This window comes from Notamacropus eugenii, chromosome 2 (assembly GCF_028372415.1).
Source record: "Notamacropus eugenii isolate mMacEug1 chromosome 2, mMacEug1.pri_v2, whole genome shotgun sequence".
NCBI classification, from domain to species: domain Eukaryota; kingdom Metazoa; phylum Chordata; class Mammalia; order Diprotodontia; family Macropodidae; genus Notamacropus; species Notamacropus eugenii.
In genome coordinates, this window is record NC_092873.1 from 465,502,526 (window position 1) to 465,776,708 (window position 274,183).

At 37.2% G+C, this 274,183-nt stretch overlaps 3 protein-coding genes and 3 pseudogenes across 15 annotated transcripts; 2 read left to right on the forward strand and 4 right to left on the reverse strand.

Annotated features, from left to right (window-relative positions):
* The first annotated feature begins 20,807 nt into the window (after window positions 1-20,807).
* On the forward strand, window positions 20,808-27,494 carry LOC140523183 (ATP synthase subunit delta, mitochondrial pseudogene; annotated as a pseudogene).
* Window positions 27,495-42,038: 14,544 nt separating this feature from the next.
* Window positions 42,039-184,738, reverse strand: CEP350 (centrosomal protein 350). Of its 5 annotated transcripts, none has more exons than XM_072648495.1 (39): window positions 184,213-184,738; window positions 161,960-162,042; window positions 159,925-159,968; window positions 158,279-158,393; window positions 157,217-157,379; window positions 152,253-152,869; window positions 149,384-149,497; window positions 145,613-145,726; window positions 139,388-139,534; window positions 137,031-137,692; window positions 136,278-136,399; window positions 129,107-130,164; window positions 124,824-124,974; window positions 123,577-123,716; window positions 119,257-119,443; window positions 115,747-115,967; window positions 114,625-114,788; window positions 114,199-114,309; window positions 112,899-113,039; window positions 110,542-110,678; window positions 109,375-109,497; window positions 104,796-104,959; window positions 101,672-101,868; window positions 99,560-99,744; window positions 96,230-96,317; window positions 94,086-94,232; window positions 88,477-88,634; window positions 81,559-81,681; window positions 80,179-80,378; window positions 78,562-78,776; window positions 65,598-65,742; window positions 62,531-62,691; window positions 55,246-55,382; window positions 54,684-54,766; window positions 51,399-53,473; window positions 49,941-50,351; window positions 49,702-49,848; window positions 44,985-45,107; window positions 42,039-42,236 (listed from the first exon to the last, which is right to left on the reverse strand). In XM_072648495.1, exons 2-39 carry the CDS (start codon window positions 162,027-162,029, stop codon window positions 42,072-42,074), a joined length of 9,525 nt encoding a protein of 3,174 aa, XP_072504596.1. In that variant the 5' UTR covers window positions 162,030-162,042; window positions 184,213-184,738; the 3' UTR covers window positions 42,039-42,071. The 5 variants fall into 5 exon arrangements, with proteins under 5 accessions (XP_072504596.1, XP_072504597.1, XP_072504595.1 ...); XM_072648496.1 differs by having other exon boundaries at window positions 145,613-145,723; window positions 159,925-159,971; window positions 184,213-184,675; XM_072648494.1 differs by having other exon boundaries at window positions 159,925-159,971; window positions 184,213-184,675.
* LOC140529681 (cytoplasmic dynein 1 light intermediate chain 1 pseudogene) lies at window positions 59,282-61,053 on the reverse strand (annotated as a pseudogene).
* LOC140522001 (uncharacterized protein CLBA1-like) lies at window positions 141,498-142,515 on the reverse strand (annotated as a pseudogene).
* A 22,698-nt stretch (window positions 184,739-207,436) lies between the features above and the next one.
* On the reverse strand, window positions 207,437-242,609 carry TOR1AIP1 (torsin 1A interacting protein 1). 7 transcript variants are annotated; one of them, XM_072648505.1, is made up of 11 exons: window positions 241,318-242,609; window positions 238,267-238,344; window positions 229,746-229,802; window positions 229,212-229,259; window positions 223,787-223,825; window positions 222,685-222,780; window positions 217,318-217,359; window positions 216,580-216,648; window positions 213,418-213,462; window positions 211,274-211,330; window positions 207,437-209,847 (listed from the first exon to the last, which is right to left on the reverse strand). In XM_072648505.1, exons 1-11 carry the CDS (start codon window positions 242,222-242,224, stop codon window positions 209,069-209,071), a joined length of 2,217 nt encoding a protein of 738 aa, XP_072504606.1. In that variant the 5' UTR covers window positions 242,225-242,609; the 3' UTR covers window positions 207,437-209,068. The 7 variants fall into 7 exon arrangements, with proteins under 7 accessions (XP_072504606.1, XP_072504605.1, XP_072504604.1 ...); XM_072648504.1 differs by having other exon boundaries at window positions 207,437-209,850; XM_072648503.1 differs by having other exon boundaries at window positions 207,437-209,850; window positions 222,676-222,780.
* Window positions 242,610-248,451: 5,842 nt separating this feature from the next.
* Window positions 248,452-262,450, forward strand: TOR1AIP2 (torsin 1A interacting protein 2). Of its 3 annotated transcripts, none has more exons than XM_072648507.1 (5): window positions 248,452-248,625; window positions 253,999-254,189; window positions 255,340-255,858; window positions 259,613-259,747; window positions 260,179-262,450. In XM_072648507.1, exons 2-5 carry the CDS (start codon window positions 254,156-254,158, stop codon window positions 260,940-260,942), a joined length of 1,452 nt encoding a protein of 483 aa, XP_072504608.1. In that variant the 5' UTR covers window positions 248,452-248,625; window positions 253,999-254,155; the 3' UTR covers window positions 260,943-262,450. The 3 variants fall into 3 exon arrangements, with proteins under 3 accessions (XP_072504608.1, XP_072504607.1, XP_072504609.1); XM_072648506.1 differs by lacking the exon at window positions 248,452-248,625 and adding an exon at window positions 248,727-248,918; XM_072648508.1 differs by lacking the exon at window positions 248,452-248,625 and adding an exon at window positions 248,757-248,914.
* Window positions 262,451-274,183: the final 11,733 nt, after the last annotated feature.

Here is a 274,183-nt window from a genome sequence, read left to right on the forward strand (position 1 = left end):
CCTGGTTGAGTATCTTTTCCATTCCATGACTAAGCAATTGCCTTTTGTTAGCTGCTAAATGTTTTGTGACATTCTTATATAGTTCCAATCTCAGACCTGATGTCTTGGCCTGGCTAGAGTTAGACCTGGCCTGTTATACCATCTTTTGAGTTCCTCAGACAGAGACTAGGTGACCACTTGTTGGAATGTCAGAGAGGATATTTCTATTTGAGGTTGAGATAAATGGAGGTGTTGTCTAACTCAGAGCAATGTTATGGTCTGTAGATGTTTCCTACTACATCAATTCTCATTGAAACTTAGAATTTAGAACCTGAAGAAACCTTGGAGATGACCTAGTCTAAGGATCAGCAGTTTTTTTCTGTAAAGTATCAGAAAATAAATATTTTAGGCTTTATGGGTCAAGAGGCAAAATCCATCATATTATATCAAGAATATAATATATATTTACTTACCTAACAAGAAAAAACAAAATTTCCACACATTTTTATTGATGAAGTCCTAACTATAATAACAACTGAATACAGGTTTGGTTTTTCTTTAATACAAGTCTCGTAAAAAGAATACAATCTTTTTTTATGGGGCAATATTTCACATAGTCGGGGTTCAGAATTAGTGTTCCCTTTCAACAAAATTGATTGCTAATGTTCATCTATTAACACTGATCTGTAATGAGATTTTACATATTTCATCTTTGAAAATGTCTTTTCGCATAGATAGTTATTGCCAAATACTGATATCAATCCATGAGCATATGATTTTAATTGAACATATTCATCACCAAGATGACATTTATAGAATTCTATTAGATTCTTCTCTTGATATTTGCCTTTTTAGCATGACATTACATTGGAGATTAATCACTTTCAATTGAAGGTTAGGTGGAAGCTGCACAATGGCTTTTGAAATATGGAAATTTCTTTTGCATTTTCATTGAAGTCTGAAAAATACTGCTACAACTGTAGTTCGAGCTCAGAAAATACACCTGCTGAAAATTTGTGTGGTCATGGGAGATCTCATTGTTTGTTTTAATTTTTGACAGCCCAGGAAGTATATAAAGCAGATCAACATTCTTTGTGATTCAAACAATATTAGTTGTCATCAAATTGACTTTACCAGGTGGAGCCAAGATGGAGGAGTAGAAAGACACACATATGCTAGTTCTGAACCCACAGTCCATAAAATATCTGTAAAAAAGAACTCCCAACAAATTCTGGAGCAGCAGAAGCCACAGAACAATGGAGCAGACAAGATTTCTGTTCCAGAGAGCCCTGAAGACCTGACACAAAAGGTCCATCGCACTGCAGACCCAGAGCCGAGCCCAGCCTTGGCCGCATGGCACCAAGAGGAACAGATCCAAGCAGGCTTCAGGGACAGAATCTCCAGCGGCCACGTGGGTCCCTCCATCCACGGGCCCCAAAGGTTGGTGAGAGGGTCTTCTCAGCTTGCCGAGAGGGGAGTGGGGTGCCCTCATACCTCAGGCCCCCTCAGGAGGCAGCAGCAGAGGCAGGAGCAGACCAGGGCTCCCCAAGCAGGCAGGAGCCCAGATCCATGGTTGAAGGTCTCTGCATAAACCCCCTGAGGGAACTGAGCCCGTGCTGTGCCCTGCCCCCACCTGAGCACCTGAACTTAATCTCACACTGAATAGCAGCCCCACCCCCACCGAAGCCCTGAGGCTGGGAAGCAGCATTTGAATCTCAGACCCCAAGTGCTGGCTGGGCGGATCTAGAGGCGAAGTGGGTGTGAAGAGAATATTCAGAAGTCAAGTCACTGGCTGGGAAAATGCCCAGAAAAGGGAAAAAAAATAAGACTATAGAAGGTTACTTTCTTGGTGAACAGGTATTTCCTCCCTTCCTTTCTGATGAGGAAGAACAATGCTTACCATCAGGGAAAGACACAGAAGTCAAGGCTTCTGTATCCCAGCCCACTCAATGGGCTCAGGCCATGGAAGAGCTTTGAAAATCAAGTTAGAGAGGTGGAGGAAAAACTGGAAAGAGAAATGAGAGACATGCAAGTAAAGCATGAAAAGCAGGTAAACACCCTGCTAAAGGAGACCCAAAAAAATGCTGAAGAAAATAACACCTTGAAAAATAGGCTAACTCAATTGGCAAAAGAGGTTCAAAAAGCCAATGAGGAGAAGAATGCTTTCAAAAGCAGAATTAGCCAAATGGAAAAGGAGGTTCAAAAGCTCACTGAACAAATTGACTATACCACAGTAGAAGTTTTGCATATGTGTTGTTTGTGCCTTATTATTTTAGGTTGAATTCATTAAGAAACATTATCAGCAGCCGAAGCTAGTTTCTAAAGTCATTTAGTGCTGGATAATATTGGTTGAGGGCAGTTCTCATTTAGAAAAATATTCAATCTTAGCCCTGAGCTAAAAAAAATCATAATAAAACTCCCCCTGAGTTTTTTTTTTCCTATTTTGACATGATGGGTATGTACTGGTAATAGAGAAAAACAATCTCAAAGTACAGTGACAGACACAGTGCTTAAAACACTGTCAAGTAAGTTATCGCTGAATCAGCAGTCCAAAGTGATATCAATTCACAGTGTGTCTCAGTTATGACTTGATGGTGCTTCGAGTGTCATGTGTATTGGCTTGCTAAGACTTTTTATTTTTTTCTATACCATCATTCACCTGCATTATTTACATTTTCCGCATATTTTTTTAAGCCTAGATAACCAACAAAACAATTCATCAAGCCTGATTAATATTATTTACCATTTTCTGAAGTGTAAATGATTGTACTGAAATTTTAACAATGGACTTTCTCAAGCTGATACAAGCTATGTCTAGCACATCCTTGACTGGAAACTGTCAGAGAAGTTAAGTAACTTATCAAAAGTTATACAGGTATTCAGGAGCAGAGCAAAGTTCCAAACCAGGTCATTTAACCCCCAAGTCCAGTGATATTTCCACCCAAGCCTGCTGCCTCTCTCTCTTACCAATTTTATGCCTTCAAAATGGCTTAGCATTTTCTCTACCTCCTTCAAATTCCAGTTTTAATACTTTTGCCTTAAAATACTCCATACAGACTTTAGGCATTTATCCAGCACCCCTTCCTTTATCTCCTATTCTCCAATCTTCTTCATCACTACTCTTCCTTTTTTCTAAGTTCTTATTCTTTTTCTTGAAGAAGTAATAATAACTCCTCCCACCATTATTTCAACCAAGTGAGCTACAAAGCTTTATAGTCCCCTTCCCTCAGCTTTCCTTTTATTAATCTTTATTTTTGAAGAGGTAATTAAAGGAAATGTTTTACTCTTGCCTTTTATAACTCCATAGTCATTTTCCTATAACTTCCCCTCCATACACTCAGTGAGTCCTTCCTTGTAACAATCAATCAGTCAATCAATAAACATTTATTAAGTGCCTACTACGTTCCAGGCACTGTACTAAATGAGAAAATATGGTTAAGAAAAGCCAAGTGACAAAGTAACTACCTCTGACAAACATTGTGTATATTGTTCTTTTGGTTCTGCTTTCTTCACTCCACATCACATCATTCAAGTCTTCTTATATTTCTCTGAATCCTTCATATTCATAATTTATATGATACAATAATGTTTCACTGCATTCATATACAAAAAAAGTACCTTTACCTTTTCAGAGAATATAATAGGTATGATGACTTACTGTTTTGTGTTTTAAGTATCTCTAAAAGCTCATTTATGAGTCATTTGTGTTTTAAGATAGCTGCTCCATGTCTGATATCTACTTTGCACATCCTGGGACAGGGGAAAGCATTTCTCCTGTGAACCACTGCTGCTCCTGAGCTCCCAATAGTTTGATTTTCATTTACAGGAAGTCAGTCACCATAACAACATTAACTTTAAGTTGTGAGCATAAAGCATTTTCTTCTTGATTATGTAAAACAGTAATAACTATAATATTTATTCAATAGAAGGCAAAAGTAGGAATAATCAAAATATCATAGTCCACACATAAGCCTGAATTATACTCTTACAGCAATGTGCACAGTATCTAGAAAAGAGCAGGAATATTCTTAAAGAAACTTAGCAAGGAGAGGGGCAGAGTCCAGATGGAAGAGTAGAAGGACTGACCTATTCTGGCTCTACCCCCATAACCTATAAAATACCTATAAAAATAACTCTAAACAAATTCTAGAGCAGCAGAAGCCACAAAATGACAGAGTGAAACAGATTTCCAGCCCAAGACAGCCTGAAAGGCTGACAGGACGGGTCTTGGAGTGCAGCCCAGTCTGGACCACATGGCATGGACAGGACTGGAGTAGGTTTCAGGGAGGGGAATCATGAGTAGCAGCTGCAGTTGCCAGATTTCTCTACAAATACCAAAGACAGCTTCAAAGGTCAGTAAGAAAGCTCTTTCACCTGGATGAGAGAGGAGTGAGGTCTGACCCCAGCCCTGGCCCCAGGGCAGTGGCAGCTACTGAGGCAGCAGCATTCATTTTTGGAGCCCTTGACCTAAAGACCCTGGGGGAATAGAGCAACTGATCTGGGTCTCAGTTCTGAGTGGCAGTCCTGGGGTGAGGAGGAGTGCTGGTGTGGTGGAGCTGATGGTAGCTGTGGAGAGGGAACCTTACTAGCAGTTCCAGGACAGAAAAGAGTGCTTGTGGTTGCTCACAGACCAGAGCACAGGCCAGGAGAGGAGTAAATTCTTCTCCCTTGATTGTGCCACTTTGGAGGAACTGAGGACTTACTGGTCCCTAGCGATATCTCAGAGAACAGCTGCACAAAACCTCTGAAGCCTAGGGTAATATACCCTCCACTTGACAAAGGGCTCAGAACTCAAGTAACTGTCTGGGAAGATGCCCAAAAAAGGGGGGAATAATACTATAGAAGGTTAGTTTCTTGGTGAAAAGATATTTTTTTCCATTCTTTCAGATGAGGAAAAACACATCATACCATCAGAGGAAGACATCAAAGTCAAGGCTTCTACATCCAAAACCTCCAAAAAAAATCTCAGACCATGGAAGAGCTCAAAAAAAATTTTGAAAATCAGGTAAGAGAGGTGGAAGAAAAATTGGGAAGAGAAATGAGAATGATGCAAAAAAATCATGAAAAGCAAGTCAATAGCTTGCTAAAGAAGATCCAAAGAAATGCTGAAGAAAATAACACCTTTAAAAATAGACTAACCCAAATGGCAAAAGAGGGCCAAAAAGCCAATGAGGAGAAGAATGCTTTCAAAAGCAGAACTGGTCAAATGGAAAAGGAAATTCAAAAGCTCACTGAAGAAAAGAGTTCTTTAAAAATTAGAATGGAGCAGATGGAAGGTAATGACTTTATGAGAAACCAAGAAATCATAAAACAAAACCAAAAGAATGAAAAAATAGAGGATGACATGAAATATCCCATTGGCAAAACAACTGACCTGGAAAATAGATCCAGGGGAGATAATTTAAAAATTATTGGTCTACCTGAAAATCATGATCAAAAAAAGAGCCTAGACATCATCTTCCAAGAAATTATCAAGGAAAACTGCCCTGATATTCTAGAACCAGAGGGCAAAATAGAAATAGAAAAAATTCACTGATCACCTCCTAAAAGAGACCCCTGAAGGAAAACTCCTAGGAGTATTGTAGCCAAATTCCAGAGTACCCAGGTCAAGGAGAAAATATTACAAGCAGCCAGAAAGAAACAATTCAAGTATTGTGGAAATACAATCAGGATAGCACAGGATTTAGCAACTTCTACACTAAGGGATTGAAGGACTCCAGAGATCAAAGGATATAGGATTAAAATCAAGAATCACCTACTTAACAAAATTGAGTATAATAGTTCAGGGGAAAATATGGAATTTCAGTGAAATGGAAGACTTCCAAGCATTCCTGTTGAAAAGACCAGAGCTGAATAGAAAATTTGACTTTCAAATACAAAAATCAAGAGAAATATGAAAAGATAAACAGGAAAGAGAAGCCTTAAGGAATTCATTAAAGTTGAACTGTTTACATTCCTACATGGAAAGATGTTATTTGTAACTCATGAGACCTTTTTCAGCATTAGGGTAGTTAGAGGGAATAGATGTAGGTGTGTATGGGTATGTATGTATGTATAGGTATGTATATTATGTATATGTACATGGGTGTATGTGTGTGTATATATGTATATATGTATATATACATACATAAGGGCACAGGATGAGCTGAATATGAAGGGAGAATACCTAAAAAATATCTAAAAAATAAAATTTAGTGTTGAATGGAATGTACTAGGAGTAAGAGAAAGTGAGAGGTAGAATGTAGCAAATCATCTCACATAAAAGAGGGAAGAAAGAGCTTTTACAATGGAGGGGAAGAGGGGGGAGATGAAAGGAAATAAGTTAACCTTACTATCATAGGATTTGACTTAAGGAGGAATAACACACACTCAATTGGATATGGAAATGTATTTTACCCTGCAGGAAAGCAAGGGGGAAGGGGATAGGAGAAGGAAGATAATAGAAAGGAAAGCAAATTGGGGAAAGGGAAAATCAGAAGCAAACACTATTGGGGGAGGACAGATCAAGGGAGAGAATGGAATAAATGGAGGGCAAGATATGACAGAGGGAAATGTGGTTAGTCTTTTACAAGATAACTGTTATTGAAGTGCTTTGTATTGTTACACATGTGTGCCCTATATTAAATTACTTGTTTTCTCTATGAGAGTGGGTGAGGAGGGAGGAAGGGACTCAAAGATTTAATAATGAATGTTAAAAACTGTTTTAGCATGCAACTGAAAATTAAGATACACAGGCAATGGAGTATAGAAATCTATTTTGTTCTACAGGAAAATGGAGAGAAAAGCGGACGGAAGAAGGGTAGGTAATGGAAGGGAAAACAAACTGGAGGAAGAGGTGGATGGGGTGCATGCTGTCCTGGGGCGGGGCATGGGGAGAGATGGGGAGAACATTTTGAATTCAAATTCTTGTGGAAGTGAATGTTGAAAACTAAAAAATAAATTATATATTAAAAATAAATTTGAAAGAAAGAAACTTAGCAAGGAGACACATAAGTGGGAAAACCCATGTGCCCACATGGGCAAATAACTCTACATTATAGACTTTGATGTCCTTGGTTCCTTCAGAAACAATCTGAAGAACATGAAACTCCTTCTCAGTTAGTTTTTTCTCTCTGATCAGTATTACTCTCCTGCAAAGTCAGTCCTCTTCTGCTCTCATGAAACAATGGCAAGCTCTTTTCTTTCACAGTCACCATTTACAGGATGCTGAAAAAGTGTTATGCTATTTTAGGGATAAGCATTTCCCTTAAACCAGAGAAAAGTTCCTCTCATCTGCAAATTGCTGAGGATTCTGCTTTTCTGACAGCTCCAAGTCTCTTCTCAGAGCAAAGCACAACCCACAGCAAAATGTCATGCACTTGCATATTATGGCATCACCTCCCTGATGCCATGGTCCATTTTGAGAATGAAGTACCGCCACAACTCCCTCTCAGATCAGGGAAGGAAGTAAATGTTGACACAAGTATCCCAAGAGGTTTTGTCTCTCCTAGTCTATAGGTGGCATTAGAGAAAAACAAGTCCTAAAAGTTTTTCACACAGCAGATTCATCTTTCTTTCAAAGAATTTCCAGCAGCTGCTTCTTCCTTTTTCTCTATAATCAACAAAGTAATTACTTTTTTCCAAACAGAATTTCCCCAGAAAAGCAGGTGAAGAGTCAGCTGTGTCAGCTAAAAACCTATTTTTTCAGCCCCTTGATTCTTTCTTTTTCTTTTGAATTTATTATTTATTTATTTAAAACATTCTATTCCTTTTATACTGATAAGATAAGCAAAGTGACATCAGTTACACATGTGAAATCATGAAAACAAATGTCAATATTAACCATATTACAAAAAAAGCAAATACACCCACACACATACATATAAAATGAGAAAATTTACTTCCGTTTGTTCATCAGTTCTCTCTTTGGAGGTCGATAGCATTTTTTCATCCTGAATTCTGAGGATTTGTCTTCAGTCATTGTATTGATCAGAGCAGTCAATTCTTTTATAGTTGATTATTGTTACAACATTGCTGCTATTGTGCATTACTCTCATTTCTTTCCCCAGTTTTTCCTCTACTAGTCTTATCTCTTTATTTAACTCTTCCAGAAATTCATACTGGCCTTGGGTCCAATTAAAACGTTTATTTGAGCCTTTGCCTGTAGCTATTTTCACATTGTTATCTTCTTCTGAGATTGTGCCTTGGTTTTCTCTGCCACTATAGTAGCTTTTGATGGTCAAGTTTTGTTGTTTACTCATTTTTCTAGTGTATTTCTTCACTTTGAATTTTACCTTAAAGTTGGGCTCTGCTCCCCTGCGACTGGGGAGGCATTGTGCCACACTTCAGGCTTTTTTATGCTGCTGTTTTTTAGAGCTAACTCAGGCAGTAGTTATGGGGAAGGAGGAGGGTCTGCAAGTTTTCAGTGTTTCCAAGGTGCTATGATTTGGGGAGAGATGTGATTACTGTTCTCTTGGTCTACACTCTGGTCTTTATCCAGGAAAAGCCCCTGCTCCCAAGCAACTGCAAGCACAAGTGTTCCTCTTGGTCCTGGTACCCTGTTCTCCTATAGCCTCAAACGCTAGTGCTCCTCTGAGTGATGGTGATGGAGGAAGAACCTGAGAGTGGCAATGGGAACAAGGAGTATTCCAACCTCCCCACCTTAACCAGTGAATTGGAGTAATAAGAGAAATTGCATCCAGTACCGGAAAAGGTATCCAGACATCAGGAAAGAGCCAGGTCTTAGAAGAGCCAGAAGATGGAAGGAATGGGAAAGGAAAAGATTTAGATGAAAGCAAGTTCATTGCTTATGGCAAAGATGTTCCAGAGAGCACAGTGGAAGAGGAAGGCAGCCTTAGAATGAGGCATTAGAAGGATTGGGTTGAGGGGAATGAGAATAAGGGAGCCATCGGTGGGGGGATGGAAAACAGAATTTGATGATGATAGCTGAGAGCTGATAATCACCAGGATGAGAAGGCTATAGCCTGGTGGGACTTTTAATCATTGGGGAATGAGTTCAGGTGTATTATCAACAGCCCAATGGGTTTTACCTCATGGTGCAGGCCCCTAAGCCCTTTTTCAGGAAGGAACCACTGGGGGCAGCTGAAAAAATGATGTTTCCTCCCTTACCCCAAAGGCAGGATACTAATCATCAGAGGAATGATGTGTCTCTTCTTCCCCTGGTGGGCAGGAGACCTGAGATGACAGAATGGCTCATAGTAAGTATGATAATACGTAGCTGTTGAATGATTTAACCGAGACTATGCTTTTTTCTTTTCTTTTTTCTTTTCACTACCAGTCCATTTTGGGATTCCAAGATAAATCACAGACTTGTGGGAATATAGCTATTCAACTGGAAGGGACCTTATCTAACCCAGTTCCTTCATTTTCAAATAAGGAAACAAGCCCAGAGAGATAAAATGCCAAGGTTCCTACAGATAAGTGGCCAAACCAAGATAGAATGCCAGGTCCTCTGACTTCAAATGCAGTGGTTTTTGTACTGTAACACACGTCTTCTGTTGGCGTTAGAAACCTAAACAGGGATAGGGACTGGACTTTTTTATTTCATTTATTTCATTGGGGTGGGGAACTTCTAAGTGAAGGAACTCTTCCAAAAAAAATGAGTTGGCACCTTCTCTAAAGCTCAGAGATTTAGAGAGTTGCCTAAAATGCTGAGAGGTTGAATTATTCGTCCTGGGTCACACAGTTTGTGTCAGATATGTGACCTGAACCCAGGTTTTTCTGCCTCTGAGGTTGGTTCTCTATCCACTTATCACATTACTGCCTTAAATAGTGAGCAAATTAACCCATATTCCCCACCCCACACCGCTGTCTGCCCATGTCTCAGAAATTCAGAGAACAACAGAGGCTGCAAAACCTTAATACCAGTCATCCAGGGGCCATCAATGGGTGATGGAAAACAGGGTTTGAGTAACAGCTGTGAGTCCACAATAATCACTGTGATGGGAAGCTGAGAACCTGGTGGGAAGTTTATAATCATGGAGAAATGAAGTTTTTGGATGTGTAAATCTCACCATGGAGGCCTCTGAGAGCCTTAGGCAGTTCAGGAGGAAATCACTGAGGGTAGCTGAAGGAATGGCATTTCTTTCCTCACCCCACAGGCAGGACACCACTGGACAGCAGAACAAGGTTTCTCTTCTTTCCTTAGGAGACAGGAGACCTGGGGTGATGAAATGGCTCCTATAGGTGCTTAATAAATGATTGTTGATAACTAATGTGGAAATATGTTTTCCATGATTATACATATATAACCTATATCAAATTGCTTACAGTCTTAGGGAGGGGAGAAGGGACAGAGAGAGAGAAAGAAAATTTGTAATTCAAAATTGTAAATGTTAAAATTGTCTTTACATGCAACTGGAAAAATTCAAATGCTATTTTAAAAAAAATGGTTGTTGAATGATTTAATATATCGTATGCTTTTTTTGTCCTGCTACCAGTCCACTCATTCGTATGTCTTTGTGCGTCCCTTATAAATACTACGGGGATTCAAAGGTAAGTCATAGACTCATGGGATTATAGATATTCAGCAGCAAGGGACCTTATCTAATTCAGCTTCTTCATTTTACAGATAAAATACAGATTTTACAGACCCAGAGAGAAAATTTACTCTAGTTCCTACAGGAAAGGTAAGTGGCCAAACCAAGACAGAAACCCACGTTCTCTGATTCCAAATTTAGCATTCTTTGGACTGTAACACACATCTACTATTAGTATCAGAAACCTAAATATGGATAGGAATTGGACTTTTTTTTCCATTGGGATAGGGAACTTCCAAGTGAGGAAATCCCCTCTACCAAAATGGTTTGGCACCTTCTCTGAAACTTGGAGAGTTGCCTGGAATGCTAAGAGGTTGAATTATTTGCTCAGGGTCATCCCATCAGTATGTTCCAGACTGAGACTTGAAGTCAGGTTTTTTTCTACCTCTGAGGTTGGTTCTCTCCATATTATATCATGTTGCTACCCTAAACAGTCAGCAAATTAACCCCTCTCTGGTGCACAGATCACTCCTTCAGCTCTCCCCCACCATATCTTAAGATTCAGAGAACAGTAGATGCTGCAAAACCCAACACCAACCTGGGATCTCTGTCACCCTTTCATTAAGATGATTCCTCTTCTTTTCTACACTTGGGCTTAATGAAACTCTTTGATTGGAGGTGCATCGTCAAAGCACTCTCACCCCAATACTATCCTAGAACACTTTGACAATTCGACTTCCAATCAGAGAGCTCATTAAACCTGACTTTTGCAGAGACACATGAAAGTAAACAGGAAATGGAGTAATATTAGTCACTTAATTAACCCATCTTTTATTTAGCTGCAAATCAACAAGTCATAGTATTAAGAATGCTGTCCTCAGAGCCAGGTAAACATGAACTCAAGTCTCACTTCAGACACACTGTCTATGCAACGCTGGTCAAGTCACTCCTCTACATCTCAGGCAACAATCTGAGATTATGTTTCCAAGAACGTTCGGTGTCAACCTGCATTGTTAGTAAGAGTTCCCTCACTGGGGAGTTCTCTCTATCGATAAAATCACAGGTACAGTTCTAATTCTTATTTAGCTACAATGGAACTTGAAGTAACATTGGGACAATCAAAAGAAACTTTCAAGGGTGAAAGAGCAGGAAAGAAATGCACTGCCTCCTTTGGCCCAGCTACTTGTAAGGCAAACTCAAGCTAGGAGTTGCTAACATTCTTTAGCATTGGGCGTATAGGTACACATTTTGAGCCTATGCTTAAGGTCACAGTGAATGCTTTTAGACTGTGACATTCTTTGTGCCCCCTTCTCCCCCTCTCCTTTCCTGGTAATACTAGTAGCTCACACCTATGAGGCACTTTAAGGTTTATAAAACACTTCCATCAGAATAAATCTGTGAAGCAGGTAGCGCAAATAGCTCCCTTCCCCCAGTTTTACAGATAAGAAAATTGAGGCTCTGAGTCATGAAGTGATTTGCAAGTATTAAAAGCAGGATTTGAGCCAGGTGTTCTACAGTCAAACCCAGCCCTCTTTCCAGCATGTTACATTGCTTTTCAGAGTTAGAGAGGAGTCAAAAGGTAAAGCACATATATTATTGTCCAACTTATTCTGTCACCTATCAACGGGAGGGATCTGGGAAATGCCAATCTCTAACTCCAAGAGGAGACTTAGACATTGGAGGCAACAAGCCCCCTCTCCTTTCCTATCATGTCTCTTTTTCTGTCTTCTCTGTCTCTCCTGCTTCCTTCTTGCCATCTCTGAATCCCCTTCTGTCTCCTCACATCTCCCCCCATATCTCTCACATTCTCTCTCTCTCTATCTCTGTCTCTGTCTGTCTGTCTGTCTGTCTGTCTCTCTCTCTCTCTCTCTCTCTCTCACACACACACACACACACACACACACACACACACACACACACACACATACACATACACACACCCCTTTCCTATTCTTTTTTTTAAAAGCTGCTAATTATGTGCAACTACTTGAAGAGCCAATCCTCAGTCTAGAGTTAATTATGAAGAAATGGAAAGTTCCCTGTCATTTAGATGATGAAATTCATTTGGAACTTAAACCCTGCTACAGGGGTGGTGGTGAGGGGGGATTAGAGAACAAGCTAATGATTTCTAAAGACATATCTTTAAGTTTTCCAGAATCATAGAAGGGGAAACCAAGTTAGCACATAGCAATCATGGTCATATGGGCCTGACCCACAGCTTTGTGAAGATGTAACAACAACAACGTCCATTTACACACTGCTTTTTAAAGTTTATAAAGTGCTTTACATGTATCATCCCAGTTGACTGACACAAGAACCCTAAGAAGTAGGTGCTCCTAACATCCCCATTTTACAAATGAGGCAACCAGGTGGAGAAAAGTTAAATGACTGGCCCAGGGTACACTGTTTAGTAAGTTCCTAAGGCAGGATTTAAACCCAGGTCTTCTTGACTCCATGTCCCTAAGATCTTGAGATAGTAAAAGGCAGAGCCTCTTGGTCTTCTGATTTGAAATTCAGCATTCTTTTAACTATAGTATAATGTCCTGAATAATTGGATGAGAGAATGAATGAATGAATGAATGAATGAATGAATGAATGAATGAACAGCTAGCCTGGAGGATCTTACTGAGAAAGACCATTAGCAGGGTTGCCATCAGCTTGGAGGGGTATAGTAAGTAATGAATTAGGAGATGGGCCTGGAATTTAATTTAATATTAATGATCTAATATTTAATGTTTAATATTTTCACTAATGACTTGGGAAAATGAAAAGAGAACCATTAGACTATAAGCTACTTGAGGACAGGGGCTGTCTTACCGCAGTGCCTGGCACATAGTAGGTGCTTAATAAATTCTAGGTGACTGACTAAGAATGGATGCTACTAAGTTAGGAGGGGAGGGAAGCAGTGAGGGAGATAATTTTCCTTTTAAGAAAAAATGAGGATTTCAAAGTGAGCTTGGTAAAATGGAGAAATAGAAATGAATACATTATGTGAAGAGAGAAAAATGAAAATGAAGTAAATCTGAAAGGTGTTAAAACAAATCCAATCAAGGAATAGTGACCAGCTATCTCTATCTTTCTAAAGGACACAATAAGGAAAGGAGGGAAAAAAGCATTAATATGCCAAGTACTGTGCTAAGGGCTTGACAAAAATTATTTTCTTTGATCTTAACCACTCTGGGAGAAATCTCTTTTACAGATGAGGAAAATGAGGCAAACAGGGTTAAGTGAATTTCCCAGTAAGCGTCTAAGGTCAGATTTGAATTTGTTTTCTTGATTCCTGGAACACAGTGCTCTATCCACTGGGCCCATTAGCAGGCCTAGACAACATGAACTGAATTTAAACTGTATCAAAAGACTTAAACTAGACATCATAAAATGGTTACTTTCTGGTCAAATCTAATGGTCTTTTTTCCTTTCACTTCCTATTTACTTCCTTGCTACATTTGGCACTTTTAACCCCTCCTTGAAACCTTCTCCTTCATTTGCTAAATACTAATCTTACCTATTTCCACAGTTTTTAAAAATCCATATCTTTCCTACCTTTTCTGTTTCCATTACTGGTTTTTCTTCTTATATACCTTTGAGATCATTTTCTGGGCACTCTGATACATACAGCTGAGCACATATTAATATAATGATTATTGAGAGGCAGTGAGATGGAATGGTTAGAGACTGGTTTTCAGGATCAGGCAGTCCTGAAATCAAGACTTTACTTTGACACAAATTGACTGACTGTATGTGAGCTTCCTTAACTGCTCAGCAGTCCAGGCAAGTCTCTAAGACTATAAATGGCACAAAAAGTCAGATTAAGCATTACTAGGTGCCAGGCTTAGGGCTGAGGGTACAAAGAAAGACAAATGCTTATGAAAGGGGAAGAAAGAGGGAGAGGGCAGAGAGGAGGGAGAGAGAGAGGGAGGGAGAGAAGGGGAGGGATGGAAAGAGAGAGAGGACAGTGAGATTATCAGACAAGGGGGAAGACAGCAAGCTCAAGCTAGCACATGCCATAATAACCTGAGGCAGAGCTTCCAGAAGAGGTTACAAAGTCTGTATTTGAAGTTCAGGCATGCCCATTTCTTGGCATTCTCAGTTTCTACTACATCAGACTTCAGTACAGTCTCTTTGCCTTTCTTTGTATCCCCAACACTTAGCACGGGGCCCAGCACATAATAGGAACTAGATAAATGCTTGTGGACTGACTAATGGACAGCATACACTGGCCCTGGCTGCTTGTGCTCCTACAGGACAAAGTCTGAAACCTCATTTTTTTCCAACCACAACAGGCTAAGACCCTGAAGATTTATCATTAAGCATTTCTACTGCTCTAGATTTTGGCAAACATCTCCTTTGTTCCTTCTGTCTCCATAGCCTACAGGATCAAATACAAATACCTTAGCCTGGTATTCAAGGCCCTCTACCACCTGACTCCAGCCTCAGTTTCCAGTCTTATTTCCCTTCCTCCCTTCCCATGCCCTGAGGTTCTCATCACACTGGATTATTTAACAGTTCTCTTTTCCTGCCCTCTCCTCCCTTTATTGCCTTTCAGAATATTTAGACCAATTCTCAGCTCCATCAACAGGGGAGACTACTTTAGAAAGAAAGAGGTGACTCAAGAGTAATGAAAAGATCTCAGGTGTGAAATTCTGATGGCAAGTAACTCTGAGAAGGAAGAGCAGAGAGAGCTTTCTAAAGTGATGGATACACAGGGGAATTATTGTCCAATTTAGATTTTTCAAAGATTTGCTCAAAAGAGAGGCAAGGATAAGTAACAGGATGAAAACAAAGGAATGATCAACTCCTAGAACAGGAAGGAAGGAGATGCATTTATTAAGAGCCTACTATGTGCCAGACACTGTACTAAGTGCTTTATAAATATGATCTCATGTGATCTTTACAACAGCTCTAGGAGCAGTAGGTGCTATTATTATCCTCATTTGACAACTGAGGCAAACAGAGGCGAAGTGACTTGCTCAAGGTCATGCAGCTAATTCATATCAGTGCGAGCTGAAGCTATGGATGAACATTAAAAAAGGACTACATGCTATATTTGGAACACAAAGAAGATGAAGGAAGAGATAGGACTTCTCAGGGGGGATGGCATGATGGATGATAAATGATTACAGAGAGAAGGTTGAACTACTTAACTCCTGCTTGGCTTTTGCTTCGATCTCCACATTGTGAGGGATAACATAAAAGTGGTTAAAAGGGAACTGGAATCCAAGATAATGGAGAGGACAGGAATATGAGAAGAATATGTTCTTAATGTATTCAAGTTCAAGGTCCAGATGAACTATATTCCAAGGTGTTGAAAAACTTTCAGATGAAATTGCTGAGCCTTTGTACATGATTTTTGAAAAACTTTGGAGAATGTGAAAATGCCATAGGACTAAAGATAGGCAAATCTTAACCCATTTACATTCTCTTTCCATTTCAATTTACCCTCCACACAGCTTCCAAAGTAATATTCCTAAAGTGTAAGTATGACCATACTATTTACTCTTCTGCTTAAGAACTTCCAGTGGCTTCCTTTTGATTTCATGATCAAATTGAAAATCCTCTGCTGGGCATTAGCATCCTTCAGTCTGACTCTAGTTTATCTTTCTAGGTTAATTCTACATTACTTCCTCTCACTCACACTATGCTCCAGTCAACTGGCCAACTTGTCCCTGTATTTGATCTTCCATCTCTATCTCTTCACCTTTGAACTTGGCCTTTTCATCTCTGACACTTGGAACTCCTACTAAAGCTCCACACAAGTGCCTGTTTCTTCAGGAGGCCTTTCTTGATTTCCCTAATTGTTACTGATCTGATAATGTTATCACAGCATTAGTAGATGGTAAACTCCTTGAGGTTAGGAATAATTTCATTTTTGCATCAGCATTTCTAGTGCCTGCCACATAGTAGGTGCTGAATAAATAATTGTGGATCGGTTGATTGATTCTTCAGTAGCTGCTAGTTGCCTTTAGGATAAAATGTAAACCACTCATCTTGTCACTTCAAGCTCTTCCCAGTCTGCTTCCGTTCTACCTATCTCCAGATTTATTTTTCACTTTACTCCCCTTTTGGCACACTACATTTTAGGCAAACTGATTTGTTTCCTTTTCCCTCATTTTTAGCATATTAGCTGTCCCCTACTCGTCTTTAATTGCACATTGTCTTTACCTTGGACTCTTAGAATCCTTAGCTTTCTCTAAGGGTCATCCCATAGGAAGTTTCTCCTTATGTCCCCAGCTGTTAGAGCTTTCTCCCTCTTCAAATTATTTTCTATTTGCTTATCTTATTGTAATATAATCTTGTTGTAAATGTTGTGTTCCCCCATTAGAACTTAATCTGCTGTGTGACTCTGAGCAAGTCCTTTAACCCCGATTGCCTCAAAAAAAAATCATTTAACAAATATGCATAAGCAAGCAAGACTGTTTTTCATCTTGTACAGAGAAGACATTTTACAAATACTTTTGAATTAAAGGAAATCAAAATGACATGATGACAGGTATCATGAAGGCAGCCGGAAGGCTAGATGTTGGAATCAAGAGCCTTGGGCTTGTATCCTGTCTCAGAGATTGTGTGATAACAACCTTTCAGCGCTTCTGTTCCCACTTACGTTAAACCACAAAAATAACATTCAGACCACCCACTTCACAGGCTTGTTTTCCTGGAAAGCACTTTGCAAAAGTGAAAGTGCTACAGAAACACAAGTCCTTAGATTTGGAAATAGTAGATATCTTCATAATCTAATTCAGTATAACACTGGTCTACTTTGAATTTTATAGGATTCTAAAGTTTCCTGTGCATTCTAGAAGTTGTAGTGATCTTTGACTAAGTTTTGATCTAGGATCATAGATCTAGAACCTGGAAAGGACTTCAGAAGCCATCTAGTAGAACCCTCTCATTTTACAGATGAGGAAACTGAGACCCAGGAAGGTCACATAGGTAGGAAGGAGCAGAGGTGAGATTTGATCCCAGGTCATCTGACTCCAGAGTCTGTGCTTTCTTCACAATATCACAATAGATGACAGGATGTTCCAGCCTGGGCATCCAGCACCCTGCTGCCATATTTGTTTTCTTAGCATATGCTACATTTTTTCCCAAGTCACTTTTCCTGACCAGTTACAATGAATCCCACCTATATCCAATCAAATTGGATGTCAACCTGGCATAATTCAAGGCCATCCATAATCTAAGCCCAAGTTACCTACCCAACCTCACTTCCCATTCCTTCCTACCATAAATTCTATACTTAAGTTAGGCTAATTTGATTTCTGAACCTCCTGCCCCCATTCCAAACTATTACTTTTCCTGATACCATGCCTTTGCTCAGGCAATTCTTCTTGCCTTCTTCAATTCTTCCTCTTTACCACTCCAAGTTTGCAGTTCAAGAACTGTCTCCTACATGAAGGTTTTCTGTCTTTCTTAGCCCACAATGACCTTTCCCTTCTCTGAGCTCAAATGGCATTTAGAAATGGTGCCCTGAAGCCTAGTATTTGACTGCATACTGGCTAGTCTTTTCCTCTAGTTCTCTTAATTGTCATATTGGGAATTCCTTGAAGACTAGAGCCCCCCATGTTTTGTTGTATTTCCCAAAGCCTCCTTGTATAGTATTGGGCCTCTGCCCATGAGAAAAATATATATTGGAGAAATAATTTACAAGAGAAGTTGTGGTTTCCCTTTCTATGGGAAGGTATGAGTTTATCTTTTTCAGTAACAGAGCATGGTCCAACAGGATATGGAGGGATGGATAAGATCTTCTTTCTGTCTCTTTCAGATAAAGGAATGAGCAACAACCTGGGGGAAAAGTATTGGGGGGTTACTTCTCTATTCATGTATTTGGTCAGTAAATATTTACTAATCATCTACTACGTGACAGGCATTATGGCAGGGGGATAAATTAGAGATAATCAAGAGAGGGAAGGCACCAGTATTAAGAGGGACCAGAAAGACTTCTGATAGAAAGTAGAATTTTATCTGGGACTTGAAGGAAGCCAGAGAAGCCAGGAGGCAGAGATGAAGGGCATGAGGGAAGTCAGTGAGAACGCCTGGAGTCAAGAGGTAAGAGAGTTTTGTTTGAGGAACATCAAAGAAACCAATGTTACTGGATCAATGAGTACACAAGGAGGTGTAAGATGGGAGAAGCCTGGAAAGAGGGAATCAAACTCTAAAGGGCTTTGAACATCAAACAAGGGACTTTGTGCTCACAAACTCATGACCTTAGAGAAATTTGGTATGGATGGATTCAGTCATTGACTTTCGTGGTGAGCATCCATATTAGTACCATTTATCCTACTCAAGATATGAAGATCATGAGCATACACACATATCTAGCACCTTGTAATTTATGCAGTGTTTTTCCTGCCACAAGACTGTGACATAGGGAGTGTGAACCATGCTAGCCCCATTTTATTTAGGAGGAAACCAGCTCGGATTGGTGAAGTGACTCAGCCACTTAGGAGCAGTAGCCTAACTCCCTCCTCCATTCTAGTTAGGCTCTTAAAAAGTGTTGAGGCTTTTCTTGAGACTTGGCTGGCTCAAGGGATAAAGTCTCTGATTGTGTATCACTTTCTTATCACTTGAGTACAAAGCAGCGAAGAAGAGCTCCAGGAGGCTTTGTTGCTGGACTGCCTCCATCATTCAGTAAGTTCTCTTCCTTTGAGTTTCATTCAATCCACATCTACCACCCGATGAAAATTCTGGTAACTGTTTTCTATTGAATTCCAAGATACTCTCCTTCTTTCCTCAAAGAGTTCAGTACCTAGCTCACAACCTTTCTCTCTACCCCAACTCTTGCCCTCATACGAGAGGCCTCCAACATCCATTTTGCTGTTTGTCTCAAACACCCCTAGCTCCCAGTCCTTCAACTTGCATCATCATTACCCATCATCCTGCCCCACCTCAGCCACACTCAGAAATAATCATACTCTTGATTTACCATTACCTGTAATTGTTCCACTTCTATGTTCACGAATTTTGAAATTCCTTTATCTGATTCTAGTCGTTTTATTCTAACTCTCCCTCTGCCTTGCAATCCTAAACCCTCTTCTTCCTCCTCACTGAGACCCTTGACCCTTTCCCAAGCCATCCTTTTGTTCCTATCTTGACCCTTAGGGAAGCAGTTGAATTCTATGTTGTCCTCTTTTCTCAAGTCCCTTGCTCCTTTATTCTATGAATGATCTTTCCCTGTTAAGCCTTGGATGTTTGCAAACTCTGTGTTGCCTTTCCCAGTAGACTGTGAGCTGCTTGAGAGTAGGACCTGTCCTCTGCCTCTTTCTGTCTCCCCAGCACTTTGTATAATACGTGGCACATAAAAGATGCTTCATATGTATATTTTCTGACAATGGATAACAAAATGGCTGGGAACTTGGCTCAGCCAAATCAACTTGAGTCATTCTCCACGGCTTTCCTTGTTGAATTACCTTCTCTTGCTAGGACTAAGTAAATCCCTTTTTGTTAATTGTTGTATAACTTATGAGATTCTCATTTTGTTCCAGTATCAAACCTAAACTACCAGGGGACCAAGCCCAGTCAGGTGTAACCTAGAATAATGTTGAAATCTTATAGGCTTGGAACCTAATGAGCTCCATGAAGTATGTGTGTGTTGGGGGGGGTGGGAGGGGCAGGGTAGGAAGGTCTGCAATGCAGATACACACACACACACACACACACACACACACACACACACACACACACACACACACACACACACACACACACCCCTCCTCAGTGTGAGAAAGTGCCTGTGGCCATTCAGCTAGGAAAGACCTGGAAGTGAACTTGATGTCATTAAGAACTGCACCTGGAAGATAATGATGATAAACTGTGTTTTATGCCCTCCAGTTTTACTGGGCCTTTAATCTCACTAATCTAAGCCTCCTCCAAATTCTGAAGTATTTCTTCACAACTCAGTTTATCTTCAAAGCAATCTGAACGGGTTGCATTTGGGGGATAATGAAGATTTCTCCCCTCCCCCCCTCCAATTAAAAAAGAACAGATTCAGAAGAACTATTTATTACCAGCCTGGGCTGGACACCTTTGTGTCATCAATCATTGTCATGACCCAACTGCTTTGGGAGAGACCTCCTAAAGAAGAGTCCAGGCCAGCTTAAAGGTAGTCTTCTTCTTCTTCTTTTTTTTGTATACACTAGTTTTGATAGCTCTTTGGAAACTCAGCTGGATCAGCCATCCTCAGTCCTATCATCATATATAGCCATCCACGAAGGGTAGCTGGAGGGACCCTTGGAGAACACAAACCAACGCAGATTCCTAGAATTTTAGTATTCTCTAACAGCTGTGCGGAAGAAATTGTTGGAGTTTTCCTTGTTTATTTGGAATTTGAGAGGCCAGTGGAAATTTTGCCACATGGTTTTTGTTGTGATTCTTTGGTGCAAGCCAAGGAGACAGGCCATCAGTCAACAAGCAGTTATGAAGGACTTCCTAATTGCCAGGCCCTGTGCTAAGCGCCGTCCACCTGACCTCCAGGAGCTTCCAGTTTATAGAGAGAGACAACAGGCAAAGAAGTACATGTATATCAGCAGGATATATTCAAGGTAAATTGAAGATAATCTCAGAATAAATTAAGAATTATCAACTTCAGTAGAATATAAGCTACCCTGAACACAGCAGAAACTTATTAATTGGTTATTGAACTTTGAATGAGAGGGAGGTGAAGAAACAGGAGACTTAGGGATACAGTTATATCAAGTCTAAAAGCATTTATCAAGTGCCCACTATGGGCCTGGGGGAAGCTAGGTGGGACAGTGGATAGAGTGTAGAGCCTGGAGTCAGGAAGGCTCATCTTTCTGAGTTCAAATCCAGCCTTAGACACTTACTAGCTGGGTGACCCTGGGAAAGTCACTTCACCCTGCTTGCCTCAGTTTCCATATCTGTAAAATGAGCTGCAGAGGGAAATGGTAAACCATTTCAGTATCTTTGCCAAGAAAATCCCAAATGGGGTCATAAAGAGAAGAAAATGAATCAACAACCAACTCAACTATGTGCAGGGCCTTGCGCTAAGTGCTGAAAATACAAACACAAGGAAAAAGAAAGATGGCTTTGACCTCAAGTAACTTATATTCTAATGGAGGCTCACACTGGAGAGGGATGTGTGGTAAAGAAATCTGAAGCAAAGGGGAGAGACTGGAATGAGAGAAGGGCCTAGAGAGGGTGCCAACAGATGACAAAAGAGACAGAAAGAAGAGACAAACCAAGAAAGGAAAAGCTTGAAGGAACTCAGAACACCCAGGGACACGTGAAGAGAAGGAAGGAAGGAAGGAACGAACTGGTGAGAGGCTGGGAGTGAGAAGCAGAAACAGAGAGAATCAGAGCTAGGGGAACACAGAGACTTCCCAGAGACTGAGAGACTGAGTGAGAATGAGACAGAATCAGAGATGGGGCAGTTCAGTCTAAAGTACTGTATTCAAGATTGGACTTTTAATTCCAGAACTGTTCCTTACTATCTGTACAGGTTTAGGCAAATCCCTGGTTTTCTCTAAGCCTGGGAATTGATTGATTAATCAGGGGGATTGACCTCAATGACACAGGATCCCCTCCAGTCCCAAATCCTGTGATCCTAGGGAGAACTTGGAGAGACTTAGCAGAAAATGGACACAGGGAAAGGCAGAGAGAAGAGGACAAAGGAGCCAAGAGACCTAGAAAGGGGCAGACTTTGCTGGAGAGGTACTAGAGAAAAGAAAAAGACCCAAAGAAAGAATAATTACCAGATAGAGAGGCACAAAGCTGATGTCCCTTCAAAAGCCCAGAGATATTTGTGAAATTGGTGATAGGGACCAGTGGGCCAACTGCATCCCCTTCAATCAGCTAAGTAAAGCCAGGGGTGCTGCATCACTTCACAAAGTTTCTACACTAAACTCTGAACTGTGAACTCTTTCTGGTGCCGCCAGAGAAGGGCCCCTGAAGAGCAAAGAACTCAGGCCAGAGGAGCATATCCTCTACAGAAACAGCTCTTGCTTGTATATGGGAAATAGAGCACATAATACTGACTTGGAGGAGCCACTGGCTTTGTTGGGGGTTTGTGTGTTGCTTTGTGTTTTTCCTCCAGCCCAGGAGAACACAGGCCCCAGAAGGAGCAGCGCAATCACACTCACATCTATGGCCATGGTTGTCCCAGCAGAGACAGTTGTCCTCCCCCCAAACTTTATGAGACATTGGTCCCAGAAACAATAGCCAGGAAACAGCAGCATCAGCAATTTCACTCAGTGGAATACATTTGAGGTGTCTTCAATGTGAGTTCAAATCCAACCTCTGACACATATTACCTGTGTGAGTCAGGGTAACTCACTTCACCCTATTTACCTTAGTTTCCTCATCTGTAAAATGAGCTGGAGAAGAAAATGGCAAACCACTCCAGTTTCTTTGCCAAGAAAACCCCAAATGAGGTAACCAAAAGTTGGACTTGACTAATCAACTAGATGTCAACAAAGTAAATCTCTTTGTTAACTGTTGAATGATCTATGAATGTCTCCTTTTATTTCAATACTGAATCTAATAGCAGGGAACTGGTCTGAGTCAGAACCAACCCCAGACACCCACAGTCACAGAACTGGAGGAGCCAGGACTGAAACCCAACTTCAGAGATGGTTTTTTCTGCCACCAAAAAAAAATCCCAGAATCACAGCATTTGACCACTGAAAGGGATCTCAGCAGCTATATATAGTCTGACCCCTACACAAACGGAATTCCTCTTATGACACACCTGATTAATGGTAGTCATTCAGACTCTGCCTATAGTTTTCCAAGAAGAAGGAATCCACCAGCTCTGGAGGCACCATTCACTTATACCATGCTGCCTCTTACCAAAGCAAAGAGGGAAAAGTCAAGGGACCATTATTCTATTTACTGTATGGTTCAAGAACACATTCACTCTCCTTCATCAAAACTTCTGCCCTCAGTAAATATTCCTCTTTCTTCTCTACTTTCTGATTTTCCAAACTGATTAATGGAGAATCAACACATTGCCTTTCCAAGTGTAAAAAGCAACCATTATTATTATTCCAAGTACTAGTTGAAATCTAGCAGTCCTGTGTACAGCCACAGGTGTTTGCTACAAGGTCTCTGGGGAGATTCTGCCCGAGGATGTCTGGGCTTTATTCTAGAAGTGTTTGAAGAGAGAGATTCAGGAAGAAGGTGGAAGAAGGTGGTAGAAGCCCTGGCTTGGGCTGGAAGATCCTGCTGTCGCCATCTTGAGGTCATGTGTAGACTTTGCAGAATCAAGCACTTGGAGTGGGATTTGTGCTTCTGTGTCCCACTTCTAGAGACAAGGAAAACTCAGTTCACTAATAATACAGCAAAACCAGCTATCTGATTCTCACTTTCCTATGTTAAAAAAATTACTATGTTAATAACTCCAACCTTTTCCCCTCCCCCTTTATTTTTTCCTTGTTAATTTGTTCATTATGACAAGGTGACCATAGTTTATCATTAAAAACTCAGATGAGAAAAAAAAAGAAAAACTCAGATGAGGTGCTGATAAATATACCATGTATATGTGTGTATATGTTAGTCACGTACAACATACACTTTAGTTATACACATAATATGTATGTGTATATGTACAAATTATATTGACACATTATAATAGCTAACAGTTACGTAGTGCCATAAGGCTTGCAAAGAACTTTACAAAAATGATCTCATTTTGTCCTCAGAACAGCCCTGCAGGGTAGGTGGGATTATTGTCGCCTTTTTTACAGATGAGGAAACTAAGGCACAACGTGGCTTTGTGACTTGCCAGTGATAATATAATTAGCGAGTATCTGAGGCAGAGTTTTAACTCCGTTCTTTCCAACTCCAGAGCTCTATCTACAGATCCACATGTATTAACAATGACAGTATGTTACATCTTACTACCATGTAGCCATTTTGCATATAGCATCAGCAAAGTATATGTACACACCTATCTGCATATGTGTATGTGTACATATATGTGTATTGTATATACACATGTAGGTGTATATGCATCTATAATGACAATAAAAGTAGCTAACATAGCACTTACTATGCATCAGACACTGGTAAGCACTTTACAACTATTATCTTATTTGATCCTCACAACAATCCTGATATGTACATATTGTTATTATCCCCACTTTACAGATGAGGAAACTGAGGTACAATGATTTGCCCAGGGTCACACAGCTAGGGAGGATCTAAGGTGGGATTTGAACTCAGGCTTTCCTGACCACAGTCACAGTCTCTTTCCACTACCACACAGATATATATGGGTGGGTATGCTGTAGTACCGTTGTTAATACCTGTCTTCTGGAAGAACTAACAGAGCTGCATGATGTCTAAGCCTGACAGAAGATGCTGTCCTATCACCAAAGTCTTTGGTGATGCTGCTCTAATCCCCACTCAGGTAGTTGGGCCTGAAGGCTTTTGGCAGTGGAACTTGGAAATACTAATCCCATCAAGAATTTGTCTAATTACTGAGATTAGTGTTTGCTTCACTTCCTTAAAAATAAAAAGGAGTAATGACATTAAAAGTATTTTTTTAAAAAAAGGGAAAGTTCAACATAATAATTTTAACTATTTGTTTTGAAATACAAACACATCATTTTTTGTCCTTGTATCCCTGGTACCTGGCACATAGCAGAGGCTTAATAAAACTTGTTGATTGATTGATGTCAGATGATTGTGAATAGTGTTGTCATCAGGTAGAATCAGTTGGAGGGTAAACCTTACTAAAAGAAAGTAGAACAAGAAATTCAACAGGACATCCAATCTCATCCCAAGAGTGTTTAAGTAAAAAAATGGAATGATAACGAATAGAAGAAAAATGAACATATATACATCCATATATATATGTACACACACATGTATAATCAATTCTTTCTTTTCAAAGAGAACCAATGGCAGCAGGAGGGTGATATCTTGACTTGCATGCGAAGTGGATTTAAGTGAGGCAGAATTGGACAAAATCATCAGCCTCACTCTCTTCTAGAGTCATCGAAGTCCAGTGACAAAATAAAAATCAAGATGACTGGTGATGACCTGGGATGCAGTCGATGACCGTTGGCATCTTTGATGTCTGACACACTCTAAGTGCCTTCCTTCCTTCCACAGAGCCTGCTTCAGCTGCCTTCCTGGCCATTGAAACTAATCATTCTCATTTGCCCATTCCACTGGGGAAAGTCTTTACATGCTTGGGGTGGACACTTCCCCCAACTCACCTCTTCAAAGGATTTAACTGGAACATTTTTTTCTTCATTGTCACCCTCTGTATACAGATCTCCCTCAGATGTCTGAATAACTTGGGTTCTGAACTGATCCTTTATTTCACAGGCAATCCATAGAGAATGACTAAGAGCTCTCATCTGTCCAAATGCCCTTTCTGTCAACATCACTCCATTTCATTTTAAGACATTTTTTATTGGTGAGATATTTGATTTGGTTGATTGAAACTTGTTCTCAAGGCATCTGGGCATCTTCTCATTTACTTTAAATGGGGTGGTATGACTTGACTGACTTATTCAGTCAACCCTATCCTTAATCCCCTGGAAGAAATTCAGAATAAACTAGAAGCAACAAAACCAAAATGCGAGTCCCAAAAAAGTGAAATCTTGAAGCAGAGAGCTAAGAAACAATAGCATGAGAAAGAAGAACTTTAGAAAGCAAATGAAAAATAATATAGTATCTTTACCCTCTTCTCCCTCTATACTACTTCATTTGGTAATCTCTCATCATCTCCCGTGAATTCAATTATCATCTCTATGCTAATGATTCTCAAATCTACCGATCCTGCTCCAATCTCTCTGCATGTTCAGTCTCATCTCCAACTACCTTTTAGACATCTTAAGTCGGATGTCCAGCAGACCTGTTAAGCTCAACATGTCTGAAACCAAACTCACTTTCTTTCCCCCTAAACCCTCTTTCTAAATATCCCTCCTAGTGTTGAGGGCACCAACATCCTCCCAATCCTTTAGGCTCAAAAACAGTTAACAATAAATACATACAAGTCTTATCCCTCTGTCTAGTTTAAATCCATCTTGGAGTAGGAATCAATTATTAGAAATTAAGAAAATAGTCACATTCTATGATTATACACTTACAGGGAACACATGATAGCTCATTCAACAACCCCCACCCCATCCACACACAAAGTAGCACTGGCTACTGTAAGCCTTGAGTCTGACAAGTCTCCCTATCTTAAAGATGTAACCCTATTCATAGCTCTAAAGGAAAACAAAATCTTTAAACTTAGAATCTGTTGATACTAAACTGACTCAAAGATGTAACTTTAACATACACCATTGCAGGTATCCATTCATAACTTTCATAAGCGCTGGCCAAACAATCTATCCAACAAAAATCTGTCTTTATAAGATTAACTTCTCAACTGTGAGAAATCCTGGTTTTCTCATTAAACCACTTCATTATTTTAGAATTTCACAAAATCCTTTCAGCAACTTCTCTAACAGTTAAGATTTATGACCTTAGGTCCACCTCTCCGTCCTTGGCCCGGCCGCCCATGCCTCTTCTCCCGCTACCCAGCCTGTCGTCCTCCGCCGCCGCCCCCATGCTGCCCACCACGCTGCCCCGCCAAGCCCGGCTCCCGGCCGCCCCCCGCCAGATGTCCTTCACCTTCGCCTCCTCGATGCAGGTGTATTTCAACGAGGCCAACGTGAAGCAGGTGGATGTCCCAACCCAGAGGTTTGGGATCCTCGCTGCCCACGTCCCCAGTCTGCAGGTGCTGAAGCCCGGTGTGGTGACCGTGCATGCTGAGGATGGCACCACCACCAAGTATTTTGGGGGCAGTGGTTCTGTCACGGTGAATGTTGATTCCTCGGTGCAGCTGCTGGTGGAAGAAGCCGTGGCTCTGGACAGGCTGGCGGCCTGGAGGCCGCCAGATCCAACTTGGAAAAGGCACCCTGGGACCTATCAGGGGCATCAGACGAGGCAGCCTTGGGCTGAGGTTCAGATACAGACAGAAGCCCACGAAGCTATCGTGAAAGTGCTGGAATCATGGGCCGGGGAGCCGAACCCTTGGGGTCATCCAGAGATGGTGTGACCATTCTGCTCCATGGCAATCACCCTGAGCTGAGCAGACCAGGAAATAGCCAGGAAGGAAGAGGATACCTACCCCCCAATCCCCCTTCCTGCCTACCCCCCTGCCCTCCACTTCCAGATTAAAAATCACAAGGCTTCTGGACTTAAAAAAAAAAAAAGATTTATGACCTTACTGAGGTTGAAAATCTAGCGAGTCCCCAAAGAACTTCTCCAATATTTACAAAGTCTGTGGTATTTTCCCAAACTCTAACTTTATTTTTATTCATTACTATTCATCTGAAAGCAAAATATACCCAATTAGGTACTTAACAGATTGGTGTTTTGGTTTTTTTTAACCATAATGGCAACAGTCTCTTTCAAAGGAAAAGTGAATTTTTGCAATGATACAAATGTATCACTCTCTGGGTATGAGTTTCCAAATTAATAGCATTTCCAAAAAAACATAATATAAGAAAAATTAAAAGCCTAACAGTAACATAAACAATATTAAGAATTTTTAAGACATATCACAAAACACTTTGCCAATCACATAACATCAGTCGAATGCAAATCCAAATCATCTTACATGGTAAATCACTTCATTCAGCTATCAATTTGGCATTCTATACTAACTGCATTCAAAAATAGGTATATAAAAACGAATTACAGTTTTAATTCTTACTCATTCAGTTTCTAAGCATATTGCATTAATGCCAAATGTCAAGTGTATTTTCCACTAAGGTCTGATCTACCTATAGAAGGATAAACATCACAATTATCTCAGTTTATGTGAGAACATCTTATAATTTAGTTTTAGGGCAAACAGTCAAATTTGGATTTATAATCATAAATAGTATCATGTAGATCTCAATTTTCTCAAGGATCATTTGCTACCAATACCTCAAATTATATAACTCCCTGCTTTCTGTTAGCTCCGTTCTAAAGCTTTGTGGTGGCAATCACATTTTCATTCTTTTTTTTCAAAAGAGTTTTAAAAAGCATTTTTAAATTTAAATTAGTTAATTAATTTAAGTTTTAATTAAAACTTTAATTAAGAAATTTAAAAAATATTTTTCCAATCACATATAAATAAAAATTTTAAGACTCATTTTTAAAAATTTGGAGATACAAATTCTCTCCCTTCTCCCCACCCCTTTATTAAGAAGGTAAGCAATTTGATATAGGTTATGCATATGTGATCATACAAAACATATTTCCATATTATTTATATTGTGAAAGAAGATACAGAGCAAAAAGAAAAAACAAGAAAAAGAAAGTGAAGAAAGAATGTTTTAATCTATAATCAAACTCTATCAATTCTTTCTCTGGAGGTGGATATCATTTTTCATTATAAGTCCTTTGGAATTGTCTTAGATCACCATATTGCTGAGAATAGCTAAGTCCACTGTTGATTGTCATACAATTTTTCTTTTACTGTGTACAATGTTCTCCTGGTTCCACTCACTTCACTTTGCATCAGTTCATGTAAATCTTTCCCAGCTTTTCTGAAAGCATTCTGCTCATTATTTCTAATAGCACAACAGTATTCCATCACAATCATATACTAGAAGTTGTTCAGTCATTCCCCAATTGATGGCCATGCCCTCAATTTCTAGTTCTTTGCCACAACAAAAAGAGCAGCTACAAGTACGTCCTTTTCCTTTTTCAAAAAATCTCTTTGAGATGCAGACCTAGTGGTGCTAGGTCAAAGGGTAAGCAGTTTTATGGCCTTTGGGCATAGTTCCAAATTGCTCTCTAGAATGGTTGGATCATTTCACAACTCCACCCACAGTGTCCCAATATTTTCCCATATCCCCTCCAACATTTGTCATTTTCCTTTTCTGTCATGTTAGTCAATCTGATAGGTAAAAGGTCATACCTTAGAGTTCTTTTGATTGGCATTTCTCTAATCAATAGTAATTTAGAGCATTTTTCCATATGATGATAGATAGCTTCGATTTTTTTATCTAAAAATTTCATGTTTATATCCTTTGACAATTTGGAGAATGACTTGCATTCTTATAAGTCTGACATTCTCTAAGTATTTGAGAAATAAGATCTTTATTCGAAAAACTTGCTGTCAAATGTTTTCCTAGTTTTCTGCTTTCCTTTTAATTTTGGCTACATTGGTTTTGGTTTTGCAAAACCTTTTTAATTTAATGTAATCCAAATTATCCACTATAAATCCTGTAATGCTCTATCTCTTGTTTGGTCATAAAGTCTTTTATCCATAGATCTGACAGGTAAACTGTTCCATGCTCCCCTAATATGCTTATGGTATCATCCTTTATGTCTAAACCATGTACCCATTTTGACCTTATCTTGATATACGGGGTAAGATGTTGTCTATAACTAGTTTCTGCCAAACTGCTATCCAGCTTTCCCAAATAGTTTTTCTCAAATAGAAAGTCCTTGTCCCCAAACCTTGGATCTTTAATATTTATCAAATATGAAATTACTGGTCATTTACTACTGTATATTGTGTTGCATTGATCTATTGCATTGATCCACCACTATTTCTTAGCTGGTACCAGATCGTTTTGATGATTACTGCTTTGTAATATAGCTTGAGAGCTAATATGGCTAAGACACCTGCTTTCACATTTTTTTCATTGAGTTCCTTAATATTCTTGAACTTTGTTCTTCCAAATGAATTTTGTTGTTATTTTTTCTAGCTCTATAAAATACTTTTGGCAGTTTGATTGGTAGGGCACTGAATAAGTAAAAATAATTTAGGTAGAATTGCCTTAGAATTTTTATTATATTGGCGCAGTCTACCCATGAACAATGAATAGTCTTCCAATTGTTTACATCTGACAATCTGGGTGAAAAGTCCTTTGCAATTGTGTTCTTGAGTTTGTCTTGGCAGGTAGACTTCCAAGTATTTTTTATTGTCTACAGTTATTTTAAATGGAATTTCTCTTTCTATTGCTTGCTGCTAGACTTTGTTGGTAATATATAGAAATGTTGATGATTTTTATGGGTTTATTTTATAGCCCTTAATTTTGCTAAAGTTATTAGTTGTTTCAATTAAATTTTTAGATGATACCCAGGATTCTCAAAATATGCCATCATACATCTGCAAAGAGTGATATTTGTGTTTCTTTTTTGCCTATTCTAATTCCTTCGATTTCTTTGTCCTCTTATTTCTATAGTTAGCATTTCCAGTACAATATTAAATAATAGTGGTGATAAGTGGCATCATTGCTTCATCCCTGACCTTACTGGAAAGGCTTTCAGGTTATCCTCATTATAGATAATACTTGTTGGTGGTTTTAGACATAAATAACTTACCATTTTTAAGGAAACCTCCATTTATTCTTACACTTTCTAGTGTGTTTAATAGGAATGAGTGTTTTATTTGTCAAAAGCTTTTTCTGTATCTATTGAGATAATTGTATGATTTTTGTTGTTTTTGTTATTAATATATATAGTCAATTGTGCTGATAATATTTCTAATATTGAACCAGCCCTGCATTCCTGGGATAAATCCCACCTGATATGGCATATAATTTTTTGATATATTGCTAATTGCCTTGGTGGTATTTTATTTAAAATTTTAGCATCAATATTCATTAAAGAAATTGGTCTTTCTCTGTTTTTGCTCTTCCTGGTTTAGTTATCAGCACCATTATATCTCATTCTTAAAATATTTTGGCATTTGCAAAGATCTTCAAACCATAATTTGGAAACTTGCAGCAAAGATATTACATTTCAGTTACAAATTTAGTCTCTAATTTATAATGACATAAATTTCTGCAAACCAGGAAAAGATTTTCTTTGCTTTGCATGTCTGACTTTATCTCTGTAACTACAATTTGGTCAAGATGAAATAACAAAGAGAGTATCTTACAGGTTTTCCTCCTATAAAATCTTATTTCCATCTGAAAGTCTAAAGTGGGAATAAGTATTTGCTTACTGGGAAAGAACTGTGGAATTGGATTGCAGATAGAAACAGACTATTTTCTTTTGTATTATGTTTTGTTTTGTTTTGTGGTTTCTCCCATTCATTTTAATTCTTCTATGCAACTTGCATTTAATAGGAATGTACATGTAGAACCTATATAAGATTGTACACCATCTCAGGGAGGGAGTAGGGAAGGAGGGGGGAATGAGGGGGAGGGAATGGGAAAAAAATCTAAGATATATGGAAGTGATTGTCGAACACTGAGAACAAATAAAATAATTGAATTAAAAAAAAAAGAAACCACATTCCATGGCAAACAAAGGAAAAATAAAGTGGGAGTAAGTATTTGCTTACTGGGATGGAGAGTTTAACATCCGATTACAGAAAACTGGGAGAGCTGTTTCAAATAGAAACTTCACTAATCTTCCCCAGCATTCTAAACTCTATAGCTGCAGTTTTAAAAAGCATTTTCCTCTTAGAAATATTCCAACATAGCAGAATCTATAAACACTAGACATGACAGAAGTCAAAAAATTTCCTGAGAAGCTCCTACAGAGGGTAGAAAGGGAGAAAAAGAGGGGTTCCTTACTGTTGGGGTATGAGCACTTGACCTACAAAAGTCTCAATCCTGGACAACAGTTTATTTTGACTAATACACAAACAAGTTTCCCTTATTAATTTGGTGCCTAGCTCTTCTCAAACAACTAAATGAATAAAGGATTCTTTCCTGGCAGGTCACACCATTCCATTGATGGCCTTTGCATTGGTTGCAACCAGCACATAGTTACAGACTAGATATTTGGTTTGTTTCCTAGAGTCAACAGAGGGTAAGAGAAGTATAGGAAGAGAAAGAAAAGGAAAAAAGAGAAGAAAAAGAAAAAAATTTACAGAAGGACTGGATGAATTAACAAATGGTATATCTGCCCCCTCCCAAAACTCTTGGTCAATGAGTGCAAGAGAAATATTCATTTCTCCATTAGGGTGTCTAGGCTAGTTCTAACCCTCCCTGAGTAATTCCCCAGGTCAAGATGGCACACAGCTTCCTGCTCTCTGGACACCTGAAGTTCTTAGTTCTATGATCCAGTCTGGGGCCAGAAACGACTTGACTGTGTTCTACCTGAACCACAGGGATACCCAGTTCTGGTCGTGTAGAATGATTTTATCTAGGTCAAATCCTACTTGTTTGGTCAACCATTCCAGGAATGATCCCAGTCCTGACATCAACTTTTTTTTTTAGCTGAGAACAAAAGATTCCTAAAATGAAATAATTTAAAAAGCAGTTTGTTAAGTCATCCAACAGATGGGAAGGGGATACTTACCCCAAGTATCTGTAAGTTATACATTGTATAGGATTCAAACAAAGGTACAAAGAAATGGTAACTGGCCAAAATAGAGGCAGTTTCCAGATAAGACGCATGAATTGCTTGAGATGTATAATGGGAGAAAACTTTCTATTCCTTGCACCAATCCTTGGATCTGACTGGATTTCTGGTCAGCATTATCTAGGTGTTAAGATAAGCATTAAACAAATCTGGTCTTTAAAGCAGCAGGTCTAGTTTCCTAACCATGAAGGGCTAGGTTCAAATAATATAATAAAATTTTCCCGCAGGATCAAATGAGATAATAACTAAAGTGCTTAGGTACAGTGAGTGCCTGGCACAGTTTGTTTTTGTACAGTTGTGTCGAACTCTTCATGATAACGCCTTTTGGGGTTTTCTTGGCAGAGATATTGGAGTGGTTTGACATTTCCTTCTCCAGCTCTTTTTACAGAGGAGGAAACTGAGGCCAACAGGGTTAGGTGACTTGTTCAGGATCACATAGCTAGTAAGTGCCTGAGGCCAGATTTGAACTTAAGAAGATGAGTGTTCTGGACTCCAGGTCCAATACTGCACCCCTACATACACTAAGCCCTATAGCTTTTATTATTATTTATTAAGTACCTATTATGGGCAAGGGTACTATGCTAGGCACTTAGGATTTAAGCATAAAATAAAAAATGGACCCTTCCCTCAAGCACATACAACACTTATACTGATAAATTAGTATAAGATAAATTGACTCAGAGAAAACAGGCTTTCCACTAGAACTGATGAGAGTTGAGCATTACAATGTAAAGGTGGCCTGTATTTATTATTCCACACTCTTAAAAGTAATTACTTTTGTTAGGTAAGCACATTTCTTCAATGACTCAACCAGACTGCCTAGGGCTTGGGTACCTCTTTGAATCAATCAAAACCATTGTGTGAGAATTAGTCATGATATAAGGAATTTGTATAAAAATGAAGGAGTTATTTTGGAATTACTGAGTGACTCCTAAGATGTGGGGAGCTAGGAGGTATGATGGATAAAGCACCGAGCCTGGAGTCAGGGAACACTCATCTTTCTGAATTCAAATCCAGCCGGAGGAGGAAGGAAATGGTAAACCATTTATCTTTGTCAAGAAAACCCCAAATGAGTCAGACACAACTGGACAAGGTGTGGAAGGGGCAACCGAGTTCATATCCTGCCTCAGACACTTACTAGCTGTATGACCCTGGGCAAGTCACTTAACCCTGTTTCCTCTTCTGTGTAAAACGAGCTAGAGAAGGAAATGGGAAACCAACACAGTATCTTTGCCAAGAAAACCCCAAATGGTATTATGAGGTCATGCAGATCTGAACCAAGAGTTGACAACTATCTGGCAACCAGAAAAAGGAGAAAGAAAAGATAGGACTGAGCTGTGGTAGAGAAGGGAGATACTGAGGTCATCAGCTCTACAAGCATCTCAGAGCACAAGACCCAGGTTGACCTCATTAGTACTTACTCAAAGTCTGAGGGAAGTAGCAAGAAAATCCTTTTCCTCTCAACTCTCCCTTCCCAATGACTATCTTATATGTAGACATAAGAATCATCTACTGTTTTGTTATCCAAATGTTTCCAGTAACCTGAATTTTTGCTCAACCACAGAAATGGCTATAAAAGTCAGTTTAGACAGAGTCCTACCTCTGCCTAAATATTAGGAATTTTCCTAACTAGGGGCTCAGAACAATTGTATGAAATGCATAATTTTGTCTAAATCAGACTCCCTAAAGTCACAAAAGAGTATGTTATGCAGGGATCTTGAGAGTCAGAGGTGAAGATGGTGTACATTCTAGGCATCTAGGACAGCCTGTTCAAAGACACAGGTTGGGAATGGAATGATAAGTTGGGAATGGAATGATAAGTTTGGATGAAAAGTTGGAGTGGAACAAGGAATTCATGAAAGGCAGTAATCTGAAATTAATCTAGACAGCTGGACCAGAGATGGACTGTATAGGGCTGAGCTTTAAAAGTCAAATTAAGGAATTTGTACTCTATTTTAGCAGTAACAGGGGTGTCCCTGAAGATTCTTGAACCAAGAGTGATATGGGATAATAACATATATAAGTTGGCAAATGCTTTACATGCGCTATCTCACATATCTTCACAAGAACCCTCTGAGATTAGTGCTCTCATTATCCCCATATATAGATGAGGAAACTGAACCTGAGAGAAGTGATTTGTCCAAGGTCATCCAACTCGTTAGTAGACAGGATTCTAATTCAGGTATTCCTCACCTCACTCCAAGTTCAGTACATTATTCATTTTGCCAGGGTTCACAGATCTAAACTGGAAAGGTTCAAAATCTAACTCCTACACTTTACAGATGAGGAAACTGAGGTCCAAGAGAGGTTAAGCAATTTGCCCAAGGACACACAGTTGATAGAACCAGGACTTGGAACTCTGAACCTTGTGGTAGAGTGGGAACAGCACTGTTTCTGTGATCTTGCCACTTACATTTTGTATGGGATCTAGGCAAAGTCACATTCTCCCTGGGCCAGTTTCTTCATCTACGTTATACTGGAGTTATGCTGGATGGTCTCCGAGTTCCCTTCAAGTTCTTTATCTTACAGAGAATCAGATCTGTGCCTTAGGAAGACCATTTTGGCAGCTATATAGAGGCTGTGGAGAGAAAAAAAGGAGACAAACTTGGACATGATTTCGATAGTCCAGGTGAAAAGTGATGAAGTCTTCAATTAGGTTGGCAGTCATGTGAATGAAGAGGAGGGGATGTACGTGGAATTGACAGGGCAGAGCAACCAATCAGATATGGGGGATGAGGAGTAAAGAGTCGAAGATGACTGAATCTGCAAAACTGAGCAGCTGAAAGGATACTGTTACCTCAACAGAAACAGGTAAGTTTGGAAGTCAGGTGTGTCTGAGGGCAAGATAATTCTGTTATGGACATGCTGAGCTTGAGATACCCTTGGAACTCAAGGCAGAGATACTCAACAGTCAAACCCTACTAGTGCACCAAATCTACTCTCTGGCCATAGATACTACAGATTATGTGTCAGTCTCACATCCCATTTAGTTTATCTACCCATATCATTTCCCTATTTTCCTGCTAATCATCCCCACACGGACCAGTACCTTCTACCTAAGACCTAAAATTAGGACCTCTATTTCCAGTCTTCCAGAATCCATGGTCCCAATCCCTGGAGAAGCTAATCCATTTATCTTTGCATTGCAACCTATGATTGGTGACTAGTCTAAGTAGCTCACTGTACCTAATCCCTTGCTTCAACTTCAATATTCCATCTGGACAAGGAGTTGCATCTGCCCAGGCTATCTCACTATTTACATGCCATTGTGAGTATTCCCGCATCCCCTCCCCAAAACAAAACTCCCTTCCTGGGTCACCTTTCCCCATGTATGTTGTCTTCTATTAGAATGTATCTTTTGAAGAAAATCTTTGTATTCTTAGTGCCTGGCACTAAGTAGACACTAGGTAAATGCTTTTTCATTCATTCATTCATTCATCTTGATGCAGCAGGATATATAGATTAGGGAATGAACAGAGATGATTGAACCCACTGAAGTTTAGAAGATCATTAAGAGTGGAGACAGGGGCGGAGCCAAGATGGCAGAGTAGAAAGATGCACATACACTAGTTCTTCCCCCACAGTCCAGTAAATACCTGTAAAAAATGATTCTCAACAAATTCTAGAGCAGCAGAAGCCACAGAACGACAGAGTGAAAGAGATTTCCAGCCAAAGGTAACCTAGAAAGCCGACAGGAAAGGTCTATCCCACCTCATGCTGAGAGGAGCGGAGCCCAGCTCTGGCCACGTGGCACCAGGAGGAACAGGACCAGAACAGGCCTCCAGGGCAGAATCCCTAGCAGGGAGAGTCTCAGATCGCTCAACCCACAAGCACCAAAAAGGGGTTCGAGGGTAATGAGAGGGCTTTCCCAGCTGGGCAAAAGGGGAGCAGGATCTCCCTCAACACAGGCCCCAGGCAGTGGCGGTGGGGAGGCAGCACTACATGGCAGTGGCCTAGTCAGGCAACAGTTTCCATCCTGGGAGCGGCTAAGCTTACAGCCCCTGGGGGAATTGAGCAGCTGATCTGAACCTCAGCCCTGAGCACAGTACTGGGTTAAGGAGGAGCACTAGGACTCTCCTCTTGACAAAGGATTCAGAAGTCAAGTAACTGGCTGGGAAAAAAAATAAGACCATAGAAAGTTACTTTCTTGGTGAACAGGTATTTCCTTCCATCCTTTCAGATGAAGAACAATGCATACTGTCAGAAGAAGTCAAGGCTTCTGCATCCAGTACCTCCAAAATGAATATGCAATGGGCTCAGGCCATAGAAGAGCTTGAAAAGCTTGTCAACAGCTTGCTAAAGGAGACCCAAAATAATGCTGAAGAAAAAGAGTGGAGACAGATGGACTAGGATACAGTCTTGGGGGTATTCAGGTTTGGGGGGCTAGGGATAAAAAGGTGACAATTTGGCAAAGGAGACTGAGTGACAGTGTTACGGAAGCCAATTCTTTCCATACACTAGAATATTAGTTAGCTGTTTTGAGGTTGGTGTCTTTAACTTAAGAGAAGTAAGGTGGTTATTTCCCAGATCATTTTGGGTTTCAACTCACCATAAGAATTTTTTTTCCTACTTCAAATATTTTTATTCTTGACAGAAAAGGAGGCACAATAATAGTTCTGCCTTTTTCCACCATCAATCGGTTATCTTCATATCCACCTCAAGATGGATACTGTGCAACATAGCTCTCTCCTCCCCCACAAAATTGCCTTTAAAGATCAAAGAAAGGACCACAGCTTGAGGTGGAGTGGATGAAGATACCTGATTCTGAAAGCAGAATACAGTTAGTGAAGAGGCATTCCCATGCCAACAGATTTTTTTCTAAGAATAGAATTACATGAGATCTTGGTTCCCATACACCATCCCTGAAAGTTTTGACATTCTGACAATGTCTGAATGGTTAAACCTCCAAGGATTCATCTAATTTCTTGAAGATTAAGTATTTCTCAGAATTTATTTAAGTTTTATACTTGGCTAAAATTTTTTTTTAGTTGTTTTTCTCCCCGAGGTATTTCTTCTTAAACAGTTTTGAATGTTTATTAGTATATTCAACATTCAAAAACATTCACAACTTTGGTAAGTCTCATTCACAGCTTGTACTTAGTGGCTTCCTTTATCATTATTTTTCTCACTGTATTAAAGATGCATCATTTTCTTGACTTCTCCTGAATTCCCATTCCTGGGATAGAGTTGGGTGCACTATTCCTTCTACTCACACATCATGCATGTTCCTAGGGATATAGATTGAAGAGTAGCAAATTCGTCTCTTTTCTACTTTCTATGGCCAGTCAACAAATAACTTTCTTTTGGTCTAACTGGGTGTAACATTTCTTTACTGTGCAAGGTCCATTGTGGCTGGAAGTTGTCAAATGACTTTTGGTTTTTTTAGGGACTGTAAAATGCTTCATGCAAAATGCCCCCAAATCCTACACTGTAGCATAAGCTGTTAATGGGTATTAATTTAAACCAATCAACAATTTGTTTTTGAACCACTCAAGCATCAGTCTCACATTGAAATAAGCGATCAAAAATTAGTGAATTTTATAAGGAACATACAAGTGTTTCGTAACATTCTTTTTTTAGGTATGAAAAATGCACAACTTTAATGAAGTTAATTTATAAATCAGTTTATTTACAGATTTTTATCTTTTTTAAAGTAAATTTCAGTTAATAAAGATATTTACACTGGTATACACAGGGGATCGTCCCAGTTATTTTACAGTTTATACTTACAGACCACACCCTTAAGTTGGCTGTGCAAAACTGCACCAGATGTGATGATTGGCTGAAAATGGCCTGAAAATCAGACCTATTTACACATACACAGTAAACGGGTTTATTTATTTAATATCTGCACAATACAGTACACACAAGGAGGCTAGGCCCCCTCAGAGAAGGCTTTGCAATGTGTATCAAGGAGGCTTTGCAAAGCCTAGAAGGAAAAGCTATTAAACATAGGTTAATTCAAATGACAGTACCCCTATTATATCAGTTTACATTTTTCTTGGAATTTTAAAAATACAAAGAAATCCTCTTGAATTGTTGCGCAACCAGTTTAGGATGATTTGTAAACATGTGAATTCCTACAATTTGCATTAAACATCATTGTAGTTTCTATCATTTCTTTACTTAAAATTAATGCTTTACTCACTAGTCTTCTTAAGGTAGTAAAAGGGAGATGAAAGTCTGACTTGAATTCCTTGCAGAAAAATTAATGGTCTTTACTGCTGTGCTACAGTAATTCTTTTGCAGGTACACACTTCTATTCAAGTATTGCAAAGAGCTAAGGCCACTTTTTTTTTTTTCAAGAAAAGAATGTGTATGAACTTTTTTCAACAAGCCACAACACTCTAATGAACACCACAAATCTTTTCTGAAAGATGTCTTAAATCTGTTGTTAGAGAAAATACATTTTTTTGGTGAAACAAAATCACCATTCATATTTAATTTTGAGATCTTCCCAACTTTTTCCTAAAGCATTATTGTTTAGTCCTAAAAAAAGGACTATGCAACCCTGTGTTGTTTTCTAGAGTTTAACATTATCCCAGATAGCACAAATTGTTTTGGACTCAAGAGCCACATCTCCAATCAGTACTGAATTCTGATGGTGCCAATCTTCAGGAGTTTAATTCTAATTTCATGATCTTATTCTCAGTGGAAAGAAAACGTCAGAGTGAAAGAGAGGACAAAGGGAGAAAAAAGAGGGAAACAACAGATATTGGAGGGGAGGGTCTACGCTCAGTAGAGGCAAGGCTTTGTAAAAATGATCTAACCCTGAGATGATCAGTCTCTGTATCTATCAATCCTACATTCTAACAATGCACCCAATTTCCCTATCAAACCTAAAACAGTTAGTGGACAGAGAAAGAAGTATTGAAGTTTCCTTGCTCGGTTCAATGTTGTTCCTTTGACTTGTCAGAAGAACACAAATGATCACTTCTTTCAAGGACTAAAACCATTATTTCCCCTACTTTCCATCCAGAACCTAAAAACAGGTTACATTCTCAAGGTAGTAAAGAGAAATTGTGGTATTAAAGACAGGTATGCTATTTTAAGATCAAAACGTACAGGATCAGTACTAAATTTCCTTGGCAATATTAACTATGCAGATTTTCCCCTAGCAATAGTACTGTTTTATTTGTAAAAATTAGGAATGAATATAGCAGATTTTATTCTTAAGACACAGTTTTAGGACCAGATGAGAATCTGGGATAAACTGTTTTCCTATTTTACTATTTCCACAGTAGTGCATCAAAAATTTATACTAGTCACGTTTCAGTATCATAACAAATATGTATAAGATGCATGTCTGCCTTCTATCTTCCTGCATAAAACATTAATTCTAAAGCATACAGAAAACCAACCATCTGATACATTCTTATATTTTAAAAAAGTTACTATGTTAATAATTCTAGCCACCCTTCCCCCTTATTTTCTTGTTAACTTGCCCATTATGACTAGATGGCCATAGCTTCTCATTAAAAGCTCAGATGAGGTACTGATAAATACATCTGAGAACTTCAATGGACCAAAATGCAACATTTCAGTTCTGTTTCTGATGTTTAGGAAATACCATTTACCAGTCATTGTGCAAAATGCAAAGATTCCAATGATTATTTCATTAACTTACTAATAAGGGAAATACGGAACCAGAGAAAGTCAAAATGGAGGTATGCATAGTGAAAAAATCTAAGGACTAAGGACAGGTTTGGAGGAATATACAGAAATAAATGTATATGCACATCTAAAGATATAGCATCTTTGGGGATTTCCTAACATGTTATAGAGTCCATCAACTCCAAGATGTTTGGAAATATTTAATTAGGTGAGGTCTCATGTCATGTTTCTAGTTCAGAACCCTTGAATTTAAGGCATCTCCATTCAAGCCTAGGGTTATCTACAAATTAACGTGAAGAGGGACAATTATTGAATACCATAAACCAGTCAGAAGGCAGGGTACTGACTGAAGTCAGAGAAGAGCACCACAAGGACTCTGACACAGCAGCCTGGTGCTATGTAATTCCGCTAGCCAAGGTAACAGCTGCAATAAGCAATGTGAGGAGAGGCAGAATTTTATTTTACACAGTATCTTACATCAACTGTCAACTCCTGCAAATTGAAATTTGTATTGGTAAAGTTCTTTCATCCTATTAATAGCCTCTTCATTAATCCAAATGACTTTTCCAACATTTGTGTATGGTTTTATTCAAACCTCTTGTTTTATCATATAAGTTTTCAGGATACAAATTTAAAGTAACACACAAAGCACCTTTCACCAGGTTCTGTGTGGCAGCACAACCAACCTTGCGGAAGACACACATTTCAAACTTAATAACTTATCATAAAATAAATTAAGTAAAGTTCTACAAGCGCAATGCAAGCACACAAGCAATGGACATAACTTTTTTGGTCTTTGGTGCATATACTCATTTCCTAAATCATTCAAGTAGAAGTTTCTCTGATTTCTTGGGGAAACACGGGGATCAAGGTGGGGAAGGCCCAGATGAGCAACATCCCCTTCTGCCTGCCTGGATGCCTGAGACAGTCCTGAGTATCCATGATTCTAGGAGCAGCTGGTGGTGATTCAGAATGATAAGGAAAAGCAGGAGTTGGGAACAAGGATGGGAAGAGCTGACTCTGTGGGAGTCTCTTGTGCTCAATCTTCAAGAAGGACATTTCTTTGTTCTCATGCCCAAAAGTAGAAAACTGGAAAAGATTCAAGGGTTTCAGACTGTCTCTACAGAGAACAGAAAGAAAGCAAGGTCACCCATTTTCTTCTCTTAACCTGACAAACCACTTGTGCTCCTAAATTTCAAAAGAAAAGAAGAAAATGAACTCCAGAGTGTCAAACTGGTGTACATTGTGACAGCTGTCCATTAAAAAGTGGTGAAGAGCTTAACACTGCTTAAATATTGTACTGTCCATTTATTACAACCAGATGGTATAGACCAATCAGATTCCAAAATGTTGTGACACTGCTATTTATAACTCTCTCCTGACTGAGGACTTGAGTGAACTGGCACCCTAATCTAAACTAAGAGGTAATTCTGGTCTTTTCAGCCCTCATCTAAAACCATTTGGGATGCTGAAAAGAGGTGATTAGAAACATGCCTGTGTGTCAGCAGCAGGAGTGCAACAACCAATATGTTTAGTGAACAGTATCTAAAGGCAAAAGCTGTACCAGATTGCTTCTGGGATTCCACGTCAGCTGTCTTTAAAACCAGGTATAAGGGCCAGCAGCATTCTTGCTACGATGGAGATGTAGTGTATATCAGGAGGCAGAAAGGCCCATAACTCAAATTGTCACAATGTTTTCGGTTTATTTGGAAGGTGTCACACAAGCAGCATTCTCCCCTGTTTTTCATTGATCTGGTTCAGAACATCAATCGTATCCCTGATTAAGGTCTCAAAGATCCCATCAGCTAGCTGCATCTTTACGCAGAGTTCATCTTCATCATAGTTTACCCACTGAGCCTCCTCCTCATGGAGCTCTTGTACCTGGGATTTAAAAAAAATTTAAAAGAATCACCATCATACAATTCTTACTTGTTCTGATGTACAGCTCTTTGGGAACTTATAATTTATAATTAAATCAAAACTAGAGCAGAAACTGGGAAACAATAGCCAAAACAATAGTCAAAGATCTATTTCTCTATGTATGCATCAAGTCAATCTGTGAACAAAGGAACACAGTTACCCAAGAAATATGTTAAATTTCAGTACACAAGCCAACATATGCCACCAGGGATGTTTTAAGCGTAATCCTCCCTTGAACAGAGAATGAACCAGATAAAGGTTCACTTTCAAAGGCTACTGTATATAAAGGATAACCAAAAATATTGCAGAAAAGGAAATCAAGGCTCAGAAAGGTTAAAAGATTTGTCCAGGGTCACAGAATGAATCTGTGGCTGATGTAGAACACCCTCCAAGGTCTCCTGGCCTCCCAGGTCAGTGTTTGTTTTGCTACAATATATACATTCCACAAAGTTCTGTCCTCAAGTTTGTCTCCTGTTCCTACACTCTTTTGGAAATCTCATTTATTCTCATAGCTTCAATTACTACCTCTACTATCCATTAAGATGACTTTCAAACCTCTACCTTTGCCCAATATCCCCTTCTAAGCTCTAGATCTATGTTTCCAACTACTACTCTGTCCAATTGTCACCTCAAATTGAACATACTTAAAAACTAAATTCAGAGCAGCTAGGTGGCACAGTAGATAGAGCACTGGCCCTGGAATCAAGAAGGCCTGAGTTCAACTCTGATCCCAGACACTTAATAGCTGTGTATCCCTGGGCAAGTCACTTAATCTCAATTACCTCCTAAAATAAACAAACAAAATACTAAACTCACTGTTCTCCTCCACCAAAAAAACCTTTCTCCAGACTTTTGGTTAGGTACTTTTTTCCCTAGTCACTTATTTTATTCCTTCTTACCCACTTTTTATTCCTTCCTCCCTTTGTTTTTCAATTCTCATTTATTCAGTTGTCAAGAAGATCCTCCGTCTGTTCCCTCCTCGCCACTGCTTCTCCCTTAGCTCAGGCCCTCACCATTGATTGCACTAAGTCTTTTAACAAGTCTTCCTCCTTTCAATTCTTCTTTCACAGAGCTGCCAGATTAACTTTCCAAAACACAGATAATGCATGCATTATTCAATTGGCAGTTGGTACCCAATGAAACAGGAATCAGGTCCCACCCTCTTACCCAAGCAAGCTCCGCTAACTGGCTCTGCTGTGTCTTCTCAGCCTTAGGTCAGAGTGCTGTTCTGCACACTCGAGCCAAACTGGTACCTTTCTGTTTTCCCCAAGTACTTGTTGTTTCACCTTTATGCCTTTGATTATGTTGTTCTACAAGTACAGCACGTACACTATCTCATCTCTGTCTGCTGAAATGCTTCCTATCTTTTAAGACTCAGTCCAAATATCACATTCTCTATTAAGGTTAACTTAATATCCTTAGTACCTCATTCAATCCCCCTACCTTAAAGATAAGTAAAAATCTGTCCCAGATAAAGTAAGTTATTTGCTCAAGGAGATTACATGTAGTAAATATCAAACATATCACAACTAGGACCCAAAATTCAGTGCCCTCTTCCCAATAACAGGCATACCTAGCTTCATTAGTACTTGTTATTAATCTAATTAATCAAAATTACTTTGGCTTACACTTTACTGAAAAACATTAATCACATGTATTGCAGAAAAAGCTGGCTGGGATTCAGGTCTCTATGGAAGTACAAAAGAAACTTTTATATTCAAAGGGAAAAAGTATATGAAGGATCCATCAGACATTAATGTGGTGTGGACAGAGCACAGAATTTTAAGCTAGAAGACCTCAGTATAAATCCTATTTCAGACACTTACTAGGCTCCGTGACCCTGGGGGCAAGTCACGTAACCTGTCTGCCTCAGTTTCTTCATTATCAGTCACATACAATTAATTTAAGCATAGCCTAAAAACCAAAAAAGTTTCTTTTTATGTTCTAGGAGGTAAAAGAAAGCAGAAGAAATTTAAGTTGAAAAACTTCTAGGTCAATCTCCCCTAAGTATGAACTAAAATAAAGTTTGCTTCAGACTTTGGAAGGAGGGGCCATAGTGATGTGTATGTGAAAAGTCCAGCTCAGTCTTTTTTAGTGCCTTGCACCAACCAATGGATAACTGTGTTTGATGTTTAACCAATATTTGTTCAATGAACTGAAGGAATGAAGCTCAAGAGAGATTATTTTTAAATTTAAGGATACCACCATAACGAATGTAGAATATGCATACAGAACATGCACAACAAAGGCTGGAAACAACTGTATTATCTAGTTTTACAATCCTAGGATAGATAATCTTTTACTGTAGTAGACAGAGCCTTCTGGCCTCAGGAAGACCTGGCATCAAGTCCTACTTGTGACTCACAAATGGGTCAATTTACTTATCCCTCAGTGCCATAAAGAAACTCTCTAAGTATATATAAGCTGTGGAGCAGGTGCTGATTTGTAATGTTGGAGGAAGTTTCCTCAATGAGAATTCCTTACACCAATGGGATAATTAGTTTAGCTGAAAAAAAGTTACATATACATGATTAGTATAAATGAAAATGGTCTCAAAAATAAGAAGCTAGAAATACAATAAATACAAGATTCAATATTTTAGTTAAACCAGTCAATCACTTAGGACCAATGTTATTAGCCCAGGTGAAAAGTTCGTGAACTTGGACAACGTTTATCAAAATCAAACATTGTTTAGCTTTAGTCACTGACCAGGATGTGATCAACTCGATCTCTCTTCTTCCGTCCAAATTTCATCATTTTCTGCCAATCTGTTTTGTGATTTGGTTCCTTTTTAAGGCTGAACAGCTTGAGTACTTCAGTCGCTATAAATTTCTGGGGAAAGAAGGAAACAGGAGAAATGGGTGAAGGAGAAACATTATAGCAATGATGGAACTGAAATTTAGGTGTATAATTACTAGGTAAATACTACGTTCTGTCTAATATGAGATTAGAAAAGCCTTTAACTTATGATTTCACTTACTGATTCTGAGAAAGGTATTCAAATTAAGATACTCATTTAGTTAATTTATATTTTTATATATGCACATATTGATAATTACCATACTTCTAACAGAATAATAATGAACAGTACTGATTTTAACAGCCATTTGTAATAATGGGAACTATTTAAATTGTCCTTTCTGTGATTTTTGTAATTTCAAGCTGGCACAACCTCCCACCTAAACAATTTCTGAAAGTGAACCAAAAGACGAATCTTATAATCTGCCATTAAATCACAAAAAATTTGGGGACAGGGATAATGTAAAAGACAAATCCAAGACTTTTGCTTGGATCAAAAAAAAGTATAATTGTGGTTACTAAGAACTATTGTCACTTTCCTAAGAAAAATGTTTCTCCATATTAAAAAAAAAAAAAAGCATTTCAGTACTAAAAGTAATGAAGTTCTGGGAAGGAAGGGAGGGAGAAGGGAAGGAAGGAAGGAAGGAAGGAAGGAAGGAAGGAAGGAAGGAAGGAAGGAAGGAAGGAAGACTTTTATTAGCTGAAAAAAAATGGTGCTAGCAGGGCTCTTCTATTTCATTCTTGTCTTTTGCATCTTTCATTGTAGACTAGATCCCTCAACCAGGTAATGATTTTCAGCAATAAGAGTAGCTCTCACAGGTTGAGGGGATTCAAATCAAGGGGTATTACTGTAAAAATTTTATGGTTTTCCAGATCTCTAATAATATTCTATAAATTTGTTGAACTGGCAAAACTTCTCAAATAGGCAATAAAAAATTATTAGTGTCTCACTGGAAAAACAACTGACCTGAAAAATAGATCCAGGAGAAAGAATTTAAAAATTACGGGACTACCTAAAAGCCATGATCAAAAAAAGAGCATAGACATTCTTCCAAGAAATTATCAAGGAAAACTGCCCTGATATTCTAGAACTAGAGGGCAAAATAAAATATTGAAAGAATCCACCAATCACCTCCTGAAAGAGACCCGAACAGAGAAACTCCTAGGAATATTGTGGCCAAATTTCAGATCAAGGAGAAAATACTGAAAGTCTCTAGAAAGAAACAATTTGAGTACCATGGAAATACAATCAGGATAACACAGGATCTGGCAGCTTCAACATTAAGGGATCAAAGGTCTTGGAATGGGATATTTCAGAGGTCAAAGGAACTGGGATTGAAACCAAGAATCACCTACCCAGCAAATCTGAGTATAATACTTCAAGGGAATAGAGGGTCATTCAATGATATAGAGGACTTTCAATCATTCATACTGAGGAAAAGACCAGATCTGTATAGAAAATTTGACTTCCCAAGATAAGAATGAAGAGAAGCATGAAAAGGTAAAATAGGAAAGAAAAATCATAAAAGACTCTCTAAAGCTGAACTGTTTACATTACTACATGGAAAGAAAATATTTGTAACTCTTGAATCTTTTCTTAGTATTTGGGTAGATGGAGAGATTGTACCCCCCCCCCACACACACACATAAAGAGTACAGGATGTGTTGAATTAGAAGAGATGACATCTACACACAAAAAAACAAAACAAAAATTAAGGGGTGAGGGAGGAAAATACCAGAAAGAGAAAGGGAGAAATGGAACAGGGCAGGTTATAACTCATAAAAGAGATAAGAAAAATCTTGTTCAATGGAGGAGAAAAGGGAGAAGGGGAGAGGGGAAAAATGAAGCTACTCTCCCCATATGTGGCTGAAGGAGGGAATAACATGCTCACTAAAATTGGTATGAAAACTTATATCATTCTACAGGAAAGTAGGGGAGGAGGTGACAAGTGGGGTGAGGGGAATGATAGAAGGGAGGGCAAATGGAAGAAGGGAGTCACTAGAAATAAACACTTTCAAGAAGGGACAAGGTCAACTGTGGGGGGAAAAATAAAGGGGGCTAGAGTAGGACAGAGGGCAATATAATTAGTATTACACAACATGATTATTATGGAAGTTTTTTGCAAAATGACACATATTTAGTCTGTAGTGAATAGCTTGCCTTCTCAGTGGGGTTGTAGAGGGAGTGGGGCTGGGAGAGAAGTTGGATTTCAAAGTATTAGCAATGAATGTTGAGAATTTTTATTGCATATAATCAGGAAATAAGAAATACAGGGAATGGGGTATAGAAATTTATCTTGCCCTACAAGAAAAGAGAGAAGATGGGGATAGGAGAGGGGCGGGGTATGATAGAAGGGAGGGTACATTGAGGGAAGGAATAATCAGAATGCAAGGTATTAGGAAGCAGGGGAAAGGGAGTGATGGGGAGAAAAATTGGACATGTTACAAAGTGAGGTAAAAGCAATTAGTATTAAAACAATTGACTGAATTAATTACTGAGAATAAATCAATGACATCTTTAGTTTGGGGAAAAGAATTTTAGTCTAAATTTCCTAGAGGAAGGCAACCTCGGGTAAAATTTGGCACTGATGGAAAAGTTAAGGTTTTAATGGTAAATTTGATTTTATGATTGCTATTTAATCAGGAACTAGAACATGTACAGAAAGACATGTAAGCCACTTAAGACTTGCCTCAAAAGATGCTCCTTAGCCAAAGTGAAATTATAATCATATTTGAAACCTGGTTATTGGAACTTGCCATTTTTAGATGCTATGGGACTATTAAGTGACTGTTCTTCTAACTCCAGGTATGGATAGCAAGAAAGGTGGTCTGAGCCTCCAATCCATGATGCCAGTAAGCCTGTGAGGTGCTGGTATGAACTGCAAAAGGTGATCTCATGGGAAGGGTGGGAGAGCGGCTGCTCAGCCTGGGCTGAGGTAGGATTCTCCTGACTCAATTTCCCTACTGACACCTGGCAGACTTTAAGCCTGACTAAATGCAAGTGGACAATCTAATCCTGCCTGGAATTGACATGAAACTGGGGAGATACTGTATCCCTGCAATGTCCCTACACTTGGTGGCAATTTCCTGTAGTCAAAAGGTTTTTAAGCTTAATACCAGATCTATTCAATTATAGATTATTGGTAGGGGAACATCTGAGGTTAAGTCTAAAATTAAGCTATTAGGCATAGGACTTTAGACCAACAACAGTAAGTTAGGGTCCTTTAATTCTTAGTAATACTGTGGAGACAATTAGGTCAAGAGCTTGTGAAGTTAGCAACATAAATATTATTTGTGTCTCAGTTGGTTAACATTTTTTAAAAAACTCTTTTGTGGTCCATATTGTAAATGCTTTAAAAAGAAGTATCACCTGACCAAAAGTCTGAATTGTTTTATCTGTTATAAACTGTGTTAAAAATGAAAAAAAAAAAAGAGGTTATTAGTGCATTCCTATTACTATAGGGGCAGCATGGTAAAAAGTATAGAAAGCCATTCTCAGAGTCCTGCTTGATGCAAAATGGTATATGATCCTGGACAAGTCACTTAACCATGTTCCCAGATAACTCCGTGATGTGGAAAGGTCTCCTGTGTCCAATGGAAAAGGGAAGTTCCTCATTAGGAGCTTTTTTCTCCTTTTGAGGTCCAAAGGAAAGATGATAATAATAATAATAATATTACTTTAAGGTCTAAAAAAGCTTTACATATATTTAATTTAATTTAATTTAAAAAAATCCTATAGGCTGGTTTACTGAGGTCCTTTTCATTGTGGAAACTGTTAGCTTTACAGAGGACTCGAAGGTGGTATCACCTATGATTAAAGCATTACAGGGTTTGTTTGTTTTTTTAAATGTTTAACTCTTTTATGTGAAGATAATGTCAACAATTTGGTCCTCCCAAAATTAGAAATCTTATGGGACAACTATAGCTAAGATTTATGTCTACAAACTAATATGGATGCAAAGATAAGTCCACTGAAAATTTTTCAAAGACAGGTCTCAGATATGTTATGTCCAAAATTTATGTTTTAAACCATGGATTCTTAACTTGGGATCTGTGAACTTTTTTGTTGTTTAATCTTTTTGATAACTTTATTTCCATAAAACTGCTTCTTTTGTAATCCTATTTTATTTTATGCAATTAAAAACATTATTCTGATAATGATTTTATGATAAAAGGTTTCACTAGACTATCAGACTACCAAAGGTGTCCATGACACAAAAATACGTTAGGAATGCCTCTTGTAAAGAGGCTGCATATCTCTTTAGAAAGGGTAGAAACAGTAGATGAGAGGAAATGGAGAGGGAAATAGTTTATGAAGAAATTCCATCTACTCAAACCAGGTGGGCACTTTTTCTTAACTTATAGCCTAAGAGATTGTTGGAAAGGCTACTCAGTATTCTAAAATCACTATAAATAAATCTTAAAATTTTTATATGCTATAGTACTTGCTAAACTTTCTTTAAATTCCCCAACTTTTCGTAATTGCATGGAATGTGAATGTAGGTAACATGATAGTTAAAAATAACATTTTGGTTTTTTAAAAACGGCTCAAAGTTGCTTTTCAAATACACCCCTTCACTGTTTCGTAAAAAGTTAGAAGGGAACATTTTACAATTTTTTTTCCTACCTTGATTTCATCAAGGTCATTTGGATTTTTTACTCTTCGGAAATAACTTGAGTTTATCCTACATGGTTTCATCCAGATAGGCTGATTCAGATTGGGATCTTCAGCAAATATTTCTCCAAAAATCTCTTTTGTCAAATCAAAGACCGCCTTGACAAAGGGGGAAAAATAGCAAAATTAAGAATCCAAAATTTGACCAATATGAGATCTTCCCAAATTAGAAGAGTCCTAAAAAAACGTACCTGCTTGTAGACCCTTTTACTGGTGCTATCCATATCTTGACCCCTACAAACACTGCCTAGCAGCTTTGTGGGAATGCTGATGCTTTGAAGATCATGGCCCATCTCTTTCCATTTCCAAAGTTCCTCAGCTGAAGCATGGACTAGTGCTTCTACCTCTTCTGCAGTGTGTGGAACAGCCAATAATGTCTCACATGGTTTTGGAGGTAGTACTTTTTTTGACTCTGCCATTGGTGGCACAATTGGTTCTTCTACCTTCCTTTGTTGGACCTGGTGGGAGGAACTCAAGCCAAAGTCTTCATCAAACCAGTCTTGGTCATCTCCTAATGCACTCAGGAATTCCCGACTGATTTCAAGCTCTGCAAGCCTCTTAGCAAGTTCTTCCTGCCCACTGGCACCAAACACAGGGCTCCCCTACAGAAGATAAAACACCATTTAGCAATCTCAAAACCACTGGTAGAAATATTTAAGGAAAAAAGCAACAGTTTATTTGTACATTCAATTATTTCTCTACATTATTCTCTCTATATCTGTTACCAAACAAGAAAAACAGAATAGTGGCTATTAATATAAACTAGCTCCTTTAAACATTCCACTTACAAACAATTCTGCTTACATGTCTTATGACTTGATTTTTTTTTTTTTAAATTACTGGTTAGGGTTTTTACATCATAAATCTTATGTGTTGTAAATCTGGAAACAGGATGTAGATTTTCTCACCTCTGGTGTGAATCTGGCTCAGGTCACTAAAAAGCATTACTTTTGTTCAATTGTCCAAGAACAACCTGAATAATTGATGGTCCTGATGTATGTCATAGTGGACATATATCCATTTAACCAGACTCATCATCATAATGAAAGCTGACATTTATGTAGCGCTTTAAGATTTACAAAGCGCTTTACATACATTTTCTGATTTGTTCATCCTAACTGGCAGTCTCTGCACAGAAACCATGACTGAGTAGCTAGTCAGACAAATAGCTCTCAGGCGTCTCTTCAACAATAAAGTTCAGAACCAGTAGTAAGGCAATACAGAATAAGCTTGCACAGTGATCTATTTGGACACCTAAGCTGGGAACAGTATGCGAGGTAGTCAACTTAGCAGTTTTTAATGAATACTATAATCCTTACAAGATTGCCATTTGTTTGTGACATCTCTAAAATAACTCCTTGTGATGTAACAGAGGACAGTTAGAGAGAGAGAGAGAAGCTACAAAGTCCTCAAAAACAGTGATTCTGTTTACTTGTAAATATCATGACTTCAATGGAGTAACTGAGAAAACAAGACTCTCCTCTAACTTTCTAAGATAGATTCAGTATAGATAATTCATTAGTTACCTAACAGGGAACATACTTAAGGGAGAAAAACTCTTAGGGCTTGTATGTACACAATTTACACTGGTGAGCTTTCATGCTATGGTAACTCACTGGCAGTATTTTTCTTACGTGAGAAATACTCACCGGTCTGGGGCACATATCTGGGGAGGAGATGTCTTCTCTTTCATCATCTGCTTCAGCCTTGAAAAACAAACCCGGCAGATGACTAGGTGACTGCTCCTCATGATGATTAGATGGGACTCTGGAAAACACTTTTTCTGGGTCATCATCATGGAGCTCCTGGTTGCTAAGCTGGATTTTCTCATTCTTAACCTTCTTAATTTGTTGCAACTGATCAACTGTATCCTTCACAAAGGTTTTTAGCAAGCTATCTGTCAGTAAGCTGACAGTTTCCAATTTTTTTGATTTTTCTTCCTCACTAAGTGATGACCTCAACTGAGCTTCTAATTGATTTTTTTCTTTAGTTAGAAGGTCCAGGAGTGGGGTTGAAGGCTTTCCCAAAACTTGTGAAGGTAAACTCTCTTTCTCTTCAGGCAATTCTTTTGTCCAATATTCTTGCTGCTTTCTCAATTCTTCAGAAAGGACAATATCTAAAGTATCTTCCAATACAAAAGGAATAACTTTTTCTATGGCACCAGAAACAAAAAGGGAAATGTCATTCTCATCTTTTAAGGAACAAACTATGGAATCTCCTAACAACTGCTCTTGAGCAACCGATTCAGCAGCCACAGAAATCTCCTGTGTGTGGTCTACTTTACAAATGGACTCAGCCTTACTGCTTCTTTCCACTGAGGTTTCCTCCATGGGCATGCTAACTGGAGATTTCTCCTGGAAATATTCAACTGAATCTCTTTCCCTATTAGACTCAGGTGCCTCTCTGTCTTTCTGTTCTTGTTTCTGATGTTGATTATCTTGTTCATTAGAGAAAGCATCTTCATTTTCATCTACAAAATTACCAAAATCTTCTGGAATGTGAGAGATTTTCTGAGGGGGAGCAAAAATCCCATGTTTCTCTTTACACTTAAAGTATGTAATTCCATCATAAGTTCCACTGTTATTTCCTTCAGGCTTGTCTAGTTCTACTCCAGCCCAAAATCCTTTAGCAAACTCTGTCAAGCCTTTGAATCGAAGAGTGCCAGGCTGAACATTGCTGATAAGGACTCTGTCACCAAGATGGAAATTCGGCAGCTCGTCAGCTTCAGCAGTAGAAACAGAAGTCCGTGACGGTGCTTCAGTGATGCCAGGTTCATTCTCCACATCACTCCGTTCCTTACTTTTCATAAGTTCTGTTGGGGATCTAAGTTCTAACAGTCTTCCAGAATGGGCACTTCCAGAAATGGACAGACTCTTCTCACTAAGGCATTCACTGATTTCATCATCGCTACCAAAGCTGGTGGCTTTACTTCTTGAGTTCTTTGTCAGTGGCAATTTTTCTCTCTGTGACGGAGAGTCTCCTCTGGAAGATAACACAGGTGACAATTCAAAGTCATCTTTGTACAATTCAGCAGGTGTTTCTTCAACTGAAGTTTCTTTCTTGGGAGATGATGCCTCAAAGTCATTTGAGTAGGACATCTCTCTAAGAGCAGAACGTTGCTCTGAAAACTCTAAGTCTTGTTCCTCTGCAATCTTTTGTCTGTAGAAGGCTTGTTCTGATTTTGCACTCAGATTTTTTTCCACATCATCTCTGTTCTTTTGTGCCTCTTTTATCATGTCCTCTTTTTTCTGAAGTTTTTCTATGGCTACTGGGCTGTGTGAATCTTCTGGGGCCTTTTTAGAGTCTAAATTAGAAAGACCTTTCTTTGAGAGAATCTCAGGTGAATCTCCCTGTTCCAGGTCGAGTTTCAACAAGACACAAGATTTTTCAGAGAGTTTAGAATAAGTATCTTCAATCTCACTCTCTTCTGATTTTGCATATTCCACCACCTCTTCCTGGATCTCAGATTTATGACTATACTCTTCTTCCAATTTAATATCCAATACACTGGAGATTCTGTCATGGCTTAGATCTTTGAAAGGAGATACTAAAGGCACATTTTCCAGATAATCCCCAGATTCTGCTCTGGCTCTCCTTGATATTTTGAGGTTTGGAGATGGGTTTGGAGGCTGTTCTACACGAATATCCAAGTCAGCAGGTCTCTTGGCAGGTGTAGACAAAGATCTCTCAAATAAAGATTTTTCAGAACTTGAGAGCGAAGCATCTGAAAGACATAATAAAGAAAGCATACCATCAAAGTTATCACAACACAATCTTTCAGCTATGTGCTAGCCATGTACAAATAATATTTGTAGCCAAGGCAATTAAAATGAAGAAGAAAAATGAAAACTTTGGAAACAATAGCTAATGAAAACTTCAAAAAGCCAGAAGAGGCTTTTTGTTTTTGTCTTTTAATAAAGGATATCAAACAAGAATTAAAACAAATTTGGAAGAATCTTTCATGTGCCATCATAAAAAGAAAGAAAAATAGGTATATACTGGTAGAGACCATTTTCTGTTTACAATTTAGTCAGACTGGTCAAAAGCAAAACTGTACAATGAATATGCCATAAATTATTCTTATTTTCAAGTCTTACACAGGAAGGTAGAAGTTAGGGATAGAGGAAGAGATGGAATTTAACGTGAACATCTACAGTTACCTGGCAGCTAGGTGGCACAGTGGATATAATGCTGGGCTTGGAGTTATGAACACATGAATTCAAATGTAGCCTCAGACACTTACTAACTGTGTGACCTTGAAGCAAGTCAATTCACCTCTGTTTGTCTCAACTTCCTCATCAGTAAAATGGGGATGATAATAATAGCACCTACCTTCCAGAGTTGTCATAAGGTTCAAATGAGATAATAATTTTAAAGTACTTAGCATAATGCCTGGCACATGGTATAGGTACTACATAAATGTTAGTAATTACTATTATTTCAAATGCTCTAAAATGAGTATGTTTCTTTGGTGATCTTAAAGCTCTCTAAAAAGATGAAACCCAAATATGATTTTTCAACTTTTGGGGAGGGAAGGAGAGGCTTACAACATAAAAATTCTGATTTTACAAATATCAGAATATAAAGAACAGGAAAAATTATGATCTCAGCTGGTCATTTTTTCAATGAATAAAGAAAATGTGGCTCTCTGGGCTTGACAGCTCTGTGTTAAATGTATACTTTATCATTATTTTGCCATATAACCTTTTCCATACCTCAGTTTTTCTCATCAAATGGGACAAATGAAAATAGCTTCACATGAATGCTATAAATTAAAAATTCACTTCACAAATGAAAAAGAATTTTATAGAGCAGACTGTAAAATAGCCATCTACTGTTGCTAAGGTATTCATTATAGAATAAAATCGAGCAGATGTAGCCTTTTTTGTGTTCCGCACAAATCCTTCAACATCATTCTGTCTCATGTTACATACCAAGATGTTCAGCAATAGACTCTAGGGATCCTCTGGACCGTTCTGACTCAGTCAGTGATTTCCAGTTCTTCGCTGCTTCAGGCCTGAGGCAGAAAAGTTAATAAATGAAGAGAAGCACAGAGCTCTGTGATGGCAGCATATCTAATCAAACAGAAAAGTGGAAGGCTTAGGAGTCCCCACAAAGGGTGGGATTCAACTTCTAAAGAACTCTATGAGCAACTCACCTGGAGGCCCAACTCCAACTCAGCACCTCAGTAAGTTCTGATCTTTGTTATAAATATGCAGGATGGACATAAATTCTTCCCATGCTCAGTTTTATGGCACACTTAAATACACTGCATATTATAAAGTTTCTGGGGTTGGGGTTGGCTCAGGCAGACAAAAACAACTTCTAACAAAATCTGAGAGGTATATTTGTTTTTAGTAAAAACTGTAAAATAACCTAATATTGCAGTGTGTCTACCAATATTTTCCCATTTGTTTCAAACCCTTCATACCAAACTTAGTATATTCCATTATGAGACTGGACAATGCAGAAAATAAATGATCAAAAAAGCCCAACCTGTGAAGTGGTGGCGGCTTGATCTTGGGCCTCTCAGTAGCTGAGGAGGGAGTTTTAATTTGAGGTTTAGCTGTTGGTGATGTCTCCAGGTCCCGACTTAATTCTGCCTCTGTTTTCTTGATAAATTCATCATAAGACTATGTTTTGAGAAATTAAAGCTGAAATTAGTATTCAGAATTAAGACTTTTCAGAAGACTAGTAATCAAGAACTTTAATCACTACCAGTTTAAATCATTTTTTTTTCTTTCTTTATTTGTATCTTGCCCTGCCAAAACCCAGGCTTGGATTATTCCCAACATTAAAGCAATAAATTCATATTCAAGCATTGGGAACATTCTTGGAAAAGGGCTGTTCATCTGTTTTATCTTTATGGTGTGATCTAATGCTGTTTTTAATATTTAAATTTGTAAACCTACTCTGGTAAATTCTAGAAAAAAACTACCAATGAGTTTAATGCCCCAAGCCTTAATTTTATCTCTGTGAGAATTACAAATGTTATTTGTAGGCAAATATTATCATCTACCCAGTATAAGAATGGACATGGTTATGCTATAGGTGAAAAATATGGTACACTAGAAGGTTTTTATGAAGTTACATGACCCCTGGTCTATACTTTTATCTAATCTTCAATTTCTTCCTGATAGACACCAGCTGATGTTTTAAAAAATATTATAGGGCAATCCTGAGGTACTTATAGATCCTTTGGGATTGGTTCAGGCCCTTGCTCTAAAACCCTATCTAGGACGGATTCTGTGTCCTAAACTTGTCACAAGTTTTGGAATGCAATCGTGCCTGTTTGTCATTTAAAACACTTCAGGATCTACATGTGGCCTATTTTTCCAGGCTTCTTATCAATCAAATCATTCACTCAACAAACATGTATCAAATGTGTACTATCTATATGCTGGGTACTATTCTTGCACATTAACCTTTACAAGCTACACTCCAACCAAACTACCCAAGTTGCTATTTATCTTCAATCAGGGTACTGCTGCACATCAGGATGCTTTCTCGCCTCATTTCTGCCTCTTAGAATCCCTTGTTTTCTTCAAGGCTCAGCTCGAGTGTCAATTCCTACATGAGGCCCAACCTGATTCTCCAGTTGCAACTCTCTGTTCCCAGAAATGATTTCGAATATATTTTTTATTTGTTGTTTTCCTTCAATAGAATATAAGTTCCTTGAGGGCAAGAAATATTTGTTTTTGACTTTGCAATCCCAGAATCTAACACAGTAGTTGGTACATAACAGGTTCTCAGTATACATGCTTACTGAAAGAAGGTATCTGAAAGGCTGTCAAGTAGACTTTCTATCAAAAACTATACTTGCTCAAACTAGTATTCTGCCATAAAGAGCATTAAAGAAACTTGTGTTGGAGGGTCTGACCTCTATTGTCTTGGGCATATTTGAAAATGTTTCCCCCCAACCCCCATCATCTATGATGTTTATTATTTATGAATGTACCTCTTGGTGAACCATTTCAACTCTACACTGCCCTCTTCTCTCGAATCCCTCATTGCTCTTGCTCTGTCAAAAACCCTGCCTTGGATTATTCCCAACATTCAACCTTCACTCTTACTCACGTTGCTAAATGACACTGGAGAAAAATCACAAAACCAGACTGCCTGCCTCTACTACAAATTTATATTATATAATCTCAAGTGGGCCTTCGATGCAGCAAAGCAATCCTTCTACCAACTGATTCACTATCCCATTCACCAGAGTGACTTTTCATCCCTCCTCAAATCTCCCAGTGCTCCTCTTCCCCTTCTCAGCTGAGAAGCTTGTCTCTTATTTCACTAAAAAAAGTCTGTTTAAAGAGTTTCCTCTTTTACCTGCCTCATCTTATACCCCTCAAATATTTTCTACCAGTATCTCGTCCTCCACCTTATTTTACATGAAAGATTGGCCCTTCTCCTTGCCAAATTGCTGTTTCTGGTACACTGCACTTCTGCACAAGTGATCGCCTGCCATCTGGTTTTCTCCAGCAGATTGCCTCCTCTATCATCCCTTATTCTCACTAATTTCCAAACATTCTCTGTCTACTGGATGCTTCCCTACTGCCTACACTTGTGCCCATGTCTCTCCCATTCTCACTTCATCTCTACTAACTTTTGCCTTTTATCCCTCCTCCCTTTTTTGGATAAACTCCCTGAGAATGTTGTCTACAATGGATGACTCCACTTCTTTTCCTTTCACTCTCTTATCAATTTGTTGTCGTCTGGTTTTTGAACTCAGCATTCAACCAAAATTCTTCCCATGGTCTTGTGATTGCCAAATCTAATGGTTTTTTTCTCAGTCCTCATTCTTCTTGACTTCTCTTTAGCCTTGACACATTGTTGATCATCCTTTTCTTGCTAATCTCTTCTCTACGTTTTTGGGACACTGCTCTTTCCTGGTTCTCTGACCTGAATGTTCCTTTACTTTATCTCTGCTGGGTCTTCATCCAGGGTATGCCCCCTACCCTTGGGTGTCACACAGGTCTCTGTCCTGGGCCCTCCTCTTCTTTTTTCTTCTCCTTCTGAACTGTTCCATTTGGTGATCTCATCAGCTCCTATGGTTTCAATTCTCTCTGAGCTAATGATTCTCAAACCTCCTTATTCTGCCCTAACCTCTCTCTCAATTTTTAGTCTCTCATCTTCTCTCAGTTATTAATCAATCAATAAACATTTATTAAGTGCCTAATATGGCACTGTGCTAAGTGCTGGGAATAAAAAAAAAAGAATTTGTAAAAAGACAGTTCCTGCTTTTAAGGGGCTCACAGTCTAATGATTATCTATTTCCACAGTAACCCTTGCCCTTGTGCCTCCTTCTCTATTCCTCCTGTCACTCTATCATGTACAGGTTCTCATCATCATCTTGGACTGATGCACTAGGTCTTCCTACCTCTAGTATTTCCTTCCTCCAATCCATCCTTCACATCAATAGGAGATTAAATTTCCTTAAGCACTTATCTAATCATGACATTGCTTTAACACAACTTTTACAAACTGGTACTAACTGAACCTTTTCAGCCTCATCTAATGATTGGCTTCTCTTCTAAGCTCCAGTCAAACTATTTGTCACCTTCCATACGTTTCTGTGCTTCTATAGTTTTCTGTCTTTGCCTTTACTCATGGTGTTCTCTCTGGAAATTCTTTTAGTGGATGAACTCCTTCCTAAAGGAAGTTCCTAAAGTTCCCAAATATCATTTTCCCATGAAGCCTCCCTTGATCTTCCAACTGATAATGACCTTTCTCCCAAGCCTAAACTACCACTCTGCAACATTTAAGGCACGTAGGTATTTTTTTACATTCTCATTTGTGTATCACATAGAATCATAGGTTCTCAGAGTCATCAGGTTACAATCATACCTCAGTTAAGAATATTCTGTAGTCACCCAACCTCTGCCTGTAGATCTCCAAGGAATGAAGAATGTACCTCTCCCTGAGGCAGCCCATTTCACTTTTGAACATCTTTAATAATTATCGGGGCTTTCTGCCTTACATCAAGCCAAAATAGTTGCATGGTTCCTTGTTCTGCCCTGGTGGACTAAGGGAAACAAGTCTAATTTCCCTTCCATATGACATCCTATCAAATATATGAGCCACTCTTCAAGTTGTCTTTTTCAGGCACTAGTTCATCAACTGATGACTTTACAGCAACAGGTTTGCTGAACTGAATCAAGTTATTTAAGGCATCATGCAGTGTGTATGTTTTTAGTCTGTTGACACTCTTCAGAACATGCTCAGCTTGTTAACTTCCTAAAACATGGACACTAAACTTGTACACAATGCCCACATGTAGTCTGATCAAAGTGGAAGGCAGAGTGTTCTTCCATTCTTCATACTAACTACATTGTTATTAATTTACTCTAAGATACTTTTCCTTTTTTGGCAACCACATCACACTACTGATTCATACTGACCCTGCATTTTACACTGATCCTATACTTGTGAAAGTGACTTTTGGAAATTTATGAGTAAATTTCATCTTATCAAGTCTGCCTCAACTGAATTCCAATTCCATCACATAACTAAGATTAACTAATCTTCCCATTTTCAGTTATTCAAATTTGATAAACATGCCATCTATACATATCTTCATCAAAGTCTTAGTCTACATCACAGAGGGAAATCACGTCAATTTTTTTTTTTACATTATCTCAGAAAACTGAATAAATGGCTTTATTTGGTATCTTCGAGATGCTTCACCTGTAGGAGACACTGGTGTTGAAAGAGAAACCATATCAGGTTTTCGTGAAATTCTGTCCGATTCTGCCTAAACATCTGTCAAGACAGGTTTCTGGCCTGACTTTTTTGCCAACGGTGGTAATTGCTCCCGCTGCCACCACCACCACCTCCAGGGCTGCTGCTACCAACACCAGGGCCCCCAGGAAAGCCTGTTTTTTTACTAAGCAAATTATTGCAAGAGTTAGGAAGGATACCTTCACTTGTAGCTCCAGTTTTCATATCTGGATCAATTTTTTTTGACCCAGCAGGGATGAATGACATGCTGGTCACACTGGATGACACTGATCTATTAGGTGTTTGAGGGGAACCCCCAGGAACTCATGGAGAGGAATACATCAGCTTTCCAGCTGCCGTTGATGGTTGCTTTGCTAACTAGGACTGTTCCTTCGTAAGAAATACTTGGTCATCTTCTGCTACAATTTCCTTCTCATGAACAACCTTTTTGGATAGGTGGTTTGGTTATAGTATCTTCAAAACTATCTTCTGCTTTTAATTGAAAGTTTGAAAATTTTCATGTAAAATTCCTATTTTCTTATTATTATCCCATCCTGTTGGAATAAATACTGCATCCTTTCCCACAACAGCAGGAATCTTAAAAGGGAATCCATATGATTCTGAACAATGTGCTTATATACTAAATCTATATTTTTATTTTCCTTTACTGAAGTGTAAATAAGTGCTGCACCATACTGTAAACAAAACTTCCAGATATGTGACTGAATAAAGTCCAAGCGTTCATCTCTGTAATCATGTTCTTTTTCCAACACACTAATGGCATCACACTTTGTGCAAACTACGAGCACTGGGATGCCTAACTTATATGTGTGTCTGTGCCCAGTGATAACATGACACTATCATCTCTGTCTTCCTGTAATGTGCTTCTTCTCTGTGGAGATGCTGGGAAATCTTCTCCAGGCTCTACACATTCTTGGAAATCTCTAAACAATTTCTTTCATTTTCTCAGGAGCAATTTTTAGATGATCAATATGTTCTCTCACAACATCTGCCCATTTCTGTAAAGAATCCAAAGCATTCCAAGGCTCTGACATGTCAACGACCAGAATAACTAAAGTGCCTCTCAGAGAGTTGGCTTCCATTGCAAATTTAAGGAGCCCTTTATGAGACAAGTCTCCATCTAAGATCCACATGTTACATCTTATTTGACCATCTCTGTCCTCATCATGAACGCTCAAGTACAAATACTCTGCCACTCTCCCCTTCTTGCACTCCTTCATTCTTCTCTAGATTCTCCCTATCAAGCTTGTTTTTCCAGCTCCATCTTCACCCAGCAGCAACACGTTCTTGCTCGAAGGGAGCTTGGAGCGGGTGGAGACCTCGCTGAGGATGTAGGACAAGAGGTTCTGCCCATCCTCAACCTTGTGCAGCTGGGTGGGACAAAGCCATTGGCCAGGGCAAGCAGCAAGGAGCTGAAGGAGCCAGCTCTCCCCACGGTCACCATCTTGGTTGGGACTCCTTAAATTTTTTATTTGTCCTCCTACTTACCAGAGTCCCCACACATACCAATAAATACTTAATACATGTTTGCTGAATTGAATCTAAAGTTATTTAGAATGTCATGCAATGTGATTTTAGGATGCCTTCTATGTAGATAAAAATAGAAAGCAAATGAGGTAAAATGTACTATAATCGGAAATGTAGTGTTTTTCCCATGTATACAGCCCAATAGAATGGAGTAGCAAAAATTCTCTTATACTATTTTACTTTTCCAGAATAATATAATAAACTAAAAGTCTCAAAAATGGGAACTCTTTCTGGGTAATCAAGATATTTTTGTTTATTCTACTTTGCTATATTATAAATTATGGGAGATCTACAAATGTTTAAAAATGACTAAATTCTAGAATTATTAAGTGGGTAGGCCCTCAAATCTTTTAAAAAAAATTGGTGATCTACTTCAAACCTTTTCTCTGCTAATGGTGGAGATATTTAGTCTTATCTAAACAGTCATAAAATTTCTTAATAGCCAGTTTATATATACCTTACACATCATCACTGAAAATTACATAAGAGTGATGACATGATCCTTAGCCTTCTGCCTCCTTGTAATTGGACATTTAGATCAAAGTTGCTCAACCTTGCATATATACTGAAAGGGATAAGGCACTAGACTTGTGATTGCTGGTAATTCCTACATTAGGAAATTTCCTTTACCAATGCAAGTCAGCATATTTTCTTCAATTTATAGTTTTAAAGAGTTGCATGGAACATTGAGAGGTTACATAGCCTGCCAGCATTATATAGCCAGTGAATATCAGAAATACAATCTAGGTCTTCCTAAGCTTCAAAGCCAACTCTCTTTCCAAGATGTCCTGGGATTGGCTCTAAAAAGATACCCTATTTACTAAAACATTCCTATTACTGACAAATCTAAGGAATAAGTTTCCATAGCAAAAACTCATTTTAGTAAGGTGGTGATTCTTTCATAGAAACAGCTTCTAGTTTTACTATTGGCGTGAGGGTAGAACCAATTAATTTACACACTCTGTCTCCTGTAATTCTTTAATGCCCATCTTTGTTATTAGGTACTTTATAACAGGACAGTGAAATTTATCAAAGATATATACCCAGTGAGCATTTTACTAGTAAACATTATTGTCAGTAATGACGATGGTGATCATGATAATAACTTTGGATAAAGTACTAAGATGTATTGAAAAACAATATGAAACCATGATAGGAGTGGTCAAATGTCTGACCAGTAGGTACTAAGGAGCTTTGTGGCATCAAACTCACAATTCCCCAGTTTGTTGTTTTTTTTAAACAGTGCTTTACATTGTTCAATTGGATAAGCATATTGTTGCTTAACTCGTTAAGGTACCTTGTCTGGCACTACAAAATAATCACTGTCGCTTATTTTTAAAAAATCATTCAAGTTTAATCTTTTATGTAAAAGCTTAGATTTTCTCAGTACCAATTAGTAATGGAAAATTTCTAATCAACTATCACTTTGTTAATATAAAAGGCATTTTATGGATTTCATATATATGCATTAAGTCTCAGTAGTATATTACCCTTCTCCCATCCATTTTCTAACCTCTAACTGTTTGATTAGACTGGCCTCCTGGGCTTTCAGCCTTTCTTTCTGCCTTTTTTTCTGTTCCTTTTTCAGCTGATCAACAACTGATTTTCTCTTCCGAAGCTCATCTTTTAGAGCTCGGATTCTACCTTCAATGTCACTCTGGTCAGAAGTAGGTTCTGAAAGAGATAAAATTAAAGCAATTTAAAATATATAGGTAAAGCAATTTGTTATGATCTACATTGGATTTTTCTTAAAAAAACCTTTATTGTAAAATTTTAACTACAAAAAAATTTTCCTAAACCAGTATAATCAAATACATTTACAAAACCACAATAAGCTTCATGTTTAATCTTAATTACAAAATAATTCAAAAGAGAACCTCGTTTAAATATAATAAAATTTTCACAAATTAAGGAATAAAAAAAATACTACAGGCTATATGTATCCTTTCTTTTTCACTGGTCTGTTTATTCGTTTCCATATTTTCAGGTTTCATTTCTGTCATTTGAAACTGCAGATCAAAAAGTATAAACAGTTTAGTGACTTGAGGGTAAAAGTCCAAATTACTTTCCAGAATGGCTGGACCAAGTCACAGTTTCACTAACAGTAGAAGAGTAACATCCTAGTCATGTAAGGAGACACTTCAGCCAGACAACAGAAGACAATTTTAAATACAAATCAGAAGATATATTTGTGCACTAAAAATCTTAACTTGTGAATAAGAAGACTGTATCTAGCATTCCAGAATTAATTTTAGCACTGCTGAATATCACAGAACTAATTGTAGCATTTCTTCAAATGGAGTTACATATATTTTCTCTTTAGAGACAGAAAGACTCGGCCTGATTCAAACAAGGTTTTAATATAGAATGACGAAGCCCAAGTTTTAGTCACAACTCCAATGACCTGCAGGTTGATACAGGGCATGTTACATTCATTTATGTAAGCACCCAGAAACTCTTGGCAAAACTCAGTAGATTTCAGTATTTATTAATTTGCAAATCACTAAAATGTTAAGGAAATGTTGTCTTTATCTAACTCCATGAAGATGACATGAAGATAAAGAGAATCTTCTACAAATGCCATCTATTATGGAGGTGTTATGACTGACCTCTCTCTCTCTAACATTTATACTGTGCTTTACTGTCACCTCATTTGATTCTTACACAACTTTGGGAGGTAAGCACCATTATTATCCCCATTTTACAAATGAAGAAATAAAGGCAAACAGAAATTAAGTGACTTGCCCATGGTCACACAGCTAGTCAACATCTGAAGCTGGATTTGAACTCAGATTTTCCTGACTCCAGGCCTGGCATTCTATTCATAGTGCCACCCAGCTTCCCATTAAAGTTTGTTTCAAAGCAAACTTTTTTTTAGTGAAAAGTCTTCTTCACATCAAAAAATTTAGAGTTACTCACACATGACAATAGTTGTACTATTTTAGTATTCACTTGAGAAAATTCAAAATAGCAAAAGACTACTATGAATTTAGTACATTTTAAAATGAATTTATGTTTTATTAATTACAATAGTATCTATGTAACATTTAAAAATAGTAGAGACATTTAGTTAGGTAATAGTATGTTTATTTGTTAATTTAGAGGTACCCTATTACGCAACACTGAAGCTTCTCAGAGGTCTATACATTCACAGGGTAAGAACCATTCCATTTAATGGAAAATAAGGGCAAATGAATTTTATTTCCATGTATTTCTGCATTCTAAACAAGACTCTGAGAGTTCACAATTCTAAGTCTTTATTTAAAGTCAGACTTATACTAAAAGACTAGTTAGTAGCTGATGATTCTAGTCTACTTATACTATGAAGGAGAAATCTGTGTGGCATAAGCTAAAAACTAACCTTTCTAAAATTTAATCAATATTAATGATTTTTAAACTAAATTATATGTTTTGCTTTTCAGTCAAACTACCAAGTACCTGAAAGTTGAAAAGTTACTTTTATGATGCTATGAAGGAGAACCCTGATTTAATTAAAGGTTCACCAGGAAGTGAATATATCAGGCAAAAAAATCCTATCAACAGTAATCTTCTGAGACAAAATGTGATTATGTTATTATTTTCAAATCATCTGAGGTCGGTAAAAAGCTTAAGATCTACAAGAAATATAATAAGTACAATACAAGAAAACGATGTTGGCTTATATTGTACTGTCAACACATAAAGATAAACAACAACACTTTCCTCTGACCAGAGAGGTCAAGAACTAGTAGGGCATAATATTGTTTCTACACTGTCAGATGCAGTCACTATCAGATACTTGGCTTAATTTAAGCTTTTCTTTGACATAGGAAAAGGTTCAATCTTAAGAGGTATGTAATGTGAGAAATAACTTTTTAAAACTGCTTTTAAAAAGACAGGTTTGAAAAAATATTAAAAACAAACAAAAATGTTGAAAAATGAAAAAAAAAAACAACCTTGAGTATTATCAGGGTCAGACTAAGGCCAAATGAAAATGAAAAATATAATATTCCCTGACAAATCACAGCAGTATCACTACTGAGTATGTATAGATAAGTGGAAATTATGTCATTGTATATAACTTTATGATTTTCTATAGATTTATAAGAATTATCTGCTTTAGGGAAGTTTATTGCATTTATTCACTCTGAAGCCTTCTGATCCTTTACTTAAAATAAAAAGGGATAATTCACCCAATGACCTTCACTGAAAACTGATAGGAGAAAAATCAAAGCAATTTTGCTGGAAAAGATAACTTGATATGGAAAGTTAAGTTACTGGTTGTTTGACAATGTTGACTATTACTAACCTGGGTGTGGCAGCAGTAAGATATTCGTCTCAATTACCCTCAGCAACTTAAATAATCACAGTATTTTCATTTAGCTTCACTGCTTACAGAATTCCTTACCAACAAAAAAGTACAATATTTTATATTGCCCACTAACAGATGATACACTATTCTTTTGAGGAACTTTGCAAAGTTCTTTTATTTAAAAAAAAAATCTCAACTTCAAGCAAAAGCTTACAAATAATAATAAGGTGTTCATTCACAGAAAGATAAAATTTACTGAAATAATGTATTTAAAGATTACTAGTCTTACCTGATTGTGTCATAGATAATGACTCATCTGACCAACTATGAGAGAATTGATGGGATTTCCCAGATAGGCGAGACTGTCCTCCAGTTCTATGACTTCCTTTACTGGAATCGTGCTTTGACAAAGATGCACAGCTTTTGGAAGGTGACTGTTCAAATATGGAAGTAAAGGGGGTAAATTTACCAATCTACTTAAAAAACTCTATTTAAAAAGGAAACATGATATGAGAGTAAAGTTCAATTCTGATAGGGGGAAGAGAAGGGGAAAGATTTCTAGAAATGATTGTGATGGAATAACAAAAAGCATAAATCAATCACACACATATGTAAATCAATCAATAAACATTTACTAAGTACCTACTCCATGCCAGGCACAGTGCTAAGCAATGGGGACACAAAAAGCGAAAACCAAAGTTCAAAAAGGCAAACAGCAGTCCTTGCCCTCAAAGAGCTCACAATCTAATGGGGGAGATAACAAGCAAACAAACGTGACAAACAAGCTATGTATAAAATCAATTAAATAAAATAAAATAATTAAGAGAAAGAAGACACTAGAATCAAGAGTTCACTTTCCCTGTTAATCACTGTTCTATTTTTGTATTAAGGAAATCTGTTATCCTTGAAGGATGCAGGTGAATGCCAGGCAGTCTGGTCAGTTACTTCTGTAACACTGGCTGTTCTTCAAGAAAGTCTGGTCTGTTACGACTGTAACACTAACTAGCCATGCAGATGGACACTACCAATGAGCTTTCCATAGTGACAGAACAGAAGGGATTGTTGCTAGCCCAGCATCCCAAATTTCCAGCTAATCATACTGTGTTCCCATCTATGAAGCTCCTTCTAATTTTTGGATGCTCCTCCTTTGGTCCATAAAAATAATCTGTCAGTCCTCATTCAGGGTCTTTTGGCTTGCTGAGGAGGTAATGATCCTTTTTATTGGTAACTGCTAACCTTGCCAACAAAGTGAACATGCTTGGAACTTTGTTACCTCAGTTTACCTTAATTTCAATAGCAACAGGTTTTAGAAGGAATCTAATTAAACAGAGGGTCTTGGTATGATTCTATTATGTTTGGATGATCTTAAAAGAACGGAAGGGTAGGAAAGAGAAAGGCACTGGTTGGAGAGGGGGAGAGAACAGGGGAAATTATCTACATAAATTGGTGGCACAAGTAAGAGTTTCTATAATGTGCAAGGGACAAGTGAAGGAAGTGGACAATACTTGAACCACAATTTCATTTGAACTGTTTCAAGGAGGAAAAAATAAACATACATACACATTTGGGTACAGAAACTAATATTACCCAACAGAGAAGTACAAAGGAAAAGTGGTTAGGAAAAAAGACCAGGGAGTGAAGGGTGATAAGAGGGAAGGGAGGTGCCATGGTCAAAAGCAAAATAGACACTTAAAGAGGGGACAAGGTAAAAAAAAAAATAAAGAGAAGGATCCTCACTATAACACAGAATAGAATGAAGAGAAACACACAGGAATCATAACTATGAATGCAAATGAGATGAATTCACCCATAAAATGGAGAAGGATAGCAGAATGGAGTAGAAACAAGAATCCAATAATATGTTGTTTACAAGAAACACACTTGAAACAAAAAGATCTACATAGATTGAGAGTCAGGAGCTAGAACAGAATCTATTATGCTTCAGCTGAAAAAAGACAGGGGTGGCAATCATGATCTCAGACAAAGCAAAGGCAAAAATAGACCTCATTAAATGAGATAAACAGGGAAACAACATTTTACTAAAAGGTACCATAGACAATGAATTAATATTAATACTAACCATAGATGCACTAAATGGAACAGCGTGTAAATTAAATTTTTAAAACAAATTTATTATTTAAGCATTCTTTTGTTTTTAAATTTTGAGTTCCAAATTCTCTTCCTCCCTCTTGCCCCTCCCCACCCACCAAGAAGGTAAGCCAAATGATATCAATCATACAAGCGAAATCATGCAAAACAAATTTCCACAGTAGCCATGTTGAGAATAAAAGTAAATAAATTATTAAAAAAGCAAGAAAATCATACTTCAGTTTGCACTCAGGTTCATCAGTTCTCTGGGGGTGGATACGTTTTTTCATCATGAGTCCTTTGGAACTATCTTGGATCACTGCATTGATCAGAGTAGCCAAGTCTTCCACAGTTCATCATCCTTACAACAACACTGCTGTTATTGTGTGCACAATGATTTCCCAGTACACCTCACTTCACTGTGTATCAGTTTACATAAGTTTTGCCATGACATTTTTTCGTCCTGCAGTTATCCCCCAGTCATTTCTCATAGTACAATGATACTCCATCACAATTGTAGGGTACAACTTGTTCAGCTATTCCCCAAATGATAGCATCCCCTCAATTTCCAATTCTTTGCCACCAAAAAGAGCTGCTAGAAATGTTTTTGTACATGCAGTTCCTTTTCCTTTGATCTCTTTGGGATACTGACCTAGTAGTGGTATTTCTGGGCCAAAGGGCATGAACAATTTTATAGCCCTTTGGGCATAATTCCAATTGTTCTCCAGGATGATTGGACAAGTTCACAATTCCACCAACAGTTTATTTGGTGTACCCATTTTTCTTCATCCCCTCTACCATTTGTCATTTCTAATAGCTATGAAGTGGTACCTCAGAGCTATTTTAATTTGCATTTCTCTAAGCAATAGTGATATAGAGCATTTTTTCATAAGATTATAGATAGCTTTAATTTCTTGTACTGAAACTGCCTATCCATATCTCTTTACCATTTATCAACTGGGGAATGACTAATGTTTATAAATTCGACTCAGTTCCCTATATATTTGAGAAATAAGACTTTTATAAGAGAAATTTGCCATAAAGTGTTTTGATGTTTCTTCATTGACTGTGGTACCTTTCAGCAAAATGTAGTTTCCCTGAGTATCACTTTTAATTAGGTCTATTTTTGCTTTTTTGCTTTGTCTAAGATCATAAGTACCACCCCTGCCTTTTTTATTTCAGTTGAAGCATAACAGATTCTGCTCCAGTCCTTTATCTTAACTGTGTAGCTTTCTATTTCAAGTGTGTCTCTTCTAAATAACATATTGCTGGATTGTGGTTTCTAAAACCATTTTGCTATTCGCTTAGGTTTTATGGGTGGGCACATTCCCATTCAAATTCATAGGTATGATTACTAACAGTGTAATTCCCTCCATCCTAATTACTTCTGTTTATCCTTCTCTCACTCTTTTTATCCTGTCCCTCCTTAAAAGTCTGTTTTACTTCAGATCACTGCCATCCGTAATCTACCCTGTCTTTTATCACAAGCTTCCTCTCCCATGCCCACATCTCTTATCTCCTTTCCCTTCTATTAGGTAAGATAAGATAAAATAAATTTCTATACCCAATTGAGTGTGTATATGCATTCCTCCTTCATTGAACCATTCACTGAGAATCTTTCTTGTCTCCTCTAAAACCTTAGACCCAGTGTACTCGGAAGCCCATTGATTGAACAACAAGGAGTTCCTGCCCAACCTCCACTCAATGGCTGTTTTTGGACTCTTCTGGCTTAGAGTGAATGTCAATAGTAAGTTTCTCCTCAAAACAACAACCCTGCCCCTCCTACCATGACATCTATTTTTTTCTTTTCTATTAAAGGGGCCATCCCCCTCACTACTTTTTAAAGCGGCCTATTCACTGAATGGGCATTACCTCACTTTAAGTGAGTACCTGAAAAGGTACCTAAAAGGCCAAGGTCTCCCATTGCATCCTGGGCGGTCTCCAGTCACCCAGATGAATATCTGGTCACTGGATCCAGATAGCTCAGGAAGAGAAAGTGAGGCTGCTCACCTTGCACTGCCATCTCTCACTCAAAACAAAGCCAAGTGCAAGTCATGTCATCATTTCTTTGATGTCATGGTCCTCTTTGAAAACAAAGGACAAACACAACAACAACCCTGAGAGAACAGTTTAAGCACTGCCTACTATCCTTCTCTCCTCCCCATTTTACCTTCCACTATAAAAGTTTTTCCTTGCACACTTCTTTTATATGAGAAAAACTTTCCCATTCTACCTCTTTCTTCCCCTTCTCCCAATGCATACTGCTTTCTCACCATTTCTTTCCCTTTTTTGGGGGAGAGGGGAGGGAGAGATCATCCCAACATAATCAACTCATACCCTCTGAATATAAGAATCTGAATTCTTAAAGAAAAAGTTAAATAAGTTATAACAGTAAATAGTAAAATTATAATAGCTCTCACAGATCTAGATAAAGCTATCACAAAAATAAGAAACATGTTTAGGAGATGAATAGAATTTTAGAAAAGTTAGATATGATGGACCTCTGAAGAACAGTGAATGGAAATAAAAAGGAATATACCCTATTTCTCTTTGAATTGCATATTCACAAATTTGATCATATATTTGAGCATAAAAACCTCAAAAATAAATGCAGAAAAGCAGAAATATTAAATGCATCTTTTTCTGATAAAAATGCAATAAAAACTACATTTAACAAAAGACCTTTGAAGCACAGATTAAAAGTTAGTTAGAAACTAAATAAATTAATCCTAAAGAAAGGCTAAATCAAAGAACAAATCATAGAAACAGTAATTTCATTAAAGATAATGACAATGAAACAACATACTAAATTAGTGAGATGAAGCCAAAGCAGTACTTAAGGGAAAATTTATATCTCTGAATGCTTTCAACAATAATAGAGAGAGGGTAGATCAACAAATTTAGCATACAACTAAAAAAATTTAAAAAATCAACAAACCAACAGTTAAACCCCAAAATAGAAACCCTGAAAATCAAAGGAGAGACAAACAAAATTGAAAGTAAAAAACCCCCACTTAATAAAAGAAAGACCTGGAGTTTTTAGAAAAACAAAACAAAATAGATAAACCACTAGCTAATTTGATCAAAAAAAGAAAAAATCAAATTACTAGACTCCAAAATGAAAAAGATGAATTTACAATCAAATGAAGATGAAATAAAAGCAATTTTTAGAAGCTATTTTGCCCAACTATATGCCAATAAGACTGACAATCTAAATAAAACAGATGAATATTTACAAAAATTAAAATTCCCCAGATTAATAAGAAGAAATAAAATACTTAAGCAACCCATCTTAGAAAAAATTGAAGAAACCAAAAATTAACTCCCTAAGCTGGGGGAGGGGCCCCCGCAGGGAAAAACTCAGGAACAAATATATATCCAAGGAAATTTTACTGCCTAAACCAGGAAGAGTCAAAACAAAAATGAGGAACTACAGATCAATCTCTGTAATAGATAGTGATGCTAAAATTTTTTTTCAAGAAAACACTAGAAAAGAGATAATAGCAACATACCACCAAGATAACCAGGCTATAACAGGAATGCTGGACTGGTTCAATAGTAGGAAAACTATAAACATAACCAACTGTAGTAACAAAAACAAATCATGGCTATTTCAACAGATGCAAAAAAAGCTTTTGACAAAATACAACATTTATTCCTGTTTAAAAAAAAAAAGCCTTTATTCCTGTTAGAAAGCACAGGAGTAAATAGAGCATTCCTTTAAATGATAACTAATATCTATCTGAAACCAAGAGAAAACATTTCTCTGTAATGGGGATAAACTAGAAGCATTTCCAAAAAGATCCAAGGTTTGTGAAGTAAGCATGCCCATTATCACCATTTCTGTTGAACTCTATAGTAGCAAAGTGACAGCTAAAGCAATAAGGCAAAATAAAAAAATTTAAAGGAATAACTACATAGTGAGAAAACAAAAACTATCACTTTTTACAGATGAGATGTTGATTTGCTCAGAAAATCCAAGTGTCAAGTAAAAAACTAATCGAAACAACTTCAACAAAGTTGTAAGATAAAAAATAAATGCACACTGATTAGCAGTATTTCTGTAATAATACAGCAAAACGCAGCAGAAAGAGACAGAAAATTTCAATTTAAAATAACTACACACAAGCAGAAAATACTTGAGAGTCTACCAGGCAAGACATACTGGAGGCTATAGGAACACAATCATAAAATACTCTTCACATACATAAAGAGAACTAAATCAGAGAAATATTCATTGCTCCTGTCAAGTCTATACAATAAAAATGACAATACTAAGTTTACTTAGTGCCATACCAATGAAATTACCAAATAATTATTTTATAATTCTTTATACTTACACATATTATATATTAATAATTCTTATAAGTAAAAATCTTAACCAAATTCATCAGGAGGAACAAAAGTTCAAAAATATATAGGGCATCAATGAAACTGAGAAGGTAGAGGGTCTAATAGCGTGAGATCTCAAACCATACTACAAAGCTGCAATTGTAAAAATGATTTGTTATTGAATAAGAAGTAGAAAACATGAGAAACATTACATCATGTTTTGGAAGTATGCCCAAAAAACTATTAAGCTGTATATACCCTTGTCCCGGTAATATTGCTACTAAGTCTATATCCCAAAGAGATAAAAGAGGAAAAGGACCTATGTATACAAAAATATTGATACCAGCTCTTATTTCTGGCAGCAAAGAGCTAGAAATGGAGAGGATGTCCATTGATTAGGGAATAGATGAACAAGTTATATGTTATATATATGAATGTGATGGAATACTACTGTACTAAAAAAAAAATTAAACGGATACTTTCAGAAAAATCTGGGAAGAGTTGTATGAACTGAAGCAAAGTGAAGAGAGCAGAACCAGAAAAATTTATATAGTAACAGCAATGTCAAATTTCAAGCAACTGTGAAAGATTTAGTAATTCTGAGCAACACAAGGACCAAACACAATTCCAAAGGACTCATGCTATCCACCTCCAGATAAGAAAACTGATGAATCGAGAGTACAGGTTGAAGCATATTTTCTTCTATTTCTTTAGCTTTCTTTTTTGGGGGAGGGAAGGGCATGACTAATGTGGAATTTTGTTTTGCATCCCTCATACTTGTAAAGGGTTTTATTTTTCTTGCTTTCTCAAGGTTTGGGGTGGGGAGAATATTTGGAACTGAAAGTATTTAAAAGCTTAAATAATTTATTTACATCTATTTCTGCAAAAGGTTTTTATTGGTGGATTCATATGGTTTCTGGACATATTTCAGTAGCTATATTACCAAATGTTGTATAAGCTTATGTAAGTTAAAGTGGAATTTCTCTTTCTTGCTCTTTCTGCTGGGCACAATACTGCTTGTTTATTAATTGAAGTTAATTCAATTGAATAATGAAGTTATTGTTACAACTAATTTTTGGCGGATGCTTTAAGCTCTTCAAAGTATGTCATTTGCAAAAAAAAAATAGCTTCCTTTTTACTTCTACTCATTACTTCTATTTGTTTATTTTTCCTGTCTTACTGTTACAGGAACATTTCAAGGAACATGTTAAATACTAATGAGGATAATGGGCATCCTTCCTTCATCCCTGATATTGGGAGGGTCTTCTAATTTTTCCCTATATGTATAATGTTTACTTCTGTTTTAGAAACATATCATTTAGTGCATTAAAGAAAGGTCCTTTATTCCTCTGCTTTCTAGCGTTTTGGTTTTTTCTTTACACAGGAAAAGGTGTTGAATTTTTCTACTGATACAGTAATGGGGTTTTTTAAATTATATGTTTTATTATATTTGTAGATTTCCAACCCCTTGTTCTTTGCATAAATCCAACTTGGTCATAACGTATAATCCTTTTAATATGGTGTTTTACCCTCTGTTATTACTTTACATAAACTTGTTTGCATCAAAGCTCATTAAGGATATTGTTCTCTAATTTCCTTCCTGTTTTGCCTTTGCTTCTCCCTGGTTTAGATATCAACATCATATCTGTTTCACAGGAAGATGGGAGGAGTCCCTTTCTTTTCTTATTATTATAGCCAATAGTTTGATTAACGTAGGAAGTAATTTTTTAAAATGTTTGATAGAATTTGACAGAATACCCAGTCTGTGACTTTCTTTTTGTCTTTTCCTAAGAACATTAAAACAAAAAAACCCCCTTTGGGCCCTTCGTCATATTTATCTTTCTCTATACCTCTTAAAGATATTAGTGCTCTGAGAAGACATTTGTTTCTTATTCTGCTACTAGATGTAAACAACTAATTTCTACATATTCCCTTCCAATTAAACAAGTATGGGTATCTTTTTTTAATTTCTCTTTGTTCATATTTTTCCATTTAAAGATGTCAACTCAATTCCGATCTTTTCATAAATAACAGAAAGTTCTAGCACTATGGAAATTCACATTATGTAAATCTGACTTTACATAAAAAATTCCGAAAGAAAAGAAATTCCAAAAAAACACCTGTGTTAACTTTACTGCATAGTACTATGCTGCTCTTTCTCTCTACTTCGTTCTCTGCAGTCTTCCACTCCCCAACCAAAATAACAAAACAAAACAAAAACCTTCAAATGAGAGCAGAACGTATGCATGGACCACTGCTGCTGCCGGATCAGGGACTTGAGCTGAGCTCTCTGTCACCAACAGATCTCCACCCCACTTTGCCCAGAGACATGTTTGGCCCCCACATCTATGTTTTCTATCTATGCTGAGGTACTGCATGTCTGTCCCTCATCCCCATGTTACCCGTCCTCTCCTGTCTGTGCCTGAACCCTATGTATTTGGCACCCGCATGTTCTTCCTCCTGTCCTTGCTTCTCTGTCCCCAGTCTAACATGAGTCTTTGAACCATGCTGAAGGCCTCCTCCCTCCACAGGCATGCACTCTTCCTGCCTCCTTATCTCCATCCTTTCCCCACATGTGTGGGCAAATTCACATTACATAAAAATCACTTTACAAAGAGGTCTGTGTAACAGTCCACTTACATAAAGTGAGAACTAGCTGTAATTGGACATCTATTTCAATAAGTGTTCATTTCTTTATCCTATAAGATTATACTTAGTTTTTTGTCAGATACGTTATTTTTGGATGTAAGCTTTTATCTTTTGCCTTTTAGAATAACAGATTCCAAGTTCTTTCTCTTCTACAGTGGCAGCCATCAGACTTCTATGATCCTGTGATTACCTGGTATTTGTGGTCTGTACTTTCAGCTGCTTGTGGCATTTTTTTCAATAACCTGGAAGCTCTGGATTTTGACTATGACATTACATTCCTAGGACTTAACATTTTAGGTTTTCTTTCAGGGAGTGACCAGGAGATTCTTTACATTTTTCATTATGCTCTCTGTTTCTAAGAGTTCTAGGGAGTTTTCCTCTATAGTTTCTTGGAATACGGTAACAAAAAGATATGGCATATTCTGTAAAATTATGGCACGCTAAAATCTTAAGTCAAGCCAAGAGGATATTTATAATACATTTCAGTGCAAATAAACATAGGTTTATTTCTATGAGCTATTAGTCTGTTTCTGTGCACACAAAAAATCAATCTATCTTTCCAGGACACAGATGCTCAGAAATATTCTGCAGTCCCTTTAAATATATTTCATTTTTATATAGCCTTGGCTCCTGACCATTTCAGATTTCCTATTACTTGGTATCAGAGTTATTTTAACTTCTATTCTTTGTGGGAAGTGATGGGGGGGCAAGGGAATGAGTGCGTACGTAATAATTTCCTGCCAAATTATTTCTTTTCAATTAGATGTAGGCTTTTATTTGGTCATGATTTTCAGATAGTATAAAAATTCTTGAACTTTCTCTTGACCTCTTCTCTAGCTTAGTTGTTTCTGATACTATTATTTCTTACATTTTCTTCCCTCACAATTTTATGATTCTGTTTTAATATTTCTTCTTGTATTACTGAGTTTTTTATTCAGTTCATTCTAATTTGCAGGGCATTCAGTTCCTGGATGGGATTTTCCATCAACTGTTCTAAGTTGTCAATTTTCTTGTCATTGCTCCCTCTCCTAGTTATTCCATTTTATATCTTGTATGATCTCTTCTTAAGTAGTCTTATAGTTCTGCTGTCTAGAACTTTTTTTTTTAAGTTTCAACTGGACTTGTGGGATTGGTTTCTTTCTCCAGGTTTAAGTCACTGGAAATCTCTCCAAGTATTTCTTCTTAATATTTAATGTACTTGCTCATCTTAGCAGCTTCAAGTGTTGGGAGACTGGTATGGACGATGATTGGGTCCTGCTCCTGTATTCCTAAATGGAATAGACAGGCTGAAGATGATCTTGAGCATGGTAGACAAAATTAGGTTCCTCTTTCAAGGTACTCCAGTGCTGCTCTCTCTTGCCAGAGAAGTCTGGGCTGTCCCCCTATATTATGCTCTACCTGACTGACTCTAGCCATGGCACTTTGTGATTACCTGAGCTAGGTTTTTTTTTCCTAGGACTCTTCTGTCATGGAGGTTAGTCACATCTACCTTAATTGGGTGCCAGACTGTATAGGCTTTCCCCTGTTGCTCAGGGGCAGCTTTGAGCTGTGCTATAGTCCCAACTTATCTTCTTGTAATGGTAATTTAAATGCAGAGATCTTTCATATTCATTAATAAGCCCATGTGACTTTCCTGGGTCACATGGAAGTCTGAGTCACGTGAGTTTCAGTAACATGCAATCTGTGGGGGGCGGAATTTGCTGAATGGATGGAATAGGAAAGAACAAGAAGAGGCAGAGACAGAGCAGAGCTAAGAGGAAATTTGGTGAGAGCAGTCAGAGCTGAAGGATGCAAGTCTGCAGTTGGCTGTGAGTATGAGAAGGGTATTTTGTTAAAGGAAGCCTGTTTGTGATTTGTTTAAGGGGCCTGGTTTGCGGGAAGCCTAGAAGGAGGAAGGCCTGGGATAGTGTTGTTCTCTGCATGGTTATAGTGTATAGATTTCTTTGTTACTACGATGGATTTGGCTTTCTGGTGTCTGAATAAATGTTCTGGTTCTGTCTTCCATGTGGGGAGTCAGGGATATTTTGAGATTCAAAATTGCACCAGAATATTCATGGCCGCCATGGGCGCTGTGAGTATCGCAAGGGTGCTACATTTCTTCACCATACCTAGAGCATTCTGGTGGTACCACTGTGCACCTTTGAGTTGAGTGGAAGAATTTACAGGATCATTTTCCTTATTTAAGCAGTTAATGGTACATTTTTAGGTTTTACTGTGGTGCTTACAGAGAATCTGGGTTCCTCCAAAGTTCTAGCATGCCATCACCTTCCCACAATTCCTACAATATGTCTTGTTTTAAATATCATTTTTCTTGTCCTTAGTTTTTCCTACCAGGCTCAACTCACTCTGACCATTAATATTCCTGATATTTTTTATTTTATTTATTTTCAGTTTTCAACATTCACTTCCATATGTTTTAAGACACTTTGTTTTTAAATTGACATCTTTGGTTTATACCATCTGAATTTCCCCTTGTATTTCTCCCAGAGAACTTTTTCTTATAAAAAAGGAGTTTTTTTTAAGTAAAAGGAAAAGAACTGCCTTCCTCCTCCTCCTCCCAAAAAACAGGAAAACTAATCAATACATTGAAAAACATCAGAAATACACGCAATGTTCCATATCTATGGACCGCTCACCTTTACAAAGGATGGGGAGGAGGTATTTCCTTATTTCTTCACTGGGGCTAAGTTTGTTTTAAGTAATTGTAAAACACTAATTTTCAATTGTTCTGTAGTTATTCTTTCCATGAAGCTTACTATACTCATCAAGTGTACTGTTTCCTTGGCTCTGCTTAATTCATTTTGCCTAAGTTCATGTTAATTTTTCCATGCTCCTGACACCATACTTTGATAGGACTACTTTACTCTTGTATTCAACTTTTATTACCTGCCTTTGCTCTCATTTTCTGTATGATTTTAAAAATCTAAACCTAAATTAAAAGAACAATAAAACAAAACTAAGTGCTGTTTTATTATAATGATAGATTTTGGTCCCAGAGAGGAGATGAAGAAATGAGAAGTGCAGGACTATGGGTATTAAATGTTGTATATACTGTTAGCTGTAAACAATGTGTCAGTGAATCTTTATTTTTTTTTTCTTGGTTACAAGGGAAAACTTATGAGGAAGAAGGATTTGGGAGATGAGCAGAGGAAAAGAAGCATACTGGAAAATGTGATATAAAAACTAAAGATACAATAAAACAAAAATAAAATCTAAGTCAATGCACTTTGTACAATCTGTCTGTGAATTTATGAGAAAAAAAATTATATCTTTTCTTTCACTAACCTCTAACTGAAATCTAGCATTTCCTTCAATGATTAAATAGCCTTCCGTTTTCTGCTTGATTCTGTGGATAATACCTCCACCTTGAAATAAATATTCTCCTTTCAGGTCAAGTAGTTCAGTCCTGAAAAAGAGGGTTCCTTTCGAAGAAATTTGGGGGCCAGCAGAACTATACGCATATTCTGGTTTACACAGTAAGTGGCAGATCTCTCCTTTCTTCCTGGAATTAACTCCAATGTCCAATTCCCTGATAATCTGACCTTTGACAAGACTATTCATTTCTATCATGACTGGACAATTACACTGGACAGTTTTCCTTTGTAATAGATTTGAATCTTATCTACAGACCATTGTTAGGACACCATTTTTGGGGGGGAGTAATGTCCTCTCTTTGTTCAGCAAGAACACCTGCTGAATTCTCTCCATCATTCTTGGTGACATCTTGGTAGTCACTGTCTTTTATAAGGGAAATTCCCCCAAATGTTACGGGGTTTAGTTTCCCCAAATCCTCAGTTACTCTTGGGGTTTTGATCTGTTAAGATCCTTCCTCCAGTGTCTGACTAAATAGACAACAGCACTGGACAGTGGTAATCTAGATAAGGCAAATTCCTGCAACAGGTCTGCTGTCATGTTCATTCTTTCTTTCTTGCTTGCATCCTCATGTTCAAATGTCAACCTGCCACCACTTCTGACTGGTGGGGTCCAAGAGCGAGCTGGAGTCTTCCTCAATCTCCCCTTCATAGAGAGTAAGTTCTATAAAAGGAGAGACTTTTTGCCTGGCACATAATAAGTACTAAATACATGCTTTCTGATGGATTGCTTAATAACAATATTATCCTTTGTAAAGGTTCTTAGAACTCTATAGACACTTTAATATACAGTATAACTATACTTTCACTTACATGTTTAGTAGCTGAGGAAGAAGACAACTCTAGGTCCTGTGAATAAACCATTTCTTCAGTAAGTATGCTGTGATTTGGGCTCCCAGGGTGCCCCTGAGCTATGGTTTCAGATGCAACAGGTTCAACAGGTGGACTGCCTAATTCTTCTGGGATAGAACTTTCACTGTTTAGATTAGAGCAAGAAGGTGCTGGAGACTCCTCTTCACTGGCTGTTTCTGGGAAGAGAAAGAAAAGTATAAGAGAAAAATATAAGCTTAACAAAAAAGTTTAACCCTGAATATTCTTCTTAGCATTTGTATTTGAATGAATAAAAGAATAATGCAGAAGTTGAAATGAAGATGTATTAGCTTAAAAAAAGCATCAGATGAATAGTACATAAAGATACTTCAGGGTACTTTAATGCATTTGTTTTTTAATTTTATAGGCATTCTACTCAACTGAACAGATACTGTGTGTAATAGTGCTAGAAATTAAAATAGGGATGGCAACAAGGGCACATACAGATTATCCTTAAAAAGGAATAGGAAGACCTCTTCTTCTGAATCAAGAAATAAAAGATAGAATGGATAATGAGTTTTGAAGAATACAGAAAGGAATATGAGTACAAGTCAGGTGGTTTCATTCATCTCAGTGAACTTGGAGAGTAAGTTATTTGGTATACAGAATGGGGGTTAGAAATGAATAGTACAATGTGTTTAGTTTTGAAGTAAAAGAGCTCACCAGAAGTTATAATAATAAAATAATAAAATAACATAAAATGTTATATACTTTAGGATTATCATTTTAAAAACATCTTTAGTATATGAATTAGGCAATGGCTGAACAAATTATGGTATTAATGTAATAGAATATTGCTGTGCTCAAATAAATGATAAAAGGGATAATTTGTGAGAAACCTGGGAAGATCTGTATGAACTGACTCAGATGAAGTGAGCATAACTAGTACAACAATATATATAATAACACTGATGAAAGATCAACTCAGAAAACTTGAGAATTCTAATCAATGCCATGACCAAACTAAGAAGGCTAATAAAGAAGTATGATGTGTGTTCATCCTTCAACCACGCCATCACAGAAATGATGACATGACTTGCACTTGACTTTGTTTTGAGTGAGGGAGGGATGTGCAGGTCACCAGCCTCACTTCTCCGCCAGAGCCATCTGAATCCAGTGACCAGATATTCATCAGGATGACTGGAGATGACCCAGGATAAGACAATTGGGGTTAGGTGACTTGCCCAAGGTCACACAGCTAGTGAGAGTCAAGTGTCTGAGGTGAGATTTAAACTCAGGTCCTCCTGACTCCTGCACTGGTGCTCTATCACTGCACCACCTGGTACCCATCTTCTGATAGAGGGCTGGTAAATTTTTGGACATGCTCAATGGGAAATTTGTTCTGCTTGACAAAGCTTTTTTGTTAGAAGGGTTTGGTTTTTCTTTTCTTTCAACTAGGAGGGTGGAAGAGAGAAAACAAATACTTGTTAATTGAAAATAAAAGTTTAAAAAATTCAACTTAAATAGGATTGCTTATAAATATATTAATCATATGCTAACAACCTTACAGTCTTAGCATTTAAGCTTAAATTTCCAAATTCAAGAATGAGTTAGCCTTACCTTTTTGCTCTCTTCTCTCATCTCCCAGTTCTTTCTTGGATGTTTTAGATTTCATAAGCTCTTTGTCCCATGCTGCCAAAGCTTGTTTTTCCATTCGACGAATCTCTGCTTCTTCTGCATCTAAACGTCGTTTCCACTCCAGCAGTTCCTCTGCATGTTGTCGCCTCTGCATCAATTTCTGTTCTCGTTTAGTGAGAAACCTACAGTCACATTATGAACAATGAAAAAACAAGACAACAAACATCTATTGCCAGAAGTCCTGTAAATATTCTACCTTACCATAAAGCTGCACAAGACACAATATTCGTAAAAAACCTTCTCAAAAGTTATTTTGATGTAATAGGTTCCAGAGATTAAATATTCAGAAAATAAGAAATTTTACTCAGAAGTTTACAAAATATGCAAAGGCAAATGAAATATAAATAGGTACCACAAGACAAAAATTATAATACCTGGGTAGCCATGCCTGTTAATGCTAGCACTTCAGCATTACAATCATCTTTCATATGTGCTTCTTTCCCATAAAAAAGTCCTATTCTTAAATCTCTGACTTAAAAAACAAAAATGAAAGTGCTTATCAGGGAAGTCACAGTGCTTACTTAAATTACCTGGGAATGCTAATAGAGAATGATTTACCTGGTTTAATGTCTTTTAAGATTTTGCATCTCAAATCCTTTATCTACAGAATTAGTATATTTATACTTTTTACTTTCAAGTCAAAAATGTGCATGGCTGCTCAGCAAAAACAAAACAAAACCCACAAGAAACCAAACATGCTTTTGTCCATGCTAGACTTCTTTAAAATTCAGCTCAGCTTTGCTCTGGATCAACTGAGTTCTGTTCATTTCACCTTTTGAGATGCAATGTCATAATCTATTTTTCCAAACTGGGAGAATCCAAGTACTACAGTTACCTGTCCTTTTAGTCATCTGTCCTTTAGTTAAGTCAGACGTGTTTTTTTTTCTTGTTTGTTTATGATTGCAAAAGGATGTACCAACTACCTTAAATCTCTGAAGCTAGCCAACTTTTAAACTCAAATGGTACATTACTTTATGCCTAGCTCCAAAAAGTTAAAAAAAAGTTAATAAAATTGAATAGTTTAAAAATTATAGTATTCTCATCGCATGTAGACTAACCACAACCATTTAAAAAAGGTAAGATGTTCAGATTTCTGCTCACAGTTTTATAGTAGTTAGGTAATTTAAATGCACAAGAACAACTGTAATTGTCACACTACCTCTTTAGAATAAAGAGCATATCAGATTAATATGGTAATAGTGAGAGTAAAAAATTTATGGGAAACCTACAATTCTCCAGGATGTTAAAAACTGAACAGAGCATGCTCTATCAAAGAGTGCACTGAGAAAGGTGCAAAGTTACCTGACCAACTGGTTGTAGATATACAGCTGGAATTTGGGATGGAGGTTGGGAAAACAGACACTGAGAGAGGCCCAGTGATGAGACGTAAAGACAGAGAAGAAGTAGTGAACAGGAGAGCAGTGTCTACAAAATAAGGAGGAAGAGTTTAAAACCAAGAGAACAAAGAGGCAGAAAGAACGAGAAAGGGAAAGCAAAAGATCTGACTGAGGAACTTTTAATATGCTCTTAGGTAACATATACACTATCTAGTTAAACCTTGCTAGAATAGTAGATTCCACGACAAAAGAACTCTACATATATGTAATAAAAATGAATTCTGAATATGCACTAATTCTTAGGTTCCTTCTTTTATTATCTAAATTTTTTCACACTGGGAGAATCCTAAATACTATAGTCATTTGCCCTTTGGTTATTATTCTTATCATATCAGTAAACTTATCTAACCATATATGAGAAAGTAAGAACCTAGTTAGGTGCTAAGTAAATGATCCTGCAGAACTTTGCCATCCTACTTATCTTAATAAACATTAAACATAACTATTATGACTCTGGACCCAACATATGACCAATATTAACTTTACAAGAATACCTAATCATACATTCTAAACCTGACTAAGGAAACAGACTGCAACTATGTTAACTTGACCATACTACTTAACTTTAAAGTAATGAAATGGTTAAGAAAAATTATCCTCTGCCAGAAAAAAATCTTTTAAAAATATTATATGATGCTTATTATCTTTTCTGTTATGATTTACCCTATGGTATCTACCTTTATACCTAATATGGGCCTATTTAAAATTCAAGAACAGTGTTAAAAATGTGACAAGGCAAAATGTTTGATGCTTCAGTTAAAAATAAAGTGAATAAAGGGTCTGTACAGATCACACTGAATGAATAATGTAACTTCAAAGTAAGGAAGAAAACTCAGTATGTTAAAAATCACAAAAGAAAGAATAAGCCCAACCCATTAGTTCCTCTCTTTTTCATGTAGTACACTGATCACGACATTCTACGAGCAAAGGTTTGGATTCTAAGGCAACAGTTTGTTAATTCTCTTTGACAGAGCACGCTCCTGTTCACATACACACATACCACAACAACTTGCATGTCAAGACAACTTTTACTGCCTTGGAGGGGCAATGAAAAGTAACACAGTGCCAAAAAAGTGAGAAAATCTAAGTATAAATCCAGCATACTCCCTTCAATTTTGAAGTAAAGGACTTTGCTAACTTATTTTTTGTTATTCTCTTTAAAGAGCACAGGATACTTTAATATTTATCATCTCGTCTACAAAGGGACACAAGAGATGAGATCAAAAGTTGTTTTCGAGTAATTTGGTATATTCCCTACCCCTCCATGATCACAAAATATCTTGAGGAATATTATTTTGCTGGATTGCTTTGATTTTCTGCACTAAGGGATTTAAGAGGAAACATTCTTGCCAAGTTCCATTAAAAAACAGTGTGTCTTCCTGGCCATTCTTTGTCAATAAGTTTCTTTTTGTGACAATTATTAAAGTGCTACTCTACTTGGCAAAAGGTTCCAAAGATCTATTTATAATATAAATATCACCCACCCTCTTAAATGCACAACTGCTAAATGCATGCAAGACCTAGTACAAAAAAAGTAACAAAACAACATTGGAGCATGTATAACAAAACCATAAAGGTACGATTTACATTTCTTTTACTCTATATCTCCATAACAAAGGGCAGTGATTTCTTCCTGTTAGCATAGGTGGTGGTAACTAATTTTCCTTTCCTTAATGATTAGATAGCCTCATCAGATCTAACTTTCTGGAAACGAAAAGTGAAAGAAAATGTTTAATATATGAATTTAAAATAAAATACAGTGTAATAAAACATCCATAAACTGAATACTGGAGTTAGGTGAAGGAGGAAATTCCTTTCCATGGAAAAATACAGGTATATCTTGCCTAACAGAAATTAACTAAATAGAATAAAAGGTACCCTTTCAAATTTGAGCAGGTAAGCTTAGGACAAATATAACAAAGTACTACATAGTGGATAACCTCAGGGAACTTATTATTCCAAGAGGTGATATAAGCAAGAAAAATATAAAAAGGGGTTGGACAAATTTGTGAATGACAGTCATAAATGTTTACTCCAAATAAAAACTGGACTACCTAATAAACGGGAGCCTCTATTTGCAACCGAATATTGGACTAGATGGATCATTGCTATATTCTGACAATTTCTATTTTTCTGTGAACAGAGAAATTACAGCTACATGTCACATATTTTTCTAAGTAACTACCTAGTTTGACCTGTATTACTACTTAAGTTTTGGTACTCAGCTGTGCTTAGTATCACACATTAAATAAGATTAACTGTGTGTCTTAATTGACATTGGAACAAATCTTTCTTACTCAAAAAGATCTTTACTAGGTCCTTAACAACACTGTGTGGTGGAAGAAGTATAAGCCCTCGAGTCAGAACAGCTCTCTTATGTTATTTATAAGCATCCGTCTACGAACAGATACCCTCTAGCTTTCTGAGTTTCAGGCTCCTCCTCTGAAAAACTAAGGGAGTTTAACAGATGAACCTCCCCAGACTGCTTTCAATTTTCACATAAGGGCTTAAGGAGTGGCTTCTGCAATGTGTTCCTAGAAAGTGCATTATAAATTAACTTCAGAAAGCGAGTAGAATTACAAATGGTTTAATTTATATGGATGCAAACTTTAGAAGGAACAACTCTTATTAGACCTGTCCAAAGATGTCATAGGCTATTATGTAAAGTAGTGACCACCCTTTCATTAGGGGTCTGTAAGCAGGGGCTAGATGACAGTGTGTTGAAGGTTTCAAGTAATAGTTGTTCTAGGTAAACTCTAAGCTTAGAACTCTTTAAGATTTTGTGATCCCGAGAGAATAATTTTGTAATTCAAGAAATGAGTTCTGAAGGACTAAAACCAAAATAAAACATGGATCTAACAATATGATATAAAATCAAACTACCTATAAACCACTATAATTTAAAAATACAAAAAATTATGTTTGTCCCATAAAATTCAGCAAAAATGTACTATATACTATATAAAACAACCCCAATGTACATTTGATGTATTTTTATTTTAAAATACATGTATTTTAAATACTCATACATTGAGGATGTTTACATAACATACAATTAGCACATAAAACAACAAATCTAATATAAAACATATCTGACTTACCTAAAACAGTCTACTTATAATAAATAGCATGGTAGAATTGAGTCTAAAAATCTGGATATGGTGTCTAAAATAACTTAGTTCAAGTCCCAGTTCTGCTATTTATTAGCCACATGGCTGTAAGAAAGTCAGGGTCTCACTGAGTCTCAGAGATTCCTTTTTATAAGAACAGATATGATAATACTTATATGACTGAGGTCATAAGGGTGTTTTAAAGGATCAAATGAGACGATGAATGAGTGCTTTGCAACTATAAAAGGGCAGTATTCATCCATTTGGTATAATAAGCTGCTATTACAATTGTTACCTAGAGTAAATAATAACCAACATTATATTTAAAAATTTTCATACCTTTTTAGAATTTAGAAGGACTTTGTGGGGATGACCCTGGTCCCTTCAAAATATTTATATGAGGAAGTATAAGCTGATACCTTTTCCTCATAAATTTTCCTATAGCACAGAGACTCAAAATCATTGTACTAACTTTAAAGGCTGTGTACATGGCATGGATAAGAGCCTCAAGACTTTTTTGGTGAAGTTTCTCTTCTAAATCATTTTCTAGATAATAACAACTGAGACTGCACCAAATGAGGCAGTAAATGAAGTAAGACTTGGAATATAACTTTTTTTTAGGGAGCACTAAAAAAGCAAAGCACCAAAATGAATAGTAAAGAGAATGGGAGACCATCTAAACTATACTAAATTACATCAGTATTACTATATAGTTTTAAGAAAAGGGTTTGAACTTTATAAAAATGTTCCTCAAACTGCTATCTCTACAAGAACAATACTGGAGAGGGGATGAGGCAAATATTCATGATGCTATAAGAATTTTTTATTATTATATTTTTTCTTTTGACTTTTTTCTATTGGGACTATGTGAGTCTAACATAATATAATGTTGTCAGTATCCAATTTCTCTTTTTATTATGTGATCTTTTAAAAGATCTATTGTATTCAACTATTACTTGACTTACTTCTAGGAGCCAATTTTTTCCCCAAAGAAACACATTTTGAATTTTATAATATTGTAAAACATGGCATAATTAACCTCTTTAGAATATCAAGCTAAGTGATGAATAGCTAAACTTATAAGTTCACATCATGGTATTGCATTATGAATAATTCAATGGCTTGAAAAATGAAAATTAAGTGATATGGAGAAAATAATAATGGACTAAAAATCAAAGACTTTGTTTTTATTCTTGCTTTAGCCACTAAATAGCTATGTGACTTTGGGTAATAAGATACCTGAGTTCTCTAGATCTTAGATCCTTACATAAAATGTGGGAGCTGAACTTAAATGAACTTTAAGGTTCTCTCTATTTCCAAAATTTTCCTCACCCCAAAAAAGAAACAGACTGCTTTTAATTATAAATTAAATTAAATTACAGATTTCACATTTTTATCAAACTTTAGTTTATTAGTAGAGGTAAAGTGAACAATTTTTCTATTATAAGAAGTAAACAAATTTTCTCATTCTGTTTCTCTGTCTCTATCAGTCCAATGAAAGATTACAAGGTTTTTGTCTCAGTCAGCCTGTAAGAGACATAGCCACTCTATTAAAACAAAAAGTACTAAGGTCCCCTTTGTGCTCCTGAATTAAGGCAAAAATACTCATTACATGTTTTAAATCTACTTTAGTATGACTTAACTTAAATGTGACTACATCTCTGAGCTAAGAGTAAAAGTCTTAATCTTAGCTTTCTTAAAGACAACAGACTTATATATGGTATTTTCATGTTTGTGTGAAACAAAGTGATATATGGCATCCATGCCAGTAAACATGTATAGTCAACTCTTGATTACTCAGGAACCGATTGATGAGTATTTTGCCTTTTTGTTTTTTACCAAATGGTAGAAAACATAACTCAAATTTGTAAATTTTTTTACTCTCTGTCAGTAGCTTCTAATTTAAAGAGGGTGAATATGAGTATTTTAAATAATGCTTAGGAAATTTATCCATGGTGCCCTGGTATATTAATTAGGAGAGATAAATGAGTTAATTTTATCTCTACAATTTGTTCTCCTCATTGTACAAGGAAGAAATGTTTCCAAATTCAAATTTAATATTGCCAGGAACCTAAGGTTTTTATAGGTCTAGTGATAAAATTTAAGAGAAAAAAAACCTAAGATTTTAATAGATGACCATTATATAATGTCTACTTTTTAACGATACTTTGTAATAATGAAAATCCACCACAGAGAGAAACTCCCCTTCTTATACTTCATTTTATTCAGGATATAGCTTCTTCACAAAATATAATGTATATATTATTGTATATATTAATATATAATTAATGTATACATTATTATTATATAGGTATATATTATTGTAATGTAATATATGTATATATTATTGTATATGTATATTATTGCATATGTATATATTATTGCAATATAACATCTATATGTTTCATGATAACTTTCAAAAGGGTAGTTTTGGTTTTTTTTTTAATGAAAACTGGTACACAAACAAAAGATACAATTGAAGGGGAGGGGGGATGTCTCATCTCAAAGGAGTAGCCAAAAAAATACCTTCTATAATGTACAGATTTCTTCAAAGAAATCTGCTATACAGGTTAAAGACTACATATAGCACTAAGTGGTTACCCTGAAGAAAAAGGTTATGGAACTATTAGCTTATTTCATAGACTAGACTTTATATTTTAATAGTATAAGGAATATTCAGTGAGGAAACTTCCTTTCCCAATACAAACTAGCACTTGTTTTGCAATATAGTCTTAGAAAACTACCCTGGGCCTGGGGCACACTGGTTAAATGATTTGCCCAGAATCACCACAGCCTTCCTAACTCCAAGGCTAGCTCTTTGTCTACTATGCCATGCTGCCCCTTGCCGCCACTTTATGATGGCGACACATTGAATGTAAACTTGAAAGGCTAATTTTCCATTTAAATGTCATTTTACATGGTCAAAGATCTAGTCATATCTAAGTATGAAATTCCGTTTGATCAAAATAGGCTATGAAAAGAGGGTCCAAGAAACAAAGATTGCAAATTCACTCAATATTACAGGAAAAAACTTATGCTTTTCTCCTAATGAGAAAAAAAGCACTCAATCTATCTATGCAGTTTAAATTTAAGCATTGTTTCAATTAGTTTTGAATCAGTAAGTAGAATAGAATAGGACTTCAAGATTAGTCATGTTCTCTCTATCAATAGTTTTATTTCCAAAGAGCTCATGTCCAGCACAAGTGTACTCGGGTTTCAGAGTAACACAGAGTTTTTCTTTTCAAAGTTTTAAATCAAAGAAGTCAAGGGACACTGCCATGACCAAATGTAAAAATATTAAGATTCACAGAAGTTTATCTCTAAGAACAACGATAATAATAACATCTCATCTATCATCATTAATTAGCTGTACTAAAACAAGATTTGGGGGAAGGCAGTGAATCCATAGTTTCACAGGAAAAAAAATGCAAGTGGGTGACCAGCAAGCAATATTAGAACTGTACTGAATTTTGTGACCTGATAGTGAATTATATGGTTATATTGAACTAACGACTTCATTTCAAATTAATATTGGTCAGTTAAGAAACTTGCATATACAGATTGACTTCTGGTTTGAATTAATAATTCTGCTTTAACACTACTGGGCCTAACAAAAAGATATCCCAACAATCTCAGTTACTCGTCATGAAACAAGATAACCTCATATGACTAAACTATTTACATTAAAGACTTTAATTACAAAAACAAATTACTTTTCATCCATGCGGCTACGCATTTTCTTGAGTTTCTGCATGATGCTGCTGGTCTCACTGCTAGAAATGGAGACGGGGGAAGGGCTTCGAGTCTCCAAGTCAGTTGGAGCTGGACTAGAAGCCTTACTTTGTTTTGTCTCATCTTCACTAGGAGGCTCCTGCAAACCAAAGAAAGGGGTAAGATATTATAAAATCTTATTGCAAATAAACTGAAATATTCTTGAACTTTCAAAATGATGTTTTAAAAAATGTTATTAGCAAAAACTATGTTCATAGTTAAGGTTTTAAAGTAATCTATTAATACCCATAATAGTCCTATTTGATAAAAAAAAGACTACTACCAGTGATTTAAATACCGTCGTTCCTACATATAAGTATTTATCCTTAAAATATTCCTGTTGGTAAGAGATAGAAATATTTTATTTTACAGATAAGAAAATCAAGGCATTCAGGATTTGTGATTTCAAATAAAGTTAATCTGCTAGGAAATCCAGATCTTCTAACTCCTAGACTACTACCTTAATTTACTGCTTAATAATTTATTATTCTGTCATTGTCATTTTTGTTCAGTTGTGTCCAACTTTTCATGTCCCCACAGACCCTGGTATGCCAAGACCTTCCATTCTCTACTATGTCCTGAAGGTGTCCAAGCTCATGCTCATTGTTTGCATGACACTATCCATCTCTGCCATCCCCTTCTCCTTTTGCTGTCAATCTGTCCCAGCATCAAAATCTTTTTCAATGAGTCCTATTTTCTCATTATATGGTCAAAGTACTTAAGCTTCAGCTTCAGTATTTGTCCTTCCAAAGAATAGTCCGAATTAATTTAAATATTAACTGATTTGACCTCCTTGCTATCCAAGCAACTCTCAAAAGTATCCTTCAGTACCACAAGTTGAAAGTGTCAACTCTACAGTGCCCAGCTTTTCATACAGTTCAACTGTCACAGACCCACACTGCTACTGGAAAAAACCAAGTTTTGACTGTACAGACCTTTGTCAGCAAGGTGATGTCTCCATTTTTTGTATGCTGTCCAGATTTTTCATAGGTTTCCTTCCAAGGTGCAAAGGACTTTTAATTTCACCATCTTCACTGATCTTTGAGCCCAAGAATATACAATCTGACACTGCTTCCATTTCTTCTCCCTCTATTCATCAGGAAGTGATGCAACCAGTTGCTATCATAGTTTTTTCTTTTTTAATACTAAGCTTCAAATCAGCTTTTACACTATCCTCTCTTACCTTTATCAGCGGCTTCTTAATTCCTCTTCATCTTCTGCCACCAGAGTAGTATCATGTGCACATATGAGATTACTGATATTTCTCCTGGCAACCTTAATTCTGGCTTTTGATTCATGCAGCCTGACATTTTGCATCATGAACTTTGTATATAAGTTAACTCAATAAGGGTGACAAGGTATAGCTTTGTCCTACTCCTTTCCCAATCTTAAACTAATCAACTATTCTATATTTGGTTCTAACTATTGTTTCTTGATCCACATAAGATTTCCTCAGGAGACAAGTAAGATGATCTGGTATTCTCATCTCTTTGAAGACTTGCCATATTTTGTTGTGGTCTACACAAAGGCTTTAGTGTAGTCAGTGAAGCAGAAGTAGATATTATTCTGAAACTCTCTTGCTTTCTCCATACCCCAATGAATGTTGGCAATTTGACCTCTAACATCTTTGCCTTTTAAAAGACCATCCTGTACTTCTGGTATTTCTTGATTCACATACTGCTGAAGTCTAGCTTGCAGAATCTGAAGCATAACCTTCCTGGGATATAAAAAGAGTGCAGATGCTTGATAATTTGAACATTCTTTGGTATTACCCTTCTTTAAGATTGGTATGTAAACTGATCTTTTCCAAACCAGTGGCCACTGCTAAATTATCTGAATTTGCTGGCACATGAGTGCGTTACTTTAACAGCACCATCTTTTAGGATTTTAAATAGCCCAGCTGGAATTCCATCACCTCCACTAGCCTCATTGTTACCAGTGCCTTTTAAGGCCCTCTTAACTTCATTCTCCAGAATGTATGGCTCTAGTTACCACACCATCATGATTACTGGTGATGTCAACTTCTTTCTTGTATCGTTTTTTTGCATTTTCTTGCTACCTCTTCTTAATCTTTTCTACTTCTGTTAAGTCCTACAATCTCTGCCTTTCATCATGACCATTTTTGCATGAAACCTTCCGTTGATATTTTCTTGAAGAGATCTCTTGTCTTTCCCATTCTACTGTTTTCTTCTATTTCTTCACATGGCTCATTTAAGAAAATCTTCTTATCGCTCCTTGCTGTTCTCTGGAATTCTGCATTCAGTTGGGTCCACCTTTCCCTTTCTCCTTTACTTTCACTTTGTTCTTTCCTCAATTATTTGTAAAGTCTCATCAGAGAGCCTTTAAGCTTTCTTCCTCTTCTTTTTCTTTGGGACGTTTTTTGTTCCTGCCTTATGTACAATATTGCAAACCTCTGTCCATAGTTCTTCAGGCATTCTACCTGATCTAATACCTTAAATCTGCTTATAACCTCCACCTCACATTCATAAGGGATGTTATTTAGGTCATACCTATACAGTCTGATGGTTTTCTCTACTTTCTTCAATGTAAGTCTAAATTTTGCAGAAAGAAGCTCCTGATTTGAGCCACAGTTAGTTCCAGGTCTTGTATTAACCAACTGGATAGAGCTTCTCCACTTTCAATTGCAAATATATACGATTTCTATATTGGTCATCTGGTAATATTCATGTGCAGAGTTGCCATTTGAGTTGTTGAAAAATAATGCTTTGCTATGACCAGAGAGTTATCTTGACAGAACTCTACTATACTCTGCCCAGCTTCATTTTCTACTCCAAGGCCAAACCTGACTGTTACTCCAATTAACTTTTGATTTCATAGTTTAACATTCCAATGATGAATGACATCTTTTTTTTTTTTTTTTTTGCTAATCTTTCCAAATGTTGTAGGTCATTATAGAATTTAGCTACTTTGGCTTTTCTGGCACCAATAGTTGGAGCATGGACTTGTATTATTTGATGCTGAATCATATGCCTTGAATTCGAACAGATATCATTTTCATTTCTGAGATATACTTCAGGACTGCTTTTCTTACCCTTTTATTGACTATAGGGTTACACCATTTCTTCTAAGAGCATCTTGCCTACAATAGTATACATAATAATTTCACCCATTCCCATTTAAGTTTGTTGATCTCCCCCACCCAAGATGTTGCTGTTCAAACTTTCCATCTCCTATTTGACCAGATCCAGCTTACTTTGGTTCACAGAACTTATATTCCAGATTCCTATACAATATTGATGTTTACAGCATGGAACTTTCCCTTTGTTACCAAGCATATCCACAGCTGAGCTTCCTTTTGGCTTTCACCCAGCTGCTTCATTCTTTCTGGAACTATTTATAACATTTTGGACACATTCTGAATTGATAGATTCATCTTCTGATGTCGTATCTATTATCATTTTAATACTGTCCATAGGGTTTCTTGGCAAAAATACTTTGCCATTTCCTTCTCTGGTACTAAGAATTTTGCACTATGGTACCTGTCCATCCTTGGTAACCCTGCACAGCACATAGTTTTACTGAAATACACAAGCCCCTCCAGCATGACAAGGCAGTGATCCAGGAGAAGTATTTTTATCGTATCAATACACAAAAAACTATAAAAATTTCCACATTCAATTCAACAAGCATTTAGTTAGATTTAGATTCTGCCTGTGTTTTCATTTGTATATGGAGTTCCCAATGTGGAAACCACCTCCATGTGGACTAGAAATGCAACTTAGAATTTTAAGAAAGTTCCCTGGGGTTGACTGAGAGGCTGATCTATCCAGAGTCACTGGCTCTGATACTGCTGGCTCTGAAACCAGCTCTCAAGCTATTACTTTGCTTGCCTCCCTAAACATTTGTTGACTAGAATAGGCAAAGTACTGTGCTAGGCTGCACTGAGTAAACACACTTTACTGACAGAAGGTAATTTCAGAATGGAGGGAACACTAACCACAGGGGATCAAGTAAGGTTTTATGGATGATTCCTTGAAGTAGATCAACTCTGAGAGGTAAGAATAGGGAAGCAGTTCATTGTAAAGATGAAGACAGCTTGTGAAAGGACACAGGCAGGGCAGGGGACATGAAAGATGAGAAAAAGCTAACAGTCCACTTTGACTTGAACAGAGTGCCAGAGGTGAATAATAAAGGATAAGACTAGAAAGGTGGCACAGAGCCAGACTGAGAGTCTGAAATGCCTAACACGGGAATTTCTACTTTATTCTAGAGGCAACAGAGAACCACTGAAGGTTTTTAAACAGGCTAATGATGTGGTCTTAACTTTTTCATTAGAAAGATGATTTTGGCAGCTTGGTGGAAGATAGAGAGGATAGAGATTAGAAGCATGGACAACCAAGTAAGAGGTTGTTATAATTATCTAGATTGTAGAGAACTGATCATGTCAATGGGGGATGGATGTGAGAGATGCTGTTGAGGTAAACTAGATAAGATTTGGTAACTGACAAGGGGTAAAGGAGAGAAAAGGGTGTCGGAGAAGATGTTTGTGCCTTCAAAAGAAATAGCTTAGTTTAGAAGTAGGTTTGTGGGGAGCATAACGTGCTTCATTTTGGATATGTTAAGTTGGAGGTGACAGTGTCATATCCAGATGGATGTACAAAGTACACAGATGGCAACCTATATTCATGTTTAGGTATTAGATCAGGGCTCAAGATATAGATGTGAGAGTCAGTGAAGTGCCTGGGACTGCAGAGAGAGAGAGAGAGAGTATAGAATAGTAAATTTTTTCTCCCTTATATGGTTACAATAAATTAGATAGCTTATATAGACATCATATCAAAAGCACCAAGATTATTTCTCATAAAAATATTTTTGCACTGGCAAGTGAAACCAAGCAGTTTAAACAGCCTACAGGATCTTGGTCCCAAAGTAGTCTATGAATGAAAAAAATGAGAACACGCTTACTAAGACTGATATCTTTGTATCATCCCCTTCAAAACTAAAATTTTTCACAAAAAACATGTTCAAAAGAAACGATTCAAAAAGTGAGGAGACATACACATAATAGTTTCTTTCCAGTTTGGGCTTTACCGTACTATTAGAATGAAAATAACTTGCATATTAGAGCTACAAACTGGACCCGTGAGTTCATTGGCATAGAGAACCTTCAAAATGAGAAAACTTCTACCAATTCAGATTGACTCCTTCTCTACAACTTAGAGTTTTCTGGTTTCCCAGAGTGCTAAGAGTTAAATGACTTGACCAGGGTCAAACATCAAGTTCGGCTTTTAAGAAGCTTAAACTGCACTAAACTTTTGGGACATGCTGTATATTTAACAAAATTGGGACCTGAACCTATGTCTTCCCTGCCAGCTCTCTATCCACTGAATCGGTCAATCAATGAACATTTAAGTACCTACTATGTGATATGCACTGTGCTATGCACTATCCACTATGTTGGCACAGTTGCCCGTGTATCACATTAGAACAGAAGCTTAACAAATTCATTTGACACCTTTACATAACAGAGATGAAAGCAAATAATATCTTTAAAAGAGAAAACAAACTGACTTAAATCTTTTCAATTTACCAATTTATTTTCCCCTGCAGACTTCAACTTCTCCTGAAGCTTAATTGTGGTTTGGCGGATTCTTTCTATTTCCTCTTGCTGTTTAAGAATCAGTTGTCTTTCCTTTCGAGCAGCCTTGTTGGCTTCCTGAAGACGCTTAATTTCTGCCTAGGGGCAAGAAAAGTTAAGAATACAAAGGAGATATAAGGATTCCCAATAATACAAATCAAAAGGCCATGAGATGTGGTATAGTGGAAAATATTTTTAAAATAAACTATCTTAAAAACTATGAATTGGTTTTTATTTTTAAGCTTTAACGTGAAATTACTAAGAAATCTCCAAATTAAACTGTCATTATAAAAATAGTTTATACAACTTGTTCAACTTTCCTATTTCAATTTCAGGAAAACTTGTTTTTTGCTTCTCTGCCTTTTTGTTATAAGCACCAACTCTATGCACATATTAGTTCTTGAAAACAAAAACACCCACACATTTAGTAACAGTACTGTTTATAAATAAGAAAACTAGTTTCTGGGTTTTTTTGGGGGGGGGGGGGGGGAAGCAATCCATAAGCAGTGAGATACAGTGAAAAGCATGCTGCTTAGCCACTTCGGTAAAACTGACCATTTACCAAATCTTTCTGAACCTCTACTTCCTCAACTGTAAAAGAAGAATGTAATTCCAGAAGTACCGATCTTACAAGGTTATTTATTGTAAGACTTAAAAGAGCTGATGTATGTCAAGTGTGAAATCAGTTATTGTTATTATTACGGAGTCATGGTACAAGGCACTATCCTACTATCATTCTTTTGCATTTAATTTTCTCTGAATTATTACACAGATGGATAAAATGGCCTTTTGGAGTCGAATAAAATTGTTATTCCTATCATCACTATTATTGTCTACATAATGAGGTTATAAACAAAGTGGTTTGTAAATCATAAAAGTTTATACCAATGAGTTACTCTTATTACTGGAATTTTGTAGATAACCCTTAATATTTAAAGAAAACAAAAAATAAGTTTCTCCCTCCCCATGATCCACAAATGTTGAAGACTAAAGTGAAATTATTAGAATATATATGTACATACAGCACACCCACACAACAAACCTAAGAGTTTCTAAATAAAAGGGCAATCGAGGATTATGAAATCTGATTCATATTTCAATCCAACAAATATTTACAACATACTTGTTACATAAAAAGCAATGTGCTAGATAGTGGGGAAACTTGACGGGAAAATGAAGTAAAACATTACATTCATGGTAAGACCAGTGAAAAGCATATTTTCTTTCCTTATTCTAGACACTAGAGTTCTCTATAAACAGTTTTTATTAGTTTTATTAGTTTTTTATCCCCATAGTCATTTGACAACTATTATTGGCTTTATTTGATGATCTGGATTAGCCAAACAAAAGTCCTCATTTTTTTTCTTATGACTAAAAGTTTACTTTTTTGAACCAAGCTAGGTGAAAAAATGAGAGTCACTGCCCTCCAGGAGCCCATAACTTAGCAGGGAGATGAAATGCATTAAGATAATCACAATACAGGATAGTATCAGTAGTATATCATGTGGCAGTATGAGGAGAAAGAAATCTAAAGGCCTAAGAAAGCCTGTGGGTTGTCAGTAGAGTGTATATTTTAGAAGCTAATTTGCTCAGTTCTACAAAGGAAGAGAGATTGTCAGTATATTTGACAATTTCATAGTGGCACGGATACAATCCAACTGTAGCAAAAATCTGTTACCAACATAACAACAAAGTAGCTTACATTTACTTAGCACTCTGGGGTCTAACAGTGAACCTCTCTATTTTTTTCTTTTCATTACACAGCACTTTAAGGTTTACAAGATGCTTCAGAAACATCTCACTGAGTCCTCACAATAACTATGGAAGGTTAAATGCTACAGACATTATTATTCATATATTACATATGAAGAAACCTGCCAATGGTCACATGGTGTGTGAAGCGGGATTCAAACTCTAGCCTTCCTGATTCTAAGTCCAATGCATTTTACATTACTCCATTCTCCTACTGATGAAAGCACAAACTAGGCTAGGTATAAAGACGATCTGACAGTGCTATCAAAAATTACAGAAAGAAAAATCTATTTACTAGTTTAATGTAAGTAAGTTTCCTCAAGAAATGCCTTTTTTCTTCTCACCTTTTCCTGCTGCAATTTCAATAGCAAGCCACGCTGTCTCTTCCGGAGAGGGGGCATTTTATCATCTTCTCCTTTGTCTCGTAGATGTCTACATAAATATACGTATATACGTAAACATAAATTGAGCAAGACAGAATATCTTTATTAAATTTTAATTTTAAGGGTTCCTTTCCATTAGTATGTCTATAGTCTAGCACACTTCTGGATCCATGACCTCACCAGTGTGGGTCATCTCCTTCAATCATGCAGACTACAACTCCACATAAATGGTTTTATGACTCTGTGACCAAAAAGAATCTTAGCACCTGGTAGCCAACTTTCTAGCCATGAGACTCTCCCAATTTAGCAAGTTTAGTCCTCAGGCAACAGATATGTAGAATCCATCAACTCTAAATCTGAAGTTTCTCCACCTTGGTAGATCTAACAGTTCTTGAGTTACATAATCTTCCTTAGGCTCCCAGAACTCTGGGTCATCTCCTAGTCACAATGAAACATCAGAGAAAGATTTCAAGAAAGGATAATCTAGCTAAACATTTTAAAAACAAAAAACTTCACACATAAAATTGGCATCTTATGAAGTTTAGATAAAGTATCACACAAGCACTAATTACTGGAGTTGGGAAAGACTTTCAAAGTAATCTAGTCCTCTGTGATGAACATGAAAGACAGTAACTGAGTATCACATCTTAAGGTCAAAGAATTCAATCTCATAAAGCAGTTCATTTCAATTTTTGAGACGCTCTAATCATCAGAAAGTTCTTTATAAAAGAAAACTTTATAAAAAGTTGCTTCCCTTTAATTCTGACCCACTGTTTCTAGTTTTAGCCTCTGGAGTCTGATAGAATTAATCTAATACTACTCCACAGACAGCACTTCAAATGTTTGACAGGTATTTGTCATCATCTTCCCCATACCCACACCCTCTCCTTCAGGTCCTTATTCTTCCTGTAATATCACATTTGAGCACCCTTGCTATCCTGATCACCTCCCTCTAATGTTCAGTTTGTACTTAATATGTGAGGCTCAGAACTAAATAAAACATTACACACGGTAAGAAGAGGGAAGACCACATTTTCTTCCCTTATTCTAGACACTACAGTTCTCTATAAACACAGTATAATACTAAATTGGGTTTTTGTTCCCACAGTCATTTCATACTTTTTACTGGCTTTATATGATAATTTGGATTAGCCAAACAAAAGTTCTAATTTTTTTTCCTATGAGTGGAAATCTACTTTTTTGAACCAAGCTAGGTGATTTATATTTATCCCCATTAAATTTAGTCCTGTGATTTGGCCCATTACTCTAGTTGGATGAGATTTTTTGAAAGTCAATTCCAGCATCTTATGTATATGTCTTCAATAATAATAAAGGTACTGACTAGGGCAAGGCCTAAAACTGAGACCTGTAGTACACAAATAAAATTGTTATCCATCAGATATGGTTGATTAACTAGCTACAAATTCACCTAAATTTATTAACTTGCAACTCACATTTCTCCATCTTATCCACAAGGATATTCTGATTCAGACTGTTAGATGTCTTACTGAAATTAATATAAATCATGCTTATAATCAGGGGAGAGTGTGGAAGCCAGTTTTCACCAGGCTGGGAAAAACCACTGTTAAAATTTTCAGTGACAGTATATGTATTTATTTATATATATGTGGGTATATGTGTGTATATATGCATGTATACTAAACAGGCAGACACCACAAATCAGAGATTGATTTATTTTTGTTAACTGTTCTAGATTTAAGAAAGGAATGATAAAAATGTTTAGTAATTCAGACTAAACAAAGTATGTCAGGTGCACATTTTTTTTTTCCAGAGAACTAGTTGCTAAACACTGATTAGAACATCCCTGTCTACATTGCTATGGCCTATTAATCTGGAAACTGTAAAACGGAGGAAATTAAATTGGTTTCATATAACTTTTTCTTAGTGAATCCATGTTAATTCTGCACAATTACCACTTTTATAGTGCTTATGCACTACATGATTGCCACTTTCCTTTTCAAACAGCTCATAAACTGTTTAATAATCCATTTTAGAAATTTGCTGGAGATTGTCATTAAGCTCATTTCTGGAGACACCTAAAATTTTCAAGAGCTGTCTTTTTGCAAAAATAATATTTGCCTAACTCCAATCTCTTGGTATCTCTCTTATTTGCCAAGATTTTTCAAAGGATATTTAAAGGAGTTTAAAGATCATAACTGCAAATTCTTTCAACACCATGGAATGTAATTTATGGACCAAGAAACTTAATCTCATTTTAAGGCGATCAGTTATTGTTACTATCTCATCTATTGTGATCTTAATTCCATCTATCCATGTTTGCTATATCTGTTTGAATACAAATTTCCTATTCATTGACAAAAAGAGGTTAGAGAATTAAGTATTAAATAGTACTGTTTTCTGTCACCTTCCATTCCACCATTTCTCAGAAGTAATAGGCCCATTCCTTACTTCCTTATTTTCGGTTCTTGACATAGACCTAAATACCTTATTTATTTATTCTCCTTAGCACTTTTTAAAAGTTTGAAGCCATACATGGCTCTGGACTTCATGACATTATTCTTACAGGCTTTTTTTTTATTCTTGGACATGGGTCCCCTCCTTCTACCTTTTGTTCATCTATTTAAATGAATTAAATTAAATTAATTAAATATGAATCCACTGGAGAGCTCCCTGTGTATCCAAAGATTTCTTTAAATACCTTTCCATTTTCTTCATCTCCAGAATTATTTATGATTGTATTATCAAGATTTTAAAAGTCTTTCATCTTTTCTGAGTGTTACTTTTCACAGAATCTTAACTTCACTAATTTTTTTCAAAGTCATAGCATAAATAGAATTCAAATAAGAATTTTAATGGGAGCAACACAAAATGACCCAATAGGGATACACTTCAATTTACTCATGTATAAACACAAAGACATGAGCTATATCCAATTCATCTTTGTATTCTCCTCATAGAACCTAGTACGGTGTCTTGTGGTCAACAGATAATGAAAGAATTCATCACACTGGAAAATCCCTACTATTTATCAAGAATCTTCAAAGTAAAGAGGAGAAAAAGTCCAAAGTAATAAATGGCCCCTAATATGGCTTTATGCATTACAGCAGAATCAGGAGTAGATTCTAGATTTCATGACTTCCAATTCAATACACTGTAGGTACCTCACTGGAGTGGTGTCTTCTCCAGTTGGCAGTCATGTCTCCTTAAGCATACAATGGTACAAATATGAAAGACCATTTTTATTACAAATCACAAAGCTAGTGTTCTTTAAGAAGGAGAATTACTTTTCAGTTTTCAGAATGTCCTTACTTTTTCTGGTGTTCCAGCCAGGCTAGCTCCGCTTTAGCTTTCTCCTTCAGGGCTTTCTCACGGAGTCGTAATAATGAAGACTGGTGAGCTGCCCTCATTTCCTCTTCTTTCATGTACTGGCGCACCATTTCCATGGTAAATTTAGAGAAACTATCTTGCCCTCCTGAGAATGGCATACTCAGTTCCTGAAATGAGGAGTTTATTCCAATTGATCATCTTCTAAAACCCCACATTAATTTGTTTTTAGATCCAAGTTAATTATAAAAGTAGGTATTTATAAGAAATAAATTAAGTACTTATCCAGAGTTACCAACCATATAAGAAAATGCCCTGGAAAAAAGAATATCCAGAAAGGAACAATGCAATGAAAAGCATGCCAGTAGTCTAATAATGCAAATTCACAAACAATACAATTAGGTAGCAATATTACACTTAATTCAACCATTTCAGCTGATATGGAAGATGTATAGGTCACTGGTCTTCAAAAATAAAGGTTAAAAACAGATGAAATTCAAATGTGATTCCAAGACCACTTATACCTACCTTCTAACTCATCCCCTCCCTAAAGCACAGATCAAATTATATCACTCACTTGTTAAAAAAAAATATTTAGTGGTTAAATAAAGGATAAAATAAAACTTTATTGCTAAGCATTTAACACACAGATAGACAAACACAAAACTAAGAAATATATATGACACCAAAAGCTACTACCTAATAAATAAGTGGTCAAAGATAAAAACAGCTCTTAAAAGAATTGTAAATTATCAACCATAAGAAAGAAAGCTTCAAATCATTAATATTAAGAGAAATTCAAATCAAAATAATACTGAGTTTTCACTGCAATTGAAAAAATGACAAAAGATAGGAATGATCAATATTCGAAGGGCTGTGGGAAGAGAGGCACACTAGTACACTGTTGGTGTACAACCATTTTGGAAAGCAATTTGAAAATATGCAAAGACAACTAAGGAGACCAAGTCGAGCACTGATAAAAAGAAAGGTGCCATATACACCAAATTATTTACAATAACACTTTTGGAAGAAGCAAACAAAACCATGGCAACTGGGTTATAAGAACTGTTGTTTTGTATGGTACCATGTTCTCAGTTTAAAGTTTCATCGTACAAGTGAACCCTGTTTTAAGCAAATCTGATTTAGGCAGTTTCCTACTTAAAAATACCATGTACATTTAAATGCTTGCTGCTTGTCTCGACTTGTCACCTGAGCCTTCCCTATTCCAATGGGAATTCCCTAGCTGCTAGAGCCCTTCTTTCTTCTTCGTTTGGTACGAGTCCCAAGACAAAGTCAGAGATGAGCTTCTCTGGCAGGTCTTGTGTTCAACATTACTCTTACAACTACAATTTAGCTATGTTAGGGATTAAACTTTTGTAAGGTATACCTTAGATATCTAAATTTTATTTAAAATATTTTTTTCTAAGGAAAAATAAAAATTTTAACTTAGATAAAATTGCTGTGCTTGGTACATAGTAGGTACTTAATAAATGTTTGGTGAATGATTAATACATACTATATATAAGTTTATTTATCTTGAATAGGCACCAAGTACATTATTAGCCCTAGTTAAAAAACAACCTAGGAGACAGAGTTCAAGAAGCAAGGTCCTCAGGGTTCTACCATTCACATTCCTTACATCAATACTCTTCTCAGCATCATTTCTGATCAAACACATCAAAAGGCTCATAAATACCAGTCACCTTTTGTAATGGTCAAAATTAAATTCTGGTATATAATTTAAACTTCTTAAGTGTAGATGCTAGCAATCATGTGAATCTGAATTTGAGTTTAGAGAAACGGCAACAGAAACAGAAGAAATTTTTTAAATTACTGGATCTAGCCTTTGAAATACTTTAGTCAGTTTTTTTTTTACTAATATGAACCAGTTATGTCCATTAAATTAATATTCCTTTTTCTGCACAGTATTTAAATCAACTTAGGCACTCATAAATATTCCTACATGTGTGACTCTCCTTTGAGCCTATCAAGGTGGACAATTCATCTTAAACACATATGTAATTAATACTGCACCTTTGAGAAAGGCCAACCACAACACTTATCCACGAAGTACACAACACATAACAAGCAATTTACCTTGACAGAAGACAGAGCAGTCTTTTCTGGGGAAGCCTCCTCATCGGAATCATCACGATGACCCCTTTTCTTTTCCATGTTAAATCGGCGATGACTCTCTGAGGGTAGTAAAGACCTAAAAGACTTTTCTTCTATTTCATCTTCTGTCATGGACTCATCAAATTTGAGGGAATACTCAGTTGCAATAGACGTTGAGTCTAAAAGGCAAAGAAAAAGAAAAAGCAGATTTTTACCATTCTGTCACACACAGTTCTCGTAGGTCTTTAACTTGTACTTGAGGCCTTGAAGTACATTTAGCATTTTTATAGATTATCAATTATTAACAAGAGGCACAACAGATGAAAAAAATGAATTCACAAACTGTTACGTGACTGAAACTTTAATTACAACAGAGCAAGGTATTTTGAGGATATGAGGGAATACTCAGAGAAAATCACTAAAATCTTAAATTTAAATCATAAGAATAATATTGAAGGAAAAATATTTTCAATATAATAACTTTCTTTATCTAGATAACAAGATAACTTTCAAAAGGGAATTTTCTAGTTAAATGATGCTTATTTCCTGGCAAAAATGATTATTTAAATCATTTTTGAGGGAGTTCTTTCTACAACATTTTTCATAAAATTCTCTCCTTTTTAAAATCAAATATACTGAACTTTACTTAATCTTTCGTTTCATGATTCAGTGCTATCATTATTAACAAGTACTATATTTAATGTCTGTGACATGCACTGCCTTTGGAGGTAGAGAAAGTAACTAGAAGTAGGTGCCCAAACCACCAAATTTTAATTAACTTCTGTTTTGAATTCAGGGTTTTTTTCTTCCTTCTTTCATGTCAGGCAGTCAGTTATTACAGCTACAGTCAACTCCTGTTGTTTCACAGCATATCTTATATACACCCTCTATTCTTCACTCATACAACCACCATTCTAGAACACCTCTCACTTGACCTATTGCACTAGCTTTTTAATTGATCTCTCTGACTCACTCCAATCCATCTTCTACTTAGTTGCCAAAGTGGTTTTTTAGGTCTATTTCACCCTTCTATTTGAAAACCCCCAGGATCAAATACAAAGCTATTTCTCTTCATAACCATGCCCTTTCCTACCTTTCCAGGTTTCTTATAGTTTATTTCTTTCCATTTACTTTTACATGCAAATACAACACTGTACTTGCTATTCCTTGATGATACTTTATCTCCTGACTGTGATTACAGTCTCCCCCTCTCAATGCTTGGAATATACCTCACTCTGCACCTCTGCTTCTTGACTTCCTTAGATTTTTTCAAGGTATGGCTCAAATCCCACCTTCTGCAGGAAGACTTTCCTTGTACCTTCCCAACTTACTCCACCAAAAAAGGGGTACAGAACTTCTTCATAGTTTTTCACATGTTATGGCCCCCATTAAAATAAGCTCCCTGAGGTTTTTGCTTTTCTTATGCCACACTGGCATAAAACAGGCACTGAACATATGTTGTCTGACTTGCTGACTGACTGGAACAGCATACCTGGATCCTTTTGGACTCCATGGTTCATGCTTACTTTTGGAGGGTTGACATTGCCCGAAATCTGACTTACCTAAATAGAGAATGTCATATGGACAATTTTTTCAGTATTTTTCTGGCAGTTTTCACCACCAAATATTACTTTCCCAGTTTGTCACAGCACACTGTACTCTCAGAAGACAGCAGTTCTGAATTTCAGATGTAGCACCATATTTAGTAAGCAATAAACATGGTGCCAGAACACATGGCTTTGAATCCCAGTTCCACCACTTATTTGTGGTGTGAAATTGGACTAAGTTAAAGATCACTGAATTTTTATAGATGAAAGGAACTTTTAAGATAATCTAGACCAATTTAATCACTTAGGATGCAAAAAAACTGAAACCAAGGGTGAGAAAAGTAATTCACCTAAGGTCACTCAACAAGTCATTCACCCAAGGCCATTCAATAAATCAATGCCAAGCTTTATACAAGAACACATTCAGTACTCTTTCCCTATCCCAGATGCTCACAGAAGTTAAGTATCTCTCAGGATTTTAATTCTCTCATCTAAAAATGGGGATAATAAAACCTGTAATGCCTCCTTCCCTCAAAGGGTTATAGCAAGAATCATAAGAAGATGGATGTGACTGAGGCACAAAATACTTTTTCAATTACTATGAAGTGAAGCACAATAGTTTCCAATTGTCATATATTATTTCCACATATAATCTTTTAATAAATTTTACAGCAATAGAATTTAAATACTAATGAAAAAGGACCAAAAACATGCATAAAACAAAACATTTCAATTTCATTTTCTCTAAAGAATTAAAGGAACTGAAACTTTAAATCAGAATCCCGTGCTCATGACAATTTTAATTATTCCAAATTAAAAATGTGTCATCACCACCAATTATTATAAAACTTCTCTTCTGGTTAAACTAGACCAACAAGAATAACTTGACAGGTGTGCTCTATATGTGCATTCCTTGAATTCTACAGTGACTCAGAAATCATCAGTTGCAGGAAAAATATAGTAAGTTGTCATCTGGTATTCCCTAGATTATAAAATACAAATGCTATTTTTGCAAATTACTTATTTAACAATAAGTTATGGAATTGAGGGTATTAACATTCCAGGTCAATTCTAGAAGCCAAATTACTTTGACTTAGTTTTCTTAGTTATCATTATTCTCCATTCAGGACTTCTAAAAATTGATGTTTCATTGCTTAAGTATAATTGGAAAATAAATTTAGTGACTTCAGCACATATAAAAATAATTTAAATTTTGACAATACTAGGGAAGAAACTATGATATAGTTTTATTATTTTTTAAATGGAATTATGTGATCTTCTTTGTCTGATAATATTGACTATCCGTATACACTCCCAATATCCACCCTTGACCAATAATACAGAACTGTGAGGTAAATGCCTGGATATATGATATAGTCTGTCACCTTAATTTTTCTTTAAAGAAAACTAAGTGGCTGAATCTGGCCAATATTGGATCAAACTCCTGACTTTCTTCTCATTTGCACCAAACTCCAACCAAATGAGGTAACACATCCAGGTGAAGGCACAAATCAAAAAATAACTCCAGGATATGGTAGTCAAATACAAATGAGAGCTACCTTTCTCATCTGGCAATGAGGGAACGCTGTCACTCTGGAGGGAATCATCCACAGCAGTGAGAACTTGTTCTTCAATAAGACTCTCCATCCTTTCAGAGGCAGGTCTCTTCTCAATTTCCTTAGACAACAGAACTGAAGGGCTTTCTTGGGGGCTGTTACTGCTTCTGCTCCATGGATTTTTATGACAGCAAAATTAATAAATAAACAAAATAAAAGTTAAGTAATGACCCTGATCTCTAAAAGTACAAAATGAAGAAAAATGCAAAATGAAAAGTTTCAAAAGTTGCAGTGCCTTTTTTTTTTTTTTTTTACTATTAGCATGAAAGGTACTTGTAAAAGTCAGCTAATGAAATCTAACAGCAATTTATTAAGCACCTGCTGTGTACTACAAATACAAAGAGAAAAAAATGGAATCAAATGCTCCTAGAAAATTAAGGTGTAGAGGCTGTAGGAAGAAAGAAGATGATTTGTCACTAAGGCAATAAACAAGGATGCAACCATGCTGAAAAATTTTTGGAAAAATGTTAGAAAAAAAATCATTTAAGCAATACAAAGTTTTTCTACCATGATAGCTGATTTCCCAGGACATAGTAGATGCTTAACAAATAAGTGGTGACCACTTAAATCAGATTCTACTACAACTTGATCTGGAGACAGTCTATCCTTTGCTTGACTTGTAGATACCCTCTATGGAAAAGCAGCATGCTATAGCTGTACCATACAGGGTGGCTGTGTGGATCAAATGAGGCAGTAAATGTATAAAGTACTTTGTCAACTTAAAAGTACTTTACAGCCAACATTACAGGGTAAAATGGTAAATGGAAGTATCACAGTTAGGACTGAGATTTTCCCCATGTTTTAATGGTAATTCCACACTCCTTTTTTTGTCTGTTGTTAAGTCATTTTAGTAGTGTCTGACTCTCTATGACACCATTTGGAGTTTTCTTATCAAAGATACCGGAGTCATTTTCTTCTCCAGCTCATTTTATAGATGAGGAAACTGAGGCAGAGGTGAAGTGACTTGCCCAAGCTCACACAGCTATTAAGTGTCTGAGATCAGATTTGAACTCAGGAAGGGGAGTCCTCCTGACTCCAGGCCTAGCACTCTATACACTTCCCTACCTAGCTGCCCTTTTTTGGTCTAGTAATCAAGTAAATATATGGAGACATGAACCCAAATACTCTGTTTTATATAGAAGTTTAATTATTGGGGGGGAAGCAACTACTTTCATAGACAAATATTTTAATCAAATTAATGAAAATACATTCTTCAACGAATCTGTGATTTCACTCATATGAGTACTCCTTCAAATAGCAACTCCTACCTGCCTTCTCATCCTGGGCAACTCTTATTCATGTCTTCCCACAAGTCCTCTAAAGGGGACCACATAAATTTTGGAGACCTCCTTGTAGATGTCTTTACACAGGATAGACGCCAATACATGCATGGGCTTCTCATCTGTTATCCTGTGTTCTTGGAATTACAGAATTTCAAAGTTGGAGGGATACCAGAGGCCATCTAGTCTAACATTAAATCTGGGAGACCACTGGCTGGGACTTGGAAGCCATTGGTTCTTCCCCTAAGTGACACACCTTGGAATTATGAATGAAAGAATTCAAAGTCTGGCTAGTTATTATGGCAAATTATTAGTAACACTATATGCATAGTCCACTTCTCTGCCAGGAATGTATCTATGTCCTCTGTGATATTCTTTACACAGTTCTTGGTGTGCATCATTGATAATATGCTATGTCTTATGTATACCCAGAAAGAGGTGTCTCTTCATTGCCCTTTCTTTGAGCAATGATCCATAACCTCAAAACTTTGGAGAAGGCAGTAGGATATGATTTACAGCAATACGGACAACAGTGTTTAAAAGACGGATCCTTCCTTTAGGGAGAAGCTCAGGGCCAGTAAGAGCATTGTATAATTTCCCAAAAGCAACCCAGTCCAAACTTTTCCTCCTGTTTAGTTCTGAGCACAATTCAATGTTTACCTACACTATCTCTATCCATGATGATTAAATGAATAAAGCACTTATTAAGCACTTAAAATGTGCAAAGCCCTGTGCTAACTGCTACAAATACAAACACAAAAGTAAGAAAAGTTCTTGTTCTCCATGAGTTTACATTGCAACACATGTGGAAAGTTTTAGCTGAAGATAAAAGGGTCCCACAGCCTTTAGGGTGCAGCAGTAAAACAGATGTTAATGCCTCTACTTTGATGTCATTTCCCTAATAAAATTATGTCGGTTTCTGATATTGAGCCATCTGACAATAACTAATTCTTTGGTGACAAGAGCTTTCTCCTCTGGGTCCTTCAATGGATGTGGTGGAAGCACTGACAGGAGTTGCTTCTCAGAATGAGAGTACTGGGCTGTCTTGGGTTGCCTCTAAATGGGACAGCTGGTGAGAATGGCTGACCTCTTCTCCACATCAGTGCCTTCTTTGAATGATGGCCATGAAGGCTAGTCTAGAAGCAGGTGGTCTGGGGAATACTGCCAGTCTCAGAGCTCCTGTGCTTATCTGATGGTCAGGGGCACCTGGTCAACTGCTATTGCTGAATAAAGTAAGTGTCTTCTCCGCAATGATTTCTCCCCTCAATAATGGCTGTAGGAGCAGGGCTAGAAGCAGGTCTGGTTGTATGGAGGACACTGCTATTCCCAAGGCTCTTAGGTTCAGAATCTTGGGCTGTCTCTATTAGAATTGGAGGGGAGATGGTGGTCAAGGTGGTGGTGGAGATTCACTTGCCGGGCACATGCTACTTGTCTCTCCTTACATACTACATATGCACTGATGGACCAGCTCTATAGGAACTCCTGTGAGCTCCCTTCTCCCCTTCTCTCTTTCTTTACTCTCTGTCTCCGACAGTCAAACAATAACTCAATCAGTCAATTAGCATTTACTAGGAACCTACTTTATGTCAGGCACTATGCTAAGTGCTGGTGATACAAAGGCAACAAAACAGTCTGCTCTCAAGGAGCTCAAACTCTAATGGGGGAGACAATATGCAAATGTCCAAAAATATATACACAGGATAAATTGGGGGGCAATCTCTGAGGAAAGACAGTAAAATGAAGGACTGAGAAAGACTTCTTGCAGAAGGAGAGACTTAGCCAAGACTTCAGAGTTGGGGAAATGGAATATCATGTTCAAGAAATAGCCAGGAGACCAGTGTCACTGGATCACAGAATATATAAAGTAGATTAAGGTGTAAGAAGACAAGCTAAGCAGGAGATTATGAAGAGCTCTGTAAGGCAGAGGAATTTCTATTTGGTCTTGGGGTACTATGGCACCTTCTATCTGATGCCTTTCCTGATGCTCCAAGCTACTAGTGCCACCCTCCGAAATTACTCTATATTTATTTCATTTTTACTTATATATGAATACGCTGTCTCCCCTGTCAGTTTTTGGAGGGCAGTGACAGTTTCATTCTTGTGTCACCATTAGCTGGCACCAAGTGAATCCTTAACAAATTTGTGTTTGATTGGCTGATTAAATGCCCTCTTTATGTCTGGACATCAGCTTTTAGTCATTTGAGCTTTCGTGCAGATAATTTGAGCAAACACTTCTGAATTATTAAGGCTCTCGTTCAGAAGACTCTAGAAAGTAATGGGAATTGATATAATTAGCTCAATGTCAATATGAATGGGAGTATCTTGATGACTATGACTTTATCACTTGTCTTCCATTTAGACTCTGCACTAGAAATTTTTCATGATGCTGGGAAACATCTTTGATGAGTATGTATTTATTGTATTATGCCTTATTTGAAATTTATAAATCAAATTTATAAATCAAAATGTCAGTTATATATGCTCTTACATCTTTCAAAGAACCACACATGATTTTAATGAATTCATGGAAAATAAAATGTCTTGTTGACGAGCCTCTAAGGCAGCATTTTGTTCTACCTAATTAAACTATTTTTTATTGTCAAGAAACAAAATCTATCTTTTATTATCTGTACCTTTAAGTTAAAGAGATAACTGTAAAGAGGTGGTACATGCTTTGAAACATAATCTGCAAAGGTGTTTCATGAACAATGCCCAAACATGAATGTAGATTACTCTCATTAAGATTATACTGAAATAAGAAAACAGATATATGGAACCATAGCTATTGACAATTTCTTGAATGACCTTTATGGATAAATAATAAGGTCTTTGGCTCTTTTCCCAAGCATGGGGTATCTTTCCCCTGACACTCAAAAAATTGTGTCACCTCAGGCACAGGCCTTCTCTGTGTATACTCGGTCTGTTCCAGTGGTTCTTCCTACTTCCATATTCAGCACACAGGGGACTGTATGTTACTCAACAAACCTGAGTTTAAGTCTTATCTCTGTCTATGGCATCCTGGGTAGGTCACTTAATCCTTAAGTGCCTACACAACTTTCTAAGACTATAACTGTTAAGCAGCTGCTAATCATCATTGGTAGAGGGAGTTTCCTCACTGGGAGTTTTTTTTGGGAGGAGGGGGTCTAAATAATGAAATCACAAGTCCACCCCACCCTGCCGGTAATTGTTATTTATATGTTATGACACTGATTATAAAATAAAGTTGAATTATTCTCCTTTACCTCTGATCATGAGTCCTGGATTTTGAGGCCTCTGAATAACTTTCAAAAGATGGAGAATACTTTTGATTCTTTGAGTCAGAAGACTCTTCTTTACTCTGAGAAATTACAACAGATTCACCTTTCCTGTCAAAAAAGAAATAGGAATGAAAAAATCTTTAGGAAGAAGATTTTAAAAATTGTTTAAAAGTAGCATGAAATTAAAAGCACAGAAAGAATGAACTGCACACATAATATGAAACCAAAGTGTGTGTGTGTGTGTGTGTGTGTGTGTGTGTGTGCACGCGTGTAAACAGATTACAGAATATCTTTCAAATGGACAGCAGTGTGTATTCTTCAACAACAGTATTATCTCTCTAAAAACTTAAATCAGTGTTTAAAATACAAACAATTCACAGTCATACCACTGCTCCCATCAGCTCTGGATACTGCAATAGCAAAGCACAGATACAATTTCAATAAAACAAAGATAATGCCATAGAAGTTGTGTCCACTTTCCACAAGGAAGTCATTGATTGACAAAGCAGACAGAATGACAATAAAAATACAAACTAGTTTAATATTTTTAGGTTACATATCAATAACATAAGCTTACTATATCTACTTTTCTGAAATATTTTAAAGACCTAAATAACTCTTTTGTGGATTTCCTAAACTGTTACACCTGACAAACAAAAAAATGTCCAGTTAATAATTAGGCAAAAGTTATCAGTGATAAATCTGTGATACGATGGTTCACATACTTAATACACTGGGAACACTTGTGCACATCCTAGCATACATTATATTTTTGTCTGGTTTTATGTTCAATTTTTATCTTATTTTTTCTCAATTATATGTAAACAAAAAATTTTTAACAGTTTTTTAAAATTTTAAGTTCCAAATTCTCTCCCTCGAGAAGGCAAGCAATTTGATACAGATTATACATATGCAGTCATACAAAACATTTCCACATTAGCCATACTGCAAAAGAAAATGCAGACAAAAAAACACAAAAATAGTAAAGTTTTAAAAGTATCTAGCACATATTATACAAGAGATTATGATTTAAACTGAATTTATAAGATGAATAGTTTTTCATAAACCACTTTCATTTTCTCTATTTAAAGATATTAATGATTTGCATCAGCAACAAAATTTTTAAAAGGTTAACAGAGCAAATAATATTACCTGTCTGTATCAGTTCTGGCTCTCAACTGTCTCATGAACTCTGAATGTTGCTGTCGCTGGTGATCAATAAGAGCTGTTATTGGTGCTGCTGAAGCTGTGACAGCATCTGATATCTGGTTTCGTGCCAATTCTGTCATCTAAATGTGGGATCATAAAACAAAGAGTAAAAGCAAATGCAGATAGCTGTGGCAATATTATAATTAAATTATATCACATCTTTTAAGGAAAGTGATATGGTGAAGTCATCTACTAACCAGCTGTGCAACCTGAGAACAAGACCTTTAACCTCTCTTAGCTCCAATATCTTTAACTGTCAAATGATCTCCCATCTAGCTCTGAATCTAAGATCCTATCAGTTAAATTCTACCTGATCCATAAAACTCTAGAGTGGGGAAATTGAGGCTTCGAGGCCACATGTGGCCTCCTATCATCCTTAGGTGCAGCCTTTTGACTGAGTCCAAGTTTTACAAAACAAATCCTTTTATTAAATACATTTGTTCTGAGAAGTTTGGATTCGGTCAAAGGGCTGAACCTGAGGATCTAGAGGGCTATACATAGCCTTGAAGCCCAGTAGTTACAAGTGACATCTTCCTCCCTTAACGTCTTACAGTTACTGCTGTCTGTACTGCTATTACTGGCAATTATGCCTTATGAAAAGGTGTTGCTTCTGTTGCTCGGAAATACATCCTCCCACTCTCTCAGGTTTGCAACCTACATGTCATCCTGGCTTCTTCACTATCTCTTATCCTGCCTCTCCACATCTAAGATGTTGCCAAGGCCTGTTGATTTAACCTTCACCACATCTCTCCAATAGATCCCTTTCTTTCCTCTAACACCGCCACAACTCTAGCCAGGCCAGTATTACCTTATGTCTGGACTACTTCAATAGTCTACTGGTGGATCTGCCTGCTTCAAGTCTCTTCCCACTCCACTCCATTCTCTATTCAGCCATTAAAGTATTTTCCTGAAACCAGGTCTGACCATGTCTCCTGCCCCACTCAATAAACTCTAGGGGATTCTTATTGCCTTCAAGACCAAATGCAAAATGCTCCATTTGGCATTCAAAGCCCTTCACAACAAAGGCCCCTCCTATCTTTCCAGTTTTCTTATATTTTACTCCCCAACAGGTACTCTTTGATCCAGTGACAGTGGCTTCCTGGCTTTTCTTTGAATAAGACTCTCCTTCTCTGGGCTCCAGGCATTTCTCTGGCTGTCCCCCATGCCAAGAATGCTCTCCTTCCTCTGCTATAACTACTGACCTCCTTGCTTTCCTTTAAGTTCTTACTAAAATTCCACCTTCCACAGAAAGCTCTTCCTAACCCTGATTAGTTTCAGTGCTTCTCCTCTTTTCATCATATCCTCTCTATCCTGTTACAGAGCTTGCTTTACACATATATTTGCATACTCTCTCCTCCATTAGAATGTAAGCTCTTTAAGGACGGGGACTGTCTTTTGCCTCTTTTGGTATCCTCAGCATTTAACGTAGTGCCTGGCACACGGTAAGTGGTTAATAAACATTTATTGAATGAGTTCAGATCTTTTACCTTTTTACATGTTATCTCATCCACCAAACTAGACTGTAAGCTTTTAGAGGGAAGAGATCATATCTATGTTTTTCCCCTCTTTCCCCTTATAACACTTGTATTAATGCCTAGAACACTGTAAGTACTTTATAAGCATCATTTGAATAATAATATACCTAATGAAAATCAATCTGCTTTTTATATATACAGAAAAACTTTATTATTCATAACAGGAGATGTTAATTAAATTTCCCTTTTGTCAAGTGGAATAAAATTTGTCCAAAAGCCAAATACTGGGAAAAGTGTTGAAAAACATTTAATGAATATTTACTCATCTATTTTTCAAGGACCAACCTAGCTAAGTACAGAGGTGAACAGTAGGCGGGCCACCTGAGCTATGAGATAGGGACTCAAGGAGGAGTAAAAGGATTCCCTACTACAGAGAAGAGTCAGTTGGAATTAGATAACATACATTTGAAGTATACCTTATCAGCATGGTTATGTGCCTTTCTCCCACTCTATTCAGTAGCATGTGATTAGGATGGTGGGGTTTAGAAAGAGATAAGTGGCAACAGGACACAAGGGCTACGGATTCAAGAGTAAAACGTGGAACTGAGTAAAATTTTACAAGAGTAAAACGTGGTTAATTACAAGGTAAAATTGGGAAAGAGAAGTCAGAGCAGGGGCCTGAGAAAAGTGCTGCGTGATTAGAAAACCACATCTACCAAACCTAAAGCTATGTAGCTAATCAAGGAAAGACTAACAAGCAGAAAAGTAATTTCATTGTTAATTAACATATGTAAATCCCTAAAAGCATTTCTCCTTGAACCTCACCTCACGGATTTGTCTTGCGGCATCAGTGGTAAGCCGGGCAGCCTCTGCTTGCTGGGCAGCTATCTTACATGTTGTCTCCTGTAGTGCTTCAGTGGCTTCCTGTCGTGACTGAACCAGCTGCTGTAGAGATTCTGCATGCGCCTATACAAAAAAAGCAATATACACTTTGGTAACTTGAGCTTAATAAATGTTTTAGCCTTCTCAAAAGTAAAGGAGCTTAATCTAAAATTTGGTATGTGAGCCAAATGCTTGATCTTTCGCTTCGTATTTTTAAAAAATTTCTATATATTTCAACAACCATTAGGATTATGGACTGGCATAGAGCTTGAGTAGTTCTGTAGTATAAAATCTCAAAGATTCTGAGGGCACCTAACCTATCAATACTCACTATCAAATAACCACCCGCTCTCTCCTCGAAGATGCTTCAATGGTAGGAAAGGCTTTTACCCCTTGAGGCAGCCCCTTCTACCTTTGGGTGTTTTTAAACGAAGTTAATGGGCTGTACAGATTCAGAGCTCCTCTAGTCTAGGTAGGAGCTTCATTCAAACTAAACCAGAAAGATAACTGGCAGATCTTCTTAAGTTAAAAATGAGACTCTTTGGAAAATATAGTTCTAGGCCTTGGAACTATCCAGCAAAAGAAAAACAAAACCGTTTTTAAACCCCTTCCTGTGAGCCTGCCAAGTCAATTTAATTCAATAACAAATATTTATCAAGTATCTACTATGTCTGAACGTGCTAAGGTGGGAAATGGAAATACAAAGGCATTAATGAAACAGTCCTTGCCCTCAAAAAGCTACTACATTCCATTAGGGGTAGGGAGGACACAACATGCACATAAATAAATAGGAACAGGGACTAGGCTTGTGATTTCACTGGTACAGGGAACTCCCAGGTGAGGAAACTCCCTCTGCCAAGGCCAGATCAGTGCCACCTCTGTAGCTCAGATTCTTGGAGTCCTTAAAAGTTAAGGACCTGCCCAGGGTCCCACAGCCAGGACAGATCAGAATGGGTCTTAAACTAGGTCTTCCTAGCTTAGGAGGACAGCTCTCTATACACTACATCATGTTGCCTCTCTATTTTGTAAACACAAAGGTTATACAAAATAACACAAAGCAATTTTATGAGGAAGAGAACAAAGCAAGCTGGACTGTAAGGAATCCCAAGATTCCCTAAGAGTCCTAGCTTTGTGGACTTGGTGAAGCTTGATGTCTTAACAAGGACTTGTTTCCCCACTTCCTACAATACTAACAAGGCAAGGGAGAAAGAGGGATGGACATACCCATTATAACTAACATTACCTGAGCTGCTTTGTGTCGGGCCTCCTCCAGCTGTCTCTGACTTTCCAGGGCCTCATGTTCGGCCTTCAACTTCAAAAGTGCCAGGTCTCGTTCATGACGCTGCTGCTGTGCCTGCATGTAATACTGAGTCAAATCTGTTCTATAATATAAATAATAACTGTAACAGACTTACTCCAAATATGTGAATATATCAAGGATTTGCTTTTTCATCAGAGACTTGCTTAAAAATACTCTCCCTTTGATCTTCATTTTAAAAAAAGCCTATATGCTAATGTTTGCAGGACTGATTATGATGTATATACCAGGCTGGACACACACTAGAAAAGTGCAGTACAATAAAAAATGATTTAACTCATCTATAATACTGCTTGAGAGAGATGAAAACAGAGTGAAAGAAAGTAGAATAAGGGAACCCACTACGGATACCTTTAGGATCTGAGCCAAGGAGACAGTCTCCTGCTGGGCCAGTGATATGCCTCGAACTCTTTCTACATCTGTCAGTTGGCGCACAGACTCCTCAATGGCACTTAAGTAGCCAAGCTCTGCTGTCATACGATGCTGAAGACCAGCAGGAGAAAAGCGCATGGCACCTGAAAGATCACAAGACACAAGAGACAAATGTAGAATGCTCACAAGCGACTATTTCTATTTATAACTACTTATAGATCAGACCTGTGATTTCACTGGCATAAAGAACTCCCCAGGTTGGGAATCCCTTTACCAATGCAGATCAGCACCTCTTCTGCAACTGATGGTCTTAAAAGGATTATCTAGGACACAGAGAGATCAAGGGGGCTGTCCAGAGTTACAGAGTCAGGAGGTGAGCCAAAGGACAGGATTTTCTGACTCTACGGCTATGTCTCCATGACAGCAGGGTGCTTCTCCCAATTCTCATTGTAAGAGCCAAAAATCAATTTTCTGCTTCTCTGAATTTGGCAATTATAAACACTGCCATGGATTTTAATATATCAATGCTAGGGACATGGAAAAAAAATTAGAATTTCAAGTTCTTGGCAAGTTTTACTGGAAAAGCTACTGGGCCCTCTTGAATCCCTTTTCTCTTCAATGCTTAGGTTAATATTAAACAATTTATGTTTAGTCTTTCAAAAATACTTATAAAATAACAGAATCTTAGAGATAGTAGAAAACTCAGATGTCACCAATTCAAGCCAATGCTAAATTATAAAGTCCCTCTCTCATAACCCCAAGTGGTCACCCAGAGACCTCACTCCTTTCTGAACCAGACAATTTCAGGACTGGACAACTTGAAATGTTAGGGAGTATTCACTTACAATGGGTTTAAATCTATATTCTTGTAACATCTGCCCACTGGTCTTGGTTTTGTCTTCTGGGGCACGAAGTAAAACTAAACTATTACCTCTCTTAGATGATTTTCAGACAATATACCCAAACAGAATTAATGTTTACTTAAAAAAATATATTTTTCCATCATTCAACAGGAAAAGTAGTTTTCTCTGACAGGAAAGTAAAGGAAAATTCAAACTCATGTCTTATGTAAAAAGTTACAATTGCATGAAATACACTTACCTGGGGTTGAAGGTGTTCCTGCTGTTGTCTTACTACCTGCTAGATTCATGTCAGAGAAGGTAGCATTAGGTTTGAATGCTGATGGTACTGGAGGCAAGACTGCTGGGGATCTAGTCCTCTCCCCTGAGTTTGCTGGAACATCAAATTGTGGAAGTTTCTGGGAGCTTGGAGACAAGGGAGAAGTTGGAGTTCTCTGTGATCTTCCCTTATCTGATGAGAGACTAAAGAATTTTTTAAGCTAAAACAAAGTGGTACTTCGAGATCAGACTTTATATAGTTCTTTAAAAAAAAAAAATTGTGCCTGCAATAACTTTTTTCTTTTTTTTTTTACCAAAATAGTCATTTCATTGGTATAGGGGACTCCAAATAAGGAAGCTATCTCTGTCAATACAGATCAGAAACTCTTACCAGGGAGCTTCTAGAGATTGAGTTAACTTGCCCAGAATCACAGATCCAGTATGGATAATAGGTGGGACTTGAAACCTGCTCATCTTGACTTGGCAGCCTATACCTCAGGCGATTCATAACAGTATAATAATTCATTTCTGTTTAACATATACTTTAGAAGACACTGACCAAAAGTAAAGGGGAATCTAGTGTTTCATGATGAAACTCTATTTTTTTTCTACAACATATAGGTTTTATCCTTCTTTATAGAGCAGCTCATTTTCAGTATCTAAGTGTTAAATCAAAGGCTTCAATATATTTTCTTCTTAAATACCAATTAAAAGATTGACACATAAAATGAGATGAATAACCCACAAAAGGATAAATTTTAAAACAGTAATAAAACAAAAAATCAAGATTTCTCCAATAAACAATAGTAAGCTCTTTTTGTGGCGACAAAGAACTGGAAATTGAGCAGATGCCCATCAATTGGGGAATGACTGAAAAAGCTGTGGTATATAAATGTAATACAAGACCATTATTCCATAAGAAATGATGAGCAAGCATATTTCAGAAAAACCTGTAAGGATTTACATGAACTGATGCTGAGTGAAATGAGCAGTACCAGGAGAACACTGTATATGGTAAGAGCAACACTGTGTGGTGACCGACTTCTCAGCAATGCAATGATCTAAGACAATTCCAAAAGACTCATGATAGAAAATGCTATCCACATCCAGAGAGAGAAGTATGGAGTCTGAATGCAGGTTGAAGCATATTTTCCTCTTGTTTTGTTTTTTTTTTATTTGTTCTTCCTAATGGTTTTTCCCTTTTGTTCTGATTCTTCTTTCACAACATGATTAATGTGGAAATGTGTTTAATATGATCATACAGGTATAGTTTACATTAGATTGCATGCTGTCTTGCGGAGGGGAGGAAAGTCAGAATTCAAAATCTTATAAGAAATAAAAATTAATTATTTTTCTCAAAGATAGCAAGCTAAGAAAATTCCTCTGTTCTTTTATTACCCATATTCTTAAGCAGTATTTTAATTCTATCTCTAAATATTCTCTCCTTTAATATGCATTAGTTTCTTACAGAATTTGTTTTCCTAATGATGCAAACACTATTCCATTCAATTTTTGCAAAACTAGAAAGCATTTTTAAAATTACTTTAACAACTTCTTATAAATCATTTAAAGACTTAACTGAGGCAATTGGAAGGCACAGTAAATAGAGCACTGGGCTTGGAATCAGGAAGACTCATCTTTGTGAGTTCAAATCTGGCCTCAGACATTTATTAGCTGTGTGATCCTGAGACCAGGCAAGTCACTTAACCCTTTCTGCCTCACTTTCCCATCTATAAAATGAGCTGAGAAGGAAATGACAAACCACTCCAGTATCTTTGCCAAGAAAACATCAGAGTGGAGTCACAAAGAGCTGGACATGACTGAAAAACAACTGAACAACAAAAAAGACTTAACTAAAGAACAACAGCAATCAAACTTTTTCAAATGCACTAAAATAAATCTCATCTGACTCACAAAGGAGCTAATAATAAATCACAAGGCATAAATAAAATTATGTATTATACTATAAAACAATCATGAATATATACATGAAAACGTACATCTAGTTTCTGAATAGAATTAATGTCATGAGAGGTAATCTTCTCTTAGTGAAGGAACAATATTAACTAGTTATAACAGTCAAACAATTTCATCCAGTAGACAAAGTTTTATCTTTAATTGACTTCTACTGAACTTCTACTCTCCCTTTAGATTTCCACCACATAAAAGTCCTTCTCCATACTCAGTTAACAGCACTCTAGAACTCCTCTATCTCTTCCCCAGACAGGAACCGTATTTTTCCCCACTAAAATGACATTCTTGTGGCTTCTACTAGAAGAGTTTTACAGCAGTTTTTCAAATAACATTTGATTAGACTTCACAGAGTTCCAAATGGATGTGAACAGGGAAGACACAACTCATGTAACAGGAACAAAAAGAAACCAGTCATTTTCTTCCAATCACCTTAGGAAATTTAAAGAGGTGATGTTGCAGAAAATATGTGAAGTGCTTAATGACCTGGAAGGGGGAAATCATGTCTGGCATAAGCAGTACTCTGTAAAGAGGCTAAAAGAATATAACAATCAGACCTAAAGCATATGGAGATTTGCTAAAGGGCAGAGTCATTACGCGGAGACTAGCACAGCAGTAAGGAAGCAACCACTAGCTCCTGAAGCATCCAATTAAATTTCTGGATAGCTGGAACTGCTAGAAATGATTCTTTGTGTGAAGCATTAATTTGTCTCTTGTAATTCCCATTTAACACACTGTGTTCTGCCTTCCTTTTCCCACATGAAAATCTTTACAGTTACAAAATGACAACACTATACATGTGGTTCACTCTGGGCAGAGGAAGAGGGACTACTACCTCCTTATTCCTAGAAATTATACCTTTTTCAGTTCAATATCACACTCTAATTCTTGGCTGCCATAGCACACTGTTAACTCACGTCCAGCTTCCAGTAAAAACCCTCAGAACCTTTTCAGATAACCTGCACATCACGCTCTTTATACTTTCAAAGTTAATGTGCTGAATTCAAGTAAGATTTTATATTTATCTTCATTAAATTTCATCTTAGTGAATTCAACACAATGCTTTCTTTCTCGAAATCTTTCTGGAGATCTGGAGATATCCAAATGTTTTGGATATTCAGAATATTTTGGAGATCTCGATATGTCCAAATCCTAAAAAAGGACAGAATATGTCATTCAACATGTTCTATTCAATGCCAGCTTTGTGTTTTCTAGAAAGGCATTAATGTAAGATATATACAGAGCAGATGAAAGTTAACCTCAAAGTGGAAGATTCTACATTATAATAAGAACACGCTAGGTAAAAGATGATGAGAATAAGGTTATGACTGTAATGATAAGCAGAGAGAGTAAATTCAAAAGATGACAAAAGTGGAAAAAGCACATGATTTCACAACATGCCTAATAGGAAAGATTGTGACAAGTTGAAAATTATCTCAAGGTTTCTTATTTGTAACGTAAATGATAGGACAGCATTAAGCTTTAATGATATATAAATTAAATATATAAAAATAATCTTTACCTCATAGACTGTCCAGAAAGATTCTCCAAAGTGCTATCAGTATCAGAATACAGCTCATAATCATTAATAGGAATTTTGCTACTAGTTACAGGCTTCTTTCCCTTGTGAGACCCACGATCTGAACTAGACTGTGTTCTTTCTTCTTCACGCAGAATGTTTTGAGCACCACCAGTAAATGACGCTAACCCTGAAACACAAAATACTTGTAAGCAAGGTTCCAACTGTAAAGATAAAAGAGCCAGCAAGTCACAATGGATAGGGAATTAAATTTGAAGTCAATATAAAGAGGACAACCCCTAGATTCAACCTTCCTCTGACATTTAGCACTTGTGTGACCCTGAGAAATTCATTTAACCTGAGTCTCGGTTTCCTTTTATGGAAAACTGGGATAATAATACCTGTGATAATAATCTCTCGTATGGCTGTTATGAGGCTCAGATTATATATATATTTATATAGCTACAAAATATAAACAATTATTTAAACATCAGTTATTGTTAATAGCAAATGTTATTAATAACATAACAACAGTAATAACCATAAAAATCAACCATAAAAATCAACTTAATAAATATTTACTAAGAACCTATTATGTGGCAGTCATTGTGCTACGCTCTAGGGATAGAAAAAGAGGTAAAAGACAGTCCTTGCAAAATCAGGTACACTAATGAACTGCTAGTGGCATGGTGAACTAGTTCAACCATTATGGAAACAATGTGGAACTATGTCCAAAAGGCTATAAAATTGTGTAATACCACTACTAGGTCTGTATCCTAAAGAGATCAAAGAAAAAGGGCTACAAAACCTATTTTTAGCAGCTCTTTTTGTGGTAGGAAAGAATCAGAAACTAAAGGGATGCTCATCAATTGGGGAATGGATGAACAAGTCGTGGCATTTGATTGTAATGGAGTACTACTGTGCTATAAGAAATGATGAGGAAGGTGATTTCAGAAAAACATAGCAAGAACTATATGAACTGACTCAAAGTGAAATGAAAAGAAATGGGAGATCACCTTAAACAGTAAAAACAATGTTGTAATGATGAAATTGTGAAAGACTTGGTTACACTGAATAATACAATGATCCAAGAAAATTTCAAAAGACTCATGATGAAAAAATGCTATTCACCTCCAGAGAGAGAACTGATGAACTCTTAGTGCAAACTCAGTACATTTTTGTCACTTTCTTTAAGTTTCTTGGGTTTTTTTGGAAACATGGCTAATATGCAAATATCTTTTGCATGATTTCCCAAGTACAACTGATATCTTATTATGTGCCTTTTCAGTAGGTGTGGGCAAGGATGGAAGGGAGAGAGAGAAAATTTGGAACTCAAAATTTAAAAAGTTAAAAAAATTAAATGTTAAAAAAAAAGACAGGCCTTGCCTTCAAAAAACTTACAATCTAGAGGGTGAGACAAGATGTAAACAATTACATATAGTGAGGAAGAAAAGTAGGAACTTTTTAAAGAAACTAAGCCCACTAAGGTGAATGCAAAAGGAAATTATCAACTTAAGTTTTTAAAAGATATTAACAGAAGATGGAAACAAAGGCAAGTAACTGATGAATATAAATGGGATACACATCTACAAGAACACTATAAGAAGTTTTTAAACTTTAGTAAAACTGACACACTGGCAGAGAATTTTAAAAGCAACAAAAAGGAGGCTTTTTAACTATGTTGGAAGCAAGAGAAAGATTGAAGACGGGAAAGAATCAATGCGTGAGGTGGATGGGATCATAACTGATGGCAGAAATAATGTTCAGTTGTTTCAGTAGTGTCCAACTCTTTGTGACCTCATTTGGGGTTTTCTTGGCGATGATACTGGAGTGGTTTGTCATTTTCTTCTCCAGCCCATTTTATAGGTGAGGAAACACGCAAACAGGGTCGCAAAGTTAATAAGTGTGTGAGGCTAGATTTGAACTCAGGAAGGTAAGTCTTCCTGCTTTCAGGACTGGCATTCCATACTCTGTGAAAGCTAGCCACCCAATGCAAAACGTTGATTTTCAGTCATTTCAGTTGTGTCCAACTCTTTATAACCCACTTGTGGTTTCCTTGGCCATTTCCTTCTTCAGCTCATTTAACAGATGAGGAAATAGAAGCCTTGTTTTCTCTTCTAAAGAAAATGATCTCAGGTCTGACAAGGACAGAACAAAAATGGCTAGTAGGATGTTGAAACATAAAATAAGAAAATGGAAGAAGAGCACCAGAGCGTCTTCAATGACTTCAAAGAACCAATTCCAGATGAACAACATCCAAGGGAATTAAAAGAACTGGCAGATGTCATTGCTAAACTAATGGTCTATGAAAAAAATGCATAAAATGGAAGGGTCACAGGTCTAAAAATAGGCAAATGTTGTTCCAATGTTTAAAAAAGGAAAGGAGATTGATTCTACAAGCTGTAATAAACTTTACATTAATTTCAGGCAAAATTGTTGAACATATTATTAAAAGAATTTTTTATGATGACTAAGTTCAAATAGGCTCTTCAAGAACAAATTATGCCTGAAATATTCTCATTTCTTTTTCTGACGAAGTTAAAAGACTGATAAATCAAGAGAATGTTGTAGAGATAATGTATCTGGATTTCAGGCTGGTATTTTGCAAAATCTCTCATTATATACTCTGGGGATAAAATGGAAAGGTATAAGCTAAATAGTACAGTTAAGCAGATTTGTAAATTGTTGAATGACATCCTAAAGACTATGATCAATGGATCACTGTCAACCTAGATGGACGGTTTTCAGATGCCTTAGGGATGTTACTGGTCCTGTGCTATTTAATGTTTTCAATGACTTGAAAATAAAATTAAGTGCTATCTTTACTGAATGTTTCGGGGTTACTAAGCTGAGAATTATTATAACAGATGATTATATCACTAATGGTAAAAAACCAAAAATATCTTTATGCATTACAATAGGCCAAATCAATTAAGATGGAAATTAACATAGCAAAGTCCCCTCAAGAATTAAAGTTGAGGATCCCCTGAAGGACAATGGAGAAAAACAGAGTAAAGGCATAAGCAGGCTGCAACACATTGTAAACTTGGAAAAGTGATGTAAAAAAAAGTCAAAGAAAGGTATGACCAGAAAGAAGCACGAACTGGCAAAGGATAATGAAATGTTCTACTCATATACATGTGACGTCAAAAGAATACAAAGATGGCTTCCAGAATGATGGGTAGATCCTCTGTAGTAAATGTGCAATAGAATCTTTATAGGAGTTGCACAGGCTAGGCAGACATGGAGTAAATATAAAGCCCTACATACAGGTTAAAAAAAAATTAACCTCAAAGTTCAGACAAGATCAACACGAATCAACAGTGTAACACGCTAACCAAAAAAGCTAAAGTGATCTTAAACTAAATTAAGAGAATTTCAACATTCAAAGTAAAGAAAACAACAGTTCCATTGTACTCTATATACTTTAGTTGGTCAGAATGAGTTCTGAACACCACATCTCAGAAAGGACATTAATAAATTAGATGATGTCCAAGAAATAAAAACTAGGACATCAAGAAACAGATCATGCCACATAAAGATTCTAGAATGTAAAAGAAAAGACTTAGTAGAGACGTGACAGATGTCAAATATTTGAATGAATAAAGAAGGGATGTAGACTTGCTTTGCTTCTCACCAGAAAACAGAACCTCAGAAAAATGGAAGCTAGAGATGGAATTAGGCTTAGCATAAGAAAAAATACAACAATCACAACGTCTTAAAAGTGAAATTGACTACGTCAAAGAGTAGTGGATTCATTAATCGCCTAAGGGTACTAGATGGACACTTGGTCTAGCAGATTATAGAGGTGACACATGTTTGGGTATAATAACTGTTGTTAGCTTTTGAAGTTTACCCAATTCTGTGATTTAATCAAATTAAAGATAATACATGAAAAGCATTCTTCAATGCTTAAATGCTATAGAAATATCTGCTATTATCATTATTTTAGAACCATTAAAACATGAAGCATACTTTCTTATTAATGCAAGTAAACAACAATATTCACTTCTCAGAGTGAACCATAAATAAACCATTAGTTATTGTATTAACATTATAAAAGACATTTCTTAAAGTTTTAGCTGTAACAAAGGACATTCTGTTAAAAAGATTCACTACTGAGATAATTATACCAATGCCTTATTAAAAAAATTAATACATGCTTAAGAAAGTGATCAAATATTTGAAAATGTATTTTTTTTAAATAGTAAGAAATTGAACTTTTACATTTCTGACTTTTCCTCATTTCCTTATACAGAAATAAAGGATGTCTAAGAAATATCAAAAAATATAAGGTGCTCTCTACAAATGTGGAACACTTACATTCTTTTTTTTCCTTTCTTCCTTTCTTTCCTTTGGAAGAAGCAGAGGAACGAGACGATGTGACAGACTGGGTCCCTGCTGAATGTTGAGATTTCCTGCTAGAAGGTTCTTCCTGAATGCTTGAACTACTACTACTAATACTATAATAAAATAGATAATATTATCTTAAAAATAAGAAAAAAAATGCCATTACATATCCACATAATAAAAACTAAGCACATACCATACACACATTGCATTTAGAAAGGGCTGAAATCAAGGAAGACATGCATTTCACTTCTTTTTTTTTTATTGTCTTATAATCACTATGCCTTCATCTTTCCTAAGTAAAGGAAGCCATCTATATTTAGGCCATTACAACATAACAGAAATCAAAATTCAGATTGTAGGAGTTAACCTCTTTTCCCCTGCTAATAAGCTCTTTCAGTACTATGATAAGATAATCTATTTTAATCTAGGGGCATAATACATTTAACCATGTATTTATCAAACAATAGTATATCACTGCTATGCAAAACAGCCTTTTTAGAAATATGATCTTGTTAAAAAGTTCAGTTTTACATATTTTCTTTGCAGTTCTCGCTATAATAATCTTAATAATCATTATTTAACAATTTTGATTGATAATTTCTTTAATTCTGTATTCTGAACAACAGCATGCAAAAAAGACTGCTGCTGAATATGACAAGTAAATCACATAATGACAAATTAATGGGCAGCATATCTTTGTAGCAAATCTAAAGAAAGTGAAACAAGAAACTGTTCTACCCAAACTCTACTGCAGAAATTTAACTTTTTAGTTTATTTGTTTTTGGACATTGTGTCTTCCTATTTCCCTTAGGCTGCAAGTGCAGTGGCTACTCATGGGCTGAATCTCAGTACCAATCAATGTAGAAGTTTTGGCCTACTACTCTGTTTTTCTGACCTAGGCCAGTTCACACCTATGGGAAACTTACTATAAGAACACCTAATCACCATTAGCTTACTGTAGCTCAGAACTTTCAACTCAAGAGACATTCCAGTCTCAGGCTGCTGAAGTATTAGTATTAAGGATTACAGTAGAGAGCCACCACGTTCAGCATGGAAATTCAATTTTACTTTTTGTCCATGAATAAAGTTTCTTTGTGGAACCCTTTAGCAGACATACTAATATGAATAATTTTGAAAAGTAAATCTAATTTTCAAACCATTACTATTACATAAATTTCTTTTTCATATTTCAATTCATACTGTCAAAATAGTCTTACACAGGTTCATAAGCAGACTTTTTTTCTGTCAATGTTCCATTTGCTGGAGAGGATACAAAATCATCTTCATAGGAAACACTGCCTGTAGGTGTTGTGATGGGAAGCAAAGGCCGCAACACTGGTGATCCTTTATCCAACATGTCTTCAAAATCTGTCAAAAAGATATTATCAAGATGGAGTAAATATGAATAATGGGCATTCCTCAACATGAAGATTCTCCCCAAATAATTCAAACTTTCAAACTAACAAGGATGGTTTTCAAAACAGATCTATTGCAACAGGAGGGCTGTAAGGAAATGAAGCTAGGAAGTAACTAGAGTTTTAGACACAGAGTAAGGAAGATCTAAATTCATACCTAGCTTCAGACACTTACTGAGTTGTGTAACCTTGGACAAGTCATTTAATCTGTTTGCCTCAGCTTCCTCAACTGTAAAATGGGGGTAATAACCCCAAAGTGAGGATAAGAACAACACCTACCTCTCCAGGTTGTTGTAAAAATCAAATGAAATATTTATAAAGCATTTAACATAGTGTCTGGTATATACAACAGACACTACATAAACACTAAATAAAATTTATTGTTGTTGTAGCTGTTATTAAAAAATATTCTTAGAATACATAAAAATCACAAACTATATCTAGCATTATTTTACTTTTAAATTTAAGAAAAATTTTAAAAAACAACAACACAGGAACCACTTTAAACCATTAACATCAGTTACCTTCCTGGAAGAATACTTAACAAAGCAAAGCAACAGAGGACACAAACTCACCCAAGCACAGAAATTCAAACAATGTTAGTTAGACCTAGAGAGAAGCTCAGAGGGAATCTAGTACTAAGAAAACTGCAGCCATAGGTCATAAAGTGCATAAGGAATAAAGGTAGGACTAAACAACTGAGATCTTCTGAATCCTAGTTCAGTATTCTTGCCATTACTGAATGCTAAAATAAATGCAAGCAGCAAAAACTACCCAGGATGCGGTGATAGTTCCCGCAAAGCACACATTAAACTCAAGGTGGGAAATTCTGTAGGCATGTCAGCAAGGGTAAAGTGGAATCCAGGTAGAAAAGACAGCACCTAGAGTAGATCCTTTAAAAGGACCCAGAGCCAGTAGGCAAACACAACTTTACAAAACTTACATGAAAATTAGGTTTATTACAAGATAAATGAACATTCATGTGGAACCCAAAGAATTTGTAATCCATACAGAAGTTTGCATTTTTGTAACAAGACAAAGAAAGGAGGAGGTACCAGAAATCTTTACCTAAAGGGGCATGACATGGGAAGAGGAAACATGCAGTAAAGGTGGGAAAAGGACAAAACCCCTCCCAAAAGGGAGGAATAAGGTAATGGCAAAAGCCACATTCTTTTACCTTGGGAACTGCTAGACTATGAAAATAGGATGACCTGCATATCTACAAGGGTCCCAGATGCACAAGTTATTTCTCAGCCTAGTGCAGACTGACTGGCTTCTATCTTGACTCTCAAGGACACAAAGGGAGTCCAGGTTGAGATGCAAACAACATATTATATCACCAAGGGCAGGAAGGGGGTGTGGGGAGGTGGGTGCTTTGTCTTTGACACATTCAGGGCCTCCTGAATACTTTGGAACCAGTGTTTCTGGAAAATATGGCAACTCAAAAACACAAGCTGAAGGGTCTCCTTAACACATAGGAGAAGAAAAGAAGAAAAATGGATAGGGTTAAGTACTGTTAAAACTTTTTGTTTTGTAGCCTCAAAATTTCTGGGTACATCATGAATTAGTTTATAAGGTCCAACTACTACATTTTTAAATAATAAAAACCAATCTGACAATTTTCAGACTAAGTTCTAAATTTATTTTTCTCTCACAATCCACTAACACTATCCTACTCCCAACATCATCTACCACAATTCAAATGTATAAATTGATTCTATTTAGGTTCATAGCTCTGAACAGAAAACCTAACAACCCATACTACCTACCTGAGTCACTTTAAATTTCATCTGAACTAGACCATCTACTTCAGAAGTTAATTCCTCTACATCTACTTCAGAAGTTAATTCCTCTACATCTCTTCCGCTATCTTATGCTATGAGAAGAAATGAAAACATAAATAACACACTTTCCTTCACCAGAAAACTACATGCTAAATATCATATTACTCATATTTTAATGGAGATTCACTAATAAATCAGATGATGACCAGTATGGTCAGTACTGTAGGAGATCACTATTTGAAAATACATTTAAGTGTGTTATATGTCAGCACAATGACAGAATGGGGACAGAACTAGCTTCAGAGCTAAACAAACCTAAATTCTACTCCTGATTCTTAAATATACTAACTGTGAGACCATAAGAAAATCACTTAACTTTCCTCAACTGTCAAATAGTCAAAAGACATGAACAGATGCCCATCAATTGGGGAATGGCTGAATAAGCTGCAATATATGGTAATGGAATATTATTACACTATAAGAAATGACAGGTAGTATGACTTCAGAAACATCTGGCAAGACAAGAACAGATGCAGAGTGAAGTGAGTAAAACCAGAAGACTATACACAATAACCCCAACACTGTATGATGAACAACTGTGAATGACTTAGCTATTCTCAGAAATACAATGATGCAAGGAAATCCCAAAAGATTCATGATGAAAAATACTATCTGCCTCCAAAGAAAGAACTGATGGAGTCTGAATACAAATTACTTTCTTTACTTCATTCTTCTGGGGTTTGAATTTTCTTCCACATGACTAATATACAAATATGTTTTACATGATTGCACATGTATAACCTATATCAGACTGCTTGGTTGTTGTCCTTCATTTTCGAAGAGGACCAAAATGACATTGCCATGATAAAGTGAAGTTTTCAGGGTGTCCGACTGTGGCTGATCAGACCACTATGAGCTCGGAAGGCTCTACCACAGGTTGGGCACAGATAGTCCATATGAATTTTTGGGGTGGGTACTCCAAATTTGTGCATCCTACATTTACTTTGTGCTTTCTCAATTCTGCTTTTGCTCACAGAGCACAGCACCCTTTCTGATGTGGGCACACCATGCTGAGCAGTCCTGTGCCAGTGTCCCATGATGCACAGTCAAATCCAAAGCTCTTAAGAGTGTTATCGCTTCTTCTGACCACCATGTGATAGCCTGCTTACCATCTCAGGGAGGGAGGAGGGAAGGGAAAAATAGAGAATTTGGAACTCAAAATTAAAAAAAAAAAAAGAATTAAAAAAAGCTTACATTTTTGGGAAAAAAATGTCATTTAAAAAAACACAAACAGGCAATTTTCAGAGAAAGAAATCCAACATATCAAGTAATATGTAAAAATGCTCTAAATCACTAATAATTAGGAAAATGCAAATTAAAACAACTCTGAGGTACCACCTCACACTCATCAGACTGGCAAAGTTAACATAAAAATATGACAAATGCTGGAGGGAATGTGGGAAACCAGGTACATTAATGCACTGCTAGTGAAGCTTTGAAATGGTATAGTCATTCTAGAAAGCAATTTGAACTATAACCAAAAAGCTACTGAAATGTGATACACTTTTAGATCTATAAGCCAAAAAGATTAAAGAAAGAGGAAATGGACTTATATGTACAGCAATATTTATATCTTTTTTTTGTGGGTGCCCATCAACTGGGGAATGAATGAATAAATTATGGCACATGCTGTAAGAAAAAAGATGAAGGGGATGATTTTAGGAAAACCTGGGAAGACCTGTAAGAACTGATACAAAATGAAGGAAGCAGAACCAGTAGAACAATTTCTATAAGAACAGCAATATTGTAAGGACAAACCTTAGAAAGACTTAGGATCTATGATCAGTGTAAAGACCAACTATAATTTCCAGAGGACTTTGTGATGAGACATGTTATTCACCTCCAGAGAGAGAAGTGATGGATTCAAGACTGCACCCAGAAGCATATTTTGCCTGGGGGCAGGGGAGGAGATAATTATTATGGTTAATTTGTTTTGTCTGGCTATACATGTCTATAATGGGTTTTATTTTTCATGCTTTCTCAAGGGGATTTGTTAAGAGGAGGTAGGAGAGAATCATTAGCTGAAAATAAAGCTGAATTTTTTAAAAAGTCATTTAATCTCTCAGTGTCCTAGGAAGCTCAAAATCTATAAATTCCAGAGCAGGTGCTAACTTCCATTTGCAGAAGGAGTTTCCCCAGCATTAGTTCCTAATATCAATGAAATTCTAGGTCCAGTTCCCCACCTCCTCCCTCCCTGTAAATGTAAATGAAACCGATAAAAGATCTATTGACTTTTCTCACCTTTTCCATAGAGTTGATAAGACTTTGCAAAAATGTTAATGACACTATGTGGACTTCCTTTTGTCAATTCTTCCCATGATCCTTTGCTTTGTGTGCCACCTGTTTGTCCAAAAAGTGGTGAGAATTTCTCAGCATCTTTTTGAAACTCTATGATAGGATCATAGGTATTTCTTTCCCCAGCACAGAATTCCTTCTCCTTGAAGATTTCAGTCACCGTCTTCAGAGGGGAGTGCCCACCCTTGCCTTCTTCTTCCTCAGAGAGGCTCCCCTCACTAAGAAGAGGACCTTCACTAACTGAATCTGTGCTTGAATCATGAGATATTTGGACTTTGTCTTGACCACAAACCTGGGTGTCAAAGTCAGGAGAATCAGTTTGCCTCTTACTTAACTGTGCTAGTAGTCCTTCTGGTTTATGAGGTGATCGTAATCCAAAGCTTGATACAGAACTATGAGGCCTAATCATCTCAGGAAGTTTTTTAAACTCACTAAGGTTTCCCACTCCAGGAAGACTATCATCAAAGCCTGTGTGTGATACACAGGTCCCAAGCATCTTCTGAATTCTGGCAGAAAAAATATCTTCATTATCCTCTTTCACAGGTGGACTCACAGGCTTAACCCAATGTCCATCCTCTTGGGGACCTTGCTGTACATTATAGTCAGTGTTCCATGTTGTTCCATAGTTAATGTTGGCACCAGCTAACTTCTTGGCTTCATTTTCAATTCTGCTGGACAAAGAAGCCGCTGTTGCTTTTAGGGCTTCAATTCGATCTAACTTACTTTTGTACTGGTTTGGACTAGGTTTTATCAAAGCATCTTGCTGTGTAGTCGTTGAGGTCACGTACAGTTGTGGTGTCAGAGTCCATGGCCCAGTGCCTACACCTTGGTTTCTCCTGGTTGACAATATAGATTCAAAGTCGTTCTGCAAAGTCCCTACATGCTCTATGTCCAAAAGCTGGGAGAGTAAACATCCAGTTGCTTCAATTAATGGCTGTTGGGGAGGATAGGTCCTTGGGCTCAATCTATCTGGTTGCATCCATGCTGGTTCTACCAAATCACTTCTGGAAAAAAAAAGTAGTACCAATTAGGTTAACCAATCTTTATAATTAAGACAACATATTACATAAACTATGAATTATATAATATCTAAATCATAAAATATAGGTAGATTTAATTTTTTAAATGAGTATTTACATCTGAAACCTATAAATATCATGTGGAAAAAAATTAAGACTACTACATATTAATATGAATATAGTACTCAGATGCAAATTAAAATCAGTAAATATATATTAGGTTCCTATAATGGAACAGAAGTTCCTTAAGGGCAGAGACAACTTCTGTTTTTATTTGTATCCCCAGTACTTATCACATGGTAAACATTTCATAAATGCTTACTGATTAACTGATACAGGGGATTTAAAGAAGGTTTAACCCCATCTCAGAAAAGGAAATTGAACAAGCCATCAATGAACTCCCCAGGCAAAAATCTCCAGGACCGGATGGATTTAGAAGAGAATTCTATCAAACATTTAAAGAACAGTTAATTCCACTGCTATATAGATTATTTGGGAAAACTGAAGAAGAAAGAGTTCTTCCAAATTCCTTTTATGATACAAATATGGTTCTGTTACCTAAACCAGGAAAAGCCAAAACAGAGAAAGAAAATTATAGACCAATTTCTCTAATGAACATAGATGCAAAAAGTTTAAATAAGATATTAGCAAAAAGAATACAGCAACGTATCACAAGAATAATACATTATGATTAGGTAGGAGTTATACCAAGAATGCAGGGCTGGTTCAATATTAGATAAACTATTAGCATTACTGGTCATATCAATAATAAAATTAACAGGAATCACGATTATCTCAATAGATGCAGAAAAAACTTTTGACAAAATACAATACCAATTCCTACTGAAAACACTGAAAAGCATAGGAATAAATGGAACTTTGCATAAAATAATAAGCAGTATCCACCTAAAACCATCAGCAAGCATTATATGCAATGGGAACAAGTTAGATGCATTTCCAGTAAGATCAGGCATGAAACAACGATTTCCATTATCACCACTGTTATTCAATATGGTATTAGAAATGCTAGCTGTAGCAATAAGAGAAGAAAAAGAAATTTAAAGAATTAGAATAGGCAAAGAAGAAACTACTTGATATAATAAACAACTTCGGCAAAGTTGCAGGCTACAAAATAAACCCACATAAATCATCTGCATTTCTATATATTACTAACAAAGTCCAACAGTAAGACACAGAAAGAGAAATCCTGTTTAAAGCTACGATAGACACTGTAAAATATCTGGGAGTCTACCTGCCAAAACAAACCCAGGGATATATGAACACAATTACATAACATTCTTCGCACAAATAAAGTCAGATCTAAGTAAATGGAAAAACATCAGTGGCTAGTGAGTAGGTCAAGCTAATATAATAAAAATGACAATACTACCTAAATTAATTTACCTATTCAGTGCCATACCAATCAAACTACCAGATAATTATTTTCTAGAGCTAGAAAAAATAACATCAAAATTCATCTGGAAGAACAAAAGGTCCAGAATATCAAGGGAACTAATGAAAAGAAATACTAGGGAAGGTGACCTAGCCCTATCAGATCTCAAACTGTATTATAAAGCAGCAATCATCAAAACTACTTGGTACTGGCTAAGAAACAGAGGGATAGACCAGTGGAATAGGTTAGGCACTCAAGACACAGTAGTTAAAGAATACAGCAATCTACTGTTTGATAAACCCAAGGACCCTAGCTTCTGGGATAAGAACTCACTGCTTAACAAGGAAAACTGGGTAACAGTGTGGCAGAAACTGGGCACAGACCAATGCCTGACACCATACACAAGAATAAAGTCCAAATGGATACATGAACTAGGTATAAAGATTGATACCATAAACAAATTAGGGGAGCAAGGAATAGTGTATTTGTCAGATTTATGGAAAATGGAGAAATTTATGATCAAACAAGAGATAGAGAACATTATGAAGTACAATTTTTGAAGTACATAATTTTGATTACATTGAACTGAAAAGTTTTTGCACAAACAAACCCAATGCAATCAAGATGAGGAGGGAATCAGAAAACGGAAAAAGAATTTTTGCAACTAGTGTCTGTGTCCATACTAAGTCTGGCAGCAAGTTGGAGGGGTGGGGGCAAAGCAGCAGTGAAGAAGAGAGGGGGCAAAGCAGCAATAAGGAGGAGGCTGCCTAAAGAAAGGCAAATTTGTCCAAGTTGGAAATACAGTAGGTAGAATCCTCCCTGCCTATCAGCATTGGGATTAGGTCCATACATGACCACTGCACCTAAGAGTCTGGTGAGATAGAAAGACCCAGTCTCAAAAATAACAAAAATTGAAGTCCTTTACATATATTATCCCATTTGGTTCTCACAACCACCACCTTGTAATAATGTAGGTACTATTTCCCTCATTTTACAGTTGAGGAAAATGAAGCTCAGAAAATTAAAGCGAGATGCCCATGTTAACTCGGGTCTTTCTAACTCTAAGCATTTTATTCTCATTGATGACAGGATGGCATATGGAAGAAGTATATGTCTGTGTCTATGTCTGTGTCTATGTCCACGTACGGGGGGTTGAGGGAGGGGATGTGGAGGGGTAGGGGTAAAGGAGAGACGACAGAAGGGAATACCAGCATATAGCAAGAAAGAAGAATGTGTATTAATGTGCCTGAATATAATGTCATATCTGTGGATGCTAAGTTGGAATAAGAATGTAAAATGTGTTCAGGCTGCTATGGTCCAGTACAGAATGTAGGCAAAAGGCAGAAACAGAAAAGTCAAAACAGCAAAGGGTCTCAAAAGGAAAGAGCACTAGGCTTCTAGTCCGAAAAGGCAGGTTCAATTCCTGGATCTGACACACACTGTATAAACTAAGGCAAGTCAGGCAGCCTCTTTGAGTTAGTTTCCTCATCTATCAAGTAAGGATAATATCTACAATAACTTTCAGGATTGTTGTTAGGAAGGTACTCTGCAAATCTTTATTAAACACACAAATGAAGTTATTATTGTTATTGGTTCTGTCCAGTTCAAAATTGCTATCAATAACAGTGATGAAAATATAAAAAACATAGAAACATGTCAAATGTGAAGGATGACTCAAAACTAGAAGAGACAGAATTAAGTTTCAAAACTATCTGGACATGAATTAACTCTGGGTCAAGAGCAACAAAACAAAATTCAACAGAGATAATTATGAAGTCCCAAAATTCAGTACTGTCTAATTTTTACTTTTTAAAGTACAAGTAAAGGTGGATAAAGAAGACTGAGCATAGTAGTAGCTCTGGCAAAAACAAATAAATCTGGGGTGTTTTAATTGACCCTGATCTTAATCTGAGTCAATAGTAGGCCTTCAAAGAAAAAAAGCTAACTCAATCAATCTTAGGTTGTATTAGTATAAACATAGAATCCAAATCATAGGCAGGAAGTAAAAGATGCACAGCAGTTTGTGTTCATTGAAGAACTATGTTCAGCTCTCAGTATTACATTTTCATTTTAAGAAACACACTGACATGATCGAAAACATCCAAAGAAGGATGTCTGTAATCACAGAGTCTGAAAACCATGATATATGATCAATGACTCAAGAAAAAAAAGTCTATAAAAAAGAGTGGGATTCACTTTAATTCTTCTATGCAACATGACTAATATGAAAATGTGTTTAATAAGAATATATGTGTAGAAGCTGTATAAGATTGCATGCCATCTCAGGAGGTGGGGGGAGATAAAAATCTAAGACTTATGGAAGTGACTGTAGAAAACTGAAAACAAATAAATTAATAAGAAAAATAAAAATAAAGACCTTTCCCTACATCAAAAATAAATAAATAAAATAAAAAAGAATGGGAGCCATGGTAAAAACTCTCTTTAAATATGTGAAGGGCTGCCAAGCAGACACAAGGAGAGACATCCTGTGTTGTCCACTGGCAAAACTAGGACCAAATGGTAGACATAACTAGGAGAGAGAGTACAACTAAATATGAAAATATTTTCTAACAACAATGGAACATATACTCAGTAAAAGGGGCAGATTGAGGGACTGGACTTGTGATTTCACTGGTGTGAATTATATTCAGCCACACTGATAGACATATGAAAAAACTCCCTCCTAGTTTGGCACATTCTGTGAAATTTGAAATCTCAGAAAAGCTGCCTACAGCATTGAGAGGTAAAGTACCTAATCTAGGGTCACACAGTCAATACATATGAGAAGCTAAACTTCCTGGTTCTAAATCTAGCTCTCAAGCCACTGTACAACACCATATAATTTTACTATGTAGAGAGATACAAAATATACAAATGCCGTTCTCAAGACATTTTAAGCAGCATGCATGTCACTAAATATTACAGTTGATTAAGGAAAAGATTTCTGTTTAAGAAATTTCTAAAGATACCTTTCTCTATGCTTGAAATCTTTTGATTTTTGAGTACTCCAAAACCAGAGAATGAGCTCCAAAAGCACCTAACAACCTCCATTTAGATATCATGGGCTTGAAACAGTCTCCAGACTAGGAAAACATAGTTACAGCATAGAAATCCCTATTTTGCAGGGACCTTTAGCACTTAATATAATTTATAAAGTACCTATTATAGCAAGTACTAGAAAACTATCTTTATTCCCATATTAAAGACAAGGAAACAAGATCACATAAATGAAATGACTTGCCTATGATCATACAGCTAAGAAGGAGTTCAACTCATATTTTTGGACTCCCACTCCAGCACTTCTTCCATTACAACCCACTGGGAGGGGCCTTTTAAGTGATGGGATCATCAGTTCAGGAAGGAGGGGATCTTCAAATGTACAAAACTAGGAGTCAAAAGAATGTGCCACTGATAGTAATAGAGGAACTTGAGAAAGGGCTACTGCCCTTTTAGAGTTGCTTTCAGTTTTTACTTAATTAAATTTCAGGTGCTGATTAGACATCAAAGGTACAACAGAGTATAATAATTCTAAGGAAGATTAGAAAGAGTATATGAACTATAGTCGACCTCAAAAGGAAGACTAAAATGCTATCTATATTAAACAACTATATAACATGTTCCAAAATCATTAATAAAAAAGAAATACAAATTAAAATTCTGAACTTTGACTTCATATTTATCAAATTCTAAAGGTGATAAAAGATCCTAAGAGCCAATATTAGGACTATCAGAAGACAGACACCTTGGTAGTTGGTAGAATTATGAAAGGTTCAATCCTTCTGGGAAACAACTTCGAATTAGAGGGCAAAAAATTACTAAAATGTTCTTACTCTTTGACCCAGGAACTCTACTACAAAGCATATGCCCCAAGGAAGGCAATGACAAACAGAAAGGTTCCATACATAACAAAATATTCATATCAGCCTCTATTGCAACAAAACATCTGAAAAGAAAATGGTTACCCCCTGACTGGGGAAGAATTTAATAAATTATAGTCTTTCACTATATTGGGCAGCTAGGTGATGTAGCGTCTAGAGTGCCAGGCCTATAGTCAGGAAGACCTGAGTTCAAATCTGGACTCAGACACTTACTAGCTGTGTGACCTAAGCAAGTCACTTACTCTCAATGCCTCAGTTTCCTCATCTGTGAAATGAGCTAGAAAAGGAAATGACATACCACTCCAGTATCTTTGCCAAGTTGGACATGACTGAAAACAACTAAACACATATCATTAGAACAGAGTATTACTGAATCACAAAAAATGACAGATATGCAAAATTCAGAGAAGCATGAAAAGATATGTATGATCTGATACAAAAAAGGAACCAAGAAAACATAAAGAGCAAAGATACATTTTCACAATGAAGACAACATTAAAAGGCAGCCTTACTCAGATTAGGGCAATAACCAAATATTTCCAAAGAACAAATTAAACACACTCCTCTCAGTAAACAAGAGGATTGGGATGGATCAGGGTGTTACACGATGGATATGAAATGGTATGTACCTTATTAGACATATTAGCTCTGTCAGTTGAGTTTTGCTAATCTGTTTATCTGTGTTACAAGGAAGCGTTAAAGGCAGGAGTGGGAAATATAGGGAGACTAATATGTAAAAAGCAAAAGACATAGCAAAACTTTTTTTAAATGTTACATTAAACTCCCTATTTTATTCTGAAAGGACTGTATTTCTCTGCACATCTTACCTCACAAGGGGTTGCAGAGGTTCTGAGAGAGACATGTCACTACTAGAAGACGCACTCGGGGGGCGTTCTTGTACTTTGTTTTCTTTGTCAGATTCTCCAGATGGTTGGTACCCTGGTCTTACCTACAAAAAATCAAATTTATGTTAGCCTTATCAAAATGAGAAATCCTTCAAAAAACCCAAAACAAACTGGTGTCACTTCAGCTTTAGTCTATATGTGTGCACATGTTTAAAAGTAAAGCCAATTAAGTTTAGCTTTCCTTTAAATGAAGGTCTAAATAAAAACAAGACCACTTCACAGCGTTTTGCTCTCATCCATGTATCATAAAATTAAACATGACAAGGATCAAAGTTAAATATTCATATTACCAGAAGCCATATCCTAGCTAAGAGCACAATAAACCACAAAACTGCATCCATTATTAATACAATCTAACATTCTCCATCAAGATTTTGTGAGAAATCCAGGCCAGAATGTAATTAATAGCCTTGACAATGAATACAAAGATTAATATCCATCCTAAGAAAATTCAATTTCAGTTACATTTTCCATTACTTTTATTTATTCTCTAACCCTCCCTATTTTAGTTAATACATAGGGGTCATTATCATTACCTAGTATGTTCTGAATGACTGACATCTGGAATATTAGGAGGTATAGCTCATTTTATATCAAGCAGAAAAATACCCCAAGCTTATCTAAAACACGATTTCCTTCCTCACTATATTTTTATCCCTAAAAGTACAAAACTACCTGTGGTTCTTGTGTAACATGTAGCTGAGGAGATGGCTCTTCTAATAAGGCTTGTTCTAGCAGCAGTTTAGAGTAAGTTTCCTGTAACCTCCTGGCTGCTGAAGGCTCAGAAGACGGCACATTTTTCACTTTACTAAATGCTTCCTTCTGTTTCCGGTAAAGCTCCTGCAGTCGTTTGTTCTTTTGTTCAGTTGCCTCTTTCTGAGCCTTCTTCTCTTCATTCTGCCTCCTCTTTCTTTCCTCTTGCTGTCTAACAATGTACTGGCGCACTTCATCTGTATCATAGTGCCTTTTTTTAGAAATAACAGGAGGATCATCATTAGTTGTTAACTTCTCTGGTTTTCTTTTAACAGGGCTATGATTCCTGGAAATTTGGGCTGGCACCACAGGCTTTTGATTCTGCCGATCTCCAGTTTCTTGCTTTGTAGCTTGCGGTGCAGAATCCAGCTGAAGATCATCAAGAATTCCACGAATTTCAACTGGCAAAAAATCCTTGTTTAAGGTGTCTTCCTCTGGTTTACTATCTGGGAGAGAAGCAGGCAATTTCTTGAAGTTATTCTCAAGCCGAACCCTGCTTCGTGAACGTTCTGTGCTTCGAGGATGACGACGTTTATGTGACATATCCAATCTAGGATCAGACTCTGCTCTTCCAATTTGGCCAACTGCAGAGTAAATGTTATTAGTACAGTAGTATGTTATAAAATGCATTTCTAGGAATTTATTACATTAAAAAATAAATGAGGCAATTTCTTTTCATCTTCACAGATATACAGTCAAGTAAGCAATGAAAAATCATCTATAATTCTTAATGGAAAGAGAAATGCTAGCTAGTTTCTCTGCAAAAAAAAAGGAGAGAACTTTTTTTAAAAATTAAATTTGGAAAATCTCCATTAAAAACATCTAGGCTTTGCAAAGATAAACATGCATCTATGCCAAAGCTAAACCATAAAGATACCAAATGAAGCCCATTGCATGTAAAAGTCTAAAATACCAGTAAAGCCACATAAAATGGCACTAAGTTCAGGGAATGAAATGTGTGTGAATATGACACAGAATTTCCAAAAGAGCAACATTTCTTTAAAAGTCTGCCTTAATTTGATGTCTGGAACAAAAAAATTCAAACGAAACTCCAGCTACCCAATTTATCTACATAATCATGTTTATGTTATAATAATACCTGCAGAAAACAAATGTTTCTATTTCTAGGAATAGTTTACATGTAATTTAAAATAATGCTCTGTGAAGGGAGGACCTCATATAGCACTCTGCTTAGGCTCTCATTACATAGTATTTTGTATCTGTCATAAGTTCCTTCTAAACTAAGTTTCACAAGGGAAGAAAATGTATCTTATTTAACTATACTTTTACTCAGACCTAGCACAGTGCTTTCTAGGCAGGAGACATTTAACAAATGATTGCTTAACTGAACTGGATAATTTCTAACTGAGGGTAACTTTCAATCTACTTAGAGCAATATAGAAGGAGAACAGCTACAATTTCAAGGGGAGGTATTTAAAACAGATAAATAAATAACCACCAATGTTACCACCACCACCACCACCCCCCTGCCAAAAGGCACATACTATGAAAGCAAATTGTGTACTACTATGTATGTGTGCATGCATCTATGGATGTATGCTTGTTTATATGCATTATAAGTATCCACTGTCGTGCTAAATTCTTTAGGTTCTCAGGATGTGTATTTATCTGTCTACTTACAAAGTTGGTTGAAAATATCACACTGAAAAAATAAATATGCATCCCATATATATTATGTTATACAAGGTGGCCCAAAAGTCTTAGTGATGTTTTAAGCTATGCTTAAAGCGGCACCAAGACTTTTGGGACTCCTTGCATTTACTTTTCTATGTAGAAAACTATTTCATTTCTTTAAGAATCTTTTACTGAAATTAAAATTAAATAATATTTCTATTCAGGAAGCCTTTGTAGCTTAAAAATAATAGTTAACATGTGGATATTTTAAAACATAAACAAAGCTAGAACATATGCTCAATAAAAGTAAAACATCCATTATTTCAAATTTCAACCAAGACCCTGGCAACAACATAAAGTGCTTTTATGTTCATGTATGATATAGGAATAAAAATAATAAGGATGATAATGATAAATGATAAATGATACTGAAGAAAGTGCTGCCTACATCATTTCCTTCTGACAAGACTTCCTGTACATGCAATCAAATTAAATTCTTTTTTTGGGTATCTCCAAACTGCCATGATGCCCTAGTCCTGAATACTCCCAAATGAGTGTTTTACCACAAAAAAGTGTTTGTATGTGAATTTCTAAAGCTGATTCAGTTGCCCTTTGCCCCGTTATAGTAAATTATAATGCTTCACCAGATTTTGTAGTCTTCTCTTTTCCATTTCTATCGCTGGACTCTGTCCTTCGCTCTCTTTGTTCTATTCTGGGTGCTGGACCCAAAATCTTCTTTACTAACTTTTGTCCATCTCTCCAAGAGGATGTGCTTATCATATGGCCACCACCTGCAACATAAAATTACACTGAATTTGAAGTAGTTAGCTCTGGAAACGTATCTATTAAGCCAAATGGATTTAGCAATTTGTCTTATATTATCCATCATCAAGAAGAAGCTTAAATTTGATGATTTCTATCTGGATGCCAAATACCCAAATGATTTAAGGGTAGTAGGTTTAAATCCTGTTTCACCATCAATGAAACCAGTACCTTGAAAATAATGTCACAGATATTATGGGAATTTTTTTTTGCATGACTATACATATTTATAAAAAGTTTTTCTTGCCTTCTCTGTGGGTGGAGGAAGGAAAGAAGGGAGCGAGAGAACTCAGAACTGAAAATAAAACTGAGTTTTAAAAAAAAAAAAAAGCAACACATCAAACAGCCTCTTTAAGCATAAGGCCTCCATAAATTCTGAAGATCAGGCAGAAAATCCAACTAAGATCTAACTGTTAAACAGTATAAGTACTGGGTAAAGATTTCTTTTAAACGCATAACTAATAAGTAATGTTTGTATTTATTTTAAAAATTTCTAATAGATAAGTTTCAATAAAAAATTTTTAAAGAAGTGAAGCCTAAATAAAGATCAGCATCCATTCTAAAGGCTACAACAATCTGTGCTTACTTTAGAATATGATCCAATTAAACATTTACTGACTCTATACTTATGAACAAGACAGGGAACAATATTTTGTGACATTGTACCTAACTTGACACAGGAACTTTAATAGAGACATACCACCTCCAAGGACTCTTTTGCTTTTATGTTACTACACAAAGAATCTGCGAAGAGGCTCATCTTGAATTTTAGCTGGGTTACCAAATGTGACATGTAATTATCTGTAGCTTTTCATTTCTAGGAATAATTTGTCACTGGTAGGAAAAAGAGACATTCACTTATAACCTGATGTTTTTTGTTTTGCTTTTTTTGTATTCAGAGAACTTTATTTGATAAAATGTTACAAAAGTCTGTACGGATTTGGTTGCTCCTGTCATTTAAAAAGGGCTAATTCTTCAGAGGAAACATGGAAGTTTTCATTTGGATTTTCCATAAAACAAAGTTTAAAATGGAATTAAACCATTGCCCATCAATGTTACTTTGTCAAAGTCATCAATTACAAAGAAAAACATCATGTTATCCTAGGTTTAGTACACAACACACAACATGAGTTTCCCAAACAGAAGACTGAAGTGTCTCCAGAAAGATCTTTAAAAGTAAAAGGGAAAAACCACTGAACTTACGATTAAGATATTTTGGGGAGATACCTTTAGGATTTCCTTCATCTTTTGGTTAGAATATATTTTAAAAATACCATGTTTGAACCTATTCCACACAAATATCATGGCAGATATCTCCACAGGAACATTTTCCAGTCTTAACCATAGTATGCCACTTGAAACAAAACAAATAACTATGCAGACTAGGCTGACACTGAAAATATTCACAGTCTGTGACATTCTGAAATCTTTCCTAAGAATTTCTAATTCTATTCATGTTCAAAAAAAGGTCAATGAATGAGTCATGACACTGAAGAATATCTGAAGAAAAGCTGCCCCCTTCCCCAATATTTGAGATCAGTAGATTTGTGTTGCTACCATGGAAAAAGCCTCAGATGCAGGCCAAAGAAATCTTCATTTCCAATAGCTAGCTGAGAGACTCCTGTACAGAAACTTTGTTAAATATATGGTATCCCCAAGTTTTAAACTGACAATCCATTCCTTTCAAGGCTTCTACCTGGGTATTTATTGAATAAAAACTAGAGGTCTAAAGTAAAGGGGAAGAAGTCTTTATTTGCTAATGGTAAATTAGGGGTGGCCAGAAAATAATACCTTTAAAAATAGAAAGCACGCTCTTCAATAGAAAGCTAGCTCTATTTTCACCCATAACTAATTCTAACAGAAACTTGTAGCCAAACTGTTACTCTCAATTGGTACCTGAGAATGTCTGGTTTATCACCTCAAGGATGTGTATGATTTCCAGGTTCTGATAATCAATTTGTAGAAAAATCTAAAATTTTCTTCCACAATAAAAAGTATTTTTCTTTATCAAATATCACTATTATAAAATTTAATTTTTAGATTCAAGGAAGTAAAAAGTTTTTCCTTTCTTGAAACTTATGTATTGCATATTTCCAACAGAAGGAGTCTTCTTCAAAAAACAAGTTGTATATAAGCAGGCTGCTATGTCAGGGAGCTGAGGATTCAAAGAGCTTGGTTGAAATTAGTGCCTTGGATTATTAAGATTAAAACCATTTACTTCTGTTAACTCTTCATTCTCTTTCAGGTATGAATCTTTCAGAATGTGATTCTTATCTTCTGAAAAATCTTTTTGATTAGCATCTATTTATCATAAGAATAAGTAAGAAATTTTCCTGTCAATGAGATATATTCCAGACGCATTTTGAAATGGATATGCTATCTTTATCTTGAAGAATCTTCTAGAGTTTTGGGGACACAAAGCAAAATTACTTATTTATAGGTTTGCAGCTAGTATTTTTATTACGTATTTATAGAAATTAGTATAAGGTCCAAGTATCCTTTGTCATCTGTTGTATGGATCCTTCTTGAAAGACAAGTTTAGAAACATTCTCTTAGCTGAGATTGATCTTAAGAGGTAAAAAGGCAACAGTTTCCATCATACTAGGTAAACTATCAGACTGCAGATAGTCACAAGAGGTTACATGTGATATCCATTTAAATTTGGATCACTTTCACATGCTCATGGTGCTCCTGACCTCTCCAGAACTTCTAGAATCTTGAAACTGTCAGACTTGTCAAAAAATCCACAGCCAACAAAGGTATGCCAGAGCTGTTGTGTTCTATGGAACCCGAAGAGTTGCTATCAGAAATACATGATTCCCAGGCAACAACGGGGACAGTAGCATGTCTTGCTTTGCCTCCCAGTGATGGTAGACCAGAAAAAGTTATTTCCACTAAGAAGGTTCCCTATCACCATAGCCCCTATTACTGGAGACATATTTTCAACCATTTTCTTGGGAGGTAGGAATTGCTGACAGAAGCCCTTTCCACTGTTACCATCACATCACTGAGAGAGCCCACTGGAAATGTCCTGTTTGCTGAACATCTCTGTCAATGGATGCTAGTCCTACATTTTCAGAAAGGAAATTTTCAAGGGAAATAAAAACCTTGGAACCAAGAACAGTCAATAAAATGTTTGTCCAGAGAGGCCACTCAATTTCTCCTTTGCCTTAAAAAAAGGTAACTACTACATGGCTCTGTTGCTACCCATCCAGGACAGTCTGGTCTTTTTATTCAGGGGCCTATTCAGGGCACTTTCCAGTCTGAGTACAAAGCATTGAAGGATCTGCTGTCACTCTTTCAAGGTCATTCACCAACGGGTAACTCTCCAGCCTCATCTGTTGCAAATCCCTGAAATTCGCTACACTTTTCCTTTTACTACCTGTAGGTATTCTCCTATTCCCTTCAAGATTGAGGTCAAATTCCTTATCACTCTCATAAAACCACACCTGATACAATGCTCCTCAACCCTTGCACAATGCTTTGCACATAACTCTCTTATGCATCATGTTCCATGTCGTATTATAGTTATTTGTGTGTTGACTATATCTTCTTACTAATATTCCTGAAAGTAGGATCCATGCCTTACTCTCTTTGTATGTTCTAGGACTTCATATAGTATTCTACACCATAGTATGTGCTTAATAAATGTTTACTGAATTGAACTGAATTATGCCACCTAGAACAATTAACAGTAGCTGCAAAATTATGCAAGCATTTACTAAATCTAGTCATTTTTGTGCCTATTCCAAAATGACTGCCTTTCAGGCAAGTTTTTATTCATATCACTGGAAAAATGTTAAACTTTGCCCAGTCTTAAAACTTAAGAATTACATTAATTTGTATTCAAAACACATGTGATTTTTAAATTTTAATTAATTTAATAACTAATAATTAACTACTTTTAAATTAAATTTTGAGTTAAATTTAAATTTTTACAAATTCCTTTTCCAATTCTTATGCTATCTGCAACTAACCCCTGATGTTGCTGTTGTTCAGTCTCTTTTCAGTCGTGTCTGACTCTCTATGACCCCATCTGGCATTTTCTTGGCAAAGACACTGGAGTGGTTTGCCATTTCCTTCTCTAGCTCATTTTACAGATGAGGAAAATGAGGCAAACAAGATTAAGTGATTTGCCCAGAGTCACACATCTAGCAAGTGTCTGAGGCCAGTTTTGAACTCAGGAACACAGCCTTCTCAATTCCAAGACCAGTGTTCTATACACTATATCCCACCTGGCCCGTGGCTTCAACAGACAGGAAGTTACAAAGAAAAAAGTTTTATGGAGAAAGAGGAGTCAAACTTTAGCCATGCTGAATTTGAGATGTTTTTGGAACATTCAGTCTGAAAAGTCTAACAGGCAAGTGATGATGGGGGATTATAGATGGTTAGATAGATCTGAGAGCCATCTGCATAGAGATGATAGTTAAACTCATGAGATCTGATTGGTTACCAAGACAGATAATATACAGGGGAAAAAAGACATAGTATAGAACTTTAAGGAACACTCACAGAGAAGTGATATAATGTGGATACATTAGCATAAGTGAGAGTTCAGTCAGGTAGGAGAACAACCAAGAGACAGTAGTGTAGTGTAGTAGTAGTGTCATGACAAACAAGACTGAGAAAGCATTCAGGACAAGTCAGTGGCAAGTACTATCAAATGTAGGGGATAGGTAGAAAAGTATTAGGACTGAGGAAAGACCATTAGATTTGGCAATGAAGAGCTCACTAGTAAGTTTGGGAAAGAGTCGTTTCAGTTGAAGTTGGAAGCCAGATCGCAAAGGGTTTGTTGAGGAGTGAGAGGAGGAGTGGAAGCAACAATAACTGGTACCTGTATAGTACGTTAAAATCTGAAATGATGTGCACAGTCTCTTTCAAGCCTGACTACAACTTTATAAATTAGGTACAACAGGTTTACTTAAACCCATTTTACAGAAGAGGTCAATTCTCACCGAAACTAAATGACTTACCCAAAAGTAGGACTCACAGCCAGATTCCTCTTGACTCCAAATGCAACACTCTTTCCCAATACACTACGCTGTCTCTCGCTAAAAATAAATTATCTATATAATGCTTTAAAAGCTAATTAATTATGTTTTCTTCAAAGAATCACAGAAAAAGAATTCAAGCACTTCTAGAATATTATATAAATCAAATAACTCTAAGAGATCATATGAGAGCTTGGGAGTTATATGTGACACTCAAGGGTATCTTGTGTTCTCTCTATTCAATCAATAAAACTCCAGACTCCTAGGCAGCTAATGAATGTGAAGGGCAGGACACAAATCTAGGTATCCCAGACATCAATATTTAGAAAGGGAGACAAAAAGGGGAAGGAAGGACTCCAATGGGATACAAATACCTACATTCAAATTCCCAACACAACTGACCACTTCCAAGGAGACTTTTACTATCAAAGAAACAGATCCTGTGAGAACTATGGGGTTATGTAGGATTATTTAACACCTTTGCTTTATATATAGCCCAAAACAGCAAGATGCAGGAGCTAGTATCTTGTCCAATTTTGGCAGAGGCCCACAAATGTGCACTTATGGATCTCGTGAACATGGAAAATGTTCCCATGACAGGAAAATCTTCTGCTACTCTATTCAAGCATGTGCTATCTATAAGATTTACCTAAGACATTCCAAATCATAAAGGGTTTGCTGTTGTCCATATTTTCCCCTAAATTCCCAAAAAGATACTCAATGAACTGATAAATTTGAAAGAATAACATAGTGAACGGATCTGTTAATATGAGTTCAAATATATAAATAATTATTTTAATTTTTTTCATAGCTTTTTAAAGTTTACTATGTTTTCATTTTAAGACCTTATTAAAACCAATCACATTACTCCAAATATACAAAGCCCATGACAAGAAGTTATTTTTTATCCAAGTCAGGAATGTTATTTACCTTGCTTTATCTAGAACATTACTAATCAAAACTCATGACAGTTTTGTTTCATCCATTAATCCCCATGCTAACCTATCTCAACAGATGTGGTCTTAGTATAGATTTGATGAGAGAACGTATACTAACCTGACTTGCAATCTGGACTTGCAGACTGTGTTACCTTTCGTACTTTTCTAACTGGTCTGACTGCTTTCTTCTCCTTATTTTTTTCATTAGGCTGTTCTTTTCCTGAGACATCTTCTGAAAGGCAAAAATCACATACCACACACAAGACAATGATTGTTATCACCCCAATGAGAATTTAAAAAAAAACTAAAAGGTGAATGCAAAGCATAGGAAGTAGAAGGCCTCTTAAGTTGTGGCCACTTAATGCTTTGATTTTTATAGATATAATTTTTAAAAGATATACTATAAATTCTCAGTTTCAGTTGTTTTTTTATGAAAAAGTTTATAAGTCAATGTTTTAGACGCTATAGAATAGATTACATGAATTGGATTTAAACTTATTTCATTTTCCCAGTTAGGCCAATGGAAACATCACCTAATTTTTACAAGCTCTACAAAACTGCAATAAGTTCTGTCAGTTATAATTATAACATTTTTATACCTTGACAGAATCTTAGTTTAAGAAAAGAGTATTCTCTAGTTGAACTATTACTGAAATGCTGAAATAAAATTTCAAGAGGTAATTTTCAGAAAAACAATTCTCATTCTCCTTATGAATTACAACTTGTCATTTTACCTATAAATTGACAGCTGAATTATTTTTTAAAACTCCAATACAGTGAATGCACTTTACCACATATATACAAATACTAAACATTTGGCCTCTAAAATGGAGATCACTTAAGATGGGTATTTCTGTAATATAAACAAAATTTCCAACAATTTGTGAAGAATCAGAAATTTGGTAAGATTTTGGAAAAAAATACAATTTTAAAGTGGATCAGGAGAGTTAAAATTATGTCAAACTTTTTGTGTATTTTAAGAGAAAAAAAACCTCATGGATTGCTAGAGCTGAAAGTGACTTTAGAAATCAGCTAGTCTAAGCTGCTTGTTTTACACAAAGAAAGAAGTCCTAGAAGGGTCCACTACCATACAGCTAAATAGTGGCAGATTTCGAACTTAATCCTACATTTCCTTACTCTTAGTCTAATCTTCTTTCTACTATATAACTTTCCTTCCTAAGTGAGTCTATAAACAGAGAAAATCCTAGAAGCTTGACCCAAACATAATATATTTCTTTAAACTCATACTTTCTAATGGCTATCAATTTCTAGGACAACAGATTTCAGGCTTTCAACCTTTCAAAACAACAAAGGAAACAATAAAGCAAAGTTAAACTTAATGTTTTGGGTTTTTTTTTAAGGGGTAAGAAAGTAGTTAAGGACAAATCATCCTCATCCTTTTATGCAGGGGTGGGGAACCTTCGGCCTCCAGGCTACATGTGGCCCTCTAGGTCCTCAAGAGCGACCCTTTGAATGAATCCAAACTTCACAGTACAAATCACCTTAATAAAAGGATTTGTTCTGTAAAACTTGGGTGCAGTCAAAAGGCCACACCCAAGGATTTAGAAGGCCACATGTGGCCTTTAGACTGGAGATTCCCCACCCCTGCTTTAGTGTTTTCTAGTTTGGTCTACAAACTCATGTATTCTTTGCCCTTCTTCAACATGATCTCTAATGTAGTCAATAATACAAAAAGTTTGATACTGAAACATATAAACTAGTAGAATTAGTTCACTCTCTCATACTGTGATATTCCTCAAATTACAAAATGAAGGACAAAATGTCAGAAAATCAATTATCCAAACCATCAGTTTTTTAAAATTTGGAAAACATTTAATACTACTCAATGGAAAACAACCTTAGGAGTTCATCTAGTATTTCCTATTGCTTTCAGGCATTTGTATGTACAAATCATTCAAATCAGGATAATGTTTAATCCATCAGAACTTCAGGAATAGGGCCTTCACAAATCCTTCTACCATTTATTCTATTTTTTAATCATCTTTATAAACAATTTTTTCTTTATATCTAGTTGAATTCTCCCAATACAATGAGGCTCATAACCTCAAAGTTAATCCCACAAAAGACTCAATGAGGGTCTAGCAAGAGTGCCTTTAGTCTAACAAAAGAAAAAAAATTATATTTTGTGCAGAGCCCTCACATAGTTAATTTCAAAAAAGCATGAAGTATTAGCCTAAAAATTCTCCAAAATCCCTTGTAAATTCTACAACCCATTATGGACTTATAATATATGATGATTCCATGAGAGAAAACTTTACTGACAATCTTAAAAATCACCTTTACTATACTTACTTTGGTACAGTCAAACAGAAAAATGGAAATAACTGTTAACTCTTTAAAACTGAGATAAAATAAAAAGTCAATGTTAACTGTCATCATCCTCAAGTTTAAGTTAGATATTAAGCTAACTTGACTTTTCAGGTTTCAAAATAAAGATAAGACTAAAATGTTTCCAATAATTAAGTATTAAAAAAATGAGAAATAAAATAATAGCTTAATGAGGATACAATGGCTTCTACCTTGTAACTGTCAGCCCTCTCATGATGATTCTGCTATGCCTTATCTTATAAATTAATGAAAAAGCATTTATTATGTGCTTATTACTTATGTGTATGCACTACACTAAACAGTAAGATATAATTACAAAAATACAAGACAAGACTGACCTTACTCTCAAGGAGTTCACAATAAAAGTGGGGGAAATGATACAAAAACAAATTCAGCTGAGGGGAAGATGGAAAGGTCCAGAAGTCTTAAACAGTGCATCAGCTAAGGTAGATGGCCAGGTCCAAAAATCTTTAGACTACAACAGTAGGTCCAGTTGATAGTAACAGGATATAGTGATAGGCCACAGGACAAGAGTTGGGGGTTTGTCAACTCACTGGAAAGAAAAGAGTTGGTAATTCCCATTTCCTCTAAGGCATGTGAGCTGTCAAACAGCCCAGATGGATTTTGGGACAGCTCAGGGTCAAGGAACAGAATGAGGTGGAAAAGGGTGTCCCTCCTCCTTTTAACCATTTTCCTATGCCCTTCTCTAGTATAATTCTTCCCTATAATGTATCTACTTTCCACTTCTCAATCTCAACAGAGCATTTTTTTCACCAGTAGCATGACAGATGATTGAAAAACTCAAGGACATAAAAGATCTGGAAGAAATGCACTTTATTCATCTCTTTTAGAAGATTAGTACAACTCAGCATTTTAAAACAGCCTGGTTTCTGCCTTGACAATTTTAGCCCTGTAACATAGACTAAAAAGAAGGTACTTATGGAGTGGACAGAATACTGGACTTGAAACAGGGACAATCTGGGCCAAATCCTATACTCCAATATTTACTAGTTACATGACTACCAACAAACACTCAACTTCTGAGTCTCAATTTCTTAATATGTAAAATACTGATAGTACCTATCTATCACACAGGTTTTAAAAGAGATTCAAATGAGATAATATTTCTAGTGCTTTAGAAACCTAAAATACTTTTAGAGATCTGTAACCTTCTCAATTTAGGTACTTCTTTCAGTGATGCAGATCACATGTTATGCCTACCAATCCTTCAGTAATTCTTAATTTTACCCATTCTTTGTAAAATTCTACATGAACTATAAACTTAAAGCCAACTACTACAAGTGATAGAGAGTGCTTGAAACTCACGTTCTATTTTAGGTCCAAGACTGAGTTAGAAATGCAAAGTGATACAAAGTGACAGAAAAAAACTTTTCTACCAAGCTAGATTGTTTTTTGATTTTGCTTCCATTTTAGATTGGCTATGGTAAAGACAATAATAAGAAATGCAGGAAAGTGTCATATGGATCGAATCAAGCATACAAAACCTTCAAACCATATTTTTAAGGAATCTGCTTCTTACCACCAAAGTGTAATCCAAGATCTCGATATAAATCTCTACTCATATTATGAAACACTGCTGCAGGCCACACCTTTCCATCAGGGGTTCGAATTTTAGTCTCTGCAGGGTTGAAGCCTATGATAAACCAACAATATAGAACACACTTAAGATTTGTCCGAGTTATCTCAGAAGGCTGGGGTTTTTCCTATGAAGAAAGTGGATCACACACTATATAATGTATTTGTGAGGCACTGTCATAAAAATAAAATACAGCAAGAGAAATCATATGATAATCTTTAAACAGCACATTAAAAACAAAATTTAACAATGAAATATATTAAATTCAATCCATTTCAGTAAATATTTATTAAATGCCAATTGTATATAAAGTCTTGTGGATATATAGATAAAAAAGTAACAGTCTCTACCCTAATAAACAAATTACATTCTTCTGGAGAGATACAGCAGGTATACAGATAATTTAAACACATGGTAAGGTGTCATTCAAACATTTCAAAGAAGAAGTACAAACAAAGAGTCCTAGGAAAATAGAGGAGGAAGAGAATAGTTTCAGCTATGGAGGAGTTCTCTAGGATTCCTATGATTAGAAAATATATCCAAAGAAAGTAACCTGAAAGATTATTCTTACACAAAGATTTTTATAGATATATAATGTAATAGCAAAAAAAAGTAGAAATAAGTTAAGTATATAGAATTGAGAAAAGGCTCAACAGAGTACATTACTTCCATAAAGAACAATAAATATGAAGATCTGTAAAAATATGAAAAGATCTAAGCAAAATAATGAAAAGCAAAAGCAAAACTAGAGCAACCATTTACAAATTTACGATGCAAAATACGTATAAAGATGTCAACATATAAATCACAAGGTTAGGAGTTACAGAATAAACTCTGAGTTGCCACTAAAAAACGTGTACAATTACTGTAAAATTCACTAAACAAAAGATAAAAGTGAGGTAAAAATTCAATAGGTCTAGGAGATAGAAAATGTTTTGGCAGAAGAAGAAAAAGATCCTGTTTCTCCTTCCTCTCTGCAAATTCTCAAAATGCTGTGTGCCTCCACCCTCAAATATAAAGTCTATCATGGTCACCACCTTTCTGTTTTGTCATTGTAAGATTTAAGCACTGTGTCAAAAAGTGCAAGAAAAAGCCTTTTTAAAACCTATTTCTTCGGTCTACTCCAAATATATCATTAATCATCAAAAAAAAAAAAAATACACTAACTCAATTACCAGCCCTTAAGAGAATACTACTATTGATAATCATTCATCATGGCAATACAAAGATGTCACATTTTAGAATGGATCAACACTTCAGAGATTTCACTTTTATAAATTTATGAGTTAGTTTGCTCTTGGCCAATATTCATTACTGAAAGAATCTATATTAACAGAACATTTACTTTATTTAGGAAAAACTAACAAGGAAATATGCAATAAAATTCAGAGATCCTGAATAATTTTGTCAGTTTTATATTGAATTAACCACTAATGAGTGAAACTACTCACACTAAAATATGGGCAAATTTTGACTTACATAACTAAATCTGACATCTGATAAGACAGACTGAGAAACTCATTGCCATGCACAGTATAAAATAGCAATGAACAATTGTGAATTTTGCAAAGGTATGACATAAGGTAGAATTTGGGGATGAGAGAAGAGGGCAGTAACTTCCATCCAGCCTGTGTCTAATTTCATGCAGTTCATGGACAAGTACCAAGAAGTGATATCTCTATTTGTATCTACAGTTTAAAAAGTCAACAGTTTTTAAGTGTTAAGCAATTATGATTTGGTCAAAAGCAGAAGAAAGTATGTCTCTTTTTATCTCTCTTGCATCTATATCTAAAATCCATTCCTCCATGCCTATATGCTAGTCTGTCTATATTCCCACTTTGTTTCTTATTCTCCCTTTCTTTTTCCTTCCCTCTTAATTCTTTCTCTCATATATAATATATTCCTTCTCAATTTTTAAAGTACTTTAATGAAATATTTTATTTTCCTCTAAAGAAAACAACACTAAATTAAGCTTTTTTTCTCCCCACTTACATGGTTGTCAATTTTTTTCTGTGTATCAATGGCATTTGAAAGAAAAAAGGTAAAAATATGAAAAATCAAAGAAACATATTTAGGAATAATATATGTTTAAGGAGTAATATATCTGCCACAGAAGGAAATGTGGTATAGTAGACAGAGATCTAGACTTGGAGAAAAGAAGATCTGGGTTCAAGTCCTGCTATACTAGCTGTGTGATCATGGGCAAATCAACCTCTCAGTGCTTCCAGGTAACCCTTTAAGAATATTAGTTATGGAACAGCTGCTGATCTGCACTGGTAAAGTTTCATCATCAGAGTTCACTCATTACACCAACGAAATTAAAGGTCTAGAACACACACACACACTCTCATACATATGCATTGATGTCATTTATTACAAGTTCAACAAAATGGCAATCCTATCTTTAATCAAGTGTTTATTCCACACAAAAGCAAGTAATAAGCACTGAATGAACGTGTGCTAAAGAATAAATATATAACTGTATTTAATATGGTGAAAATAATTGTGGAAAAAGTTTCAGATAATATATTATAACTAAGACATCTAATAAATAGAAAAAAATCAGAAAAAATGTACTATTTTCAAGGTACAGAAAGAAATAGTATTTTTATTATAACTAACTCTGTTAAATGTGATTCCAATGAAAACTGTAAACCAAATTCAATCAAGTCAACTTCACACATTAGTAAACTGTGATAATCTACTATCAAATAGCCACAGTAAGTTAAACCAATAAAAAATAAATTATTTTAATATGCTATCAAAAAAACTGTTCATCTCTGTTAAAGTACATATTGGGAGGCATACAAACCTTTATATGCTGGAGCAGGTGGTGCTGTTGCCACTTTCCGAACTTTTGCGGTCACTCCACTGTCAACATTGGTTATCATCACTGGCTGGTCAATATGTCCCAGATGCTGACCCCTGCCAGTCACATCTTCTGAGTTCTCCCACTGTTTCCTAATCCGTTCCTTGAGTTTTTCTAGTTTGGAATCATGCTGTCGCCGCTTTAAGATATCTAATCTGGCACTAGCAGTACTAGCAGACGATGGAGAAGATTCACTTGGCCTTGACACTTTCGCATCAACATCATGGTTTGTGTTACTCATTAAAGACTTCTCATTGACTTTTGACCCATTAGTTTTTTCTTCTTCAGTTCTTCTAGGAGCTATTGCTCTGAACAAAGCTTCTGAATTCTGCAAGGCATCAATTGCTGGTCGATCATTTAAATACCTAACAACAGTTTCATTTACAGCAGATGACTGAGAGCTGTCAAAGTCTTGGCAATGTATATCCCGGTCATCCCGATTATATATCATCCGACTTCCAACAGTTGTCTCTTCTGTTTTAGTGGTATCCAAACCATGCAAATGTTTGACATCCGACTGGCTAGAACTTAGATTGGATGGAGCAACAAAGCTCTCCCCCCTTTGATGCAATCAAAAGGAAAAAAATCAATAACATATAATTATCCGCTAGATAAATAAAACTGAGTTTAAAATTCTATGTTACTATATGATTATAAAGAATTTAAAGGCTAAAAAAATCACCTTTAGAAATACTGACTCAAAAAACATAAAGTTGGGAGACAATTACTTATAATTTAAAAAGGACAAAATATACGAAAGCTAAATTGAGAGACTTCCTTGAGGGGTCCCAAGGCAAAGAATTAGAACTTGACTTCTTAGCCCCAAATATATAAAATCTGTAACCAAATTACATCATAAAATATTAGCTAACCAAATGAATTCACTTTAAGTAACAAATATCTGAAAAAAAATTATAAACAGAAGAAACGTAATGTGACTCCTCTGATAAATGTATTAGATAAAATAAGCTTCAAAATTCCAAAATAAAGGAAAAACTATTAACAACAACAACAAAAAACACCCCACCTCTGAATAACCAAAATATATCTTACCAAGTCCATGAACTTATTTTATTAAAAGAAGAATACTTCAAGGTCTCCTCACTTATAGTCTATTTACTCTTATTTATACACAAATTCAATAAACTTGGCTATCTGATCTTCTAGACAACAAGAGAATAGTGGTAAAAGCTTAGAAGAGACTTCTTTCTAGAAGTGACAGCTGAGTTCAAGAGAAGAGACAGAAAAACTACAAAAAGCAGGCATGAGAAACTCCTCCCTCAAAACAAACAAACAAACCCAAAACATTCTGGGCCTTTTCATTCAGAGGCAAAAATCTCTGAACCTTACGAAATGCTGAGGTTATCAATATATAATAATTAAAATACAACAGTTATCCAAATGAAGGTATTGAGTCATCAAGAAAAATTTAAATTATGTTTTAAGGTAAGAATGATACAAAATATTTTTGAAAATTTTCCATTAAGATAATTGAAATATCCACACATGGTGGCATACCCCTGTAATCCCTGATACTGGGTAAATTGAGGCTGGTAGATTTCTTAAGCTCAGAAATTTTGAGATGCAGTGGGCTGAGCTAATCAAGCATCCATGCTAAGTGCAGCAACAGTATGTTGAACCCCGCAGCTGCCTAGGGCAGAGCACAAATTTAGCTCCCATACTTATTAGCAGTAGGATTGAGCCTATTTGTGGTTCTGGTTTTTCCAGTCGGGACAACACAAGAAGACCAATTCTCAAAAAAAAAAAAGGGGAGGGAAGGAGGGAAAGAGGGAGGAAGGAAGGCTTAAAAGGCTAAGTTTCAACTATTTAGAAAATTTATGTGAAACATGATACTGTCAGGTAATATTTTAATACTATTTAAGTAGATTTCTAATTAGCAAAAGTATCATATGCTGAATAACTTCATTATTCCCAATCTGAAACTAGCTTTAGGAATATAACATCAACAGGGATGTAGAAAAAGTACTATAGTAAAAATCAGTAATAATTTTTAGCTAAATGACACCATGAAGAAAAAAAGGATATAAAGTGATAGGTGGAGGTTAATAATGCTTCAATCTAAAAGACAAAAATAGCTACCTTATGACAACTGGTAAAATATGTTCTCACAGAGCTTTCCTGTGGTTCTTTTTTCTTTTTCTTTTTAATTCTGTACCTCTGATGTCTTCTGGAGAGACCAGTACGGAAACTCCCTCTAGTAAAGCAGATCAACAACTACACTGAAACAAATAACCCTTACAGAGTTGTCTGAGAATACTAAGAAGTTAAGTGGTTTGCCCATGACCACACAACTAGCATATGTCAGAGGCAAATATTCCCAACTCTAAAGCCAGTCAGTCCTCTACTCATTGTGCTGCACTGCTTTTCTTTTATTAAAGCTGCCAGATTCTAAACATTAGCTGGTATGATAGAAGATGGCAGGCATTAGATTGAATCAGAGTCCTTGGCTCTTGCTCCAGTTTAACCACTGAAGGTATATATCCCTGGGAAAATAATTTTATCAATTATGTGCTGAGTAACTCCCCTAATCACTTCCCCGTCTTATTTGACAGCTCCCCTTCCCTTTTTCTCCCTGTCAGTATTTCCTGAGGTTCATTTCTTGACCTTTTGATTTTCCTCTCTCTCAATAATCTTCTTTTCTTCACAACAGCCTACTCATTATTACAGCATCCAATAATATTCTTCATGTGAAGGTTCCTGATAAATGGTCAATGGTCTCCGCTCTATTATCTTCAAATCATATTGGGTATTTCCACTTGGATGTCTTGTTATAATCTTAAGCTAATGTCCAAACTGAATTTGCCATCTCTCTTTCTCAGCTTCCCTGTCTCTAAGGGAACAAATCTTCTCTTAAGACACCCAACGTTCAGCATCAAAAAAGAGAATTCATATTTAACTGAACCAGAGATTTAGAGCTGGAAAGGAACTTAGAAGTCATAGATCTCAACTTTCTCATTTGAAAGATGGGGAAGCTGTGTCACAAAGAGGTTAAGTGCCCAAGGTCACACAGGTGACAATGGCAGCACTAGGATTTGAACCCAGGTCCCAAAGCTAAGTCTTCTTCCAAATTGAGCTGGAAGGGACCCTCAAAGGTCATCATATCCAACCCACATTTCGGTCCTGGCTTGCTGATGCCTATATTCTTCTAAATTTTTCTAGACTCCTAACCTCTAAATCACCATTAAAAGATTTTAAAGACTAGAGGACCAATGTTCTAAATTATAATTAATACTCATAAAAGAAACAAAAAATGTGGCCAGAGATCTAATATTCATATGGATTCTTCTCTACTCATTACTGACATACTATCCAATGTGGAAAGTTACATGTTTCCATAGTATTGTATGTGCTGACTACTCCAAACTGTCAATTATGAATTATACACAATACCTTATTGGCTACTCTGTATCCCTTATTTTACAAATCTTGGATATCAACTCCTTGATGTTATGGAAAATACCTAACAAAAGCAGTAAAAAGAATTAAAAAGATTCAGTATTTTCACAAGAATGTACTTTTATTAAGGTGATAATAAATCAATACTGGAAAAATCCATTATCTCACCCACAGAGATACAATGTCCACTGACAGAGTTTGCAACTATTTGACATGACATGAGAGAGCATTCCTAAATTACTGCAGCTTAAAATAACGTCATCACCTAGTAGCTAACCTTCTGATAATAAGGCCTTCCAAATTTAGTTAAGTTTGTCTTTCAAACAGAACATGATCTATCTCCAAGATACATTTCCAAAATTTGGGACTCGGTACGCCCTAATATTTAGAGCTTAAAGAGACCTTAGAGATAAACTAGTCTTACTCCCTCATTTTAAAAAATGAGCAAATAGAGGCCCAGAAACTTGCCAAAAGAAGGTCTCACAGGTGGTTAGAATTCCCCAAGCTTGCTCTGGAAGTGTAACTGACTACTACTACAAAAATTTCAAGTCTTATTCTTGGTTCATTACATAAAAGAAAAGTTTTTTCCAATGCCATCTAAAAGGGTCAATAAAATTTTCAGGTAATGGATAAAAAAGACATTTACTGTAAAGATAATGTTCTACTACTAATACTACTATAGCTCCTCTATCTAGAGGAGCACAGTGGATAGAGTGCTGGGTCTGGAGTTAAGAAGACCTGAGTTCAAATTAGCTTCAGACACTTAAGAGTTGTGTGACTTTAAGCAAGTCACTTAACCTCTGTATGTTTCAGTTTCCTCCACTGTAAAATGGGGATAACAACAGTCATCTACCTCAAAGGGTTGTTGTGAGGATCAAATGAAATAATATTTGTATAAAAGAACTTGGCACAGTGCCTGGCACATAGCAGACCCTGTATAATTGTGTATGCCCTTCCCTATTATATGCCTTTCCCGATACTATTTCTATAATACCTCTTTAAAAAAAACAAAAAAAAAAACACTATCAAGAGGAACCAAGGGAAAATTCATATCTTATCAAACTAACATAGAACCTGTTAAGATTTTTCATTTCCCATGAAAATCCACCTCTATGACACTTCCATTTAAATTACTTGATGGCAAAATATTTGGGTATTTCCACATCTACCACAAAAGGGAATGGTTAAAAGTGGAATCCTAACAAATTATAAACAATGGTTTCATGCTGGAAAAGGAAATCAAAACTTGGTGGTGCAAGAAGTCCCATTAGTACTTCCCCGCTCTCCCCCACCACACACACAAAGGACACACCTAAAAAAGGCAGCATTTAATATGTTGGAGTTTTTTGGTCTATTTATTTGTAAAGAATCAAAAGAGTAGTTTAAAGGCCAAAGTGTTATAAAAATTGCTAAATAAATTGAAGCTTTACTATATAGTCTAATATTAAAGATTAAACTTATTAACAAATTTAATTTATTTTTACACTCACCTAAATGAAGCTAAGGGTTCACGGAATTCCACATGGCTATTCTTTTTCACATTGCTCTCTAAGGTGGTGGCTCGAAGGGGACTTCTAGAGGATTTTTCTTTTCGTGATTTGGATGTCTTGTTGGATGGAGCAACACCCAAACAATCCTCTAGATATCTACCATCTGAAGAAAAAAGAAAATCCTTGAGGTTATATCATTTACATAATATAAATAATCCTATATTGGTTAGTATTCAAGAAATTAATATTCTTTAGTAGCTCTAGGTCACTAGAGTTAATATCTCTAGCACGATGTCAGAAGTTCTAAGTAAATGAAAAACACTCAGAACAAATTATTGCACTAATTATTATCTCTAATCTACAAAAGGACTTCTGGGAAACTAGATATTAAATAAAATTGTAGCTGTGCTATTCCCTTTTTACCACTGATTATCTAGAAGATTTCCCATTCATTTAGCAATCAGAATCTGGGAAAGATCAGAAATCTGAAAGACATCAATCTAGCAAATTATTCTTCACAGTCAGCAAATACATGAGACTGGGTAGAATGCACTGTACTAAAAAGTCTAGGTTACAGATCAAGAAAGTATAGAACAAAATACTTTAAAATAACACTGCCAAAAAGAACCAGTGCAAAATCCATATCTTATCAAACTAAATTACCCTGTTAAAATTTTTTACAGTTTTCATTTCTCATAAAAAACTAACTATAAGAAACTTCCATTTAATTTACCTGATGGCAAAATACTTGTATATTTCAAAATCCACCACAAAAGGTAATGGTTAAAAGTAAAACCCTAATAAATTATAAACAAAGGTTTCATGATGAAAAAGAAAATCAAATTTGGTGGTGCAAAGTCCCAATCAAAACCATCAAAATTGCCATCCTCCATCAAAAAAAAAAAAGAAATGTACACAAAGGTTACTTTACAACTATTTAGCTGGCCACTGAAAATTTTTTAAAGCTCAATACTGAATTTTCAAAGCAAATGAACATACAAATCTATAAGAAGAAAATAATCTGAAAGAAAACAAACTTCAAAAGCTTATACTCACACATACCTTTCCTACTTATTTTCCTGGTAGCATGAGCAGAAGATTTCTTGGTATCCATGATAGAATCAAACACAGCTGTGCTGGTAGGGGTTACTTCTAATTTGTTCTCAATGTGCCTCAACTAAAGTTTCAGAGAAAATCAAAATATACATGTTAGTTTCTAAAATAATATAGGTTTGCACATTCAAAACTACATGGAATAATAATAAGTATTAATAGCGTCAAGGTTTGCAGAGCACTTAATCACAGCCTTCCACAGAGTAGAAAGCACATAAGAAAACTGTAACAACATTAATTTTTAAATTATATTTTATTTCAGATGTAAGAGATTAAAGTTACAGAGCATCCAAATTTGGATTTTGGTGGAGGGGGAAATGAATAACATTTAAGGTGCCCAAGACTCTGCTTTTTGATCTAGGTTTTGATTTGTGTTTGTTGATTTTTTTTTGACAGGAAACTATCTGCAATGGTATGGCGCATATTATGATGATACTCTATGTGATACATTTCACATGGCAGTCATGAGGAAAAAAATGATTCAGCAAAACAAGAGTCTCTGACTAGACAACCACGGTTTCTTTCTGTGGATATGCTCATGATTTATGTCTTCATGGTTGACAACTAAGACATCATTTATTAAATGAAATTTAAGTTTTGCAGATATATTAAAGTATGAATCAACCTCTTCTATATCACCAACACTTCCAGGAGATTTTTTTAAAGAGTTAACAGTATAAATCAAACTATAGTATCACTCTTATTATAATCCTAATGTTGGAGGGGAAGAAAAAATTACATTATAGACATAAAAAGCTATAATAAGAGAGCTAAACTACATTCACAAGAGATTTGATTTAATCCTGTTTTACCAAAGAACATAGCCATTATCATAGGAGTTCAGTGTATATCTTTTCCAAGCCTATTTTCACTGCCTGATTTAAAACAAATCAAGGTCTGAACAGAAAAATATTCAGATAGTAATTAGATGTGGGAATTTGGCATCAAATAAGGCACTAGCTGAAACAGCACTGTTATATAAAAGGAGATGATTACAGCAGATTAGAAGTACAAATTTCCCCATAAAGCTATACAGGTAGGAGAAAAGAATTTCCATTCAAATATAGACTGTGAATTTACCAAATGGGGGGTGCTAAACTCAACAAAAGACTGAGCAGGATTCAGTTACTCATTTTTCTGTGGGAACAAGAAAAAGGGAGTTTTCTATTGTGTTAAAAAAAAAAAAAAGTTAACAACTGGCAGCAGTTTAAAGGCCACTGAAGAAAATGTTCTTCCTTCACATCCCCTTCAACTTATCATCTATTTTATTCCCTCCTTAACATTCTATATCTGTCCCTTGTATCCTTAAATCTTCTAGACTTTTTAAAAATTCAAATGTGAAAATATGAAAAAACATAAATTTAAGCACTCTTGTGCAAATGTTAAAGGATAATCCCTGAAAGCCTCAACAAAGAATATTTATAATTAAAATTACTACTGTAACGACATCTCCTATATAAAACTGTGACTCCCTTATTTAGGAGGGGAAAAGTACCTCTATCTATTTTACAGTACAACAAAGAAAAATATAAATCAATTACATTATAATCATTTTAAAGCAATAACAGAGAAAACTGAAAAATATTAATACTTACAGCAGCCTTTGTCTGAGAAAGTGCATCCCATGATGTCATTATATCTGCTGAGTAAAAACCAAATAGACTAAATGCATACAAATTTATTTTTTAGCATTTTAAACAATTCTTCCACAAAATTCTGTTGTGTTACCTCACTGTGACACCAAGGTGAACCTAGACTCTTTAAGTGCAGAGATTCTGACAAAATCTACCAAGACATAAAATTCTAAGTATATAGTTGCAGCAAAAGATTTTGTCTGCTTTCTGAGGATCAGTCTCACTAAGTGAGGAAAGGTTTGATACTAAAAGCCTGAAGAGTAGGTGATAAATTTCTTTTGCAACAGCAATCCATGAAACTAAGAAAATTATAAAATGGTCCTTGGTCATATACAAATCTCTTGAGCTTTAGAAGTGATAGTGATAGAATGGAAGAAGAGGTAGCAAAGGGTAAGCCATGTAGTTTTTAGACAAACTATAAATATGGGACGTAGTGAGTACAGTGGAAAGAGTGCTAGACCTGGAATCAGAAGATGTAGATTTAAATCCCAGATCTGTCACTTTCTATATGTATGGCAAGTCACAATTTCAATGAGCTTCAACTTTCCTCATTTGTTAAGATTAAAAGTCAGCCTAGGTGACCTCAAAGGTCACTTTCAGTTCTAAATCTATGGTCCTATTAACTTAGCTTTTGGTACTCTAAATATGAAACTTTGTCCAACGACTGGAGGAAATGAATCAATTAGTCCTGACATTCTTGACACAGATAACAAGAAGACAAAAGAAAGTTGCAGCCAAATACAAGAATTCTTGCCTCACAAGGTTCTGTTTGCAAAAGGAAAGGAGTTAGCAGAACTGATTTTATCATGTGTCCAGAGGCAAGAAGAAAAGACCATTTCAAGAGCTACCGAGCTGCCTATGGTAAGGATTCAGAAAAATATCTCCATGTAATAATTACAACTGAAGACCAAACATTTTTTCAGATGGAAAGAGGAGAGGATGGAAAGCACAGAGAGATCCTATGAAGTTGAAAACCTTTCAAATTAAATCCAACTATTCTTTACCTATGAAGAGACTGGGATGTAGTCAGTATGTCAGCAAGGGGAGACTTATTAGATTAGGGGCAGGGGAGAGACAATAACAAAACAATCCCTGCTTTGAAGGAATTTAGAGTCCACTTGAGGATGGCTGAGAGGGAAGAAGACAACATGTACAAAGATCAGTAAATACAAAGCACAAAAAGAAGAGAACAAAAAATATTAGCAAGCAGTTCTCAAGGGAAGAAATCTGAGCTATCAACAGCAATATGAAAAATGTTTCAAATCACTAATAACTAGAGAAAAGCAAACTACATCAATATGTTATTTTTAAAAGTAATTTTGGAATGAATTCTGTGTAATCACAGTAACCAACTTTCACCTTGTAGAAAAGATGAGGAAATCTATCTCTCTCCTTTCACTACAAATGTGAAGAACTATGAGTGTAAAATAATGCATACACCGTCAAATGTTTGATGTGCTGCTTGATTTGGCTTAACTTTTTCACTTGGGCTTTGTCACAAGTCTTGTTGGATGGGATATTGAAAAAGGTATATTTGGAAATGGCTGAGATGTGATTTTCCCAATTGCTCTTATACTAAAATGCAAGCTCCTACGTTTGGCATTTAAAGCCCTGTCACAAATTCATTTTAGTCTGACATCAATTTACTCCCTACAGCTACATATATAAGTTGATTACTAGTCTTAAAATCTCAGAATCTTAAGGACTGGACGGGGTAAGATATGTCATCTAGTTCTTCCTTCCATTTCAACAAGAAATCTGCTCCAGAAAATTCTTGAAAGAAACACTGGCCTTTTTAAACAAACAAACAAAAAAAGAAAAACAAAAAACTTCTAGCATACATTGCCTCACAGGGCATCCCACTCATTTAACTGCTTCTCACTGCTGGAAACCTCTTTATACTGCTGCAAGTGAGGTGAAATGTTATCACATATTAGATTATATTAATACCTAAGGTCTAAACAAGATATTAAGTTTAGTAACAAAAAATCCATACCTCGAACAGCATCCTTATGAAGATTTCTTGGGTTTGGTAAAGGCACCTCTTTCGACTTGCCACTCCACATTTTGCCAATTTACCTATGATTACAATACATGCATTCAATTTGAAGATCAAACGATGGTTAAAAAAAAAAAAAGTTAAGAAAATAATTTAATTCCCAAACAATGTTATCTTGGCTTTCATTCAAGTCAGAAAAGGAACTGTCATCTATAAAAGATCTCTATACCATTAGGAGTCATAGATGCTTAAAGGTTCCTTTAAAGAAAAAGTGTTAAACCTTTCCTTTAATAAAAGAAGCCCCTAAAGACAGTATGTGTTCTAATGGTTACTGTAAATGGGAACAGCATCAGTTGTTTATATTGACAAATGAAACTAGATATACTTTGATGATTACAGACATTAACTTTTTGTTAATAACTCAACAGTGTGGACAACATGTTGCACCGCCCCAGTAGAATGTAGGCTTCTTGGGAGCAGTAATTATTTTCTGCTTTGTATTCCCAGGATCTAGAAACAGTGCTTTGCACACAGCAGTCACTTAATAAAGGCTTGTTGAATAGGACCGGGTACCTGACACAGCTGAAAGGTGCTAGAACTTGGCGTCCCAAGAGATCTAGACTAAAATCTTCCCAGTCCAACATGCTTGCTATATCTTGAAGCAAGTAATCTCACTTTTAAAAAACCCCAGGATATCATTATAAAACAAAAATATTGATATTTGAACAACCTACTTTTAAATAGGACCCTTTGAAAGCACTTTGTAAACTTTAAGGTGCTGTATGGGTTGGTTTTGTGCATTGAACACATTTTCCAAAGCCAGCAAATGGCAAAAATTGTGACTCCAAACCAGGTCTTTCCACTGATGTATCCTATGGCTAGACCAAATTAAATTTAAGGTCTAAAAGCTGAGGAGAAGATATATTTATCTAATATCACTGATGCAAGTAGATGTTACAAATGTACGACTACAGGGTGCCCTGAATACAGTCCACAATTCTCAAAATGAAATTGTTTTGAAATGAAAAAAGATGCAACTACAAATTGAAAAAGAATACTAATTATAATTGGCACTTAGATTTTATAGAAACCGAACTGGGGGACAGAGGTGGGAGGAGGAGAAATAGCCTCTTTTCAGACCAACACAGTAATTAATAATACAAGAAAAAACTTTAGATAATTTTAACCAATGGTTTGTTATATTACTCAAACAGACAATTCACATTGATGTGAATGCTTCCTCTAATGCACCCTTTTGATGATATTAAAATGTTGGAATATAAGATACATGCCCAATGTAATACTAGCTCTAGTCTTTAGTCAAATGGGAAAACTGACAACTGAAAACCACAGCTCATCCACAGAAACTTTTCCAAGACCAATCCCTAAACCAGAATATATAAAAAATAATTTTAAAACAAACAATAACAAAAGAAATAAGGATTATTTTTAAGCTTTGTTTTCATTATTGTGAAAAAAGTCAATAGGCATTTATTAAGTACCTACTATGTTCCAGGTACTATGCTAAGAGCAAGAAAAACAAATAAAGATAAAAGTCAGCCCCAGCTCTCAAGGAGCTCAGAATCTAATGGTGGAGACAACATGGAAACCATTATGTATAAACAATACACATGTTAAATGGAAAATAATCAACAAAAGGCACTACAATTAGAGGAGATCAGGAAAGGCATCCTGCATAAGGTGGGATTTTAAGTAGAACTTGAAGACAGGAGGTAGTGCCTTTCTGCAGCATTTACATTTTATCTCCCTCTATTCCTGGATATTGTGCCATCTGGGTTTTTGTGACATTGCTCTTTCTTGGTTCTCCTTCCTTCTTGTTTGAGTGCTTCTTGGTTATCCTCTTCCCTCCTATCTTTTCTGTTATAAGCCACGTTCCCAGAGGAGTCCCAAACATACTCTTTTCTCTTTTTTTTCAAATAAAATTTTTTCAATCAGCAAAAATTTGCTTCTCCCATCCCCACCCCACCCCCGAAGAAAAATAAAATTCTTTTTTATAAACATCTATAGTTGAACAAAACAAATTTCCACATTGGCCATGTCCAAAAGAAAAATATGTGCAATTTACAAAATATGTAAGACATGTACAAAAATATGTACATACATATATGCCTCATTAGCCTGAGTCTTTTTACCTCAGGAGGTTTGGTTGATAGGACGTTCATCATGAGTCCTCAGGAATTGTGGTTGGTAATTACACTGATCAGAGTTCCTAAGTCTTTCACAATTGTTTGTCTTTACAATATTGTTTTATTTCTATGTTGTCATATATAAAAATTGATCTTGATTCTGTTTATTTCACTCTACATCAGTTTATACAAATCTTCCTAGATTTCTCTGAAACCATCTTCTTCATCATTTCTTATATCACAGTTGTATTCTGTCATATTTATGTACTGTAACTCAATCAACCACTAACCAATTGATGGGTACCCCTGCAAAATACCATTCTTTTCTACCTCAAAAAGAGCTGTAAATATTTTTGTATATTTTTAGTTAAGAATTTGTTTTGCCTAGGATTAGTTCTTCCCTTAGCCTATCTTCCCTCTATTTCCTTCTTTTCCCTTTTTCCTTCTATCTTCCTACTGGGTGAAATGTATTTTTATACCCAACTATGTGTATTTCCTATTTATCCTGTATGTAGCTTGTAGGGGCTATCTTTTGCATCTTTTTTCATGCCCAATGCTCTATCCACTGCACCACCTAGCTGCATCCTGGGTCATCTCCAGTCATCCTGATGAATATCTGGATTCAGATGGCTCTGGAGGAGAAGTGAGGCTGGTGACCTGCACAGCCCTCCCTCACTCAAAACAAAGTCAAGTGCAAGTTATGTCATTATGTCTCTGATGGCATGGTCTTCTTTGGCAACAAAGGACAAACACACACCCTAGTTTAAGGACTACATCATCTTTCACTTCAGTATTACAAAACTCTCCCAATATTCCTAAAGCACAGACCTGACAATATAATCTTCCTTTTCAAAAAGCTCCATTCACTATCTACTGTCACTAAGCTAAAATACAAACTACACTACTTGGCAACTGAAGGCCTTCACAATTTGCCCTGCACTAAAGCCTTTCCAGTCTTGCAGCATAGCTCCCTTCATTCACTCTGTGCTCCAGTCAAATTGGCCTACTTGCTGTTGCCTAATATCCCTAGTCTCCATGCTTTTACACAGACTGTCCCCTCCTGACTGGAACGTACCATCTAAATTCCTTCAAGGATTAGTTCAAATGGTGGCTCCTTCTTGCAGTCTTTTCTGATACCCAAGTTGTGAAGGTTCTGTGAAGGTTCAATATAAAAACCATATCTGACAATGTATACAATAGTCTATCCTGGTAGTCTCCTATTCCTATCTTCACAACAGATACTGTACATTAGCAATTCGATTCAACAAACATTTAACAAGTACTGAATATGTCCAAGTTGCTGTGGTAGGAGGCACTGGGGATACAAAAAGATATGAGACAAACTGTCCTGAAGAAGCTTCTAACATATAACAGGGCAACAAAGTACTCTGTGACAAAAAGGAAAATTAGGTATCAACAAGCCTATGTTAAGCACTCTGTTATGAATTCTGTGCTAGACTCTGGTAAAGATACAAAGTTTAATCAAGTCATGATAAATAAGAACTTATGTAAGTGAAAAAGGAAAGTACAGCAGAGTGCTATAAGAAGCTTAGGAGAGAGAGCTCATGTTCACCTAGGATAGATCCAGGAAGGTTAATGGCTCCTGAGCTGAGACTTAAAAGGAAAAGAGTAATTAAAAATGTTAGAAATGGTAACCTCAAGGAACAAGATCAGGAAGTTCAAAAGAAAAATTAAATTATGTTCACTACTTTACCTAACAAGGCAGAAAAACATACTAATTAAGGCTTCAAACAATAGGTGTTTTTTTTCTTCTGAATCCCATAACCAGGGACTTAGTCCAAACTCCTACGTGTTGCATTTATAAATTCCTTCTATAACAACATCAACTGGTCATTCATTTTCTACTTTAACATCTCCAACATCTTCCACCTAGGGCTCTTCTTCTGCCCTTTGAAGCTATGTAGAATAAACTTAATTCTTCCTACTTGTATATTAAAACCCCACAAATATCTGAAGATATATCTACTCTTCTCTAAACCTACTATTCTCATGTCAATCAATCAACATATAGTAGTATTTCAAGTCCCCTCAACATTCCTCCAACCTACTCCCCCAATCATTTTAATTAACCGAGATTTTGTTACATTTAGAAAGTGAGTCTAAAGTTAAGAATGTCTTTTCTTTGTAAATAAAACTAAAATGGCTTGGTGTACAGAATGCAGAGCCTGGAGTTAGGAAGACTCAAATAAGAGTTCAGACACTTACTAGCTGTGTAGACTTGGACAAGTCATTTAACTTCAGTTTCCTCACCTGTAAAATGGAAATAATAATAGCACCTACCTTCCAGGAGTGTTGTGGGGAACAAAGGAGTTGATAATTGCACTTAGCATAGTGCCTAACAAATAGTAAGTACTATAGAGATGCTAGCTATTTTTTTTTTCAGTCTTCATTTGTACAACCTGAGGTGAAAGAAATCTAAGTATTTCACCAGATTATTTTCAACTTTAAAAGCCCACTGCCAGAAGTGGTTTGTGACTCAAGTCAATTACTGGACCATAACAACTTATCAAATTATGAGTTTTTTCTGAGAAGGCACATCTAGACACAGTAAAATCATCATCCTACTCAAGAAATCAATCATATTATTCACAATGCATTCATTTAGAAACATACACATATACTTGGAAAACTGAAGATCCTACTACCCCCCATTTGTTTTCAAGATGTGAGTGTCTATTAATTAGACAACATGGCTACTTTGGGGAGACAATACTTCAAGAGACTTAAGCTCCCCATTAGAAAAAGGCCTTACCCTTGCTTGGACTTCAGGAAATAATAAAATCTAGCACTAATAAATTATATTTTGTATGTTTATGTTGCTTCTTACATTTTTTCATTTTTCTGAAAATTTGCTAGTACTTTATGGATACGGCATTTCACTTCTTGCCATTTTTATGGTATCTTGAAATCTTATCACTTGATACCCATAAATCAGTTTAAAATTGCCCATTCTTTTATCCCAAAGCTCAAAAATTATATTCATTAGTTATCACTAACCAATAAGCTCAATGAATAGAACTAGTACCTGGAAACTTAATAAACATTCAATGATGATAAATACGGTGAGAAAGAAGATGATGATGATGATGAAAGTAGTTGAAATTTACATAGTGCCTTCAAGTTTGCAAAGGGCTTTATGTATCAGATACATACGATCCTCAGAACAGCCCTCTGAATTAGCTATTACTTTTTATTGTTGTTTCCCTATTTTAAAGATAAAGAAAAAGACTCAAAAAAGTTAAGTGTTTTGCCCAAGATAACTGTCTGAGATGGTTACTCGTATTAGATTAGATTTACTCATAATACTAGATTTACAACTGGAAGGGACACTGAAAGCCATCCAGTCCAACCCCCCCATTCTACAGTTGAGAAAAAGGAGGCCCAGAGAGGTTAAGTGTTTTACGCACCAAGGTCAGTAATAGGTATCAGAAGCAGGCACTGAATCCCAAGACTTCCTGACTCTAAGTTGAGTACACTATTTGTTATACTACGTTACCTCTCTCAAATACTCCATCAGCTCAATAAAAGGCAAAGGATTCCTATATTCTAAGAAATTAAACAGCAGACAACCACTTTCTATTTATATAAGGGCTATATAACATTGAAGATAGATAAAAACAACAAAGTCTATAAATCTTTGAAAGTTACTCTAAAAGATTATGGCTTTTTCTTTAATACAATTAGTCACTGTCCAGTGCTCTGTAAGAAGAGTATGCTACATGACAAATAATCCAAAGTGTCCTGAAATCCCTAAAAAATGAAATTCCAAACAATTCTATTACCAATTTTAGTGAGGCAATTAAAAATGCATTGTTTTTAAATAATTAATATATTATTTACTACCAATAAAATAAATTTGGACCATGAAATAGCTATGTGCTAAGAATATTTGAAAATACATATATATGCACATACATGCATACATGTGTTTATATGTATTTATATGTGCTTAGGACTAAACAGATTAATTGGTCAACAAGCATTTATTAGGAGCATACTATGTTCCAGGTACTGTGAAAAGCATTGAGAATACAAGAAAGGCAAAATCAAAAGCAAACAAAAAACTAGTCACTGCTCTTTAAGGAGCTCACAAAATAAATGCGGGATAAATTGGAGATAAAAGCTAGAGAGTAATCTGTATTTCATACCAGAGGCAACAGGGAGCTACTAAAGTTGGTTGAGTAGGGAAATCACATAATCATATGTGAACTTAAAAAAAATTACTTTGGCAACAATGTGTAGGATTGATTGGAGTAGGAAGGATAGAACTGAAGTAGGTAGGCCAATTACTAGGCTATTGCAATAGTTTAGATGAAAGATGATGAGAGACTGAACCACGGTGGTAGCTGTGTGAGTAGAGAGGAGTCAGATTCAATGTTGAAATTTGGCGACTGACTGGCTAGAGGAGGAGGTAGAAGGGAGGAAGAATGAGAAATGAGATAAAGCTGAGATTATTGAACTATCAAAAATCATGACCCAAAAAAAAAAGCCTAGATAGGCTGTTTCAAGAAATTTTAAATGAAAAATGCCTAGAACTCTTAGACACAGAGGGCAAAGTGAAAAAAAGAAACTCCAAAATGAAAACTCCTAAGAATGTTATAGCCAAACTCCATAGTCAGAAAACCCAGGTCAAAGGGGAAAAAATACTAAAAATACTACAAGCAGCCAAAAAGAAAAATTTCAAATACCAAGGAACTACAGTTTGTATCACAGGAGTTCAGCAGCTGGCACTGTAACAGAAGAGCTTGGAATCTAATATTCTAAAGGCAAAAAATGATAAAGGATTACAACAAGAATAACCTTTTTGACAAAAGTATGCATGATTCTCTGGGGAAAAGAAATGGATATTTAACTAAAATACTTCCAAACATTTCTGATGAAATATCCAAACTGACTTTTTGCAATGGGAACATAGGAGCCAAAAGAAATATAGAAAAATATACACATTAAATGTATACACCAAATAGCATAGCATCTAAAAACTTACTGTCAATAAATATTTATAAAGAGCCTACTATGTGAGCACCAGGGATACCTAAAGAGGCAGTTCTTATCCTCAAGGAGCTCAAAATATAATGGGAGAAAAAAGAAACAAATACATACAAATTATATGCTAGACAAATAATTGAAAAGGAAGACATCAGAAATAAGAGTCAGGAATGGTTTCCTGTAGAAGACAGGATTTTGGCTAGCATTTAAAGGAAGCCAGTAGGTAGAGATGAGGTGAGAGGGTATTTTACGTTATACAGGGCAGTCAGAGAAAATGTCTGGAGCCAAGATACGGAGCATTTTATTTATGAATCAGTCAGGAGGCCAGTGTCACTAGATCAAAGAAAACGTGGTGAACCTGAGAAGACTTCTATGAATTGATGCAACGTGAACTGAGCAGAAATTGAACATTGTACACAGTAACAACAATATTATAACAGTAATCAACTGTGAAAGAGTTAGTTATTCTGGTCAATATAAGGATATACAACAATTCCAAAAGACTCATGATGAAAAATGTTATTCACCTTCAGACAGAGACCCAATGATCTCTGAGCGCAAAACAAAACACTTTTTTTAACTTTATTTTTCATAGGTTGTGGGGGTTTTTTTGGGGGGGAGGCGGAATATGGCTAATTTGTTAGTATATTTTGCATGACTTCAAATGTGTGATGGGCAACGCCTGCTCAGCGGGTGGGGGAGGGGCTAAAGGGAGGAAAAAAGAATTTGAAACTGAAAATTTTTAAATTAATGCAAAATAAATAAATAAATAGCAAAAATATTAACAATTCAAACTAATTTGGCACAGTTACAATCCTTGACCGTGAAACACGGCTTTCTTTCCTTTCTCTTGTGAAGATTTATTCATAAAAGTTCTAGAAAAGTATTCATAATGTAATCATTCTAAATTCAACTTTATAAATTTGTGCAAGTTCTTCAATGTTCTTTTTCTATACTTCAACAAACTCAGAGCATGCAGGCTGTTCCACTAAGCGATTAAATATTAAATGAACTAAACTAAGGTTGAAAATTTAACCTCAAGCTGTTTTCCTATCTTAGGTCTCTCAAATAAATCGGACACACTGAGAAAGAGAGGGAGGGAGGGAAGGGGAGGAGAAGAAGAGAGAGAGAGACAGGGAAGGGGAGGAGAAGAAGAGAGAGAGAGACAAAGAGAGAGAGAGAGAGAGAGAGAGAGAGAGAGAATGGATATAAACAAAAGCAGTAGGGAGTAAAGGCATAAGCAGACTGGAAAGATCAGGGGGGATTAGATTATGAAGGGTTTTGAATGCCAGGCAGATGACTTTGTATTTCATCTGGAAGATAGAAATGGAGCCATTGGAGTTTACTGAGAGTAAGGGGTAACATGGCCAGACCTGCAGTTTAGGAAAACTATTTGGGTAGTTAAATGGAGAATGGATTAGACTGGGAAGAGACCTGGGTAGGAAGACTCACCAGAGGCCTACTAAAATAGTCTAGGCTTGAGGTGATGAGGGCTTGTGCCAGTTATGGTAGTGTCAAAGGAGTAAAGGGGGAGTATTCAAGAGACACTGCAAAGGAGAAATCAATAGGTCTTTGTACAAGATTGGACATGATGTAGCCTGTATCAAATTACATGCCATCTTGGGGAGGAGGGGAAGGGAGGGAGGGACAAAATTTACAACTCAAAATCTTATAAAAAGTGAATACTGAAAACTAAAAATAAATAATTAGTTTTTTGAAAAATAAAGATTGGACAATGGTAGTGAGAAGTTGAGGAATACACCTAAGTTTGCAAGCCTGAGGGGCTGAAAGTATAATAAGGTTGCCCTCAACAGCAATAGGAAAGTTGGGGCAGGGGATGGAATGTGGGAAAGATACAAAGAGTTTAGTTTTAGACATGCTGAGTTTAAGAGATTACTGGGCATCCAGTCTGAGATAACTGAAAAGCAGCTGGAGATCTGTGATTGGAGGTCAACAGAAAGGATGGGGCAGGATAGGTAAATTGGAGAATCATCAGCATAGGGATGGTAAAATTAATGGAAAAGTTCATTAAACTGGAGGAATAGTAGTAAAACTATAATAATGAAGAATCTCCATAAACCTCTTTCAGACCTAGCAAAATTCACCAAAAGATAAACAAGAAAGAAGAACCTGAACAAAATTTTAGAAAAATTAGAGATGACTGATTTCTGTTTACTAAGGGGGAATAGAAAAGATAAAGTATTTCCAAGTATTCCAACACACCTCAGTTATACAGATGGTATCTTTACAAAAATTGAGCATGTATTGAAGCATAAAGATCTCACCAAAAAATGTTTAAAAAATTTACTGATCACAATGCAATAAAAACTAAATTCAGTAATGAGCCTTGGGAATAGAATTAAAAAGTAATTGGAAACTAACAATTTTAAGTTATGGGTCAAAGAACAAATTACAAAAATACAAGAAAATATCATCAAAGAAAAGGACAATTAAGTTAAAGATTTAAGGGATGCAGCTAAAACCAATCTTAGAAGAATATTTATCTATCTAAACACCTGTCAATAAAGGAAAAAAGAATAAAAGAGAAAAATCAATGAATTGGGCATTCAACTTCGAAAACCCTGAATATCAAAAATGTCCAACTAAGCAAGAAACCAGAAATTCTGAAAAGTAAAGATGAGATTCATAAAACTGAAAGCAAAATACCCCAGTGAACTGATAAATCTATTATGGACTGGCTAAAGAAGTTGTGATATATGAATGTAATGGAATATTGTGTTATAAGAAATAATGGGATGAACAGTTTCAAAGAAAATTATGAAAATCTCTATGATCCAATGCAGAGTGAAATGAGCAGACTGATAATAATTTACACATCAGCATAGAAAAAAAATCAATTTTGAAAGACTTTAAAACTCTGACTAATGCAATGATAAACCATGAGTCTGTAAGACTGAAGATGAATCACACCACCCACTTACTGCTAGAGACATGATGGACTTAAAATTCAGAATAAAACCCGCCTCTGCTTAGCACAGTGCCTGGCACATACTAGGTACTTACACATTTGTTTACTTAATCGATTATTTGGATATAGCCAACGTAGGGGTTTGTCTTGCTGTGCTGTCTACTGTGAGGGTTTTGCTTTGGGAAGTTTAAAAAAAATTTGGTCTATGGGAAAAGGAGAGAGGGAGAAATAATAAATGCTTGAATAAATTTAAATAAAATAGAATGCTAAAATATAAAGTAGGGCTGGCAATTTGATCATTAATTTACCAAAATAGAGTAGGCAATAAAAAGATTTGCTTACATGAGATCCACACAAAATAATCAACTTTATGGAACAGGAATGAAGAATAATAGATGGGATACCCCAAGTGCTGCATTAATATCCATTAAATATTTTTTAAACAAGAATAAGGACTTCAGTGAATTCAGTGGCTATTTTACGAAAAGATCTGGATAAGAACTGAACAGGATATATAAGAAGGTATAGAAGGTTTGCATTCTCTGGGTAGTAGGATCACATCCACTAAAATATCAAAGTATTAAATTAATAAGCATATATCTTGTTTAATATGCACTTATCACTGAGTAGGAGATACAAGGTAAAAAAATAATAACTAGCATTTACTTTAAAGTTGCAAACACTTTACATATATACACAATCCTGTGGTAATAGGCATATTATTATTCCCATTTTTGCAGATGAGGAAACTGAAACTAAGAAGTTAAGTGATTGCCCAAGGTCACCCAGCTAAGTGTCTGAGGCAGAATTAGGAATCCAACCTCAGGTGCCTAAAAGAAATGGCAAACATGATCCCTACCTACAGGAGATTTACACAAATACATACAATAGCAGATCATTTCAAAGATTTATCTTAGAGTCAGAAGAAGCTGATTAGGTTCAAATCTTACCTCTTAGTTTTACCATCAATGTGACCCCTGAGCAAGGCACAATCTTCCTAGGCCTTAATTTCTTCAACTGTAAAACAAACGGGTTGGACTAGAGGGTCTAGAACTATACTCCTATGTATGTAACCTATCAGTCTGGGTTCTAGACATTTCACAATCTCTAGATCTTAGTTTTTTATCTGCAAAATTAGTGGGTTGGACCAGATGACTAACTTCCTGAACAGGGAAGGAATGGAATGAAAATGATGGATAAAGTCACTGGGAAGATAAAAAAAGGAACAAAATGTAAAAGGTGTTAAAAAGAAGAAACAATCCTGAATTTGGAAACTGACTGGTTATGGGACAAGAGAGCAATCGAAGATGACTCCCAGGTTGTTAGCCTAGATGACTGATAACACATGAAAAATAATTCTAGGAAAGCATTTCTATTTTGCAAAAGGTGAAATAGTGACTCACCGAGACTTGGTGACTCAATGAAATGAAATAGCCATTTGCCCAAGAACAATGCCTCAATTCACATTTCTAGAAACAAAGTTTCTCTACAAAAAAAAAACCCAAAAGCTACACACAATCCTAAAGTGGAAAGAAAAAGAGGGAATATTCTTCTATTCATATAGTTAATCCTAGACACAATCCTTAAGTATAATAAAATACAGGGGCTTTACCCTGGAAGAAGAGGAAGGATTAAAGGAGTGAGGTAAGACTGGAAAATAAAGGACAAGGAACCCCTGCCACCAACTTCTGGAAGAGAGAAATTGGAAGCCAATTCTGTCAGGGAAAAGGAAAAGAGTTATCAATAAAGGTTGAGCTGTTTGACCTGTAAGTCAACACTCAAGTATATGGTCGCAGAAACTCTCAAGTTTCCGGACAGCTCCTAAAATATTTTATTATTTTGTTGATACTTCAGGTTTCTCTTATTTTATACAATAACTAATCACACTTCAAGACCACTTCTTGGAAAGTTTGAGAAAAGATAGTTGTTTTCATTCGATGTTCTCCTGAAATCTGAACAACAAGATACTTATTTAGCATAAAACGAGTAAAAGGAAGAAGATGGAAGTGGTTACAACAGGAAAGCTAAAAAGTTCCCTAGACCTTCCTGAGCCAACTCCTTATAATACGTTTCATGATTTTATTTTAAGCTAAATTTCTATAGTACCAAATACTCACATACTATTGTACAGAACATTTCAACACCAGATATAAAAGATTTGGAGATTATCTACTATTTTGAGTTATTCGTTTAGCAATCTGAAAAGCCAAGCTCTACCAGTCACTGCTCTCCCACTTTAACTGTGTCCTTTTTTACTGACATACCCACACTTACAAAAGCTAGTAGGAGTTATTATGAAGCACATAGTATTCATCTGACCCCCACCTGGAGCAAAGAGCAGGTGAAGGGATGAAATGAAATGAATGGTACCTGGCCAACACAGGAAAAAAGGGAGAAAACTACAGACCAGGAAGCAGCAATGATAATGAACATGCACTGGCCATGATCTTTTTCACCCAGCATTCTTCCCAGCTTGCTTGCTGTTCCACATACACAGCCCTCCATCTTCCATATCCATACCTTTATGTGGCCTTTCCTCTATGCCTAGAATGCACTCCTTCCTCATCTCTTAGATTCCCTTGTTTCCTTCAAAGCTAATGTGCTCAGTGTCACCTCCAACATGTTGAGGCCTCTTCTGATTCCCCCTAGCCACTAATGCCTTCCCCAAATTATGCTCTGCATTCACCTTGAGTTCAATTTTCATTTAGTTAATCCTCAACATTCACCCAACCCAACATTCACACATTCATGTGACTTAATAGTGACTTCATTTTCACTTTTGAGTTGACAACCTCGTATATTCATGGCTATTTGAAGTAGAGAAAAAAAAAAAAACAAGAGACAAAATGAATGGAGGTTTGTGGAGCAGTTGGAATCCTACTAAGCACTTCACCAGTCTTACTCAACTTTCTGTTGTGGAGTAAAGTGTTCCCCGTGCACTCATTGCATATTTTCATTGTTTCTGCCTTTAAAACTCAAGTTTTATGTTGCAATCATGCCCCTTTGGGCTCTAAAGTGATGCAAGACCTCTTCTGACAACAGAGAGCAAACTAAACTCTCAGCAACTTCTCCCTTGGTTTTCAGAGGGCAACCAAGGTAAAGAGGTTCACAGCAGTATAACACACAGTACCACACTCTCATATAGCCATTTGATACAGTAGAAAGCCAGATTCAGGTTGCAAATTGTTTAAGTTTTTATTGTGCTATAAGAAATGATGAACTGGAAGACTTCAGAGAGGCCTGGAAGGACTTATATGAACTGATGCTGAGTGAAATAAGCAGAACCAGAGGAATTTTTCTGGTAGACTTAGCCCCTCACAGTAATGAAAGGACCTAAAACACTCCCAAATGACTCTTGAGGCAAAATGCCATCCGCATCCAGAAAAAGAACTATGGAATTGGAATGCAGAATGAAGCAGATTATTTTTCTTGTGTTGTGTATGTTTTGTTTTGGTTTGTTTTTTCTCATGATTTCCCCCATTCATTTTAATTCCTCTATACAACATGACTCATGTGAAAATGTGCTTAATAAGAATGTATGTATAGAAACCATCTTGGGGAAGGAGGGGGAAGGGAGGGGGAGAAAATCTAAGACTTATGGAAGTGATTGTAGAAAACTGAAAACAAATCAATTTTAAAAATTGCTTTACTTTTAAGAATTTTATTTGTTGTTCAGTATTTATGGTACTATGAATTTCATGTGTTAAAAAAAGTGAATAATGTTTGAAATTTTAAAAAGATTTTTTTTTTTAATTGAGGAGTTAGCACAAAAGGTCACAGAATTCTAGGGAATTACTAGTGAAAAAATGTTTTGCATAGTGCTAATTTTTTTGTGTACTGTATTTTATGAGTTATTTCATAGTTACTGCGTTAGGAAAAATGTGCATAATATCAGATTTAATGTTTTTTTATAAAGAACTATGCAGAAAAGTGCATTTTCAGTGATCTCCAGCAAAAGATTACTGTTTTTGGTGGCTGCAGGAATCTAACTCCTTATTTCCCATGGGTTCAATGTATCAACATTCCCGTTTTTGACTTTCAAGATGTTTTCTTGGAACATTTCCTCCATAAAAGTTGAAGAATGACTGTACTTATATATGCACACGTTGTTTTCCCCCAGAGATTATAAGCTTCTTGTGGGCAGAGAGAGATCACTTCATTTTTTTTCTTAGTATCTCCCTCCCTCCTCCTCCCCTACCCCCAGTACACAGCCGGCACTTAAATGTTAGTTAATTGTTCAGTTCCTGCTCCTGAGTTAATGCTTAAGGGACCAGTTCCAAACTATCATCCTCTTATTTCCACATCTCAGTAACTTAGTTTGGTTTTGAAATACTAAAATTTATGCATAAAAGCTGTTTTCCATATCCAAACCTCACTTGCTAAAAACTACTTATGAAAGAAAAGCTAATTTTATTTAGATTAAATGCTGACATTTTCCCAATTATACTAAGAATCTAAACTCACAAGTGCAAGTCAAGAATTTATCCTATACAAATATACTAAAAATTTCCAGATGAAAAATTTCCCACTCTGTCACATGTAGTTAAAGAATAAATTGTCAATGTCTATAAATGCTAATGCTTAAATAACTATCAACCCTGAAACAGAAAACTTTTCTACAATGAAATATTAAATGTTGCATTATATACATTTAGATACAGCAATCATGAATGCAGCCAATTATTTTTTTCAGACAAAGACATTATTTACAAATGTGACTCCCTTACTTGATTTTAAAGTATAAGTTTTTAAAATTTTTAACTCTAACTGGGGGAGAGGGGTGGTGTCCTACAAGTACACAACTAAAATGAACAAAAACTACATGTGTTTCTTGTTTTAAGAAAACTTAATTTACCAAAACCGAAATTTTTTAAACCAAAAATTTATGACCTGACTATTCTTTTATAAAGTTTCTTCCCTTCTAAAAGTATTTCCTTTAAATAATTATTTCTCCCTAGTGTATTTTAAAGGACATAATATACAAAATGTAGATTATACATTATTTTAAGGAAGGTATCTATTATTAGGTATAGTGAGCCATAGCTATACTAGTGGTACTGTAAAGGAAACAATCTTGGGATAACACATGACAGGTAAATTCGTCATGTAGTAGGTACAAAAGGATAACAGCTGGGCAACTCCCATACTTCAGTGATACCCACCAAGATCTTGCACAGAGATTCTTAAACTTTTTCCTATTATGGATCCTCTTTGACAATATGGTAAAATCCATGAACCTCTTCTCAGAATAATATTTTTAAATACATAACAAGCATAAGATTATAAAGGATACCAATGATACTGAAATACAGTTATCAATTTTTTCTTTGAATTTACAGACTCTAGATTAAAAATCCTTGATCTAAGAGAAATTTCTCCAGTGGAGGATTTATGAGAAAAATCAAATAGACTAAGAAGGTATATAGGGGGAGAATAGGTTTCCATATGCACCACTGGAGGGTATACCATAATTTATGGGGAGTACTGAAGTCTTGGAGTGATGCATAAATTAACTTTAAAACCTGAGCATATTAACTCATTTTTTTTCCTAAAGCAATTTAGGCAACACCTTTGAGAACAGATTATTGGATTTCAAATATAAGATATATCTGTCACATGAAATAATTTTGAACAATATGATGAGTAAAACTACTAGTTAGCACACTCTTTTAGTTTTCTCCATCTTTAATTTTTTTTATTTTCTTATTCTAACTTTTACTCTCTAATTGAGATCTCTCTGCACCATGATACCAGATTCTTCCTTCGTAGGTCTTCACTGCTCTCTGCTGTTTCTTCTACCACTCTGACCACTCCTTAATTTCCCTTTCTGAATCAACATCTATGTCCTGCTCCCTATCTCTAGCTGTGCCCTAAGTCTCTGTTCCTTAGCCTTCATTTTTTTCTTCTTTCAGCAATCTCATCAGGTTTCATGAGTTCTATCTAAGTGACTCCCAGATCTATACATCCAGGTATATCTATATATCTCTCTCCTGAATTCTCATCCCAACTGGCCCCATTTCTAGCTAGATATCCCATAAGCATGTAAAACTCAACATATCCAAAATAAAATTTATCTTCCCTCCTCCGCAGTTTTCCCCCCTCTCTCCATAACCTCCCTATCTTCCATGTAAGGTACCACCATCTTTCCAATAACCTAGGTTCAAAATCTTGGATTCTTAACTCGTATCCCTTACCTATCCAATCAGCTACTGAGTCTACAAGATTTTACTCCAGAACATCTCTCTTTTTATCTCTTGTCTGGATAACTGCAAAAGTCTGGTAAGTTATTTCCCAGTCTCTATCTGGTCTCCTCTCTATTGGGTCCTCCATACAGCTGCCAAAACAATATTTCTTTCTTCCCCCAGGACATTAAGTGCCTTTTATTTTAAAGTTCAAATTCTGTTCAAACACAGATATGCATACATTTTCAGTATTCCATAGCCTCACTTGGCTACACATTAGAAGTGCAACCAAAAAAAATAGCAATTAATTTCAAGGCATGTTTTTTAATTAAGAAAAAAACAGAATTCTTATTTTAAAAAAATACAAAACTCCTCCATTAATATTCTCTTGCTCACCAAGTTCCAGTGGCTTCCTATTGCCACTAAGAAAAAATACAAACTCTGTTTGGCATTTAAAGCCCTTCACAACTGCCTCCACACCCTATCTTTTTTAGGTTCATTACACATAACTCCACAGATTCTCCATTCCAAACAAACTGATTTATTTGCTGTTTCCCTTGTAGGATATTTACCTATAGTCTTCATACCTTTACACAAGTTGTCCACCTGGACAGGAATACATTATCTTTTCACTTCTACCTCTTAAAATCTCTAGCTTCCTTCAAAGTCATCTCCTAGGCAAGGCCCATCCCTGATCTCCTCCCCTCAATTACTATTCCTTTTCAAAAAAAAAAAATTCCTTAGTATTTACTTTTCATAGATATTTAGTTTACTTATAGTTGTAGCTATTGTTTCCTCCAATAGAAGTGTGCTATTTAAGGGCAGGGGCTATTTAATTTTTGTATTTTTATCACTAGGGCCTGGCCAAGTTCCTGGTACATGCATGTATTTGTACATATGATGTACATGTGATGGAATGATTTTTTTTAATGAAGTATAAGCTGTCATTTGACTTACTAGCCAGTCTAATACTTCTTAACTGGTGAAAATTTCAAGAGATCACCACTACTTTTCCCATCTTTTAGGTACCAAAATTGACAGACATAATAATCTCCCAACAGACAGGATCTCCACTATTCCCAAGCTAAGAGTCACACTTGAATCAGTCTGACAGATCAAATATAGATCTGTAGCACAGAGGGAACAGAACTGAAATGGGACCTAGTAAAACAGGGTTCTGGAACCCAATGACATTTTCTTATCCTTGGTCAAATCATTTTAACCTCTCCTGAGTCTTGAATTCCTTGTCTGTAATACAAAGAGGTTCAATAAGATCATCTTTAAGATCCCTTTCAGCTCTATACTTCTATAATTCTGTGACTAAGAGGAAGTGATTTACAGATACTATAATGTTATGCCCAGTGACACAGTAGGATTAAGTTAAGTTCACTTTTTATCATGTTAGAGTGACTATCATCAAAACAAATACATCACAATTAACCATATGTAGATTTTCTGGAGCAAATTTTTCATCTTCAATTGGCTTTCCAGACACATTTAAACATACTTCTACAAGATAAACCCTACCAAAAGTTGCTATGTACTCAGGGAGAAATGCAAACCAGTTATTAACATTAGCCTGAGAATTCTGTTAGAAAAATTAAGCTAATGTGCAAAAAGTCACTAAATTCCAAGCCGAAACAATTTTTTGACACCATAATCTCTTAAGGTTATCTATGATAATACAACTTTAATAAGAATTATCTTTGAGAAAAAAGCAATTAATTCTTATAATTTGTCTCCAACAACAGAACTAGGACATTTTCTCATCATAGTTGTAGGCTGTAGTGGGAAGCCTGATCAATCAATCTTTATTCATGTACCTACTATGGGACAAGAACTATACTAGTCACTAGGGATACAAAGATAAAAATGAAATAATCTCTGCCCTTTCTCACGGAGTTTACAATCTATTGGGAAAAATTACATGGACCCACATGAATAAATACAAAATCAATACAAGATAATGAGGAAAAGTGATCAGAAAAGAATTCATGTAGGAGGTGGCAATATGACCTGAGCTTTGAAGGAAGCTAGGGGTTTTAAGAGGTAGAGATGAAGAGAGTACATTTAAAGCATAGGAGACAGTCTATGCAAAGACCCAGAGATAGGAGATGAGGCACAGCAAATAGGCCAACTTGGCTAGAGCTAGGCAGAAGCAGTGAAAAGGAGTAATAAAAATTAATTATGAAAATGTAAAAATCTGGCTGAAGCCAGATTGTGAATGGCTTTAAATGCCATTTGTATTTTATCCTGGAGGCGACAGTGAGCCACTGAAGCTTTTGGAATAGGGTAGTAACAAAGTCAAACCTGTGCTTTAGGACCATCACTTTATCAGCTATAAGGAGAACAGAGTGCAGAAGGAAGACATTTGAGGAATGGAATCAATCAAATAAATATTGCAGTAATTCAGGGCACTAGACTTTGAAACCAGATGACCAAGGTTCCAGTCCAGGCACAGGTTAATTCACTTAATTTGGAGGCCTGTTTCCTCATCTATAAAATGGGAAAAATAAAATTCACAACTACCTATATATCCCTGAGTGGTTATGAAATAAACTTCTGTAAACTATTTAAAGCCATAAGAATGTGGGCTATTATTATTATTATGGCTACGATTATCATTGGGTACAGTTAAATTTCATTAGATTTGTGTTTTCTAAACAACAACCTAACCAAAAGTCTATGACTTTTTAGTTAATGTTGCTGATGTTACGGCCTAACTTCACATTTAAGCAAAACTTTTTGACATATTATTAGTATATAAAAGAGAATGTTACCCTATTTCAGGGACTATAGTACAGTAAACAAGGGCACTAGATAGAGAGTCAGGAAACCAGAGTTTGAATCCCAAGTCTGACACTTGGTAGCTACGTGACGAGTCAGACAAGTCACAGTCTCTGGGTTTTAGCTTCCTCACCTATAAAATTATGATAAGCATTTATAACCTGAAAGCATTGTAGAAATGTATTATCATTAGTAATTATTAAAACCTTTCATTTCTTAGCAGGAAGAGTGAACTAATGTCTTAAATAGTTTTCTGGTCTGAGTCTCTCCCTATTTCTAAGCCATCCTTCAGAATGCCAAAGAAATCTCACAAAACCTCAAGTGATTCTCGTTACCTCCTCAATAAAATAAAAACCTGATCCAGCCTAGCATTCCAGCCTCATTTCATCATATTCCCTTTTACATACTCTATACTCTGGGCAAACTGGACTACTTTCCTGTTTCCCAATCTCATTCTGCTCTCTCTCATCTCCATTTCATGTCTATTTACAACCTTCAAGACTGCTCAAGAGAGACTATGAAAATAATGCTCTTAATATGAAACACAGTTATTTGGGTACATATTCCACCCCTTTTCCTACACTAAAAGATTTCTGATGGTAGATGAAATCACAGGTGCAGACCACCTTCCTCTCATCCAGCTCTTGATAATTTGTACTATTGGAAAACTGGAATGTCAATGGATGTGCTGAACTTTCTTGTGTCTTTATTTCCTCAACTGAAAAAAACATCCCTGCTTACCTCACAAAATTATTGAGTCAAATGAAAAAAAGTATGTGAAAACATAATGAAAAGTATAGTTTCTATGAGATTTGATTTCTCCCTCTTAACATTTTGTCATAGGATTTTGTTTATTTTTATGTTATTTTCCATAACATTTTGTACAATGCAATCACATTCTAACTATGTACTTGTCCTCCCTTACCAAACTTTCAGGTTATAAACTTTTTAAGACTGGATTACCTTACTCATCTTTATACTAACAACCCTCTCTCTTCTCCAGTCTAATACAGTATCTTGCAAATAACAGAGGCTAAATATATGTTGACTCTTTTAAGTTGTCCCCAAAGAATACCATTTAATTCAGTCAAAAGCTTCAACTTCCTACCCCATCAAATCTTCTAAAGAACTAATAAGCAGTAAACTTGATTAGTTTTCATTAGACCCTCTCTTTCTGCCAGTATTGTGATGGAGAAGCAAAGTCAAAAAAACAAACAACAAAAACTGATGAACAAAGGAAAAAGAAAATGCAGAAAACTTAGATCATCATTCCCCAAAGTAATCTGGACTTGAAATACTCGTGGGCTCAAACTGTCGACAAAATATACAAATACTGACACAGGAATATTAAAAAAGTAGTAAGTACATTTTTGAATGAAAATTAATCCTACTTTAATAATAAAAAATTGCTTAACATAATTTTGACACAATTTCATATTTCAGAGAACTATCAATAAAATCAAAATTCTCATGAAAAGAGGGGTTTCTTTTTCAGATACTGTTTGGACTGAAGAGGCATTGAAGTCCCTCCCAACTTTTTCTGTGAACCCCTATTCATACCTCAAAGAACACCAGGTTCCCCAAGACACAGTTTGGGAAACACTGCCTTAAACTACTAGACCATCAACTCCTAAAAAACAATCCATCAATAATGCTCACAAGCAATTGTGAATAAAAATTATAGAAATTAATTCTCAAATTAGTCATAGACTAATCGCACATAATATAAAATTTATCAGAGGGTAGGTGATTTACCTCATTAGATTCCTACATTAGGTTACTAAGAACACAGAATTATTACATATTGGAAAAAGATAAAAATATCATTCCTACTCTTAAAAGCCATCCCGCCATACAAAAATATGAGTATTTTTTTTAAGTCTAAAATCATGTGAAATATCAGAAGGAAATCTACTTGTATAGAAAGCACAATCATAATAATTATTTTTGAGGCAAGAGATAAATATATTTTATATTCTTCTATTAAAATGAACTGACACCAAAGTGAGTAAACTTCTTCTTTCTATACTAATAAACTGAGTCCTGGTATTGTCCACAGGACAGCCTTACACAGAAGTTTATTTTTTTGTTGATGTTAAGTCAAGAAGCATTTCTTAAGCACCTACTATGTGCCTGGAAGTGCACTAAGCAACGTCTGCAAAAAAAAAATCTCATTTTCTGCCTTACATACTATAATTTGAATGCAAAGAAAACTTAGTTGTTCAGTTTTGTTTGATTACAAGTAAGATTTGAACATCATGAGTATCAGAATAAAAGTGTCAGAAAAAAGCATAGGTTTGAAGCAACGATAAAAACATATCAAATCGGGTTTCCTTGTTAATTAGCAGTATAATGCCATTTTGTTCAAAACGTTTTAACTACAAAGGCATTCAAAAAAGGTCTATTTTATTACTGTTTTCATAGGGGTGTTCAGATTGTTACCTAATGTCTAAAGATACAATCCTCAGCGAAATTTTAAAATGCAGAAAAGTAACATTATCTCAATCTCCAAACGTAACCGTAAGTCTTCTCCGGACTTAAAATTAAGGAAGTCAGTCAATCAACAAGCAGTTATTAATTGCCAGCTATGGGCCAAGTAAAGTAAAAAGAAGTTTTAAAAAAGTGGGAGGGGGGGAGGGAAATAGCGTCCAACAAGCCAAGTCAGCTGGCACTCCCTGGCACAACAAATGTTTTCGGATTGTTGACAGTTAATGGACTGACGGGTCTACTAGGTGGCAGGCCCGGCGCTAAACAAATGCTGGGTGTACAGAGGTGGCCACAGCTCCGGCTCTCAAGGATCGCCGCTCCACCACACTCCTACTTCATCCGCAGTGGGGAGAGCGCCCGGCCCAAGGCCCCCGGTCCGCGAAGCTGTCCAGCCCCGCTGCCTACCCGTGCCAGGGACTGACGAGAGCCCGGGCTGCACCACTGTGAGCGCCCGTCCGGCAGCTGCCAGGCCTCCACCAGGACGTGCGGTCAGCCCCAGGGACCGGCTGGCCACTGCGGGAGTTTCTCAAGAGAAGGACGCGGGCCGCGGGCCCCCGGCAGGTGCCCCGCTCCGCTCGGGGCTCCACGGGTCAGCCAGCTGACGGACAGGGGTCGGTCCCGAAGCCAGCCGGGCTCCCGGCCCCGCCCCGGCCCCGACTCGCGGCCTCGGTTCCACCCCGCGCCCCCTCCTCGCCCTCCCGCGCTCACCTGAGAGTGTCGCCTCCGGCCCCGGCTGCGCCGGCTCATCCCGCGGGGCCGGGCGGACGGAGCAGCGACGACGCCCCCGCCCGGCCTTTCCGCTAGGCCGGGACGAGCGGCCGACCCGGCCCGGCCTGGCACCGGCTCCCTCCTCGACCCGCCGGCCGGCGGGGAGGGACAGACGCAGACGACGGAGGAGCTGGCTTCCCCTCCCACGACAGCGCGGCCCCCGGCGCTACGGCTCGCCCGGACTTCCTCTGGCGCTGGCCCGGCTCCGCTCCTCCCGCCGGGAGAGTCACTTCGGCGGCGGCAGGAGCGGCGGAGGCGGCGGCGGCAGCTCGGTCGCCATTACGGACCAACAACTGACACGGAGGAGGAGCTGCGGCGGCGACGGCGGCGGCGGAGGCGGCGGCAACGGCGGCGGAGGCTGCAGGCGCGAGGCAGGGCGGGAGCGGTCCCGGCCCCGGAAACCTCGCGAGGACTGCCCCGAGACTCTGCGCCAGCCGCAACTTTCCGCGACGGCCATGATGAGTGTGGCCGAAAAGTGAGGGCCGGCGGCGCGGAGGGAGTTCCCGGACCTCATGTTAGGCGTGGCTGCAGTTTGAACACTGAGAAAGTCGAGTCCAAATCCCGTCGGCGTCCGAGTGCTACGTAGTTAGTGGCTGCCTCTCCGGCTCCTGCACGTTTCACCCTGGGGGGCCGGGAGACAGCTTTGCGCCGGGATTGGGAAGCCGGGAAACCACAAAACTGAAACTGACCAGATTTAAAGGAGCGGCGGCGACGGTGTTTACTTACTGACCAAGGGATGCACCAGGGAGAGAGATACAAGGTTGAGTCCCCGCCCTCTTGCTCCTTGTAACCTTTCTGGAGTTCAGTTTCCCCATCTGTAGAAGGAAAGGAGTTACGCTAGATAGCCTGCGGTCTCTCCCAAAGTTCATTCCACTCCCCGTAGCCCTCATCCGCGATTTTGCCATCCTGTGTTTGATCCTTCCAAGGACTGCCACACGCGGGCTAGGAGGGTGGTAGGCGTTCTGCTGCTGTTGTGGAATTCCAGCCCCCAAGAACTCAAAATCAACTTGACATAAGTCGGGAGTAGGAAGAGAAGAAGCGCCCTTGCCACCTAACATCCCTTCTGCAGCCTTTGACACCTCTTCTCCTTGACACCTTCTCTAGGTTTTTGGGGCACCACTTTTGTCCTAGTTCTTTTCCTACGTATCTCAATGCTTCTTCTCTGCCCCCTTCGCTGAATCCTCTTCCAGATCACACATTGTAAAGGTGGTTCCTCAGGGTTCTATCTTAGGACCTCTTCTGTTCTCCTTCTATACTATTTTACTTGCTGACCTCATTAGCTCCCATGGATTTAACTGTCATCTCTATGCTGATACTTCTCAAATCTCTCTCTCCTGCCCTAACCCTGTCTGCCGACTTCCTGTTCACATCTCCAACTGCCTTTCAGATATCCCAAACTGGATGTTCAGTAGATATCTTAAACTCAGCATATCCACAACTGCACACAGTCGTTTCCCCAAACCTTCCCTATTATTGTTGAGTGCACCACCATCTTCCCAGTCCCCCCAACTTGAAACCTAAGAGTTGTCCTGGATTCCTCACCATCTCTCCCGCCCCATATCCAGTCTGTTGGAAAGGCTTGTTGATTTCATCTTCGCAGCATCTCTCCAGTAAGCCTCCTAGTTTCTCTGATACTGCCATCACTCTGGTGCGGTAACTTACACCTGGACTGTTGCAGTAGCCTTATGGGGGAAGGAGAGGGGAGTTTGCCTACCTTAAGTCTCTCCGAACTCCAGTCTATCCTCTATTCAGCCACTGAAATGATTTTCCTAAAGGTCAGATCTGGCTGTGTCATTCCCTACTCAATAAACCCCATTGGCTCCCCATTGCCTCCAGAATCATAAACAAAATTCTCTCCATCTGGAATTCAAAGCTCTTCAAGACTTAGCCCTACCCCTCCTTTCCAGGCTTCTTATACTGTATACCCCCAACACACACATACACTCTGACCCAGTGATACTGGCCTCTTTGTTGTTACATCTCTCAGCTCCGGATATTTTCTTTGGCTGTCTCCCATAACTAGAATGCTCCTCCCCCTCATCTTCACCCCCTGGCTTCACTGGCTTCCTTCTAGTCCTAACCAAAAATCCCATCTTCTACAGGCAGCCTTTCCCAACCCCTTTTAATTCTAGTGCCTTCCCCTGTTGTTTCCTATTTATCCTGTATATCGTTTGTTTGTACATATTTATTTGCTCATTGTCCCGCCCATTCTATTAGGAGCTTTTTGTGAGTAATGACTCTCTTTTGCCTCTTTTTGCATACCCAGTGTTTATCACAGTGTGTGGCATATGGTGGCATTTAATAAATACTTATTAACTGATTAAGGGAGGGTTCCAAACCGGGATTTCCTGATTCCAAGTCCAGTGCTTGAGCTACTGAGCCAGTGGGGTATACAACCTGTAGGCAGCAGCCCACACAGAATGATGGGGGGAAGGGAATCTATAAATTCATAAATAAGCGAATGTATCTTCTACAGACTGAGCCCCAGTCCTTTACCACCACCTAACCTATTAAACATTTCCAGCTGTATGTACAATAGGTATCTGAAGCTAAACATGTCCAAAATGCTTGAGTTGAACCTCAAAAGTTTACCTATTTTGCTAGTTTCCTTTTTCTACTGACAACCCTACCATCTTATCTTAACCCAGGTTTACAACCTCAAAATCATCCCCTGCTTCACCACCCATATCCAATTAGGTGCTAAATGTTATCAGTTTTACCTTTTTAAATCCTTTCACTCAATTTCCTTACTCACATAGCCTCTCTTTTAGTTAAGGCTGGTATCATTTTTTTGATTTTAGATTATTACGTTTTTATTGGATTATTACAATAGGTCCCAAATTGTTCGCAAAACCTTTATGCATGTCCCTCCACACAGCCGTCAAAGTGATATTCCTGATGCACAGTCTGACCATATATCAAGGACCTGCTCAAGAAACTCCAATGGTTTTGTACTTTCTTCATAAGAATCTGAGCTTGCTGAAGTCAAGGAGTATGTTTTTGCCTTTCTGAGTACTTAGTCAAAAAACATTTTTCAAGTGCCGACTATATTCCAAGCCTTGTGCTGGGAATACAAAGAAAAGCAAAAAACACTCCTTGTTGTCAAGGAGCTCAATCTAATGCAAGAGACAATATGCAAACAACTCTGTACAAACAAGCTATATACAGGATAAATTGAAAATATTAAAATGTTAATATTGTGTTATATATAACATAATATGAATAATAAAATATTAAAAATACATTAGAATTAATAGGGATTAGGAAAAGCTTCCTATGGAGAAGATTTTTATCTGGGACTTGAAGGAAGCCAAGAGGCAGAGAGGTGGAAAGAAAGAACTCCAGACATGAAGAGTAACCACTGAAAATTACTGGAGTTAGGAAATATAGTATCTTGTTTAACAGAAAGCTAAGACACCAGTGTCACTGGTCACAGAGTGTATGGGGAGGTGGAGGGGAAGAATGGAAAATTAAGAGGGGGCTGGGTTACAAAAGGCTTTGAATGCCCAACAGAGGATTTTATATTTTACCCTGGAAGGGATAAGGAGCGTGGCACACAGTAAATACTTAATAAATGGTTGTAGATTAATTGATTGTCTCTAGGATAAAATAGAAACTTCTGTGTTTGGCATATACAGCCTTTCACAAGGTGCCTGCAGCCTGCCTTCCTGAGCTTATTACACATTGCTTCCTATCACAGTCTCCTGCAGCTCCACAGGGTCTGCCTTGACTTTGTCCAGGCATTCTTCATGTGCCCTACCATCTTCCACTCCAACATGCTTTGCAACTGCCTGATACTCTAGGACAACTCTACTGGAGAAGAAACCCCCATGAACAATGTTAACCTACTGCAACTCATTCCTCAATGATTAATGTATTTCTTCCCTGTCATACCCATCCCATGATTCTGAACTTCCAGTTGCCATTATGCAAACCCCATTCTCCATGCCCCACTGACTTCTCCTTTATTTATATCCTTTTCAACCCAACTCAACCAACCTCTCACTCTAAAGCTACCCAACCCTTCTACTGTGCTCTCTGGAATTCCTGCACCATAGGTAACAAACTGAACTTTATCTTAAACCTTTTCCTTTATCACTCCTTCCATCTTTCACTCACTAGCTCCTTCCTGATCTGCAGCTTCTTTGGCTTCCCTTTCCAGCAAGGTTACACTTTCACTCCTACCACCAACTCACTGATCATAAGAGAAGTGGATTATTCCTTGCTCCACATTGCCATTTACAGGCTCTCTCTCTACTACCATTTCTCAATAACCTTCATTGTCAAAGAAGACCATGCCATCAGAGAAATGATGACATGACTTGCATTTGACTTTGTTTTGAGTGAGGGAGGGCTGTGCAGGTCACTAGCCTCACTTCTCCTCCAGAGCCATCTGAATCCACTTACCAGATGTTCATCAGGATGACTGGAGGTGACCCAGGATGAGGCAATTGAGGTTAAGTGACCTGCCCAAGGTCACACAGCTAGGGAGTGTCAAGTGTCTGAGGTGAGATTTGAGCTCAGGTCCTCCTGACTCCTGTACTGGTGCTCTCCCCACTGCACTACCTAGCTGCCTTGGGGTGTTCAAGGAGGACCAGTACCTTTGGTTGTGACAGCTTGCCAAGCTCTTTTCGAACTACTCATCCAACTTTGGTGTCTACCTGGCACTTAACTCTCAGCTGTGGCTCCAAGAAACTGTAGTATGCACAACAGCCACTCCCTAATACGCTGTTGAAGGTAACCAGCAGCCCTCAAACTTGCCAGTGAATTAGGGGATATCTACCCCAAGTATGTGAAGACTTCCCCTGGTAGAATGGGTAGATGAGAAGTTTGTTCCAATGGCCACAAAGGCAGCTGAAGCTGGTACTCTGGAGCACTTAGAGTTTGGCCAGATATCAAAAACACCAAGGTCATCCATAGCCATCTCCAATCATCCTGACTTTTGTCTTGCCACTGGACTTCAATGACTCTTACTCAATATATTGACTCCAAACATTTTCACTAGACATTCTCCATACCTAGACTTCCCTCCTTCCTCATCTCCACCTTTTGTTTTCCAGAGGGTAGGATTTGAGTTGCCTCTTGAGGGAAGCTAGGAAAACCAACAGGCAGAGGTGAAAGGACGAAGCTTCTCAGGCATGAGGGACAGCTACAGCAAAGGCATGGAAATCCCTCCCTCATCCTCTCTGACCACTGGCTTCCCTGACTCCTTCAAGGCCCTTCTAAAATCTCTTCTAACTCTTTCCCAATTCCCCCTTATTTCCCATGTTTTCCTTGTCAATTATCCCATCATGTATGTATATAGCTTGTGTGTCACAGTTGTTCGTATGTTGTTTCCACCATTATCTCCTTGAGAATAAGGACTACTTTTTTTTAATATCCCCATCACTTACCACTATACCTGGCACATAGTAGGCCCTTAATAAATGCCATTTGATGCCGGAGGGGATATGGGAAAATTGGGACATTGATGCGCTGTTGGTGGAGTTGTAAACTAGTCCAAATATTTTGGAGAACAATTTGGAACCATGCCCAGTGAGTTATGAAACTGCAGCAGTAGCAGTACTAGATCTATTTCCCAAAGATATTTTAAAAAAAGGAAAAAGGACCTATTTGTACAAAAATATTTATAACAACTCTTTTTGTGGTGGCAAATAATTGGAAAGCAAAGAGATGCCCATTATTTGGGGAAGGCTAAACAAGTGGTGATATATGATTTTATGACAGAATACTATTGTAGTATAAGAAATGATGAGCAAGACATATGAATTCATGCAAAATGAAGTGAACACAATGAAGAGAAGACTGTATACAGTAAAACAATATTATAAGGATGATCAACTGTGACAGACTTAGCTACTCTGATTTAGACCATAATTCAAGACAAATCCAAAAAAAATCCATCATGAAAAATGTTATCTACCTCCAGAGAGAAAACTGATGAACTCTGAGTTACTTTTTTTATTCTCTTTTCCTTGTTTTCCTTTCGGGCTGTGTTTTCTTTTGCAACATGACTAATATGGAAATACATTTTGCATGAGTTCACAGGTACAACTGATATAAAATTGCTTGCCTTTTTCAAGAGAAGAAAGGAAAGGGAGAGAATTTGGTACTCAAGATTTTTAAAAATTATGTTTAAAATGTTTACATGTAGTTGGGAAGTATTTGATGAAATAAATAAAATATATTTACAAAATAAATGCCATTTGACTGAATGACATCCTATGTTCAGCAAAACCGGCCTCCTTATTGTTTCCCAAAAGTGGGATTTCATCTCCTGTCTCCATGCCTTTGCACTGGCTATCCCTCATGCTGGGAATGGATGGATACCCTCTTCATCCTTGATTCTTAGAATTCTGGATTCCTTGAAAGTCCTGTGCAATCACTTCCTTCTGCATGAATAAATTCTTGTTGACTGAGACTGCCTGGTGCCTTTCTGGATTTTTTTAGCTGTTATAACCTTCTCCCACCCTCCCCCCAAATTACTTTGTGCTTATCCTGTACACTTTATGTACTTACATATGTACACGTTTCAGTAGAATGTGCACTTCTGGAAAGAAGGAGCTATTTCACTTTTGTCTTTGTACATCCCCAGTGCCTTAGCGCATAGATGTATGGATGTTTTCTGTCAAACTCATTCTTTGTTGTGAGTCTAAAATTTTCTGGACAACATATTGTTACTGGGTTGAAAGCAGGCATGATAGGCAAATTGTGGAAGAACTGGAACTGATTCATAAGGGTTTTCTTTGATCCTCGATAAAAGGAATATAGATTTGACATGATCCACTCAGAAGATAGAGAATTCTTTAGCACATCAAGTTAGGACAAAGAAAATAGACTAGATGGAGGAAGAAGCTAAAAAAAGAAGAAAACCAAATTTGAACTTTGTGAGATCATGGTCACAAAAGGGACTTATCCCAGTAAAAAGGCAGCAGCATACACACACACACACACACACACACACTCATGCAAAAGTAGAAAACTTTGAACCCAACATATTAGAGATACTAGGAAGGAATTGGGCAAAATCATAAACTAGAGGATCCTAACCTAAATGTTAATCCACAAGACATGATGGAGTGATAGAAAGGAAATGAGAGAGAGGAAGAAAAAGGCAAGAAGGTAGCAGCAATAGCCCACCTGGATAAAGAGTAAAAATTAACATTGATGACTAGCCACAGAGAAGACCCATAATAAAGAAAGCAGTCTCCTGGAAGGGAGAGTAGAGAAGAACAAAAGTAAAACTGTAACAGCTCCAGTTGCCGTCATGGAGCAAACACTGAGATCCCAAAGCACAGAACACCTCTGAATTTATCAACAATGGGCAAGGGACTAAATCTGTTTCTTGTACAAAAACTGATACCACCTTATTCACCACTCCTAGCACAGGGAGAGCAGCTCTAGATAGTTGCCTAGAAGAAAGGCATACCCGATTTGTCCTAACAAGCAGGGGAAGCTTTTACCTTGAGGAGAATGCGGTACATTTCCACCAGTCTTGTGTTACAGTAGAGCTGCCTCTTCCCCTCTCGTCTCCACACGGAGCTCCAGGCCCACACACTGCCAAAGGGAGAGGATCAACATGCTTTCCTCCTTCAAAGTTGTCCCCTCGGTCTCTTCTACAATAAAGATGTTAGGAACCTATATTAACATCCCAAGTGTTCAAAAACTATTAGACCCACTACTAACCCTATATATGGAGATACGTGGGTGCATAGCTGGAGTTGTCTAGATCTGGGTTAATTCAGAACAGATAATGAAAGTACTTTATTTCATATCCTTTTGTTAAAAACTTTCTGATCCAAACTTAGGATGTTACTTCAGCAAACTCACATCTATATAGTAATAGAATGGCAAATGGAAGCCAGGAGGTCATGAAATAGTGATTATGAGGTATATCTCCACTACAGGCATAGTATTAGGCATTTTGGACTAGTAATTGTATATAATTCCCCTAAAGACCTACTCCAAAACTTTACTAATGGTGTGGAGATAACTCTGAGCTCCCAAATGCAGTGACAGTGCTTTTCTAGGATTCATCATTTTGAAAAAGCTTCAAGTATAAGCCCAATGACAGACACTGACAGTTTCAGAGAGCCATCAAGGGTTTGGTTACTGGGCAATGATTTTTAAATCGCATCAATTCAATAAACTGCCTAGTAAAGCATGGAACAAGTTCCAAGCTGCATCAGTGGATAGAACCACAGATCCTTGAAGTATTGAAAGACCTTTGAAAATAACTATCAAATATATGCATTTTATTCTAGGAGATAAAAACATTTTTTTGCAAACCATAATTGTTCTATTCCTTGTTATTTGTATATTTCATTTGCTTTTTTTATTTAAATGTTTATATTTCATAAGACTTTTGGCAGAGGTAATTAATAAGTGTGGGTAATTTCTTGTGTGAAAATACTGTCCACAGATGTAAATTAGAAGCTCATCTGTAATTTATATTCTTAGAGAGTTTCCAGGCATACTGAGAGGTAAACTGACTCGTTGTCTCAGGTATCACTAATACATATGAGAGACAGGATTGGAACTCATGACTTCTGACTCCAAGGCTAATCCTCTATTCACTATGCTGTTTGTCTTAGTACAGACCTAATGTACCTAAGTCAATTGTTCACTTGATGAGACTTCCAGTAAAAATGAATGCTCAACAAAAACAATCTCCTGTCTGTACTCATGACTGATATAACTCATTGCTAAGACCATGATTCAGTCATGATGAATAGTCTTGAAATGATTATATACAGTGAGAGGCACAGTGTGATACTTATTTCCTTGTCAGAAATATCATAATGCAGAACATCCTTTGACTTTCTTTGAAGAGTGTTACCCTAGCTGTACTTACAAAAAGCCATTTGTAATCACATCACTCTTACTTATCACAGATTTTAGATCTAAAAAGGGGAAACATCCTTAGGAACGGACCACAGATCTGACCCAGAATGGAAATTCCCATGTAACCCTTGAAATTACCAAACTCTTTAGTAAATAGAAAGGTAGAAGTAAGAGTTGATTAGGGGATCCCCAAGGAAACATTAAAACTTCTCAAAAGTTGAACATGAGCTTGACTGACCACTCCACAACACAACAAGTTGGGATAGGGAAAAGCTATTATTGAACAGAGTTTAGAAAAATGAAAACAAAATACTCCTCATATCTGGATTTAGTTTATTACATGCTATTGACCCATGCACAGTCACCACTAGAGACTGAAGGGTAGGGGTCCTGATCAACTGGTTCTTCTCCCATGCAAAGATGGAAAAACTCCCAGCTCTTGCTCACTTTTTCCTTGGAATTCAGAGTTGACATCTACTGAAGTAAAAACACTTTTTCTCCCCTATTCCCTCTCCTCATACTCTCATCCCTATTCGCCTCAACCCTGTCCTCTAGAGTCCATACCTTCCTCTTCCCTTTCATTCTGTTGTGCTCTCCGGAACTCCTACTCCATTGTTAACAAACACTCATTCATTCTGGATCTTTTCACTGCCCACTCTTTTAACCTCTTGAATTAAAGAAACCTGAAGAGGAATAAGAATAACCCTTGCTTCTCAATGACTCTACCAGATGATCCCTTTGGCATAGTTGCTCAGCAACTTCTTCTGTTTAAGATTTGGTCTCTCAAGATACATCAAAAAGTTCAGCTCTGTGTCGTAGAAGAAAAGAAGAAAAAACTTCTTTTTCAAGGTTTTTAATACCTAGCCCACAGCTTTCTTCTTCACCCTAATCCCTGCCTTCATGCTAGGGATATAGACTTCATTGTTCCTTCAAATACCTGAGTGTTCCTTTATCACTTCACTTCCCATAACATACCTATACCTTCATTTCATCTCATTACTCCTTAAGTAAGCTCATGCCTTTGGTTTCACCATCATCTTTAACTATACCCCCTCTAGTTCTGAAATTTCTTTCACTGATCATAACCATTCATCCCTCCATCTCTCTCCTGCCTCAGTGGTTCATCCACTCAACAAGCATGTATTAGGCATCTTCTGTGAGTCTGACCTGCAAGGGGCACTGCTGACTACTTACATGATCCTGTTTAACCAGAAGGACCAGAAACCAGCAATCCCACTCTCACTCATGCAGTTTTGCATTCCATCCAGCACCAAAGAGAAACAGGCTCCAAGTCATTTTCAGAAAGCTGATAGCCTCCATTCTTTAGGTCTACTCCCTTTTTAGGTGATAAAGTCTTTTTGTTAGTCTAGGAAGTAGGGTCTATGCGGAATTCATTGCTATATTTCTTGGCTCAACCCCCACCTACTACAATACTCTGCTTTCTTTCTTTGACCCTATATTTTAATGAACAACAATCATGTGATCATGGCAAAATAATGTAGACCATATAAACATGGCTTAACTTAATGTAATTCACAGAACCAAAAGAGCAAAAGGAATAAAATCAAGTATATTAAAATAACTTCCACATGGCTCCTCCCAGACCCAGATAATTCTAAATAAATCTATGGGCATATCCTTAACCTAAAGACTTCAAGGGAGCTAGTTCAGGTGCTTGGACTTATCCCCCATGTCAGCCACTTCTACTTGGGAACTAGCCACTGTCTCCTGGCTGCTTTTCCATTCATAGCCTTCTAAAGGTCAGTGTTCAGTAAGCAGGGCACTAATTATTCTTCCTCACAATTTTCCTTGTTCAGCACTCTGTCACTGGCTTATACCTCTAATCCTGCCCTCTGCTTTCTAGAGCAACTAGTTTGTCAGCTAGATTATATATGATCTGAATTATTCCTTGAAATTTGTTCATTGCTAATAGAGTGACAGAGTGTGTTCAAAGGTAGATGTTGGCATGGAGACTTTTCCCATACCCACACTCCATTCTCTTGTCCTGGAACTCCTTCTCCTTGGATTACTCCACCTCTCTCATTTCTGCCCCATTTGGCACACTTGATAACAGCTAAGGTTTGATCACTTCCTTTTCATCTTCCTCCTCCTGTTTGATGACTACATTCTATCCCATTAGTCAATTAGGTAAATCAAAGAGCAAAGACATGCAAGACATTATGCTAAATGCTAAGGATACAAAGAAAACAATGAAAACATTCTTTGTCCTCAAGAAGCTTATATTCTTCTTTAGGGAAACAACACAGATAAGTTGATATGTGTGTCTGCATGTGTGTATACATATATACACACATATAAACTTATATATATGTACAGTATAAACATTGTATTGGGGGAGGGGAGCAAAACAGGAAAAGGGAAGTACTAATATGTAGAAGGATCAGGAAAAGTCTTGGGTAGGAGGTGTCATCCAAGCTGAGCCTTAAAAGCTAGTTATCAACAGAGACAAAAGTGAGGATAAAATGTTTTCTAAGCCTGGAGGACAATCTATGCAAAGAAAGGAGATGAAACATCAGTAGATCAATTTTACCTGAACATTATGAGGGGGAATACTGTGAAATCAATTTGGAAAGACTTCTAAATCCCTTCTTTGTTCTCAGTCATTCCTGCTGTGGTATGACTTTCCACCCTTCACTATCTTGACCCTGTGGTTAGCCTGATCAATTATATACCACCCTCTACCCTTGAATCCCTTGCACTCAATGTCCTATTGCCAGACACACCTTGCAAAACCTGAATTTTGAGTTATTCCCATCATCCACCTTCTCATTTCTATTCTCATGCAGCTCAGTGTTAATAGGGAAGTATATCACCATGTTGATTGGTTTCACTACAAATTTATATTATTTATTCTCACCTGATCTGTCATTAATGTATGGAAATCCTTTTAGTCTTCCCTTTATTGACCCTCAAATTCTCCTAATCAGCTACTTCACCTCAACATTCCTTCCCTCTCCAGATAGGATCTTGGCTTCCTTCATTAATGAAAACAGAAACTATCTGATGTCAACTACCTCTTCTACTTTAATGTATACCTCAACATCCCTACCATTCCCATTCTTTGTTTCATAGCTTCAATCTCAGAGAAGGGGTGATATTTCTTACCAAAACCAGTCCCACTCCCTATTCCCCTCAAATGTCTTCTAGAACCTTAAGCTTTAAGTTGTCTGCCCCTATGGGTTTCATTATTGTTTGGATGACTCTTAGATCTATCTCTCTAGTCTTTATTTCTTTCCTGAACTTTGGACTTTTCCTGAACTTTTTGAAGCAACATCAACTGCTTACTGGACATCACCACCTGTATGATCCAGAATCTCAAACTTAATATGTCCAAATGGAACTAATTATATTCTCCCAAAATCTATCCCTCCTTCAAACTTCCCTATTTCTGTTGAGGTCATCACCACTCTTCCAGTCACCCAAGTTTGCAATCTCTGAGTCATCCTTAACTTTTTCTTCTTCCTCATTCCCCACATTCAGTCAGTTGCCAAGTCTTGTCAATTTTATCTTTATGACATCTCCTTTTTGATACTCATATAGCCCCTATCCTAGTTCATCATTGGTCCTTTGGAATGGTGATTGACCATTAAATTGATCAGAATTCTTAAGTTTTTCAAAGTTGTTTCTCTTTAAAATGTTGTTATTATTGTGTAAAAGCTCCAGGTTCCTCTCACTTTATTCTGTATCAGTTCATACAATTCTTCCCAGGTTTCTCTAAAATTATCACTTTGGTCATTTCCGATGGTACAATCACATTCCATATAGTACCATGTACCATAATCTATTTACTCATCCCCCAATTAGTTTCTTTTTGCCATTACAAACAATAATATGTAGGCAACTAGGTAGCACAGTGGATAGAGTCTTGGATTTGGAATCAGGAAGAAGTAAATTTCAAATATGACCTCAAAGACTTATTAACCCTGTGACCCTGGGCAAGTCACTTAACCTCTTTTTGTCTCAGTTTCCTCATCTGTAAATTAGGTATAGTAGGATAATATTTGCACTTACCTACCACAGTTGCTGTAAGGATCAAATGAGATAATATTTGTAAAGTATAATGTAAAGCACTTAGCGTAAGTGCTTGGCAAATGGTAAGTATTAATAAATGAACCATCGATTTAAGCATGTGAAGGATTTTTAAAAATTATTACTTCATCAGACATTCCTGTTCATAGATGACACTGGGGTGATATGAGGCACCGAGTGGCACAGTGGATAGAACTCTGGGCCTGAAGTCAGGAAGATCTAAGTTCAAATCTGGCCTTAGATACTTGCTAGCTGTGTGACCCTGGGCAAGTCATTTAATCTCTATTTGAGTTGGTTTCCTCATCTGTAAAATGGGGATAATAATAGCACCTACCTCCTAGGCTTGTTGTAAGGATCACATGAGAAAGTACTTGGAAAAGTACTTAACGTAGCACCTGACATATAGCAGGTATTTTATAAAGGTTTATTCCCTTTGCTTTACTCATTGATTGCATCAAGCCCTAAAACATTGTACAGTCTTCCTAACCACTCCAAGGAATTTTCCTTGACTGTATACACAGTATTCAAGCAAACAGATAAAGAGTGTCTCTTATCTAGATTATGAGATGATATAGAACGGGCACTTCATTGAGCTTGCCTTCTTCACTGGACCTTTGGAGTGGTGATTGGTCATTACATTGATAAGAAAATACATGTATTTTGGACAGAAGTTGCAAGTGCATAGTGGGCTAGACCCAGAATTGAACAGGGAGCACTGTGAGGCAGACTGCTCTTGAGAAAATGCTCCATGTTTTTATGACCACAAGCTTCTCCCTGAAACAAAGACCTATCATTTTAGTAGTATCATTCCAGTGATGCGATCTAACTTTGAGATAGAGAATACTATATTCTCTGTGGAACTAAACTGGAGTGTTTAATTAAACCTGAGGGTCACCTAAAGGGTCATGGATAAATGTATTATTAGATGAGCAAGACCAGACATATTAAAAATGAATAATTGCCTATAAGAAGTGGCATAAAGGATGTCATCAAAGAGCTACGTGTATGACTGGAAAAGAAAGATGAACTGGCCATGAGGAGAGTAAAAAGAAGATCCTCAGCCTGTGATAATAGATATTCTATGAGAAATTTTGGACAAGAGTGGCACACAAGGGACACATGGGTTGCTATATGCATCACTGGAGGGAGTACCCACATCAGTAAAAACAGAGTCCTACAGGTGTTTCCTGATAATTATTGTAAACCTTAGTTAGGAAAATATCTTTGAAAACTTGTATTTCTGTCAAATTAACCAAATCAGAATCTCCTATATTCAGTCTCCATGTAGAGCTTACAAGTCTCTCTAAAGATTTGTTCGATTTAATCATCAGCAGTGAAGAAAAAAAAGCATCTCCTTTTCTTCAAGAAGTGGGAAGGCATGATTTGGAGTCAGAAAACCTGCATCAGAGTTGGAGTTCTACTCCTTACTACCTATGTGATCTTGGGCAAGTGACTAACCACTGATGGGGAAACCTGTAGTCTTGAGGCCACATGTGGCCTTCTAGGTCCTCAGGTGTGGCCTTTTGACTAAATCCAAGTTTTACGGAACAAATCCTTTTAATAGGGGAATTTGTTTTATGAAGTTTGGATTCAAAGGGCCACACTTGAAGACCTTGAGGCTGCAGGTTCCCCACCTGTGGACTAGTCTTTTGGGGCCTCAGTCTCCTTATCTGCAAAATGAGGAAACTAGACTTGATGATCTCTATCCCTATTCTAAATCTAATTCTGAGATTCCTTGCTGGCATCCCCTTTAGATAACATAATCAAGAAATAACATAATCAACAAATGCTTTATAGAAAATGAGTTCATACAAGTTTCAGGGCTGTCTATGTGAACAAGTGGTAAAAATGCAATATGTTATGGAACATCTTTTAGCAAGACAGCTGCAATTCTAAAGAAATAAAAATGTTTAATGAATCTGCCAGGGGCCATGGGTAATGAGACCAGGGCCATATTTTGCAGGATGATCTTTCCCTGCTTCAACAGGCTGTGGGAAGTTGTCCATTCTTGGCAGGAGATCTGTGTTACCCTTCTAAAAATAGAAAGAGGCAGCTGGGTGCCAGTTCTGAAAGAAGACCCATAGGTTTTAATGAGGCGTATCAGTTATTGAAAATGCTCCTGGAATTCTGAGCCTGGGTGCCTCCACCTGTTGCATGACAGCAGGCTAGCATTTAGTTGCAAATCCAACTGCATTCTCTAACAGAAATGTAACAAGGGAGCCGGTAGCTAAAAATCAGACAAAGAATGAGGCAGTAATGCAGATGTGGTTGGTTTTAGAACCAAGTGCAATTTTTTAATATGTGTATGGTTTTATGTATGAGCCAGACTATGAATTGAAAAGTCTGCACAAAATAAATATTATTTTATTCTAACTAGACACCATTCTAACAAACCAGATGATATTCAAACGACATTGAACTATACAGGAGGCAGCTGTGGGGAAGCAGATAGAGAGCCTGCCTTAGAATAGGGAAGACCTGGGTTCAGGTTTTACCTCTAACACGTGCTGCCTGGAGGACAAATCACTTAAACTCTCAGAGCCTCAGGCAACTCTCTAAAACTATAAATTGCACCACAATTGTTAATTTGCATTAGTGTAGGAGTCCCCCTCACTAGGAGTTACCTATCCCGATGAAATCCCAGGTCAGTAATTTAAAAAAAATGAATCTAATTTGTGAAACTCCTCTGTAGTCAGAGTAGGGATCTCAGAGGGAGTCCAAGTAGGCGATCTCAAAGATCCCTTCCCACCTGAGGAGAGTGTGGCACAGTGGGAAGAGTCATGATGTGGGAGTCAGAGGACCTGAGTGTGAATCTCTGCTTCTACTTAAAACTTGTGTTCCCCTGGACCAATCACTCAAGCTCTCTAAGCCTCAGTCTCTATTCGTGGAAGCAGATAGTCTAGTGATAGTGCCTGGGTGACCTCTAGGGTCCATCCCCGGCTCTCAGGAAAAAAAAGAGGCAGTTTGGTATAGTGAATACAGGACTGGACTTGGAGTCAGGAAGAGGTGAATTATAGGCAGGTCACAATCTGCCTGGTGCTCTCACACTAACAAAGGCATAGCTTATTAACATATGAATACGGCTGGCATTTTGCATCAGGCACTAAAAATTTTGTATTGATATGTTTTGTGTTTCTATCACCTGCATTTGCAAATATATCCACATTTTCCTTCCCAGCAAGCTCATGTAGCAAAGAATAAAAAATCAGAAAAAATAGTAGTTAGGACTAAAATATACATATATGTATGTATGGTTGTATACATATATATATTCATATATGTTGTCTTACTAAGTTGTTAGCTCCTTTATGTCAGAAACCATGTCTTGGCACTTCATAATAATAACATATTTAAATAGTGCATTAAATTTTGCAAAGTTTTGCAAACTGTTTAAGGACTGCAAGATGTTTCTTATGCTGCTTCATTTGCCTCAAAATAGTGACCAATGCCCTAAAATCTCTCAAATTGATCAAGGACCTATTCGTACATTAAAGGGAAATTTTTTACCATTTATTTTACACTTTGTGATTAAATTCTAGGCCTGTTGGTTGGTTGACTGAGTCTGTGGTTAAAGTTGGGGTCAGGATGGAGCTATAGCATCCTTCCCTTACATTTAACATCTTGTGATTACGTTCTGGATTTTCTGTGACTTCATTATTGAAACAGGGTAGGGGAGCACACTCTCCCTCTCACACACACACTATCTCACTTGAACCTCATTGTATCGCTATGCTAGATTCTTTAATCTATGTTGAATTGAATTGGAACTATGTATGCACAATTTCATTTTATATATATTTATTTTATAAAGATTTTATATTTATTTTTATACACACACACACACACACACACACAACATTGCGTCTATCCCACAGCATTTTACACACAGAACACTGGAGGGAAGTAAGCATGTATGTGGATTTCACTGCAAAAGAGCAGTGACCAGAAAAAAAAGCTAGTAATTGGCATGCTTGTAGTAGAAAAAGATGCTAGTGGTGTTAGAAGAAGAGCCTTTCTGTTTATTGGGCTTCCTTCCATTGCAGCCTATTCATCTCCTTGTACATGAGAGGGAAAAAGAAAAGAGTATGACAGAAGAAATGTCTGTGCTCCCACAAAGAAAACATCTGGAAATCAATTTTTCCATACCTTCATATCTAAAATTAAGAATGCTGCATTTACCCCCAATGACATCAAAGGCTTGAAAAGGGTGAGTGCTGAAAAGGGTGAGTCTATCCAGAGATGTGGATATACAATTCCTTGTACTACTTTAGGACCTGTTGCTGTCAGTGGCTGCTAAAAAAGAAACCTTTAATCCTCTCCTCAGGCCTTAGCAAAGAAGGAATTCATTTTTGAATGTTCCATCTAAAAATATACTTAGAGTTCACATTTAATTACATATGGTACCTCAAGTACTTCATTTTTTTATCCTGTTTTTCCAGTTTAACATTAGCCCAAGAATCTGGTGCAAAGATCATTTAAACTATATGTTTACTCATGATTTTTTTTTTTAACAAGCAGTATCATTAAGTGAATATGGAAACTTGTTTTTCCATGACAGGATGAAAAAAAAGATCTATGAAAAAGTCCTTACTAAAGAGGAATGCTGAGTAGACTTCTTGAAGCAGTAATAAGTAAGGGTTTTTCCTCCTATCCTTTGCAAGTACAGAATATGAATGTCTCTTTGTTTCATGACATTTCCAGGATCCAGTCAGAATCTGTAAAGGGTCCCAGGTATGGGACAACCTCTTAACCTTTTTTTCTCCCAGAAAAAAAAAGCACTGGAAACATCGAAGACAAAATGATGAGATTCCATCACAACTCAAGCAGAATCTCTGAGTCAATTTTACTAAAACAACCTGAAGAAAGAGATTCCATCTTCAATAATTAACTCCCCTAATTACTTCCCTCTCATGTGGAGCCATTGTGATCGGAAATAGATGTGCTAAATTTAATTATAGTAGAATATATTAGTTTTTTTAAAAAACATGTTTATGAAAATCCATGTAAATGATTTCCTTTCCTATTTTATGAATTTGGGAAGGTACCCCTTATGAATAAGTCATAGACAAAGGAACCTGAAATTCTGGATGACATTATTTCCAGCTTGACTACTGACTCATTCTATCTTCTTCGGCAAGTCTTTTAATCTCTTAGTATCTTAGTTTATCCACCTATAAAATGTGAGTAATAACATTTAATATGAGATAATATCAGTGAAGTGCCTAGAAATCCTCAGATGAAAGGCACCAGAAATATTTTGTTATCTGAGGTATGACTTCACACTGCATGAGAAATGGAATACGCTCAGCTTCCCGATTTGCCTGGCACTTCACTTAAACATTCTTTTTTTCTGTTCTGCATGGTTCTTAGCTTCACTCATGTCTATTTGCCCAGTTGGAATTTTTTTTTTTTTTGTAGAAAGTGGATTGCTTTCGAGAAAACCTGAAAAGTGGCTTTTTGTTTTTTTTCTATTTTGTAGAAGTCACATTCCGGCATTTAAGATGTTTGAATGGTTTTCAAATAAGGGCAGATAGCTATAGCGGACAGTTCTATTAAGCTTTATCAATCATGGAATGATACAATTTTTAAGGTAAAAAGACCATAGAATCCAAACCCATAAACTCCTCTAATCAATTAATTTTCACTGAGTTTTCATATCTGCAGCAATGCTCTGGAGCTACTATCTCAATGCCCACTCACACTGAGAAGCTGGGTCCCCTAAGCATGACTATTACAACCCATTAGGGCATTAGGATTAGTCCTGACAGGTTGTCTAACATGAAAGGCATGTAAACCTTTATAAGTTCTGAGGGTCCTCATCTCAGCTCTCACTGGAACTAACAGGGTCCAGGGTCTAGTTACATCTTCCCTTAAAGGTTTTAGGGGTGTCTCAGTGGGACAATAGGATGATTCTGTCAGCTTGAGCCCCCATTTGCTTGTCCTAGTGAGGGATGAATTAGAAACTCCATTTGGACCATCTTGTAATGGCAGGGATGCACTTGGAGAAATTTCAGGTGCTCTTTGATATAGAAACCCAGGGCAAATGTTCCTGAACCTCCAAAAGGATAGCTTATGGTACACAGACCCCTAGAGAAAAATTAGTGTGCCTGGCATAGAAAGGGACACCAAGAATTGTTGTCTGCACTGAGAAGAAAATGTTCAGATAGGTCCAGGGGAGTAATATCACAGTAACATCTCTCCTCAAGAGGAGAGAGTATCAAGGAGAAAGAAGGTGATAAGATAATGTCAAAAGCCGCAGAGGTCAAGAAGGATGAGGACTGAGAAAAGGCCATTAAATTAGGCAATTAAGAGTTCATTAGTAACTTTGGATAGAGCAGTTTCAGTTGAATGATGAGGTCCGAAGTCAGAATGTAGAGTTAATAAGACAGTGAGAGGAAAGAAAGCAAGGGCATTGATTGTAGATTACTTTTTCAAGGAGTTGAACCACAAAAGGGAGGAGAGATATGGGATATAATATCTAGTGGGGATGGATGAAATGAAGGTTTCTTTGAGAATGGGGAGACCTGGGCATGTTTGTATGCAATAGGGAAGTAGCCAATAGACAGAATGTGGATGACAGAGGGGGCAATTAGGTGGAGAAGTTAGGATGGAATGGGATTGCTTTTGCAGGCAGAGGGCTTGGCAAGGAGAAGGGCCATGTCCTCCTGTGGGACACAGCTGAAGATGATCTTGGCAGGGAGCATCTAAATGAAGGAGCAGACTCAGAATGGGGGCCCACCCTGATGGCAGTAGAAAAGAAGAGACTAAACCTTAGAACCATGAAGAATCATTGCAGAGAGATGCCTAGAACTAAATCTATGATCAGTTTTTAGTATTTAAACTGTAGTCTACCCTGTTAGTCTCTCCTAAAAACCGAAACAGTTGAAAGCAAGAAGTTGAAGACCTTTCAGAAACGGAAAGTGATTTTTGTGACTTAACAGTGATATAGTGTTGCAGACTTAGGCAAAGTTAAGGGACTGGGGAGTTGAATTACCCTGGGACTAATGCACTATACACCTTCTCTTGGGCTTAAGCAGGCTTGACAAATACAAACCACCTTTTATCCTGAGGGAGTAGAAATATTTGAGAAGGATAAACTTTTGGCCTTTGGAACATACCAGTTTATGTCACAAGGCACAATCTTTTCAAAATCTTATCATGGTGTGATATTTCTGCCACTTGAGTTTTCTTAAAAGTCCTGCCCTTCTAGATTATCAAATTCAAACACTATGAGTCACTGATGAAGTCATGAAGCCACAGGGAGCGAAGGGTCATGGGGCCTTTCAAGTGAATTTGTTACCCAAGGACCTGGTACTTCCTGACTCATGGATTTCCCAGATGCTGTAGTCCCAGCTGGTTCCCAACTCAGGAAACAACACCTGCTTCTTTAAATTTTCAGCCTTTTTTGTTGGGCAGTGATTTATTATAGGCATCCAAATAACCTGTTGAGCTGAGTTAGTCTTCATGCTCTTGGTATATTTCTATAACATTATTATATTTAAAAAAATATTTATTTCAAAAATTTTCCTGTTACATGTAAAAACGATTTTTAACATTCATTTTTAAAACTTTGAGTTTCTAATTCTCTCTCCCTTCTTCTCTTCCCACCTCCCTAATTGTTGTATTTCTAATACAGAAGAGGGCTAAGTGTTTACCAGGAAGTCAAGCGATTTCTGGAACATGCGTCTGTTTTGATGCTTTTGGTCTTTGTGAAGTTGAAATTATGTAATACAGTGATGATGATGCGTATTCTCTTTAGGTTTGTAGATGACACCAAGATTTTTACTGAGGGTCTTTGGCAAATAATTCTCATTTTTCAACTGAGAAAGCTCAGATAAAGAAAATGGAAATACTACTATTAATTCTAGTTGAGTAGTGATGAATTCTAACTCTTAAACTCCTGATCTTTGGTTATTGAGTAAGAATATTTTGGTTATAATTACTGTTACATTACCTACTTATAAGGCCCGATTGGCCAAAATACCATTACATATGTACATGCACATGGATAGATTTTTATCAGATTTATCGTGTGCCAAGTCCTGCCCTGACACTAGCTGTGTGACCCTGGGCAAGTCATTTAATCACTTGGAAAATCCAAGGCAACCATCCAAGAATGTTAGTTGCTGATGTGTTACCGATGTGTATCCACGGAGAGATTTTCCATAAAGTGTTTCTGATGCTAATGAAATCACAGGTTTCTAAAAAAAAAAATTACAGATGTGCGTGTGTGTATATAGGGGCAGCTAGGTAGCACAGTGCATATAGTGCAGGACCTGGAGTCAGGAAGACCTGATTTTAAATCTGGTTTCAGATGCTTACTAGCTGCGTGACCCTGGGCAAGTCACTTAACAGTTTGCCTCAATATCCTCATCTGTGAAATGAGATAATCAAAGAAATGGCAAACTACTTCAGTATCTTTGCCAACAAAACCCCAACTAGGGTCTGAAGGAGCTGGAAATAATTGAAAATGACTAAACAACGTGTGCGTGTGTGCGTGCGTGTGCACGTGTGTGTGTATATGTGTGTATACTTATGTAGCTTATGTAAGAGGCAACATGGTGTGGTGAATTCAGTTTGTTGCTGGATTAGGGGACACTTAAATTCAAATCCTATTTTAAGATACTAGCTGTGCAATTTTAAGTCTTCTAACTATTCAAGCTCTTTTCTCATCCGTAAAATGGGGATAATAATATCTACTATATCTCATGTTGTATCAACTGTGTAAAGCACTTTGCAAACCTTCAGCACTTCATAAATGTTAGTCATTACTGACTACCTTGATAGAATATGCTCCTTCAGTACAGTGAATTTCATTTATTTTGTGTTCCAGTGCCTAGCACATTAGCAGGTTCTTAATACGCTGTAATTTTCACATTATAGTTTATATTAAAAATATGTACATATATCTTTGTTCACCCTGTTTAGATTTTAAGTTTCTTTTTTTAAAGACACATTTCCCCAAGGTACCAAGCACAGAATTTTGCACTTAACAGAGGCATAATAAATATTTACCAATTTTATTTTCTAAGACCTTCCTGGTTGGTATATTTATTTATTAAAAATCAAGTCTGCTTTATAGCCATATCTCCTTTTATCACACACACTAAAAAACATCACTGAGAAGTTCTGAGAAGAATAATTACTCTGCCTTATTTAATTCCAATCTTGGCACAATTAACTACCACCATGAAACCCATTTTGAGAAGATATGCTATACCATCAAGCATCTTGGGCTTTAGCTCTTGCCCCATTCAAGAGGCCTGTACAAGTTACTAACCTTTCTTTTCAATGAAGGAAATAAATTTTGCCTCTTTTGAAGATCAGAGATCATTTTAAACTCATCTTACCCAAGAGATGACAAATACAAAAATTATGTAAACAAAAGCTGAATGGTAGTATGTGACAATTCCTAAGTTATAAATCGTCTTGTTTTCCTCAATCAAATTATTTGACCAATTCTTTGCATTAGAACTCTGAAGAGATGCTTATAGGGATTTTTTTACCTCCTTTTTCCTGAAGAGGATTATAAAGTGAATACCTTATTACTAAGTCAATATGCCCCCTACATCCTCTGCCTACAGAAATCCTCCTTTCAAGGTCCAACCTTGTTGTCACCTCCTCTTCCATGAAGTCTCCCAAGGTGCATCCAGCTAAAAGGGGATTGCTATATTTCCAAATCTCTTGTCCTCATACACAGCAGGCCCTTGGCATTTGTTGAACTGAATGATCTTTGGGAAAGACATCCAACTTTTTTAGCTTTAATGTTTCTTAGCAAGAATCAAGAAAATAAATTACTCTAAATATAAGCAAGCTGATTCAAAAACTGTTTAGTTCAATTCAACAAATATCCATTAAGCACTTACTTAGTAAAAGTGCTGCTGGGTGCTCGGGATACAAAGAAACAAATGAAACAGGCCTGCTCTCGAGCAGCTCACATTCTACTGAGGGATTATTATAGGCACACAGATAAGCAAAAACATAATTATACACAGCAAATTCAAGAGGGAGATATGACTAACAAACTCGTAGAAGGAGATAAGGAAAAGCTTCCTTTAGAAGGTGGCATCTGAGTTGTGCTTTGGAGGACATTAAAGACTTCGAGAGACCAGGGTGAGGAGACAATGCATTTCAGACATGGAGAAGCACATGCAAAGGGACAGAGATGGGAGATGGAACATGACATATGGTGAAAAGCTGGTAGGCCAGGCAGAGGAGAACAAGGAATGTGTTGAAAGTACTTGTCATTAAGTTCACACCACACTTTGAATAAAAACCAAAAAAGTAAATTTATTTAAATTACTAAAATAGTTTTGAAAGTCATTTACAAATTAGTTGCTACAATTAATGTTTCCAAAAGGTACAATAAGTAGCATATTAATCACTTAAAATTATTTGGTCAGCAAAATATGTAATAAAAACATTTACCTCCCCACCCAATACTTTTTGTATGTATAAAATGACAATGTTTCTACCATTTCCTGTTTGTTGGGAGAATTTTTTTAGGAAAATGATTCAAAAAATATGACTTTGGATTGTCATGTCATTTTAATAGGGATGTGATTCATGAATGTAGATGGCCTCATCAAAGAAGACTTGAATTTGATAGTATCCATTTACTATCCAATATGGGTCACCCAAAGGCAACTATGAAAACAATGTCTAGTTCTAATAACACTCTGAAAGAAAACGAGAATAAAGATTTTCCAAATTTCACAAACAAAAAACACCCAACCAAATCCCTAGGTCACTCCATAATTATGAGAATCTATGAAACACTACAGCAACTTAAGATCCAAGTACACTATAAATTACAGATTGAAGGTTAAAGCTGAAATATGTAAGTACATTAAATATACATTTAAAAATTCTTCATCTGTGGTATTTTATTTTCTTTTTGGCATGAGGCACTCAAAATAAACTTATATGCGTAGTAAATCTTCATATTCTTCACAGAGTTTCATTAAATGACTCAGAATAAAACACATATACAGAGAAGTTAATATTATTTACTGATCCTGCAATTTCAGATTTCTCTTAAAATCAAAAGCTTTAACATATATGTTCAGAATAAACTACCCAGAATTTGCCCACCCTTCAAAAGGCAGGATGGGTGAACTTAGGTCTCATGATATACATCGCCTTCCAAATCTTACTACAGAATCAGAAATTTCTTAGGGGAAGAACACTTTGAGATGGCCATACTAAAAAGGAAAGACAAAATTATTAACTGAGCTGATAAGGATGCTATGAACACCTCAATCATCCAAATCTCAATGACTTATTGCTAAAATTTAACTGTGCAAGATTTCCCCCTCCATTTCCCCAACCCTTGAAAACTTTCAGTGCTTTTGTTATTCTAAGAAATAGTTAAGAGGGTAAATCCATACCTAAAATGTGCTAAAGGAAAGGGAAAAGGAATAGTACTGTGTGAGGAGCTGCCCCATGAGGCCAACAACTAAGCATCAGGTGTGAGAAGTGGGGAGGGCAGGGGCAGGGCAAGGAAAGCTTCAGAAGATAATAGCTAAACTAAAAAATTGGAAAAGCTGACGGGAAAGGAGTCTATGAATTCATTAATCAGACCAAACCTATAATGATTCTGCTCCAGGTTTCAAAGACAACTCTGTGGAACCTGCAAACAAACTGCAACTCTAAGTTAACTCTTCACTGTTCTGCATATAACAAAGAAAAAGATCCTCTTCAGGATCACAGACCATATTAAGATGACCAAGAAATTTAAAGCATTTACAATGCTTTGCAGTCACTGTCCTATGTTTACAACAGAACTTTAATTTCCTTTAAAAAGAAAATAGTTCTTGCAAAAAGAGCTCTGATTCTTATTACTGGTGAGAGGGTTTGAGAAGTTCTTGGGACGTGAGGCATAGTTCCTTCTCTCCCACAGTTATAAGCACACCCCACTTTTCAGGGAATTTTCAGGCTGGACAGGTAAGACTAGGTGGGAGATACGGCTCCACAGTCCACTTAGTTTGTCTGAATCCATGTGATTATAGGAGTTAGGGGTGTCAGAACTGGTAAACTTGGCCTTGAGGAAATCCCTCACTTTCTCTTCAACTTCCTTTAGGCCTAAATCAGTTCCCAGTGTCTTTTCTTCCAGTAGGACTGTAAGAATCAAAGCCACGTCTTTGAAGGCAGCATTTTCATGATCACAGTATTTGTAGAAGATGAGAGTGGAGCCTGCAGGAAGTGATTCAAAACGATGAACCACAGCTGCATTCTGGCCATTACTGAACCCATCGGTCAGTTTCTGATCTACTTCCAGCTTGACACTGTCACTGTTTTGGGTGGATCTGCCAGTCCCATTAATTCGGATTGCACGAACTCTATAGAAGGAGGAGTAGGCATCTGCAATCTGTTCACTCAGACACCTGAGTGTTTCTTCAGCATCCTGGGCAGCAGTCAGCAACAAGATAGCGGGTTGAGGTCGAGGGTGGGAGCTATTCAGGTGTTTCTCCAGGAATGTCTGGCTCCTTTTCCATAACTTTTCATCTTGACTTCGGTACTTATTCATAAGTCTTTTCATCTGGTTCTGGAATTTCTGCACAGCAGTGGTTTCTACACTTGTGGTTGAAGTCCAATTCATGTAGAAAATACCGGGGGCAACAAGAATGACTAACAATACCAGTAGCCACACTTTGACAGAAGACTTCTTTTTGGACTGATCTGCTTAGGTATAACAAGTAACAAACAAAAACATCACTTTCTCAGCATCGCAGAAGAGTGACTTATTGAAATTTAACATTAAACTTTGTAATATTCTATTTTGTTCTTTTAGAAATACTCAGAAGGGGGGAGGGATAGTGAAAAAATGAAGGGTTGATGAAACAAAAGAATATAATTTCTTTAACTCAAGACAGAACTGTTATTTTTAAAAAGAGCAGGATATTAAAATAAAGTTACAAACATGAAAAATATTCAAGGTTGCATATGTAAATATGTATATGTATTTCTTTAGACATGGCACTGGGTAATAGAAGATGATTTCTAAAGTTCATTCTTGTTCTAAGATTCTAAAACTGCAGAAATGGTTAAAAAAAATAGCCTTACTGTAATAAATTGAAAAAAATGCTGCAAGTAGTTCAGAAATAACAGCACCCAGCATGCCTAAATATTGTTTATTTCTGCTGTGGCACAGGGCAATATGAAACTGGAAAAGAATATCAGACCAAATTTGTGAAATGTGATTTCTTATTATAGGAAACTGGCAGTTCATAGTATTATGCCCAAAAGGTAGACTATTTTAGATTGTTTTCTAATATTACAACTGTAATATGAGAATAAAAATTAAAAGGATAATTTAAACTCTTCCATGTATTACTAGTATCAGTTGTGATTTTGCTTTTTATTCAGCCTCCTACAATACCTAGTTTTTCCAGTTGCTCGTGCTTTCCTCCTCCCCAAATTATCTTGTATCTTTTGTATATACCTGTATATATAAATGGGACCCTAGAATATGCACTCATTAGCACTCCTCCAGGGGAAGGACTGTTTTCATTTTGGTCTTCATATACCCTGGCCTTGGCATACACAGTGGTCTGCACATTAGCAAGTGCATAATAAATAGTTACTGGTTTTCTGGAACCACAGGCTCATTCTATTTTTTCTGTGATACATACAATTTAACAGTAGCAAAACTGAATTTGGAATTTTCTCATCCTCGATTACAAACCAATGAGAAGGGTGCTGTTTTGTTCTGCAGCTTTGCAGCACTCTGAAAGGTCCAGTGTAAGTGCTCATTAGCATTAAAAGTATCACATCTGTGCCAGTCTGTTCACTTTCTACATCCTTTTGACTGTCAGGCCAACAGAGTTTAAAACGAAGATCCCAATGTGTGGCTTTTCTTATATATTTAACAGGGTCTAAAAAGCATTAGTTTCCTAAAGAACTCAAGCCATGTTTCTTCAAGGGCAGTAGCTTTAACTATCTGATTGTTAAAACAATACAAAAAATTAATTGTGGATTAGAAAGAAGTCTTGGTCAGATATAAGGTTCATTTCAATTCTGAGATTTTATACTTCTGTGAATTGTCTTTAACATCAACATAGTTTTATGGAAGAATATGGTCAAGTGGAAATTAAGAAGTACTTACTTTGGTTGAGAGTTAATTGCGACTTGTTTCTAAGGTCTGATTTATGGAAGTTATCATCTGTTGAAAAGATTGAGAAAGACAATACAGTCATTCAATTTCGGTTTTAAAATTTTGATATTTCCCTCTAACGAAGATAAGGAAAATAAAAACATGGCAAAAGAAAAAACTTAACAAAGAGACCAAGAGTGTGTGATCAAGGTTTTCAACTTCAGAGCTCCTGTTTCTACCTATTTTCTTTCCATCTTCCCATTCATCTAAGAGGAGGCAACACTCCTTCCCAAAACTAACCTCTTCATTTATAATGCCTTCCATTGTCAAGGCCTCCCACCTCTTCTCTCCTCTGACCTTATTTCTTCATGGGGTTCATTTCACCACATTTACAAAAATTTTAAAAGAACAGTCATCCAATGCCTCATTGGGGGTCCACTCATTTCTCACTATCTTGCAAGACGGGATTCCACAGTTTTGTCCCCCACCCCAATTAACTCTCCTGAAACTACTTTCTCAAAAGTTACCAGAGACCTTCAAACTCAAGGGCCTCCTCAATCCGAAATCCTTTGGATAGCTCAGCAGCATCTAGTAATGCTGACTATCTCTACCCTCATTTCTAATTCTACCTCCTGCCTTCACCTTCATATAACAAAACATTTAAATCAGAGGTTCTTAATCTAGGGTCCATGAGCTTGTTTGTAAAAAAATATTCTGATAATGATATCTGAATACAATTGGGATTTCTTCATAATCCTCTATATTTTATGCATTTAAAAACATGATTCTGAGAAGGGGTCCAGTGTTCACCAGACTGCCAAAGGGGTCCACAGCACAAAAAAAGGTTAAGAATCCTTACTTTACATCTTTCTCAAAGTAAGCACTGCTAGGGAGAAATTCTTCTTTTGTACCACTCTCCCTCCAGTTAATGTGGTTTCCCTCCTAGAATTTCTAATAAAATATTTTTTCTACTCTATTATAAACTTGTGTTAGATCCTTATTATTACTGTATCTTTGGAGCATATATTCTAGGTACTTAAGAAATATTTCCTGAACTGAATTTGAACTCTATATATTCAAGATTGAGCATTCTCCCAAATTCCATTCCTCCTTTCTGCCTTCCCTATTTCCATTAATAACCTCACCATCATGCCAGTTACCACTTCTAGAAACTCCACAGCTATGGGCACAACACTCTACAGCAAGTCCCAGGGTGGCCATTCCCTGAGTAACCAAGGCAACCAAGCAAATATCTCCAACACAAACATGAAGAGAATACAAAAATAAGTGCCAGGGAAAAAGTACTCCACAACTGGACTCTGTGAGGCCAGGGGTCAGTTATGGAACAAGGATGATATGCAGGCAGAGAGTGCTGCAACATATAATGGAAGGGGTATTGGATCTGAAATCAGGGGACCTGGGTTTGAAGCCTAGAGCTGTTGCGTGCTACCTGAATGACCCTGGTAAGTTACTTCAACTTCTCTGTACCTCAGTTTCCTCAAAATGGGGGTGGTGATGGATCAGATGGTTGTAGTTCCTAAAGATAAGGGCACGTATTGATTGGGCTTCACAGTAAAACTTGGGGCCAGATAATGATTGGGTTCAAATCTCAGTTTTTCCGCTGACTACTTCTGGGACTATGGGCAAGTGATTTCCCCCTCTTGGGGCCTCAGTATCCTCATCTATAAAATAAGGGGGTGGGGTGGAGGTGGGAGCAGGTGATCTTTCTAAAATTCTTTCCAGCTCTAAATCTCAGATTTTATGATCTGGACCCCACCCCACCCCCTCATTTGAATTGGATTTCTTATTATTAGTTTATAATATTTTGTGTCTTGTTTATCTCTGTACCTCTTTCAGGGCCTAGAATAATGCTCTGTACGCAGTAGATACTCAATATATTTGTGAAATGAAAGATTAAACTGCCCAGCAAATTATAAAATCCTTATAAAACGAGATCCCCACATTGTGTACAGTCATTATAAATAAAATTTGAAGATCCAATACTGAATGTTGTGATAAGGTCTTTTAAGTCAATGAAAGCATCACTATCCTATCTTACTCTTAATTATTTAACAGGAGTAGAATATGTTCTGGGACAAGTCACGGGAAAGAAGAAAACAGGTCAAGCATATGGTAAAATTTAATATATATCATACCATCTGAAAAATGATCAGGAATCAAATTCTTGCCTACTGTAGATGCTGCAAGGAAAGAGAAAGAATTGAATGTAGGTTATTTACAGACTTTTCAAATAAACTTTGATATCTGGTATCTGTATCACCCAAATTCTGGATGATTTCAAAATTTTTTTTCTTTAAAACTAGAATTGGATTTTTTTTTCCAGATTCCAGATTTCCAACTATTCCTCAACCCCATACATTACTAAGTTTAAGAATCCCTAAAACAGACAGGTGAATTTTTGGCCTCACAATCAAAAAGCAAAAACAAAACAAACAGACTCCACTAAAACAAATCTCCCAAAGTCTGAAGGCAATTGTGAACTTGCTAGAGAGTCATCAAAATAAGTCTAGACTGGGATAGCTCATCGTAACAGCTGTTACTCAAACTGTGACTTGAACTTAGATATTGCAGACTTAATTTTCAAAAAATTTCCCATCATGATGAGCTGTTCATAATAGTCATCATGTAACATACCTAGGAGTTACCTAACTAAACACACAGAGCTCACACATACTCCCAAATGACCAATATACAAAATCATTGATAAGACAGAACATGATTTAAAAATCAGTATATGGAACCCGTAGTAATATTCCTAATAATAAAATTAAAATTCTTAATTCTTAATAACAAAATCAAAATATTGAAAGTAGTAGAAATTTCCAGAATGAAACTTTTACAGGGTGGGGCTTATAGTCTTCCTGCCTAAAGGGTAGAGGGATGATAATTAGTCACTGCCTACACAGTAAGAAGTGATGACTGTGATCCTTTTATCCTCATCAATAACAGATAGTTCTTTAAGGAGGAGACAAGTTATTAACGCATTCACATGGAAATGACACAGTAGCAGCACACAGCTCAGGGAAGTGTAGAAAGCACTGCACTGGAAGAAAGCCAACTTCGGTTCAAGCCTTAAGCCTTTCCATTTACTAATTATATGAATGTGGCCTTGGCTAGCTACTTTATCTTCCTAGGACTCCAGGAGGAGGGTGTTGGAGTAGATGGAGTAGATGACTTCTGTGGTCCTTTCCAATCAGACCTGAGTCTGAGACCTGGGCTCTAACACTTATTAGTTTTGTAACTGTGGGTACACCTCTGAACTTCAGTTTCTTTGCAAAATAGCAATAATATTTGTACTACCAAGTGCTAAATATGAGATTATTATAAGTGATACAACTTCACAATCTGAAGGGACAACTATACAGCTGAAAAACTTACCACCTGTGTTTTTGTCCATTCCTTTGTCTGTTCTTTGCCATTTTGGAAGCTGAATAACTGGAGGAAATGCCCTTGCTAGTGGGAAATAGACATGTCATCTAGCCTGAAATACTGGTGGAGTGGTATTAAACCACTGATGATGGTAGCACAGTACTGCTTTCTACCTGAGCTGACAAAATCATACAGTCAGAGTGTGAGGCATAAATTTTGGAATGCTAAGGAAAGGAGTGAAAGTCATAAGGTTGGGGCAGGAGTTAAGAAGGGAGAAAGGAAATCTGGGCTAAGTCCATTTTGAAGTAAATGTAGAACGGTCCATCCCCAAATGAACAGACTTCTTAGTGTTATTCCTGTTATTATCACTACTACCCCAGGTACTACAGTTTGAAGTAGTAAGAGCTATAATACCTAGGATTGTTATTTCCCACTCTGTATTTGCATTAAGTTGTTTTCTTTGTTTTCAAAGAATTCAAATAAAGCATTTATGAAATACTTTAAAATGACATCATGGACTGGTCATGTATGTAATAAACTCTTCACACATGGTAACTTAATTTTCTATAATGTAAAATTGAAAGCCTGGTGCGGTACTAAAGTATTTTGGGGGGGTACATTAGACTCACTATAATATCATGGTGAGCAAGGCTGTCTTTTAGGACAACTGACACCTTTCTTGGGAAACAGCAATAACAGAAATTAGCTATGAGCAGCAAGGAATGGAAGGAGAATAGACTGAACCAAAAAGCAATGTTAAGAAAGTCTATTGGAGTCTGTCTCAAAGCCTGACAAGAAGCAGCAAACAGTAGGAACATAAAATAAGGGGAGACCAAGCTGTACTGGGTTGAAGAGAAAGGACAGAGGTGTCCTGGAATAACAGACAATAAGAAATATTAACAGCACAGAAACATACATGTACAACTGGCCAGGAGGATGTAATAGCAATTAGCAAGGCTTAACCATGATAGCCAATGATACCTATGTTATATACTCAAGTCCAATTATAATAAAACGCAGGTAAGGACTATGGAAAAGTTTAAGAGGAGAAAGCCAACTTTATTCCGGCTCTTACTTTGTGGGAAAACATGGGTGACGCAACCTAGACAATAAACTGTACCTTCTCTGCATGCTCTACATTCCACTCACTTATGTAACACTTCAGGAGACCTGCTAGGACTGGGGCCTCTATGAAATCCAAGGGAACTCACTTGGCCTAGGTCCTAGATGAATGAATGCTGTGTAGACACTTAGGTTCAATGTCACTTCAGACTTAAGGAGTACATAAATTTTCTTCTAAAGACAAAATATTGCTTTTGACTTATTTCTGCTGAAAGTATTAATGCACATTGAGTTTTTAACATTACTCTGACCCATGATGAAAAGTTCAAACATTTCTTGAGTTTCTTAAAAATAGATCAAATAAGTTACCCCCAAACATGACTGCAAAAACCAAACCCAAATGCTACAGCCACAATATCAAACTGGTAAATGAAGTTTCTCTAAATAAGGTAGGTATGTTACACAAACTAAAATCGAATGTCTTTTTGGAGAGGAAACCCACAAGAAAAAGGTGCCATCAGTAAAGAAATAGCAATAAAGTACGGGAACAAAGTGCCAATGGAACTGTCATTCTGCCCATTCAAAGAGAGACTCTGAGTCTACACAGCAAGTCAGAATCCAACCTTGGAATTTTGTTTTGTCGTTTGCTCTTCATGCAGGCAAATTCTTATAATACCATCACTAACCTACTAACAACCAAACGCTGGCAACAGAAAACTAAATATTCTTTTTAAAAAGCGTTTTTTCCCTCAACTTACAAAAAAATTAACATTTCCATAAACAAAGGAGAACTTTAAGAGGATTATTATCTCTTAGCAAATGACCTTAGGAACATTTTATAACAAAGCAGGGATCTGTCCACTTACTTGGTAATTTTGTCCGTTGTCTTGCATTTTGTCCAGATAATTCTTGAGGTTTTATTAGCGGTTGGAAGGCTGAAGTAAAAGGAAGGAAATGAAATTATCAAAATTTCAATGCACAGATTTTTAGAAACAATAACATTCATTAAGATGACAGCGTCATGAGGCCAAAACAACCACCAGCATTAAGCTCAGAAATAAAGGTAAAAGGCAAGGGAGGGAAGGGGGAAAGGGCCAGGGTCACTTTATGTAAAACCTCTTCATCCCCATCTGATGTGCTCCTTATAAACCACATGTTTACTAATCCTTAATGTCCTAACACTAGTTAGGCAGAAAACATCTAATCAGGGAGGGACCACTTTTTAACTGAGAAGGAATAACATAAATAATTTCAACTTACAGTGCAATTTTTAACAAATGGGTTCCATTTAATGACTTGTAGATAAATTATCCAGTAATTATGGACCTTTCCCATTTTTCCATCCTGCTGTCCCTGTCCCCCACTTTGGTACTGATGTCAAAAAAGGAAAAAACAAACAAAAAAATCCAATACTAGTCTGGATGACACTAGATAATATATCCAGCACTATAAAAGTAACTGCCACATACAGTGTATCTCTGATGTACCTTTGAATTAAGAGGAAAAAGCCAAATAAACTGAAGTCTTACTGTGATATTTTTCATAGAAAGAAAGCAAGATTATGCCACTTGCCAGTAGAAAAAGCAACACATTCACGTACTTACTTGGCAATGGTGACTGCTTATTGGGAAGTTTTATTTCTTGGCCTGCAAGAGATAAGCAGAGATAAAAAAAACACAGAATATTTAGAAGGTTAAAGCAACAATGATCTGACAGACCAGAATTTGGTATTTGTTGTTTTGATTTGTTTTTCATTTTAAATCAGAAAAAACAAAATAATGATCCCAAAACTGTCCCTGGCCCAAGGTGACCTTTCTGAATCCAAGGCTGGCCTTCTCTCTCCTGCCTGACTCTCTTAGGAGGCCAAGACTCAAGTTTTTTTTTTTTAAATACTCCACTTGTCCAATACTAATAACATTTTCTTCATATGGTTGGTACCTTAACACACATATGAGGAAACTATGTCCAGGGTCACATGAAGCTTTGTCAATTAAATACCTTGGATGTTACCTATAAGCAACTTGGTGCCAGATGGTCACAAGGTAAGAGTTATGTGCTCTACCATGTAAAGCTTCAAAGAGATGGTTAAGAACTATGAAACTTGTTGATGTTACCAAGACATTATTTATTGAAACAAGTTTCCCTGAAAAGTACTTATGCTGGTAACACTTGGACATTTGGTATAAAACAGATTGAAATTTAAAATCCAAGATCTTACAAGCAAAAGGCACATACAGATAATGGAGGATTTGCAAAAGCAGTTTTTTCAAATGTTCTTAATGCCTTCTCAGCATTATCTCCATCTTGCCATGTTTGAACTGAAATTCAGGCACTGGGTGAATGAAAGAACAAAACCAAAATCTGTAAGGAAGGTTATAAAAGAAACAATAATTGAACCCTTAAGGTTCCTTGAATTAGACTACAACTTTTAGAAAAGGGAAAAAAACTTTAAATGTGTGTGGAATTTCACATACAGAATACTTTGGGGGTTGTCAAAAATTACACCAAATTTTTTTTATACATCCTACCCAAGAAAGTAGAGCAAAGACTTTCTTCTATTCCCAACCAAAGGACACAAATAGGTTGAAACTGTTTCATGATCAATGTAATCAACGAATAAAATCACAAGGCCGCTATCAACATTAAATCAATGCCTATGAAGGTCATAGAAAGTGGTATATTTTTTTAAATTTCAAAATCAAGCCTGGGAATAGATGTGGGGAATTCAAGACATTCAGACACTTTCAGATGCACACTCTTCCCTCTCATCTCTTTTCTTACTTGATTTCTCTTTATACTTAAATCAAACTGCAAAAGATCGCCTAGAAAAAATAAGGAGAATAGCACCTGAACCAACCATGAACAGAAAAGTAAGGAGACAAGGACACGTCTAAAAACATACTCTTTGATGACTACCAACGACATTCTGGATGTTGACTATGAAATCTAAAAATACAAGCAGACATATGAATAACAAGACCTACTTCATGTTTTAAAAGCACAATTTACATAGGTCTTATTTTAAGTTCCCCAATTAAAAACAAATAAACCATACCACAAGGCAATAACTGAATCTACCATGGTATCTGAAGATATTTCCCAGAACTGCATAATGCACCATTTGTGGAGCTGTGAGTTGGTCCAAACATTCTGCTAAACAACAATTTGAAATCATACTATAAAAGTCACTGAATTGTACCTGTACTAAGTCTGACCCAGTGATATTACCATTAGGCATAATTGTCACTAAGGTTAAAGATGGCAGGAAAGATCTTATATACTAAAAAAATGTTTAAAGTAGCAGCACTTTTTACAGTAGCTGTCCATCTACTGGGAGTGGACTGAACAAACTCATATGTGAATGATGGAAAATTATTTCATTATAAAAAATGGCCTAGATGAAGAATTCAGAGAAGCGTGGGAAGACAAGTCTGAACGGATGCAGAGTAATGAGGACAGTTCACACAATGAACACATTAATTTGAGTGAAAACCACACCCAAAGTCCTCAGAATGCTGGCTGAGGACTGATGGGAAAGCACACTTGCATCTCCTGTAAGAGGTGGTGTGTTCATCCTTCATTGCCGAAGAAGACCATGCCATCAGAGAAACAATGACATGACTCACACTTGACTTTGTTTTCAGTGAGGGAGGGCTGTGTAGGTCACCAGTCTCACTTCTCCTCCACAGCCTTCTGAATTCAGTGACCAGATATTCATCAGGATGACTGGAGATGACCCAGGATGAGGCAGTTGGGGTTAAGCGACTTGCCCAAGGTCACATAGCTAGTGAGTGTCAAGTGTCTGAGGTGAGATTTGAACTCAGGTCCTCCTGACTCCTGTACTGGTGCCCTATCCACTGCATCATCTAGCTGCCCTGATCAGAAGATACCTATCAAAAGAAGGAAAACAACTAAATGATTCTGTAAAGTGGAATGAGATGAAGGAGGAGAAACCCATTTCCAGGCATGGCTCAAATGCGGACTTGTTTCACTTCATACCTATCTGTTACCAGGGTGGGTAGGATGGTGGGTAGGAGAAGTCACAGGGAAGTCCCAGTTATATAAGAAAAAAAAGTAATAGCTGATTTTTGCATTCTCCCTGGTATACTCTTTGGAGATAACTAACAAGATAGAATATGGCAGAGAGGAGATGTGCTTAAAAACCTTTTAGTTGTGGAAAAGTCTAATGATTCAAAATGACAAAGCTATGAGAGTATGAGAACATTGGAGGAGGAAGGGATCTGAGAGGTTCTCTAGTTTAACCCACTCATTTCATAAATGAGAAAACTGAGGCTCAAAGAAGGGATATGACTTCTCCAGATAATATGAGGAGTTAATGGTAGAGCTGAGAGTGGAACCCAGGTCTCTGGACTCCTAGCTTCCATACTCTTTTTTTAAGTATATACAGGTAACCAAAGAAAGATAATAGATTTAAAAATAACAAAGTTAGCAAACTAATGAAAGTTTAATACTTCACACAGAAGAGTGAATCTTGGAGAAAAAAAAATCATGTCGATGAAGAAGTGGAATGGATGTTCTATTTGTAGAACTGTTTTATTGTACCTGAGATTCAGGTATCATATACTTCAAATAACTCTTAGTTGGTATCATGTTCTGCAAGATTTCAACTGATTCAGGTTGTTGACCACTTAAACACAGTGAGATTTTTGGATCCTAGAGCTTCAGAGAAATCCTAAATTCACTGAATTTATGGTCAGAATTTATGGTTTTAAAGTTATGGTCTTAATTTGAGTTCTCCCACTTTATAGCAAGACTATGAACATTCACAAAATAATAAAAAATCATGTATTACTCTTCTGCATGCTTGAGGACTTTCATGTTTGTGATATATTATGCTGCAATGAAGTCTACTGTGGTTGTGATTTTAAAATTAATTTACTGAATTTTACTTGTTAATTGCCACTACATGTAATCTTCCTTTATAGTATGTACTGTACTTGAATTAACTTGAAGGTGATAAAACTCAAATTTCCTTTACAAACAAGACATTTTTAAGGTAATAAATTCACATTTCTACAGTATTTCTATAGTAACAAAGTGCTTTAATTACAATCTAAGTCAGATAAACTTATAATTTACTATTATTAACAGAGGGTGAATACTATGTACTCCAGAGAGCATTAAAAAATTCCCCAACCTGTTCCATTTGACTCAAGAGGAAGTTCTGAATAACTCAGGGCTGCTTAACAATTTAGCGTTTATATAAGGCTTTAAAATTTGCAAAGCTCTACACACTACACTTACTTAAACCTCACAACAACCCTGTGAAGGTAGGGAGTGTTGTTACTGCCATTTCACAGACCAAGAAACTGAGGCAGGAAGGGGTAAGTGACTTGCTCAGGGTTGCACAGCCAACGTCACTATCTCAGGCTGAATTTGAATTCAGGATTTCCTGACTCTAAGTCTAGCGCTGTATCACACAGTGGCCCAATTATTATATATTGCTAAACGATGAAGCAGGTTAGTCACCTTCAAGGTGGCACCCTTAAACCTACCGAGAAAATGCCAGAATCTCTCTCCTCTATCAATTCACATGCCCCACTTCTCTTGTATAGAAATACTCTTCCTGCCTGCCTTAGTTCTCAAGCCCCCAGACACTGTCACAGGAGTTGGGAATACAAAGATACAGGCTACCTTCTCAAGGAGAGGAGGAAGGGACAGCATGGAGACAGACAGACAGCAGTGTCACTGGGAATGACCACTAGCAACTGTTCAGGCTGTGGTGGGGGTAGCCAACCCAAGGAAAGCCTTGAGAAGTTCCAGAGTCACATGCTCTCCTTGAAAAGCAATGGCATAAAACCACTGTCAATCGCCTCCCTCAACTTCTCAGAGCTTCATTCTCTGGCTTCACTCTCTTGGTTATTAAGGTCTGTGGGATGACAGAAACACAGACCACCGACTCAAACTGTCACTTAATAGTAATAGTGACAAGACAGCACTACAAGCTTTTTATATGAGTGCAGAAGGGACTGCAGTGCTTTTACAGGGATTGTGGGAAAAAAGTCAGAGAATTAACATTGTAGAGTGATGAAAGCGTAAGACTACTGATTCTTTTTAGAGATTTACAATTTTTTGACTCGTGTCTGAGCATCTTGTTAATATCACTGGTAGGTACTTTTCTCTCTTGGGATAAATTCTCCCTGGATTAGGGCTGAACAGCTGAAAAGACCAGTCTGGTATGATAGAAAGAGTACTCAACTTTGAATCAAAGCCTGAATTCAAATCCCTCCCCTTTTGATACTTAACCCAAGTAACCCTGGACAGATCATTTCCCCTCTCTTTGGCCTCAATTTCATCATATGTACGATGAAGGAGTTGGGGCTCAATAGTCTGCAAAGTACCTAGACTTATGAACCATAGAATGATAGCTGCTGATGTGGGACTGAATTTAAACCAGAACTTAGGGATAAATTTTGGCTAAAACTATTATCAATTTCTTAAAGCCAGAAAAATCTTTAGAAACCAGAGTACCAATGTCAACATAGTTTCTCTAACTTTTTAAAAACTAGCAAAATGGTAAAATAATTTTTTATTCACACATTTAAGTTAGATATTTTTGCTGATACTGAGAAGGAAATATGACAGAAAGGAAAGAATAGTTGTAGTTGGAGGACCTAGGTTCAAAGCCTGGTCCTACCTTCTTACTCTCTGTGGGACCATGTTGGGTAACTCACAATCTCTGTTTCTTCATTGGTAAAATGAGGGGAGTAGGGAAGGTCCCTCTCAGCTCTAAGATCCTGTGATCAAAGTAGGCTAAAAACTGGTTAACTTGCTCATACATTATGATTCATCTCATCAAGTAACTCCAGAATATAAATGGACCAAAAACCTTTAACAAATGCTTATTTAAAATGCAAAATTCATACCAAAGTGTTTTTCATACAAATTTGCCAAATATCTACATGCCCTCTATAAAAAGGTCAACAAGATGATCCAACGACCTTGTTTACCTCTTGACTTAGTAGAATCCTCATCACTGTGGCTGGGAGGATTCACATCACAGTCAGAGATGTTGGGGTGGTCTGCCTCCTCTTCTTCAGTTTCCCCTGGAATTGTATAATAATTGGTTCAAAGAATTATTGGTAGAAAGAGCCTTACAGTCCAATGTTCAAAAGCCTCAATTTGATCATGTTTCTGGGAAGCATTTGTCAATATAGAAAAAGCCTATTTTTTTATCACACTATATACAGACATGCCTTTTCATTTATTATGCTTATTTTTGTTGTTGTTGCAGTTTGGATATCAACTAAATTTTTTTTCACCAAAAGAATCTTGGTGTTTCAAATATTACAAATTAGTCATACTTTATAATTAACAGGAACACACATGAGACATGGTTTACATATGCTGTCTGTGCCCTCACCATCTATTTTGAATGGGCTAACCACACATGGCCACTCACATCCATTTTGTGGTCCTTGAGGCATCTATTACCTAAACAAACATTTACAGACAAATCTAAAATATTAACTTCATAAAGCTTACCATGGAAACCACAGTGAGAACAAAGAGGCACTAGGTATTAGAAATGTGAGCAAGGAAAACAAAAAACCTGCAGTTTAATATAAAACTGAGATTCTGACAAGACCAGTAAGCGTGCCAGTTATGGGTTGATCAATTGAGATTAGAGCTGAAGGCAAGGACTCTAAAAAACTAAACATAACTTGTGACTTATTCAAAAACAGAATGACATGAAACTTTGGAATATCTGATTTAAAAAAATCATAGTAATCAAATCTAGGATATACTGGGAGCTCTGATTTCCCAGAACTAATTCATTTTGAGAAGGATACTACAGAATATACAGAATGGCAACTATCATTTCCTAAAAACTATTCTTATTTAATTATCTGCCCATTCTGTACCTTGTGAAAGTATCATGAAAAAGAAATGCATGCAAGTAGACGTAGTCACCTACTCCCCCATCCCTTTCCTATGGATTTCAACCCCAAAGGACATTTTGTTTTCTGTCTTAGCCCCGTCTCTGGGTATAATATAACTTATAATCAGTATTAAATTGCTTGTGAGACAACAAATGCATGAAGACAGTACCTTCTTCAGAAAAATCAACCTTCTGTATTCTAGTGACTCCTAGGGGAAGAAAAAAAAGTTGCATATGAGTTTAATACAGTTTCAGTGGCAAAAAAAATAAAGCTGTAATTATACCTAGATCAGTAATAATTCTGCAAAGTGAAAATGAAATATGAGTCTAATCAACTCTGATATTTTCAGTTGGATAAGCTGTTAACGTTCTCTAGAGTTGTTTCAATACTCAACCAGATATCTTTGCTAGGTGGCATAATGGATAGAGTACTGGATGCCTAGAAGATCTGAGTTTAAATTTGGCTGTAGATACTTATTAGCTGCATGACCCTGGAAAAGTCACTTGCACACTATCGATTCTCAGTTTGCTCACCTGTAAAATGAGGATGGCATAGTAATTAAGAGTGTTGGCCCTGGAGTCATGAGGACCTGAGTTTATATGTAGCCACAGACACTATCGACACTTACTATCTGTGTGACCCTGGTCAAGTCACTTAACCCTGTTTGCTTATTTCCTCATCTGTAAAATGAGCTGGAGAGGGAAATAGTAAACTACTCCAGCATCTTTTCCAAGAAAACCTCAAACAGGGTTCATGAAGAGTTAGACATGACTAGAGTTGGATCAACTGACTAGTAACAACTGTAGCATGAACTTTAGTTAAAAAAAACTAGACAACCGGACAAAAGAACTGATTTTTCTGATGAAACTGTCACCGTAATTGAATAATGCATCACAAAGGAAGAGAGAAGATAAGTTTCTTGCAGCGTAAGCACAAATTTATGCTTGATGTTTCTCTCTGGATTTTTGACAGAAGAATTTATTTGACCAAGAATAATGAACTTACCTAATGTGCAAAACCCCCAGCAATTATAAATGAAGTATTTTATTTCAGTTACAAGAAAAGCTTTTTACAAAATGCATTTTGTTTTTACATCACATTCATTACTGAATTGATTCCTTCCCCTCTCTGTATTTTTAACGAGCTTTTTCTTGTAGTAAAGATTAATGATACCAGAAAATTAATCAAGAATAAAGATAATCATTGACAGAATTTTTAAAAATTCCCCAAAAGGAAATGTTTTGCCAGTCTATTTCTATTTCATTGCATATGCCTGAAAGTAACAAAAATCATAATTTCTTTTATATATTTTTAAAAGACATAATAATTCAGCCTTTTCCTTAGTTCAGACACTCAATCAATAATCAATTAAACACCTACTATGTGCTAGGTGCTGGGAATACAAATGCAAAAATACAAAAACAATGCCTATTCTCAAAGAGATTACATTCTAACATAGTTGTTTAATTAGGTATTCTCAGAGTATACAACTGGAAATGAGGTACTGGTTAGTGAATGAGGTTAGTAGCAATGTGATTATTCAGTTGGCCTTATCTAGTTTTCAAATAAACCATTTAAATTTTAATGGGGTTAGAAATCCCATTTTAGTAAATAAAAATTCCAAGTCAAATCTGATATAGACTTTCATGCTCAAAATTAATTCCTAAAACGGTTATGGCTAAATTTAAAATGCTATCTTATTACAAAGAATGAATTAATTTCTCATATTTCATTGCCCCTAAAGTTCTTCAAAAAGTATTTCTGGAATTGGCATGAGAAAGCTTACTCTGTAGTTTTAGGATCATGATGCAGCAACTCATGGATACAATTTGGTCTTGTGCTATAAAGCCATATTACAAATAGCAGTAGAAAAGATAATTTTGGCTGTATTTTAAGACTTATGCAACAGGAGGTAGTGGCCAGAAACTTGAGAAAGGCAAATTCAACAGGCTAAGGTTGGGCTCAGAGCTCTGATTTAATGCAGGTTTCAAATGCAATCTCTGATTTAATGAAATTTACAAAAGTTAATGACAAATAGAAACATTTAAAAGTAAACCTGACCATGAACTGGCAACTTCTCCATCTAACTAAGCTTTAATTTCACTTCCCTATTGTTTCAGCTTTCTATATTTCAACTTGCTTCTCTAAAACAGGAATTAAAATAAAAATTGGTTCTTATGATCATTCATAAGCTTTGTTAAATAACGAGCCTATTTGGGGACAAAAAAATGTTTTTGACATAAGAGAATTTTACAGTTGGCATAAGATATATTTTTAAAAAATAGGAAGTTAGAATAGGCAGCTAAGGAGACTTTTAGTCTCTTTTGGTATCCTTATGGTAACTGACTTACAATGATTAAGGACATTAGCAAAGAGTGACTTTGTTGATACACTAATAATGGCTAGCACTTATATAGCGCTTTAAGGTTTATGAAAAACTTTACAAATATTCACTCAATTAGCACCTCACAACCACTTTGGGAGATAAATCCTATTATTATTTTCACATTACAGATGAGGAAACAGAGGCAAAGAGAGTGACTTGCCCAGGGTCACAGAACTAGTAAGTGAGTATCTGAGGTGGGATGTGAACTCAGGTCTTCCTGACTGCAAGTCCAGTGCTCCTCCCACTGTTTCACTTAGATACTTCTATCTCTAACCTCATGAGTGTAACTCATAACTACCTTTTCCATACCTGTTCATTTTGATTCATCCTTCATTGTCCCAGCCCAAGTAATTAAGAAGATAGAGATGATTGTGATATATTCTTAGTGTTGAAACAAGGCTAAACGAATAAAGCATCTGTTTGAGAAAGTAATAGCTAAGAATTTGTAACCCCAAAGAATTCTCCATCACTATGTACAAGTGTCTCACATTTTATCATAAAAGACATTCTTCATTACCTAGAAACTTCTTAGCTCCGAAGGAGCTGGAGAGAGAGAGAATACTGAAAGGAGGAAGAGGGGGAAGTTAGCAAAGATGGAAGGTTTTGTTTGGCCTAGGGGTCAAACACCATGAGAATGATATCATAAAGGATATCATGCTGCAGTCCACAAAGAATCGATGTCTAATGGAGATGGATCCCTGAGGTCCAAGACAACATTAGAGTTGTGTAATAACAAAAAGAGAGCTATCCAAAAACTGGAATGGAGTAGCTCACAGGGCCACTGGGCTGACCCACCCCACTTGGTCCATCGTAGAAGAAATACTTGTTCAGATGGGGGTTGGTCTAGATGACCTCAGAGTTACTTTCCACCTGGGGCTAGATGATGTATTTAATTGTATTCTGAATACATCTTCATCATTCATACGAATGAATTTTTATTGACTGACAATTTGGATGATCTACTGCCCTTGTTCTATTGGAGCAGATAATTCAAATTCAGAATCAATGAACACAATGACTAAATACCTAACTAGGGTAATAAGGCACTTTAATAGGTACTGAGATTAAAAGATTTTAAAAATGACACAGTGCCTGCCCACAAGGAGATTACAATCTGTTGAGTGTGGTGAGGGAAGATACACAGCTAAATAGGTCAGGATGCGATGTGGGCAAAAGGGAGACTCATAAAAAAGTGCTCTAGATAATGTGAGGAGGGAGAGATAATTTTCAACTGGGGGATAATATCAGCAAAGATGTCACAGAGAAGATAGTATGTTCAGATGAACCTTAAAAGAGGATGAGGATCCTGAAAAATCGAGTTAACCTATTCATTCAAAGCCTCCAGGGGAGCCTAAACAAATTCAAGACGACAAAAGAGAAGCAGGACTGTTAGAGGCCAGCACCACTAATCAGTCCAGTCTGGCTAGATGTGGTCAAGTATATGAAGGAATGTAACATGAAACATAGTTAGAAGGTTAATTAAAAATGAGAGGTAAGAGATATATGTTCAGTGCTAGTCATGCCTTAAAGAAAAAGTGGGTAGGTATGTTGGGGAGCGGGGCTCCCCTACCAAGACTGAGGGGATTCAGCAATTTGTGGAAATTATTTCCACTGAAGTTAAATTTCTAGTCACACCGAAACTAGGGTACAATTGATCAGGAGACACCACTTCCATGATAACCATAGAACAATTTTACTTTACTGTTTTAAACAGTGACGTATGTTTGTTTCAGTTGCAAAGAACAGTTAAAAAAAACAAGTTGTACATGCTCATCTGCGAAATAAGGGCATTGGTGTGGATGAGGTCTTTTCAACTTTATTACAAAGCAAATTGGTTTGAAAGAGAGAGGGCCCTTGAGCAAGAGCCACTTTCAAAGCTCAGGAGCCACAAGGGCAATGTTGGAACAAAGTGAAACTTGGTTTCTACTCAAGCTGAGCTTCATACCAAAGGACAGTTTCTTAAAGAAAACCTCAACCCTTTCCTTTGGTGACTCATTGCAAAATGAAGCTGTTCCTTGATAAGAATCGAAACTAATGCTCCTCACAGCTATCCCCACAAAAGCAGCTTCACCTCAATGCAAGTTAACCTGGCGTGATACAAAGAATCACAGACTTAAAACTGGGAAGGGATCAAAGAAGTCAGCTGGTCCAAAAACTCCTGCTCAAATCATGAATCTTTTCTTCTAAATCACAAACCAGTAGTTATCCAACCTCTTTCTGAAACTAAGGGGAAACTCAATTACTTTCTAAGACAATACCATCAAAAAATGAAATTGGATGAACTTCTGGGAAACTTTTAGGTGGAAGAAACTGTAACTTCTACCCACCAGCCCAAGTCTTCTTCTCCAGGGCACTTAGCCCACAAAAACCTGGCCCTTCCTCCAGATATCTGAGAACTCTCCTGTGGGACCCTGTGATGGTCTGTGGTGCCTGAAGACTTAGACTGTCATCTGTGCTTGGACAGGTACCACCTAACTGACCTCAAACAGGTGACTTCCCTCTTCATCTGCAAAGCAAGGCTGGACTAAGATGCCTTTTAAAGTCCAAATCCCAAATCTAAGATTTCCTGTCCCTGCCTCCCACTGCCAGATATTCACTTCTTCAGATTAAACATGTCCCAAATTCCTCAAACTAATCCAAACGGCAGTTTCTAGTCCTCTTCATCATGACGCTTGCTCTCTTCTCTGGATGTGTCTCAGTTTGTCAAAAGCCCTGTTAAGATAAGTCTCAGAACTGGTCACTGTACTCCAAATGGGGCCTGACTGGGGAGGCCACATCAGGACTGTCACCTCCCTCGCTCTGGACATTAAGCATCTTTTAATGTGGCATTCGATCATACAGGCTTTTTTGCTGGATGCATCCTGCATCAGTAGATGCCTACTGAGTTAGAGATTCAAGAATTCCTAGGTCTTATTCATATTAACTGCTTTCTAGCCATGTAATTTACCCCTCCTCCTCAGTAATGTGAATTTGAAAGAGGCTAAAATGAATGACAATTTTTTGTATGAACTCATGAATTGAAACAATCGCTTAATGAACAAATTTGCTATCTCATCCTTGCCTGTTTTGTAAAGCTGAAACCAAAACTTTCAAGTCACGACGATGTTGTTAATAGAGAATATATAGTAAGCCCTCAAACCTCATTTATATTCACATAGCCACAAATCAGAACTTCCACAAAGAGCAAATTTAAAGCACAGCCACGAACCTGTTTCCTTCATTTTAGTATTTCCATTTGTCCCAAATGAGGAGTAATCTGCAACAAAGAGCAAAAAATGATTAGAGCCCAGAAGAAAACAAAGCCACACATAAGGAAGTAAGAAGCAGCATCCTTCTACAAAATCAAAACTGGTAGAATTAACAATTTAAAAAGAAAATATGGGGGAAGGACATGGAGTCAGAAATCCCCTGGAAAGAAAAGTAAGGTACGTTTTCATTTCATCTCATATTAGTACAGTCAGAGGATGACCATATCTGATACTAAGTAAAGATATATGCCTATAAGGAATATTTTAGCTTTTTCCCCCTACAGATGGGAAACCAAACTCACAGCCATTGTAGCAAAGGCACATATACATCTGACTACTCTGCATACAATAATTTCATGGTTCTAAGACAAAAGCTTTCAACGTTTTATTTTTCTTTATCAAGATAATTAGCAGAGATGAAATCTCTTTCTTAGTTTTAAAATTGCCATAGTAATAAATGGAAGTATAGAAACACATAGAAAATAAGCTCTTACCAGGTCCTGAACTTTTTATAGGTGGTCTACGAAGGTCAGACAGAAATGCAGAATCCCCTAATACAGGAAGAAAATACATTTAAGTGATTAAAAATAGTAAATATACTACACATATATTGAATTTCTCTCCTCACTTTTAACCAGTTTTAAATTTGCCACCTCAAAGAATAATTCAATGTCAAAAGATTTGTGATTCAATACCATGTTTAAACCTTGCAGTAGGGTCACCTCACACTCCACCCCTTCCCCAACCCCCAATCAATCTGCATGCCACTGCCCTGACCTTTGCTAGGCTGGCCCTTAGACAACAGGCAGAACCTACGCTGTCCTGGTTCAAAGTCTTTCCAAAGCTTGCCAGTATTTGTACTCTGTGGGCATTTGACATCTCTATACCATGACAAAAAAGCAAAGTAGAAACAACAGTGAAGAAGCAATACTACATTGATAAAACACTGAATACAAGTGCTTTATTTTCCTCAACTCAAAAAAAACCTAAAATCCTGAAATATATATAACTCAATATAAAATTTAACCCACATGTTTGTCACTATCAGCTTTATGAATCACCTATGGAAATTTTAAATTCAAGTTTGTTTTCCTACTGCCTAGCACATTCTTTTTCCACCTGACTAGTCTGAACATACTTAGGAAATGCAAATTAATTTTAATTGTTAAAACTTTAATATTAAATTAGGGAAAACAGCATTACAAAGGCCATTTGCTAACAACAAAACCCACAAAAACAGCCACTCCTCCCCAATTTAAAGTACTCTCAAACCCGATATAACATGTCTTTTAGTTTGGCTAATGCTTCACATCCATCATTAGCATTTAAGAAACTATCAAGCACCTTTTTTCCACATGAATTTTTGGCAGGTACTACTCTTAAAGTGCTATTCGAGCACCTCACGGAGGCAGGTGGGTGGAGTAGTAGTTAGATGGCTGGGCCTGGAGTCTGGAAGACCATAGTTCAAATCCAGCTTCAGACACTTACTACTAATATGATCCTGGATAAGTCATTAGACTTCTGTCTACCTCAGTTTCCTCAAAACTGTATGAAAAATGGGAATAATAACAGCACCCACCCCCCAGGGTTGTTTTAAGGATAAAATTAGAGATTATTTGTAAAAGTGCCCAGCACACAGTACATGCTTAGTAAGTGCTTGTTTCCCACCTTCCTTCATCATGGCATAGAGGCTACTAATTCTGGGTTCTTATGGCCAGTGGAATGCAAGTCCTGCTAAGTACTATCCATGTGCAAAGGCTCTGAGGATAGACTCAATGATGCCCTTTAGACCAGTTTGGATCAATTTGGTGACATTCATCATTACTGTTCATCTGTTGTCTTCAGAGGGATGAATTTTTTGGCTGCAGCAACTCTTGTAAGATATTCTAAGAATCAGATCTGCACTGAGTGCATCACTTCCCTGGTTCTACAGCACAGATAATGAAGCTGACTATATATAATTTTAAAACATATATTCTTTATATTAACATTTTTCACTAAACTAAAAATCCTCAGTTTAGCAACGTTAATTAATAGCATACTGTGTGCCTTATTCTGTGCTAGGTGCTGAAGGTACAAAGGGGAGAAATGACATCAGTTCCAAACAGGGGATCTGACACATCCATGAGTAAATAAAAGACAGAATATGACAGGAAGAAAGGAACGCTTTCAGCTCCATAACAACATGGTTCCAATCTGCCTTTGTGAGGTTTATTTCATGTTACCTCCTTTATCTGAATGCATTCTACATTCTAGACAAACAGCTTACTAGCTGGAACACAGCACTGGATCACTAGCTATGGCCATGCACTCACACAGGCTGTTCATGGACAGAAGGGACTCCCACCTCTCCAATGCCTCACAGAGTCTTTTGGCTTCCTTCAGGGCTCAGATCAGAGCTCTTTTCAAACGAAGTCTTTGCTGTTTTCTCCAGTCTCACTCCTCTCCTCTAATTACCTTGTATTTTCCTATCTCTGGATAACAGAATAGGATAACAAGACTAAATGCCCCAACTTGGAAAAGATGATCGAGTAGTTCAACCCCATGATGTTATGTAGAAATGTAAACTCCTTAATGACAGGGTTCATTTGCCTTTTCTCTTTGTAGCACCTAGTGCAGTACCTCACGTGTAGTCAGGGCTTAATGAATGTTTGTTGAACTGAACTGGAGGAAGTTAGCACCTGAGTTGAGCCTTGAAGGAAGAATTTCTTCAGTAGAGAAAGACAGGAAGGAAGTGAAGTTCAGGCACGAGGGAAATGTGGATAGCCTACGCAAACCCATGGAGGTAGAAGGATACAGGACGAGACGGAGGAAAAGTTTGTTAGTCATCCTAAGAGTACATGTAAGAGAGTTGTGTCAAGTAATACTAGGAAGGTAAGCTGGACCCATAGATTCAATTACTGTCTATGCTAATGGTTCTCCAACTTATTTAGCCCTAAGCTCTCTGCTGACCTCCAGTCTTGTTTCTCCAACTGCCTACTGGGCATCTCAAACTGGATGGCCTGAAGAAATCTGAAATTCAACATGTCCAAAACTGAACTATCTTTCTCCCTGAGCTCTCTGCTTCCTAAACTTCTCTATTACTGTTGAGGGTACGTACCTCATTCTTCCTAGTCCCTCAGCCCCAAAACCTAAGTGTTATCTTTGACTCTTCACTCTCAACCAGCCCTCCCCACCTCATATCACATCTGTTGTCAAGTTCTGTTATTTTAACCTTTGTAATATTGCTCATATACGCCGCCCCCCCCCCCCCCGCCCCCCGCCGACCTTCTGATGTTGCTACGATGCTAGTAGTGCAGGCCCTTGTTACCTCATGCCCGATCTACCGAAATAGCCTACTGGTTGGTCTCCCGCTCCAAGTCTCTCCCCAATTCAGTTCAACTTCTACTCAGCTGTCAAACTGATCCTCCTAAAAAGCAGTTCTGGCCATATCACATCTCTGCTCAATAAACTTCACTGCCTCCCTCTTACCTTCAGGATCAACTGTAATTTGGCCTATGTTTGGCTTTCCAAGCCCTATGTAACCTGGCCTTTTCCCTACCTTTCTAGTCCTCTTTATACTACCTACGCCCCCACCCCACCCCATTCTTTTTGATCCAGTGTTTCTGGACTCCTGGCTTTTCTTTGCACAAGACACTCCATCCCTGGACTTCAAGCATTTTCTGGTGGTTATCCCCTCCTTCACCATGCACCTGGAATGCTCTCCCCTTCACCTCCACCTCCTGGCTTCCTTCAAGTCCCAGCTAAAATCAGCCTTCTACAGGCAGTCTTTCCCTCTCCCTTTTAATCTTAAAGTACCTTCTTTCTGCTGATTATTTCCAATTTGTCCTTTAAGTAGCCTGCTTATGTACCATTGTTTCCATGTTATCTCCCCCATTAGATAGTGATCTCCTTGAGAGCAGGGACTTATTTTTTGTCTTTTTTTCATCCTCTGCACTTAGTACAGGGACTGGCACATAATAGGTCCTTAATAAATTTTTACTTGCTCTCAAAGAGTTTGCATTGTGCTCAACTGGCAAGAGGGAGCCATCAAGGTCAGGGGTGTGACATGGTAAGATTTGTGCATTAGAAAGATTTTGGCAGCTGTGTTAAGGATGGATGGAAGAGAGGGCCAACTGTAGGAGAGGCAGTCTATTTTGGAGGCTATTATAACAGCCCGACAGAGAGGTGATGAAGACTTAAACTGGACTGAGTTGTGGCAATGTGAGGGTTGAAGCACAAAGATGCAGGGATAATATGAGAGATAATGTAGGGGATCAAGTCAGCAGGACAAAATGAATTTAATTTTGTTCTTGACAGAGCTTTTAACCTAGCATTCAACAGTCTATTTCAAGCGGGCACAAGCCTCCTAGGAGTTTTAGAAGTGATTCTGAAAGGAAGCCTATACTTGTGAAGATGAGTGGAAGGTGATTTGGGCTCACTCCTAGTTAGTGACCACTCTCTTCCTATCTTATAGGCAGTTTTCCCTATTCCTACTGTTCCCCCCTTAGGTTTTAGGAATCACTTTGAAGTTCAATTAAATACAATATTCAAGACATGTATGCCTTCTTTGCTCTCTTCTTTTTAGAGCTGAGTGGCTTCTTTAAAGAGGACTTTTCTGTTAGATTACCATCAATCCACAACTATCAATTCAGCAAATATTTAAATGAGTGGCTACTATGGATATGGTCACTCTGCAGTGTTGAGGAACAACTTACAGAAGTGGGGGTGTGTGTGAGGAAGGGGTGTAGATTGTGAAGAACATTAGCAGAAGCTTCATTAGACAGTTAGAAAAAGTGGACAATGGAGATACGAGCTTTGGCTGAAGCCAAGGATCTATTTAGGAAGGGTAGTAGCAGGGCTCAAAACCTGGGACATCTGGGATGCCCAAGAAGCTGAGGGAGAAGAGGAACGAGGGGGCGATACCTCAGGGTGATTTTACCATGGTGGCCAGTGGTGGAAAGACTCATTTCCATAGTATTGAGATAACAAGATCCTTTCTACAAGTTTGACTAGAAGAAAAATGAGAAAATTTAAAATTTCAAGGCCAGGTTGATGGGCAGGCAGCATGGTACAGCGAAAGGACTCTGGGGCCAGAGGGTACGAGTTCCAATGCTGTCTTTTATGCATATTCCCTCTGTGACATCAGGCAAATTACTCCGCCTTTCCGGGCCTCAGTTTCCCCATCTATAAAATGATGTTCTGAGTCTCCTGCCGGCTCTGCATCTGGGTTCCTCTGACTGGAGACTGCCTGGGAGTTTCAGGGAGTGGGTTCTGCCTCTGTCTCTCTATCCACTTTGAACCTATCTCTTATTTCCTACACATCCTGCCCTGACTGATCCCTTATGAGTCTTTTCTTTCCCTAGGAGAGTGACAGATTCTAAAGGGCAAGGACAATAGTATTCATGTGTATTTGTGTCCCCAGTCCTTAGCACAGAGCTAGGCCCTATCTAAGCACTTCATAAAAGCTTTTTCATCCATCTGTTCATTCCTCTAAGGCACAGGTGAGCAACCAGTGGCAGACTCCTCAGAATAACATTTTAAAATGCATAATATGAAATGTACAGGATTACAAAGAAAAACCATTCTACTGAAATACAGTTATCAAAATATTAAAATATTTTTTAAAAAAGTTTCTCACATTTAAGTGATAATATAAATAGATGTATATATTATTTTGGGCAAAGTCTGGGAACCAATTTGGTTTCAGAGAGCTGGTGAGATTCTGAAGCATATATAACATTAGTAATATTAAACTTGCTACTTAGTAATAATTAGTATTCATAAACTTGAAAGTTCTAAAGCAGGGGTGGGAAACCTGTGGCCTTGGGGCTACGTGCAGCCCTCTAGGTCCTGAAGTGCAGCCCTCTGACTGAATCCAAACTTCACAGAACAAATCCTTTTATTAAGGGGATTTAAGAGTCTAAAGCAACCCATAAATCGCCTTATTTGATCCTTCACAGCAACTCCATCTGACAGGCAATACAAGCATCATCACCCCCACTTTATATATAAATTACAAAGCCAATCCTCACCCAACCTCCAGTGGAAGAACTCTGGATGGCATTTACTCTCATTCAACAGCACCCACGACAAGGGGCCATTTCATCTCTGCCTGAAGATGTCCAATTTGGGTAGTAGGGAGAGCAGAGCTGGAGGTGTAGTTGGAAGGAGAACCAACAGCACAACAGAGGTTGTTCATTTTACTTTGAGGGAATTTTCACTGTTAATTATGAATAGCAGAGTGCCAAGAGCTGGACCCAAGCTTTTGGATTCCAAGTCTACTTACTGTTCTTTCCATAATGAAACATCCCTAACTAAAGAGTCAGCTTACGCATCAAACACTCTCCCCCAAGTTTCTTCTTCTCCTATAGTCTTACCTCTTTGACCATAACATAGAACTGATTTTATCAAACATCTCTTGTACTCCCTGAATTCTTTTTATGCTCCTTGTCCTTAATTTAATAATTACTGAGCTGAATGTTTAATTTTCTCTAAAAAAGAAAAAAAATCAAATTAAGCCGCTCTATGTATGAGGAGATTGAAATTGAGAGCATCTCTACGATATCATGTGATCTGGATCTTTATTTCCCCGTAGGTCAGTTGCTCCAGGTAACAAAGAGTAACACTACGTAATAATCTTTTGGCAGTTGGGAGACTGTAGCATTAATGTAGACCTGAGGAGAAGAAAAGTTGAGGGCAGGTAGCAAATGAAATGGGAAGGATGGAATGTGACAGATTTCTAGGGAAGAATTATTAGGTTTGTTGACTATAAAGGAGAATTTGATGCTATATGAAGGGAGAAGAGAAGGATTCAATTATTATTTAAATTTTTTGAGCTTAGGTACCTCAGAGAATAGTGGTGAAAGTAACATAATGTGTTTGGCTCAGAGTCCAATTTGGGTAGCAGGGAGAGTCGAGCTGGAGGTGTAGTTGGAAGGACAACCAACAGCACAACAGAGGTTGTTCATTTTATTTTGAGGGAATTTTCAGATTTTCAGAATTTTAGATTCTAATCTGAGTGGCAAGTAACAACAACAATAAGCCTTTACATAGCTTTTTAAAGTTTGCAGAGTACTTTACGTATACTGCATCTTTTGATCACCACAACAACCCTAGGAGGCAGGTGTTATCCCTACCCCACATGTGAGGAACCTGAAACAGATGGAGATTGGGTGATCTGTGGGGAATCACATGGCTAATAAGTTTCAGAGGCCACACTTGAACTCAGATCTTCCTGATGCTAAGTCTAGCACTTTGGACACTGAGCCAACAGGTAGAAATGCTTGGATCCATTTGAGGATGGGTACTAGAACTTATGGCAGGGCTTTAATATGGAAAATTAGCTCAATAAATAATTCAAATTTAAAATATGGGGGAAATAAAAGGTTAACATTCAACCTCAGATAATAGATGTTCAATAAACACACTGATTACTTAATTAGGAAGCAACAAGAATGTATCAGTCTCAACTACAGCCCTACTCAGATATCTTGTCATAGACTAGAGTTGACTTTGGATTGTCATCAAAAGCGACACTAAGGGAGTACACCAAAGTTTGGTAGGCTCTACTAACCTAGAAAGGCTTCAAGTACAACATACCAATAAATATGGCTACCATTCAAGGGTGGTTTATCACCAGAAGACTAACCACAGCAAGTCACAAAAACAGTTCACTGAGGTAGAGAGGGACTGTAATCTGCATTGGTGGACAGAGGTCCCACCCTCAAAAAGTTATGAAGTGCAAGTATGTAGATTACCTCTGAAAGATTTTCCAAATTATTTTGTTACACTGCAATTTTGCTATACTGATTAAATTGGTCATGTGCTAGGAACTGAAATTCTGAAGATTTTTCTGCTGTTATGATATAGGCAGATAGGTTACAGTGGGTGGAGCTCAGGACTTGGAGTCAGGAAGAGTTTTACTAGAACTGTGTGATCTTGGGCAATTCATTTGACCTCTACCTCAGTTTTCTCATCTGTAATATGGGGATAATGACAGTCATTACCACCCAGTGTTGTTGTGAGGTGAGGATGACATCATATTTATAAAGTCTCTTGCAAACCTTAAAGCAACATATAAATGCTAGCTTGTTATCATCATCATATTAGCCGATGTGGGAACTAGCTGCTCTTGTTGATGATACAGTTCTGCTATGTTCAATAAAGCCGCATCTTTCAAGAAGATAACAAAGTGTGTATCATCCTCACATCATGCTTCACTCTGTCAGTCAGTCATCAGTCCTTACTGGGTACCTGAAGTGGCAGTTGTCATTCTAGTTCTTCTTCAAACTCCCACTTATAATAATAATTGACTAAAAGCTAACATTTATATAGTGTTTTAAGTTTTGCAAAGTGCTTTATATGTAGGGATCAATACATTTGGTCAGACTTGAAAGGAGAATTTGTTTTTTTGTAACCATTCTGTAAAGTATTTCAGTCACCCACTGGTCAAGTTTAACAATCTATAGTCTTAATAACTGGCCGTCTCTATTTTGGTAGGACTTGAGCTGTCTCCACTATAGGATAAACTTAAAATTGCATCGATTTTGTCAAATATTAACCTACTAACAAGACCAGATATATCAAAGCTTTTATTTTAAAAAGTCAGCAGAGGGTCTATGTGAAATCCTCCAACTCAACACATATAACTTGGCCTTCTTTCATTATCTCACTCCATTTACAACTTTCACTTTCTCTGTCTAGTTCATCATTGATGACATCCCATTGGCCTAGTGGGATCTTCTTTGTTAGCATCATCAGGAAGCAGGAAAAATATTGGTGAGTTTTTTTTCAAAATACACTTAACAACAAAATAGGAAGATGGCTACAGTACAAATTGCAAGGCATCATAAATACAGTCAGAATCTATCCGGAATACAGTTTTCTGGGTGCCATAGTTCAGGAAGGACACTGTTAAGCTGGAGAGCATGTCAAGCCAGAAATCAAACATGTTCTAAACTTTTAAGAGACTTGATGTAGTCAGATGGCAAAGGACAGCAAAGAAGGATAAGAAAGGAAAGTGATGTTTCTTACCTGGTATCTCTTGTACTCTCCTGACTGATTTCTTTGAGATTGTCTGGCTTATGATGGTTTGGGAAGATGGTTCATCCTCTAAAGAACAAAACATGTTAACAGTTAAAAGTGAGAATGTATAGGGGGAAAAACCCCATAACACCCTATTCAGTTCAAGGGCCACCTCTTTAAGGAAGCCTAATCCTTGCTCTGGAAGCAGTGCTCTCTCCTCAACATGTTTTTTTTTTCTTCTAAACAAAATCTGATCTGTATCTTGCTCTATCACATTCCACACTGTATCATATTTGTCATGTCTCATCCTCCTCTTTGGGGAGAAAAACTATAATTTTTCATGTATTCCTAGCATTTAAGTGCCTTGCACATAGTAGCTAGTTGAATAAATAACTATTGAACACAATATCTCCTGTACTTATGTTTAAATTTTAAACATTTTAATGTTAATGTTTTAAAGCTACTTCTCTAAGTGTCTCCTACAAGGCCACAAACTAGAAGAATTTACTCACTTATACTCTTTTTAGCACCTAGCACAGTTCTTTGCACATATTGCACTTAGCAGATTTTAACTGCACTAAGGTTAAAAAAAAAAACTTGGAATTTACAAAGTCAGAAACACTGCAGGTAGTGGTGAAGACATATGAAAGGAGTCAGAAAGGGAAATTATTTCCATATATTCAGGTTTACTAGCAAAGTATGCAGAAATAGTACTGAAGAAGTGAAACCAGTATTTCCCTCTACAGGGAAATATGTACAAGAAGAGAAAGGAAGGATGGGCTGCAATGTGGTGCTGAAGAACTATATGCTCAAGATCATGAGATGAAAGATCCACTAAAGAGTAGAGAACATAGTAATTCTTTTACTTTTCTCAGTGACTGTTGCTTGAGCTGGGAGTGGGATCCAGAAAAGGTGACAGGACCCCAGCCCTGCCTTTAAGTGTGTGATCCTGCTGAACACACCCACACCCACAAAATTAATAAAATATTTTAGAGAAAACATGCAAAAGGTACAATAATGATAGAAATTTGGGTGAATGTGAAGTCTCTAAAACCAACGTGCCTTCAAATGTCATCAAATGCAAATAAAGAATACTAATGAACTTCACTCCCAACACTTTTAACAGATAATAAGATGAGAGAAGGGACCTGGGATTTTACCCATTTTCACAGAACTGGGGGAGGGGGCTACTCCCTCTAGCAACACCGCAGCATTCTACCTTCTTGGCAACTTACAGTATCAGACAGCTGCCTAGGGCGCTGAGAGGCTAATGACTTCCAGGGTGACAAAGTCAGTTTTGTCAGAGAAAGGAACTGGATCTGAATTTCCAGGCTTCAAGGTCAGCCGGATAGATAACCACTACCTCCCTTTGTCTCTCATGATGCAGACAAGGCCCATGCTTGTCTTCATTTTACTTAGGAGGAATCTGAAATGGAGGCCCAGAGATTCCATTAGACCGTGAACTCCTTGAGGGCAGGGGCTGTTCTTTGCCTCTTTTTGCTGGACACTTTGTAGGTGCTTAACAAATGTTTAATAACGGACTGACCCAGAGGTTAAACAGTTTGCCAAAACGATCTTCACAAAGCACTGGTCATTCCCCTACTCAGTAAACTTCGGTGGCTCCCTCCTCCCTCCTCTCTGTGCCTGGCTGTTCCATCTTCCTGGGATGTTTTTTCTCCCTCTGCTTCTTGGCTCCCTTCAAGACTCAAGTTCAAACCCTATCTTGTGCAAGTCTCCTCCGCTGCCCCCTCCCCTCGATGCGCAGTGACTTCTCTCGGAGCTCACTCCCAACTGGCCCTGCACACTGATGTGTGTCAGTGCTATGTTCTTATTTTGCACGCTGTTTCCCGATGGCAGGGGCTGTTCTTACACCATCAGTGCGTGTCACCCCGTCTATCACCTGGTAATTCAAACCCCAAGAGTGACTCACATCCTTTGCATGACTTTGTGCCTATGTGTCTGCCCCCTCCCCTACACACACACACACACACACACAGACACACACACACACAGACACACACACACACACAGATACACACAGACACACACACACACACACACACACACAGACACACACACAGACACACACACAGTCACACACACAGACACACACACACACAGACACACACACACAGACAGACACACACACACAGACACACAGACACACAGACAGACACACAGACACACAGACACACACACACACAGACACACACACAGACACACACACACACAGACACACACACACAGACAGACACACACACACAGACACACACACACACACACAGACACACAGACAGACACACAGACACACACACACACACACACACACACAGACACACACACACAGACACACACACACACACGTGCACCCCGGGTCCCCCATACCCACGCTGAGCACGGCGCCTCTCACTCAACGGAGGCTTCCCGGCCCGAGCTCCCCTGGGGCCAGGCTGCTCCCTAACTACGGTGGGTTCTCCTTTCTCCTCTTCCTTCTCAGCCACGGGCCCCCCCTTCCTCCCCGGCGGCCCCCTCCCCAGGGCCGGGAAGCTCTCCTAGAGGAATTCGCTCCGGTTCCCTGCGCCTTTTCCTCGGCTGCTCCGGCAGGAGCCCTCTGCCCTCCAGGTCCCGGCTAAGACCCCACCTCCTACAGGAGTCTGGGCTGACCCCGAACGCCGGACCCTGCGCTCCGAGGATGATCGGGGCCGGACCCCGCGCTCGTGCGCACGCTGCTGCCCCGGATAAAGCCCCGGGAATGCCCAACACAGTGCCCTGCCTCCCGCTATTGGGGGGCTGCCCCCTTTCCTTCTTCCTCGGTGGAGGGCGGGGGGCTCCGGGACCGCCCGCGTTCTCCGCCCGTCCCGCCAGCTCCCGATCCATTTCCTCCCGCACCTTAGGGTGTCCCAGCCACGAGCCCGTCCCTCGCGAGGGGGCGCGAGGAGAGGACCCCCCGCGGGGCGCGGAGCCGTGGCCGCCCGAGGCGGGAAACCTCGCGCTCTCCGGGGCGCGCGCGCCTCCCCAGCCCGTTACCTCGGCGGCGGCCACCGCCTCCGCCGCCCTCACCTTCCGAGGGCTGCAGGTCTCGCAGCCCTCTCCTCGTGGTGGCCGGCGAGGGCTGCGGCGGCGGCGGAGCCTCCTGCTGCTGGAGCCGGGTCGTTCTCCTCGTATTCATCTCTCCGAGTCCCAAGCCCGAGAGCAGAGAAGGCGGCCGAGGTCTAAGGTAATAGTAGGCTCTTCTCTCCTCCACTTCCTCTTTCCCGGGCACGGGGCGGAACTCTTGTGCCTGGGTCCGCTTTTCCACCCGGGCACTTCCCCCGGACGCGAGCGGCTCGAAGTCGCCGTACACTTGGGGCGGGAGCTCGGAGAACCTCACTTCCCGTCGGCCCCTGCGCCGAGCCATGGGGCTTCCGTCCGCGAGCGCGTCTCTTCCGCCGCCATCTTGAGGGCCGAGCGGGCGCCTCCCTTGTCGTAGCGGGGCCCTGGGTGTGACGTGCGCTGCCCATCCCTCGCCTGCCATGGTTCGCGGGCCTAGGATGGCCGGCCGGGTCCCTCTCCGGAGCGGCGGCGGGGGCTTGGCGCCCGTCAGGGAGGCAGCTGGGAGTCGTCGGGGCCGCGGCCGCCGCCGCTCTTGTTGCTGTTGCCGCCGCGGTGTGCGGGCTCCTCTGGGCCCATGGTAGCTCCCGAAGGTTGTGAGGCAGGCAGTGCCCGGCTCGGTCAGCTGCCGCTGGGTGTGTGTGTGTGTCACCCCCGCCCTCCTGGCTGCAGGCCCGCCAGAGGAGGAGAAGGGAGAGCCTGGCCCTCCTGCGCCGGGGGGCGGGGAGGGAGGCTCGAGGAGCCGGCCATCCCGGGCTCTCTGGCGAGCGTCACGGGGTGGGCCCGGCCGCCCGCCCGGGGCCCTCCCCGCCGGGAGGCCGTGATCCGGGGAGCCCGAGACAGCGCGGCCCGCGCTTCCTCCACCATTTTGTCGCATCTGTAGCCCAAGCGCCCGCGCCGACCGTGACCCCGTCCGCCCGAGCCGGCTCCGTCACCCCTTTCCTGACTCTGGTGAAAGGTTCAAGGGTCGGTCGGAGACCTTGACAGTTCCCGGGGTAGATGTTGCGGGGACTCATTTTTGTCTTCGCTCTCTGAAATGATCCCCCCTTCCCTCCCTCTCTCACTCGTACATCAGGAGTGGGAGCGGGAGAAAAAAAAAGCCTTGTTAATTGAAAAAGTAAAATAAAAAACTTGTGAAGTCACGGTGAAATGTTAGTCACTTAGTGAAAGCAAAAGCCACTCGGTTTTGATGGGAAAATCTCTGCCCGAAGAACGACCTAGTCGTTTTCCAAAAGCAACATTTGAGTAACGAAAGAAATGAAAAGAAAGTTTGTCCGTCAACCGTATGCTAAAATGATTCTGACGCTTACAGAATTTACCAGCGGATTACGGGCAGGAAACGTTTGCAAATCGGGGTGCTTGGTGCAGCTGATGGAAGGCTGCTTGTTCCGCTGCTTTCATGTAGTCCTGCCGGCGCCTCCGTTCCTCACCTTAAAATTAAGAAATTGTTTACATTCCTTGGAGCTCTTCCATAGATGAGCCTTTTAGAAACTGACATTCCTCCAACTGAAATTGACGAGTGTTTTCCACTTCATTAGCGACTTGGTAAATTACATGTATTTTTTTTTTAAATCTGCGGCATAAATTTGTTGTAGATTTCATCGTACAATCCCCAAGTTTAGTTTACTCTCAATCCAGCACTTGTTAAGTACCCGATCTGTGCCAGAGACTAGAATACAAAATGTTAAAAACTAGGTAGAAACAAGATAGTAGTAAACAATCCACATTAGAGGATACTCGTATTTAACAACCAATCTGAAGTACTGGAGTGCGGTAGTCATAATTGGTGAAAAGCCTTTTGTCTTTAAAAAAAAAATTCTATTTTAAGGATACAGTAACTAGCTTTAGTCTAATAATCATATCTCTTTGAGTCCAGGGAATATGATTTAGTGAATAAATAAAAAAGGATTGATGTTTAGGGTATCAGTTTTTATATAGGTGACAACTTGAGTATGCTTTGAAATTAGTTTAAGGAATTTAAAGTTATTAGGATCTCGTTTAAACTACTCTCGGTAAAAAAAACTTCATTATCTCAACTTTGTCCAAATGATCATAAATAAAGAATTAGTACATACAGTCTTGCCTTTCTGTGGTTTTTAATTATAAATAAAATATAGACCCTTGTTATAGCATTGGCTAAGGATACTTTTTGTATCAGGTAACATAATACAGGGACATAATAGTGCTTTTAGAAATCAGTAACTCATTTTTTACATATATGATATGAACACTGGTCTCCAGTAAAATCAGAACGTGAAAGATAAAAAAAGGAAGAACACTAAGAAAAATAGCTCTTTGTTGCTTTTTATTGCATTCAGGGAAGGGAAAATGAAAGTGGTCTATTTGAGCCTAAGGGATACGTACATGAGACCACAAGTTTTTTACTGCTTTTAAAGTTATTTAAAAGTATAAAGTAACTAGCATTTAGTATTTTAGAAAACTTCTAAAAAGAGTATATTATTAACATAGTCAACTGTAAAATTATTAAATTATACTGTCTACAATAAATCAAATGCTATATATACTGAATAGACATTGTCAAAGGATCCCTCAAGGGCCTCATTTTTTAACAGTAGATTAATATAAGCAAAAATAATAAGACACATCAAAAACTTACCTTTGGGCTCTTTTTGTTGTGGAAGGTATTTCTTTAATTTCTTGTGTGTGTGGTCTAGAAAGGAAGGGGTTCATCTACTATTATACTTACTGATGCGTTGCCAAAAATAGCTCGAGTGGTTTCCCCAAAGAAATCTTTTAAAAAAGAAAGAGCATAGACAATTTTAGACAGAAGTTTGCTTGTTTGTGGCCTTGGTCTACCTGGGAGGACTACTTATATCCTGGCCCCTCCTCTGTTTGTGAGGTGACAGCAGAAGCTGCAGATGCCTAACAACATGTGTGTTTCACCCAGCAACCCCTTAAACCTTAACCTAGAGAAAAGTTTTAATGTCAGAGCTGTCCAACAGAGAAGTTGTTTGTCTTCAGGAATGTCATCCCTATTGGGAAGATACATTTAGAGCTGGAAAGGACTTCAGAGGCCATCTAGTCCAACCCCTTATTTTACAGATAGGGAAACAGATCCAGAGAGATCAAGTGACTTGAAGGTTTACAGGTAATCAGGGGTGAGATTTGAGCCACTAAGCCTCTGATTCCAGGGCCAATGTAATTTGTGTACCCTACCGGAGAATTTATCTCTTAGGTTTGTAGAAGGGATTCCTTCCTGTCAGATTAGCTTAAGACCAGCATAAACTTTTGTCATTTCAGTTACCAATCTCTGAAAATTACTATAACAACCCCTAATAAGGGTTTGGCTAGAATTTGTAATTCTCCATTGGGAAAGACTGCAACCCCAGTTTCTTCTTAAACTGGGGAGAACTACAGATCCCAGTGGCTTTTGTGACCAGTCAATCCAGGAGTGGTTTGATTACAATTTTAAAATATTTCTTAGTAAAGTGCCTAGAATGTCATGAAGAAAAATTTCATCTTTTAAAGCACTGAACTAAATTTCATTCTGAACTTCCCTTTTTACTGTGGAGGGGCACTACCCTGTCCCCAGTCATTCAAATTCAAAACCTTGTTGTCCTGGCCATTTGCTATTCCTCACTCTTGTCCCTCATATTCAGTCTGTTGTCAAATCTTGTCATTTCTAGCTCTGTGACATCTCTCATACATCCCATTCTCTCTACTCATACAGCCAGTACTCCAGTTCATACTCTGTCCTATCTCCACTCCACTACTGGAGTAGTTTTTTTCTAAATTAAAGACCTAACTGACATTGAGTTCTGTGGCTCCCTATTCCAAGATCAAATTAAAGACTTTGGTTTGACTTTTAAAGCTCTTCGTGATTTGTCCTCTTCCCCTTTGAAATCTTACACTTTACTTGATTCTACACACAATGTGATCTAGATACAGTGACCTTGCAGTTCTGTGGTCGTGATGTTCCATCTCTTGTTACCATGCCTGGCACTCATTCCCCTATCTTAGAGATGGATACTATTAAGACACAAACAGGGGTGTGAGTGTGTGTGTGTGTGTGTGTATAATATGTAGATTATATATCTATCTGTTCTTTCTTTGGATGTAGATAGTGTCTTCATATGTCCTTTATTTTTTAATTTTTGGATTTATAACAGTGAAAGGGACTTAGTCTTTTGAAGTCATTCTTAAAACAATATTGCCGTTACTGTCCACAATGTTCTCTTGGTTCTGCTTATTTCACTTTTCATCGTTTCATACAGGTATTTCCATGCTTTCTAAGATCATTGAGCTCATCATTTCTTATAGTATTCCACTGCAACCATATATCACAATTTGTCCAGCCATTCTCCAATAGATGGACATCCCCTCAATTTCCAGTCTTTGACACTGCAAAGAGAACTTCTATAAACATTCCATTCACATTCAAAGTTATAATTAGTTTATGAATTTCTCTCCATCTTATTTTTACTCAGTTTTGTTTCTTAGCCTCTCTTTTTACCCTATCCCTGTCACCTTATCTTCTCTCCCTCTCAAGTCCCTCTCCTACTTCATCCACCCCTCCAAGAGTCTCTTCATCTCTCACAATCTCAATCAGTACATTCCTCTAAAAGTCCCTCCCCTAGTTTTCTCATTTTTGCATGCTCAGAAGACTTCTACACTCTCCTGGAATATTCTTTCCTATCATCTCTGCCTCTTAGTTTTTTTGACTTCCTTCAAGATTGAGTTCAAAGCCCACCTTCTGTGGAAGGCTTTTCTCTGACTCATCTCTGCCCCCACTCCCAGATGTGAATGGCTTCCCCCATTGATGCCATATGCTCTATATAGATTATGTATGTAGTTAGTTATTTGTTACTATCTCCCCATTAGACTGTAAGTTCCTGGAGGGAAAGGGAGATTTCCCCCCCATTCTTTGCATACCCAGTGCCAAGCACAGTGGAGGGGGGCACAAAATATACACTTAAATGCTTATTGGTTGACTGATACTAAGTACTTTTAACAGTGGAGACTGACTGGTGATGCAGTATCTTCTGAAGGAATGGGGATCCAGGTTTCTGTTAAGTCCAAGAAATTGTAAAGACTAAGAGGAAGCCATCTAAGAGGAAGAGGAATTTATCAACAACAGAGCAGGATTCCAGAGGGCACAAGGAAAGGGGAAGACAGAGTAACAGAATTGCAGAGGTGTATGGTTGAGGTTGATGGGAATGAGAATAGAGAATGCTATAGCAAGGGAAGATTTTCAACTTGGCAGATGATGACTGAATCACAAACATGCTTAGGTCTCTCCAATAATTAAAACAATAATTACAATCACATTTACATAGCTCCTTAAAGTTTACAAAGCACTACCAAAATAAAGTGCAAATGAGTACATGATTTAGGTATAAAGGCTGATACTATAAACAAATTAGGGGAGCAAGGAAGAGTTCATCTGTTAGATTTATGGTGAATGGAGGAATTTATGACCAAACAAGAGATAGAGAACATTATGAAATGCAAAATGAATAATTTTGATTACATTAAATTGAAAAGTTTCTGCACAAACAAAGCCAATGCAACCAAGGTTAAGAGGGAAGCAGAAAATTGGGAAAGAATTTTTACAATTAATATCTTTCATAAAGGCTTCATTTCTAAAATATATAGAGAACTGAGTCAAATTTACAAGAATACAAGTCATTTTCCAAATGATAAATGGTCACAGGATATGAATAGGTAGTTTTCAGAGGAAGAAATTAGAACTATAGTCGTAAGAAAAAATGCTATAAATCAGCATTGATCATATATTGGCTCTGACCACACTTGAACAATTAATATTTCTTCAGTTACTTAAATCTGAACTTTATTTGCATAAAAATGTTTTATAATCATGTTCATATAGTTTCTGGGTTTCTCTTGGCAGCTGTAATCTCAGGTATTTTATTCTTTCCATGATTGTTTTAAATAGGGTATCTCTTACATCTCTTGTTGCAGGTTTGAACTTTTAAGTGAAGGATGAACTGCGCTGCTAGTCTTAGCCTTGTGCTTCTTTTTAAATTTCAGGGTAGTTAATCCTTTATTTATGTATTTTACATGAATAACATGATATGCTTTACTGAATACTTTATTACAATTAAGTAAACTATATTGCTAGCATCCCCCATAGCAAATTATTAACCCTGTCAAAAAGGAACTTAGCTTTGTGTTGAAAAAGACAGCTCGAAAAAGTTCTTCATTCCCAATGCCTTAAGTTCCTTAATTACCTGTACTTTTGTTATTTGAATTTCTGATCCAGTCAGTCTGACTGGAATTGCTGTCTCAAAAAATACTAGTGACTATCAAATTGCCTAATACAGCCTAATTAATTTCAATGCTAGTTACTTATTACCTGTATTTCTGTGAAGGATCTAGACATTTTTGATCATCTTTTCCTTCTAGATACTCTCACTTTTCTTATGAATGTTATATGTTCTTGGTTGTTGTTACTATAATAATGTGTGTATAGTGCTTTGAGGTTCCCAAAGAGCTTTCTTCACAACAGGACTGACATGAGTAGTTCAGTGCAGGTGTTATTATCCCCATTTTGTGGATTTAGAGGTGAAGGCTCTCAAGGGTACATTTCTTGAATGGTCCACTACCTAGTAAGTTTGATAATCAGTTGAAGGAAATGGGGTTGTTTATCCTGGAGAAGAGAAGACTTGAGGGTAAGCAAGGAGGGGAATGTTATAGCTGTGTTAAAGTATTTAAAAGATTGTCACCTGGAAGCAGGTTATATTCCTTTTGCTTGGCTCCAGAGGAAGAACTGGGATTAGTGGATAAAAAAAAGTAAAAGGGAAATTTTTCCTAATAATTCAAGCTGTCCAAAAGTGGAATGGGCTTGTTCAGGATATAATGGATTCTGCCCTCACTGGAGGTTTTTGAGGGATGCTTTCTTCATGTTTGCATTGGGCTCTTCCAGCTCTGAAATTCTGTGATTCTGCATATTTAAAGTGACCAGAATAATTTAGAGTACCTTACTTCATAGGTTGGAAAGTAGTTAAAGAATTAATAATAGCTGTCATTTGTGTAATGCTTTAAGATTTGCAGAGCACTTTGCATGTAAACTCCCTTGATCCTCACAGCACGCCAGTGAGGTAAGTGTTCTTATTATTCTAGAACTGAGGAAACTGAGGCTGAGAGAAGTGATGGGACTTGCCCAGGGATTGCCCAGCTAATAAAAGGACAAATGACAACTAGCTGATGTCAGCAGAAGACGGGAGCATATTTTTAGAATATTAATAATTTTCTGAAAATAAGAATTTTGAAGTGCTACTTACCCAACAAAATGAGGTAAGTACATGTTGTTGTTAATAATGGTAACTTGTAGTTACATAAGCTTCCTTACAGGAAGGGTAGAAAAAACTACTACTCCCAGCATTCCACTGGACACCTTTTCCTTGGGGCAAAGTTCACAGTCACATTGACCGGGGAAGATTTTGAGGCCCGGTTGTGTGTAGCTACCTGTTTTTCCAGTCCGGATTGAAAACTGAAAAGTTTCATGCCTTTGGAATTTGATTATTGAAGTGGGCTTTGATTCAGAATCCACTATTAAGAACGCTTTTCCTGTCATCAGGAATCTGTGAGTAAGTAAACTCAGTTTCTTCATCTGGAACATAGAAGGGTTAAATTAATTGATCTTTAAAGTCCTAGCTCTAACAATCCCATGATTAAAATTAACGTTCAACTTTACATTGTTTCCAGAATGCTTGCTTTTCACTATTGCACTTTTACCAACCCCAGTCCTCCCCCTCAAAAACAAGTCACCAAATAAGGAAGAATGTAGTATTTTGTGTTTTGGTGGAAATATGGGAAATATAGGTTCTAGAGAATGAACTGGAAACCTAGCTCCTGGGTCTGGTTAAAATCCTTACCCTGTTTAGCTATGTAGGAAAATTAAGAATAGTGCAGAGTTGAAGACAACTTTATGATGAGCGTCTCTAACCTTTAAGAGTTGGGAAAGAGCAAGGCTTGAAGCTTAGGTTCTTCAATTCATCCAACAGCTTGGTTTCGTAATATAAATGTGCAGTGCTCCTCCAAATTACAGAAAGTTACCCTGTCCTTCCTTACACATGATATTTAGAATGGTTTTGTGTTGTATCAGTCAATCAATAAGTATTTATTAACTACCTACTATGTGAGAGGCACTGCAAAGCTGTGGAGATACAGACAAAAATGAAACCAAGTTTGTTGAACTGATTTATTTGAATTATTTAAAACTCAGCTGTACCCACCAAACCTATTATAACTTTTTCTGTTATCAGAAATGCCGAATTTGAAACTTTGTTTTTCTTATTAGACTTGTTTCAGTTCCCAGTGAGGAACTCTTCCTATCAAACCAGATCAGGCCTGTAGTACATCTTATTGGTGGCTTTTTGGATTGGTTAATTGACTTGCCCAGAGTCATATAGCCTATATGTATAAGAAGCAGGACTTGAACCTAAGTCTTAGAGGCCAGCACTCTCTCAAAACTTCATATTTTTACTTTATATCATTAACTAAAATGGATCCTTGTACCTGGCCAGAAATCTTTTATGTTGTTTTGGTTCTTATGTTAAACAATAATGAATCATAATCATAACAATGATACTCATTATTATATAATAATATATAAAATAGTAGTCACAACTATAATAACAGTCATACCTTCTTAACTTATTTTCCCTATTCACTTACCTTTTTATGTACCTTATTAATTAATAAATGACCCATTGGGGTAATAAAAATTAAGGTACCTTAGCGGGTGATTAAAAAAATTTCAAAACCTCACTAAGCCTTGGGGCTTTCCGGTGTTATATAACGCCTTGGGAAACATAGTGTAAAATGTTTACAGTGAAGGACGCACGGCTATGGTAGTTGGTAGATCAGAACTGGATGACCAGTTATGCTGTGAAATTGTCATATAACCTTTGGGTACGTGAGTCACAGATTATTTATTTGACTTTGACAATAATGTGAAGATAATAGCATTGGTCTAAAGAGCTTTGCTCTGTAATTGGCAGCAGGGTAGAAAGAGCATTGACCTTGGAGTAAGAACCTGTGGTGCAAGTTGCCATACAGATAATAGAGTCGCAGTCAGAATTGGAACATAAGTTTCAGATTCCAAATGGAATCTTTCTATTATACCACATTGCCTTGGAATAGTTGTTAAAAAATTAGTGCAGTCAAACTAAGAGCCCTTTCAAGGGATTACATATGTAAAACTTACTAGGGAAACTCTCCTAAAAATGAAATGAAATATTATGGGCTAGGAAAGCCTTGAAAATTAAATATACCATAGAGAAAATAAATATACACATATGTACATATAAACACATATATGTGTGTGTACATATATTTTATATACATTCATTTAAAACTTTTGAGTTCCAAATTCTCTCTTCTTTCACGCTCCTCTCCTACCCATTGAGAAGGCAAGCAATATGATTCCCATTATACATGTGAAGTCATGCAAAACATTTTCGTATTAGCCATGTAGCAACAAAAAAAGGCAAGGAAAATAAAGTGGAAAAAAATGCTTAAATAAAATACTTAAAAAATGCTTAAGTAAAAACAAGGCTTAAATAGAGTTCATCAGTTCCCTCCCTGGAGGTGAGTAGTATTTTTCATCATGAGTGTGTTGGAATTGTGGATCATTGTATTGATCAGAGTAGCTAAGTCTTTCACAGTTTATCATCACTACAATATTGCTGTTACTACGTATGATGTTCTCCTGGTTCTGTTCACTTTACATCATATCCAGATGTTCATATAAGTCTTCTCAGGTTTTTCTGAAGCCATCCTCTTTGTCGTTTCTTCTAGCTCAGTAGTATACCATCACAATCAGATACCACAAATTGTTCAGCCATTCCCCAATTGATGGGCATCCGTTCAATTTCATTTTTTTGCTACCATGAAAAGAACTGCTATATTTTTGTACATTTGGATCCTTTTTCTTTGATCTCTGTAGGATATAGACCTAGTAGTGGTTTTGCTGTAAGAAATCTTTTAAATGAGAACTCCAGAGTTTTACAGAAGTTATTTTATGGGCTGCTTTTATGGTTTTGTGTACCATGTGAAATTCAGCTGATTGAAATTGCCCAGGGGAAGTTCTTTTTATCTTCTGACTGTCAGAAATGAAAAATTATCACCACTAGTGAAACATAGAGGGGATTTTTCCTTTAATAAAGTAATTGCTCAGTTTCTATTTAGGAAAAAGCAAGTGGTGAAGAAGGGTACTAATACTGGGTGATAAGGGAAATGTACAGAACACATAATCCCTGACTTCTAGAATTTATATTCTAACCCAATTAAATCTGAAAGTTTGTCTAAGTACTAGGAGAAAAAACTGTATTTTCTATTCTGATGTCAAAGTGCAATCTTCTTTTGAGCTATACTTATTTTGTAACATAGGTTTAGGAGAGACTTTAAAAAAGCCTGGGATTTGTGCTTTCCTCACATACAGTATTGGAGGATAGGTTTGTGTGGGCATGTCAAAAGTATGGCTTTTCTGTCAGTGTCCTTGAGTTACAGATCAAATTACAAATAATGATTCTTGGTACTAGTTTTGGTCTGAATTGACCTTTTCAGCTATAGATACTTTTTAAAGTAAGTTTTATTGATGATTTCCATTTTTAGATCACATTTTCAGATAAGCCCCTCTCCTCACCTCTAACCTTTACCCCTCCCTTGTAACAAAGAAGAAATTAAGGACCACTAATTCACACAATAAGCACCTCTGACAGTGCATATATACAACATTCTAAAACTGTGGTCCCACATCTTTACTGAAAGGACAGAGGTCCATTTCATTTCTTCTCCGTGAGATCATTACTCCTAATCAGAGTTTGGCTTCTTTGTAGCATTCTTTCTGTTTATATTATTGTAATTATGGTACAGATAGTTAGTTCTCCATGTTCTGCTTATTACATTTTGCTTCAGTTCATATCAGTCTTCCCATGTTTCTCTGAATTCCTCTAGAGGCAGAACCAGGAACAGTGGTTGGAAGATTCAAAGAGGCAAATTCAGGTTTGATGTCAGGAAAAACTTCCCAAGGTTCAGAGGCATCCATGAGTTGAAAGGGGGAGGGGGAGGTACCTTGGGAGATAGTAGATTCCTGTTCCATTGGAAGTCTCTAAGCAGAGAATGGTTCTTAGGTATGTTGTAGAAAGGATTCCTTTTTGGGTATGAGTTGGACTACAAGATAGTTGCTGAGATCCCTCCTAAATATGTTTGAAAATTTTGTGATTGTGGTAAGTAATAGCTTCAGATTAGCAGTAAAAATTGTATCTCTCCATGTGAACTAGGGGACAGAGATGGAACTCTTAAGAAGAATTTGTATAGTATTGAATGCATATAATAACTTAGCAATGATTTCCTTTTCACTTTAGTTCATTTCCAGCATTTTAGAATTCATTGAAAAATTTTAATACATGTATAGCTTCTCTGAAAAATAGGCTTACAATATGCTCCATCATCTTCCATTTATAATAGTTGGCAGTGATGTGGTTATTTTTAATTCTGTTTATGACCTTGGGACCATGAGTTTTATCCCCACGATAACTGTATGCTTTTTGTTTCCCCCCAAAAATGTTTCATAGCGGAAAGAAATATTTTAGAGAACTAAAAAATTAACTATTTTCAAATTATGCCTGCTTACTAGTGATAATGTTTAATATAAAATTTTGGAATAATCTCTTTGTTCTCTCTGAAGTAAACTCAGAGAATGCCTCTTCCTATGTCAGCAAAAGCCAGCCAAAGCTGACTGCATTCCTTGGAGACCTTTAACCTAAGACACTATCTTGAATAATGGGACGTTTTCCATATCTTAATATTTGCAGACATATGTTATGGCATGTTAATGGTAAAGAAAACACAGACATCTTAGGTCGTAATTTCTATTGAACTTTGTTTACCCTTTCCTATGTCAGTTATCTGTTTAGGGCAGGAAGCCTGCCACTTACTAGTGGTGGGATTTCCTTACCACCTGGGACATATGTTTACCCAGCTTGGAATCTCAAGACTTGACTGACATTGCTTTGTTAATTGTCCTGTCTTACTGAATTTATGATTTGTTCAACTAGGAGAGTTCCTTTCTCACGGCAAAATGTATATAAGCCAGAAGATTTCTGCACTGGGTAGCCAGAACATTTCTGGCTCCATAATGCATTATGCTACCGTTGTCTTTAATAGGGAATTGATTAATTAATTAATTAAATCATAAAATGTATGCATTTAGCTTGTTGCCTTTTCTTAACAAGTTTTCAGGTCAACACTAGACATTATACAAGATACAGAAGGAAGTACAAAAATAAATAATACACTACTGGCCTTGCCCCCCAATAGGAGAGAGAAAAGATCTTTGCAAAAAACTATAAAAGAGAATTAATATGAAAAGTTCAGAGTGCTAAGAGACTTCAGCAGTAAGGGGAAATTACTCTCATCTAGGAGAATAGGAGGGATCAGCGAAGGTTTCATGGAGGACATGGCATTTGAGCAGGGTTTTAAAGGATAGATATTGTTTCAAAAGGAAGTTAAAACAAATGAGAAGGGAGGATATTCTAGGCATAAGGAATGCAAATGTTTTACTACAACTGATTGTTTTTTACCATTGTGTGCACAGAAACTTATTCATTAAACTGTTTCAGTGTTTGCATTAATCAACTGTTCTTTTGTGTTTGCCTTCAGTTACTCTGAGCCCTGGTCTCTGGGTCCAGGGAGGCATGAACTTACTGAGATTGAGAGAGTTGTTTCTGAACAAAATAGAAGAAAGCAAGGTATCATCATAAGGAAAACCAGGGAGTAAAACTGATTACATCACATCCAGAAGAGAGAGGGCCTAAAAATGACTGACGATGGGTATAGAAATCCTCCACAAGGTATGTACAGTCTTTGCATTATTGAAATCTGAGGCTTGTGGTCTGTAAAATCACTGCCCATTAAGCACCTTTTTAAACAAAAATAATTGGGTTAGTATCTCCAATTTAACACAGGTTAATTGGCTGTGACTACAATTATTTCAGTTATGCTGAACAATAAATAGAGTGATAGTAAGTACGTGATAGATAATGTATAGCGTAGCAGACAGAAGGCCAGCTTTGGAGTCATGAACACTTAGGGGTAAGTCCTTTGTTAGTGGTGTAACCATGTAACTAGTCACTCTCAGTGCCTCAGGTAACTCGAATATACATTATAGAAAATATATGTCTTCACAGGTAGAGGGAGCATTTATACTAGGAATTTGCTATACTGATAAAATCTCAGGTTCAGGGAAAATAAAAAGAAAACTAAGCATTTTATCAGAATATAAGATAGAGATACATTCCTTTCTCTCTCTGTGTGTTTCTCTCTAAGGGTGTTAGAATTTTGTATACTTGGTGAGCTCCGATCATTTTAACAGTAGGAGAAGAACTCAGTTCAAATGTTCCACCTTGCCAATACATATATAAGAAATAGGTGAAGAGTCTTCTGAGGACAAAAATAGGTCATAGGTCATAGGTCACTTATTAAGTGCTTACTCAGTGCTAAATCTGGGGAATAAAATATGAGCAAGCAAGATAGTATCTACCCTTGAGGAGCTTACATTCTGATGGGAGAAGATAATGTGTTAAAGAGAGCAAGAACTGGGTGGGGGAGTGGGAGGGTGGAGGGGGATACTGAGGGGTAGAATCCAGGTTACTAATGGGGAGGAGGTGGAGATAAAAGGTCCAAATAGAGAAGGAGGCATGATATAGAATGGGCCAGGAAGGGCTGTGAATACAGGGCCTTGGCAAGATAAAGTGAAATTTCATCTAGAAGCAAAGCCAAGACAATCAGGAGTAGAATCCAGATTACTAAAGTAAAGAAAACATGGTTCTGCCAAACAAAGGTGGAACGACAATAATGTAAACATATTTAGGCAAAAGAGAACATTTTTAGTGGGAGGGGAAGTGGAGAATTTATACTAGAAACCACTTTTTTAAAAGGCAGAGGGACATTTTCAGTCATTCTCAAGAAAGTACACTAAATTGTGAATTTTTTTCTAAACAGAATATCAAATGAAAGAGAATTTGGAAAAAGACCCAACAATGATTCCTCAGGCTCAGGAGACCACAGTGGTATCAAGTGCCATTAAAGAAACCCAGGCTGGATGTCCTATATCTGGACTTAAGGATGTCATGGTGGTAGAAACAATAGGGTCACAAACCCTGGATGCAGAAAATAAATCTGCAGATGTTGGTGGAACAGATGAAACAGATGAAGGATTCCCTTCATCTTCTCCAGAGATGGAACCAGAGCAGGAGAAAAGCCAGGATGATCCCAGTGGTAAACAAGGGTATCCTTACAGTTCAGAAGGATCATGTGAAAGACCCTTGGATAAAAACACTGACAGTTCTGTAACCGAAAAGGAAAGTCCAACCCTCCCCCAGGAGAATAGCTCTGCAGTTCTCAGAGAAGACAATGAAAAATCCAGTACTCCCCAGGACACCATGGAAACCCAGAGCTCAGTTCTTACTAAAGAAGCACTAGAAAGTGATGTTGTGGTGAGGAAGCGAGTCAGAGTACAAGGTAAGAAAAAAATAATTCAATCAAATGAAGTAGCTAATCTACATTTCTAAACATACTGTTAACATAATATGAGTCAGAACCCAAGCTATCTCAGAATCCTCATTGTTGATGCTGTACCTTTCTTCTCTTTTACTGACTAGTTAACTCTCCCTCACACATGACTTTCCATCTCCTCTGCCTTTGGATAGGCTGGCCCCCATGTCTGGAATGCATTCCCTCTTTACCATAGCGTGTTATAGTCCCCCTAATTTAGTTTTATTCAAAGCTCAGTTCAAATACTGTCACTTATATGAGGTCTTTCTCAGTCCTGCTAACTGCTATACCTTTCCACCCCAACCAATTACTTTTGTATTTATTTTGTATTATGTGTGGAAAAAATTTATGTGCATAAATCTCATTTGTGCGCAGTCATTCAGACAGAAGAATAATTCAGTACAATATTCAGTTTACCACTAAGGTTTAGTGGATTTTTAGCTTGACACGTGTCTCATCAAAGGGAGGCCTACCTGTCAATTTTGCCTCCTAAATATCTCTGAAATTAAATTGTTTAGATGTGTCTGTACTTTTCTTTCCAGAAGACCAATAGACTGCATTCAGATCTCCCCGTAAGCAGAAATAACTGACATAGAACTTTTGCTACCATGGCTAAAACTGATTGTTACTTTGTCATTTACTTTGGAAGCTACTTGTTAGTAGTTTACTGGAAATTCCCTGATTACTTCTTAAGAGGTCTGTTCTCTGAATGGACATTACCTCCCTCTAAGTGAGTACCTGAAAAGGCATTAGCCTGAAAAGGCCAAGGTCTCCCATTGCATCCTGGGCTGTCTCCTGTCATCCTGATGAATATCTGGTCACTGGATCCAGATGGCTCTGGAGGAAAAGTAAGGCTGGTGCCCTTGTACAGCCCTCCCTGACTCAAAACAAAGTCAAGGGCAAGTCATGTCATCATTTCTCTGATGTCATGGTTCTCTTTGAAAACGAAGGACGAACACAACAACAACGACAATTGGATACGTAAATTATCTATTAGCCAGAAACAGTTTTGCTTACAACATCATAAAGTAGAAAAAGCACTGGAGAAGGAAGGAGTCAGGACACCTGCATCCTAGGCCTGGCTCTGCAACAACTTGAATATATCATCTCATATAATTTTTCATCCTCTCTGGATCTGAGTTACCTGATCTACAAGATAAGGAGATTAAACTAAGTCACCTTGTAAAGTCAATTCCAATTCAATCAATCAATAAACATTTATTAAGGTCTACTGAATATTGGGAACCGTGCTGGATGTTGGGGAGACAAAGACAAAAAGGAAATAGTCTGTTCCCTCAGGTCGATTCTGTTCTGTCAGGAGAGATAGACTAAATATCCATCTATCTACATACCTAAGTATTTACAAAATGATACAGAGGTATTTGAGGAAGAGGCTGGGGCTAGCGAGACCAGGAAGTAGCATTTGAACTGAGCTTCAGAAGAAACTAAACCAGGTATTCTGGGAGGCAGACTTAGGAGGAGGAATGCATTTCAGGTATGGGGAGATAGAATGTCACATGTGAAGGGTGTATTAAGAAGGACAGTGAGTAGGCTATAGAGTGTGTGAATATAATAATCTTGGAAAGGTAGACCAGAGCCAGATTGGGAAGACTTTAATGCCAAAAAAGAAGGTTGTTATTTCATCCTAGAGCCAATAAGGCACTTTGGTGGTCTGTTAAGCTCGAGAGTGACAAAGTCAGGCATGCACTTTGGGAAAATCACATTGGCAACTATGTGGAGAATGAATTTGAGAAGGGAGAGACTTCAGACAGGGAAGCCAATTAGGAGACTTTTACAATAGTCCAGCTAGAGGGCATGAGGACCTGGACTAGGGTGAGTGACTATGTGAGTGGACAAAGGGGGACAGATACAAAAGATGTTATGGAGATAACATCTATGAAACTTGATGATTGATTATATATGTGGTGTGAGGGAGAGTCAGGAGTCAAGACTGACTCCCAGGTTGTGAACTTATATGACTAGAAGGATGATGGTGATCCCCACAGAAATGAGGGAAGTTTTGAAGAAACGTGAATTTGTAGGGAAAGGTGATATCCCTATGTAATATTCAATTCAAAATTTCCAATGGATAGTTGATGATATGAGACTAAAGCTCAGGAGAGAGAGAATAGGACTGGATATATAGATCTGGGAATAATCTACCTAGAACTGATGAACTTGTTAAGAAAAGGTAGGTAAAGAAAAGAGGGCTCAGGACAGAGCCTTGGGATACACTCAGAGTTGGGGGTAGGTTATGGATCCAGCAAAGGAGACTTTGAAATAGCCATTGGAGAGGTAGGAGGAGAATCTAGGCAGAACAGTGTCATGAAAACCCAGTGAGGAGTATTCATGATGCTGCAGAGACGTTAAGAAAAACGAAGACTGAGAAAAGGCTAAGAGGATTTGGCGGTTAAGGATACACTGATAGCTTTGGAGAGAGAAGTTTATTGAGTTATGAGGTCAGAAACAAGGGACTGAAAAATAAGAAAGTGGAGAGAGTGAGCAAAGACAGCTTTTTCTAGGAGTTTATCTGTGAAAGGTAGTAGAGAGATAGAGGAGAAAAAGGCAGTAGTTAAAGGGATGGTAGGGCTATTTTTTAAGGATGGAGAGACCTGAGCATGAGACTCCAAGGTAGAGTCTTATAGTTATATGACGAGCCACATGGCTACTGTATGCCCCAAAGAGTTAATATAATGTAAAATTCTAATACAGAAATTTATAATCTTGAAGAGCCATAGGTTTTCTATGGCTTAAGAGCCAGGTTATGTCTGTCCTTCTTCTATGGTGGTGATTTACTTTAAAATATTTAATACATTTCTATTTCTTTACATTTTTTAGGCTACCTCCTAATATTGTACATTTTTATTGTATCTCTAAGCTCATCTTTTCTGTAGTGAAAACTAATACATTTATTCCTTAGGAGATTTTTATGCTGAACTCAGGTTCTTAGAATTGACTTCATAATCTTGTTTCAGTTTATCACTGCAGTGTCATCCTGAAAGCTAGCTTGGAATTAAAAATCTTTGGAGATAGTTTTCTTATTCCCTTATTAGTGAGTTTTACTTCTCTTTGTAATTACTGATCAAGAAGAAACATTTTGTATTCCCCAGCTGGAAGAAAAACAAATGTCAGGCCTTAAAGAAAACTGAAAGTTAGAAGAAAAATAACCCTTCATTTTATTTTTAAAAATTTTTTAGTTTTTAATTTTTTTACTTAATAGTATTTTTTTTCAGTTACATGTAAAGATAATTTTCAGCATTCATTTTTGTAAGATTTTGAGTTCCAAATATTTCTCCCTCCTTCCCTTCCCTCTCCTTTCCCCAAGATAGCAAGCAATCTGATATAGGTTATGTATGTACAACCATGTTAAACATATTTCCACATTAGTCATGTTGTGAAAGAAGAATTAGAACAGAAGGAAAAAAGTGAAAATAGTGTACTTCAGTCTGCATTCAGACTCCAGTTCTTTCTAAGAATGTGGATAGCATTTTCCATCATGAATCTTTTGGAATTTTCTTGTATCATTGTATTGCTAGGAAGAACTCAATCTATTATAGTTGATCATCTCACAATGTTCTCCTGATAACCTTTCATTTTAGATCTGTACTATTAAAAAGTATAGGAATCCCTTGAATAATCTAATCCCTTAGGTCAGCGATGGTTAGGTAGCTAAGTAGAATCATTTTTGTGATTTGTTATATTTTTCTTCTTTTGTTCCCAGAGGTTAAAAGTCATCATCAAGAACCAGTGGAAACATGTGCACCTGAAGAAAGTAAAGAGAGGACCCATGATGTGGGGAAGAACCTTGAAAAGAATCTGTGGAGCAAATCAGCTATTTATTCCAAAATTACAAAAAGTAATTCAAAATATACATTTGTAGGTTAAAAAAAACCCCAAGACATTGGTACATTAGGTACTTTTAAGAATGGCTGTTATATTGAGATCTGGCAAGCAGTTTGCTGTGTGTAACATAATGGAAGTTCCTAAAATAGGAAGGAAATGTCACAAGATGTAAGCTGAAAAGTAATCTTGTGTTAGTCATTTTCAAATGTGCGCTGGCATTTTCCTCACCTGGCCTTTGTAATGATTAGATTTTCACAGAGCAGAGAATGGGTGTCTAGGGGATCTGGGGTAGAGAAAAGGTCAAAGGAATTAAATAAAACCCACTGGTACCAGTAAAAATGGATGCTTGGTGGTACTGTCTTCATTGGTTCCTCTTTAAGTTTCTCCCAGGATTTGTGTATGATTCATGCTTTCTCTAATTTTTTTTCCTTTACTTTCTTTTAGGACATTTCTTTGGTCTTTCGGCTATATTCATTTCTGTGGTATTCATCATTTCCTGGTGTGGTAGTTTCTCATCTCAAGCCCAGCAAGTGCCAAAAAACCCTGCTTTGGAAGCCTTTTTGGATCAGTTCAGCCAACTGAAGGACAAATTTCCAGGCCAGACCTCTTACCTCTGGCAGCGGGGCCGCAAGTTTCTTCAGAAGCACCTGAATGCTTCTAGTCCTACAGAGCCAGCCACTATCATCTTTACAGCTGCTCAGGAGGGGAAGGAGACCTTGAAGTGCCTGAGCCACCACATTGCTGATGCCTACACTTTCTCCCAGAATGTCACAGCCATCAGGATCGATGGTGCTCAGCGGACCTCTGAGGACAGTGACACCATCAAACTGTTGGTGGATGTTGAGCTAAGCACTGGGTTTGAGGTTGGACGAAAAGCAGCTGTGGTCCATCGCTTTGAGTCTCTTCCTGCAGGCTCCACTTTGATCTTCTACAAGTATTGTGACCATGAGAATGCAGCCTTTAAGGATGTTGCCCTGGTACTGACAGTTCTACTAGAAGAGGAGACACTAGATACAAGTGTGGGTCCAAGGGAAACTGAAGAAAAAGTAAGGGATTTACTTTGGGGTAGGTTCACTAATTCAGACACCCCCAACTCCTTCAATCATATGGATTCAGACAAACTAAGTGGCTTGTGGAGTCGCATCTCCCACCTGGTGCTGCCAGTCCAACCAGTCAAGAAGATAGAAGAAAAGGGTTGTTTTCTATAAAGCTAAGCACAGAATTCTATTAAGTATAGACTTACACTAAAGACAACATAGGTATGATTGGTCTTTGAAAACTTTTGAGAGAACCACCCTGAAAAGGAGCATTTTAATTTTAGACAGATTTGCATTTTCTAAATCTTTTTATCTCTTGTTAAAGCTTCCTAAATGAAAACTGATGAAATTAGCTCTGACCCATTAGCTCTGAAATGCAGCACAATATGTTTTTCAATTGAGAATTCTTTTTAAATATGAAAAGATAGCATCACGGGTCACTGCCTTACGAGAATACTCTTACTTCCAAGGGTTAACTGCAGGGTCTTCATTACTGTCTCCGGTGAGAACATAAGAAGGTGTTAGTGTTCACATTCAAAGGACTCTAGTCAAACGGACTGCAAAGTCTTGTTGATGTAGACAGCACAAGGTAGCCAAACTTTAAGTCAATGTCTGTTGAAAGTGAGACAGACCAAGGCCCAGGTTTCCAGACAGTTGAGTAGTTGCACCCAGAACTGTTACTTAGCACTGTCTGGTGAGCTGTCTGTGATGTGTCTGACCTCATGATGCGGCTAGTGTATCTCTTTCTTTTGGGTGACCTCATTTCTGTGTGTTCATAGAGAGACCTAAGGAAGCATAGAGAGCTATACTTGAAAGGATCAAAGGGGTGGAAAGACCTGGAATTTGTCGAGAAAAGAGGGTCTTGGGGTAAACTGAGGAACATTATTTATACTTAAAAAGAGAACATAAGGAAAGTGTTTTTGTAAATAAGTATAATGGGAAAATACATAGACTTAAGTCTTTTGTTTTTGCAGTTAGGCTCAGTTTGACAGGAGGTGGCCAAGCCTGACTAGTTCATATTTGTAATTTTTTGACTTAATGATGGAATCTCATACTAGTGAGGTAAGATATGAACAGAAGCCTGAAGCATTAGTGGAAGTTAATGTCCTTGGAGATGTAACATAAAAACAAATAGAAAAACAAGCAGAAAAAGTGATCAAGTATATTTTGGTTCTCCCAGTATTTACATATCACGGATGGCCTCAGTATAAGTAAAACCAATGGTGCCTTGAATGAACTATCTCAGGTCTTAGATTAGCACTCGAAATTGGGATTAGTTCTATTTTTTCTTTGTTCAGATCAGCATTATTTTCCATCACCTCCACTTCAAGATGTGACCTAGAATGCTTGGTAATTCATTCATTGCTTTGGCTGAAACACACACTTTCATTCCCATATGAAGATCAAAGTTAATTCTCTCAAGATATTTGTCAAGTTTATGCATTTAGTTTCAAAGACCATTTTAATAAGAGCACTATATTAAGAGACCTTTCATCTTCTTATATGAGTAATATATTTTTTAAAGCTCAAAACCACATATTTAGCAACAAAAACTGACCAAAGCTTGTAATCTATGTAATCTTTTAAATTATTCTCAACAGATTCTTTTAAATGCTATTCAAATTTTAAAATGACCTGTTCATGCTATTTCATGTTTCATAAATACTTATAATATGTCACTTGCTTGACTTACAGAATTGTTTCTTGCACATATGACATAGTACATAACGTATGATCTGTAGCCTTAAATTTTTTCATGTATACGTCCGAAATATTTGCAGATAACAGTGAATTTAAAAGAACAAACATATACCCATAAACCAAGCCTTTAAAATTGAAGTTGCATAGGAAACCAGGAGTTAGATATCTAATGACTGTTAGTATACTTGCAAAAAAAGAGGCTACTGCTATCAGATTCATCCAGGAGAGGTTTCTCATATCCTTGAGCTCCAGTGACTTTGCATATGTGTTTTTTCTCCGGTTTATGCTAAGTTCTAGTTCTCAGATAGTAATATGTCTGATAATGACAACTCAAATTCCCCAAGCCCTACTGAAGGTGACTTGGTTATTTCTCAAACCTTTTTATTTTTTTCAAAATAAAGAACACAGTGTACCAAAGTAAGCCACATGAGAGCCAAAACTAATACGTTCTAAAATCCTTATGTATTCTAAGGATAATTTGCAGGTAATTAGCAAAGAACCACATAATTCATATATTCATACTTTCCCTTCCCAAATTGGCCCCTTTCTTTCCAAATCATTGCTAGTGTGCTTTCCAGCTTGTATTTATTTTATGGAAAAGCCCATAGGTTTCTTGTAATCCAAGAAACATCCTTATACTCATTCCCTTATTGAAAGAGCCAGTTTTGTCCTCTACAAAAATGATTTTTCTGATCAAAAGGGGACCTCAGTGCCGTGAAACAATATGTTAAGAAGTGCTACCATTGACAAAGGACAAGATGTTGACCCTCAACAATGATGTAAACCAGAAGAGTGGTGTCCATATTAATAACAAAATTCCTGATATAGCCTGGGTCCTTTCCCAGTTTCACTACTACGTAAGAGTGGCTGCTTTTTCATTTGTCTCTCTTGGATGATAAAGAATATGCCTTATTCATTATAGTTTGTCATAACCAAAAATAAAGTCCAGTAATTTATTCTAATTAACTGATTCTTGACTGAGGCTGAAGAAATTGATACATTGCAGCTTTCAAGTTAGTGTGTTATATTTTTCATTTGGCAACAGTTAAGTCTAAGAAGAAGAGCCAAAGAATGTTAGATGTATCAATGATTTTGTAAACTGATTTATTCAGCTTTGTGAGGACATCTATGGCTGGAATCTGCTGCTTTTGTGCAGGGATCTTGCTATCTTCATTTAGCATCCCTCAGCATAATAACCTTCTACCTATTATTGATAATAATAAATTTAGTATGAAATAGTTCACCTGTAGTAAGGGTGGGTGATAGTTCTAAGTATCAAGGGAAGTGAGGTGATACATAATGATCTATGGTGCAGCTAAGAGATGATATTGAAGAGACAAGCCAGCCAGTAGCTCAGATGAAGCCTCATGCATTCAGGGACTAGTCTTTAACTTTTCAGTTTCAGAAACTCAATTGTATCAGTTCAGGTGATCTGGTTCTAGGAGACTACGTTACCAGATTCTTAAGAGACTCAGTAATGCATTAGGATATCAGTATATTACTACACAGTTGGTATATACATTCCAGTGACCAGAATACTCATATTTGCTATCCTGGTTTTTCTTTTCATAATACTTGGGAAACTTATTAATAGTAGTGGCTTGCTGGTAAATTAGGCTTTACGAAGCACTTTACATATATTACATCACTTGTTCCTTGCCCTGCTATGAAGCAGATGTTACATTAATATTCTCCCTTTTGCATTTGAGGAACCTGAGACTCAGAGGAATTAAGTGACATAGTAATGAAAGTCAAAGCCAGTTTTTTTCTTCTTATAAGTCTTACCCTCCTTTCACCATACTATTATGGGTTTTTCTATCCAGGCTATGAGAATTTTCCCATTTTTACTCTAAAGTATATTACATGACTAGAATACTTGCCTCTATCAGATAGAGTATTGCTTTTCCCTTAGCAATGCCAAATAACTGCCAAATTCTTTACATCCAATTCTTTTTCAATATCCCTTATTAAGAATGAAAAATTCTGGAAAAATATCCTATTTGAGGCTTATTATTCCCCTGTTCACTAACTACAAGATTTAGTTTCTGGGAAATTTTATATTTGTGGAATTTGCTTTAATGATTCCTTTGGGGGAAAAAATGCTATATCCATAGAAATAGGAATTGGCAGTAGTACCGCCCACCTATTGTTACTAATTAAATGTGTTGAGTGCCCCAAATTTGACCTTTAGAGAAAACATGTGGAACATTAAAATGAAAAAGAGACCTCTACTGTCAAAATCTCTCACAGACCTCTCGTAACATTACAACTGAGCATTCAGTCAAGCACAATATGGATCTGAGGCACTATTTCCTTGTTGATATATACAGTTGAATGATAAAGACTAAATGAAGAATTTCTTTTGTTTTATGCTAAAATATATTGAACGTGTAGAAGTTATACTGTATTCAGAAATGTCAAGGCAGAGTTTAAAATTACATAAAACTAATCACTACTCAACCTTCTTAATAGCCAGCCTGTAAAGAAGCAACAGGGCAGCTAGGTAGTGCAGTGGATAAAGGAATGAGCTTGGAACCAGAAAGACTGATCTTTCTGAGACACTCAGACACTTACTAGCTGTATGACCTTGGACAAGTCCCTAATCAGTTTCCTCATCTATAAAATGAGCTGGAGAAGGAAATGGCAACCCACTCCAGTATTGCTGCCAAGAAAGCCCCAAATGGGGTCACAGAGAGTTAGACACAACTGAAAAATGACTTAACAACAAAAAGAAATAATCTCAGCAAAAAAGCAGGGAAACCACTTAGAACTATAGCCTAGAATACTTTCCATGAAAATTTCCTTACTTTGATAGGCTACATCCCTGAGCTTTAAAATCAAAAGGCCCTGGCTAGTGTAGTTTCTTTACATGTAATGGCAGTGGTAAAGAGAGAAGGTACCCCTCTCTACAACTTGGGTTAGAACCTGTTTCAGAAAGCTGTCAAAAGCAACGCCATTTTATATTATCACGAAGCCCCACCCTAAAGTCAGCCTTCCTTCCTTCAGCCAGCCCTCAGATACACAACTAGTTTAGCTTTGTTGCCCAGTTGCTAAGTATGGCAGGGAGAGTGAAAGCACTTTATGTATGTCTGGAGGAAGCAGCAGTTCCACTCACAGCAAAAACATCACATTAATTTCACCTTGTTGCTTTTAGATATGAGAACAAGGAAAAAATCGAGGGTTTAAAAAAATATGAACCTTAAGCCAAGTTTATACAGGCTTAGTCACTATCACATTGATTGTCCTCAAAGATGGAATTAAGGTTACATGGCTGTAAAGGCTTGAGATCTAATTGGTCTAACCCTCTTTTAGACATGGCACCTGGGTTTACAATTTATCCATTGCTTATTTCCTTTGGAGAGTTGTGTTATATCTGCCTCAGTACTAGATGATAGTTTTTATTGTTATGGAAACAATATCCAAGCTCATCTGAGAGTTCTTACTAGTTAGATTTGACACTAGAAGTCAGAGGTTTTCTGAGAAGAGAGAAGCTCCTCCCATCTCCTTTCTATTGTCATTGATTTGTGTCTGCTAGCTGCTCTGCCCCTCTTCTCACCCACAGGATTATCTGTCTAGGGCTAGAAGGGACCTTAGAGATTATTTAGTACAGCCCCCTTATTTTACAGATGAGGAGTCTGGGGAAGTGACCTAGGATTTACCCTAGGTCACATAGGCAATAGGTTGTAGAACTGGGATTTGAATTCACATTCTGGGACTCCCAAGTTCAACATTTTCTCCTCTGTACTAGCTACCCACCTCTAGTCTCCTTCAGATGATAATGTGCCATATCTGATAGGGTTTATAAGCAACCTTATTGAATCTAGACCTAATAGAATCTGGTTTTTGTCAAAATTTCACACTTTTATTTGTATCTACTTAGAACAAGAAAAAAATACTTGGAGAAGAGTAGGGAAAGGATATACTAGAGATGTCTATTCTTATCTCTCTGAGAGCCACATCCAGAAAGCCATGATACACTGGTACTACTGTAGACCCTTCAAGTTTCTTTGGATTCAAGGAAACAACCTATTAAGTTTATGAGCTTGAAATTCAAACTAAGTTTAATTTTTTTGGATTACCAGAGGAAAGAACAGAGTACAAGTCAACCTCTATTTGATTGGATTTTCATGAAATGTTAGGTATAAAAAGTAAGCAAAAAAGAACATGGTGTTGAATTCCCTCTCATTGAAGGTTTTTGAGAAATGGCAGAATGCTAATTCCTACATATGTTTTCTGTGAATAAGCATGGTCAAGGTAAAAGGTAAAATATTTCCATTTCAAATAACATGCCTGCATATTTTAAGAAAATCCATAACATTCAACAAACGCTTTCATGTATTAAACAATTTTTGTTAATGTTAACAGGATGTAAGCTAAATGAACAATATCTGCTTTTTATATATTTCAAACATAACACAAAATAAAAATTTACAGTAATGACAAAATTTCAAATATATGGATGTTAACGTAAAATACAAGTATATAAAGAAAACTTTTAAGTTATTTTGACAGACATAAAGAATTGAACAAATGGAAAAATGTATCATGAATGTAACTGGCCAAACTCAATATTTATGAAATGATAAAATGTACATGGGAAAATAAAGGCAACTATATCAAGGGGGAACAACAACAAAATCATTGATAAAGGGGGATTTTTGCCTTGACAAATTTCAGAAGATACTGTAAAACTATGATTACCAAGACTATCTGGTACCAGGTAACAAATAGAAAAAATCAAATAGAAAATCCATAACAAAACCCAAATATATGCAAAGTATTAGTGCTTAATAAACTCAAAATTGTACAGCTTTGGGGGACAGGAAACATTCAATTAAAAAGTTGAAGAAATTGGATAGTTGTATGGGAAATGAGTTGAGACTCCTAGCTTAATTCATTTACTGCAATAAATTCAAGAGCCTAAGTAAGGATATGATGTGCTTCGTTCGGTGTTCAGCTATTAAAGTTAATGGTTTTAACACAGATGGACAGACGGAGAAACTGGAGAGACTCTTTAAGGCGTAATGAAAGAATAGCTCCTCCAGTGGCCAAAACTCTGGCATAGTTCTACCTCCTGTCCATGTCAGAGAGACCAAAGGATGAATTTAGATTCTCTGATCATGGATGTCTTTTAGCCAGAAGCTTAAGCACAGATCAGTCAATATTTACTAAGCACCTACTGTATACCAAACACTGTGCTAAGCTCTGGAGATTCAGAGAGGCAAAAGACAGTCCTCACCCCCAAGGAGTTCACATACTCCAAGGAGACAACATGTAAATGGTTACATACAAACAAGCTATGTTGAGTATAAATAGGAAATAATTATCAAAGGGAAGACAATAGAATTAAGAGGGGTTGGTAAAGGCTTCCTGTAAAAGATTTGAGTTGGGACCTACAGGACAGCATGAAAATCAATAGGCAGAGGTGAGGGAGATCATTTCAGGCATGGACAACAACCTGATAAAATGCCCAGAGCTGAGAGATGGAGTGTCTTGTTCACGGCACAAGGAGGCCAGTGTCACTGGATTGAAAGTGTGTGGCAGAGAGGAAGATGTACGAAGGCTGGAAAGGTGGGAGGAGGCTACATTATGAAGGGCTTTGAATTACAGAGCATTCTGTATTTGGTCTTAGAAACTATAGAGAGCCATTCGAGTGTATTAAGTAGCAGGGAGTGACACGTCAGACCTGCCCTTTAGGAAAATCACTGGTGGATGAATTTAAGATGCTTTAGAGTGGGGAGATAGAGACTTGAGGCATGCAGACCCACCAACAGGCTATTGCAATGGTCCAGCCGTGATGTAATGAGGGCAAAGAATGTGATACATGTGGGTTAATGTGAGGGCTCACAACCAGTTCCACAGTGGATGAGATCAGATCTGCTGAGTCAAGCCTTTTCACTGCTGAGAGTGCTGTGTTCATCCAGACTAGGAAGAAACTTTTAGTTTGGGATTTGTAGAAGCTTCTTCTGTTCTGCTCCTTTGACTGGGCTCTGAAGAGTTTCCACTTTCCAGGCAGCATATGGTAGTTGCAAATGGGTATTATTGCCTATGTAGCACACAGCTCTTAAGTTTTCCCATAGACCCAGATACCTAGTTCAGGTTTATACACTCATCCTTTTCCATATTGACCCCTTATTGAACAGTTCTACTCTACTCTGTCCTCTTGAATCATTTGCCCCCATATTTTGTTGAAGACTTTGCCATGCCAAACCTCAGCCTTGGATTACTCCCACCATCCTGTGCCTTCACTCCTACTCTGATGCTTTTAACAAAGCTGGAGGAAAGCCATAAATGACTTGATTCCGTTCCATCCTGTCTTGTCCAGCAGTGCCCCCTTTCTCATCCCTACTGTCGGAGAAAGCTGGCCAAACCAATGCCATTTTACATTATCACTAAGCCCCACCTTAAAGTCAGGTTCCCTCCTTCAGTCAATCCCAGGAAGCAAAACCTGCTTTAAAATGAGCAGCAAAGATCTTCAATCTAATCAATTTGATTTTTAATCTTTCCCTTCTTGCTGTCTGCTTCCCTGCTGCCTTCAAACATGCTCTTATCTTCTCCCAACTTCAAAACAAAAACCTTTACTTGGTCCATTCATCACAGTGTCTCTTCCCCCTTTTGTGAATAAACCTTTTGAGACCATCTACAACAGGTTCCTCCATTTCTTTTTTTCTCTCTTCTTGACTCTTTGCAGTCTGGCTTCTGACCTCATTATTCAACTGAAAACTACTCTCTCCAAAGGTACCCATGATCTCTTAATGGCCAAATCTAATAGCCTTTTCTTAATCCTCAACCTACTTTTAACAGCTTTCAACATTTATCAATCCCTCTCTTCTCTTTGATTCTCTTTTTTGTTGTTGTTACATCACTTTCCCACAGTTCTCATCCTACCTGTCTGACCACTTCTCAGTCTCCTTTGCTGGACCTTCATACAAGTTGTACCCACTAATTGTAAGTGTCCCCCAAGGCCCTATTTTGGGACCTTTTCTCCCTCTATACTGTTTTGCCTGATGATATCATCAGCTTCTATGGATTCAACTATCATCTCTCTGCAGATGATTCTCAGCATCTATTTGTCCAGCTCTAATCTCTCCCAATTTACATTCCCATTTCTTTTTCTAAGAATTTATTTTTAGATTTCGACATTCATTTCCACAAAATTTTGAGTTCCAATTTTTCTCCCCATCTCTCCCCTCCCCCCACCCCATAATACCTTGCATTCTGATTACTTCTTCTGTCAATGTGCCCCTTCTATCACATTCCACCCTTCCCTTATCCCCATCTTCTCTCTTTTCTTGTAGGGCAAGATAAATTTTTATACCCCATTACCTGTATTTCTTATTTCCCAGTTATATGCAATAATAAGTCTCAGCATTTGCTTCTAATACTTTGAATTTCAGCTTCTCTCCCTCCCTCCCTCCCTACCCATCCCCACTGAGAAGGCAAGCAATTCAATACAGGCTACATATGTGTCATTTTGCAAAAGACTTCCATAATAGTCACGTTGTGTAAGACTAAATATTGCCCTCCATCCTACCCTATCCCCCCTTTTTTCTATTCTTTCATTTGACCTTGTCCCTTCCCAAAAGTGTTTACTTCTAGTTACTCCCTTCTCCCATTTGCCCTCCCTTCTATCATCCCCCTCACCCCACTTGTCCCCTTTCCCCTATTTTTCCTGTAGTGTAAGATAGATTTTCATATCAAATTTAGTGAGCATGTTGCTCCCTCCTTAAGCCATATGTGAAGAGAGTAAGCTTCATCTTTCCCCCTCACCTCCTCCCTTTTCTCCTCCATTGAACAAGATTCTTCTTCTCTTTTATGAGAGATAGCCTGCCTCATTTCATTTCTCCCTTTCTCCTCCCAGTATTTTCCTCTCTCACCCCTTAATTAATTTGACTGCTTATTGGACATCTTAAACTCAACATATCCAAAACTGAACACGTTATCTTTTCCCCCAAACCCTGTCCTCTTTCTAACTTCTCTATTACTATCAAGGCTACCACTAATTTCCCAATCACACAGTCCTGCAACCAAAGTAACATCTTCAAGTATCACTCTCTCTCTTTTTCAATACCCCTATATCCGATGTGTGGCCAAGTCTTGTCATTTCTACTTTTATAACATCTTTTCCTTTTCTCTTCTGTCAATGCTACCACCACAGTAGGTCAGGTCCTCTTCACCTCATGCTTATACTACTAATAAACTAATTGGCTACAAGACTCCCTGACTCAAGTCTCTCCTCTCTCCAGCCCATCCTCCACTCAGCTGTTACACTGATGATACAAAAAACAATTCGACCATGTTACTCCCTTAACTCAATAAAATCCAGTGATCAAATATGTAGCCCTTTGGTATTCAAAGTTCTTCGTAACTGAGCCCTTCCACACATACCTTTCCAGTCTGTTTACACTTTATACTCTGCAATCCAGTGACATTGTCTTTACTGTTCCTGAAATAAGACTCCATCTCCTGTCTGAGCATTTTCACTGGCTGTTCCCCATGTCTGGAGTTCTCTTCCTCTTCATCTCTACCTCCTGCCTTCCTTCAAGTCTCACCTAAAATCTTAGTGCCTTTCTGCTAAGATTATCTCTAATTTAATTTATCTTTTCATGTTGTCTTTTCCATTAGACTGAGAGCTCCTTGAAGCAGACTTTTTTTTTTTGCCTTTATATCCCCAGAACTTCAAACAGTACCTGGCACATAGTAGGTGCTTTAAAAATGCTTACTTGATTGCCCAGTTTTAGGTAAGCTGACACTTTCTCTAGGAGTGAGTTGGGCTGAATTCAGATGGTCCCACTCTAAGAAATATGACTAAGAAGTTATGAACATGGCAGAATATCCTCATTTCTTCCTACCATTTTCCTTCTTGCTGCTTAGGTACTAGTAAGGAATATACTCTTCCAGACACTGAGAAGGAGAGGATGTAAATCACAAAGCTACAAGTTTTAGTCACACATGCCTTCAAGAGGACACTGTTAGTGCCTGGGTTTGGCTTGCATTATGGATGATTTCCTGGACCACACATGTTGAACCTATTAAGCCTTACAGGTCAGTTCTCTAAATGGCTAATGATTTTTCCAGCTGGGGCTTTGGGCTGTAAGTGACCTGAGGAGATTTCATCCGAATCACACAGGCATATGTACACCAAAGGCAATGATGAACAGGCCTCTGACAGATTTGAGTTGGCAAGCCTTGAAGACCCAGTGGGGGTGCACCAGCTGCTCTTCAGAAAGGCGCTACATGCAGAGAGAAGTCATACAGAGTGTGCTGTGGATGAGAAAAAATGCATGGCTATCACAAGTTCTATTGTGTTAAGAGCATCAAATGCCAATGGCCCAATAAAGTAAATAGTGCTATATCTCTTTGATCCACAGATGGGCACCATAAAATAATAATTCACATTTATAAAACTTTGAGGTTTGTGAAGCATTTTGCAAACATTGCTTCATTTGTTCCTCACAACCCTCTTGAGTTAGATAATGCAGGACATGGTTATCAATATTTTATAGAAGAAGAAACAGAAGATAAATGACTCAGCCAGGGTCACATAGCCAGTAGGTCTCTGAGGCAGGATTCAAACCCAGGTCTTCCTGATGATACCTTTGTGGCTCAATCTTTTATGCCACGCTACCTCACAATGAAGTAGCTTGATGTACAGGCGGCTGTTTAGTGGTGATGATTTGATTCAATTAGACAAATGTTTACTATGTACAAAGCATCTAAAAGAGGCATAAGTTACAAGAAGCCTAAATTTCTGATGTGCTGTTCCATTTTGACCTATGTCTTTCACACCCAGGTTTTCCATCTGCCTGGACCTCATCATCTTCTTCAGGAAATTTGAAAGCTTGGGGGGAAGTACATGAAATTAAAGCTAGAAAAAACCAAAATTTTTGAACTAAGAGGATGCTTTCTGACTTTTCGAACAAGCAATAAACAGCCCTACTCCACAAGTTTCGCTATATTTAATTTTCTTCTGTGTGTTTATACTCATTGTCCAATGGAGTCTGAGAACACACATACAATTAATGTTTATGATGTTTAACTACCAGCTTTCCAGCAGATTGTAAAAGTAGTTATAACTTGCATCACTGAATTCTGTTTAAATAATTCTGTTAATACATACTGCAGTTTTCCTCCTTTAGGTACAGCATTTCTTTCTGTGTAGGAATATGCTACTTATCCCATATCTGATTCATGTTTGTACATGAAATATCTCATTACTATTCTCGTTAGGGACTCTATACTAGAGTCATACCTTAAGACGTAAATTTGATACCACAATGGGGGATTTAATGATCTGAAAAATGTGAGAATGGGGGGGAGTTAATCCCCATAATTAGAGGTCAGATTTCCCCAGAACTGAACCCCAAACCAATCACAATGCTTGGGTAGGACTCGGGGTCCTGGGGGAACAGTCAAGTGGTTCCTTTATGTTAGGCAGATGTTCATAGGGTCATCTGTTCCTATGAAGAAGCTGATGCGTATTTGTTCAAAACTTTGAGTTATCCATGTTGATAGTTTTAAAATTTGTTGTTGTTCAGTCATGTCTGACTCTTCATGGCCCTATTTGGGAGTTTCTTCACAAGACACTGGAGTAGCTTGTCATTTCCTTCTCCAGCTCATTTTATAGATGAGAAACAGGCAAACAGCTAAGTTGATTGCATACTTGAAAAGAGTATCCATTTGTGTCATACAAAAGGTTTTCCTCTATCATTTGGACTTCCAAACTGGAGCCCAGGAAAACAGATTTTGTTTTTGGAGATGAGGGATAGGGTTGAGTAGATTTCTCCTCTCCTGAGCCACCACGAGCAGACATGGTGACATAGCAAAAGCTCATGACAGTAGTCAACATGTTTTGTCCTGGCCTGAGAAGAGAGCTCAAGAACACCACTCCTGAACCCTAAATTCCTGTGTAAAGGAAGAAGACTTGTAATTCCTTGGGTAGCATGATCTCAGAATATAACTTTCTAGCAAAAGAAGGGAAATTTCTTGGGCAGCATCAGTTTGAGGAGTTTCCTTGTGGATGGCTCTGAGTCCAAGAGTCCAAGAGTTTGGTCACTGAACCTTCTAGTTCCTGATGCAGTACAAACCTAGGAGAAAGATGAGTATAGACTAAATGGCTCTCTGAGAACCTTTCTAAGATGCTCTTGATTTCTTTGGTTTCTCTCTACTTTCTCCTTTTCACTTTTTCCCTTCTTCTTCATGCCCTCAACTTGCCCTACCCCAGGAGGCAGGTAGGTGGCTTAGTGGACCTGGAGTCAGGAAGACTTGAGTTCAGCAGCCCCAAGCAAGCCACTTCACCTCTAATTGTCTTGGTGAATAGTGTGCTGGCTGGGGACAAGAGGACCTGACTTCAAATCCTGCTTCTGACATTAGCTTTGTTAGAACCTAGACAGGACACCTAGGTTCATAGATTAAAACCTAGAAGGTCAGTCAGTCAGTAAACATTTATTAAGCATCTACTATGTGCCCAGTATGATGGGCTTAGAGCTTGGTCAGACATAGAAGACACCAGGGTCATCCACTGCATCCCAAGCCATTGTTAGTAGCCTTGACTTTGGTTTTGCCACTGGACTTCAGTGACTCAGGAAGTGAGGCTGATAACTTTGTGCAGCTCTGCCTCACTTAAATCCAATTCACACACAAGTCAAAATAGCATGCTATGATGTCATTGGTCCTATTGGAAAATGTAGGGTGAACAAGAAGTCTTAATC

Bases quoted from the DNA above. Each gene is read 5' to 3' on its own strand.
- TOR1AIP2 (XM_072648507.1), top strand. From the start codon at position 254,156: ATGACTGACGATGGGTATAGAAATCCTCCACAAG. The intron at 254,190-255,339 runs GTATGTACAGTC...TTTTCTAAACAG, and splicing joins GTATAGAAATCCTCCACAAG to AATATCAAATGAAAGAGAAT. The intron at 255,859-259,612 runs GTAAGAAAAAAA...TTTTGTTCCCAG, and splicing joins GAAGCGAGTCAGAGTACAAG to AGGTTAAAAGTCATCATCAA.
- CEP350 (XM_072648494.1), bottom strand. From the start codon at position 162,029: ATGTGGAGTGGCAAGTCGAAAGAGGTGCCTTTACCAAACCCAAGAAAT. The intron at 78,777-80,178 runs GTAAGGCTAACT...TTCTCTTCCCAG, and splicing joins TGAGAGAAGAGAGCAAAAAG to AAACAGCCAGTGAAGAGGAG. The intron at 53,474-54,683 runs GTATGTAACATG...TATGTCTTTCAG, and splicing joins GTCTATTGCTGAACATCTTG to ATGCTTCGCTCTCAAGTTCT.
- TOR1AIP1 (XM_072648499.1), bottom strand. From the start codon at position 242,224: ATGCGACAAAATGGTGGAGGAAGCGCGGGCCGCGCTGTCTCGGGCTCC. The intron at 238,345-241,284 runs GTAACGGGCTGG...TTTGTTCTTTAG, and splicing joins AGGCGGTGGCCGCCGCCGAG to AGGATGAACCATCTTCCCAA. The intron at 216,649-217,317 runs GTAAGTACGTGA...CTTTTACTTCAG, and splicing joins TAAGCAGTCACCATTGCCAA to CCTTCCAACCGCTAATAAAA.